The 288,358-nt window shown below is 42.0% G+C and overlaps 5 protein-coding genes across 14 annotated transcripts; 4 read left to right on the top strand and 1 right to left on the bottom strand.

The window, feature by feature from the left end:
- Window positions 1–53,844: 53,844 nt before the first annotated feature.
- On the bottom strand, window positions 53,845–82,166 carry CPSF2 (cleavage and polyadenylation specific factor 2). Its single transcript, XM_054026751.1, has 15 exons — window positions 82,032–82,166; window positions 74,728–74,908; window positions 72,118–72,277; window positions 71,904–72,009; window positions 69,978–70,107; window positions 68,446–68,561; window positions 67,657–67,844; window positions 66,848–67,138; window positions 65,441–65,541; window positions 64,285–64,485; window positions 63,447–63,599; window positions 62,273–62,498; window positions 60,071–60,373; window positions 56,863–56,997; window positions 53,845–56,758 (listed from the first exon to the last, which is right to left on the bottom strand). The coding sequence occupies exons 2-15, from the start codon at window positions 74,874–74,876 to the stop codon at window positions 56,666–56,668; spliced, it is 2,352 nt and encodes a 783-aa protein (XP_053882726.1). The 5' UTR covers window positions 74,877–74,908; window positions 82,032–82,166; the 3' UTR covers window positions 53,845–56,665.
- A 218-nt stretch (window positions 82,167–82,384) lies between these two features.
- Window positions 82,385–91,361, top strand: NDUFB1 (NADH:ubiquinone oxidoreductase subunit B1). Of its 2 annotated transcripts, none has more exons than XM_054026770.1 (3): window positions 82,385–82,492; window positions 86,408–86,552; window positions 91,266–91,361. In XM_054026770.1, the coding sequence occupies exons 2-3, from the start codon at window positions 86,413–86,415 to the stop codon at window positions 91,300–91,302; spliced, it is 177 nt and encodes a 58-aa protein (XP_053882745.1). In that variant the 5' UTR covers window positions 82,385–82,492; window positions 86,408–86,412; the 3' UTR covers window positions 91,303–91,361. The 2 variants fall into 2 exon arrangements, with proteins under 2 accessions (XP_053882745.1, XP_053882746.1); XM_054026771.1 differs by lacking the exon at window positions 82,385–82,492 and adding an exon at window positions 83,748–83,836.
- Window positions 91,362–93,200: 1,839 nt separating this feature from the next.
- On the top strand, window positions 93,201–113,389 carry ATXN3 (ataxin 3). 8 transcript variants are annotated; one of them, XM_054026758.1, is made up of 12 exons: window positions 94,019–94,420; window positions 99,067–99,231; window positions 99,676–99,720; window positions 101,207–101,292; window positions 101,781–101,847; window positions 104,936–105,023; window positions 105,313–105,445; window positions 106,165–106,340; window positions 106,951–107,074; window positions 109,221–109,306; window positions 109,980–110,001; window positions 110,186–110,274. In XM_054026758.1, exons 1-11 carry the CDS (start codon window positions 94,325–94,327, stop codon window positions 109,982–109,984), a joined length of 1,071 nt encoding a protein of 356 aa, XP_053882733.1. In that variant the 5' UTR covers window positions 94,019–94,324; the 3' UTR covers window positions 109,985–110,001; window positions 110,186–110,274. The 8 variants fall into 8 exon arrangements, with proteins under 8 accessions (XP_053882738.1, XP_053882736.1, XP_053882733.1 ...); XM_054026757.1 differs by lacking the exon at window positions 109,980–110,001 and having other exon boundaries at window positions 94,022–94,420; window positions 99,679–99,720; window positions 110,186–113,389; XM_054026756.1 differs by lacking the exon at window positions 109,980–110,001 and having other exon boundaries at window positions 94,325–94,420; window positions 110,186–113,389.
- A 4,023-nt stretch (window positions 113,390–117,412) lies between these two features.
- TRIP11 (thyroid hormone receptor interactor 11) lies at window positions 117,413–196,539 on the top strand. Its single transcript, XM_054026749.1, has 20 exons — window positions 117,413–117,931; window positions 126,252–126,328; window positions 127,276–127,386; window positions 128,144–128,422; window positions 131,476–131,544; window positions 135,878–136,043; window positions 138,419–138,784; window positions 140,490–140,530; window positions 150,976–151,182; window positions 158,035–161,067; window positions 164,046–164,186; window positions 165,962–166,155; window positions 175,956–176,119; window positions 176,463–176,566; window positions 176,876–176,975; window positions 188,555–188,636; window positions 189,465–189,579; window positions 190,201–190,326; window positions 191,761–191,905; window positions 194,370–196,539. Exons 1-20 carry the CDS (start codon window positions 117,793–117,795, stop codon window positions 194,588–194,590), a joined length of 5,880 nt encoding a protein of 1,959 aa, XP_053882724.1. The 5' UTR covers window positions 117,413–117,792; the 3' UTR covers window positions 194,591–196,539.
- Window positions 196,540–214,640: 18,101 nt separating this feature from the next.
- On the top strand, window positions 214,641–277,989 carry FBLN5 (fibulin 5). Of its 2 annotated transcripts, none has more exons than XM_054026755.1 (11): window positions 214,641–215,067; window positions 217,251–217,305; window positions 220,136–220,184; window positions 221,302–221,532; window positions 254,828–254,950; window positions 260,342–260,458; window positions 262,052–262,171; window positions 265,581–265,703; window positions 272,101–272,227; window positions 274,296–274,491; window positions 277,466–277,989. In XM_054026755.1, the coding sequence occupies exons 1-11, from the start codon at window positions 215,042–215,044 to the stop codon at window positions 277,625–277,627; spliced, it is 1,329 nt and encodes a 442-aa protein (XP_053882730.1). In that variant the 5' UTR covers window positions 214,641–215,041; the 3' UTR covers window positions 277,628–277,989. The 2 variants fall into 2 exon arrangements, with proteins under 2 accessions (XP_053882730.1, XP_053882728.1); XM_054026753.1 differs by having other exon boundaries at window positions 220,133–220,184.
- Window positions 277,990–288,358: the final 10,369 nt, after the last annotated feature.

Below are 288,358 nucleotides of genomic sequence, written 5' to 3'. Positions count from 1 at the left end.
GCATGGAGTCATACATTGAACAATGAGGATAAAACAAAATATGGAATAGCTTCTCATGCAATGAGTACTGTCCATGCTGTCCATTGAATGGGGGAGGGGTCATGTAGAAAAAATAGTGTCTAATCATGTAATTAATGACCATCTCATAATGTATATGCACAAGAGTGCCAAATTAAAGTTGAATGGGCAACCCTAATTCCAGCATTTCCTAACTTTTGAGTGCTTGACTTTGCAACCTCAGTAATGTTCTTTTAATGCAGTTTTTTGGTGTGTAGTTATATATTATTTATGTAGGGTCCTCAGTGTGCTTTGTGAGTGCATGAGGCCCTAAAAGTCAAATTGCCAAAAAATGGGCTATTTAAAAAAAAAGAGAAACTGACTAGTTTTTTATATTGCCTAAACTAAGGAATGCAAAAGATAACTAGCAAAAATTAAATTAGAGTTTGTAATTTCTTATCGTTTTAATAATCTGAAGTGTTATTGGCAATATCAACAAGGAAGGTTTTAAAAATACTTGACACTGTCCTCTTGATAAACTCAGTGAATGAAGTTTGCAAAAAGTTCCGAGTAAACACTTTCTACTTTAGTTCATGCCCACATGAAAGCAAAGTGGGTTGCCCTGTTACAATGTGTCTCTGATTTCTTTCTTCGTTCTGTGTCCTCTTCAGAGAACAGAAAGGAAGATATTGGTATGAACAATTAATAATATATGTGTAAGTTCCCTGCAGGTTTTTTTTGACATTATTTTACAAGGAGGTTTCTGGAAAAGATTATAAATCTTTTCAGAGGTCACTCAATCTAACTGGGGGATCAGGTGGTTCATGGCACTGATAACAATTACTGATGCATTGCAGTGTTTGAGAGGGTGTTTTTTTTTTGTGTGTTTCTTTTTAATACTCACAACAGATTAAAGAGGTTTCTTTTTCTCTCTAGTGAAGCTGTAAAGCAGTTACTTTAATTACCATAAGTAACTCATTATTTATTAAGAGAAATACCAAGCCATTAATTTTGATCCAGAATACAAGCAGATATAGGAATGTAAAATGAGTTTTCTGGGTGTCCAGTTCAGGATCTGTTCATCTCTTCCCAGATTGGCTGTAGAAAAGTTCCTGTTTGAGATTAGCATTGCACGAGCTCTGCTACTACCATTCTCAAAATCCTCAGAAAATAAACTGTTCTGTTTCTCAGGCATAAAGTGCCACATATACCCTTTCAGACTAGATGATATACTCTGAGGAAAACAGCAAGTTAGCAAAGCACATATATAAAGTGTCCATGGGAGAGAATGCAGTATGTGACTCTCATTTCCTAAGCACCTATGGGCCAGATCCTGGGCCCAGTATGGTGCCTTAAGAAAGCAGCTGAGAATTTTTCACTCCATGAGGGAATCTCCAGCTAGTGCTGAGAAGGCAAATCCAGCCCTATGGCATCTCTCCATAGCAGGCGTAAAAGGCCTATTGGGAAGACTGGGAAAGGGACATAGCCTAGCTGGTGTGAGAGCTCCTTATGTGCTGTTACGAGCTGGTGCAAATTAGAGTAGCACTGAGACTGCTCTAACTTATGCCAGAAGTTCCCAGCATCCCTGGGGAATCACAAAAGTGTTGCTTTGCCTCTCCCCATCTTCAATTCCTGTACGCAGCACAACTCGGCCAGATGTGAGGATTGGTCCTTATACCTTGCATCGTCTCACAGACCTGCTCCGTAGCAACCAGGCGGGTTTCTTATACTCAGAGGTAGAGTCCCCAGTAAACAAAATAGTAGCTACATACAGCACAGAAAGGTTGGGTGAGATACTAAGGCTGGTCTGGTCTGATTACTAGTAACTGCCAGCACAGAAATATTTCCTGAAAAGCTACAATTCTCTGGAAATGTTGGAGAGGATGATCATTTCCTTGTTGAGAGTTCCAGTTAAGAAGGCAGTATTATTAATCATCAGAATGTTGGCCAATTCTAAAGAATGTGTTTCCTTTCCCTGAAACACACGTAACTACATGCTAGAAGTTGCAAGAGATCAATGGGATGCCAAGATTTCAGGTCAGAGGCCATTTTTCATATTGTATCTTGATTGCAATTGTATTTTGAAGCTGGAAAGGCAGTGTGGTCTCATGGTAAGAGCAGGGGACAGAGGGTCAGAATGCAAAGGTGTGGGGGCAGTGAAACAGAGGTTGAAGCTTGCAAGACTGAGGTTTGTAGTAGCCCAAGCTCTAGTGTGAATTAGAGCACACGTTCGTGAAAAGGAGCCTGTAACCTCACTTGGTACATCTGAGGTCTAAGGTGCCCATCCTTCAAATTGCTCTGCCTGGGAAGGTCCCTTTGTCTACAGTGCTATGTAAGCCCAAGGTTGGTGGGACTCGAGTCAGCTGACCCATGTCAAAGAACCCTGAGCTTGAGCATCTGCATTGCATTTTAACCCTAGGTTAAGGCGTTTCTGATCCATGCTCGAACCTAGAGCTCTGACATCCATATTGCAGCATGCAGGCCAGAGTCAAAGTAACCACATCCCAGAGCTCCTAGCAACCTCCCTGCCCCACAAAAGGAGGCCCCTCTTGCCCTAGGACATGCCCTACATGCAGGGCTGGCTCCAGAGTTTTTACCAACCGAAGCGGCAAAAAAAAAAAAAAGAAAAAAAAAGCCACGATCAGCGGCACTTCGGTGGGAGCTCTACCGCCACCCCTTCATCCTTCGGCGGCAATTCGGTGGCAGATCCTTCCCTCTGAGAGGGACTGAGGGACCCGCCCCCGAATTGCCGCCGAAGAGCCCCTTTACGTTGGCCACCCCAAACGCCTGCTTGCTGCACTGGTGCCTGGAGCTGGCCCTGCCTGCACGTTACCAGGAAGCAGCTCACTTTGCAAAAGGCTTGATCAGTTTGCTCACTATTGCAAAGCCAGGAGGCTCGCTGAATATGTGCTTGCACATTGGTGATCAGAAGAGAATGAGTTAACACTAACTTGAAAAATGGGGGTGACTTCCATTTTCAGTAGAATGATTTGCAGATTGTTGGGATAGAGAGGACTAAGGAAGTTGTCCCATGGAATTGTGGGATACCTCCAAATGACTCACAGGACCTGAGTCAAGCGGGGCTGCATCTACACTACTCAGCAATAAGGCTCGGACCCTGGGTCTCGGCTTAACTTGAGTTCTGACCCTCCAGCCCTGCAGGGTCCTGGGACCGAGTCCTGGGTTAGCACAATTGCAGTGTAGATGCAAGGGGAACGGGTTAGCCTTGAGCCCTGGATCAAGCATGGGCTTACAGTGCAGCGTAGACATACCTTTTGAGTCCAGTGGGGCTTTGTATGGGCATATAGGTCTGCCCATATAGAACAGTTTGCCAGATTGGGCTCTAAAATCTGACAAATCAAGACAAGTGCCCCTCAAGGTTCAAATTGGGGCTGGTCAAAAATTTCCATCAACATTTTTATTTGATGGAAAATTGGGTTTTCAACTAAATGAGCATTTTTCATAGTAGGTGTGTGCTTTCCTCGATGATTTTTTTCCTTTAGAAAACAAAAAAAAAAGGCCCAAAACTGATTTTTTTCCCCAGTTTTCAGGTGCAAGTTCTCGGTTGCCAAAATATATATATATTTTTAAACCACGCACACGACATTGATGCAGGCAAAACCCCATTCTCCAACCAGCTGTAGTTGCAACTCATTGCCCCTGAAGACTTCAGATACTGTTTCACTTCCCTCCATCCCCTTTCTCTCTGCTGCTAAGATGAACATGAACACTTTTAGATTATTTCTGATGGGCTCTCTCCATTTACTATCTGCTTCGTTGGAGAAGAGAAACACCTGCAATAAAAAATAAAATAATAATAATGGGAGATAGAGGCAGAAGGAAAAATACTCAGATCCAAAATGACTTAAATGCTATCTCTGATGTCAATAGTCATCCTTGCTAAATGTTCCTAGGCAATCTAGTTATTGGCAGCTACTAAAATCCTGGCTTTCAAGATGCTTGGTGCATGTGTGTAACTACCATTTCTGAGAACTACACAGGCATATTGGCAGCAGATATATCTTTAGACAGTGCAAGTGCAATAAGCTTCAATGTCTTTTCCAATTGCCTTTGTGCAAATGAAGCTTGACATGCAATAAAGATGACTTCAAATCCATAGTGGTTTAAAATATGAATTAAATGTGCAGGCACCGATAGAGGGACAGAAAGTCTGTAGGTCAGGTGACAAGACATATATATGGCAATTACTTAATTGCTCTAGAGAGCTGTACTGAGAGTTTGGAAAAGCACAAAGTAAACTGCTGGGTAGTCCTTTTTCTGTCCGTGGGGAAAAAAAAAAATCCTGACAACCAGCTAAACACAGCACAAATCCCATGATCTTTATTTGTGGCCAGCCCCCTTCCTGCCTCACCACATTAGCTGTTGCCACCACTCACAGATTGAGATCTAACTTAGATGTTAAGTCACCTAAGGGCAAGCCCTTATATTCCTATGCTTCTATGACGCACCTTACACATCCCACAGGGCTGTAAAAAACACATAGCCTATTTCTCAATGCCACAGCTGTAGAAGGCCATTGATGCCCCTGACCAGACTCTTTAAAAAAAAAAAAAAAAAAAACCTGAACAGTCTTTACATATCCACCCCGAGTTTCACATGAGAATCAGTGTATGCTGGGACAGGACATACAGGGCTGAATTCTGCTCTCACTTACATGTGAATAAGCCCACTGATGGGGATGCAATTTAAGACTTTGTCCCATGGAGATGAAGATCCTAATTCTGTGCTTATTTATCCAGGTGGATCTGTGCACCTGAGCAGAACATCATTGGTTTCAATAGCACTCCATGCAGACGTCCCCCATAAAGGTCTCAGTGCAAGTTTGGGGCCATATTTAGTTTTCACATAACTGCCCTGCCAGATGAATACACCTATTGGCTCCTTATGTAAGCACTGAGTCAGGAGGTCTAATTCTCAATTGCCCTGTACCTCCTGCAGGCTGCTATACTAATTGCTGCAAAACAGTCCACACTCACTTTGCACTCATGTAAATGACTCCACAAGGTGCAGAGCAGTGGAAAATCTGGCCCAGAATGTATTAATAAAAGGTTCCCAACAACCTCCTTCTCAATAAGGTTCTTAAGCTCCCCTTAGCTCCTAGATTTTCAAAGCTACACATTTTGTTCTGCCATGGATTTCCAAGAGGGTCCCCGCTTCTTGCCTAGAGGCCAGCTATGTCCATAAAGACTTTTCTGTACGAATGTGCAGCTCTTATGCGGCCTAACTAATAATGGTTTTAAAGTACCATATTAGTGTATGAGTGAAAAGTAGTAAAGCCAGTCAGTGGCAGAGATGAGAGTGAAACTCAAGAGTCTTAGATTCCCAGCCTCAGAATTTCAAAGGGGAAAAAAAAGTAAATGGGCAGGTATCTTTGTAACCTCATCCCTGAGGCTTAATTACAGGCTTCTCCCTTTTCTCATCAGGGTTATTGGTCCTGGGTTTCCCTATAAGGGCACCTAGTGCCTCCACCCAATGAAACCCTCCTAGTAGAGAGACCACAGAGGGCTTGGGGAAATATTTAACACAATCTCATACAGAGGAGCATCAGTTAGAGTACACAAAGATACAATAGCTATTGCAATTCCCAGCATAAAAAAAACAATAACTGGGGCTTTATTAGGTATGAGGCAGTCAGGATAAGGAAGAGTGGAAGGGGGGATTAGGATAATAAAGAGACAAAAACAACAATACACAACTCTACCCCTCTCAACATTTACAGCCAGTACATACCACCCTGCTCCCTCCCAGCACAGGCCTAGCGAGTTTAGGCTCAGTCATTGATGGATGGTGCAGAGCTGAATGTCGGAGACTGGCTTAAAACAAAATAGCAACAAAAAATAAACAGGGGGGTTCTGACAAAGCATCCACACCAAGGTTGGTACGATCAACCTTGTAACTCTCTGGTCTGTATTACCCACATGCAATTAGGCTGGCTCTTGGCAGCCTGCCTGTGTCTTGCCTCAGCCACTTGGGCTTCTGATCTCTGCTGAGATGACACTGTCCCAGAAATCCCAAAAGAACTCAGTCTATCCTGGGATAGGAATGTGGAAGGAGGAGGATCCTCCCTGGCTGTGATCTTTCTCTTCCTGCTACACTCCAAACACAGACAAATCTGAAAGTAAAATCAAACTTTTTGTCTCCGAGTTCTGGCTTATGGTTGGCTCTGGTAGTGTTGATAGCCAGTTCTATCTCCACCCTGGACCATAGGCAATCTGGGAAAGAAAGTTTGCCACCATTGCTGCAGTAGTCCAGGGCGAGTCCCCTGGACGCTCATTGCGGTATTTCAGGAGCACTCTGTAACAGGGATGCTATACTTATCACTAGAGCGCCTCCTTCTGGCTGCATTTGGGGATTAACTCTGCTAGGCCAATGCCCTTCCTGCGGTTGCACTGCTTACTACCTTGCTGAGAGCGACTGCAGCCTCTTTCTCTGCTGCCCTTTTCTGCTCTTAGCTACTGGGCTTTATACAGCCCCCCTCCCTGTTCCTGTCCAGCTAAGCACCATCTCTAATTACTCCATGCTCCCTGGCTTCTCCTCCAAGTGCAGCCTAGGCAGTTAATTGGCCCACCTGGACACCCTAACCCCATCATACACTCCCTCCAATGGATTAAATATTTTGTGGTGATAAGATCCTAGCCATGCACTGGTGGGGTTAGTGCATCCATAACATCATCTAATGCGACCTGAAGAAGAATGTCTCCCATCAATAGAAATTGGTCCAATAAAAGCTATGACCTCATCCACCATCTCTCTATCGTTTAATAGGTCTAACCATCCAATCATAGAATCATAGAATATTAGGGTTGGAAGAGACCTCAGGAGGTCATCTAATCCAATCCCCTGCTCAAAGCAGGACCAACACCAACTAAATCATCCCAGCCAGAGTTTTGTCAAGCCGGGCCTTAAAAACCTCTAAGAATGGAGATTCCACCACCTCCCTAGGTAATCCATTCCAGTGCTTCACCATCCTCCTACACAAACAGTGTTTCCTAATATCCAACCTAAACCTCTCCCACTGCAACTTGAGACCATTACTCCTTGTTCTGTCATCTGGTACCACTGAGAACAGTCTAGATCCATCCTCTTTGGAACCCCCCTTCAGGTAGTTGAAGGCTGCTATCAAATCCCCTCTCACTCTTCTCTTCTGCAGACTAAATAACCCCAGTTCCCTCAGCCTCTCCTCATAAGTCATGTGCCCCAGACCCCTAATCATTTTTGCTGCCCTCCGCTGGACTGTCTCCAATTTGTCCACATCCCTTCTGTACAGGGAGGACCAAAACTGGACACAATACTCCAATACTACTGTGGTCTCACCAGTGCTGAATAGAGGGGAATAATCACTTCCCTCAATCTGCTGGCAATGCTCTACTAATGCAGCCCAATATGCCGTTGGCCTTCTTGGCAACAAGGGCGCACTGCTGACTCGTATCCAGTTTCTTGTCCACTGTAATCCCCAGGTCCTTTTCTGTAGAATTGCTGTTTAGCCAGTCGGTCCCCAGACTGTAGCGGTGCATGAGATTCTTCCTTCCTAAGTGCAGGACTCTGCACTTGTCTTTGTTGAACCCCATCAGATTTCTTTTGGCCCAATCCTCCAATTTGTCTAGATCACTCTGGACCCTATCCATACCCTCCAGCATATCTACCTCTCCCCCAGTTTAGTGTCATCTGTAAACTTGCTGAGGGTGCAATTAATCCCATCATCCAGATCATTAATAAAGATGTTGAACAAAACTGGCCCCAGGACCAACCCCTGGGTCACTCTGCTTGATACCGGCTGTCAACTAGACATCAAGCTGTTGATCTCTACCCATTGAGCCCGACAATCTAGCCAGCTTTCTATCCACCTTATAGTCCATTCATCCAATCCATACTTTTTTAATTTGCTAGCAAGAATACCGTGGGAGACCATATTAAAAGCTTTGCTAAAGTCAAAATATATCACATCCACTGCTTTCCCCATAGAAAATCCAGTTATCTCATCATAGAAGGCAATCAGGTTGGTCAGGCATGACTTGCCCTTGGTGAATCCACGTTGACTGTTCCTGATCACCTTCCTCTCCTCCAACTGCTTCAAAATGGATTCCTTGAGGACCTGCTCCATGATTTTGCTGGGGACTGAAGTGAGGCTGACCGGTCTGTAGTTCCTCAGGTTCTCTTTCTTCCCTTTTTTAAAGATGGGCACTATATTTGCCTTTTTCCAGTCGTCCGGGACCTCCCCCGATCGCCACGAATTTTCAAAGATCATGTCCAATGGCTCTGTAACACATCACATTGGATGCATTAGAGCTGGACCCATGGACTTGTGCATGTCCAGCTTTTCTAAATAGACCTGTACCTGTTCTTTCACCACTGAGGGCTGCTCACCTCCTCCCCATACTGTGTTGACCAGTGCAGCAGTCTGGGAGTTGACCTGGTCTGTGAGGACTGAGGTAAAAATAGCAGAGTACTTCAGCTTTTTCTACATCATCTGTCACTACATTGCCTCCCCCATTCAGTAAGGGTCCCATACTTTCCCTGACCTTCTTCTTGTTGCTAACATACCTGTAGAAAAACTTCTTGTTACCCTTCACATCCCTTGCTAGCCTCAACTCCAATTGTGCCTTCGCCTTCCTGATTACACCCCTGCATGCTCTAGCAATATTTTTATACTCCTCCCTAGTCATCTGTCCAAATTTCCACTTCTTGTAAGCTTCTGTTTTGAGTTTAAGCTCACTGAAGATTTCATTGTTAAGCCAAGCTGGTTGCCTGCCATATTTGCTATTATTTCTGCACATCGGAATGGTTTGTTCTTGCACCCTCAATAAGGCTTCTTTAAAATACAGCCAGCTCTCTTGGATTCCTTTCCCCCTCAGACTAGCCTCCCAGGGGATCCTGCCCATCAGTTCCCTAAGGGAATCTAAGTCTGCTTTTCTGAAGTCCAGGGTCTGTATTTTGCTACTCTCCTTTCTTTCTTTTCCAATCAGAACATGACTTTGAAAAAAGTGTCCACAACCATACTCTAACAGTTCTAGCTCTGGGGCACTGAAATCAGTTCCCCGCATTTTATCATGTGAGACTCAAGAGGGTATCCTGTGACTCATAAGCCAATTTATATAGCGTGCAAAAGGAAAACACAGGAAAGGCCGTGCATGGCTCACAATTCATAATGATTTTGGTCCACACATTGAGTGGGGAGATGGATTCCGCAGTCACATGTCAAGCAGTGACAGATGCAGGGCAAATTTACATAAGCAGAGGTTAAAGATATGAACTGGTCCAAAGCTGTAAGAGCCATGCTTTTTTCTAGTTATTAGTGAACCTTTCTTCAGTCCCTTAGTACACATGGTGGTTTGTAAAGAAAAGATGACAGGACCCTTTCTGAAGAGCTGCCATTGTGGCCTCACAAAAAAACACAAACAAGTAATGAGGTGGGATTGGGAAAAGCAAGTTTTACAACATGGGTCAAATTCTGCATCCAGTTATAGTGGTGCAATTGCTGAGGATCTCCAGTGATTGGTTTATACTAGAGTCCTAGAGCAGAATTTGGCCCATGTGATTGGCATTGTAAATTTCATATGGATTTTGTCAGCTTGAAATCTCTCTCTCTCTCTCGTCTTTCTTTTTCCATTGTGAGAGACTAAAGTCAGGCATGAGGGCTGCAGTAGATGGCCCAGGAGTGGAGATTAGGGGGAGGGAGCCAACCAAAGGAGGGGAGTTTGAAGAAAGTGATTGAAAGAAGAGAGAAGGTACTAGGTGCAGAGGAGTTAGGGAAGCTGTTACAGATGTAAAAGGAGGCGTTAAAGCTTGTGTGCGTGTTGTATCACCGTTTTAAAAAGAAACAGAGGAGGCTGGAAGCCTCGGCTCAATTTTCAGAATATCTCACACACCCATGCACTAAAACAAGATGGGGGTTTTGACGCCTAATCTCTGCCATCTGTAGTGAGAGAAGAGGTGTCAGCAGCTATTAAGCCATCAGGAAGGACAGCTTTACCATGTCACAATCCCACAATATAGTGCTGTGAACCAATTAGTGGGCAAGGAACTGATTAGGGTGCTCTGTTCCCAAATGCCTTGCAATAATGTTAACATGCCCTAACTATGGGATCCCCGTATTAAAATCCACACTGGGATTGACCTCCCACATGTAACTTATGGTGGTTTTTGCTAGAAACCATGCGGCCAATAAATCTGTCCTGCCACAAATCACAAAAAGTTTTTTTTTTTTTAAAATCCCTCCAGTGCTGGCTGCAACCAAGCCCAATCACAATCCAAAATATCAACCAGACTTTATGGAACTGCTTGCATCCATGTATCTCAATGCCCTTTGCACACATGTAATGATTTTATGCAGATGGGGAAACTGAGGCACGGTAGTGGGGCCGATTGGCCCCTCATTGAATCCTGGTGGGCGGAGGCACGCCATGCTCAACCCTCCCACCAGACGTTAGTGGGCAGGACTGGAAGTACAAAAGGCATGCCAAAGAATTCAGTTGGGAGGCAGCCGCCGGAGGAGCCAGATGCCTCCTGTGAGCTCCCAAGCTGGGAGGCTGCTGCAGACCCCAAGCGAGCCGAGGACTGGCCAGGACCATTTACAGAGCCGAGCACAGAGCAAGTGCTGATAAAGGTCTTCTTCCCTGACGACCAGGACAACCCTCTACAAAGCCAGGTATGCCCAGAGAGGGAGCTGGGAAGTGGCGCAGGGGTATCCGACCCGTCTGGCTGCAATGCTGCCAGCGATTGAGGTCAGACTGCTCTGCCACTGCTAGGGCCTTGGGCTGGGATGCAGTGGAGTGGGTTGGGCCTGCGTCCCCCCTACCACCTCAATCTGTAGGTGGCAGTCTCCACCTCTCTTAGACAAGAAGCCTGCACTTGTTGGCCCTCCGCCCAAGCTAAGAGGCCTGTTTGCTGCTCAGCCTGAGTACAGGCCTGAGTCAGAGACTCTTTGCTGCCCCGCCCAGACCAGGGGCTGGGGCTCCGTAACTGTGTTTGTTGTTCGGCCCCAATCACAGGCCTGAGCTCATGTCTCCCACCGCCCTGCTGATTCCCCGTGTCAGGCAACCCCCAGAGATGTAGTGAGGCAGATTGGCCGCCCACCGACCTGGAGGTGGAGGAGCCACTCCCCCCCCCATGGACTACAAGCACCAAGATCTTAGGGGACTTGTCTGAGGTAACACAGAAATCTTGTGGCAGAGGCAGGAATAGAACCCAGATCCCCTGATTTAAAGTCCAGAGCTCATATATAACACTTTTCATCTGTTGATCACAAGAACAATTTACTAAGAGGATAGATATAATTATCCCCATATTACAGATGGGGAAACTGTCTCAGTAAGGTCAAGTAAGTTTCCCAAGGTCACCCAGAAGACCAGTGGCAGAACACCTAGGCTCTCTGAATATCAATCCCAGGGCCATAGTCTCTGGGCCACAACAAGATCACCCTTCCATCTAAAATAAACCCAAGGGGTGTCTAACCCAGAAAAGTCTCTCTTCCTCCATGTTTGCTGGGGTGAGTTGTGTTCTAACTCTTCAGAGGACATTTGGAATGAAACAAGTTTGGTTATAATGGATCCAGAAGAATCAGAAATGAGCTTTGATAGGAAGGATAGATTTCTAACCTGGGATTCCTGCTCTCAGTTTGTAAAGCAAATATTTGATTGGAGAGTATAACTGAGGCCTGGTCTACACTACGAGTTTAGGTCGAATTTAGCAGCATTAAATTGAATTAAGCCTGGACATGTAGATACTTAGAGCATTTTATGTGGGGGGACACACAATCGACTATATAAAACCGATTTCTATAAAACCGGCTTCTATAAATTCAACCTAATTTCGTAATGTAGACATACCCTGAGATTGGCAATTGTCATTTGAATTATCTGCAAGTGGACACAACAGGTGCTTCACTGCCCCGAAAAAAAAATCAGACTCCAAAATCCATGTTCTTTCCTTTTGGAAGAGCCCCATTGTGTTGTTACATGAGCAGTGGAAATATGACAGGGCGCTAGTGTTTACATTCAGAGAAGATGCACACAGCTTCCATCTGTTCAACATTTGGAGCCAATTTGTGGTAAGTACTCGGGCTGAAAATTGCTTTGGAGTTTTGTCTGCAATTGCTTTATTTGAAATAAATCACTGATGTGTTCCCTCATCTTCAAGCACATTGACAAGTATACCAAAGCTCAATGGCATCAGCAGCTTGCCTGAACTTTGGGTGCGCTGAATTCCAAAATATTCAGGTGTCATTTGCTGCCAAATGCTCGACCCACCACTTTTAGGGAGACCCCGGAGGAACAGCTGTTGCTGCTCCTGTAGCTCTACACTTGTTCTCTGGGCAACAGCTCCACCTGTGGCTGGGTGAAATTCATCCCTTTACAGAGGAACAAGGCCTATGTGTGCTGAAGACCCAAGGGCAATAGTTGAAGTGTGTGTGGGAGTTGTCAGGGGTTTTAGATCTGGAAAGAAAAAAAATCAGGCTTGGTTGCTGAAGGGCCAGTTTTAAGCCCTGCCTAACCAAAGCTCTTGCTCCCAGATTATGATAGACGCCTCCACACACACATTTTTCAGGCCACTTTAAGCACTGCCTGCACGGAATTTAAGTCATGATAGGTCTTAAGCAGGAGCTTAGCATGGAGGTGAATTTCACCCAATGTCACTACTTTGCAGCTGTTTACGTTACTAAGCAATGTTGTCTACAGGCTCAAAGAGGCCTCCAACACCCCAACATCAAATGCCCCCAGACGCTGGAACTGTGCAGGTATGGATTCAAATCCAAACATTGAGGCAGCACCCTCTCTCTGTAATGGGCTAGACAATAATTGTGGATCTCCAAAACCTGAAAACTTTGGAAACTTAGGCTCTGGTTCCAGTTTTGAAGTTTTTGGCTGAGGCTGCTCTATAGTTCCAAATCCCGGGGACACTGAGTCAGAAATTGAATCAGTGAGGTGCAGAAAGGAAAATTCAGAGAGTGAAAAACACAGTATCCAACTGCAGGAAGAATTCAGGGAGGCATAATGTAATAAACAGATTGGGGGTTTTGGCCAGAATATTGTGGTTAACATCCCTACGCTGGTGAAAATTGCCATAGGATATTTAATAAGCACAAGTGAGCAGGACTTCAATTTCACATCTTAACCAAAAGACAACGGCGTTAGCGCTCCTAATGGGTCAGAGGGTCGTCTCACTCAGGGAGAAAGAGTGCCACTCAGGGCCCAATCCTGCACCACGGAAGTCAAAGGGAGTATTAAGGTTGAGCTCAATCGGAGCAGGATTTGCCCCCAAATCACTAGATTCACTTCCTGCAGCACCTTGTTGGTGTTGGAGCCTCCCATATGAATATAGTCCCTGCCCCAGCCCTGCTTAGCTTGTGAGATCGAACCAAAACAAGACAAAGTTCTTGCCAAGTGGAAAGGACAAGAATGTGAATGCACATGTTCCTTTTGTGCTACTGGGCCAGGCATGTGGGTGGCGGAACTGGTGGGAAATTGGCTGAAGGGACTCGGTGTGCGTTTCCAGCCCCTGAGCCTCTGTAAAACTTGTTGACAATCGTACTGCAGCCAGGCAGCTCTGGAGGACAAACAGCTTGGCTGGTTAAAAATCTGTTCTGTGGCCACCCACACCATGGAAGCCAGCAAGCAGTTGGTTTCTGATGAAGAAAAAGCAGTTTCTGAGGCATGAAACTTCCTCAGCTGTTTGATTACAACAGGCTTGGACAGAGCACTTTACTAACACCCTATGACTGCAGCAGGACTTGTAAGTTACTGACACTATGCCATCATCTGCCTGTGATGCTTTGTACTGTACAGGGTGTATAAATTAACAAATGGAAGATGTCAGCTTCGATCACAACTGCTATGCTAGTGATTTTACTGTATATTTGATAGTCCTGGAGCCTTAAAATGCCACCTCCCTTGCAGGGAGGAAGGGTCTTTTTTTTTTTTTTAATAGGAATAGTGTTATTCAGTGGGATTGATCCCTTTTCTCCCCTATAGGGGAAAACCCATATAGAAGAAGTGGAAGTTTAAAGCTCCAGGATTGTACTAGACAGGATTATCATACATAGTAGGCTCAAGAAAAGGTCATTTAGGTCAGTGGCTCTTCCAGGGGTACATCAACTCATCTAGATATTTGCCTAGTTTTTCAACAGGCAACACAAAAAGCATTAGAGAAGTCAGTAGAGACTAAAACTTCATACAGACAATGACTTGTTTATACTGCTCTATATACTATACACTGAAATGTAAGTATAATATTTACATTCCAATTGAATAATTTTATTATAGGGTAAAAATGAGAAAGCAATTTCTCAGTAATAGTGCGCTGTGACACTTGTATTTGTATGTCTGATTTTGTAAGCAAGTAGATTTTTAAGTGAGGTGGAACTTGGGGTACGCAAGACAAATCAGACTCCTGAAAGAGGTACAGTACTCTGGAAAGGTTGAGAGACTCACCGATTTAGGTCATCAAGTCTGATGTACATTTCCTCCTGAAGGATCCAAAAGTGCTTTATAAATAATATTCCAAGTACAGTCCCTGGTTATATCCACTGACCTACCTTAATCACTGAGGTAGCATGATTGTAAATCAATGCAGAATTTGGCCTTGTAGTTATAGACATCATTCATTTACTACTGAAGCACAGCCATCCCTGGATAGGAACATGGCAAGCATCCTACATGAAAACAGCAGCACATCAGTTAAATTTAGAGAGGAACTGAAGAAATAAAACTAGCCAGTATTCCGTAAACCTGTCATATTGCTGCTAAACTGACCCATACCCACAAAGAAGGTTTACACAGTCATAGGCACACTTCAGAGTCAATCAATCAGTCAAAGGACTAAACAGCTGCCTACTTTCCGGGACTAGCTACAGTTTCTGAGTGAAAGCACAGACTCCTGGAGTATGGAGGACTGGCAGCATCAAGAAACGCAAATCCCATAAGAAGCATGCTGATGGGAGAGAATCAGATGAGTTCTAACAGGAAGTTTCTCCATTACATCTTATTGTTGATGTATCCTTTATTCCCATATAGATCTATAAGAAGGTCTCCCTCATCTTCACTCTACTGGATACCACACAGACAACATGGTTTCTATACCCTCCAAGGTATCACTCGTGCTATGAAGGTCTGATCAGAAGCTTAGGCCTGGTCTACACTACGAGTTTAGGTCGAATTTAGCAGCGTTAAATCGAATTTAGCCTGGAAGCGTTCACACGGCTAAGTCCCTTTTTTCGACTTAAAGGGCCCTTTAAACTGGTTTCTTTACTCCACTTCAGATGAGGGGATTAGTGATAAAATTGGCCTTAGCGGGTCGGAATTGGGGTAGTGTGAACGGAATTCAATGTTATTGGCCTCCGGGAGCTATCCCACAGTGCTTCATTGTGACCGCTCTGGACAGCATTCTCAACTCAGATGCACTGACGAGGTAGAGAGGAAAAGCCCCGTGAACTTTTGAATTTCATTTCCTGTTTGTCCAGCGTGGAGAGCACAGGTGACCATACAGAGCTCATCAGCACAGGTAACTGTGATGGAGTCCCAGGATCGCAAAAGATCTCCATCATGGACCAAACGGGAGGTATGGGATCTGCTCGCCATATGGGGAGATGAATCAGTGCTAGCTGTAGCAGTAAATGAAATGGCAAAATATTAGAAAAGGTCTCCAAGGCCATGAATGACAGAGGCTATAACAGGGACGCACAGCAGTGCCGTGTGAAAATTAAGGAGCTAAGGCAAGCCTACCACAAAGCCAGAGAGGCAAACGGAAGGTCCGAGGCAGAGCCACAAACATGCAGCTTCTACGCGGATCTGCATGCAATGCTAGGGGGTGCAGCCACCACTACCCCAACTGAGTGCTTTGACTCCTTCAATGGAGAAACACACAGGGAAGTGGGTTCAAGGTACGAGGAAGATGAGGATGAAGATAATGTAGATAGCTCACAGCAGCAAGGAAGCAGAGAAACCGCTTTTCCCAACAGCCAGGATATGTTTATCACCCTGGACCTGGAACCAGTAACCCCCGAACTCACCCAAGGCGTGCTCCCAGACCCTGAGGGCACACAGGGGACCTCTGGTGAGTGTATCTTTGTAAATATTACACATGGTTTAAAAGCATGTTTAATGATTAATTTGCCCTGGCAATCGCGGCCAGTACAGCTACTGGAAAAGTCTGTTAACGTGTATGGGGATGGAGCGGAAATCCTCCAGGGACATCTCCAGAAAGCTCTCCTTCATGTACTCCCAAAGCCTTTGGAAAAGGTTTCTGGGGAGGGCTGCCTTATCCCGTCCGCCATGGTAGGACACTTTACCACGCCAGGCCAGTAGCACATAGTCTGGAATCATTGCATAACAAAGCATGGCAGTGTATGGTCCCGGTGTTTGCTGGCATGCAGACAACATCCATTCCTTATTGCTCTTTGTTATCCTCAGGAGAGTGATATCATTCACACAGTCACCTGGTTGAAATGGGGCGATTTTATTAAGGGGACATTCAGAGGTGCCCGTTCCTGCTTGGCTGAACAGAAATGTTCCCCGCTATTAGCCACGCGGTGGGGGGGAGGGGTGAAGTGATCATTCCCAAGAATTGGGTGTGGGGGGGGACGGGGGGTTAGTTGGGTTTGTGCTGCAAGTTAACCTGGAAACCGCCCCTCCTTTTACATTGCAAACCCATTTTAAATGGCCAACCCACCGGGTGCTTGGTATGGGAAATGAGGGTGCTAGTGTTTGAAACCATTCCCACATGTTAAGAAAGTTAAAACAGCCAAAAGACCGTGGCTTACCATGGCTGCCTGCAAGCCGAAATCTGTTGCCTGGCATTGCGTGAGTGATCTCTCACACCAAACCGGCAGGCCCTCAATATAAGAGGAAAAATGCTACCTTGTAACGAAAGCACATGTGCTGTGTAATGTGAACAGCAAAATTTAACGTGAAAGAGTGTACCCATTGTTCTCTAAAATATGTCTTTTTTAACCACCTCTCCCTTCTCCTCCACCAGCTGCAAATGTTTCTCCTTCACAGAGGCTAGTGAAGATTAGAAGGAGAAAACGGCGGACTAGGGATGATATGTTCTCGGAGCTCCAGATGTCCTTCCATGCTGACAAAGCACAGCAGAATGCGTGGAGGCAGTCAGACTACAGAAAAGCACAATATGAACGAGAGGAGAGGTGGCAGGCTGAATCGCGGGATGAACAGAGCAAGTGGCGGGCTGAAGATGATAGGTGGCGTCAGCTTGCAGACAGAAGGCAAGAGTCAATGCTCCGGCTGCTGGAGCATCAAACTGATATGCTCCAGCGTATGGTTGAGCTGCAGGAAAGGCAGCAGGAGCAGAGACCACTGCTACAGCCACTGTGTAACCAACACTCCTCCTCCCCAAGTTCCATAGCCTCCTCACCCAGATGCCCAAGAACACGGTGGGTGGGCCTCCGGCCACCCAGTCACTCCACCCCAGATGATTGCCCGAGCATCAGAAGGCTGGCCTTCAATAAGAGTTAAAGTTTTAAACTGCAGTGTCCTTTTCCTTCCCTCCTCCCCCACCCATCCCAGGCTACCTTGGCAGTTATCCCCCCAGTTGTGTGATGAATTAATAAAGAATGCATGAATGTGAAGTAACAATGACTTTATTGCCTCTGCAAGCGGTGCTCGAGGGGGGGGGAGGGAGGAGGGGTGATTGGTTTACAGGGAAGTAGAGTGAACCGGGTGGGGGGGGGGCAAAGGGTTCATCAAGGAGAAACAAACAGAAGTTTCACACCGTAGCCTGCCCAGTCACAAAACTCATTTTCAAAGCTTCTCTGATGCGCACCGCGTCCTGCTGTGCTCTTCTAACCGCCCTGGTGTCTGGCTGCACGTAATCAGTGGCCAGGCGATTTGCCTCAACCTCCCACCCCACCATAATTGTCTCCCCCTTACTCTCACGGATATTGTGGAGCAAGCAGCAATAACAATGGGGCTATTCTTTTTGCTGAGGTCTGAGCGAGTCAGTAAGCTGCGCCAGCACACTTTTAAACGTCCAAATGCACATTCCACCACCATTCGGCACTTGCTCAGCCTGTAGTTGAACAGGTCCTGACTACTGTCCAGGCTGCCTGTGTACAGCTTCATGAGCCATGGCATTAAGGGGTAGGCTGGGTCCCCAAGGATCACGAGAGGCATTTCAACATCCCCAACTGTTAGTTTCTGGTCCGGGAAGAAAGTCCCTTCCTCCAGCTTTCGAAACAGACCAGAGTGCCGAAGACACGAGCATCATGTACCTTTCCCGGCCATCCCACGTTGTTGTTGGTGAAACGTCCCTTGTGATCCACCAGGGCTTGCAATAGCATTGAAAAGTACCCCTTGCGGTTTACGTACTTGGTGGCTTGGTGCTCCGGTGACAAGATAGGGATATGAGTTCCGTCTATCGCCCCACCACAGTTTGGGAATCCCATTGCAGCAAAGCCAACCACTATGGCCTGCACGTTTCCCAGAGTCACTACCCTTGATATTAGCAGGTCTTTGATTGCCCTGGCAACTTGGATCACAGCAGCCCCCACAGTAGATTTGCCCACTCCAAATTGATTCCCGACTGACCGGTAGCTGTCTGGCGTTGCAAGCTTCCACAGGGCTATCGCCACTTGCTTCTCAACTGTGAGGGCTGCTCTCATCCCGATATTCTGGCGCTTCAGGGCAGGGGAAAGCAAGTCACAAAGTTCCATGAAAGTGCCCTTACGCATGCGAAAGTTTCACAGCCACTGGGAATTGTCCCACAACTGCAACATGATGCGGTCCCACCAGTCTGTGCTTGTTTCCCGGGCCCAGAATCGGCATTCCATGCCATGAACCTGTCCCAGTAACACCATGATTTGCACATTGCTGGGACCTGTGCCTTGTGAGAGGTCTACGCCCATGTCAATTTCCTCATCACTCTCGTCACCGCGCCTCCTCGGCTGGTCCTGGTTTTGCTTTGGCATGTCCTGGCTCTGCATATACTCTATGACAATGAGCGTGGTGTTCATAGTGCTCATAATTGCCACGGTGATCTGAGCGGGCTCCATGATCCCAGTGCTATGGCGTCTGGTCTGAAAAAAGGCACGAAACTAGTATCTGACGGACGGAGGGAGGGAGGGAGGGACGGAGGGGCGAGTGATGACATGGCGTACAGGTACAGGGAATTAAAATCAACAAAGGTGGCTGTGCATCAGGGAGAAACACAAACAACTGTCACACAGAATGGCCCCCCCCAAAGATTGAACTCAAAACCCTGGGTTTAGCAGGCCGTTGATTTCACGGAGGGAGGGGGAAGAAAATGAATACAGAACAAATCTATTTTTTACATCTTAAGCTGGCAGACGACGGTGCAGCATGACTGATAGTCCTTGGCATCTTCTGGGTGCTTGGCGGAAAATACTGGGCGCTTGGCAGAAAATAGCATACTACGACCGATAGCCATCATCGTCATTGGGAAGGCAGCGACTGGGGGACATACGGAGTTTCAGCCACTGCAGTACGACGACGACGGATATCAGTCGTAATACACCATCTTCTGCCAAAATGCAAGGGGCTGCTGCTGTGTAGCAATGCAGCCCCACGTCTGCCAGCACCCAGATCGCCGATGAAGGCTAACAGTCATACTGCACCGTCTACTGCCAAAAGGCAATTAGCTGCTGCTGTGTAGCAATGCAGTACCACGTCTGCCGGCACCCAGATGACATATGGTGACGGTGAGCTGAGCTGAGGGGGCTCCATGCTTGGCGTGGTATGTTGTCTGCACAGGTAACCCAGGTAAAAAGGCGCGAATCGATTGTCTGCCGTTGCTCTGATGGAGGGGGAGGGGCCTGACGACATGTACCCAGAACCCCCCGTGACACTGTTTTGTATCATTCAGGCATTGGGATCTCAACCCAGAATTCCAATGGGTGGCGGAGACTGTGAGATAGCTACCCATAGTGCAACGCTCTGGAAGTCGACGCTAGCCTTGGTACTGTGGACGCGGTCCGCCGACTTAATGCACTTAGAGCATTTTATGTGGGGACACACAATCGGCTGTATACAACCGATTTCTATAAAACCGGATTCTATAAATTCCACCTAATTTCGTAGTGTAGACATACCCTTAGTCACAGGTAATCAAGCTTCTGATGCTGTGAATTTTACAATCATCCTTGTGCTTTAGACGCTCATGATTTTATTGCAACTCTTACAATATTTGGTGTGTGTTTTAAGCTCCTGGAATCACGTCATTGCATGAGTGTCACTGTTGTTGTTATTAAGTAAGTTTCTAGCTTTCTCAGTTGTGGAGAAAAGCTTGTGAACATGACCCATCTACATCCAAGAAATTCAAGAGCTGGAAGGTGAATAAAAAGACACAGCATGTAGTATTTTATTTTAATCTCATGCTTTTGGGGGGGCCTGACTTACAATTTTTGAAAGTTCGTGGTTGGCAAAAACATATTTGTCAGGAGAGCTTTCCAATATAGATAACAGAGACAGCCTAATTTTCCACCCTGTTACTCTCTATGGAGTTACACTTGGGTAACAGTGGAAAATCTGACCCACTGGATTCAATTTAAAGTTCATATAATAATGCTTTATATAGCACCAGTCAGCAAAGGAGCTCTGGCTAAGTATTTCTAGAGTGCACTGGTGGGCATTGAAAATATCAGCCATCACACGACCTGGGTAAGTAAATGTTAGAGCTAATTGGAAAAAATATTGCCACAAAAAATTTAGATGTTATCAAGTATATGAAAACGTTTTGGGTGAACTCCCCTCCCACACACACAAATTTTTAATGTAGGCAGACACGGTCTGTGAAAACGTTCATTTAGTTGAAAACTCAATTTTCTGTCACAAACCAGTTTCAGTGGGAAACTTTCAAGCAGCCCAAGGAAGGCTGAGACACATTTTACAACTGATTGTATGTTGGAGTGCTCTGAACAGTCCAGCCCCCAGAGAAAGGGTTCCAGTCTCCTCTCATTTGCACTGGGGTTAACTACTGAAATCAGTGGAGCTACAGCAGATCAGGGTAACACTGGGGTAAGTGAGAGAAGAATCACACCCACTGTCTGACCCAAGGGTTTATGGTCTAAAGGCCTCTTCCAAAATATTGCAGGTGCTCAGCACCTCTCAGGATCAGGACTTAAATTTGTAAATTTAAGAGAGCACAGCAAGATTAAGTGATTTACTCAAGGTCACACCAAGTCAGTGTCAGAATCAGTGTTAGAATACAGGGGCCTGAATCTGCCCATAATTTATGCTCATATAAATCTGGAGTAACTCTACTGAAGTTATAGTGGGTCAAACAAAGTGAGAGAGCAGAATATGGCCTGTAGGTCTCCTGGCTGCCTCACTGATCATAATGGCTAGCTCATAGTTCATCACAAATAAAACATACAACCTCCCTAAGGCTCAATTTTTGAATCTGTAAAATGGGGAGAGTACCTAGTAGTGGTTATGGACATCTTAAAGGCTATGAGCTAGAGTCTCAGTTGGTGCAAGTCATCATGTTTCCATTGAAGTCAATAGAACTCCACCCATGTACAGCAGTTGAGGATCAGGGCCTATATATTCGTATACTTCACTTGAGTAAATATCATGCCCCCAATTTTATAGCTGAGAAAACTGCAACATAGTTGCGGAGATGAAGGAAGAACGGGACACGCATCAGGGCCCTAATTATGCCCTGGGTGATCACTACTTCCCACCACCCAACACAGATGTAATGAGGTTGAGTAGTGCCCGTATAAGAGAAATTAAAACTACTAATTATTCCTCAAAAAAAGATTTTTAATGACTTCTGGCTATAAAGGCAACATAGACAAAATAAGAAAAGAAAGATTAAAGACCAGTACTGAATAAGGATTAATATAAATGGCAAGTTATACTGAAGACAAGTTATTATTTATTAACTACTTACTACTATTCTTAACACTACAGTATTGATACAAACGTGAGATCAATTCAGCTCGAGCAACCAGACTTCTTCATTCCATAATCTTACCCTGCATTCGTTCGAAAATACGTTACCTTTCAGTTGGCCGTTTTCTGCACTGGCCAGGTACAGACAGTCGAGAAGTGCACGTCCCTTTGGTTCAGGGGGTGTGGGTCAGGTTTCCCGATCAAAGAGGGGTCCCCTTATGACCAAAATACACACCTTTAGTCCTGTGCCTTCGTACTTTTTATCTTATCTGTCGGCTGTGTTTTAAAACAGACCAACCAATCAGGGTCGGCCAAATTTTTAGTGTGGTTGCTTTGATTTTATAAGTTATGTGCGGGTGCATAGTTTATCTCCATGTAGCCAATTATCTCAAATGTGGTCAATGTGTGTCGATAATCCATGTACGAGCACACAAATTATCTCAATACATATGAGTCAGCCTAAGGTGTTATCTGGTTGCAGCGCATCCTGACCACAAGTTTCAGTTTAATTCTGCAAAGCTTGATTTCTGAAGCTTCCAGAAGTTTGAGGCCTAACACTGCCAACACCTTTGTTCATCTTAATCTTGACAATACTTTTGTTCATATTAATCACAATAGTTTTGGATTGGCTAGCATGGAAAAATCTTACCCACTTTCCCAGCAAATAAAGGAGACATGTCAGCAACACCCCACTCACCAAAACCCTGAATCTCAATATCTCCTCCCAAGTGCCCAAGGAAAAATTATTTATTTACCTCTACCTAGGAAGAAAGAGCACTGGCTGCAGATTAACTATACGCAACCTGCAAGCTCGAGAATAAAAGGAACAGATGGCACAGTGGGAATTTGAGATTTTATTTTACCTTCTTTCTGAAGCCAATAGAGAGATTTTCCTGAAACTCAAGAACAAAATGGAGCTCTCTTGGACTGAATCACTCAATTTCAGCTGCTGAGGGGTTCATTCAAGTTTATTACAAAATAGAAGAAAATGATGAAGAGACATCGTGGCTTCGGCATGGGGAGCTATAAATAAAGAATCTACAGGCCAGGAATTCACCACTGCCCTCCCGCAAGCTCAGAGTTTTGTCCCACCTGCATAGCTTCATAGAAATTAGAGATGGAATAGACCTGTCAGATCAACCACGTCTCCACCAGTGCAAGACTGTCCTCTACAGAATAGTTTCAACTGTGCCTTTAAGGCACAGCCCTGCTTTGGGGATGGTAAGGAGATGCACAACCCCAGCAGGAGCTCTGGAACATAGTGGGCCTCTGTAGGGCAGAATGCATTCTCTCCACCACCGTGGGTGACCAGTTTGTTGGTTGATTGGCGATCCGTCGATTCGAGGATGATCTCTACCATGAATTTACATATGGGTCCTGAGATGACTCAGGAGTCTGATCCTGGAACCGCAAATCTGTCCACACTAGGTACAGACAGGCCTGCTGGGAGAAAGTCCCCCCCCCCCCCTTTCTCTTTATTCTGCTTTGAGGGCAAGGTGCTTCTCCTCAAAGCAGGCCACTGCCTGATGGAGAATATAGAGCTATTGGGGGATAGTTGGTGGCTTGCTCTTCCCAGCGTGTGATGTCTACATCAGTTTTCTTAAGATATGCTTTCAGTTTGCCTTTGTAATGTTTCCTCTGACCATCACGGGATCTCTGACTATGGGTGAGCTGAGAGTAGAGGACTTGTTTTGGGAGGCGAGAGTCTGGCATCTGCACACAATGTCCAGCCCAGAAAAGTTGGTGCATGAGGATCATTGCTTCAATGCTGGTGACATTGGCTTCAGTGAGGATGTTGGCATTAGTGCGGCGATTTTGCCACTTCACTTGAAGGATCTTCTGGAGGCATCATTGGTGATATCTCTCCAACTCTTGAGGTGCTGTCGATAGGTCACCCAGGTTTCGCATCCATGGAGGAGCGTAGGAACAATTGTCTTATAGGCCTGGATCTTGGTGTCCTGCCATAGGTCACAGTCCATGAAAATGTGTTAGACCAATTTCCCAAAGGAAGCACTTGTGCACCAGATCCTGTGTCTCCAAAGTCTGACCCTTGATGGTGATTTATGGTCAGTCATGTGCAAGGCCTGAAGCAGGTTGATAGAGCACTTTAGTCTTTTCAATATTGAGTGAGTCCTAGGCTTTGGTAAGCTTCTGCAAGAAAATCCAGTATGGACTGAAGGTCATTCTCAGTGTGTGCGAGGATGACACAATCATCAGCATACTGAATATCAGTAATGAACGCCCTGAAGACTTTAGACTTTGAACAGAGCTGTCGAAGATTAAAGAGCCGCCTATCTATTCTATATTGAATGTCAATTCCATTGTGGAGGTGATCTTTAACGAGGACCAAAATTACAGCTAGATAGATGAAAAACAGGGTTGGGGGCAATAACGCATCCTTGTTTAACCCCAGTTTTGATGACGAAAGGTTCCGTCTCAAGGCCATTACAGAGAACCGTGCCAGTCATCTGATCATGGAGAAGCCTTAATAGAGAGGACCTTAATACATTTTGGAGGGCAGCCAAATCTGGCCAGCACCTTCCACATGGCTTCGCGATTGACAGAGTCAAAGGCCTTTGTCAAATCAATAAAAGCCATGTACAGGTACTGATTTTGCTCCTGATACTTTTCCTGGATTTGGCGGGCAATAAAAATCATGTCGGTTGTCCCGTGGGATGGTCTAAAACCGCACTGAGATTCCAGCAATATTTCCTCAGCAAGGGGAACTAATCAGTTTAAGATGATATGGGCAAGAATTTTCCCTGCTGACCAGTTTGTAAGCTTTGGCAGGGCATCTGGCTCATAGTATAGGAGGCAAAGCACTAGTTCTATCCCCTCCCTGCCTCTCTTTAAGAGGCTAGTATCACTCTGATTCTAACTGGAGCAATCTTTGTGCTTCCAGCTGCAAGGATTGCAGTTTTGCCTGGCTTTTGCACAGGACCCAAGGGAAGGTTCCTTGAATGCTCTATCCCACATTCCATACCTTGGGCACCCGCACAGGGCTAGCCACATAACTGCTAGTGCTGTGTCCAGTCTACTTTGAACCTTCCTTAAGTTTTGGAACTACATCAGCAGATATGTAGATAGCAAGGGAGTAGTTTCAAACCAAGTGAGATAGTGGAGGGGAATCCCAGTGGTAGGGGAAATGCTTTCATTTCTTAACACTCCCGTCAAACAGCAGACATGATCCGCACTGGGAGCACCCTCATGGTGAAAATCCTTCCCATGGCTGCCTGCCAAAGCCAGTGAAAATCCCTTGTTAGCTATTTCAGATGTAGCCTGTTCATGGGAATGTAAATCTGCTGTCCTCACTGATGGAGATTATGGAGGCTGGATTTAATGTGCCTAAGCACATCTTTCTTAACTTAGATCACAGGGTTGCCTGCTTCTGTGTGTGCCTTTGTGGTTTGCTCCAGGCCTCTTAATAGCCTAGTTTCATCCAAAGGGACATGTGTCCATAGCTTCCTGTTCTTTGTTCATTCCAACCTAGTCAAATATAAAATGATCTTGAGTCATGGAATATTTAGCCAGAGGGAAAAGTAAGCTGGTACAGTCTGGTACGGCATACCGGTAAGAAAAGCCGAACGTACCGGCAGAGCCACTGATTGGGGGGGCGGGGCAGCTGCCCTGGGGCCCAGTGATTTAAAAGGGCCTGGGCCGCCTGACAGCAGCTGGAACGCTGGCCTTTTAAATCACCGCTGGAGCCCCAAGGAACTGGGTGCTGCCGCTGCTACCCCAGGGCTCCGGCGGCGATTTAAAGGTCCTGAGGCTCCCAGCCACTATCCCAGGGCTCCGGCCGCTGGTGCGGTGGTGGCTGGGAGCCCTGGGGCTCTGACGGCAATTTAAAGGGCCCAGGACTCCTGGTTGCCGCTACCATGCCAGTGGCCAGAGCCCAGGGCCCTTTAAATTGCTGCCAGAGCCCCAGGATGTGGGGGCCGGGCAGTGCTGAAGGGCTGGCTGGGAGAGTCTGGCCCCAGCCCCTTCTACCCGAGGCCCCGCCCCTTCGGGGGGGGGGGAAGACAAACACCCCATCTTGTCCAGGATCCCGGCCGCCCTGTGTACCAGTAAGTCACTTAAGTTACTGTCACCCGTGTATTTAGCACATTATATGAATGAAGGAAACATAGAATTTGCAATGATTCCTCTATACTGAGGCCCCCCCACCCCACACTGAAGAATTTAATAGGGATGAAACCTGCTGAAAGTTATCAGCATTTCTAGAAAGTTGTCTGAAAGCCTTTAGGATTTAGTGAATAGTACTTCTAAACCATCATATAGAATTCAATACCAGTGATAAAACATCTGTTATATTTTATAGAAAGGTACTGATGTCTATGGGGCTTTCCCCATAAGGGTACTTTTTTCCTCTCAGTTTATGCTAAGTAGTTTAGAGCACTCGCTAGGGTGCTCTGATGCTGTTCTTACAATGTAAGATGCAGTTGACTTTGCCTCTTAATTGCTACTGGTACAATAGTGATGCCCTTGTTAATGTTGAAACACTCATTTTCTAGTGTCCTAGTGGCACTAGAGAGCACTGGTGGTGACTGGATTATAATGCATCAACTTGTGTAGTAAGCATGCCAGGAACTCAAAGAAACCTTCCCCTTCATAATTCCAATCTTAACACCTGGAATAAAGGGTACTTTTTGATGAATTTATCGTGCTTGCTTATTCTGCAGTTTAAAACCAAAGGCTCCCCAAGTTCCTTGGGATGCCTACATCCACAGAATGTCATAGACACTGACACTGCCAGCAGATATGAGCATTGAGTAAGATTTGCCCAGCTGTCAAGACAATTTCCCTCTTTCCGTTCATAATCTTCACTCATTACCAAAATACAAATGCTATATATCAAGCTTGTCAGAATTTCATTTTTATTCTTCAGTAATGTCAGTGGATAGTATCCAGGTTAATATTGTTTTTAAGCATTTTTTTTTTCAATTTTTATCCATTTAGATTTTCACAGTTGCACAAAATTACGTGGGGGTCAACAACACATCTCAAAATATACAAAGTAAATATCCTTAAATCAAACCCTAATAAATTCTCAAGCGGCATTTTCTTACCTTGCCAATCTGTAAATGTATGATTATTGATGGAAATATTTTTGTCAGCCTGTGTGTGTACGGAGAAATTGATGTTTACCGACATTTACCGATTAAAAATCTAATCCTTCCAAGCCTGTTTATATCTCGGGTAGTTCTACATGGCAATGCCCTGTAACATGTCATTGACATTAACTCCACCTGCTGCACACAATTCAACACTGATTGGACTTGATCCTTCCTGCTGCTCTTTAGATGGTTTAATTACACATGCTGCTCATGGACCAACTGTTTAAAAACATGACAAAAGTTTCAAAGACCTTTATATTAAATTAATGAGCCATAAAACCCACCACCAAACTGTCACACACTGACTGACCTGCAGAGAGAGAAAAGCTTACCTCCCAATGTAAGATTATCCATTTAGTGACACCACAGCATTCAGTTTGCTAGTAAATCAATGCATCTTTTTCTATCAAATAAAGCAAGGGAACATACACAAGGCTTATAATATTCCATGAAAGAAGACGCATACCCTGAAAAACCTTATAGGACTAAAGTGTTACTGTCACTGACATGTAGAAAGCAGAGTACGATTTAGTTCAGAATCTCTGCCATAGACAAGAAACAAAGGCCAGATCCTTAGCCCCTCCCAAGAACCTTTTGTGCAAGTGCACAGTAATGCAAACTACTCAGCAGGTGTAGGGCTAGCAGAGCTACCCACTCTCCTCCACCAGAGTAGTTGGTGTTTTAGGGCAGGTCTGTGTGTGATGAGCGCCAGCAGGGCCTGGCCAAGAGTGGCTCATTTGAGCTGTTATCTGCTGGGGTAAGTTGAAGCAGCTATCAGGACACCCTGCTTTAACTTACAAGGGTTCTGCTCAGACCAGGAGGCCCAGGGCACTGGAAAGGTGCCACAAGGCCACCTATACCTCTCCCCTCCCTAGGTGAGATGACCACTTCTCTCATGCACCAGGGGATTTAACCCAGAATGTTTTCAAATGCTGCGTACTGTCCCGAAGGTTTGTCCAATGTGCAGCCATGAATAGTTCATTCAAAATAGACAAAAAGTACAAGGCTAACAGATCAGATACTCATTCACATGCTCTCTCTTTTTGTGACATTTTTTTCATTCCAAGTGCTGTTGTTCCAGGATCTAGATACATGCCAGTCTCCAAATCTCTCTTCTAACATAAACCTAAAGATCAGCCAGTTCCAGTTAGCTCGAAGCCTGTTTTCTTTCTAGATTAAGTTCAAAGTTGAACAATGTTTTCACACAATATTTTAGCTCAGTCAGTATTTTCATTATTAATTCTTTCCTTCAAAGTATAGATAAAAATAAAAAGTGCCTATTCTATGCTCTAGAATTTTAAATCAGATTTTAAAAATTCAATCACTATTATTAATGTAATCCTGGTGAATTTAGTTGGCTTGCCTGGGATATAAATTGGACTAAATAATCACAATGAATAATACATTGGATTCTATATCATTTTTTATCCAAGGATCATACAACCCATTAGAAACATTAATTACTTAATCCTTGAAACACCCAGATGAGGGAGTTAAATATCCATGGCTTCACTGATTTTAAGGCCAGAAGGGACCATTAAGATCATGTAGTGTGACCTTTTGCAAAACACAGGCCACGGAATTTCTCTCAGGTATTCCAGTATCAAGCCAATGAATTCTCCTTGAGCTAGAACCTAAAGCATATGTTTTAGAAAAACATACAATCTTAATTTAAAAACTCCATGTGATGGAGATTTTACCACATGCCTGAAAATCTGTTTAAATGGTTAACTACTGTACCTTAACTGTTAAAAATGTGCATCTTACGTCCAGCGTGATCTTTGCTGATTTCAATTTCCAACCATTGGATCTCATCCCTTTGTCTGCTAGATTAAGCAACCCCCCTGTATTAGACATCCTCTTCCAGTGTAGGTGCATGTACACTGATCAAGCTACCTCTTAAACTTCTCTTTGATAATCTAGTTACATTGTTATAAGTATAACTCATTTTAGTGATAGCAAAACTGAGGTGCAAAAAGGTAACATGGCATACCCCAGGTCAAAGTGAGTCAATGTAAAGTCAAAAATAGAGTCCCATAATCCTGATGTCCAAACCTCTATTTTAGAAAGTACTGCCTCTAACCCACAAAACTCAAAGACTGCTTCAGTATAAGCATTATTGCACAAGAGCATAACGTAAGTGGCTACCTGCTGGAGGCTGTAGCATGTCCTGGAAGAATGCTTGCATTATCAAACCAATTTATATAAACAATGAAGAAGTGTAGCAAGAAGTGGCAAGATGATTTGTATGTGATTTAGAGAACGGAAATGGTCATTATAGAGGGTACTGTAACTGCGCTCATAGCATAGTCTCAGGAACATCTGCAGCTGCTTGCCAGGCATATGCTGGGAGTGTAGTAAATTAATTTAGAGAAATATTTTAACTATTTATTCATTTGATCATTTGTATGATTTTTCAGAATTTTTAAAAATATGAGCAACACAACCCAAAAAGGACAGGGAATCCAAGATCTGCAATTAAAAAACCAAACCTACACACTTTTGCAGGTAAACTGCCTGATAGCTGCCACTAAATGTTAATAAAACAAAGGGCACAGAATTCACTATCCAGCAAGAATTTAGCAGGATAAAACCAGATGCTAATGATTATTTGTTTCGGATTAACAGTAGGGGAAGAGCTGGATTGGTGGACGTCTATAAGTATCTGGGTTTCTCATTGTTCCCTGAAGGCTCCAACTGTAAAGGGCTAGTGCCACCGTTAGATGGCATTTAGTATTAGATCCCACAGCCAGTATGAACTCCTGCCCCTCTATGCACACTGTTGGCTGTTTTTGACAGTTCTACAAACATCTAATTGGGTAATTTCAAGCATAATCATAAAAGGAGCCTTTTTCCCTTTTCTATCTCCTTCTGTCTCTAAACTCTTCACTCCTCCTTTATACAAAATTAAAAAGGTGAATAGGAGACAGATAGGAAAAACTCTCTTCCCCTAATTACCTCATTACCCTATGGCTGATCCAGCTCTCATTGAATTCATTGGAAAGATTCCTATTGACTTCAATAAGAGTTGGATCTCTCATAATCAAGGTCCAAATTTATCAAGGTACTTAAACCTATGAATAGTCCCATTGAAGTGAATAGAATTATTCACGTACCTAAAGTTGGGCATATGTTTAAGTACCTCTCTGAATTGGGGCCTTAAGCAGGAGACTGAAGTACCCAAAGTACCAGAAATTTCTCTCTCTCTTCCCCAGAACATACCTGCCTTGGCTCATCACAGATTTCCAGGTATGTGAATTAATCCTGGCTATCAGAGGTGCACAGTCTGGTTATTGTAACATGGCTGAATTTGGATACTGTCCTTCAGAATTAAACTGGAAAAAAAGTCTGTCTCCTAAATAAGCTCATGCAAATACACAGTGTCTTTGTTGCTGTGAAAAGCATGTTCTAATATACTGACAATCAATTCTAAAATTATGTGCAGTATTGGCAATCTAATGAAATCTGTCAAAGTATGGAAATGATTGGACAAATCCCTAGAGAGAGGCAGGTGCTACCAGTTCCTCATTAGCTTTAGTTTTCTTTCTCCTACGATCTCTACAAGTACATGTGAACTTCATTCAATTCTCAGAGGCTCTGTGATCATTTCTACCATGAGAACTCCCCGGTTTTCATTGGATGATTCCCCCAAAGGTCCAGCGCTAGAAAGAAATGTGATCAACACGTACTTCAGTTCAGATACCCTGGCACAGTCTTAAGATGAAGATTACACCAAGACACTATCTAATGCATCACACACATAAATGCAACTGACAATTGGCGAGAGGTAGATCCTGGAGTGAGTCAAAATAAAGGAAGGGTTTTTTTTTCCATGATATGTCCCAATGGAACCAATTAAGTCTGCTCTCTGGGCATTGCACCGCTTATTTTTTCAGGCTTTCAATTTTTAATGAATTTTTTTCTTCATTTCCCAAATGATGGAGAGGATGAGCCGGATTTCCACCTAGAAATCTGCTCTGAAACCAGTAGTTGTCTGGGTATGAATGAATCAGTAACACCCATCCATCCCTCTGATCATCAGAGCTGATCTAACAGAGCAGAATTTGGCCTGTCAGCTTGTACAATTTACATGAGCATGCCATAGCCCTCTATTTAGGTGAAGTTTTGAGCATTCCCACTTGCAAGAAAAGTATGTTGACATGCATCCACTAGCAACTGGAGTGAGATCACTAATGCATTTCAAATCAGCCACCAAACGCAAAAGGTTTCTTACCCATTATCAGTTACCCAGTCTCATTTTCAACCAATTCTCTCGAACCCTTTTCCATGTTTGGTTCTAGTCATGAATGCTGGTGAGACAGCTCTTGATTCAGTCTCCAATAGTTACCTGTGTAAACACAATCACCAAGCCCTAAATTTAGCTTCCTGACATACTGAGGGGAGCCAACAGACAACAGGTATTTCAATTCTGAATCATGAGATCATTACAATGATGATCCCATTCATTTTATCAAGCACTAAGGGTGCACTTACCCAGCAGTTGGGAGGTGTAATTCCCAGCTCAGGTAGATGTACATGTACTAACTCTGCTCAGGATAGCACTTAACATATCAGTGTAATGGTGAGGGAACGAGCAGCAGGTCAGGCTAGCCATCGGAGTACAATCTTCTCTGACCCCCTGGATATGTACTTGAGTGGCTAGCCCGAGCCACTACCTGTGCTGTCATGGCCATGCTGCTATTTTTAGGCATTAGCTTGAGTAGAGCTAGCACCTGTAATTCCCCAAGGTGGGAATTACACCTCCCAGCTGCAATGTAGACACACCTTATGAAACAATCTGGCTTGCAGCTAGGGTGACCAGATGAGAGACATGAAATATCAGGACCGGGGGCGGGGGGGGGGGGGGGGGTGGAAGTGTCGCCGGCAGAGCAAAAATAAAAACAAAAATGAGAGCTGGAGGCAAAAAAAAAAAAAAATAAGAGAGCCTCTGAGCATAGGAAAAATTGGTGGGGGCTGAGCACCCACCTTCAGTGCCCCACCCCCCACCACACCAGCTCACCTCCGCCTCCCCTGAGCGAGCTGCCGTGCCCTGCTTCTCCCCCAGTCCCTCCCAGCGCTTGCGCCACCATACAGCTAATTCGCGCAATCCTGGGAGGGAGGGGAGAGAAGGAGGAATGCGGTGTGCTTGAGGAAGAGACGGGGCCAGGGCGGGGATTTGGGAAGGGATCCAATGGGGCAGGGAGCGGGCGGAGTCGGGGCAGGGCCGGGGCTGAGTTGCGGGCAGGGGGGCACGATCCCCCTCCGCCTGTGTGCCAGAGTGCAAAATATCGGGACAATTTGCGTCCCGACCAAACATCGTTCGGGATGCAGGACAAACAAGTAAATATCGGGACAGTCCCGATAAAATCAGGACGTCTGGTCACCCTACTTGCAGACAAAGATATCTTAGCACTTTAAGCCACCTTTCCGTTCCCACAATCCTGAGCACTTGTTCTGTCTCCAGCATAAATGCTGACTCTACAGGTGGTGTCGGAGAGAAGGCTTTGGATTCTTTGACCATGGGATGGTGTTCCAAGGAGGAGTGCTAGGCAGAGTGGGGCTCTACTTAACGAAGAGAGGGAAGAGCATCTTCACAAGAAGGCTGGCTAACCTAGTGAGGAGGGCTTTAAACTAGGTTCACCGGGGGAAGGAGACCAAAGCCCTGAGGTAAGTGGGGAAGTGGGATGCAGGGAGGAAGCACAAGCAGGAGAGCACAAGAGGTGAGGACTCCTGCCTCATACTGAGAAAGCAGGACGATCAGTGAGTTATCTTAAGTGCCTATACAAAAATGCAAGAAGCCTGGGAAACAAGCAGGGAGAACTGGAAGTCCTGGCACAGTCAAGGGCAGCACAGAATGGGGAGGAGGTGACCAGCCCTTTGTGGAGAAAGAAGTGGTTCAGGATTATTTAGAAAAACTGGATGAGCACAAGTGCTGCATCCGAGGGTGCTAAAGGAGTTAGCGGATGTGAATGCAGAGCCATTGGCCATTATCTTTGAAAACTCATGGTGATCGGGGGAGACCCCGGATGACTGGAAAAAGGCTGATGTAGTCCCCATCTTTAAAAAAGGAAAGGAGGAGGATCCGGGGAACTACAGGCCAGTCAGCCTCACCTCAGTCCCTGGAAAAATCATGGAGCAGGTCCTCAAGGAATCAATTCTGATGCACTTAGAGGAGAGGAAAGTTATCAGGAACAGTCAGCATGGATTCACCAAGGGCAAGTCATGCCTTCTGTGACAAGATAACTGCCTCTGTGGATGAGGGGAAAGCAGTGGACGTGTTATTCCTTGACTTTAGCAAAGCTTTTCATACGGTCTCCCACAGTATTCTTGCTGGCAAGTTAAAGAAGTATGGGCTGGATGAATGGACTATAAGGTGGATAGAAAGCTGGCTAGATCATCGGGCCCAACGGGTAGTGATCAATGGCTCCAAGTCTAGTTGGCAGCCGGTATCAAGCGGAGTGCCAGAAGGGTTGGTCCTGGGGCCTGTTTTGTTCAATATCTTCATTAATGATCTGGAGGATGGCGTGGACTGCACCCTCAGCAAGTTTGGAGATGACACGAAATTGGGAGGAGTGGTAGATACGCTGGAGGGCAGGGATAGGATACAGAAGGACCTAGACAAATTAGAGGATTGGGCCAAAAGAAATCTGATGAGGTTCAACAAGGACAAGTGCAGAGTCCTGCACTTAGGACGGAAGAATCCCATGCACTGCTACAGACTAGGGACTGAATGGCTAGGCAGCCGTTCTTCAGAAAAGGACCTAGAGGTTACAGTGGACAAGAAGCTGGATACGAGTCAACAGTGTGCCCTTGTTGCCAAGAAGGCTAATGGCATTTTGGGCTGTATAAGTAGGGGCATTGCCAGCAGATCGAGGGACATGATCATTCCCCTCTATTTGGCATTGGTGAGGCCTCATCTGGAGTACTGTGTCCAGTTTTGGGCCCCACACTACAAGAAGGATGTGGAAAAATTGGAAGGAGTCCAGCGGAGGGTAACAAAAATGATTAGGGTGCTGGAGCACATGACTTATGAGGAGAGACTGAGGGAACTGGGATTGTTTAGTCTGCAGAAGAGAAGAATGAGGGGGGATTTGATCGTTGCTTTCAGCTCCCTGAAAGGGGGTTCCAAAGAGAATGGATCTAGACTGTTCTCAGTGGTACCAGATAACAGAACAAGGAGTAATGGTCTCAAGTTGCAGTGGGGGAAGTTTAGGTTGGATATTAGGAAAAGCTTTTTCACTAGGAGGGTGGTGAAGCACTGGAATGGCTTACCTAGGGAGGTGGTGGAATCTCCTTCCTTAGAGGTTTTTAAGGTCAGGCTTGACAAAGCCCTGTCTGGGATGATTTAGTTGGGGATTGGTCCTGCTTTGAGCAGGGAGTTGGACTAGATGACTTCCTGAGGTCTCTTCCAACCCTGATATTCTATGACATGGGGAATTCCCAGGGGGCGAGAGCTACAAACCTGATGCACACATTGCACCGGCCCTGCCAGCACAAAAAGGCCACAGTAGAGAGAGAATCTGGGCCGTGTTTATCATTCATCCCATCATTGATTCACTATGAAACCACTATTCTTCGCAGAGTTTGTTTCTGAACAGCCTCATAAGCATTTTTATACTTATTTACCAGATGAGAAAATGGAAGTAAGGTGTTAGTAAAGAGTTGCCCAAGGTCAAATGAGTTACTGGCCTTATCTTGACTCCAGATTTTGGTCATGTTGTAACAAGTGGTAACATATGTTAACTGGCATTTACAAATGTGTTTGTGGAAGCCAATTAAGACATATTATAACTACCAAAAATTCTAGTCTAGACAAGGCTTTGGGACCAGATTTTCAAATTTATTTAAGTGCCTAAAATTGCAGATAGGCACCTAGCAGCATTTTCAAAAGTACCCAAAAAGGTTAGATGCCTAATTGCTGTGGAAATCATGAGAGAAAAATCAACTACTTCAATGGGAGTTAGGCACCTAACCTGCTGTGGTACTTTGGAAAATCCAGCTGTGGGCTTATCTGCATCTTTAGGTGCCTAAATATCTTTTCAAATCTGGCTCTTAGTCCCTAGTTCTAACCACTTAATCCAGACAGACTTCCTTGACACATCTCACTTCTGCATCCGGTGGAGCAGGTACTGTAATACCAAACCTGACAAAAGCAAACACTGAAATGTTTGTTCCTTGTATGGCTGCAGCTCACGTTCCCTTCACACTCTCTTGCTGGATGGCAAACAGAAACGAAATCGCTAGCCAGAAGGGAATTAATTATCTGCCGCTCTTGAACTTGGCTGTCTCATGCCTGCCTAATCATGCATTAAATTACATGATTAACCTAGATCTGGTTTGGTTCCAAGGAATTCCATACTCTTATAAATTACCAGTCTAGAGAAAACCATGTACTGTAGATCCCTCTTAAACAAGGGTTACATACATACATGAGCAAAGCCCACAGGTAAGTGGGGAACATGGAGACCGGAGAGATGGGTCGGAAACGAAAGGGAGTGTGGGCTATATTGGCAGAGAGAAAGGAGGGTCAGGACAAAACTGGGAGGAAAGATCAAACCAATATCTTAGATGCCTATATACAAATGCAAGAAGTATGGGGAATAAGCAGGAAGAACTGGAAGTGCTAATAAATAAATACAACTATGACATTGTTGGCATCACTGAAACTTGGTGGGAATAATACACATGATTGGAATGTTGGTGTGGATGGGTACAGCTTGCTCAGGAAGGATAGACAGGGGAAAAAGGGAGGAGGTGTTGCCTTATATATTAAAAATGTACACACTTGGACTGAAGTAGAGATGGACATAGGAGATGGAAGTGTTGAGAGTCTCTGGGTTAGGCTAAAAGGGGTAAAAAACAAGGGAGATGTCATGCTAGGAGTCTACTACAGGCCACCTAACCAGGTGGAAGAGGTGGATGAGGCTTTTTTTAAGTAACTAACAAAATCATTCAAAGCCCAAGATTTGGTGGTGATGGGGGACTTCAACTATCCGGATATATGTTGGGAAAATAACACAGCGGGGCACAGACTATCCAACAAATTCTTGGACTGCATTGGAGACAACTTTTTATTTCAGAAGGTTGAAAAAGCTACTAGGGGGAAGCTGTTCTAGACTTGATTTTAACAAATAGGGAGGAACTCGTTGAGAATTTGAAAGTAGAAGGCAGCCTGGGTGAAAGTGATCATAAAATCATAGAGTTTGCAATTCTAAGGAAGAGTAGAAGGGAGAGCAGCAAAATAGAGACAATGGATTTCAGGAAGGCAGATTTTGGTAAGCTCAGAGAGCTGATAGGTAAGGTCCCATGGGAATCAAGACTGAGGGGAAAAACAACTGAGGAGAGTTGGCAGTTTTTCAAAGGGACACTATTAAGGGCCCAAAAGCAAGCTATTCCGCTGGTTAGGAAAGATAGAAAATGCGGCAAAAGACCACCTTGGCTTAACCACGAGATCTTGCATGATCTAAAAAATAAAAAGGAGTCATATAAAAAATGGAAACTAGGACAGATTACAAAGGATGAATATAGGCAAACAACACAGGAATGCAGGGGCAAGATTAGAAAGGCAAAGGCACAAAATGAGCTCAAACTAGCTACGGGAATAAAGGGAAACAAGAAGACTTTTTATCAATACATTAGAAGCAAGAGGAAGACCAAAGACAGGGTAGGCCCACTGCTTAGTGAAGAGGGAGAAACAGTAACAGGAAACTTGGAAATGGCAGAGATGCTTAATGACTTCTTTGTTTCGGTCTTCACCGAGAAGTCTGAAGGAATGCCTAACATAGTGAATGCTAATGGGAAGGGGGTAGGTTTAGCAGATAAAATAAAAAAAGAACAAGTTAAAAATCACTTAGAAAAGTTAGATGCCTGCAAGTCACCAGGGCCTGATGGAATGCATCCTAGAATACTCAAGGAGCTAATAGAGGAGGTATCTGAGCCTCTAGCTATTATCTTTGGAAAATCATGGGAGACGGGAGAGATTCCAGAAGACTGGAAAAGGGCAAATATAGTGCCCATCTATAAAAAGGGAAATAAAAACAACCCAGGAAACTACAGACCAGTTAGTTTAACTTCTGTGCCAGGGAAGATAATGGAGCAAGTAATTAAGGAAATCATCTGCAAACACTTGGAAGGTGGTAAGGAGATAGGGAACAGCCAGCATGGATTTGTGAAGAACAAATCATGTCAAATCAATCTGATAGCTTTCTTTGATAGGATAACAAGCCTTGTGGATAAGGGTGAAGCTGTGGATGTGGTATACCTAGACTTTAGTAAGGCATTTGATACAGTCTCGCATGATATTCTTATCGATAAACTAGGCAAATACAATTTAGATGGGGCTACTATAAGGTGGGTGCATAACTGGCTGGATAACTGTACTCAGAGAGTTGTTATTAATGGTTCCCAATCCTGCTGGAAAGGCATAACGAGTGGGGTACCGCAGGGGTCTGTTTTGGGACCGGCGCTGTTCAATATCTTCATCAACGACTTGGATATTGGCATAGAAAGTACGCTTATTAAGTTTGCGGATGATACCAAACTGGGAGGGATTGCAACTGCTTTGGAGGACAGGGTCATAATTCAAGATGATCTGGACAAATTGGAGAAATGGTCTGAGTTAAACAGGATGAAGTTTAACAAAGACAAATGCAAAGTGCTCCACTTAGGAAGGAAAAATCAGTTTCACACATACAGAATGGGAAGAGACTGTCTAGGAAGGAGTATGGCAGAAAGGGATCTAGGGGTTATAGTGGACCACAAGCTAAATATGAGTCAGTGTGATGCTGTTGCAAAAAAAGCAAATATGATTCTGGGATGTATTAACAGGTGTGTTGTGAGCAAGACACGAGAAGTCATTCTCCTGCTCTACTCTGCTCTGGTTAGGCCTCAGCTGGAGTATTGTGTCCAGTTCTGGGCACCGCATTTTAAAAAAGATGTGGAGAAATTGGAAAGGGTCCAGAGAAGAGCAACAAGAATGATTAAAGGTCTTGAGAACATGACCTATGAAGGAAGGCTGAAAGAATTGGGTTTGTTTAGTTTGGAGAAGAGAAGACTGAGAGGGGACATGATAGCAGTTTTCAGGTATTTAAAAGGATGTCATAAGGAGGAGGGAGAAAACTTGTTCACCTTAGCCTCTAAAGATAGAACCAGAAGCAATGGGTATAAACTGCAGCAAGGGAGGTCTAGGTTGGACATTAGGAAAAAGTTTCTAACTGTCAGGGTGGTTAAACACTGGAATAAATTGCCTAGGGAGGTTGTGGAATCTCCATCTCTGGAGATATTTAAGAGTAGGTTAGATAAATGTCTATCAGGGATGGTCTAGACCGTATTTGGTCCTGCCATGCGGGCAGGGGACTGGACTCGATCTCTCGAGGTCCCTTCCAGTCCTAGAATCTATGAATCTATAATCACTGCCTTTGACCAGGACAATAATTTTGCTGATTAATTACAAGTTCCTGCCACAATTTGTTATACATTTATATAGGCGGATGACCAGGAAGTGGGAAGGAGATTTAAGGGGGTTGGGAAGGATCACCCCAAAATGTCACTAAAGGGATATCATACACAGGCTCTATTTTATGCTAGCTATTCTGGACCTAATGGTCAGTAAAATTATGGTCCCTTTCTACCACAGACTCTAAAACTGTCAAATCAGCCACCAGGGAATAATCTCACTTCAAGAGAAGTTCCTATTCGATGCAGAGCTGGAATAATGGTGCGGTTACTTGGTTTATTATAGATCATCCTTTTAGTATGTCCAAATTATAGCCTGTCATTTTCAGGAGGATGGGACTTGTGGATAACGCAATGATGGGACTCACGAGATCTGTGTTCAGTTCTTAGTTCTTCCTCAGACTCATTGTGTGACCTTGACAAAGCTGCTTACTCTTTATGCCCGAGAATCCCATCTGTAAAAATTGAGAATTCCTTTCTGCCACCTCCTCCTCTTTGTCCATCTTTTCAGTTTACACAGTACCCTTCAAGGTAGGGACTGTCTCTTAGCATGTGTCTGTACAGCACTTAGCACAATAGGATCCCAGTGCTGATTGGAGCATTCTGCTGTCATAGGTAAGGTTCATTCTAAGTTATTTGTGGCTTTCAGGTATCTTCCAAATCTGAGAAATTCATCAAGGAAAGGAGTGTCAAGATCTGATCTTGCATATACTACCAGAATACAGAGACTGATAACACTGGAAATGTTATTTAGTTGGACAATCATGTAAAGTTCTCTTGGCAAAAGATTCTTACATGACTTTGGTCCAGACTTGTATTCCATATTCTGAATCTCTCTCCTCATACATTTTTCTATAGGTTCCCTTTTGTCCTATCATCTATACTGGGCTCAGAATAGAATCGTGGGTTACTATTATCTACACCCCATTACAAATCTTTTACCTTAAATCACTTTTTGAAACTGTTTTTGTTTCTAAACTAGAGATAATTCGCAATGGCACTTCTGTTCAAAGGAAAAATACAAAAAATGAATTAACATTTCCTGCAGCACTGCAGGAAGTTTCAAACAGTTGTAGGAAGGTGAGTTTAAAATAAGAAGAAAAAAAACAATTACCCCTTTAAGTTCAGGTGTCAGAAGTGAAGCTTTAAGTTGCTGCAATTTAAGGTTGTTAGTGAGCACAGTTTGTTCAGAAACAAATGTCATTTCAAATACAAAAATACCATGGGAACACATTTAATTTGTGCCAGGGAAACATTTTATTCCAGTTAGGGCAGTGAGACATATACCTCATAGCCCTTCAAGGGAACATCTGTATGACTTTAGGAAAATATCCTGGACATAATTCACCCACTGGAGATGCACCAGGGATAAAATAGCCTACTAAACTTTGCCCTCTCTTGAGAACACTGAACGCTGAAGTTAGACTCCTCCAGAGCTCAAAGCACAGGAACCGCCTAAGGTTTTTGTATTATAACTCAGCATGTGCTAGCCCATCACAATGCACAGGTGAAAAAAGCATGAATCTGAAGCACAGAGGTGAAATTGATTCATAAACATGCAGCACGCAAAGCTGGTTTACAACACTAGCTAAAGATCAGAATACATCGGATTCAAATAAGGGTAGGCATTCCCCCACACTAACTGTGGGTTTTTATTTTTGGCTAATTGTATTTAATTTGTGTCAAAAGTGCTTAGGTCTTAAGAGCCTGTCTAAACCTGCAACACTAGAGTGGCACCGCTGCAGCATTTCAGTGTAGATACTACCTACGCCAACAGGAGAATCCCTCCTGTTGGCATAGGTAATCCACTTCCCCGAGAGGTGGTAGCTAGGTCGACAAAAGAATTCTTTCATCAACCTAGCACTGTCTACATGGGGATTTAGGTTGGCTTAACTACGCCGCTCAGAAGTATGGATTTTCCACACCACTGAGAGACATAGTTATGCCGACCTAATTTTCTAGTGTAGACCAGGCCTAAAACAGATTTCTATCCTTATGTTTTATAAGAAGTTGCCTACGGGCCAGATTGCTAAAAAAATTATGCATGTTGAATGAAATCCTAGCCACACTGAAGTCAATGAGAGTTTTGGTTTTCACTTCAATGGGGACAGGATTTTTCCTGCTGATTAGTACCTTACTCCATGAGTAGTCCCATTGTCTTAAAATGAGATTACCCTGGTGTAAGGTATCATTCATGATGACTAAGAGAATCACAATCTGGGGCTACATACATTGTGTTGTTTCATTTTAGCACATTTTTGTTCATGGTTTGCAAATATGTACTATTCACTTAATCTCATATGCAGGCTTGAGAAAACTGCTAGATAACAGGAAGGCTCCATAGACCATGACAATACGCTTATATTAAAATCAAGCTACTTTGTAAAATTAGTCTTCTAAAAACAACTCAACTACACAAATGATTTGTCCTTTAAAGATCTTTAAATTGTCTCCACTATCTTAGAAGTTTGCATCCACCCTCACAAAAATAAAATAATAAAAATCCAGCATACCATATCTCATGCACAGACATACAATAAAGGAAATGCTCAAATGAGGTGGAGTGTGAGTAAGCAGAGGACAACTCAAAAAGAAAAAAGGAATAAAAGAGCTGCCAATGTTTTGCTTGACTCAAGAAAGGGCACACAGAATCCTAAATGCTGGGATTTTTCTTACCACATGAAAATAAAAAAAAGAAATGTGAGAGTCCTTTTGCTGCAGTTAAATCTGAATGCAGCATAAAGAATTCATTTACTTGCCCCAGAACTACAATATAGCATACAAAAGGCAGGTTTTAGGCTTTAAGAACGCAGCTAATGGTAACTATCTCATCAAGCAAAGGGAATTCTGAAATGCATCATTACTCTATTTCTATAGGTTTCAGAGTAGCAGCCGTGTTAGTCTGTATCCGCAAAAAGAACAGGAGTACTTGTGGCACCTTAGAGACTAACAAATTTATTAGAGCATAAGCTTTCGTGGGCTACTGCCCACTTCTTTGGATGCTGTTGAGTACAACAACATTTACACCAAGAATTCAAAGAAAATGTCCTTCATACTTTGTCCTCAGGGCCAGCTCAGGAAATTTCCATGTTATTAGTCTCTCATTAGGAATGCGGCATTTTTAAAAAGGGCTCATCTTTGTGTTGGTTTGATAGCACAAAATGAAGCCAGACTAAGGGCAGGTTCGGATGCTGACTAAGCTCTAAGGGTATATCTACAGTGAAGCTGGGAGTGAGCCTCCCAGCTCAGGTAGACAGACAGGCGCTAGCTCTGCTTGAGCTAGCATGCTAAAAAAACCCACCAAAAAAAACAAACAAAAAACGCAGTGTGCATATTGTGGCACGAGCGGTGGCACAGGCTTGCTGGCTGAGTACAAGCCTGCCCAACCCCTTGGGTCTGTTCTTGGGTGGCTGGCCTGTGCCGCCACCACCACCATACTGCTATTCCAGTGCACTAGCTCAAGCAGAGCTAGTGGGGTCTGTCTCCGTGGGCTGGGAGGCATGCTACCAGCTGCAGAGGAGACAGACCGTAAATCTCAAACCTCCCTTTGAGCAGTTGAAAGGAAAAAAGGAAAGTGCAGCCAACACGTCCCTTTTTCAGAAGTGCTGAATAAAAAACAAAAAACAAACAAACTTGTAAGGACAATTTTGACATGAGAGAGATCAGAGCAATGAGGCAGAAGTATACTAAAAACAAACAAAATTATAGCAGAAAAGCCTGACCAATTTGGGAATATTTGACCACATTTTATATGTTAAAATGCACATGCACAATATTCAATCAATTACATTTTCAACAAAAGCAATGTAGCCTATTGGCTCATACAGGATGTGGTGGATATGACGTTGCTCTATGATAGTTTACGAATACTGTATGTAATCTGGTTATTGGGGTGCTTACTGTATAAATATGCTTGTTTAGTTTACTAGGGGGCTGTAAGGAAAATAAGCAGGAAGAACAATAAATGGCTTGAAATAAGCCATTAAGTAGTAAGCACTCAAGGGTTGTTATGAGACAATGCCTGAGCTATTAAATGTGAATATTTTTCTACCGCCTGACTGCAACCAACCTACAGAATCAGCTTTGCACAAGCAGGGCCAAAAGTCTGGGAACAGACAAGAACCAAAGATGTCTGGCTGGATAAAGAGACTCTCTCTTTCCACAGAGAAGGTTACTGTCGGCAAGCAGATCAGACACACACAGGCATGTCCTGGGGTGTCTGAAAAGGCCATGCTTGCCAAGGCTGCCACTGGGGGATGGTAAGCCTATAGGCAGTGCTTAATTTGTGCCAAAACTTGCCAGGGCTGAGCCCTGGCACCTCTAGGCTTGGCAGGTCATAGCCCTGGCACCTCTGGGTTTGCTACATCAATTATGAAAGTAAAAAAATTGCTTGAACCCTGGCACCTAATTGCTTGAGCCCTGGAACCGCTTTCGTTAAAAATTAAGCACTATCATATGCAGGCAAGTGGTCTTTGCACAGACCATCTCTAGATGGATAACATCCTGTATTAAGATTGCATATACGATAGCTTCAACTATGCCTCCTCAATAGGTATGAGCTCATTTGATAAAAGTGCAAGTGACGTTGATAGTGTTCCTCAGTGACATTTCCATATTGAACATTTGTAGGGCTGCCATACGGTCATCCATCCATCCATGAACCATTATGCTATTACCACATCTTCCAGAGTGGATGAAGACCTTGGTAGGGCAGTCCAACGATCTCTATTTCAGGAGACTGAGAGCCCCCTCTTCTTGGATGGATTACTGCTTGTGAATCACCTAACTGGAATACACTTTTGCATCTACTCGAATAAGAAATGATTACTTACTGTAACTGTGGATCGAGAAGTGATGCAGACATGTATTCCATGACCCACCTTCCAACCCCTCTTATGGGCTTTTAGTGCAAAGAAACTGAGGAGGGTCAGGGCAGCGCTGCCTCATATACCCAGGGGAGGGGCCACAGCCACAAGACGAGTGCAGCCCCTCTACAGGTACTGCTAGGCAAAAGTCTCCAGCTCCAGTGCACTGGGCACACATACACCTAAGTAGAATGCATGTCTGGATCACACTTTAAACATTCTTTATAACAATATTTTGATTTTTTTACTCATGCAAAATGGGAATTTCATCAGCAATCAGATGAATTCTGAAAGCAACCGAGGTTGAATTTCAATCTGATTAACTTTAAAAATCTTTTTGAAGTAAACGTGTTACCCAAATGCAGATGCAAAGTATCATTAAAATCAAATTCCAGTGATCAGCACTTGGTAATACATTCTGCTTTAGACAAAAATTTCAGATTGATTGAGGTGCCTCTATTTTTTTTTACGTAGGACTCTAACTGCCTTATTGTAAAAGGATCAAGAACTAAGAAAGTCTCTTCCCTTCTCTATAATAGGCCAAGAAACATTAAAATATGCTCAGATTGATAACAAATGTTGGATATAGCTAGGCTTCCTCAATGTATATTATGTTTTTTTTATGGAAGAAAAATTTGTATTAGTTGGAGTCTGGAGAATTCTAAGAAGAAATAACTAATTCACAGATAGAAAATGAAAATTTCCCCTTATCCTTGACCACGATCATAATCATCAGATGAATAAATCAGGAAGGACTTTAAACCAACCTGAATGTTTATAAATGCAGTTCTAACACAAAAATAGGAAAGTGCTGAATGGAAGGTAATTTAAGTCTCCTTTGAGAAAATGAATAGAATTTGAATATGGACATTTAATAATATATTTGAATAGGGGCAGTGACCAACAATCTGAAAACTCATTGGGGGGATATTTGATCTGATGGGATTAAGAAAATTAGATCAACCCTGCATGATGTAGGGTCAACAAGAGCCAGATGATGAACAGATGCTATGGGATTCTATAGCTTTCATGTATGCTGGGAATACAATACTATGGATTTGTAGTTTCTTTGGTACATACATTCTAAGAATATAAAAGCCCGGGGTGCAGGAGGGAGTACATTTGCTGTAGTCCTGCTTTCTTCTACAAACTCTCTGACTTCATATATTAAAATCTATTTATTTAATCTCAATGTATACATGTAACCCTTCTGCCAGGTGGAGCCGGCAGCAACCAGGGCCAGGTTTTATATTTAGGGGTTCCTTTTCAACAATACAACACCGAACCGGCTCAAGCCCCCACCCAGTAATCTGGGAAAATTACACACCACCCGGGGGCGCCCCTGAGAGGCAATACTTCTCCACTCGCAAGTAGAGTCTGAGTGTAGAAAAGAAACTTTTAATGAAACAAGGGACATTACCCGACATTAATTAGGGAAAATGGCACGAGCAGGATTCATAATCATAAAACTGTGAGCAGGACACCCACCCCAGAGGGCAAGGAGCAGTACCTTCTGCCTTGGGTTCTTGAGTTCTACAACCAAAAGTTCCTTTTCTGTGCCCCTCTCTGCTCCCTCACCATACCCCACTCACAGTGGTTTTCCTTGGTCAGGAGGACCCAGGGTTCAGAAGTGCATCTGTGTGAGTTCACCTCCCACCTAGGGAAGAAGACACCTGGCTTGCTCCACCATCTAAGCACTTGCTCTGCCTGGTCACCTGCTAGCCACCTCCCGCCGGCCAACTGCTCACCGCCTCCCACCAGCCAACTGCTCGCCCCTTTCACCAGCTGCTCCCGCCAGCCGAGCCACTTTCACTAGCCGCTCCCGCGAACCGACCGCTCGCCACTTTCACCGGCTGTTTCCGCCAGCCGGCTGCCCGTCAGTCACCTCATGCTGCCACCTGCCTCTGCTGTGACCTCTGCAGGTCAAGTTCTTAGTGATTTTTAGTTCTCAGCAGGCTGTGCAGAAACACTCCCCCTCCACAAGTGATTTCAGCTCTCATTGAGTACTTAATATAACAAAAGGCTCCTAATGAAGCCTATTTAGCTCTACCTTTGAACAGCGGGGAGGAACAGGTTAAACCAGACCAGGGATCCTTAGGGAAAGTCCACTCCTCCTGGCAGAGATACCTGTCCCTGTCCCAACCTTTCTTTCACAGGGATCTGGCATTTGACCCCTGGCTTAATGAAGTCCTTTCAGCTGAGGATGATCCCCTCATTTGGGACAGGTTAAGCACAGTTCTGCTCCCCTTTATTCATACAATAAAGACAACAACACTGATAATAGCATTTCAATACACCTGCATTCAGTACCAAAGTGATTTGTAACCCAAAACCAGCCAAAGTTGATCACTTTGAGCAACACTGTTCTATCTGCTGGATATCGAAGCATAGTAGGTGTGTTCATGTAAATACAGTTTGCTACTGAAGTCTTTCCCCCTCCCAGCTAGCTGTCAGGGGAGAATTCATTCAGACCCTGCTTACATTCAATTTCAATCTAATCTGAAACAGGCAAAGCTGGGAGTACAGCACTTGTCTTGATTTGAGCTATTTTGACCTTTTAAGAAAAACAGAACAGTTAGGCCATGAAAAAAATGCCTGGATATATATAATTAAAACAGCAAGAAAATGGAGTTCCAAATTTTTCAAGTCTGGGAAAATATTTCAGGAGCATGGATCTAGGTAGCTAGAATGGCAAAGGAAATGTATTTTTCCTCTTCTGTGGTTAAATTCTGATGTTTTTAAACTACCCATTTTACAGCAGAATTCGGAGTGTTTTGCCTCAGTTTTACACTTTTACAATCTTCAGCCTCTTTCTCCATCTTTGCAAACAGTTTTGAACTCTGTACAGGTATAAATTCCAGGCATCAGACCAGTAGGAACACAAAATATCCCTGAAGGGCTGCTCCAAGAAAACTTTCCAGTGATTTTATAAGAACATCTTTATCCCCTGGAAAACTTAGCATAGCATTTATTGGCTCAGAGAGCAGGAAGCTTTGGTTTACCTCACTTGGTAGAGCTGTTTAAAGACCACAGCTGTCTGGTTTGAGTTTCAGCACTGTGATGACCATCCACATTACAGGCCTTCTTCACACTAATTTCACATAATGAACCAGGCCACAAATTGGCAGACACAGTAAACCTACACTTGTCTTCAGTAACCTCATCCAGTTAAGCTATATTGATCTATTGCGTTGGCTGAAAACAGCTTTAGGGGAGCCAAGTATTTCCCCATATGGTCAAAAAGAAGCAATGTGCCTCCCCTCCCAGAACTCCTACACCACTGCCAAAAAAACCCAACAACCAGATCCGAAGTCTCATTAATAATGTTTGGTTTCTCCCGCAGAGCTAACTGAACTATACATAGTCATCGGGACTGAATTATCATGGGTTATAAACACTCACTCTACAAGTAGCAATCACTGGTGATGCGTCTGTGTCTGCTGGAGTGCTAGAAAAAATATTAATCAGGTTAGAAACACAATGCCCATCAATCCTCTATTTCTAACTGAAGATGGGCCCAGGCAGGTCATGAAGTTCAGATCTGTAGCTGAGTTTCCCCAGTTTTGGAGAGGTTTGGGTTCCGTGTTTCAGTGAGACCCACTACAGGGATAGGTCTGAATTTTGAATGGTTTTGGCTTGTATCTTTTTCTCTTGAGTTCTGAGCCAAGTAAGAAGAAAGAGTGAGAAAGGAAATTAGGATTGAGACAAGAAAAAGCCTGTGTAAAGATCAGTTTAAGCTTCTGCCAAGCCTTAGTCAAAGCTTTTCCGAGAAGAACACACTTGTCTTTCCTTCTCCACAGTGAGGGCCACAGCTAGTTTGTTCCTTTTGTGGAGGTATTACAGAAGCAGGTGCTGCTTTTGCTCAGCTGCAGCCCTAGAAGCATCCAGTTCCACTGCATGAGTCATTCACCTCCAGTGCCTCTGACCTCAGTACTCTGGTCTGCCAAATCATAACTCTCTCTGTCACAGTTAAAGAACAGGGCCCTAGAAAATCACCCCTGCTTCGGTCATTCTTCTCAGCTTCCACCCCAGGGGTGGTTGAGCTCTTCTTCCCAGTCCATCTGTGCTGGTTTTCCTCCCAGCTGAGTACCAAGTCAGACATCTCTTCTCCATCCTACAGGACCTCGCTTAGTCCTTTGGGCTGCTCACCTCTCATGTTAAACAAAAAGGATTGTTTAAGTAGCACTCATGGGCTTTTGGGGAGTGGGGGATATTTTCAGCAGCTGGCATTGTTTGTTTACCCATTCTTCGTCCTGGCTCTGACAATCACAGCAAAACAGTCCGTAGATTAAAGAAAGAGCTGTATAATCTGGAAGCCAGTTGTAGGGCACAACAGACGCTTTACTGGTCCAACGAATTTAAAAACAAATGTCAGTAGGCGATGCTCTTTATATTACTTATCTGCATATATGCTGCGGCAGAGCTCTGACCTTGTCCCCGTGGGTCCCACGCTTCTAAGCGGTATATGCTAGCCTCAGTGGCTCACTGTGACCCTCCATGTAGCCCTTCTCTCTCTAGGGCAAGGGTTACAAGTCTACTGAGCCCTTTTCATAAGCCAGCAAGGAGGTTGGTGAGAGAACTCCCACAGATTCTGTTGCCCCTAGGGGCTTGTTTCAGAACAGTTTAGCCTCCTGTCCTGACAGGGGCCTGGCTTCCCCTCCTAGGTGTTCCTGTAGTGGTGGATTGGGAGGAACCCGGGCCCGCCCTCTACTCCGGGGTCGGGCCCAGGGACCCTAATAGTAGCAGCTGTTGGCAGCCAACCTTTCACTGCCAGAGTTGCTACATTTCCCTCGGCCACTTCCCCACAGCTGTCCTGCTTCTCCCTTCTTCACCCTTACCTTAAGGCTCCCTTACCAATGACTTGAAGGTGTCTTCATTAACCAGCCCTTCAGCCGTGCTTCCTCTCGTTTGGCTCCCTGGCTCTCCTCTGTCTGACTGGAGTGAGTCCTTTTATAGTATCAAAGGGGCCTTAATTAGAGTCAGGTGGTTACATTAGCTTAATGGCCTCACCTGACTCTTTGCAGGTTAATTGGAGTCAGGTGTTCTCATTAGCCTGGAGCAGCCCCTGCTCTGGTCAGTCAGGGAACAGAAAACTGTTAATCCAGTGGCCAGTATATCTGCCTTCTGCTACTCTGCTGTATCCAACTGGCCTGGGTCTATCACATATCCCTCCCCCCGCTCAACACCACGGGGTTGGGCAGCTTGGGACACCAGACAGTGTACGCGTGATAAGCCATCGGCGTTGCCATGGCGACTCCCTGCTCTGTGCTGTATGCGGAACTGGAAAGGTTGGAGGGATAAGAACCACCTGGTTACCCTTGTGTTCTTTTCCTTATTCTGTTGCATCCACTGAAGAGGGGCATGGGTTGGTCACAAGGATAAATCTGCACCCCAGCAGGTAATAACGCAAAGTTTCCATGGCCCATTTTACGGTGAGGCACTCTCTCTCTACTACTGCGTATTTTTGTTCCCTCTGAAGGAGTTTCCTACTGAGGTAGAGAATTGGGTGTTCCTCTTCGCCAACCATCTGCGACAGGACGGCCCCTAAGCCCACCTCGGCTGCATCTGTCTCTAGGATGAATTCCTTGGTGAAATCTGGGGCTGTCAATACGGGGTTACTGCAGTCTGTTTTGAGTATCGTTCTTGATGACATTCAAGAATGTGCACCAATCATTGCGGAGTCAGTGATTTAGCCATTAACTCCAAAAGGAACAGGATAAGGACCATGGCTTGCAATAGCAGTGTTCTTTCGACTGTAATAAAAATTAAATTTAGATCTAGTTACATAAAAACAACAACCTTCACACTCTTAATCAGCTTATGAGGTTTAGAGGTACTCAAATGATTTAAAGTCCATTGGCTAATTTTGTAGTGCATTTGCAATATCATGCATTAGTAAAATCATGGGGATTATGAAAAAAAATTGAAGCATAATAAAATTACATAACTGACAAGCTACAAAGGATAGGTCAAATCCTGCGCCCACTCAAGTGTGGGAATTTTGCCAGAGTACAGTGGATCCAGGATTTGGCCCTATATGAATCCATGCGGGTAGAGGAGGGGCTAAAGGACTCTGAACTGTCTGGCTCATACAAGTCTGATTATCTGATGTGTTAGGAAAACAGATTGCAGTAGGTTTTTGTGGTTTTTTTTAATGACATGTTAACTTATTTGACCCAATGAAATGCATGGGGGAAGCAAAGCCGATTTTTCTCATTTATCTGTTTGCTATTGAATGCAGCAGCACATTTCCATGGGTGGTGCAATAGTACAGAGCAACCTGGCAGGCTTTCAGTGCCACAGCTGGAGAGATGACTGGCAGCATGCTCAACCAGCTGTGCAACTGCTTCAGGGGCAGCAGAAGAGGAAAGTGTGTCTCAATTTTTAAAAGCAGAGATTCCCAGACTGTGGTTTGTGGAGTACTTGCTGATTGTCTGGAGGGAGCTGGCTCATCACATGGTGCTGGCTCTCCTCGTTTGCAGCTGCTAAATAAATACATTAACAGACAGCTGAAAATACATAAATACTTTCCTAATGTTATTTTTCCATGTAATTAACTGCTGTAGTTTCCACAGGCATGTTATAGAATTGCAAACGGGAGGGAAGATATCAATAAACATTTGCCATCTCTAGAAGTTGGGAACCACATCATGCAGATGTTTGAAAAACCATAGTCTAAAACAGGGGTCGGCAACTTTTCAGAAGTGGTGTGCCGAGTCTTCATTTATTCACTCTAAATTAAGGTTTTGCGTGCCAGTAATACATTTTAATGTTTTTAGAAGGTCTCTTTCTAGAAGTCTATAACATAACACTAAACTTTTGTTGTATGTAAAGTAAATAAGGTTTTTAAAATGTTTGTAAATGAAGCTTCTTAATTAAATTAAAATGCAGAGCCCTCCGGACCGGTGGCCAGGACCCGGGCAGTGTGAGTGCCACTGAAAATCAGTTTGCGTGCCATGCCATAGGTTGCCTACCCCTGGTCTAAAGCATCAGCACTTCTAGAGACACAGAGACTAGTTTAATGCTGTCATCACTTTTGTACAGCTCAGTGGGGTGGGGAGAGAAAGCTAAAGCTTTAGTTCCTTTCAGCAGAGACTGACAGCCTACAACTGTCTAGCCTGGTGCTCCCCTTTGTTGGGATTTAACAGTGGCTATCATCAAAACATATCAATTCTCATAGGCAGAAAGAAATGGAATTCTCTCTCCCAAAATATTGTAGCGTCTTCTAGTATTACTACAACATTTGGGACTATTAGTGTTGAAGAAGGGCATGCAGCCCATCTGATCTCAAAATTAGTTACTGAGAAGGTTGGTTACCATAAACACCTGAAATAAGTGCATTACAAATACTTACCCTAACAGATTTTCCATTACTTACAGTAATGGCCCACAACAACAGTGTTGTTACAATGATTATTGTTCTATAAGGAAGAAGAGAAGGAGAAGTAGCTTCCCAAAGATTGGATTTCTGCAATTGGCTTTACATGGGACTACCCTTAAGTAACCCCTTTGGGTTTATTTTATGAAAATATGAAATCTGGCAATCCAGTTATTAAGAGCTTTTTTTGACAGCAGCACATGACATCTGTGGTCTATGCTGACTGCCTCTTGGTTTCAAGGTGAAGTTTAAGGTCCTTATTTTGACCTATACAGCCCTAAATGACTTGGGACTGTCCTGTGTAAAAGCACAGCACATGGAGAAAAGCCGTCTAGTTATGAGCAGCAGTGTTGACTGAAGAGGGCTAGAAGGAAAGGGTTTGCTGTGAGGGGCCCGCAGCATTGGAATGTGCTAAGATAGCCTGGTTTGTTGATCTTCATATCTATTTATACTTGGGTCTTGAGAATTAAGGTTTGTTTGGGAATAGGCTCTTTAAAGCAAGTTGTCTTGTAGGTTGGGTATTATTGGTGGCTGCTGGTAGGAGCGGAGCAGTTAATTTTAACAGGTGGGGGAGGGGTATTTGTTTTTTTGCAATTTATACCAAAGGCACACAGAATGCTAGAGACTTCTACATAGACTGAAATAACTATACAAATGCAACACATAGTAGTGGAAAGGGCAAACTATTCCAAATCCTTCTCACAATCACTTTACATTAGAGATGTGAGTTACCATAGTTTGACAGGTTCAATCACTATTAGCAGACAAAGACTAAAGCACAGTATTTATTTTAATGTATATATTTACCGTAGGTGGCCAAAATTCTATGTACTACATAAACAACTTTTTCCCTTTAGTGTCTCTTCTATAGGGTTAAAAAGGACAGAAAGCAGATGTCAAAATTTCTGCCTGAAACATAGAAAGGGATGGGCTGTATAATCCAACACAGTCACAAAGGTTTTTATTGTCAATTCCAAAAAACAAAATCTAAATTTCTTTAGACCATTTCAGGACCAGACCTTACATAAATTTGCCTCAATCTGGAAAATCTGCAAGGAAAATGTAAGAATGGCTATACCAGCCCAGCATCCGGTCTCTGATAGTGGCCAGTGCTAGATGCTTTAGAGAGAATTAACAGAACACCGCAATTTCAAGTGAGCCATCCCATCATCCAGTTCCAGCTTCTGGCAATTAGAGGTCTAGAGACACCTGGAGGATGGGGCAGCATCCCTAACCATCTTGGCCAAGAGCATTTAAGGGACCTATCCTCCTCATGAGGATTAGTAGTGCTTAATTAGGTACAATTTATATCACTGAAATCAAGAACCCTTTCTTTACTGTAATTCCCATTTACCAAACTTGCAGTACAAACTAGCCTTTGGCAAGCAATTTCAGCAGTTGCTTAGCTCATTATTATTCAGCTGTTGAGCCACAGTTCCAGACTACATCACCACCTAAGAGGATTATGCAACAACAGGTGATTACTGCTTAAACCTCTCATATTGAGCTTGTCTCCCATAACATTTTAGGTTTCTATGGATACCTTTTTCAAGGAAAACAGCTAGTGGTTCAACAGACATCTCACTTGGAAAAACAAATGTAGTTTATTTTACTTAACATTACAGTGGCAAATTATCATTGTCCATGAGTGTACAGTTTTATGGTGCACAGTAGGATTAAAATCTAGTCCCCCAAATCTCCATCCATGGATTTTTAAAAATGCATTTTTTAAGACAGCAGTTCTCAAACTGTGGGTCGGGACCCTGTTTTAATGGGGTTACCAGGGCTGGCTTAGACTTGCTTTGGCCCGGGGCAGCAGGGTTGAGATTATATCCCACCAGCCTGGGACTGAAGCCCTTGGCCTTCCACTTTACCCCCCCCCCCCCCTCGCCCCGGGTGGTGGGGCTTGAGCTTTGGCCCCCTCACCCTGGATCAGGCTTCAGTCCCCCCTCCTGGGGTTGTGTAGTAATTTTTGTTGTCAGAAGGTCGCAGTGCAATGAAGTTTGAGGACCCCTGTTCTAAGACTTATCCTCTTCTGCATTTTTGCTAGGTAGCAAATCTAAATATACATTATATACATATTTACAATACAAATGTAAAATAGCTAATGAATAATTATAGGGGTTAAGCATGTTTCTGGGGAAATAAAAAGTGGAGGAAAGATGCTAGGAACCACCCACCAGCACAAGAATATCTTCCTTAAGGTTTTCTATGTCATGAGTGTTTGTAGTATAAAAGAATCTCAGTATTTAAGAATATGGCTGACTTATTTAGTGGGAACAAGTTCTCATCTTCTGTTGACTAATTCCTAAATTCTTTCCAACACTAGGAACATTCTTCAAAGACAACTGGACACTTTGCTTTGGAGGTAGATCTGGAAATTTCAGTCTCCCCTTCCTCACTAGATATGTCAAAACTACCCTCACTAAACAAATATTCACATCTAGTGGTTAGCCCTGGAGCTCTGCCTGAGAAGTACCAACCAAATTTTTGTTAACTCAGGTAACTATATGCCAGGGACTAAACCTGGCTCCCTTGAAAGAAAAGATTCCCCAGCAGTATCTAGCTATCTATATATATATTGCATATATTTTTTCTCTAAATCTTTCCCCCCCACTGTTTACTAATATCAAAGTGTTGCACACAAAAAAACCTGGATCATCTAAAGCCACCACTGAAATGCAACCATCTTTGCAGTACAATGTGACAACAAGGCAATGGTACACAAAATAATTTTTAGGGCAGGGAAGTGAAAAGTAACTTATAAAATTAGGGGAATTTAGGCAGGCAGAATGCAATGATCTCTTCCATAATTTGGCCATGATGGGTCATGCAATATGATAAACATCAATAATTCATAATGTGTACCAACCATTATCTCACACAAAGTAAGAAGTTTAGTCTAGTTTGACATTGTACCTTGAGGAAACAGACTTCACCATAGAAAATTCTCTATAAAAAGCTTCACTTGTTACATGGGTGTATTCAACCTTGCTGGAAACAGAGAGAGAGAAAAAAGCAGCATTTTCTAAAAATGAGTATATCTAGATGTCAGGTCCAGTTAATTGCCCAATTCTGGGTATACCAGACTCAGGAGTCACTATTCTACAGATTCTATTACAAAACAGAGCCTCAGAATGATGAACACTTGCTTTTGAACCAAAAATGTTTATTCTTTAAACTCAGATGTCTTTTCAACCAGAAAGCTTCTCTGTAACACAGGAAAAGGTCTTTAGACCTCCATATTTATAACTTACCTTACACTGATAGTTTACAAAATTCTAAACATTTTAAAATATTTTGATGAGTAATGTCATTTACTGTGTGCACAGCGCACTTGGAACTTCCATTAATTTAAATAGTAATCCCTGACACAGATGATTTGGGGATTGAGCCCTATACCTCAAATCACCATCCAATTAAAAAGAAAAACCAACCCCTCCCCAACAACCATTATTTTTAAAGGGTGGAAAAAAACCAAACATTGTGGTGCTTCGTATGAACTAAAAAACAAAACAAAAAAACTGATTTCATCCTCCTGACTGGACAGATGTCTTTAACAGCACAGCATAAAGGCTTTAAATTAATTTAACAAATTTTAAAAAATAAAATATCAGTAACAACCATGGAGTGTAAAGTACTATACAAGCTTCTAGCTGCTTCTATCTTGAATCTTACTGAAAGCCTTTAAAAAAAAAACAAACAAAAAAACAAAAAAACCCAAAAACTTATGCCTGACCTTAAAATGTTCTCCAAAGGCAAAATGCTTCCTTTCCCAACTGGAAAATTCACACACTTTTTTGTGCCTTGCTACATCAGAGTGCTTTTGATTCGGCATAGTAGCAATGAGTTTTATGGTAGAACTTTTCTGACAGTTGGGACCCAAAGGGGTTGTCTCTTTGCTTGTTTATATCAAATGAAGAAGTGTCTGACTACAATTACAATTAGATCAGGGGTACCAGACATCCCAATTTTCCAGCATAGTTCTACCAAAGGATTGCTCTCAAGTGTTCTCATAAGAACCTTTCCATGCCAGTTTAATACTGGGCATATTCTCCTTCCCGCTGTTAAAATTTATTTGCAAAGGCTTCCCTGAATCTTTTGCCTTAAACAATTCTCAATATTGACCAAGGGGGTGGGGGAGGAGAAGATTTTCAACTTTGGTAGAGTGTATTTGAGTTGAGTTAAAGCAGAAAGAATAAAAATTAGCGTTTCACCAACATGAAAGTCATTTAGCTTCAAGGTAAACCTCAACTTAGGTTATGGACACTGATGATTATAGAAATCTTCATTACATTTTATATTAAAAGGCGTGGTCCTACATTTCTTTCCCATAAAAAAACCTACTTACTTAAAATTCCTTCATGGTATTTCCTCCAAATTCCATGAAGTGGTGGTAAGCAAGGAGAGGAGAATGAAGAAACTTGGGTTCAGCCCCCAAGTACTGCAGATCTCTCATTATTTCTAGTCAGGAATTTGTGTGTATCAAAATACATATATTTCCTCTCAATCATATTTTAGAATGCATTACACATTTTTACATCTAATATCAGAAGTTTCTGAATGCTTATCCCAGTTTTCTTTTAAGTTCCTATTCCAACTTTTAAACAGTATAAACAGACAACTTGAAGAATAGCTATAAAATGCCTAATAGTCAAGAATGAATATCAAACTAATCTTCACTTCAGCAGCAGCCCACAGAGCTGGTTTTTGCCCATATTTCATTAAAAGTTTTGTTTGCCTTTTTTTTTAAATAAACAAATGAAAGCAGAACTCAAGTTTAAGACACCCGTTGTTATAATAAACAAAAAATAATTTCAAACACTGGTTAAAACCAAAGGTCGAGAATAAAAAAGTAATTTCTCATTAATAGACCAGTGCTCTGCATGTGTTCCATCACTGTTTTCAATTCAGAAATGTAAGAAGGTAAGTGACCCAAGACTGTTCATATTCAACTAAAAATCTAACAATTTTTGGTACCAGTGGCTGTAATCCCACTGCCAGCAATAGGAAAAACAAGTAGTATGAAACCTCGTACCAAGGGGATAAATCCACAAAGCGAAGAATTCAGAGTTAAGGACAGAATACCTTCCTGAACTTAGCTCACTGTGCACTGCTTATTATAAGTAACAGAATGCAGGTGTTTTTTTTCTTGAAAGTATTAAAATCAAAATTCTGAAAAGATAGGTATAATTGGCATAACAGATTGCAACAACTAGAAGTTATACATATACAGTAGCTAGAAAATGCAAAAACATGTGGTTAGCAGATCTGTAAGACAACTTTTGTTTTTCCAGTCATTCTGTATTAAAGTACCTTATAACATTTTAAAGCTGGCTTTTTGACCCAGGAAACTGAAATTTTATTTCACAATATCTTATGATGTACTGTATTAATCAGTAGCATGAAGCAGTTACAGTATTAACAAGGGTGCATATTAACCATTGCAGGAAAGTCACTATTAAGCACTTGGCCAATTTTCAATGGCCTAGAAACTTTTTACTGAAACTTCTACTGTTCAGTAGAAGAACCTCCCCACAAAAATCAAAATCTTATATTTTTAAAATAGGAAAATTGATTCTTTTTATACATTTGCATTCTTAGGCAGAGACTTGGAATGCCATGTCATGTCAAAGAGCATGTTTATGACTAGTTAAATCCTTCTTGGAAGAAAGTTCATAAAGGAAACTGTCAATTTCAATTATAGCATACCAATGGTATTTGCAACAATAATCTTTAACAGTTTGAAAGCCAACAATGTGGAATGTACTAAGAGATGTCTTATATAGAACTGTGGTAGCAATTATTTACCGGTTTAGGTTAGTTTACTGGATTTTGATGTCTAGCTTTTCTGAAGAATCAGTATTCTCTGTAGAAATTAGAAAATTACAAAAAGATACCCACAAAAATAAAAAGGTAGAAATCTCCACTGTCTTTTAAAGTTCAAGTAAAGACATCTTCACAGCATCTCCTTTAGACAATGGCATATTGCTCGTATAAAAGATCTCTTATTCTATAGAAGTCCTGGCAAAGACAGCCTTCCAATCCAATGCGCCCTGTTTCAGTCTGAAACAAAAAACATACTTAAATCTATTATCTTGACAGTGAAGTGGTGAGGGAGATACACAATGCATTGCATATATTCTAGATATTTTTTAAAACATACTTACCCTACGAACAGCCACTAGGTTGTTGCACACAAGCACCCCTCCTACAAATTCAGCTTGAATTCCTTCTCGCAGAAGAACTTGTTTAAAATCAGACAGTCTTGGCTCATTCATGAAAACAGACTGATGTCCAATAACCTTTCAATGAATAAAGTACAAAGAAGAAATCTTCTAAAGATTTTAGTAAAACATTTTTATGAAGCCTTTATAATAAAGTAACTCAGCATACGATTGGGGAAAAAAATATTCTAGGGCTGTCAAGTGATTAAAAAAATTATCGCGATTAATTGCACTATAAACAATAATAGAATATCATTTATTTAAATATTTTTGGATGTTGTCTACATTTTCAAATATATTGTTTCAATTATAACAGAATACAATGTGTACAGTGCTCACTTTATTTTTTATTACAAATATTTGTGCTGTAAAAAAAAATAGTATTTTTCAATTCACTTAAGTACTGTAGTGCAAACTCTTTATCATGAAAGTTGAACATACAAATGTCGAATTATGTACAAAAATTTCTAAAGATAGCTACAGCAGGACCTAAGGTTTAAGAATCTGAAGTGTCTTCCAAAATCTGAGAGGGACAAGGTGTGGAGTCATGCTTTCAGAAGGCTTAAAGGAGCAACACTCCGATGCGGAAACTACGGAACCCTAACCATCAAAAAAGAAAATCAACCTTCTGCTGGTGGCATCTGACTTAGATGATGAAAGTGAACATGCATCGGTCTGCACTACTTGGGTCATTATTGAGCATGGACATGCCGCTGGAATGGTGGTTGAAGCATGAAGGGACATATGAATCAGTGCATCTGGCATGTAAATACCTTGCAATGCCTGCTACAAAAGTGCCATGTGAACGCCTAGCAGCATTTTCTCCTGCAAATGTAAACAAACTTGTTTGTCTGAGTGACTGGCTGAACAAGAAGTAGGACTGAGTGGACTTGTAGGCTCTAAAGGTTTACGTTGGTTTATTTTTGAATGCAGTTATGTGACAAAAAAATAAATCTACATTTGTAGGTTGCACTTTCACAATGAAGAGATTGCATTATGGTACTTGTATGAGATGAATTGAAAAATATTGTTTCTTTTATCATTTTTACAGTGCAAATATTAGTAATAAAATCAACATAAAGTGAGCACTGCACACTTCGTATTCTGTGTTGTAATTTAAATCAAAATATTTGAAAATGTAGAAAAACATCCAAAAATCCATTCAATTGGCATTCTATTGTTTAAAAGTGTGATTAAAACTGAGTTTAATCACGATTAATATTTTAAATCACGAGTTAATTTTTTTGAGTTAATAGTGTGAGTTAACTGCGATTAATCGACAGCCCTAATTTATTTGATTTCCCCTTTGATAGGTGTAATGATTTTAAGAAGGCCTCCTCACTCGCAACTCCTGGTCTCTGCTCGGAGCATGGACCTGCAGGACAGGGCATGGGAAACTCTGGTTTCCTTTTCAAGCTCTGTGATCTTAGCAAAGTCTACTAGGGTGAGATTCTCACCCATACTCAAGCCCTTTTATGCCAGATGAAAGAGCCTGGATCTAGCCAAGAGAGGATTTCCCCCTACATAGGCATTGTGTCAGACAGCCATAAGGCTGCCCTTGTAGGACCTGCTCACAAGCCCTGGGGCAAGGGGTGTGCTGGGAGCGGTGCCCCAACAATCAACACTGTGGTTCATAGCACAGACCAGGGAGGCTGCCATAATTTAGATAGCCCTAGGTGCCTTCCCAAGTTATGCTCCAAGGGATACAGAGGCCCTCAGCAGTACTGGTGTGGGAAGATACAAAGGTAGCAACCTACATCCATCTGGGCTAAGAGTTACAGCACAAGACCTTACCCTTAATATCTGTACGTCTCAGTTTTCTCTTTTTTAAAAGGAGTTAATGATATCTACCCAAATACGCAAAAGTATTTGAGGCCTAAGGACGAAGAGTGCTATTAAGAATTGCACTGTCTGATCTTCTGCTCGTCAGTTAGGTGCTTCTTTTTGAAATGATATTTGTGCATGTGTCTATCTTTAACCTACATATGGTAAGGAAACATTTACCATAGTGTCAGATGAAATTTAAGAGTAAATCCAAGGAGTGTTACTAACTAGGGTTGTCAATTAATCACAGCTAATGCCTGCGATTAACTGAAAACAAAATTAATGCGTTAATTTTTTAAACACATTAATTGCATACCTCTGGGTGGAGGGGAAGGGGAGAAAGGCATTGGCAGTGAAGGGGCTGAAGCCTCAGCTCGGAGCCTGGTGTAGGGGTGGAGGCTTGAGCCTGGAGCCCCATGCAAGCTCCGAGCGAGTCCCAAGCAGGGCTGAAGCCCCAAGCCCCCTGCCTATATTTGAAAATATAGAAAACATCCAAAAATATTTAAATAAATGGTATTATGTTAATGTTTAACGGTGCAATTAAAACTGCGATTAATCGCAATTTATTTTTTTAATCTCAGGATTAATTGCAATTTATTTTTTTTATTGTTTGACAACCCAAATACCAACTGATTTCCAAAGCCACGTATGGTAAGTGCACAGGTCACATAATAAATAGAAAATTTTATTGCATCAGTACCTAGAAGCCCCATCTGAGATTAGGGTCACATTGTGGTAGGCACTGTATATTATATATAATAGAGAGGCATTCTCTGTCTTGAAGAGCTCACATCCTGAACAAAGAAAGCAGTAGCTGTGTAACAACTGTAAAAATCACACTAAGGGCTGGTCTTCAATATGGGGAGATAGACGCTGCTGCAATCAATGCAGCAGCGATCGATTTAGCAGGTCTAGTGAAGACCCGCTAAATCGATGGCAGAGCGCTCTCTGGTCGACCCCGGTACTCCAGCTCTCCGAGAAGAGTAAGGAAATTTGAGAGCATCTCCTGTCGACGCAGCGCAGTGAAGACACTAGGGTAAGTTGACCTAAGCTACATAGCTGGAGTAGCGTAATTTAGGTCGACTTACACCCATAGTGAAAATAAACCCTAAGACACCAATTTACAACACGAACAGTCTGATACTGGAGGCTTTATTCAAGCAAAGCTCCTGACTTTAATGAGACTTTTATCTGAATAAGTCCCGCTTAAAGTCAGGCTTTAAATGTTGAAAAAACTATACCTGCAAATCATCCCCATAAATATAAAACTCAAATCCCCACAAATATAAAAGAGCATGTAGCCAAGGGAAGGCAAAAGCTTTTCTACCTCATGTGGTGGCAGTGGTTCTAGAGTAGGAATGATCTCACTCTCCTCACATACTTCCTTATCATCATCATCAAACAAACTCTTCATAGCCTTTTGCTGTGCTATAACACTGGAGTCAGAAGAAGGCATATCCACTTGCATTTCCAAGTCTTCTCCATCTTCTCTCAGCTCTCCTTCTTCCAGAATGACTCCGGTGTCCACTTTTGAAACCCGCATGTCCAGGACACCATCTATCCAAGCTAGTTCTGCATCTTTCGCTTTACAGAACTGAAGGGAGCTGACCAGAGAATCTTTTAACCTGACCTAAGTTGCACACAGACAAAAACTGTAATGACTTATTTACATAAGCAAACCTGACAGCACATTTCACAGGCTCTTAACACAAAACTTTTTTAAAATTAATAATTTCCCCATTCATTATGACACCATGTTGTTTGGATCCATCACACTCTTTGGAAAAAAAAACCCAGCAATAAGGCACAACACTAAGTGACAGAAGAGTACACACAGCTTGCACCTGACAATTGGTTTGGAAAGCTGCAGATAAAAACAAACCAACGTTAGTGCTCTTTCTTGGTAAAGATAAACAGATCAGACTGTGGCTTTTGAGACAGCAAGATCTTGTTAGGTTAAGGAGAGACTTTCATTGTAACTCTCCTTTTCACATATTTTTAATCTGAAATATTTTTCTGTAGGACAAACTATCCTTGATTGGTCTTGGGATGTTTAAGAATGGTTCCTTCTGCTATTTGAATTATTGCAGAGATTTAAAAAGAAAAAAAAAAAAGCCACACAACTTATCAACTTTACATTAAAATGGCACTTATGTAGCTCTTTACCAGTCATGATGGGAAAACATTAAAAATCTAAACCGTAAGTGACTAAAACATCACTTTTAACCATATTCAACTAGAATCTAAGATTTTAACAGATTCCAGTAAAAACCTGCCTTTTCTGAGACATCACTATTCACAGTAGCATTGTATTCCCAGCCCCAGATGCTGCTGTTGGGATCAAGTGCATGAAGGAGACTTGCAAAGGTTTCATTATAAACACACATCACAATCCTCCCAAAAAACAAATTTGATTTCTTCTTCTGATGCCCCCCCATCTGTTTCTTTTTCAGATGTTAATACTGCAAAGGCATGAACTAGCACTATGCAGAGAGCAGAAAATTTGTTCTGTGACTGATTTTGAAATCTGATTTTCTTCTGAATTAGAATGAGACTTGAAAGTTCTAAAGCTCTCCATAAAGGAAAACTCCAAAAAAAAAGTCTGTTTCAGGTCCATCAAAACATTTTGCAATTTTGACATTTTTTATTATAATACAAAATTATAAGAAGTTTTTTCAAAATGAAAAATCATAATGTTTTATTCCAGAACAGCTGAAATGAGATGTTTCAATACTGTTAGAACTTTACCCTGGTTTTCTAAAAACAAAAACAAAAACCACCCAACAATTTTGAGAAGCATTTCAGTTTGGATTTCCTTTGGAGTTTCTCCAATCAGCTCTCGCATGCTCTCTTTTATACACCGCTCCCTTTAAACTGAGGTATGTACTTTTCTCTCTAGCCCCATTGCCCCTCCATTAGATCTCTGCTTCAAAGCTTAGTTGGAACCATCTATAATGCTGACATGCTCAGGCAATTTCTCTAGTTTTTTTCATGTTACACACACAGAGGGAAACACACACACACACAGTAATGGTATAGTTAAGGTTTTTAGTAAAATTAAGTTGCTCTTACTTGACATGCATATTTTCAGTTACTACTTGGGCTATTTCTTTTGCACCCAAAACTCTTATAGCAGTTTCAATAAGAATTTTGGATATACATGGAATGCAGGACTGGGACTCAAATGGATATCTAAATATAGACAATGTGTTCAGCAGAGCAAGTTGAATGAGATACTTTCCTTTTGCACTTTATAATTGCAGGCTTAAATATGTAATCTTAAACGTCTATTAATGTAGTGATTACATTAATAATGTGTAGGTATAACATATGTAATATCTACAAGATTATAATGGAAATGTTTCCATCTTTCCGCAGAAACAAGTTAATTGTCTTAAGTAGATGTAAGTGCTCATACCATTATCATCTTTCCCTCCAAAAGGCACAGCCAAATAATGACATAATCTGATCAATGTAGAGCTCTCACATCCCTCAGTACTCATACAATTGATGAATTCCACCATCTTACCTGATAGATGTGAGTCTCACTGGTTGCATCTACAGTTTCATGCAGTTTAGGCATATAAACTTTAATATCTTTCCCACCAAAAGCTCTGCAAGACTCTGAAAGGTCCTGGCTGGCCTCAGGTGGACCATGGACAATGATCAACTGTCGTGGCTTCATCTGGTTAATGATTTTTTTAATGGAGTCACCATCTGAGCGTCCTTCATAGTCTATGTATGTAACTCTGGCTCTAATTTGATTTTAAAAGAAAAAAATAATTAATGCTTTGTCCTAAATTTTGAGAGAATAATTATGTTGTCTTATTGCTGTAACACTTGCTTTTCCTTTCCCATTCCCTCTCCTGCCCTATCCCACATCATGTATAAAAGCAGACTAAACTCTTCCGAGTAGGAACCACGAGTCAAATTCTGTCTCACCTCCAGGAGGAGCAGCACAAGAGGTGCAGCCCAAAGGAAGCTTTAAGCCACTTTGTGCCTTCCTGACTTCAAAACAGGCCCCCAGCCTAGTTTAGGCAGCCTAAGGAGGTGGGTCTGTTGTAAGTTACAGAAGCCTCCCCAGTGTTGCTTGCAGCATAAGCCAGAATGGCAGTAGTTATGTGCACTATGCCCCCCAAAATGCCAGAGACTGCAAGAGGAAGAGAGTGGGGAGAAGGACACAGTTGGGCCATATATGGCAGCCCAATGCAGCGCTTGCACCAGTGGAATTCTCCCCCAGCCCTTTAAACCACCCAAGCACCATCTAAGGTGGGGGTGAGGAAGAGAAAGGGGCAAAGTCTTCTTTTGTGTCTTTTCATCTGTGCTACAAGGCACCTAACATCCTTCTGGGTGTCATAAAATAATGATTAATGCTACATTGATGTAGTTTTCTTTCAATTAGTTTTCTTTACAAAAAAGGGATTTAATAGGTGATACTTGAAATACATGCAGCTATTTCAATGATTTTTCTACCCTTTTCACAAACTTGAATATATATATATCTTCCAGTTCCCCAGAAAAATCTCCCTCTGGATTTGGAAAAAAAATAAGCAGCCATCATGAAGTTTCAGCCTGAAAAATATTTTTTTGAGAAAAAACAAACAAACCATAAGCAACTAAACACTGTTCGCAATGCATCAGCCATTTCAATTGTGAATCCCTGACAAACAGTGCCCTCCAGTTTATCTAAAAAAATCACTCACTTTATTTCCATTGATTCTGTTGCTGAAATACATTTGGTAGGAACATCTGATAAATCTTGGTCCATAGGCTCATCTCCATTTGTCAGACCAGATTCTAATTTACTCTTTTCTTCTTCAGTTGCTTGAAGCTCTGGAACTAGGAAATCCTCAGGCCTAATGTTGAATTTTTTAATTATTTTTATTAAAGTAGCACCATGGTTCTAGGTGCTACACAAACCATATTTACTATTACACTATATTACCATTGAGTTGCTTTACAATTAAAAGTATATAAGCTCAGCAGAAATGCTTTTAAGATTACAATATCTAAACATGCTCAAGGATATTTCACCCCAGATTAACTATATTTCTTCCAGATTAATATCTTTTAGATATTCCAATTTCTGGCATTTACATTCAGCCAACAGTCTGCAAGATTCTCTCTATCTTTTTAGTCGGAGTTCCTTAAAAGGCAGATATCCTCTTTGTTGGAAGCCAGCGGTTTCTGTTTTCCCTCCTTTTCATTTTAAAGTTTACAAATCAGACTGTGTAATTTAAACAAAAATCAGGTTCACATTGAACAGAAAAGAATTTAATCACTACTCTCTTCTAGGATAAAAAAGTGCCTAGAGAGGCAGCATGATTTAAATGGCTTGAGCAGGAAGAAAAAAGGAAGAACTTCTTAATTTCATTCCTGGTACTATCACTAATTTTCTGTGGGGCCTACAGCAACTTGTCTTAATTTTTGTCTGTTATCCTTTGTCTAAAGTGGGGATAATACCTACTTCACAGGTCTGTCGCAAGTGCTTCAAAAACAAAATACTATACAAATAATATTACTATTTTTTCCTGAACATACTTGATAATCTCCCCGTATTCATCCCATTTAATTCTTTCTTCTGGGGCTGGAAACATCGGATAAGACTTCTTGGCCTGTTTGAAGAAGCTTCCTTTTCGGCTTCCTTCACCTTTCATCATCAAGTCATGTTTAGTTTTATGCACTGATGGCTGATCAATATCCTCTTCAACATCACTCTCATCACTGGAATCAATATCTACTCTGAAATGTTACCCCAAAATGGATTTTAAGTTATTTTTTTTTAAGTTTCATTTTACACACCCATCCACACACGTATAAAATTTCATTTTAAGTTACATATCAAACATTTGCTGGCCATTGCCTGCATTCAGATGGTCACATGCCCAATTTTGCAATTAATGAACATTTAGAAACATTTAAAATCAGTTATTGCTGAAGAATTAAGATGAGGCAGGCAAGGAGGCTGAAGGTGCTGTAGGCTAGGAGAAGCACATTGTGCAGTAGCAGTGACGACTTCCCCTACTCTGCAAGCACCAGGGGCAGGGGGCTGAACCCTTGGCCCGCTCACTCCACCCCTTCCCCCAAGTCCCCACCCTTAACCCGCCTCTTCCCCCCCCCCCTTGCTCCTCCACCCTCCCTCCCCTGCAAGCGGCAATCAGCTGGCTTGCAGCATTCAGGAGACAGGAGCGAGGACATCGCGCGCAGGCTCCCCCTCCCGTTCTGGAGCCAGGGGAGGGAGGGGGAGCCTTGTGCACCAAGTCCTCGCTCCTCCGCCCCCCCCCCCCCTTGAACGCCGCAAGCCAGCTGATTGCCGCAGGCAAGAGGCGAGGGGAGGAGGGGGAAGGCGCTGATCCGCGGGGTCTGCCGGAGGGCGGGAGGTGGAGGGAGGGGGTAAAGGGGGCGGGTGTAGGGGAGCTGATAGGGGGGCTGCCAGCTGTTGACAAAGCAGGCAGCCAAAACAACCTTATAGCGAAGTATTGCACAAACTTTAAATGGAGCATGCTCTGTCATTGAGCAGGGACGTAAGATCGAAACAACGTTAAGCGAGAGGACGTTAAGTGAGGGAGTTACTGTATTTTCATCTATGGAAGCTACAATTTTCAGCTATTTCCAAAAGGTAGTAAGGTATATTGGTTACTTGAAAGCTGTGTCTTTGGCATTAAGAGCCCACTGCATTAATAAGAAATATACTTACTCTTTGGACTGTTCTAACTTTTTAGCTGCTTCTTTCTTTAGTTTCTCCTTTTCTAGGTACTCCTCAAGTTCCTTCCCTTCAAGTTTGACACGTTTCCTCAACTAAAAAGAAAAAGTGTGTGTGTGTGTGTGTGTGTGTGTGTGTGTGTGTGTGTGTAAAAATATAAGGAGGGGAAAAACTGCATTAGAGTAAGCAACTTCAAACAAGCTGTAACTTTTATTTGGAAGTTTTAATACCCCTTCTATTGCACCGATTAAAACTTTTACCCGGTCATAATCAGTATCAGGATACCAAAGTGATTAAGGCTACATTCTGCCACCCACATGGAGTTCAGTAGTAACTTACTCTAAAATATAAATAAAATCCCTAGTACTGCGGAAATTGAGCAAATATAGCATTACCATGCTTAACAATAAAATAGTTATAGTAAAACTGTATTAAAAATCAACTGATTCACTTTGCAAAACTCCTAAATTGAAACTGATCTTCATTTAGTAACTTACAGTGGGGGAATTATTTTTTCCCCTTCTTTCAGTAACTGAACAGGGCAAAAATTCACCCCCAAATAATATCTGGTGTTAGTATTCTGGTTTTCCTGTCTTTGCAACTGACAAACAAGAGCAGAATGTCAAACTTGAATACTATTATAGGGAACAGTAGCAAATTTTGCTCTGGCTTTAAAGAAGGCATACGACAGTATACGTTTTTCTAAATAATGCTGTATCCCAAGGTCAATAATGCATTTAGTGTCATTCTATGCTTTTAGGAAATTATAAAAGAAAGCTGCAGAATCTATATGGGAATTGCTAAAGAACCCCTTTAAAGTCACAGATGTGTACACTCCCATAAAATTTGGCAGGTAGAATCATGAGCAGGTGTAATATGAAAAATGACTGAAATCAGCTGTATAAGTCAACTATTCCCTTTTATTTTCCACCCTTCATTTTCTTTTTAAATTTCTTGTGTTATATAAACCTCACTCAGCTTGACTTTCTTTTTCCAAAAGATTTTTTTGTCCAAATAAGCTAATGTACCTTGCCATCTAAACATCGACAGGAAACTGTACAATTACTTTCTGTTTACTGTAACATGGGTGCGCTTCTATGATTTGAAAGGTATTTTTAGCAATTTCTATGCTTATGCTACAGATTTTATAACCTTGCCCTTCAGCTAATATATTATAATTCCCTACCATAAAATCTACTTTTGATCTTATTCTTGTTTGACGATGCCATGCTTAACTGTAACTACAGTTTGACATGTCAGGAAATAAGTGGCTTAAGAATTCTCTCAGCAACTAGACAAAATTTTCAATAGTACAATCAGAAAAGAAATTTAAGCTAGGTCTTGCACACACTGACACAGTTGTAAACATCAGAAAATCTGAACTGTAACGTATTTCCTTACCTCTATATCTATAACTTTTTCAGAAGGGTTATCTATAAGAAATCGTGCTAGCGTCCCAGGTGTGGTCCTATAAGTTAAAATGACAGAGTTTTTGGAATCCTGACACCACTGTATAAAGAGATCTCTTGAAAACCCACATTCCAAATCAGGCTGGCTGGCAAGCACGACTTTTGGGCTAGGCACTCGAGCCAGGTCAGAAAGACTATGACATAATGAGAGATGACGGAATTGAAATGGATTGTTCCTCTTGTCTTCAAAACACCTCATCAGTTTGTCACTCATCCATTCAACCTAAGGGGGGTATTGGAAAAAAGTGCTAAGTCATCTGTAAGATTTTTACATGGTACTTTGTAATAACTAAAACTGATGTACAAACTCGATACTTGTACTTGACAACATTAAAAAATGCTCTTCTAGAGATTCTCAAGTTGACGGGTGCAGTATGCACACACATCAAATCAGTCTCTTTACTAATACCTCTTTGTGGGCAATCACATATCATGTATAAAAATTAAATATTCTTTATCACACCTGCAACATAGGCTAACAGATCATGTGGTACAAAGAAAATGGATTTCCCTATCTATCAAGTCATACTACTGGCAGTATTCTGGTTGTATATTACTTGATGGAGGGAATTTAGATCATGAGTGCCCACTCTGAAATAGGGAAGTCAGACCAGTAACACAGAAATTTTTCTTCCTGTTAAACAGAACTACATGTCCTTATATAAGCCTACTGTTATCAAGCAGCATTAAGAATGAAAATAATTAGCCCCTTCATAATTGTATTTTAATATCAGAACACACCTGTGATTTAGAAAACTCCACTACATTGTAGCTGACATTATTTAAAAGTGCTAAAGAGTAGACTCCTAATCCTGCATCTTTTGTTCTCCAAATCTGATCAAGAAGTTGGGCAAGTTCCAGAACTCTGCCTGCTGTATCCACGGCTATTAACACATTTCCATCACCTCGCAACGTCTCCAAGACATTGGCTGGAGTGGGATGGGAGGGGAGAAATAAAAAAATAAATAAAATCAAGTAGCTGCACATTGAACCACAATTAGAAGAGAAGAAAGATTTTTATTTTCTCTACCAAACATCAACTATAATCAGAGGAAAACTAAAGTCAAAGATTAACTGACAATAAGCAGCACTGAAAAATCTCGGCTTCAAAGAGATATTGATGCACAATTCCCATTTTGGGAGCTGTGCCCCTTTTATAGAGCTTTGAAAGGCTCAGTCTTAATATTTAATAGTAATTTCTTTTTTTAAATCCATTTTAATGATTTTTTTTAAATGAAGCACAAAGAACTATTGAAATTTACTTCCTTATCTCACAGGAACAGATAAGCTAAGGCTAGATCAAAACATGAAGTCTTTGAATCAATTTTAGCAAGCATGACTCAATCACTTCTTATCCGAAAATATGTTTATTCACAGGATCACTAGTGTTAGAAAAAATAAAAATAAATCAGAAACTTAAAAGAAAATTAAAGATTCTCAATTTTCATGTATATTGCATTTGTTGTAGAAGTTTATAACTCAATTGAAAAAGAATTACTACTGCTTTAACTGATTTGGCAAAATACATACTTAACAGTTGTTCATCTCTTTGCTTCCGTCTGGGTTGTACATAAGTAGCATTAAAGGAATCTGTGATAAGCAGCGAAGGCCTGCTCAACATTTCCAGAGAACATCCATTTAAATGGCTGAAGAAAAAGAAGTTAGGCCACACAAGTTCAGTTTTTGTATTTCTAACAACAAGGCAAAAAAAGTCATAAGATAGTTCTCAATGTGATAGTTTTCAATGTGCAGAACTGGCATTCCCCATTATTTGGCATATTTTCAATTAGATTCTTACTGTCTTTTAATAAACAATAACAAAAAACCTTGAAAAACCCACTCTATCGTAGGAATCGGATGATATTTCTTAAGAGAAAATGTATTAGAACATGGATGATCTGGCTTCATAACCATGTACTTATGCCATGTTTAGAAAGAAGAGTTTTTTGTTAGGCCAAAAGCATGGCACTTCACCCTGCTTTCATCTTCTACTTGTCATGCCTTTCCTTCCCCGAAACCTCTCACTACCCCTTAAATTTAGTTTAAGACAAACAAACCCCAAATAATTTGTTTTAAGTCTGCAAACTTCTTCCACTCTGATTTTATTCTTGTCAAAGGGACAAATGGAGACACATTTTAATTTAAAACAAAATCTTCCTAAAGCAACACAGAATATAATCTCTCTTTTTTGTGGGAGTGGGGGGAAGAGAAGGGAGATTTGCCCTCTTCTCTTTTTAAAGGATCTTAAACATTTTCAGAATAATCTAAATATAATTATTTCCTCATTTTAAGCACCAAGTCACCTATGTACTTTTTTTCATTGTCTAAGAAATGCCTGTCCCATTTCACTTATTCTTGAATTACTTCTTTATGAGACCAGCTGTGAATACTCCTACAAGCAAAAATTGCCCTGTAATCACATTTTGATCAAAGGAGAAAATTAACACTGCAATTTCCCACAAATATAAATCTAAGATTCAAACCCTCCTTCTCCCCCCACATTACCCCCCCCGCCACACACACACTGAAGCCTTTGGTATCTGCATTTTGTACCTAGATTACTATGCAACATTTATGTCTGTCCTGACTCCCACCGCATCTGCAGTCTTGATTACAAGTTGGACCATATATTGGCATTCAGGGGCTCATTAGCATGGTTGTTTTTCCCCTGATAAAAGGGACAGTTATTTATCATTGTCTTAGTCTTCTTCTTAGAAGATTGCTTCTTTTTATTTTTATTAAAAAAAGAGACACTATTTATATTTTTTATTCTCCTTTTTCAACTGGGAGGAGAGATATCCCCTCCTCTCCCCAACGGTAGCACTGCACATTTTCTGTTTCAAAACTTACAATTAAATTGAAAACAGGATTTGAGAAGGAGGAAACAGAGACCTTACTGCTCTGTTGTACATAGCCATCATCAAATCCAGCTATTTTAGTTGAAGTGAAGTTTGCAATCTTAAATACTTGCACTGGCATGAAATATTATCAGGCACTGTTAAATTATATTGCAATACTAACTGAAATTTGAAAAAAAAAATGATTTGCTGTGTTGTACATACATCTCCCTCTTGTGGTTGAAGTCAACAGCATAAACAATTTCTTCTTCTCCATCTTTGACAATCTTCCAAATTGTGCCTCCTATCATGTGACCAGCCGGCAGTGGTGTAATAGAAAGACCATGCCCTTTCCCTATAGGAACAATATTGTAACCTCTCAATATTTCAGATATAGCATGCATATTACAATACATTATCCCAACCACAAGGCAGTTTGAAATAAATCACTAACCCAGAGTTACTAGTGAGGGAGATCAGAAATCATTATTCCCTCCAGCCTGACTACTAACAACAGTGTAAGGTTCCAGTATTCCCTGTGATTAAGGATTCTTCCCCATGTGGCCTCCGGGAAATGGAGAGCTGGGAAAGGTACACCAATCTCAGGTTAAGTTTGTTCCAGTTGTGCTGCATTGCCCATGAAAACAGGAGGAAAAGAAACACACAACTGGCAGCACTTTTTGCCAGTTATTCTATGAACATAACACACAAACCACACTGGTGAAATGCAGCCATCTCTGGGGTAGAGAGTGGTTGCATTTACCCACTCTCTACCCCAGAGATGCAATATTACAGAGCTAACAGCAAGTGAACAGCAAGCTTTAAATAATTAAAGTTTCTAGGAAATTACAGAAGGTGCATGTAGTTACACAGATTAGAAATCAGCCAGACCATGAGCGGACACACAAATTTCTTATGAAAAATATCAGGAAATGTGTTTCTAGTGTGCCACAGTATAGGTAATATACTACTTATCTGCACGGAAATACTCTTAGAATTGATGACAACACACAAGTGTGGTCATGCAGCAGGAGAGGGAAAGATGGAACATAACTTAGCCTGTAACCAGCACAAACATTCTAATCTTAGAAGTGTCCAGCACACACTCTCTGAACTCATTTACATTACAAATATGACAAGTCAGGGGACCCAGTTATAAGACAGTTCAAATTTTACATGTATTCTCATTGGCTTAGTTAGTGTGGCCAGGACTTAACTTTGTCCCAATAAATGTGTTAATGCCTTAAACCAGTGGCTCTCAACCTTTCCACACTACTGTACCCCTTTCAGGAGCCTGATTTGTCTTGTGTATTCCCAAGTTTCACCTCACTTAAAAACTACTTGCTTACAAAATCAGACATAAAAATACAAAAGTGTCACAGCGCACTATTACTGAAAAACTGCTCTCTCATTTTTACCATATAGTTATAAAATAAATCAATTGGATTATAAATATTGTACTTATATTTCAGTGCATTGTACATAGAGCAGTATAAACAAGTCATTTTTTGAAAATTTAGTTTGTACTGACTTTTCTAATGCTTTTTATGTAGCCTGTTGTAAAATTCAGCAAATATCTAGATGAGTTGATGTACCCCCTGGAAGACCTCTGCGTACCGCCAGGGGTAGAAATACCCCTGGTTGAGAACCACTGCATTAGACTACTATAATTTGAGCAGAAATCTCCAACACTCCTGTCCATTTCCTGAAGAACTTGCTTTTCTGTTTTTATTTGTGCTCCTTTTCACTTGAGGAAAATATGTAAGCAACTGTCAATAATGTTGCCTTCAATTAGCTAGCAACAAGATGTATTTTAGAGATGTGGAAGGTATCAGAAAAATAAAGATGAGAAATAAAACATAGGATAGGACAGTCAAATTCAATTCGGCATAATCCTTACTAACTTCAATGGGAGTTGGGCCTTTTTCTGAAATGTAATCATTGGGGCAGAGCCTCAGCTGGGGGTGGAGCTATGACAGCTTACACCAATGAGGATCTGTTACTTTGTGGTGCTACTGATCCACTTTTAGTGAGTCAGAGGACCTATGCCAAGTACTCTCCTCAAAAAAGCAAACTCCAGTTCAAAATGAAAATGCACAGTAAATCCATTAAAAGACAAGTCAGTTTCTGCATCTTTTGCTGTGTTTTTACCTTTCAAGTTCACAATCTGAGAGAACTTGAGCTGCTGTATTTTATCAAAAGCTGCATCTACATCATCCAATGTAAAGAGAGTGAAATCTTCTGTATTGTGGCGAGACTAACACAAAAAGGAAACAAAGGAAAACATATTAAAAAACCCAAAAATCATCTTATATGAAACAGTTTAATAAATTAAATACATGTGAAAATGAGAAATAAAATATACCTGATAGAGATCATACATAAACATTTGTCCCATTTTATACACAGGAATGGTTGCATAAATAGCACAATTTAAACCCATTTTTCCAACTGCATATGGGAGAGCACCAAGATGTAGAGGATCAGGGTGAGAAAGTAGCACTGCATCAACCTGGTGTACATATCTAGGAGGGAAAAGGAAATATACGTGAAAAAAATTACTGAAAAAAAAAAAAAAAAAAGAAAGCCTATTTGTGGTAACATCAAGTGCAAAACTGAAATGCCAAGCAGAAAAAAAATCACTCAGTTTATCCCCAACAGAATGGGGACTTTGAACTAAGGAAAAGTTTTAATAACTGTTATAAAAAATAAAGATTAAGGATAAAATTTTAAGAAGCTCTGAAGTGACTTAGGAGCCTAAGTGCCCAAGTCGTTTTTCAAAATTGAACTTAGGATCCCAAGTCACTTAGAGTAAATGTTTCAAAAGTGTCTAATTTCCTAATTTGGCAAACTCCAAACTCACAGGAATTGCATTACTACTATTTCAGACAAGTGATAAATAGTAAGATAAGGGATTAAAATATTTCCAAATTGAAATAGCTTGAATCCAGTATTTAAACAGATTTAGTATGCTATTTCCCTTAGCTTTTCGCAAAACTAGTTTTCCAAAGCTCTTTGAAAACTATACACAATTATTTATGACTGTTTGGTTGGCTCTGGAACATGAATACTTCTAGCTGTACCATGCCAACCTGACATTTTAATGTAATATTTTCTTTCTCCTCCAGAATGATTATGCTTGTTTAGTGCTTATTTGTATTACAATTATAAATCATAAAACGTGAGATGACTTAATATCCTTGCTAGATAATTGAATGGCTAACATTATCAAAAGATTTTAAGAAACATTACATTTATTAATTGTGAAATTAAATTAGCCTAGGACTCAGGGCCCAAGTCTACAGCCTTTACTCACTTGAATAGTCCCATTTAAAAAAACAGGAGTAAAGGCTACAGAATCAAGTGCCAAATCTGTAAAAGCCAAATTAAAAAAATATCTATTTAAAGAAAGAGGAAGAGGTCAAATGTAAATATTTCAAACAACAGTAAGTGGCTCGATTGTTTTTAAAAAGTAAGAAAATCGATTCTTTGACCTACTGGCTAAACATTTTATAAAAACAGAGACATCTTGAACAACAGACAAGTGAAAAAAATGTTTTATTCTGAAATGCTAACAGCATGTTTATTACCCATATTTGAGTAGCACATGTAGCAGGAAAACCCTTTTGTTGAAGAATAACTGTCTCGTTCAAGAAACTTTTCAAAATATTAAAGGCCATATTGCAATTATTGTATCATAATGTGTACTTGAAAGATTTTAATGTGGGATGATGCTATGAATAGTGATAAAAATTGGCATTGTGAGGATTTTATGTTCTCTCAGGAACTTCCATATTTAGACCCCCATCTTGTAATCACAGGGAGTACAGGATGACCCCTTTCTGCACATGCACAGAACCATCATTGAATTAAATGGGGTTCAGTGCAAGAGCCCACCTGTATGCATTTGCTGCAGAACTGAGGTCTAACTTGCTCAGTTTAAAACACAGATTTTTTTTTTCCTGACTGCCCAAACACCCGATAGCAGGTGAGGGTCAAACTGTTTTCTTTCTGGCTTATACATGATCAGCAGTAAGAGTCTACTATTTGTATTTAGTTAATTCTGTTGATAATTAAGGCTATGTTTTAGTCACAAGTATTTTTAGTAAAAGTCATGAACAGGTCACAGGCAGTAAACAAAAATTCACTGCCTGTGACCTGTACATGACTTTTACTAAAAATATCTGTGACTAAAACTTGGGAGGGAGGCCGCAGGTGCTGGGGAAAGTGGTTCAGGACCCTTGCTGGTGCTGGGGGGGGTGAGGTGGGGAAGGTTGACAGAGCCTCCATACCCGGTCCCATGTCCCCGCAGCTCCTAGGCAGTGCAGGGGCATAAGCACTGGCTGCCGCAGCTCCCATTGGCCAGGAACCCCAGCCAATCGGAGCTGCGGGGGCGAGACCTGTGGGCACAGGCAGCGCGGAGCCAGTTCCCCCAGTTCGCCTGGGAGCTGCAGGGCCATGCCAGTGGGAGCCCCCCACCCTGAGGTAAGTGCCCCCAACGCTCTACCCCTAGTCTGAGTGCCCTCCCACACACCCAAACTGTTGTTGCTGGCCCAGGGGCTGCCCATTTTGGGCAGCCCCTGAGCCAGACCCAGCCACTGCAGAAGTCATGGAATCCATGGCCTCCCTGACAGACTCGCAGCCTTATTGATAATACATAGGCCAGAATTGACCCAAGTTAAGTATCTCATAGCTGTATATATTGGATCTGCAGGGCTATTAGATATAAAAAAAATTATATTTATGTAACGAATGCAAGTTGATATAACTCAGAATACACACAGAGCAAATCTATTTATTAAAAAGGTTTTAGAAGAGTGATTTTCCCCATCATATATGCAATTTTAAACAGAAAACAAAAATTTTGGATTTTTATTCTACATCATGAGCATAAAATATCATGCTTTAAAACATGCAGTAATGTGTTTTCAGGGCTTTTATTAAAAAAAAACCCAAAGGATAAGCAATTACTTACTTCCTTAGAGAATCGATGATATCCATTGAAAAATTCTCATCCCAGCCACAGTCCAATAAAAAACGAAACTCGTCTACCTGCAGCAGATAGCAGAGAGCAGATTCCTCCTGCACCCCTGAGAGCGTAGTCAACTTGATAATGGAGGTCATTTTGCTGTCCAAATGTCTGCTTACCAAAACAACTATTTTAAAAAGAAAAAAAAATGTAAACATCTAATACAAAAGAAGTTTGTATTTAGATATTTAGACCAACTGTTATTTTATCATTTGTGTAAACATATGCAAGTCAGTAATAATTCTGTATTATTATTATTACTAGATAATACCTCATTATCAATTACCAGAAATTCTACTGACACTATTATTTGAGCTGCTGTATTTTAAATACAAACACAGAAAACAATCTCTTATTGTTCTGAGATTGGGATTGTTTTCAGATACTTCCCTAAAACCTAACAAATGTTACTGATGTCAACAATCAAAAATGTTGCAAGTCAATGTATGGCAACTTCCTATTTAAAAGGGATTGTTCATTAAAAGAGAGCTGGATGGAGATAAACAGACATACACAAGCTTCCACTGAAGATGAAGAGAAAGGCAGATTGACAAAGAAACAGAAAAAGCCTGAGAAACTAGATCATAGAAGTGTAGGACTGGAAGGGACCTCAATAAGTCATCTAGTCCAGTTCCCTGCACTCAAGGCAGGACTAAGTAATAACTAGACCATTCCTGACAGATAATTTTCTAATCCAGTGGTTCTCAAACTTCATTGCACCGCGACTCCCTTCTGACAACAAAAATTACTACACAGGGCGGGGGGGCAAGCCCGAGCCCCGACACCCCATGGAGGGAGGCTGTAACCTGAGTCTTGCTGCACAAGGCCCAGCAAGAGAACTAGATAAATTCATGGAGGTTAAGTCCAATAATGGCTATTAGCCAGGATGGGTAAGGAATGGTGTTCTTAGCCTGTTTGTCAGAGGGTGGAGATGAATGGCAGGAGAGAGATCACTTGATCATTGCCTGTTAGGTTCACTCCCTCTGGGGCACCTGGCATTGGCCACTGTTGGCAGACAGGATGCTGGGCTGGATGGACCCTTGGTCTGATCCAGTATGGCCTTTCTTATGTTTTATGTGTTCTTAAGTATAACACCAGCTCTGGTGACTGCACTAAAACAGCGCCACAACCCAGTTTGAGAACCGCTGGACCTGTTTTTAAAAACTTCAAAAACAAAGATTCCACAACCTCCCTGTGCAATGTTTCAGTGCTTAACTTCCCTGACAGTTACAAAGTTTTTCTAATACCCAACCTAAACCACCCCCGCTGCAATTTAAGCCCATTGCTTCTTGTCCTATCCTCAAAGGTTAGAGAACAATTTTTCTCCCCCCTCCTTGTAACAAACTTCTATGTCCCCTCTCCCCACATCTTCTCTTCTCCAAACTAAACAAACCCAATTTTTTAGTCTTTCCTCATAGGTCATGTTTTTCTAGACCTTTAATCATTTTTGTTGATCTCTTCTGGACTTTCTCCAGTTTGTCCACATCTTTCCTGAAATGCAGCACCCGGACCTGGACACAATACTCCAGTTGAGGCCATATCAGCATGGAGTAGGGTGGAAGAATTACTTCTTGTGTCTTGCTTATAACACTCCTGCTAATACATCCCCTTTTTTTGCAACAGTGTTAAATGGTTGACATATTTAGTTTGTGATCCACTATAATCTCCAGATCCCTTTCCACAGTACTTCTTCCTAGGCAGTAATTTCATATTTTGTATGTCTGTAATTGATTGTTCCTTCCTAAGTGGAGTATTTTGCATTTGTCCTTACTGAATTTCATCCTATTTACTTCATACCATTTCTCCAGTTTGTCCAGATCACTTTGAATTTTACAGTTGAACCTCAGATTTATGAACATCTTGGGAGTGGAGGTTGTTCGTAACTCTGAACAAAACATGGTTGTTCTTGCAAAAGTTTACAATGTACATTGACTTAATACAGCTTTGAAAATTTATTATGCACAAGAAAAATGCTGCTTTTAACCATCTTAATGTAAATGAATCAAGCACAGAAAGAGTATCTTATCAAATCTTTTTTAAAAAAACTTTCCCTTTATATTTTTAGTAGTTTATATTTACCACAGTACTGTACTTGCTTTTTTTTTTTTTGGGGGGGGGGGGGGGAGGAGTAGCTCTGGTGCTGCCTGACTGCATACTTCTGGTTTCAAATGAAGTGTGTGGTTGACCGGTCAGTTTGTAACTCTGGTGTTCATAACTCTGAGGTTCTACTGCAATCCTATCCCCTAAAGCACTTGCAACCCCTCCCACCTTGGTATCAAACTTTATACGTGCACTCTCTATGCCATTATCTAAATCATTTATGAAGATATTGAACAGAACTGGACCCAGGACCGATCCTGCAAGACCCCACTAGATATCCCCTTCCAGTTTCATTAAGAACCACTGATAACTACTCTCTGGGAATAGTTTTCCAACCAGTTATGCAGCCAACTTATAGCTCCAGCTAGGTTATATTTCCCTAGTTTGTTTATGAGAAGGTCATGCAAGACAGTATCAAAAACCTTCCTAATGTCAAGATATACCACATCTTACTCTTGAGGAAATTCTGCACCAAAAAATTAAAAATTCTGCACATTTTAAAACTCTGCATATTTTGTCAATAAATGTACAGGCTCTAACATGGCAGTCGGGAGCACTTGCCACTGGCTGCATGGAGGTGGGAGATCACCCTGCAGCGCCCCTCCAGAAACAAACTCAGCAGTGATGCTCCTCCTGACCCTCACACAGTGCAAGGGCTTTGCCTATCCCACAAACAGCCCAGAGTCATGCTCCTCCACACCAGATGAACCAAGATAGCAAGCAAGAGGGGCATCGTCTCTCACACATACCCACTGGTCCCCAATCCAGGTGTGAGGCAGGCAGGCTCAGACCTGCAGGACCCAAGTGTGGAGGGGGATCCAGAAGTGGGGTGAGGGAGTACTATGTGGGACAAGCTGGATGTGGGGGGGCTCAGTGGAGTGGTCCCTAGTCTCTGTTTGCCAGAAGCTGGGAACGGGCAACAGGGGATACATCACTTGATGAATCCCTATTCCGTTCATTCCCTCTGAAGCACCTTGGCCAATATCGGAAGACAGGATTCTGGGCTAGATGGACCTTTGGTCTGACCCAATATGGCTATTCTTATGGTCTGAGTGTGAAAGGGGTGGGGGCGTAACTAGATGCAGAGGGGCTCATTGGGGGGGTTCCCAATGCAGAGAGAATGGGACTCTGCAGAGGGGTCCAGGTGAAGATGGTTGGGGCTCAGCAGGGAGGTGCGGGGGAGATGGGAATCAGAAGAGAGGGTGTGAGAGGTTCAGAGAGGGGGTCCAGGTGCTGGGGCAGGAGTCCGGGTGCAGCTTGGTTGAGTCTCAGTCAGTTGGGGGTCCAGATACAGAGCTTGTTAGGATGGTCCAGGGAGAAGTCCATTAGGGTGGGGGCTCAACAGGGGCTGGTATGGATTCAGGGGCGGCACTCCAGATGCAGTGGGACGGAATCAACCGGGTGGAGGTTCAAGCGCAGGTAGGGCAAGGCTCAGCAGGCAAAGGTATGAAGAGATCTGGATGCAGGGGGGTTGGGCGGACAGGGGAGCAGGTCCCCATACAGTGACCCCCCACTCCCATGGCTGAAGGAATGATGGGGGCAGGAAGTGGGGACGCAGAGCTTCCTGCAGCCAGGAGAGGTTTCTGGGGGTGGGTCTGACCCAGCCCCAGCCACTACTTGTGAGGGAAGAGGAAGTTCTGTCCTCCCCAGCCCAGCATAGACTAGCAGCTGAGCCTGGCACAGGGCAGGAGCCACCAGCCGGGGCATCTCCCCCCCATAGTGATTTACCTGTCCGTTGGCTGCTTCGGGCACCCGAAACGACATGCCCGTGCTGCTGGGGAGGAGCCCCATGACCACTCTTGCGACTTCCCTTTGCTTCCCCCTCAGAAATCATATTTCTACAGGGAAGCAATGAAATCTGCAGAAGCCATGAATTCTGCATGCAGACAGTGGTGCAGAATTCCACCAGGAGTAAACATCTACCATTTTCCCCCATCCACAAAGGCTTGTTACTAAGGCTGTTGATTAATTGCAGTTAACTCACGTGATTAACAAGGTGATTAAAACTCTGATTAAGTGTGATTAATTTTTGAGTTAAACAATAGAATACCAATTGAAATTTATTAAAAATTTGGATGTTTTTCGCATTTTCAAGTATATTGGTTTCATTTACAACACAGAATACAAAGTGTACAGTGCTCACTTTATATAACTTTATTACAAATATTTGCACTGTGAAAATGGCAAACAAAAGAAACCATATTTTTCAGTTCACCTCATACAAGTACTGTCGTGCAATCTCTTCCGTGAAACAACTTACAAATGTAGACTTTTTGGTTACATAACTGCACTCAAAAACAAAACATTGCAAAACTTTAGAGCCTACAAGTCCACTCGGTGCTACTTTTTATTCAGCCAATCACTAAGACAAACAAGTTTGTCTACATTTACGGAAGATAATGCTACCCACTTCTTATTTACATCATCAGAAAGTGAGAACAAGCGTTCGCGTGTGACTTTTGTAGCCGGCATTGCAAGATATTTACGTGCCAGATATGCTAAACATTTGTATGCCCCTTCCTGCTTCGGTGACCATTCCAGAGGATATGCTTCCATGTTGATGATGCTCATTAACAAAATGCAAAGGTACCAATCTCAGAGGGATGAGGTGTGGAGAATGCTTTCAGAAGTCTTAAAAGAGCAACATTCTGACATGGAAACTACAGAACCTGAACCACCACCACAAAAAAAAAAAAAAAACCCACACTACACCCACCCAACCTTCTGCTGGTAGCATTTGACTCAGATAATGAAAATGAACATGCATCAGTCCGAACTGCTTTGGATGGTTATTGAGCAGCACCCGTCATCAGCATGGACGCACGTCCCCTGAAATGGTGGTTAAAACAGGAAGGGACATATGGATCTTCAGTGCATCTGGCATCTAAATATCTTGCAAGGCCAGCTACAACAGTGCCGTAAGAACACCTGTTCTCACTTTCAGGTGACATTGTGAACAAGAAGTGGGTAGCATTATCTCCTGCAAATGTAAACAAACTTGTTTGTCTGAGCGATTGGCTGAACACGAAATAGGACTGAGTGGACTTGTAGGCTCTAAAGTTTTGCAATGTTTTGTTTTTGAGTGCAGTTATTTTTTTGTACATATTTGCAAGTTCAACTTTCATGATAAAGAGATTGTACTATAGTACTTGTATTAGATGAATCAAAAAATACTCTCTCGGTTTTACAGTGCAAATATTTGTAATAAAAATATAAAGTGATCAGTGTACACTTTGTATTGTTATAATTGAAATCAATATATTTGAAAATGTAGGAAACATCCAAAAATATTTAAATAAATGGTATTCCATTATTGTTTACTCACACAATTAATCACAATTAATTTTTTTTATAGGATTTGTTCTTGTCAAATCCATGTTGACTGTTACTTATCACCTTATCTTCTAGATTCTGGATACTGAAGTTAAGCTGACTAGTCTACATTCCCCATTTTTATAGACTGGTATTACCCATTTGCTCTCTGCCAGTCCTCTGGAATCTCTCCCATCTTCCATGAGTTTTCAAAGATAATTGCTAATGGCTCAGATATTTCTTCAGTCAGCTCCTCAAGTATTTCAGGATGTATTTCATCAGGCTCTGCTGACTTAAAAATTTCCTAGACAAGTTAGATATCTTCAACGTGTTCTTTCCCTATTTTAGCCTCAGATCCTACCTCATTTTCATTGGTGTTCACTGTTAGATATCCAAAAATTACTGACCTTTTCGGTGAAAAATGAAACAAATCATTTAGCACTTCTGCCATTTCCACATTTTCTGTTATTGCGCCCCCCCCTTGAGTAACAAGCCCACCCTGTTACTGGTCTTCCTCTTGCTTCTTATGCATTTGTAGAATGTTTTCTTGTTACCTTTTATGTCTCTAGCTAGTTTAATCTCATTTTGTGCCTTGGCCTAATTGTGTCCCTCCTACTTGTTTTTTTAAAAATATTCATCCGTTTTAATTTGACCTAATTACCACTTGTATAGGACTCTTTTTTGAGTTTCAGATCATTGAAGATTTCCTGGTTAGGCCATGGTGGTCTCTTGCCATAGTTATCTTTCCTATGCAGGATAGTTTGCTCATACCCTTAATAATGTCCCTTTAAAAAACTGTTAACTCTCTCAAACTGTTTTTCCTCTTAGACTTGCTTCCAATGGGATCTTACCTACCAATTCCCTGAGTTTGCTAATGTCTGTCTTCTTGAAATCCATTATCTTTATTGTGCTGTTTTCCCTCCTACCATTCCTTAAAATCATGAACTCACTATTCCATAATGGTCACTACAATCATGAAGTTTTTTTAAATATAACTTTTAAAGAGTACTAATGAAAACAGTGAGTCACCCTTTGGCCTCCTTTTTCTGAAGATTGGGCATATTTAGTCTTGAAAAAAGGAAACAGAGGGGACCTGAAAATAGTCTTCAAATATGTGGTGTTATTAAGGGGATTATGCACAATTGGTCTCCATGTCCACTGAAGGCAGGACAAGAAGTAAAGGGCTTAAACTGCAGCAAAAAAAACAACAGAGTTTGATATTAGAAAATATTTTCTAACTCCAACAGTAGTTAAGCTCTCTTCCCAGGGAACTTGTACAACACCCATCTTCGGAGGAATTTAAAAACGGGCTGGACAAATACCTGGCAAGGATGGTCTAGGTTTACTTGCCTAGGGGTTGAACTAGAGCACCTCCCAAGACCCCTTACAGCCACACGTTTAGGATTCTGTGATTGCTAGAAGGCTAGAGGTCTCCCCAAAGGAGATGCAATGCGAGCAGGACACACACATACACAGACCTGGTGCACTCACTGCCACCTGCCCCCAGCGGCCTCACTCCGTGAGAACAGACTCTCACTCCCGCCTCTCTCGGGAGGTGCCCCCCTCCCCTCGTTCGGGGGTCTCCTGACCCCAACCCTCCGGCGCTCCCGGGGAGGAGGGTCCCAATCCCAAGACATCCCGGGGATAGGGAAGCGCCTCCCCCCACTCTCGCTGACAAGGGGGGTGCTTAAATAAGCTCCCCCACCCAGACCAGTCCCCCAGGCCTCATGCGCTGGGACGGGGAACCTCTTTGCTCGCCAGGGGCTAGTGTGCAGGTCGCTGTATCAGGCTCTGCCCAGGGACATTGGGGGAGAGGAGCGAGGCACCCCAGCACCTACCTCACCACCAGCCCCACGCCGCTGTCCCCAGCCCCCTAAACCCAGTGGGGACAGCACAGGGGGAACCCCGGCCGCCTCCTCAGTCAGACCCCATGTCTGCCACAGCCGCCGCCATTTTGAACTGAGAGGGGGAGGAGGGGCTTGGGAGTCTGGCGTAGGAGAAAGCCAAAGGGGAATGGACTGTACCATTGGCAGCCCGGGGGAGTACGAAGCGGGACACTCGGGCCTTGTGGCCTCCGCATTAAATACGAGAGCTGGGCCATAGAGGCTCACAAGGGCGGCGGCGTGGAACTTTGAAATAAACGCGCCCCGGGGGAAGCTAACCCCCCCTTCTCTCCCCTCCCTTGGTCTGTCCTGCCAGGCTGGTGGCTCGTCCAGTAGCAGCAGCTTGAGTGACCCCAATTGTCCTTGGGCTCGGCGCAGGCGGAGGCAGCAGGTCTAGGCCCGACAGCGGGAGGCAGGTGAGCGGGACCTGTGGGTGAGGAGCCCCCGGGGGCTGCACGTTTGCCTAGTGCTGGTCGCTGGCCGTGGCGCCTTCTTGCCTGGGAACAGGGCTCCAGGGCGCGGGGTGGGCCGGGCCAGGGTAGTGGGGGAGGGGGTGTACTTCAATAATACTGGGCCCGTGTGGCGTGGCTCTCGTCCTCAGATCGTGTGGTACTTATACCGTAATGCTACTGGGAGCAGCCGGGGCCTCGTGCTAGGTGCTGTATAAGTTGAGTGGCGGACGGGGCCCTCCTGTGGAGAGCTTACAAGTACCGCACAACTCACTGTGTGGGTAGGTGTTATAATCTTCAGACACATCCTTGCAGGGTGAGGCTTGAGCCGGGGTGCCTGGGCTTGTGAGCAGACCAGGTGACTACACTTCTTTCAGACCTGAGTTTTATGTCCATGAATACATTTGATGTAGTACTTTAAAAGCGTTTGATTTTTCTGTTGCTTTTAAGGTACCTGGTTAATACTACTTGGTTTTTATTGTTTGGAATTTGTATGTAGGCAAAGTCTAGTTCAGCCATTTTAAGCTCATTGTTGGACCACAGCTTCCTCAGCTTTCCTCCTTGGTCATTCTGAAAAACATGCATGAGACCGTTTATGAAGTCTGATCTTACCATTAATATAGAACTTCTTTTTCTGACTTGTTGCTACTGAAATACCAACTGAGTGGGAGTCATAGCATTATAGAAATGGAGGGATGGAAGGGACCTCAAGGTTATCTAGTCCACCCCCCCGATCATCTTTGACACGTTTGTCTAACCTGTTCTTGATAACCTTCACCACCTTCTTTAGTAATCTGTTCCAGTGCTTAACTATCCCTATAGTTAGAAAGATTTTCCTCTCTAACCTAAATCTCCCTTGTTGTAAATTAAGTTGATTACTGGTACTTCTTGTTCTACCCTTGATGGCTACGGAGAATGATTGTTGTAAAAAGGATGGTGATCAATCTTTTATTTATATTTATAGAGTGTTATCATGTCCCCTCTCAGCATTCTCAACTCTAGACTAAATGGGCTAGATTCACAAATGGACTTAGGCATCCAGCTGCCACTTTAGGCTCCTAAATCCCAGAATCAGGCCTCATGGGGATTCATCCCCCCCCCCACTCAGCTGCCCCTAAATCCTGTAGGCACCAAAATTGCTCAGCACCTACATTTTTGAGGTAGAAGTTCCCTAGGCACTTATATTTCTGCCTCTGTGCTTTCATATTATAGACCCATTGCAGGCACCTGGACACCTAAGCTCCAGAATGATGGACAAATCAGGATAAATTAGGCAGTGGAACACTTAGCTTGCTTGTGGGGCTTGATCTGGTAAGTGTGTTCAGACCTCACCTACCGGATTGGGCCTTATAGACTAGTTCATACAATGGCCAGAGGTGGGGAGGAGCTGTCATAATTTTTAGCCCAGTGGTTAGGTTACTCATCTGTGAGGTGGGAGACCACTGGTTCAACTCCCCCCTCTGCCTGAAGGGGAGAAGGAACGTAAACAGGGGTCTGCCACTTCTCAGGTGAGCTTCCTAGCTACTGGAGTATGGTATATTCTGCTGTGGGGCTCCTTCAGTCTCTCTGATTGAAGATGTCCCACTTTGTATGAATAAATAAATAAGTCACTGAAGCAGGGGGACAGAATCATGGATCTTCTATCTCTGTGGTGAGTGCTTTAACCACCAGACTACAGAGTCATTCTCACACATGCACTGTCTATATCTTCTCCTCCTGCCCTCTTTCTGACCTCCTCCCCTATTTTGAAACTGTTGCATTGTGGATAATAATGAAAGAATTATTGGAGGCGAGAGAGAGAGCAAGCGTGAGAATGATTTTGTGACCTTTTGGTTAGAGTATTCACCTGGGAGGAGGGAGACCCAGGGTATGTCTACACTGGAAACTTCAAAGCACTGCCATGGAAACGCTCCCGCGGCAGCACTTTGAAGTATGAGTGTGGTCACGCCTGAGCACTGGGAGAGAGGTCTCCCAGCGCTCCTGGTAATCCACATCCACGAGGGGATTAGTGCTGGGAGCACAGCTCCCAGTGCTCGGAGCCTGACTACACTAGCGCTTTAAAGCACGTGGACTTGCTGTGCTCAGGAGCGTGATTTTTTACACCCTTTAGCCAGCAAGTTAGAGCACTATAAAATTTAAGTGTCGACAAGCTCCCAGAATCCAGTTCCCCTGCTCCAATGACTGTTTAAAATATTTAGCTACAGTGGAACAGCTTCAACAGGAAAGATTGAGGGAGCCTCAGATTAGAATATCTCAGAGCCCAGTAGCTAGGGCACTCAATTAAGAGATGGCAGATCCCTGTTCAATTCACATATTTCCCTCAAGTGGGGTAGGGACTTGAACTTGGGGTCTCCACATCCCAGGTGAGTACCTGACCATTGGGCTAAAAGTTATGACAGAGCTTCTCCTCTCATAACCCTATGTCCTCTCCCTTCATTCCGTCCCTTCCCCGCTCCTCCCCCCGGCCCCATCTTCTTGCAAAAGTGGTATAGGTACCTATCTCCAAGACCGCATTTGCAGTTGAGAATCCCAATCAGAGGGATACACCTTCCTGCAGTCCAGACTTAGGTGCCTACCTCTGAGAGAGGGGTATGCTTCCTGTTCTCTACCTTAGGCAAAGAATGTCCTGGCATGCTGCCTTTTGTGAATTCAATTCTTAGGCACCTATCTCTGCTCTTTCATTGTATAGGGAGCCTAGGTGCCAAACCCAGGTTTTGTGAATCCTGTTGATTTTCTAGGCACCTAAATTTCTTTAAAAAGCAACAGAGGGTCCTGTGGCACCTTAAGACTAACAGAAGTATTGGGAGCATAAGCTTTCGTGGGTAAGATCCTCACTTCTTCCGATGCAAGTGGTCTTCAAGGTGCCACAGGACCCTCTGTTGCTTTTTACAGATTCAGACTAACACGGCTACTCCTCTGATAAATTTCTTTGTTAATCTAGCCTAGCATGCCCAGTTCTTTCAATTTTTTCATGTCTTACACCCCTGTTAATGTATACCAGAGTGACAGTCGCCTTTTTCACAACAACAACATAGTGTTGACTCATATTCAATTTGTGATCCACTAAAACCCCCAGATCCTCTTCTGCAGTACTGCTGCTTAGCCATTTATTCCCCATTTTGTATTTGTGCATGATTTTTCTTTCTGAAGTGTAGATTTGCGGTTGCCTTTATTTAATTTCATCTTATTGATTTCAGACCAATTCTCTGAAATATCAAGATCATTTGAAATCTAATCCTGTCTTTCAAAGTGCTTGCAGCTCCTCCCTGCTTGGTGTCATATGCAAATTTTATAAGAATACTCTCCGCTCAATCGTTCAAGTCATTAATGAAAATGTTGAGTCGTACCAAACCAATGACCGATCCCTTCAGGTCACCATCTGATAGGTCTTCCCAGTTTGACAGTGGACCATTGATAACTACTCTTTGAGGATGGCCTTTCAACCAGTTGTGCACCCACCTTACAGTAATTGCACCTAGACTTATAGATGAATACTATGAAAATTCCTGCTTTATAAATGTTTGTTGAGAACAAGTATTATATTTTACAACAAGGCAGACTCCTCATAAATGGTGCATAATTAGGATGATTTCTAGTGAGGGACTTTTGTCATAATTTTAAATGCAAATACTCAATCTATGATAGTTTATTAATTGGGTTGCATTCCTATTCCCTTAGTGCAAAATTCTACTGTCAGTACTGCAAGTTCAATCTAGATTCCAGTATCCGGCTGTTCTCAGGAATTCTGTGTGGACCTGAGAGCAGCATTTTTCTCTTGTTAAAATATATGCTGGCCTTCAAATGTTCATGATTGCATAGATTTTTGTCTCCTCTCTCTTCCTCTCCCTCCACCCCCATTTTTTTTTTTCCCCTTCGTTCTAGCACTCATGGTGAATTTTGTCCAAGCTGTGCGTGACTACTGGGTCCATATTTTGTGTCCCATGGGATTTCTTCTTGGATGCTATCTGGACAGAAGGAATGATGAAAAACTATCAGCTTTCAGAAACAAGAGCAAGTTATTTAAAAGGTTAGTTTGACACAACTTTTTAACAAAATAATCTGTCGGAAAGGCCTAATTCTGCTCCAATTGAAGTGATATGAGTTTTGATATTGACTTCAAAGGAAGCAGGATTTTGCCCTATAGGTCCTGTCCTGCAAAACGTTGGCACCTCAAGTGAGGTGATCATTTTTCTCAACTGCCATTTAAATTAGTTGGAGTTAAGAAATCTTGCAATCCTTCCCCATGTGAATGTCATAAGACTGGCCATACTGGGTTAGACCAATGGTTCATCTAGTCCAGTATCCTGTCTTACGACAGTGGCCACTGCCATATTGTTCAGAGAGAATGAACAGAACAGAGCAATGATCCATCCCCTGTTTTCCAGTCCCAGCTTCTGGCAGTCAGTTGTTTAGGGACACACAGAGCAACGTCTTCTGTCAAAGAGTTCCACAAGGTGACTGCATTGTGTGAAGAAATACTTCCTTGTGCTTGTTTTAAACCTGCTGCCTATTAATTTCATTGGGTGACCCTGACTGATTAATGTCAAGGGTTAAATAACACTTCCTTATTCACTTTCTCCACACCATTAATCATTTTATCACTCCCCCTTTAGTTGTCTCTTTTGTAAGTTTAACAGTCAGTCTTTTTCGTCTCCTCATATGAAAGCTGTTCCATACCCTTAATCAATTTTGTTGCCCTTCTCTATACCTTTTCCAATTCTAATATATCTTTTTTGAGATGGGGTGGCCAGAACTACACTTGGTACTCATGGTGTGAGCATACCATGGATTTGTATAGTGGCATTATGATATTTTATGTCGTCTTATCTATCCCTTTCCTAATGGTTCCTAACATTCTGTTAGCTTTTTTGACCGTTGCTGCACATTAAGCAGATGTTTTCAGAGAACTATCCACAATGATTCCATGATCTCCTTTAGTGGTGGTAACTAATTTAGACCCCATCACTTTGTATGTATAGTTGGACTTGCACTTTGGAAAATGTATTACTTTGCAGTAGGGCTGTCAAGCGATTAAAAAAATTAATTGTGCAATTAATTGCACTGTTAATAATAGAATACCATTTAGTTAAATATTTTTTGATGTTTTTCTACATTTTCAAATATATTGATTCAATTACAACACAGAATACAAAGTGTACAGTGCTCACTTTATATTTATTTTTGATTACAAGTATTTGCACTGTAAAAAAAATAGTATTTTTCAAATTCACTTAATACAAGTACTGTAGTGCAGAGTCTGTATCATGAAAGTTGAACTTACAAATGTAGAAGGATGTAAAAAAACAACTGTACTCAAAAATAAGACAATGTAAAATTTTTGAGCCTGCAAATCCACTCAGTCCTACTTCTTTTTCAGCCAATTGCTCAGACAAACAAGATTGTTTACATTTGAAGATGATGATACTGCCCGCTTCTTGTTTCAATGTCACCTGAAAGTGAGAACAGACATTCTCATGGCACTGTTGTAGCCGGCGTTGCAAGATATTTATGTGCCAGATGCGCTAAAGATTCATATTTCCTTCATGCTTCAACCACCATTCCAGAGGACATGTTTCCATGTTGATGATAGGTTCTGCTCAATATCCCTCCAAAGCAGTGCAGACCGATGCATGTTCATTTTCAATATCTGAGTCAGATGCCACCAGCAGAAGGTTGATTTTCTTTTTGGTGGTTCGGGTTCTGTAGTTTCCGCATCCGAGTGTTGCTCTTTTAAGACTTCTGAAAGCATTCTCCACGCTTCGTGCCTCTCAAATTTTGGGAGGTATTTCAGATTCTTATACCTTGGGTCGAGTGCTGTAGCTATCTTTAGAAATCTCACATTGGTACCTTCTTTGCATTTTGTCAGATCTGCTGTGAAAGTGTTCTTAAAATGAACAACATGTGCTGGACACAGTTGCCAAATTTCACACGGTAAATAAGCACCTGACTTTCACAATAAGCCAAAGATCAAGCTAATCTCCTTTCAAAACGAGGCCAACACAAGCCAAATCCTAAGAACCCCAACACTCTATATGATTAGATTCCCCCAGCGTGCAGTCTGGGACTGTGGTGGGCCCACTGTGCATCCCTGACTCTTTTTTTTGATCGGCTCTCGGCAAGCAGGGGCAAGTGGCGAGCTAGGGGGGAGGAGGAGGGGGAAGAGAAGAATCAACAACTAACCAACAAGGAACTCTCAAGCCAATTAAGCAAAAAACAAGCCCAATTTCTGTTTGTTTGTTTTTCCACGGGTTTGGCATGTCTGGTGCTGGGTCATCATCCGAGACGCCTATAACATGAAATATATGGCACAATGCAGGTAAACAGAGCAGGGGAGATACAGATCTCCCCAAAGGTCAGTAACAAATTTAATTAATGCATTATTTTTTTATGAACGTCATCAGCATGGAAGCATGTCCTCTGCAATGGTGGCCGAAGCATGAAGGGGCATACGAATGTTTAGCATATCTGGCATGTAAATACCTTGCAGTACCCACTACAAAAGTGCCATGCAAATGCCTGTTCTCACTTTCTGGTGACATTGTAAATAAGAAGAGGCAGCATTATCTCTTGTAAATGTAAACAAACTTGTTTGTCTTAGTGATTGGCTGAACAAGAAGTAGGACTGAGTGGACCTGTAGGCTCTGAAGTTTTACATTGCTTTGTTTTTGAGTGCAGTTATGTAACAAAAAAAAAGAAATCTACATTTGTAAGATGCACTTTCATGACAGAGATTGCACTACAGTACTTGTATGAGGTGAACTGAAAAAATACTATTTCTTTATTACAAATATCTGCACTGTAAAAAATAATATACACTTTTATTTCAATTATAACATAATACAATATATATGAAAATATAGAAAAACATCAAATATTTAATTTCAATTGGTATTCTATTGTTTAGCAGCGCAATTAAAACTGCGATTAATTAGTATTAAATTTTTAATCGCAATAATATTTTTTGAGTTAATTGCATGAGTTAACTGCGATTAATTGACACCCCTACTTTGCAGTTATTAATACTGAATTTCATCTGCCATTTTGTTGCCCAGTGACAAGGATCTATTTGTCACTATTAGATAAGTCCAAAGCTGACTAAAATCTTGACTAATTTTGTATCATCTGCAAATTTTGCCACCTCACTGTTCATCCCCTTTTCTAGATCATTTATGAACATGTTGAATAGCACAGGTCCTAGTCTATGTTCCCTGTAAGCTGTGTGGCCACGCAGCGGGCTCTCAAGGGCTGTGCAGACAGGCAGGGAGAGGAGCCCCTCCCACGGCCCAGCTCAGCCCCTCCCATGGCCCAGCTCAGCCCCTCCCATGGCCCAGCGCAGCCCCGCCCGAGCTGCTGGGGAAAGGAGCCCTGCCCATGGCCCAGCCCCTGAACCCCTCCTGCACCCCTCATCCCCAGTCCCACCCCAGAACACACACCCCCAGCCAGATTCCCCATCCCCCCCACACCCCAGCCCTGAGCTCCCTCCCGCACTCCAAACCCATCATCACCGCCCGCACCCCCAGCCAGAGCCCTCACCCTCCCCGCACCCCAACCTTCTGCCCCAGCCCTGAGCCCTTTCCCACACTCCGAACCCCTTGGTCCCACCCTCGCTGCATGAATTTTGTTAGTACTAATATGAAGGTGATGTCACACACCACCTCCATATTGGTGCACATAACAAAATTCATTCCGCACATGGACATAAAAAATTAGAGGGAACACTGGTCCCAGTACACATCCTTCATGGATCCTGCTTTTTATCTCTCTCCATTGTGAAAACTGACCACTTATGCCTACCCTTTGTTTCCTATCTTTTATTCAATTACTGATCCATGAGAGAACCTTCATTTTATCCTATGACTGCTGACTTTGCTTAAGAGCCTTTGGTTTGGGACCTTGTCCAAGGCTTTCTTAAAGTCCAAGTACTCTATATCAACTGGATCACCCTTGTCCATGTGCTTGTTGACATCCTCAAAGAATTCTAATAGATTGGTGAGGCATGATTTCCTTTTACAAAAGCTGTGTTGACTCTTTCCCAATAATTCTGTTCTTTACTATAGTTTCAGTACCAGGCAAATTGGTTGAAGTCCCATTGACTTTGTTGGGAACCACACATACATAAGGGATTGGCTCCTAATTCCATCTTTTGCTTTCAGACTAAAAGGGGCAGGGAGCCCTGAAGATGCACCTTGTTCAGTTGCTTTCTAGCAACTCTTCTAACTATTTTATGGGTGTCTTTGTCATGCTCCTAAAGTATCTACTTCAAGCCCTCATTAGCCATACTTGATAACTAAGGCCACAGTTGTCCAATGAGCTCAACTCCAATGTGAGTGGACCCTGCCATGAAGTCCCATTTTAGTCAATAGAGATATGCTGCTGCAGGATCTTCTCCACACTCTCATTGTGGGGGGTTGGGGGCGGGCCTAATGTGGAAGGGAGTCAAGAGTATCATAAGGAAAGTACACAGAAAAAAAATGATCCTAACCTTTAAGAAGAGGGGAAGGAAGGAGAAGACGAGTTGTTCAAATGAGATAGTTTTTGATTAACAGTTACAAGGGAAGTCAAGGATATTAATTATTCTTAAAAGTTAATATAGAAATCAAGATCTGTTACAAAATACCTCACAATTAAGCTAGTGAAACACTAACTTACATTATTGTTCATAGATTTTAGATTACAGTCTGCAAAAGTCCTGTGCACTACCTAATTTTACTATCCTCATTTGTTTCCCCCCTCCACACAGGGAATTGAAACCCGGTGAAGAAGTTACCTGGAGATAAAGGCTGTCTGTGAAATGGGAAATGCTTCCATGTAATTAAATTAGCATGTATAACAAGTGGATGATGTCTTTGTTACTGTGTCATCTGTGGAACAGGAACCATGTTTTTACACTTGATACACTTCGTTCCTAGTATTAAAAAAGATAAAGCCACTGAAAAACGTAGTTTAATTCTGCCAGTTTAATTCCCTGTTCTCCATTTCCATTTTGAAGGACAATTTAATCATATGACTAATAAATATCCTGTTCAGAAATGTTTTTTCTAAAAAGTCTTGTTCCTAAGGAAAAAACGCACACAATAAGCAGAAAAACTATGCAACAGGCACTCACATTTAAACCAAATGAACAAAACCCTCCTCCAAGGCTAGGACTAGTCTCTTTGTATTTTAATTGAGTAAAATGGAGAGAAAAAAAAATTAACAGTGAAATGGAAATTAATTTGTTTTTATTTTTTTTATTTAAATACTGAGTTAGTTATAACAAAGTGTGTGGGTTTGCCCTAAATCATTATAAAGTAGAGAGACCTGTTGGTCCTCTTCCTTATTGTTCTCGTGTAGGTATTCTGAGCAGTTCAGAGGGTGTAGCCATGGCTTGGGCACAGGTGCTTTTGTCCTATGGCATGTTGCAAATTCTGGACATGGATAGGTGTTTGCCATGCTCCAAGCATAAAGTGGAGCAGCCTTTGGAACTGCTGTAATTTATGGAAACTACCAGGAACCATCTATGGGCCATGCCGCAGCCTGTTCTTTGCCCCAAGGCCTGTGAGGAGTAGGGACATAGGAGCATTATGTTAGATGATAAGCAGCTGGAGCCAAGGAGTGGAGGATATTTGGTTCTGTATTTCTACATGCCTAGCTCAACAGGATCCTGGTCCATGATGGGCTTCCTTGGTGCTACAGCAATACAAATAATAAACAACCCTATGCTGTTCAAGGAATTCCCTGGGCTGAGGAAATTTTGGCTGTGAGGGAGGGGTTCCAGCTGCTTTCCAGATCTTTATGATTGTGGTGTGGTGTAAAGGTGCTTAAAACACAGCCTTGAATTCAGTCATAGAGTTTGACTGATTTTTCTCATAGTAGTTACTCTCCTTCAGAACATGGAAGGGTCACCCCTCAAACCAGCAGCTTTCCATAAATGTGCACATTGGTTCAATACCTGCTAGTCTGTCTGCTATAAAAAGCCTATGGTTTCCCCAACTGCTGCTGTTCCACAATCCTCAATGGTTTTCAATGAGTTTTGGTATCAGTATTAATTTGCACCAAGATCCCTGTGGTGTTGAATTTAGAATGATGCTATAGAGAGCACTGGAGATTAAACTTTTTAGTCATTATGCAGTGGTGTCCGTACTTCCCACTTCTGTTTCTCCTCCTAACTGATGACAGAGCCAGAATAGGATAGTAATCAGAATGTATTGCCTCCCAGAAAGCCCATAATTTACCACAGTTGAAGTGGTAGACTACTGGGACAGCTCATCTGGAAAGGAAAACTCCAAATTAAGCACCTACTGTTAGGACATGCTCCTTTGGAAGAGCTATTTTTCTGTACTCTAGAAATATCATCCACCTAAACACTGCGCTGATGGATTTGTAGCATAAATTACATGCGCTAGCTAACAGTTCATCCTAGGTCTGATCAGTTAATGCCTATCATTCTGGTATCTGAGTGCCTTAGTGTTCAGATATTACAGTGATGGGCAATATAGGTATAAGACAAAACACGTAATTTTGTCTTTGCTGGTTGATTCTTTCTTCCTTATCCTATTTACTGAGGATGAGCATGATCAGATTTGTTCTGTCCCAGTAAACTTTTTGGGAAAGGAGTTGTACCTTCCTCATATTTGGCAAGAGCCTAACACATTTCTGATGCTACTGCAATCTTTAAAAATGTCTCTTCTTGTCTCTTCTCTTTTCCCTTTTGCTCCATTCTAGCCCCACCCTCCTGCTGGAGCCCTTCCCTTCCAAATTCTCTGTGTTCTACTCTCCCCTCTTTTTCCTCTTTTGCCTTCAATACTAATATTTTATGTACCAGTGTGGCTATGACTGGCTGTTGCCTATGACTAGCTCAGCACTATGCTGCCACTTGGCAATGAGGTATCAGTGGTAACCACTCACTCCCTTTCTCCATCCTCTTCATTTGCATCCTCCTTATAGTGGTTGAAATGAATGAGTTTGGGGAAAGCAGATAGAAAAGAGGCTTAGGTCAGCAGAGTGGACAGCTGGTTCACTTAATTAAAAAAATAAGTCATAATCATTAGTTTTCAAATGCCACCATTTGTACAGATAAAGGAGAGAGTAGGAAATGCCCTTCATAATTCATACAGCCTGACACACGGCATGCCTTCACCAGGAGGCTCTTTTCCACCTAATTTCATTAAAGTGCCCTGAATCTAGCTGACACTTCTTCCCTTCAGTTAAATGGGCAGTTATAAGAAATGGGATAATCTGCTTTGAAAGTGAATTAAATTCATTTCTGACTGAGTTAGTGTGGAATAGTATATGGGCATTGTGACAAAACTGGCTAACTAAGACTTAATTATCACCACCCTAAACAAGGTGGATTTTGGAAGGGCCTGCCACCTATAGGAATAGAACAGACTCTGCTATTCACAAAGCACAACCGTGCCCCTTAAAATACTACGGAAGTGCGGGATAATCCCCATCAGCTCCTGACAATACAGGGCTTGTGACACACAGGGCGGGGGTCCTATGCACCGCTCCAGCCAGTGGGCAATCAAGTGGTTGTAAGCGCTAACAAAGCTCTTCAGACCACAGCGATGAGCTCCGGGCTGAGGCTCTGACTGCGGCGCCCAGCCCCCACTTCCCCCGACAGCCGACGGGAGGCGCCCGCACCAGCTAGGCGAGTCCCGAAGCTAATTCTGGCCCCCGCAACCCCGCCCCCAGGACTCTAGCGCAAGCACTGACGTTGTGATCACATGACTGTCACGGAGCTGAAGAGGCCGCGGTTTATTGGGCGGGGTAAGATCACGTGGTGGGCAGAGGGCGAGAGGGTGCGGGGCAGCTGCGATGATTGGCTGCTGTGTGGCTGGGATGTGGTCACGTGAGGTGGAGGCTGCTGCTGGCTTGGGACAAATAAACATGGAGGCCATCTTCCATGAGAGGGTGAGTATGCGGCGGGGGGAGAGGGCGCGTACGGTTGAGCGGGGGACTCGGGAGTGGGGGAGGGCGCCGCAGAGAGCCAGCGGTTGGATGGGGGGATGGGTATTTCAGAGGCTTGGGTAGGAGCTGGAGCTGGGAGGGGAGGGTAAAGGAAGGGGTAGTAGCCAATGGTGGGGAGGGGGTTGGCAGGTGGCACTGGAGCGGTAGCCTGGGGCGGGGGAAGTGAGGGGAGCTGTAGTCAGTAGCTGGGAGCCGAGGCTGGTGAGTTCTCTCCATCCCGTGGATGACTTAGAGTAGGGTAGTACTTGAAACTGTCTTTTAAACACTCCCGAAAACAATCCTCTGACTAAATTCTCTTATCCAATTGATCTCGATGTCATATTGCCCCTTACTATAGCATCTTTGTGCTGATAAGATTCCTCGCAAGTGGAAGGGGAGAGCCAGGTGAAATGATAGTTCAACTAAATACATCTTCGAAGAAATCTAGGCCCCTTTCAGAAGGGGAATCCGATTTCTTGGTCAGTCTGCTGGCATACCTTGCTAATACTGAAGTCCCTAGCAGCTGAATGGTTTCAAAAAATGGCTGGACAAATAAGTCTATAAAGCTTCAAAAGTGGTCACAAACAAGTGTCAATATTACTTCCTTTTATAGAGCAACTTTTTCATGTTGAGTTTTATTTCCTGTTTTTTTTTTCTTGGTCCTCTAAAGATAAATACAGAAAGAATTTGATCGTGCAGAATGAAGTTTTTACTCTCTTGAGAAAGGCAGAATGGCTTAAATGAGAGATGAGCATAAAGATGGGAAGCAGGCGATACGAGCTCTATTCCTGACTCCTTCTACTGTCTTGCTGTGCCTTTGCTCATGACAACCTCTCTCTGCCTCCGTTTCTGCATGTACAGAGTGGAGATTATGACACTTACTTCAAAGTGGGTGTTGTTAAAATTAATTTAATAGCTGTACAGTGCTTCTGAAAATGTAAAGCACCATATGAGTGTTAAATATTTTGTTTCAGATGACAAGTACCTCTATTACTCATGATTGCCTTCAAACTCCTAAACAATAATCTCTATATCACACCATCACATTCTAGTGTCGTCTTTATGTGCTTCCTGTAATTTAGTTTCTTTAGCCATCTTTATTATTAATAATAGTTTTTCAAATTGTCATTCTTAATAAATTTCCTTTTGTAAATGCAGGTTGCTCTAGTTACCAAGAGATATAGTAACTAAACCAAACTAGTTCCTATCTGACCTAGACTGCCATGTGTAGAAGGGGAATGTAAAAAACAAACAAAAAAAAACCCAACATTTTTTGTTTTAAAATAAATTACTGTGGAAAGATGGCTTTATAGGATTGGAATGATAGAAGTTATTCTGCTGAAGATTGATATTCATATTTATACTCTGCCCTTTAATCTAAGTTACACAATAAATGGCAATTATTTTCTAAGTGTTGTAAACTGCAAATATTTTACATCAGCCTGCAGTACAGGAAATGTGTTTACATATATGGAAACATCCTTGCTTTTTGACAATTTAGTAGTTAGATTACTTAGGTAGAGGTAAAACATCTAGTTAGATATCTTAAGCAGAAAGCAACATATATTTTGATTCTGTTGTAATAATTATTTTCATAGGTTCTAAAGCCAGAATTGTGATAATCTAGTCTGACCTCCTTTATAGAACAAGCCATAGACTTCCCCAAAATAATTCCTGGAATTTATCTGTTTGGATGTTTTTCTATCTTGATCTAAAAAATTGACAATGATGGAGAATCTACCACAATCCTTGGTAAATTGGTCCAATGGTTAATTACTCTCGGCATTAAAATGTATGCTTTATTTCTGGTCTGAACTTGTCTAGCTTCAATTTCCAGCCATTGGATTGTGTCATACCTTTGTTTGCTAGACTGAAGAGCCCATTATTACATGTTTGTTCCCCATGTAGTTACTTATAGACTGTGAGCAAGTCACCCCTAAACCTCCTCTTTGTTAAGATAAATAGATTGAGCTCCTTGAATCTGTCACCATAAGGCATGTTTTCTAATCCTTTACTCATTCTCATGGCTCTTCTCTGGACTCTTTTCAATTAATCAACCCCCTTCTTGAATTGTGAACACCAGAACTGGACACAGTATTCCAGCAGTAGTTGTGCTAGAGCCAAATACAGAGATAAAATGACCTCTCTACTACTACTTGAGATTCCCCTGTTTATGCATTCCAGGATCGCATTAGCTCTTTCCGCCACATCGTCCCATTGAGAGCTCATGTTCAGCTGATTATCCACCCTGACACCCAAATCTTTTTAGTCACTGCTTTGCAGGATAGTGTCCCCCATCCTGAAAATATGGCCTACATTCTTTGTTCCCAGATGTATGCATTTACATTTAGCCATATTAAAATGCATATTGTTTGCTTGTGGCCAGTTCACAGAGTGATGTAAATTACTCTGAATCAGTGACCTTTCCTCTTCATTATTTACCATGCCCTCAATTTTAATTGCCTTCTCTGGGGAAAAATTTGAACAAGTGTGTGTGTAACATCATTTTTAATAAAAATCTACATTTCAGTTCACTGGTAGTGCCCCCATTTCCTCCAAAGTATTCAGAATGCTGCTTAGGTATTTACAGTTAAAGTACTTTAATACACACACATCAAATTCTTAACCATAAAATCACGTGTGAAAAGAAAATAATATAATTTTAAAAGGTAGGTAAGGTACCTTTTCAGATAGGTCTAAGGGGGGCAAGCTCCATGCCTAAGGAGCCACTACTGTAAAAGACAGGAAGTTCTGCTCTAGGGTAAAATGTTGAAAGCTCTAATAAATGAATGGCCAGAGCATAAATCTATGTCAGGACAAGGTTGAACGAGGAAGCTTCTAATTATTAAAGAATGCTATGTCTCCTTTATTAAAGTTAAAGCAACTTTTATTTATAAATTATGAGCCTAATTTTCTTTCCTTCCCCTGCTTGCCCCTCAATTCACCCTTAAATGTCACCAAAGAAAAACCTCAGTACACCTGAACATTTGCACACTATATATTATCTTAGGATGGTAAAAATATTTGGGGCAAATCCCATGAGGACTTTCAGTGAGGTGGGGTTTAAAAATTTCCCTATCATTCTTTATCAAATATTTTCTTGATGCTTTTTTGACTTATATTTCAAATCTGATTCACATAGAATCTTCAAAACCAACTTTTTCAAGAGTCCCTAATAAATGGGAATGCCTTTCATGTGATTGAGAGTGCATGTATATTGAAGTTCTTAATGTAAAAAAATACAAAAGTATGCATATCTATTTACTTTGGAAAACACATTATATACATGTGTATATTTGGAAGTGTATACATGTCTGCATTTAATAGGTGCATCAGTTTGAGGCAAACTTGCAAAGTCTTCATGGCCTATGTGCAGAGGTGGGCAAACTACAGCCCGTGGGCCACATCCGGCCTGCGGGACCCCCCTGCTCGGTCCCTGAGCTCCTGGCCTGGGAGGCTAGCCCCCAGCCCCTCCCCTGCTTTTTCCCCTCTCCCGCAGCCTCAGCTCACTGCGCCGCCACAATGCTCTGGGCGGCTGGGCTGTGAGCTCCTGGGGTAGCGCAGCTGCAGAGCCCGGCATGATCCGATGCTCTGTGCTGCGCAGTGGCGGGGCTGGCTCCAGCCGGGCGGTGCAGCTGTAGCACCACCAGCCACCAGTGCTCCAGGCAGCGCGGTAAGGGGGCGCGTTGGATGGAGGTCAGAGGGTGGGGGTGTGGATAGGGGTCGGGGTGGTCAGAGGGTGGGGAACAGGGGGGTTGAATGGGGGTAGAGGTCCCGGGGGGGCAGTCAGGAAGGAGGGGTTGGATGGAACAGCAGGGTAGTTGGATGGGGCAGGGGTCCTGGGGGGGGGGGCAGTCAGGAATGAGAGGAGGGGTTGGATGGGACGGTGGGGGGCAGTCAGGGGCAGGGGTTCCAGGGGCGATCAGGGGACAGGGAACCGGGGTGTGTGCGTGTGTGTGGATGGGGCAGGAGTTCCGGGGGGGCCATCAGGGGGCGAGAAGCGGGGAGGTCAGATGGGGACCACACCTGGCTGTTTGGTGATGCACAGCCTCCCCTAACTGGCCCTCCATACAATTTTGGAAATCTGATGTGGCCCTCAGGCCAAAAAGTTTGCCCACCCCTGCCTATGTGTGTATATCGATGATGGGGGAAGCGACATAGGGGTACATGGCACTGTTGTGGAGGGAAAAGAAGAGGGAGATTAATATGGGACAAGTGCAGCTGGTATGGAGAATGAGAGAGTCACATGTGGAGGCTGCCTGGGAAAGAATAAAGTCTGTAGCTGCTGTTGTTTGCAAGAATTGTTGGAGTCCCTCTGTGACTTTATCAGTCTGCAGAGACTTCTGTCACTGGCCAATTCTTAAATGACCTTCTAAATTAAAAGTAAACTTACGGACTAAAAATGTTTACATTTCTTGAGAAATAACCGGGGTCTGTATGCATGTGTCAGAGATGATCTTTTTGGTGTTCTAAAGTCAGACAAGTAATGCACTGTAGGAAAGCTTGGGGGTAAATATACTCCCTTGGCAAACATAGACGATTGAAGCAACGAAGATATAACAAAACATTAAAACAATTCTTAGATATATTTTTGTTCTTTACAATTTTAGCAAGAAGGCTCATTGTGCGCTCAGCATTGCCTGAATAACTTACTACAAGGGGAATATTTTAGCCCTGTGGAGTTATCTTCTATTGCACAGCAGCTAGATGAGGAAGAGAGAATAAGAATGGCGGAGGGAGGAGTTTCTAGTGAAGAGTACAGAACGTTTTTACAGGTAACAATCATTTTAACATTAGATTGCTTGGCATCTGTTTGCTTTTTTGAAACATAATTTTTTGTTTTACAAATTTGTCATTCTTGCTTTGTTATGGAAGCTCCATTTTCAAGTGATAATGCTTTTCAATTTTATAGTCTTTTTCATACAAGTATGTCAAATTGGCATTTACAAACATTAATTCACTACTAAAGCATCACAACACTTCAATGAGAAATATATTATCCGCATCTTACAGGCGTGGAGAGAAGGATATGGGATTGTGTTTTTTCACTAAAAGTGTATTTTGGGCAGGGCAAGCAGTCTTTTTCGAAATGGGTGTACAGAGTCTGTGTTGTAGGTGTACACGATTGTGTTTATTTTTACACTTGATTTCTCATAAACCTTTTTAGAAGTGTAAGCTGATCACAATTTTTCTTTTTCTCCTCCACCCAAATTGAACAGCAGCCTTCTGGAAATATGGATGACAGTGGCTACTTCTCCATTCAAGTAAGCATGACTCTGTGGTCAGGACAATTTCTTACAACCAGTGCAGTTGCATTATATATATTTTCTTCAAAATAATTTTGCTAGCATTTAGTAATTCTTCTCCAATTTCTAGTGTGTAGGATTAATGCAGGAGAGTTCTGGCTTTCTAGAGCATCAGGTTTAAATTATGGATTACAGAGGCCTTCCTGGTGATTAGGGGGTCCGTGAGAGAATCCTTCTCTTACAAAGTGATCTGCAAAATGAAAAAGCTGCAGAATCTGTGTTCCAAAGGCTTTATTTCACACTTCTGAAACTTTAGAGCTATTTGGAAAAAAGTTTATTTTTAAAAAGGGAATTTACTTAATATGTAATTAATCTTTTAAATACCTGTAATAGAACCAAAACCCCCATAAAAATCCCAGACTAGTAACTTTTACCTATATTGGATCCCTAGGTCATGTTCTTTACCTTTTGTTTCTCTTCTTGTGGCCCCCATGTATGTTGGTCAGTATTTCTTTCCATACTCTCATGCAAGCTTCTGCTCCCATTACTCTGTTTTGTAGATGCACAGGGCTTTCTTTTTATTTGCTCATTTTACTTCCCAGTCTCATTTCTGAAATATATTTTCTGCCATTGCCAGCATGGCAATTCCTTACTTCCTAATTGTGCTGCAGTGACTTTGAAGCAGATAAAAATTGCTTTCTACTTTGTTTCTACTTTCTTGCTCTACCATCTCTTTGATCACTTGCTACACTGTTGACTGGCTGAGGTGATGATGAATTGTTAATCTCCCCATACCTTTATCCCAAACAGCTTTAAGTGAGTAGTGTTAAGAGGTTTGATTCCATCCATAAATTTCAAACGTACTGAATAATGTTTAAAATGAGTTAGAACTTTAGCAGATATTAGGGAGGTCCTTAGTTGGAAGTCTAGGATTTTTGGTAAACCTTGATGTTCAGGTCTACACAAGTTGTAATGGAGTCAGGGACCTTGTTGCAACATGGTTCTAGTTTGTAGTGTGGCAAAATTAAGGACCTATGTGAGTTAAAAGTCTTAGTGGACATGTCTTCAAAAAGGATGAGAGTAGATGATCCCTAAATATGTTAACAGTAGCCCTAATATTGTTTCTTGTGTTATCTTAATGGCTGCAAAATGCCAAACAGTTTTAATTATGTAGTTTTGAGGGTGAAAGTAAGAAGGTAATAAGCAGACAGCTGGATATAAGGCTATAACATAATCAAGGAGGTGTGCTTTGCTAGAATCTCTCTGTCAAACTGTAGTTTTGTAATTCATCTTTGTTGTATATGCTATCTATGTTGTGTGGTGATCGTAGATTCATGAAGGTTGCATTTTGAATATTATGATCCCGAGGTTTCCTTTTTATATCAACTTTTTAAAAGCACAGCTTTATGAAAACAATATAATTGTTGATAGTGATTAAAATGGTTGCATTGCTTAAATTTGGAGTTGACTGGTTTGTCTCATGAAAAGTACTATTTTTTGACAGGTTATAAGCAATGCCTTGAAAGTTTGGGGTTTAGAACTAATCCTCTTCAACAGCCCAGAGTATCAGAGGCTCGGGATCGACCCTATGTAAGACTTTCTTTTTAGCACCCTGCTTTCATTTTACAGAAAAGTAACGCTGAAAATCTGTGATTACTAAGTTTCTTTTAAAATTACTATTTCAAGCTCTGTTACATTTTGATGTTTCCTTTTTTATCCCCTCAGCCTTTTATTTTTCATATTTTGGGGATTAATATGATCTGTCCTCTGAGCCTTCATGACATCTCAGTATCTGTGGCATCACAGTATGCTGATTGAGTTGCATGTGATGTCATATATGCTTTATGACATTACCAGGTTTATATAGACTTCACTACATAATTAAAAAGAACACTTTAAAATATTATGAATTATAATAAGAGCAATTTAAACACTCTATAGCATCAATAGTTATGTTGTATTGCCAAAATATTGTAATTTATTTATAAATTAGTGATAACAAATAATTTAAAAGTTAGTATGAGCTCCAATATTAGAGAATTTAATTTTATGTATACCTTGTGTTTTTCTTTTTACAGAAATGAAAGATCATTTATTTGTAATTATAAGGAACACTGGTTTACAGTTCGAAAGTTAGGAAAACAGGTGACCTTGTCTTTTTTTATTTAAAAGTTGACTTCAGAGCGGGGGTGGAAAGAATGGTTGCAATGAGGCCATGTACTAGCCTTTCATCTTTTGAAGGTCTGGGTTGAAATCTGTTTTAGACTATCCCAAATAAATAGGTTGGGTAAACGCTTATTTATATCATAATGCTGCCAGGCAGCTTGGCATTAATGTTGGCGTGAGGAAGGACTCTGGATCAGATCCCCTAAGAATCTGCATGCTGTTATAAGAAGCAAGAGCTGCAGCTCTGGTTACAGCTTTATGTGACATCACAACATATTTGTCAGAAAAGAGAGAAGACTTAATGTAACAAACAGCCAGAAAATCATACTTTTGAAAAAAGTTTGAGGTCATCTTTATACATTACAAAGAGGTACTGAGGGTCAGATTTTTGTTTGTTTGTTTGTTTTTGCTGCATTACACAATACTATTACATTGATACTGTAAAATAAATTGCAGGTAGTTTCTGTGCATCTAAAATGGCTAGTCAGTATATGGGAAATGTGATTAACACATTAGACCATTGAATATTTATGTTTGCCAGTATTGGAGAGGTATTAGTAGGGATTGTAGTGGGGAAAAGTAGAAACACAGCTTTTAACTCTGTAGGATTTAGGAGAGCTTTTAGGAGGAATTAAATTAGAAATAGTAAAATAGATTGCTAGAAATAAGGGATGGTGTGCCTGTATGAAGTGTTCATAACCAAACAGCCAGATAGATCAGAAAAAGTTGGGTCTTTTTAACACACAGAGATAGAATACCAATCAAAGTTGTCCCTTTCTAGATGACATTCTATAATTCTTCATATAATTAAACTACATTTTTAAAATGTGTAAAACACTCCTGAAGTAAGCTTTGTAAAAACATCTACAATAATGGAAAGGAGCTCACATATTCATGATTAAGGTTTTTGGAAGCTGCAGCCATGCTGACATCCAGATGAGAAAAAATAAGTAAACTTTTTGTAGATGAAACTAACCAGGCCACTGCCCTTAATATGGCACTGAAGCTTTTTATTTTCTACTGAAAAGGCTCATTGAATGCACCAAACATTCCTGATAAAGCCTCTTTGTTAAAAAATGAAAGCTCAAAGTGGTTTGGTTGCAAGTGATGCCTTATACTAGTAATGATTTTTCAGGCCAATACAAATTTCAAAAATGCACTTATATTGTGGTTTACTTCAAGTGGAAATGACATCTGGCGTAAATGGTGAAAATGGGGACTACATTACAGACTTTACATTCGGGATTAGTTTAAAAATAATTATGTTCATTTTGTAAGCATTTTTTCATGTTTTATATTGAAGGGGCATTAGTGTTCACTTTAAAACTGTTATCTGATGGGGAGAGCATTCCAGGCTAAATGTGTATATGTAGTTCAGATATTTTTTGGTAAACTATTATTCTGTCACAGAGATTTTTAGTTTTTTAAATTTGGGATTAAAACTTTATTTTTTTAGATGTTACATAGTTTATAATCACAATAAAACACTTATTGGTGTCTATTCAGAGAGTAATACAGAAGGAGGATTCATTTTATAAGTTAATAATCCATCCCTAGACAAAATAGATTAGCTCAATGAAGGAAACATTAATTTGACTCTTTCATCTCTATTATTTGTTATACTATAAAGTAAAACTATTATCTCTAAAAGGTTTTTTCCCTCACTCCTCATTTTAAAAGCCCAACACTCATGTACATATATCAATACCGTACCTTTTTATCTCTACCCCACACCCTTGGCCCACACACCATTTGGGGTTTGATTTTTTTTTTTTTTTTTTTTTTTTTAAGAGGAAATTTTGTGGCGTGAATGGGGTAGAATGTTAACATTATGATATGGAACTATTTGATGACTCCATTCCTGGTGAACAGTAATCAAGACCCCAATCCTGCAGACACATGCATGTTCTACTTCAAGGACACGAGGAGTCCACTGATTTCATTTAAATGTGTTTAAAATGTTGCAGGATTGGGCCCAAAAGTAATTGGTGGTTCAGTAGCGTCTGAAATAAGTTAATAGTCTCATTCTAGCTATCAATGGACATTAGCCTCTATCACAAAGAATATACTTATATATTAATTAGTATTCTTGTTGACAGTTTCAGTAGCTTGGCCAAGAATTGTATGGAATGGAAACTGAATTCTGTTGCCATCTGAAGTGGTTCTGGAAGGACATGATTTTAGCACAATGGAAGGGTGTTGTGAAGAATTTTTCTTCAAGCACTTGCATTTATTCAAGATAGTGTCAAGAGAGATGTCTGATAGTTTTAATGGCCCCTATAATATCCATCTCTCCCCAAATTGGATACATTTTCAGTTATTACCAGAATTACTATTAATGACTAATGGGCCTTTTGGAGTGTGTGTGCGGTGATTTATACAAACACATATTTACATCCTGTCTCACCTCCTGCTAATATAGGCTGTGTTTGTGACATAGATAATAAAAGCATTCCAAGTGAACTTGGTTGATATAATTATCTTTAAAATACATGTAGAGAAACCAGTTACCTATGATTAAAGCAATCTTTTTTATAGTATCCGCAATTAAAGGCAGCACTGTTATGGATATTCTTAACAGAAAATACTCAACTATTTCTTCAGCCATCCCTTTAAATAGGGATTCTGTCCACTCTCCACTAAAAATATGAATCTATGGTGAAGTGACAGAAGGAAAAAAAACTTCAGTGTATCAAATGACAATCTCCAAGAACAAATATTGCAAACCAGAATAAACAGTATCATAAAGTAACAGCAGAAACCATGACATAAAAATTGTTCAAATTTCTCCCCTTTAAACTCTCCTGATATTAGTAGGGAAGGGAGCCTGAAGTTACATAAATTTCCCTGTAAAGTTTCAGAGTTTGTGTTAGCTGAGGACTTTTTGAAGGGTGGCAGGTAGCAATACTTATGTTGTTGTGCTCTTGTGCTTGAAAGGAATTTTTGATATTTCACATGATTAGTTTACAAATCCGATATTTCATCATGGAAATTGACCAGATTGCCCAAAAATAAATTCCATGCTAATTTTTGTTTTCTCAAATCTTTTTTTGTTTTCAAATTACAGTGGTTTAACTTGAACTCTCTCCTGATGGGTCCAGAACTAATATCAGATACATACCTTGCACTTTTCTTGGCTCAGTTACAACAGGAAGGTAATACTAGTTTGCAAATGTTAAACCTCATTGCTTGAAAGCACATGATTAAAATCAGATAATTAACCTTTATTTATAAGCGTGTTTGTATCCAGTCTATCAGTTTTGTGACTGAATCGGTGAAATAACTATACAATCCTTGTAATGAGAGGCAAAGCCTAATATTGAATGTCTGTATTATATTGCTGGTAATAAATTACATCTTTTTTTATTTCATGGTATATTTAGTTGAGGGTATTTAATAATCCACACACCTTATACTTAGTATTTCTGCTTTTATTATTCCCAGGTTATTCTATATTTGTTGTAAAGGGTGACCTGCCAGATTGTGAGGCTGACCAACTACTGCAAATGATTCAGGTACAGCAGATGCAGCGACCAAAACTGATTGGGGAAGAAACTGCACAATCAAGAGATGAAAGGTAAGGTAAATAAAGATTTATTTTTAATAGTGTTGAACATGATTTTTTTTAGCGATTGATGCCTACAACCAAGGCACTTATTTCTAAGTAAAGTTACAAAGTAGTATTAGGTACCTCTAATTCATTATATATACTATTATAATTTCACTGAGTTGTAAAGCTCCTATTTTCTGATTTATCCTACAACTACAACATTAATCCTTAAATGTTTCCAAATCTTAAAACATTTTAAAATACTCTAGTCAGCCTGGTATAGTTTTGTTGTATTTTATCATGATTAAATTTTATTGCTTTTAAAGAGATGTAAGAGAGCTTTAAATTTTCAAAGGAATTACTTCATAAATGTTCCTTTCTCTTGGTATACAGGTTAACTTCCATGGCTCTGCAATAGGTAAAAACAGAGATCTTGTGTGGCAATATAGCCTAGTTGATAGAGCATGGGACTGGGAACCACAAACTTCTGAATTCTGCCCTTCACTGGGACACTGACTAGCACTGTGATTATGGACAAATCACATAATTTCTTTTGTACTTCTGTTTTTCATTTGTAAAATGGGGAAAATATTTAACTACCTCAGATGATGTGTTGTGATGATAAGAATGTTTTTACAGTACCCTGAAAATGCAGAGCTAAATCAACGCAAAGTATTATTCTTTATTATGAGATTCAAATGAAAATGTTATCTATGGCTGATTGCAATGAGATATCTATTCTGCAGGGTGCAAAAAACTGACCTGGAACAAGCTTTAGACGTTAACCATCCCTTTGATGGAACAGGCATGTTAGATGAAGATGAGGAGAATTTCCAAAGAGCCCTTGCTCTAAGTAAACAGGAAATTGATATGGAAGATGAAGAAGCTGATCTTCGTAGAGCCATTCAACTTAGTATGCAAGGTAAAAGACTTACTTAAAAAGAAGCTACAATTTTTATCCAGTGATCACTTTGACTAGTTGAGTTCTTGTGAAAAGTTAATTCTGACAGCTGAAATCTGTTCATAGGGTCAAGTATAGTAGCTGTTTTCCCTGCGAATGTGTCTCAGGCCCACTGGTCAGGCCCTCTGGAAAGTCTGCCTCCTAAGCATGAAGGGATACTTAAGTGTGAACTTTGGTCCTTTCCTTGTGACTCTTAAAAATGTTGTCAGTTATGATGTGAATAGTTGATCACTAGGAAGTATACTGAAAGTTCATCTTACTCACATAGACCGCTAACTAGCCATTAGATAATATTAATTTTTAGGTTGGCTACTGCCGTGGGTAGATTTGAACCATTGATCTTCAGGTGAAGTTCTCTGTTCCCCAATTCCCTGAGCCATTCACTCCTTGCCAGATCTATTGTTTCAAGAGCTTTGTCTGTAGTAATAGAGATTAGATAATTGTATATGATGATCATGTTATAAACAATTTTTTCTTCATCGAGATTTGGATAGGTAATTTTAGCTACGTTATATTTGTTAGTTTAAAATTTCCCATCTTGATGTAATGAAATGCCATGTTCTAACTTTAGGAGGCCATCAAAGTGAGTTTTCAGAGTCTGCATCGCAGAATATACCACATTCGTCTGGTACAAGTCAGTTTGAATCTCTTTCTTCAGAAGAGCTGCGAAGGAGAAGACAGACATATTTTGAAAAGTAAAGTATCTGGTGGAAAACTGAATTTGCTTGTTGAAGTAATTATATTTTAGGATAGTAGAATATTTTTTCACACATTGAGGTCAGATTTAGCTTTATTTATCTTTTTTTTAATAGCCTTTTTAACACTGTATTCTGGAAATCCTGTAGCTTCTAATTAGTTACTTGAGATACTAGTTAGAAGGAGATTGTTTGTTTGCCAGCAAGGTAAATGTCCAGCTATGTGCACACATAGGTACTAAGATACTATTTTATATGAAGTCTTAGGAGTACTGTTGTAAATAACACTAATTATTTTATAGAGGGTATGTGTCCTTCATGATTTAATGAGAGTGCACTCCACGAAAAAAACAACACAATCAATATTTAGTGGCAGGTTTCAGAGTAGCAGCCGTGTTAGTCTGTATCCGCAAAAAGAAGAACAGGAGTACTTGTGGCACCTTAGAGACTAACAAATTTATTAGAGCATAAGCTTTCGTGGACTACAGCCCACTTCTTCGGATGCATATAGAATGGAACATACATACTCTGTATGTGTGTATATATATCTCCTCAATATATGTTCCATTCTATATGCATCCGAAGAAGTGGGCTGTAGTCCACGAAAGCTTATGCTCTAATATTTAGTGAGGGTATGTGCCTGAGAGTTGAGATATAAATGCAGGGAGTCACATAATATTCATCTATTAAGTCCTTCCCCCTCTGAACAAAAGGTTGGGCAGAGCTTGTTCTCTGCTAACCATAGAGATGAGCAAGTAGATTCTTAATACCAATTCAGCTTCTGTTTCAGAACTATAAACCAGTTGCATCTCTTCTGTTGTTACTATTGTTTTTCCTTCTCTCTATCTTGATCTTCTAGTGAGGAGGGAGAGGGGCACCAGAAGGAAAAGTGAAGTAGTAAGGGGATAAGATTGTGTATCAGTGGATGAGAATGCCAGACATTTGAATTGAAGGGATTTGGGGTGCAAGGGCATATGATGGTGCCTAACACCATCCAAATATTTCTCACTCACTGGCTTTCCATGGAATGAAGAATGACTTTTTTGCAGAGGGGAGGTGTCAGAACAGGACCTTAGAAAAAGAGACAATAAAGACAAGATGAGGAGCTTTTAAATGGAGATTGTGGATTTAAATTTGGACCTGTATGTACATTTTGGGAGGAGGAGGGGGGAACAGATGTAAAGCCTCAGATCCAGAGAAATGTTTCACAATTTAAAAAAAAACAACAACAAAAAAAACAATAAAACAGTTGTTTTTAACAACTAAATATTTTCCTGCAATGTTTGGAACCTAACAGTAAGGGAACTGAAAGTGAATCTGATATAATTGAAAAATATCAAAGCTGATATACATGTTAAAATTAAATGATATAAATTGTGACATGTTCTCTGGTATTTTAAAGTTATTTGTCTTTTAATGTATGGTCTGAGAGAGACAAAGTGGGTGGGTTAATATCTTTTATTGGACCAACTTCTGTTGGTGAGAGAGACAAGCTTTCGAGCTTACACTCTGCTCGAAAGCATCTCTCTCTCACTATCAGAAATTGGTCCAATAAAAGATATTACCCCACCTAACTTGTCTTTCTCATATCATGGGACTGACACAACTACAACAACCCTGCATATAGGGTTGCCAGCTTTGGTTGTATGAACTCCTGGAGGTTTCATCACATGGCATTATCTTTAATTCCTGGAGACTCCAGGACATCCTGGAGGGTTGGCAACGCTGCACAATGTATGGTGTTGAACATAGGTAAAGAAACTTTGTTTAGAACATAAGATTTTTAAGTTGACAGTACTACTTTAATACATTTTAAAAGTTCCCTTTTTCATAATTCTAACTACCCACCATGGGTTCCTTAAGGTTGATAGTAGGTAGCTATCTATTTTCTGCCCTTTTTTTGTGTGTGTGTGGATCAAATTATTTGCAGGGATCAGAATATAGTGAAGTGAGTGCCTAATATAAAAGCCAGAGATTCTGGATTATCTCATGGTCAGTTTTGTATCTGGTAATATTTTCTTAAAGTGTAAATGTGGTAACTTGAACTCTACCAGATACTAGGAACTTAGGAGTTTGTCTAGTTTATACTATTTTTGTGCTCCTAGTTTTGTTTTTTCACTAATTGAAACTATTTTTGTAATTTCAGACAGCAGCAACAGTCGCAGCAAGGCCAGACCCCAGATATACACGATAAGCCAGCTACAAGTTCAAATGCACTAGGAACAGACCCAGGTATTGTTTTATTCAACCTATGGTTTTCAACACAGATGTTAATCTAGATTTTTCCCTGGTGGGTTCTCTCTTTGCTGAAGAACAGTTCCCCAATTTTCCTTGCCTTTAACTCCCCTAACAATTGCCCTTGGGACTGCATGACATAGCCACTATTTTTCTTGCTGGGGAGGATATAATAGGGCTCTTAGAGAGCCTGTTCTGCTGTGTTGGCCGAAAGGGTCACTCTTGAGTGATATGAGATCACCTGTCCCACAGGAGTGGACTGCATTACCTGCACACTGCTCTCAGCCCTTGTTGGCCTAAGAATCTAGAGATAGTGATTGAATGTAGATCTCTCCTTCTTGGGAGTGCACAGCACTGCTACTAGATCAAGCAGGTTCTGGTTTTACTTTTTTTCTAGTTGAATATAGTATGGTAGCTCTTGGTGTAGGCGTATGCAGCACTTCTTATTACCAACAACAGGATGCATGTTGAAAAATAAATCTCTCTCTAAATGTTTATTCTCAAGTTTTATAAAAAATACATTAGGCTGGAACAGAGACATTTATTATTTTTAATTACGTGTGGAAACACGTTAGCAATGTAATTCAGAAAGACAATAAATATGTGAACATTACTAATGTTAAATATCAGACCTAAAATTAATTACACATTATTTCATATCTTTTTATAGAATGATTACAGTGCATTGAAAAGTAAGTCTGAAATGATCATTTGATAATAGAAAACAAAAAAGCAAAAGACATCTGAAAAAACATGGAATGATAAACAAATAGAAACAAGAGGCAAGAAGTGATATGAAAAATGTTTACTTTTTTTATAGCTGCATTCCATAAGTAATTAGACGTGAATATTTTGTGTATGTTTGTCTCCTGGCAGGAGGCGATATGAGTGAAGAAGACATGCTTCAAGCAGCCATGAATATGTCCTTGGAAACTGTTAGGAACTGCCTAAATACAGAAGAAAAGAAATGACAAAATAATGTTTTCTCTTTTGTTAGAACACTCAATCTCCATTATAATATTCTTGTGTGGATGCTGTACAAGCAGGGTTCATTTCAGAGACACAGGATATTGTCTTACCACAGATGAAAAGAAGGGGGTCAGAGTTAAAAGGGGATCTGAAAATAACAAAAATATTGCACCAATTTAGAAATTAGCCCTTATGCTGCAAAACACTTCAACACATGCATAACTTTGCTCAGGTGAGTAGTTTCATTGACTTCAGGAGGATTACTCAAGTGAGCAAAGTTAAGTGCCTTGTAGGCTCAGGGCCTGTGTGTTGGATACCCCAAATAAGGGGCAAGTATAATTTACCTTCCTTTCTTATTACATGTCAGCTGCTTGGAGAATTCAGAACAAAATTACAAAATTTAGTGCAGTTTTCTTATCAATGAATTCAGATGCCATTCAATAATAATTTAAAAATAAATACAAAAAAGTTAGGCTCTTAAATCATGAATAGAAAATATGGACAAATTTTAAAACCAGTAAGCACATTTTAAAATGAAAAAAAATTTAATTCAATCTTTTACCCTCTAGACCCTGAGTTCATGGTTCTATGTTTCTCCTGCAAGAATTGATGGTGTTTCGCTTCCCAGAACTTAGAACAGAGCTTTCTGCTCTGCTGTTTTGTGCTTGTGATAGGATCATTTCTGAAGGAGAAACACAAAACCATGAGGTCTTGGTAGTTGAAAAGAAAAATCTTCAATATAATTGTAATTATAATGGTACCCAAGTTATCTTAATGAGTTAAGATTTTACCTTTTTTGTACTTGCAGTACCTTTAGCATTATTTGAAAATCATCATTAAAGGAATGTCAAAGATTTCTCCAGTTCTTACTTTAGGTCAGATGATTTGGCTCCCTCTTCGTACTTTTTCCACTGAATGCTGAAGTTGGCTTTATTGGAGATGGTACTTTTTTCTGTGAGAGAGACATGACATGTTGGCAATTGGGCTAAACAGTTTATTCTTGTCTCTACCTCTCCTGTTTTGTCTTCTGTTTTTAATCTTTGAGTTCCTCCCCTTACCTTGGCCTCTCACCATTTCTTCCTTCACACTCTTAGTAAGAATATCTATCTCTTCCCTGGTTTGTTAGTTCATCAAGCTGTGTGAGAGTGGGAGGAAAGGAGGGAGAAGAGATTTAGATGCCATAACTTCAGTGCCACATATCTAAGGTGCATTCCTGCAATCTGAAATGACCCCTGTGCAGGTAGCTTTGTTAAGACTGACTGTTTATGTTTGTATGTGTGCGCATGTTTTTTCTCCAAATGCTTTTTACGAATATCTTCTATTTTGTCAGAATTTTACAGCTTTTTCAGGAATGGCCTTCATTCATGCACCTTACAGTTTGTTTATCATGTTGTTTCTGTTACTGAGAAAAATGGGGAGCAAAGTATGCAAGCTAGCTTATTCAATCAGTTTAAGACTTATCCTTTGATACTCAAGATGAATGTGTGACAGAGTGACCAAATTTGGCTTTCAATTTTACTGCAACAGTTTAAACATGTTCCTTTTTCATAAATGGTGCTTTAACTATAAATTCTGTTTACATATAAATTATATGGAAATATGTTATAGATGTATGGTGTTGAAGCTGTTTTTCACTTAGTATGTAAGCAGTTGCCACAGACATTCTAAGAATAATCTTTTGAAACTATACATTTGATTTCTTTACCAAAATATTTTAAAATTATACTATTGCACCATAGTAATGTATTTAATTATAATTAGTTAGAGTGAATCATAATTAGATGGAAATAAACATTCAACACAGAATAGTACTGTATATAAAAGGGCCATTAGGTTTTGGTAAAGATTTGTGTAGAATGATGGCTTCTTGATAGCTTAGAATATTACTGTAAGATAGATCCTTAGGCTAAATTCTGTTTCCTTTACTTGTATGCTTAATTTCCACTGATTTCAGTAGGACCACTTGCATGAGTAAGGCAATGTGGATTTGACCAGAAGACAAGTAATGCTTTTCAGAATTGCTTTTTACTTCCACCATTCTCATCCTTTGTAGGCAATACTGTTGTGCATTTCAGTCTACCTAATTGACTAACAGATTAACTCTTTTGCCATGCCTGCTGCACCAAGTTTTTAAAACAAAGTCACTGCTTTAAAAAACAAAACAAACAAACAAATAAAAACACACACACAACTTTGCAGTGCTGAATGGCTGCACAAACCTATCAGTATAGATTTTGGCTTCAAGATTGACTGTTCCTTGTAAATGACAGTGGAAAAGGATGCATATAAAGCATGAAATACTGTTTTTATGAGGCTGAAAATTCATCATGATTTTTCTTTTTCTCTGCCTACATTTTATCTGTCATAAACATTCTCCTTTTTGGCATGATGCAAACAACAGCTGGATGAACTTATTTGACTTAAAACCCTGCATTTTAAATTATCTTTATAAATGGATACAGATTTGTAAAGACTTCTTTTTTAAGACATGGTAATTGCTAACTTCCTCTTCAGTTATGTTATGTTATAAATTAATATTTCTTTGGCTATATACTGTAGCATTCCTATATAAAAATCTGAACTCCTATATTCTAGTGATGTTAATGATTTGATTTTATAATCACTAAAGCATGGAAGTTCATGATTAAAGCACCAAATCCATCCTCAAACCACCTCACTGCCTAAGTATTGTAGCATACAAGGAATGTAAGCTCATATAATGCTTAAAAGGCACAACAGGGTGAATTAGATTTTATGGATAACCATATTCCTTTCAATAAACAGTATCATCTAAAAATTAAGTGAGCTAAATGTCCATTTGGCATTCTGAGGAATAGTAAGCTCACTCAGACTGGTGACCTGTTAGTGAATCAGTTAAGAGGTAGCCCTGGAGGCTACATACATTAATTGCACCAAAGGAAAAGGTGAATATGAACTAGTGACAATACACATATTACACTGTAGATCCAAAGTACAGAATGTGTGGAGCTGCCAAGAAGCCATCAATAAAAACTGATCTCATTTTCTCAATGTGCATTCTTTAAGTGATAAGCACTTACTGACATGTATAAATTGTGAAACACTTTTGTAAATAAAGTTTAAACTATTTGAGTCTTTTGCTAGCAGTAGCCATCTTTCAAAGCTGAAGTTTCATCCTAATGTTGTAGCGTTAGTGGTAGAGAGCCCATTAGGCAGGAGAATAAATTATTTTTGTTCCAGTCTTACATCTGTAAGATCTTTAGATCCTGTCTATCCTACAAAAATTATCATCTTTATCATTATTATGCTCCATGTGATGTAGTATGTTCTTCTGTCCACAGAAGTCAGGGGAAAAAAAGTGATATCCATGTTGGGTAGCTACAGAATTAAAACACGGTTCTGTAAAATGATTCTAACTTTTTTTCTGTCCTCCCAGGTAAGGAAATGATCATGCTATAACAGTTTCAGGCCAGGCCACAATCATGTTTAATTATGGTTAATTTTAGGCACTATAATATAAACTCTGCACTATAAATGCTATTCCAACCCTACCTTTCCAGCGAACACGTTATATCCCGAAAGCCTTTTCTCTTAGCTTTCTCTCAGTAAAGCTTTCTTACCAGCCTTCTGTTACTGTCTTCTTGGCTTTCTCTCAGACAGACTCCCCTACGTCAAAACATTTCCACCAGTCAAACCCATAGGGCCAAATGATCAGCTTTTGCTCAGAATGTCCATGTGCCTATATTTTGGGTGCTAATGCTATTGTTTCAGCCACCTGGTTACAATGGCTTCTTTACATTTATCCTATACGTAAAGTGGGGCCATGCCCAACCCATAACTACAAAGTTTAACTCAACAAGTTCATTCACATTACTGAAAAGCTGATTCCACTTTCATAGCTATTTCCATTTCTAAGGAAAATGAATTTCCTCAGAGAGTGAAGTTCTTTTACTTCACCAAAACTACAGTACAGTCATTTTTTTTCACAGCCCCGACAGCATGCCTCAACCCAGATCAGCCACTCTAGAGTTCACTCTGTGCCTATTGAGTTATTGACCTCTCTGTACAGTTAAGATTTCAGTTGTGATGTGTGTGGGGGGAGATGCGGGGTTGTTTTGTTTGTCTCATTTTACAGCATCACTTAACCGCCTACAGCTGTCCCTGAGTAATAACCTGATAACCACTAAAGTGGCTGAATTCAAACCAATCCCAATAAGCCATCCAAATCCCTGGCTAGGTTAGTAACAATATGAATATAAATCTTATACCTGCACCTTATATTGATGCATTGTTTGTAAGACTGTGACTGCTCCCCAATTATGTTGTTTCAGGAATGTCTTTTTATTGTTATGGAAAAGCTGAATGGATATACAGTTTCTTTGGGGAGAAGGGCTGTGATTAATTTAAAAAACAAGTCCATGCTGTCTAGGAATGATTTTTTTTTTTAAAGCTTAATCTTAAACTTAAAAAAACCTCAATATTTCCTGAAAATACCTGTTAGTGTTAGAATTTGTAAATTATTTTTTCTTATACTATCTATATTTAAGGCCTAAATTTCATGACAATATACTATTAATAGGCAAGTATGAGTATCTGGGATAAGTTTCACATTAATCATAGGGTTTTATTGGCCCAGTTTATGCTTTTGGGTGACATGTCTGTCTGAATGTGGGGTAATAGCTTTGTTTGTCTGCATGCCTCTGATGCAGTGTCATTTGCTGACACATCAGTGAATGAACAAGGAGACCAATGAAGTCACAGTCTCATCTGTGAGCTATTCATAGAACAGTACCCAGAAGAACTCTCAGTAATTTTGCAATTACACAAAATATATATATTTTTTGTTTGGGTACCAATTAATGGAAATGATAATGATCAGGCTAATGTATGCTTTCTGGTGAGAGAATGACTGTAATGGGACAAAGATGGCCCTTATAAACTCAGGGTATCTTGTATTAATGATCACTTAATATCCAGTAACATCTGAAAAGCAATTAATCATTTTCCTATATCAACTGTACAGAAGCACCTGTTGTAATAATGACCAGAGACTGGATACAATAAAGTAAATTCAAATAGAGAAACCTTTTATAGGTATTCCCTTTAATGTGACCATTTTTAATCTGAGATTAAATTCTGACAAAGACTGATGCATCAGCGATGAAAATAAGGACAAGTTCCATAGTTTATTGTGGTCAGATCTGCTCTACGTTCTGTATACAAAATTAACGTAGTCCATATTGAATGGATTAAAAACTGGCTAACAGATCTCAAAAAGTAATTGTGAATGCGGATTCATCAGTCAATGGAAGTGTTTCTAGAGGGGATCTGTTCTCTGGTCCAATGCAGTTTAATATCTTTATGAATGATCTGGAAAAAACAATTAAATCAGTGCTGGTCAAATTTGCAGATGACACAAAAGTTGGTGGAACTGTAAATGATGTAGATGAGCCCAACCAAGATCACTTGATAACATGAGCTGATATGAATAACACATGATTTAACACTGTGAAATGAAAGGTCATCCATCTAAGAACAAAGAATGGAGGTCACATTTATAAGATGGGACTGTGTCTGGAACAGTGATTCTCAAAAGGACTTCTTTTAGGGGTCATAGCAGCTAACCAACTGAACGTGACCTCTCAGAGCTATGCTGTAGCTAAGAGGGTTAATTACAATCCTTGGGTGTATAAGCAGGGGAATATTAAGAGTAGAGAGGTGATATTACATAAGAACTGCCATACTGGGTCAGACCAAAGGTCCATCTAGCCCAGTATCCTGTCTACCGACAGTGGCCAATGCCAGGTGCCCCAGAGGGAGTAAACCTAACCGGTAATGATCAAGTGATATCACCTCTGTATACAGCATTATTGAGACCCTTACTGGAATATTGTGTCAGGTCTGCAGTCCACACGTCAAAAAGGATATTGAAAACTGGAAAAGATTCAGAAAAGAGCTACAAGAAGTTGAGGTCTAGAAAACATGAGTTATATTGAGAGATTTAAGAAGCCCAATCTATTTAGTTTGGGTAAGAGAAAGTTAATAGGTGACTATCATGATACACCACACACTCTACCTGGGGAAGAGGTAGATGGCGGCTCTTTAATCTAGCAGAAGACATGATGAGATCCAGTGGTTGGAAGCTGAAGCTCAGAAAATTCAGACTATTCAGGTGCACGTTTTTAATGGAGAGGGTAACTATTGGAACAACTATCTAGAGAGTCTAGTTAAGAGTGGATATAATTTTAAAGGATATTCTATAGTTCAAACAGAAAATATGGGCTTGATGCAAAAATTATTGGGTGAGGTTCTTTGATTTGTGTTTTGCTGTGTGTAGCTGGCGTGGTGTGAGAGGGTTCAGGAACTCTCCAGGGGCCAGTGGGTGTGTGACTGGGGGGATGCCAGTTGACTCCCCAGGGGCCAGGTTTGTGTGTTGCTGGCAGGATGCGAGGGGCTCAGCTCGGGGACTCCCCGGGGGTCAGGTCTGTGTGTAGCTGGCAGGGTGCGAGGGGCTCGGGGACTCCCCGGGAGCCAAGTTTGTGTGTAGCTGGTGGGGGGTTTGGGAACTCCCCAGGGGCCTGGTGTGTGCGTAGCTAGCGGGAGGTGAGGGGACCCTGGGGGGCAGGTTTGGGTGTATCTGGTGGGGGGGGAGGGGGCCCCCGGGGTGCAGGTTTGGGTGTAGCTGGTGGGGGGCGAAGAGACCCCCGGGGAGCAGGTTTGTGTGCAGCTGGTGGGGTGTGAGGGGACCACCCGGGGCCTGGCGTGTGCGTAGCTGGCGGGGGGCGAGGGGACCCCGGGGGGCAGGTTTGTGTGTAGCTGGTGGTGGGTTTGGGGACTCCCCAGGGGCCTGGTGTGTGCGTAGCTGGCGAAGGGCAGGTTTGTATGTAGCTGGTGGCGTCTTCGCACAAATGAGAGGAGACCAAGGGCGCCTGGTAGTGGAAGCAGCCAAGGTTGGCCCCGTGCAGCCAGTGCTATGCCTCGCGGTGAGAGAGGCGGTGGCGGACTGTCGGTGAAGCCGGGTGCCCCGGGAGCGAGCTCCGGCGGCAGCACATGCCGCTAACCTACGCCTGGACAGAATATGCTGTTTGACCGCCGCCACTATCCCGAGCGCCTTTGCTGCCGTGTACACGTCCCAGTAATCGTGACGCCGCTCTAGCCTCAGGCAGAGATTCTCTATGGTTATGCAGGGAGTCTGTGTGGGCTCGGAGGTGTCATGGCGTCCGTCGAGGTGGCAGCGCCTGAAGCTGCCGGGAAGAGCCGCTGAATCCGCGCTCCGAGCCGGGGAGGGAGTAATGGCCGGGGCGCTGGGACTCTTTCACTAGGCGCCAGCAGGAGCCCGGTCTTTCCTGAGCGAGCGAGCCGGGCAGGGTGGCAGGAGCCGGCTCTCCGAGCCCAGGCTGCCCAGCCCCCGGGGGAGATAGCGAGCCGGGGCTGAGCTGTTCTGGGGTCCGGCGCCAACCCTGGTGCGGGTGCTGCCTCGGGGAGGCCTCTGGCCAGCGCTGAGGACAGTTGGGGTCCGTTGAGCAGCAGCAGAGATGGCCTCCTGGTTAGGGGGCCTGGGCTCGGGGCTGGGCCAGTCCCTGGGGCAGGTAGGGGGCAGCTTGTCCTCCCTTACCGGCCAGATCTCCAGCTTCACCAAAGACATCCTGCTGGAGGGCACCGAGGAAGTGGGAGGTAAGAGAGGGCCTGGGGGGGAGGGGAGGAGAGTTGCTGCGACGGCCATCGGGGTGCCAACTAACACGGCTACCCCTCTGATACTTAACCCGCTGCGATGAGTGTGGGGCCGGGGGGCACTGAGTGATTTTCATCTCTATGGGTTGTGATGCTTTATATGTGTGTTTAGTACCATGAACTCATCTGATAGCATATTAATGAGAATTAATAACTAAGAGATGTAGCAATTGTTGTAAATGGGTAACAGTTCATTTAGGACTGTGCCCAGCTAGACCACCTGAATTTAGAAATAAACATGACTGAGATTTTAAGTGTCTTACTGGAGTATACCAGTTTAACGAGAGAATTACTACCTTCATTTTCCTTTTTTTAACAATAATAAAGAGAAATAAAATGTTTAGTGGTAGTGGAGTTTGTTGTTACACCTGTTGGAGTTGGTGCAGAGTGGCATTAACACTGCTGATCAAAACAACAAAAATTTGCCGTGACAAATTACTTCTGTGTGTTTTTTCTGGAAGGGCCATATGCTTGGCTCTCCCCCCTCCCCCCCCCTCTTTTTTTTTTTCTCTCAAGTTCTTATTCTGTGCACATCACACTATCCGGGCTCTGTGGAGAATAAACTTAGAAAAGCAAGCTATGTATAGTATAAACTTATTTAGAGGTGTATATATATTGCAAAAGTTATTGGCATGTGTCCTGTTCCTGTTCTGATTTTGTTGTCCTGAAGTGTTGGAATTGCATTAGGGTACTTTGTTGACCAGGTTTGAAAGCATATCAAACTTGTCTTTGGCTTATTATGTTTATTCAGTTTATCTACAGCTTGGCTTGATCGGTTCCATTTAGAATGGGGGAAGTTTTCTAAATCTGCAAACAAATTGCTAGTTCAGTATTTTCCACATATGTATGTGATTGTAAGTCTGACGTGTCTCCCAGGCAGGGCTTTAATATAATTGAATTTTTTCTTATTTATATTACAGTAGTGCCCAAAAAATCCAATCAAGATCGGAGCCCATTGCATTAAGTACAACAAAATAGGAAAATACAGTCATTTTCTGAAAGTGCTTACAATCTAAAATGATAAAAAGAGGCAAAGGGGAACAAAAGGGATGTAATGTACAAGCAAAGTGATCAGTTCAGTGACAGTCATACACAGTGTTAATTCTGTGTCTGTTTTAGTATTGGTGTTTAATTTTTCCAAGGCATTTAAGCTTTTTAAATTAAACGTTTGACTTTGCCTGTTATAGCTACACCTCTACCTTGATATAACGCTACCCGATAAAACACGAATTCGGATATAACACGGTAAAGCAGTGCTCTGGGCGGGCGGGGCTGCGCACTCCGATGGCTCAAAGCAAGTTCAATATAATGCAGTTTTACCTATAATGCGGTAAGATTTTTTGGCTCCCGAGGACAGCGTTATATCGAGGTAGAGGTGTATCTGCCTAACATGGTGAAAATATACATACATTAATATAGTTAACATATTACATCTGAAAATTATGGCTTTGTTAGAGAAATACTCTTTAATTGAAGCCTTTGTGATTTTAATGGTTGTGTTACTACCAATAGTAGGACCAGAATTTGGAATTAAATAACATAATTTCACAAGTTTGATCTTATGAAGTAGGTAATCAGCAAAGTAGGAATTCTCTGCAGGCAAGCTGTTCCAATATTAAGTGCCTCCAGTATTAAGTGGGATGAAGATATTTTGATTACAGGACTGCCAATATAAAAATGCTCCAAAAGAGAGAGGAGTTTGTTCTGATGGCTGCAATATACTCTGAGAAAAGATTGTCTATTTCCCTCTACTCTGAAAGATCTACTTACAGTTTTAGATTTAATAATTGTTTTAACATTCCCAAGCTTATATTATAATACAAGCTATGTTATCTGCATGTTGGAGGAATGGGGGGTGTCAGTAAGTCATTCAGGTTAACCAAGAGGGAGAGAGTTTGGGCGTAGGACGGGGCTCAGAGCTAGGGGTTGGGTACGGGAGGGGGTGCCGGATCCGGGCGGCGCTTACCTCAGGCGGTTCCCCTGCTGCTCCTAGGTGGAGGTGCGGCTAGATGGCTCTGCATGCTGCCTCTGCCTGCAGGCACTGATCCCGCAGCTCCCATTGGCCGTGGTTCCTGGCCAATGGGAGCTGCGGAGCCAGCACATGGGGCAGCGCGCAGAGACGCCTAGCCATGCCTCTACCTAGGAGCAGCAGGGACATGTCATTTGCGGGGAGCTGCCCGAGGTGAGCGCCATCCAGGTCCGGAACCCCACACTTCTTCCTGTGCCTCAACACCCTCCCCCGAGCCATCTCCCACACCCAAACTCCCTCCCCGAGCCCACGCCCTGCACCTGCTCCCACATTCCGACTCCCTCATGTCCGTTCCTCCACCTAGGAGCAGCAGGGACATGTTGTTTCCGGGAAGCCATGCGGAGCCAGGTAGGGAGCCTGCTGGCCCTGCGCCAACCGGACTATAAACTGGACTTTCAATGAGGATCAGAAATACCGATTTATAGAGCTTTCCGGTTGGTAAAATGCCAGATAACAGCTATTACTGTAATTTGATTTGGGACCACATTTCACTTAAATGGATGCATCATCATGGACCATTCTTCTGTTACCTGGAAGTAGTACTAAGAGAGATGCAGGATTCAAACTTCTTTGAATAAAGAGTTGACAGTTCTTTTACTATGTTTGTATGCTGTCAGTGTGTGTTGCTCCCGTTCTTTTAATATGGAGATATACCTATCTCATAGAACTGGAAGGGACCTTGAAAGGTCATTGAGTCCAGTCCCCTGCCTTCACAGGAGGACCAAGTACCATCCCTGACAGATTTTTGCCTCAGATCATTTGCCTAAATGGCCCCCTCAAGGATTGAATTTACAACCCTGGGTTTAGCAGGTCATTGCTCAAACCACTGAGCTATTCCTCACACCCTTCCGCCCAATGGTGCCTTTGGAAATATGATGTTTCAGCTCAGTGAGAATTCTTTCCATAAATATTTATGTAACCCTTCTGCCACATAGAGCCGGCAGCAGCGAGGGCCAGGTTCGATATCTAGGGGTTCCTTTTCAACAATACAACACACAACTTCTCGAGCCCCCATCCAGTAACCTGGGAAAATTATACACCACCCCAGGGCACCTTTGAGAGGCAATACTTCCCCACTCGCAAGCACAGAGTCTGAGTGTAGAAAAGAAACTTTTAATGAAAAGAGGGAAGTCAACCGACAGTAATTAGGGAAAATACCACAATCAGGATTCATAATCGTAAAATTGTGAGCAGGACACCTACTCCAGAGTGCATGGGGCAGTGCCTTCTGCCTCATGTTCTTGAGTTCTACAACCAAAAATTCCTTTTCTGTGCCCTTCGCTGCTCCCTCACCATACCCCACTCACCGTGGTTGTCCTTGGTAAGTGAGGACCCAGGATTCAGAGGTGCATCTGTCTGAGTTCTCCCACCCAGGGAAAAAGTCACCTTGCTTTCTCCGCCATATAAGCACTTGCTCTGGCTAGCTGCCTGCCAGCTGCTCATTCCTCTCTGGTGGCCTCCGGCTTTTTCCACTCCACTCACCAGCCACCATTCCACTTGCTGGTCACCTTCTACCACCTGCCTCTCTTCTGTGATCTTGGCAGGTCAGTCTCTTGAGGTTTTCTCCCAGCTCTCGGTGATATCTCTTAGGCCTTGGCTACACTTGCAGCTGTACAGAGCTGTGAGTTAAACCAGTCTTCCTACAGCTGAGTAGGGAAAGCGCTGCAGTCTGTCCACATTGACAGCTACCGGCGCACTGTCGTGGCCACAATTGCGGCAATTGCAGCGCCATTGGGAGCAGTGCATTATGGGCAGCTATCCCACAGAGCATCTCTTCCCATTCTGGCACCGTGGGTTGTGGGAAGGGGGCGTGGGTGCAGGGGATTCTGGGTCCTGTCCCAACGCCCCGTGATGCATCGCTTCGCATCCCAGAAATCCTTTTGTTTCTGTCCACCTTTGGCACCATCTTTCAATGGTTTCTATGCAGCGTGATCTGTCTACGGGAAATAGAGTCCGAACTGCTGAGGCGTATGCTGACGAGTCTCGCCAGCACGTCACATTTGGCTGTCGAACTATTCCTTAAGATCCAAAGTGACAGTGAGAGTGAGGAGTCCGACGATGCTATCGAGCCGTGTAATGCGTATGACACGAAATTGCTTGTGACATTCATGGACATGCTCAGCACTGTGGAACACCGCTTTTGGGCTCGGGAAACAAGCACTGAGTGGTGGGATCACATCGTCATGGAAGTCTGGGATGATGAGCAGTGGCTGCAGAACTTTTGGATGAGAAAAGCCACTTTCATGGGACTGTGTGAGGAGCTCGCCCCTACCCTGTGGCGCAAGCACACGAGATTGAGAGCTGCCCTGCCAGTGGAGAAGCAGGTGGCTATTGCAGTCTGGAAGCTGGCAACTCCAGACAGCTACTGGGCGGTCGCAAACCAGTTTGGAGTGGGAAAGTCGACCGTTGGAATCGTGTTGATGCAAGTTTGCAGGGCCATTAATCGCATCCTACTTAGAAGAACCGTGACTCTGGGTAACATGCAGGACATTGTGGATGGCTTTGCACAAATGGGTTTCCCTAACTGTGGAGGGGCGATAGATGGGATGCACATTCCTATTCTGCCACCACCCCACCTAGCATCCAAGTACGTTAATTGGAAGGGGTATTTCTGTATGGTTCTTCAGGTGCTTGTGGATTACCGTGGGCGTTTCATTGACATTAACACAGGCTGGCCAAGAAAGGAGCATAACGCACGCATCTTTCGGAACACTTGGCTGTTCAGGAAGCTGCAGGCCAGGAGTTTTTTCCCAGAGTGGAAGATCACAGTAGGGGAAGTTGAAATGCCCATTGTGATCCTTGGAGACCCCGCTTACCCATTCACGCCATGGCTCATGAAACCCTACACAGGGAGCCTTGACAGCAGCAAGGAACAGTTCGACTACAGGCTGAGCCGGTGCCGAATGACTGTAGAGTGTGCTTTTGGCTCTTTAAAGGGCCGCTGGCGATCTCTGTATGGGAAGCTGGATTTGGCCGAACACAGCATCCCCGCGGTTATATCCACGTGCTGTACCCTCCATAATATTTGTGAAGGGAAGGGTGAAAGCTTCACTCAGGCATGGACCTCCGAGGTTGAACACCTGGAGACTGAATTTGCATAGCCAGAGAGCAGGGCTATTACAGGGGCCCAGTGCGGGGTTGCAAGGGTTAGGGATGCCTTGTGGGAGCAATTTGAGGCTGAAAACCAGCAGTGATATCTGGTGCCCTGCACGGGAGTGAAGTGCAGTAGTTCCAATCTTTAGGAATCGGTGTTTGCTAAGCAGACTTGCAGTGCCTGTTTATTTCCTGGGCTAAGGAATCTTTTACTTTATGCATTAATAAAGAATGTTTTCAAAGCCAAAAAATCCATTTATTGAAAAGAAAATTTATTTATTGAAAAGAAACACAACTGCTTGGGAATCAGCAAGGGCAAGGGGGTGGAATGGGGAACGGTACAATCACAGATTCGCATATGTCCTGTCTGGTATGCTGTGCAGTGAGTGCTGCACTTCAGGACAGCTATACTGCCTGGTGATGGGGGTTGAGTGCAGAAAGTAAGGGTCATGGTTTTCAGGGCTGGGTGGTGAAGATACTGGTGTTGGAGGCAGCTGGTGGTGTGAAGAACCCGGAAGTTGGGGAAAGTGGGTTGGAGGTAACAGTGGGGCACAAGGCAAAGAGTTTTGGGACAAGGGCGGTGTGGGGGAGGGGCGTTTGTGGTACTGCTCCTTCTGCATGGCTACGAGCTCCTGGATAGCGTCTGCTTGGCGCTCCAGGATGCTTATGAGCCGATCCATGCTTTGCTGCCGGTGCTCCGTGCTTTGCCGCCGGTGCGCTGCGTTTTCCTGGCGGATCCTGCTTTCTCTCTCCCTCCAGTTCTGTGCTTTTTCATTCTCTTTAATAGATTGCTGCATCACTTCTTGCAGTATGGCTTCTTTGGTTTTTCGCGGTCTCTTCCTGAGTCTTTGCAGTCTCTGAGCAGGCGATAAGAGGGACGGCTGAGGTCTCAGGTTGTTGCAGCTGTATAGGCAAAATGCAACATTTAACAGAGGCAGCATTGTTTATAGCAGACAGAGTAATGATTTCCCCCGCACTTAAGGAGGGCACACACAGGGTCTACACAATAGCATAATTTTCCCGTCCCAAACAGAGCGCACATAACCCACGGGAGCCTCAAAATGGTGAGTAAGGGGGACTGATTGTTTCAGGGCTGTACTGTCCTCTGGGTTTCAGTGACTTGGGGAGAGCCAACAGCTGCAGGGGGCACCTACACTGAACACTGTCCTAACATTTTCCACAGGAGTTCGTCCTGGACGATATCTCGCTGCTGAGGGTGACCTGGGAAGCAAGGGAGGGTCTTCTACTGCAATGCAGCTTCTGCCCTGGCCCATATGCAGCTTGCCTGTGTGCAGCAAAGTTCCCCCCGCCCCTTGCGGCACAGTGGCGCGGACACATTAGCCTGGCTGGGCCAAGGACCATGGTGGCTCTCCCGATAAACCTGCGCAAGCACATTGCACACGTTCTCGATGAGACATTCGAAGAGATTACCGAGTCCGATTACCGCGATGTGATAAACCACATCAATGCACTATTCCGCATCTAGGCATGCATGCCTAACCCTCCTCTCCCAAAGAGCCCGCACTGAAAAAATTCCTTCCCAAAAAAATAAAACCGCTTACCAGGAACCTACTCTTCTGTTTGTCCTCCACCAAGTACCGGCCGCTGCGACTGGCTGCTTTCCTCCTGGCTCAAGAAGAGCTCTTGGCTGCATGCCTCCAGGGATTCCGGGGTGTCTCCATCCCCCCTACCACCCTCACTCCCGTTCTCCTCCTCCTCCTTCTCCTCCCACCCCAGCTCTGAAGTGTCCATGGTGGTTCTCAGAGTGGAGGTGGGGTTAACCCCAAGTATTGCATCCAGCTCTTTGTAGAATCGGCAGGTCGCGGGGGGAGCACCCGAACGGCCGTTTGCCTCGCGGGCTTTGCGGTAGGCACTCCGCAGCTCCTTCACTTTAATCCTGCACTGCAGGGTGTCCTGGTCATGGCCCCTTTCCATCATGTCCTTTGATACCTTCCCGAAGGTATTGTAATTCCTATGGCTGGAGCGCAGCTGGGACTGGACACCTTCCTCCCCCCAAACACTGATGAGGTCCAGCAACTCGCCATTGCTCCATGCTGGGGCTCACTTGGCGCATGGAGACATGGTCACCTGGAAAGATTTGCTGATAGCACTCCACGCCACGCCTGGGTGAGCAAACAGGAAGGGGATTTTTAAAATTCCCGGGGAATTTTAAGGGAGGGTCACATGGTTGGTTACCTGAGGCCAGGGCAGTAGAGTTTGAACTGATGACCAGAGTGGCTAGAACAGGCATTGTGGGATACTGCCGAATACTTCTGGAGGCCAGTCACAGCGCATTGGGCGGCCACGATGGCGCCGCAGCGCTGCAGCGGCGGCGCAATACACACTATTCCTCTTGGGGAGGTGGAGTACATGCAGCTCTACAGCCACGGAGATACAGCGCTGCTAATGCCTTGCCAGTGTGGACGGGGAGTGAGTTACAGCGCTGGGGGCGGTTTTATTTCGCTGTAACTCGCAAGTGTAGCCAAGGCCTGAGGCTGGGCAGAATTGCTGTTCCACCACAAGTGATTGTAAGCTCTTTTGAGCACTTAAAATAACAAAAGGTTCCTAATGTACCTTCATCTATAGTACTGTGCTTTTTCTAATTTTGGTTGTCTCCCTTCAGGAAAGGTATAGTAAATTGAAAAAAACTCAAACAAGTGGGACAAAAATTTAGAGGAAACTTGAGATTTATATGTTTTGTGTTGCAAAAATATGATAAGAGGAATTTCATTGAGGTGTTTAAAATTATAAAGGGTACAGTAAAATAGAACATTTAAATATTTTCAGATTAGAATAGTAGTTTTAGATGCAACAGGAATAAATTTACAGTTTGTTACAGTTTGCCATTGGTTCCAAGAAGTTTCTTTAAAAAAAGCCTAGATAACAGAAAATATTCCAAAATCCTGAATTGAAGAGGTTTTTTGCACTGAAGTCCATAAAATGTTTTTAAAAGATAGAAAGGAAAATAATTAATACATTATGGAGTAATAATATGTAACTAAGCCAAATAAAGACTTTAAAATATTCTCTTTACCTGAGAATGCTATTTTGTGTCTCTTCCTGGGGAATTGTCACAGCGCAATTCAAATGAGCACAATGTGCGTGATTTATTTATTTATTTTATTTATTTAAATCTTTCAGATGCACCAACAGAACACCAAGTATCCAGTTCTAGGCTAAGAGAAATAGAAAGTACTCATGCAACACAGAGATTGGAGGTAAGCAATTCTGGAATGCAAGTAATTAGGAGAAATAAAGGGATGCTGATCAGGGTGATTTTGATTGTTTCTACACATATTAGAAATATGATTTTAAAAAAATGCTCACTCTAGAAATGAGGGTGACAATGATGTTTAAATCCCAATTTTTCAGCCTGGTGACCATCCATCATCACATTCAGAGGGCCAGATTTGTTTAGTGGGCATGGACATATGTGTGTTGTAGATTTATCACCTTTTACATTGATTACCTTCTCCACTCTGATATTGTTCATGTCAGACAGTGGGACCTTGAAATGTAACAATAGCTCCTGGCTCTGAGATGGTCTCAAGTCCAGGTTTCTTTTAAGTTTCAGCATTTTTCTGGCTGATAAGGAGATGCTTTATGAATAGCTGGGTTTGCATTTCAGACTTGGCTGCGAATCATAGAATATCAGGGTTGGAAGGGACCTCAGGAGGTCATCTAGTCCAACCCCCTGTTCAGAGCAGGACCAATTCCCAACTAAATCATCCCAGCCAGGGCTCTGTCAAGCCTGACCTTAAAAACCTCTAAGGAAGGCGATTCCACCTCCTCCCTCGGTAACCCATTCCAGTGTTTCACCCACCCTCCTAGTGAAAAAGTTTTTCCTAATATCCAACCTAAACCTCCCCCACTACAACTTGAGACCATTACTCCTTGTTCTGTTATCTGGTACCACTGAGAACAGCCTAGATCCACCCTCAAAACTAATCTAGAAGGTGTAATTTCCAGCCTATAACCCTCAATCCAGATTTTTATATGCGGTATTTTAAATTTCAAAGAGGTATTTAAGTTTGAAAGAGTAAAGTAGGACAACATGGGAAGTCTGCAACATAGCTATTTTAATTTTTTCTCCCATTAGCAAATTCCTTAGGAACATAAGCTTTAGTTTTTTACATTTATTAATAGTCCCTTTGCACTTTTCTAGAACGAGAGACTGAAGAAGGTTTGCAGTGATCTAGAAGAAAAGCATGAAGCAGCAGAGCTTCAGATAAAGCAGTTGTCCATCGAGTACCGAAATCAGCTGCAGCAGAGAGAGGTACAGTGCAGCACAAATAACTTCAGGCAATATATGTCTGTATTCGTTAACAAAAATGTACGGTATTAAGTTTGTTCGTATACTTATTGACGAGATAAAGATATCTATTCTACAATCTCTAAAGGTGAGAGGCAAGCAGACCGTTCATCATGGTACAAAGTACCCTATTGCTCATCCTGTCATTTATGCTGTTGCTCATTTATAAATGTACAGATTGTCTCAATCACTCACAAAATTCTTCCAAATCACGTGACATCAGTTTACACGTACACCTGCCAGATGACTTAATATAATGTAGCTATTGATCTAAGTAGCCTCAGAAATATCTTGTCTGATGTCACAGTTTCTCCCTATTTTATTACCATTAAGGAACAACGGAGTAGATTAACCACCACATACGATTATAAATTATTTTATAGTCCTAAATCACACTTTTTGGAAGGATAGGTAAGAAAGGAGAAAATTCTCTTTAAAAGTGTTTATTTCTATTGTTCTTTCAGATGTTCATTTGGTTTAAGTGTAGATTTAAAAATGGGACAGGATCAGCATTCGCAGCTCTGGAAAGTGGATTTTTGGGCAAAAAGTAATCCTCTATGTATGCAACTGTATAATGTGAGATTTTAGAGTCTTCTAAACAAGGAAAACTATCAACGCATTTATAAAAATTGCTTTTACTGAATGGGTTTTTAGCGGAAAGAATATCTTTGAGACGTAAAATTTTCTTACTAAAATCATGCACTGTATTCTATATATTTAGGTTGAAATCAGCCATCTAAAAGCTAGACAGAATGCACTACAGGAACAATTGCAGAAGTTGCAGACAGCTGCTCAGTCAGCACAGTTAGGAGCTGGTGTTTTGCCACCAACCACTACATCAGCTTCCTTTGTTCCAGTGGTTAGACATCATTCTTCAGGTTTTCAAGGGGATGACATGGACTTTGGAGATGTAATCTGGTCCCAGCAAGAAATAAACAGATTGTCCAATGAAGTTTCTAGACTTGAATCTGAGGTTGACCACTGGATGCTGATAGCACAGGTGGGTGATTTTTCCCTATATTTAGTACATTGAGTGAATTGGTCACTCTTAAAGCCAGTCATGTTCAAGTTCATGTTCACAAATTATATGTAGAAAAGTAGCATTTAGGTTGACATAGCTGCTGTGCTCAAGAGTGTTACAAATCCACATCCCTGAATAGCACATAGCTATGCTGACCTAATCCCCAATGTAGACACAGCTAGGATGATGGAAGAGTGCTTCCAGCGACCTAACTACTGTTGCTCAGGGAGGTGGTGTTCCTACAGCAATGGAAAAACCCCTTCTGTTGGTGCAGGCTATGTCAACACTGCAGGGTGATGCTGGCATAGCTGTGGCGCTGTAGTTGAGCTGCATTAATCACCACAGGCACTAATACATTCTAATTCTGGTTTTGCTGGTTGGTGACCCTTGGTACCTTTCAGTCACTGTTGTCCATTTGTAAAAAATTGGTAATACATAAAGACCTGCCTTGCAGAAGTAATCTAAAGATTAACTAACCTGTAGATGGTGATCCAAAAAATATATAGCACTATATAAATTCTAAATATTATTTTTACTTTCTGAGAAAAGGAGCCATAGTAAGACTTAGTTATGGAGACTGAATTTCTTTACTCTTCGCATTATATTAATAATACAGCCTCTCCCACCCCCTTAAAATCTGTAAAAATGTTTTATAAGTCGGGCTGTCAAGCCATTAAAAAAATTAATCACGATTAATCATTGCCATTAAAAAAATTAATTGCGCAATTAAACAATAATAGAATACTGTACCATTTATTTAAATTATTGGATGTTTTCTACATTTTCAAATATATTGATTTCAATTATAACACAGAATACAAAGTGTACAGTGTTCACTTTATATTTATTTTTCTTGCAAATATTTTCACTGTAAAAAATAAATAGTATTTTTCAGTTCACTTAATACAAGTACTATAGTGTAATCCCTTTATCATGAAAGTTGAACTTACAAATGTAGAATTATGTACAAAAAATAACTGCATTCAAAAGTAAAACCATGTAAAACTTTAGAGCCTACAAGTCCACTTGGTCCTACTTCAGCCAATCGCTCAGACAAACAAGTTTGTTTACATTTTCAGGAGATAATGCTGCCTGCTTCTTGTTCACAATGTCACCTGAAATGGAGAACAGGTGTTTGTTGTAGCTGGCCTCGCAAGATATTTACATGCCAGACATGCTAAAGATTCATATGTCCCTTCATGTTTTAACCAACATTCCAGAGGATACGCATCCATGCTGATGAAGGGTACTGCTCGATAACCATCCAAAGCAGTGCGGGCCGATGCATGTTCATTTTCATTATCTGAGTCAGATGCCACCAGCAGAAGGTTGATTTTCTTTTTTGGTGGTTTGGATTCTGTAGTTTCTGCATCGCAATGTTGCTCTTTTAAGACTTCTGAAAGCATGCTCCACACCTCATCCCTCTCAGATTTTGGAAGAGATTCTTAAATTTTGTGTTGAGTGCTGTAGCTATCTTTAGAAATCTCACATTGGTACCTTCTTTGCGTTTAATCAAATCTGCAGCAAAAGTGTTCTTAAAATGAACATGTGCTGGGTCATCATCCAAGACTACTATAACATGAAATATATATGGCACAATGTGGGTAAAATAGAACCGGAGACATAAAATTCTCCCCCAAGGAGTTCAGTCACAAATTTAATTAATGCATTCTTTTTTTAACAAGCCTCATCAGCATGGAAGCATATCTTCCGGAATGGCAGCCGAATCATGAAAGGGCCTACAGATGTTTAGCAGATCTGGCACGTAAATACCTTGCAATGCCGGCTACAAAAGTCCCATGTGAACGCCTGTTCTCACTTTATGGTGACATTGTAAATAAGAAGTGGGCAGCATTATCTCCTGTAAATGTAAACAAACTAGTTTGTGTTAGCGATTGGCTGAATGAGAAGTAAGATGGAGTGGACTTGTAGGCTCTAAAGTGTTGCATTGTTTTGTTTTTGAGTGCAGTTATGTAACCAAAAAAAATCTACGTATGCAGTTTTGTGATAAAGAGATTGCACTACTACAGTACTTGTAAGAGGTGAATTGAAAAATACTGTTTCTTTTGTTTATCATTTTTACAGTGAAAATATTTTTAATCAAAAATAATTCTATAAAGTGAGCAGTGTACGCTTTGTATTCTGTGTTGTAATTGATATCAATATATTTGAAAATGTAGAAAAACATCCAAATATTTTAAATAAATTTCAATTGGTATTTTATTGTTTAACAATGTGATTAATCACAATTAATTTTTATGAGTTAATCGCGTGAGTTAACTGCAATTAATCAAGAGCCCTATTTAGGCAAAGAGTTTCTTAAGCATTTACAAGGGTTCAACCCAAAATATTATAACTTCTTTGGGGATTTTCATATGTAGGCTTCTAAAAAGTACTTTTTCTCTTGTTGTTTGTGCTATTGATTGTAAATTACTACTCTGCCAATGCACAAAGTGATACTGTAGTTGCAAATTTTTATTATAAATTTTACCATCTGTAATTTTCCCTTACCACTTACCTTCATTTTCTGTCAGTTATAAAAATTCTCATTGTTATGATCAAGTAGAGCCCAATCCTGCAAACTCTTACTCATGTGACTGATCTTTACTCAAGCAACTAGTGTGTTTGATTTCAGTGATATTACTCATGTCCATAGCATCTACAGTTATGTATACTGGAATTAAAATACAGTGAATATATAGGTTTTCTTTAAATGCAAGAAACTGTTAAATATGCTAGCATGTCATAAATGCAATCAATATACTGTGAAATTTGTGCACAAAGAAATCCAATAGCTGTTCTTATGTTTCAATAGAGAAATGCTATTTTATATTTTTTTCTTTACCTACCTTTTACCTATGTTTGAATGTTGTGGTAGAGGCTTACTTACTTTTAGTAAGTACTTTTAGTGTCCTTGCATTTTCTATTTTATTAAGAATTATATGCTGTTGAAGTGCTCAGAGGAAAATAAACCGTTGTTTATCTCAATTTATTTCCCAAACTAAAGTATTATTTTTCTTTTTTTTATCTAGTCTTCCAGAGTACAAGGAACAAATAATGCTGATCAAAGTGAAATCTGCAAGCTGCAAAATATTATCAAAGTAAGGTGACAGTTTTCACAAATCAACCCACACACACAAATTTTTTTATAATTTGCAGCTAAGCCCCCAGTCCTGCAAACATTTACATGTGTAGTACCAATGCCTGCAGTCATATTTCATATGACTCAAGTTAAGTGTATGCATAAGTGTTTGCACGATCAGGGCCTAAGTCCTTTGTACTAAACAAAGTGTATTGGCATATAATATACACATTTACCCCCATATAATGCAATCCTCAGAAGCCAAAAATCCCTACTGCGTTATTGGTGAAACCCCATTATATCGGGGTAGCCGTGGCAGGGCTCCAGTGGTGATTTAAAGAGCCCGGAGCTCTGGCTGCTGCAGGGAGCCCCGGACCCTTTAAATCGCCACCCAAGCCCTGCTGCCGGAGCCCTGGGGTAGTGGCGGTAGGGCTCCAACGGTGATTTAAAGGGCCCAGGGCTCCCCAGAGCGGCAAGAGCTCCGAGCCCTTTAAATCGCCTGCCAAGCCTGCTGCCGCAGCTCCAGGGTAATAGTGACAGGGCTCCAGTGGTGATTTAAAGGGTCCTGGGCTATGGCCGCTGTGGGGAGCCCGGGTCCTTCAAATCGCTGGCTGAGCCCCGGGGTTACCACGCTATATGCAAACCCGTGTTATAGCGGGTCGAATTATATCAGGGTAGAGGTGTAATTGTGTTTATAACCAAAATGTTGCCACACCGCCTATATTTAAAAAAAAATTCTGATTGATTAGATGAACGAGTGTCTCTCAGGTTGGTCATACAACTGGCTTGTTACAATATTATAGGCTTGAAAATATAAAGTTTGTAAGATTAAGGCCAACACTTCAAAAGTAGCCAGTGATTTGTAGTGCCTCAATTTTTGGATGCCCATCATGGGATACCTTGAGGTTGCTTTCCCTCTCCAATCCCTTTCCCCAGTCTCTATAACTCCAAGTGAAGTCGGTGGGAACTATAGGTGTTAAGCACTTCTGAATTTCAGACCCTTGATGGCTAACTCAGACACCATAAAAATTTTAGTCTTAATTTGTAAGGTACATATTTTGTACAGGGGCATATCTGGACGTAATTTTGTCCTGAGTCCTATTTTTTAGGTTAAGCATTATTAATGTACTATATAGGTGTGAAGGCATATACTGGTAATGTAATACATATGTAAATGGTGAAATAAGACAATTTTTTATACTTACAATGAAGCTGGAAAATCAAATCAATTTTATTTTCAATACATGGTAAGGTGAGAGTAAGTGTATTATCTAGTATAACTTATATTTTTCTAGTTTGTTTTTCTCCCATATTTGTGTGTTTTAACATAAGTCCTAATGAATGATGGAGAGGAGACTTCCTGGTAACTAATACTTACCTGGAGAAGTTCAGGGAATGACAGGAAAACTCCTCCTGATCACGCATTGCTGCTATTAAATGTTAGTTATTACATCCTTATTATTTATCCTATGTAAGTAAATAGTGCTCACCTTTTTTCTGTATTGAAAAGTGAAAAACCTAATTGCACCTTGCCGGGGATGCAGAATTCTAGTTATACTACTAGAAACAGCTTTTTTTTCTAGAGTTCCAATAAGCTTAGAATATTGAATTTATAAATATGATTAGAAGGAAGGTATATTGTTGCAGTTGTCTCTTCTCCACAGTCTTGGATACTTAAGGCAACTTTCAAATTAGGAAAAGCTCTAAATCAGTAACTCTCAACCTTTCCAGACTACTGTACCTATCCCTTTCAGGAGTCTGATTTATCTTGCGTTCCCCAAGTTTCACCAGACTTGCTTACAAAATCAGACATAAAAATACAAAAGTGCAACAGCACAATATTACTGAAAAATTGCTTACTTTCTCATTTTTACCATGTTATAAAATAAATTAATTTGAATATAAATACTGCACTTACATTTCAGTGTACAGTATATAGAGTAGTATGAACAAGTCATTGTATGAAACTTTAGTTTCTGCTGATTTCGCTAGTGCTTTTTATGTAGCCTTGTAAAACTAGGCAAATATCTAGATGAATTGATGTACCCCCTGGCAGACCTCTGCGTATCCCAGTAGTACACATACCTGTGATTGAGAACCAGGGCTCTAAATCAGTATAACAGAAGTCTGAGTGAGCTCTGCAGCCCTTTTTACATACTTTTCATTGTGGACCAGTCTTTTCCACAAATGATGTGACACTTTGCTCTCTGGCTGGTTCAGAAAGTTAGTCTTTCTTTTGCCTTCTATGATGTACTGTAATGTTGCATTTGTCTACTAAGGTGTAAATAATCCACACACTGTAACTCTTCCCAAAACAAGGGCCAGCCTCTAGTCCTATGACCTGCTCCTGCTCCAAAAGAAGTCTGTTGCAGGGCTCTCATTGACTTCTTTGGGAGCAAGTTTAAGCCCTCTGTGAGAATCTCAAGGTTGTGGAATCTCTTCCAAAATGAGTCCAGGTTACAGAATTGAGCCCGCGTTCTGTCAAAGTAGAAGCAATCCAATATTTTAATTTTTTTAGCCATTTGTGACAAAAGTTATTTTTTTCACCAGGACAAATGAATTGACCATGATTCTTCTTTCAAGAATAGTCCCAGCTACTCTCCCTAGTGAGGCTGAATTTTCTTGTTACTTAAAGAGGAGAAAGTTGAGGCTAAGGTTGTGGGCTACATTCTGGCTGTTAGTAAATTCCTGTGTTTGCATAAGGTAAGGGCTTGTCTACATGGAAAGTTAGTACCCAGCAAGCCAGGATGTGATTCTACAGGGCATCAGCTTGCCACACACTAACTCACTATGTGGACACTGCTACCACACAGTAAAAGTCCCGGAGTGTAGAATAGTACTTTGGCACTTTCACTGCACTATAGTAATGTCCACGGGGCGAGTTAATGCATGGCAAGCTTGTGCCCTGTAGATTCACATTCTGGCTTTCCAGGCATTAACTTGGCATGTGCACAAGCCCTAAGTTACTTTTTTGGTGAAAGAACACTGCCAACTATCCCTATAGCTGATAAATGTTTTTGTTTTCAATTTTGCATTACAGTCAAGCTCCAAGACGACATTTTTTCCTTTCAGTATTTGTAAAGTTCTTAGAAGATGTGACATGCTTTATAAGTGCTAAGTACTTTTGTTATTTAAGCGATAATGTTCAGAGTGGGCACTTCCAGGGACTTGAGGATCTGAAGAAAAGCTAAGGGGATTTAACATAGCTGGTTATTAACTGCTGCTATGGATTGCTTTATCTGGGAGTGTAGGGGGGTTGTGGGGTATGTGTCACTATTGCTATACTTTTCTCTGTGCTGAAAAGATCAGAGTAGAAGTGCACATCCATGGGACACAGCGTCATGTTACACAAAAGTGGTCAGACAACATGTACAGTTACAAATAGGAAAATAGCATTCTGTGCTCATGATTCCATTAAAAACGCGCACACACAGAGATTTTTGTTGTCATTACTTCCTTGTTCAAGAAACTTGTTCACCTGTTTACTTGGCAGCCCTGACGTATCAATGGTTGGAGTTTCCTAATTAACATGAGTTCTCCATCCAAACAAAATTATTATCTGAATTTTCATTCATAGAGGTCAGGGATTTTTTGTCTGTCATTGCAACAAGGTGGTAGATCTGAAAATACAAGTTATTTGACATTTGAGACAATATTAACCTGATTATAATTTAACTGTGTGAGTGGGAGTGTGTGTATGTGAGAGGTGAGGTGGTGGTGAAGGAGAAAAAAATCCAGTCATCTACCGTCTGGATGTCCTAATGCAGGGATCAGCAGCCTTTGGCACGCGGCCCGTCAGGGGAAATCCGCTGGCGGGCCGGGACGGTTTGTTTACCTGCAGCATCCACAGGTTTGGCCGATCGCAGCTCCCACTGGCTACAGTTCGCCGTTCCAGGCCAATGGGGGCTGCGGGAAGTGGCGGCCAGCACATCCTTTGGCCCACGCTGCTTCCCGCAGCCCCCATTGGCCTGGAGTGGCAAACCATGGCCAGTGGGAGCTGCGATCGGCTGAATCTGCGGACACTGCAGGTAAACAAACCGTCTTGGCCCGCCAGTGGATTTCCTTGATGGGCCGCGTGCCAGAGGTTGCCGATCCCTGTCCTAGTGTATACATTCTCCTATGTGTCTGAGATTACAAGTTCTTTGAGGTGGGGCTCTTTTTATTTTTGTAGTTTGTACCATGCCAACCACATTGATTGATTGTATAAATAAATAATTTTTAAACAGGCATGTTTTATTTTTGGTGTAAAATATTTGGCAGTATCTTTGCAGGTGCAGAAAAATATTCTTTTAAAATGTATACATACTGTGTGTCTGCATTCTAAATATTTTTTTTTCAATTACACTTTTTAGGAGCTGAAACAGAATTTAAGTCAAGATATAGATGAACATCAGCATGAGCTTTCAGTATTACAGGATGCACATCGACAGAAACTAGCAGAGATAAGTCGTCGGCACCGGGAGGAATTAAGTGAATATGAGGAGCGAATTGAAGAACTTGAAAATCAGTTACAGCAAGGTATTTATTACCCTGCAATCTTTCTATTTTATTGGCTGTTACCCTCAGCTTTTATATGGAATGAACTTCATTCAGAAATCAAATGCACATACAAATGAGCAGTATAATCTACGTCCAGTACATTCATATGGATTTAGCAAATCTTTAGTTTGGTTATAATTGACTTGAGCACATTTAATTGCATTGTTAATGGCTGCTCTTCAGAAGAAAACGCACATGTGACTTTCAGCTGTCCACCAACAGATTCTGGTCTAGATACTGAGTGAGAAATTCTTCAAGTCTGTTAAATTTATTTTTCAGAGCTATGGGGTTACTACCTGTGGAAGGCTTCTCTCCTGCTATTACCAATCTACTAGAGTTGAAAACTATCTGAGAAACAGATATATCTCTTCACTTGTATTCACTGCGGGATATTTTTTTAAACGCCTGGACATTAATTTGTCCCCTAATAATCTACTTACTTCCATATCCTCAGGCAGGTGGTATGCACTAAATCCATAAAGCCAACACTTGTTTGATTCCAATCCAATATTGATTTGGAAAGAGACTGCAGAATAGAGTGAAAACTTTTCAACTCAAAAAATAATTCTGGAGGCAAGTAGTAGATACTAAATGGGTCACTCACTGAATGATATGAAGTCAGAGTTGATGGTGATGAGGGCTGTATAAGTTCCTGGTTGGATGGGTTGGTAGATAAAACACTTTATAGCAACAAGTGCCTTTATCTGTTTTTCTTGTACTGGGATATCTTTGGATGCATAGAAGTGAAAGTTTGTATGTCTTATTAATTGGGTCTCTTTTTGCAGGGGGCCTCATTTACAAGTTCATATCTAAACTTAATACGTTTCTTTTGTAATTGATTCATCAAAACTATGCCACCCAAAGAGTGTGTGTTACCCTTTGGGAAAGAGACGTACTTCCAATGACAACTGTCCCTTCCCAGAATGAAAGAGAAACTCCATCACCGACAGTGTCTCCTCAGATATAGAGTTAGGCAGAAGCACCATGTAAGAACTTTTTGAGGTCTCAACCAGAGGTGGTAGGGAACTGACTCATGGTATATTAATGCCTGTTAAAATTGTTCTCTGTCTTCTGACTTCTTTCAAAACAATCCCTTTAAAGAGTCTTGGGTAAAATCAAAGGCATGAGCCACGCATCTCTTGCATAATGACTCAGCTGTAAGATAAAATACTTCTCACACTTCTTAGTATGATATTACTCACCTATGACCATACCCTTGCTAAATTGCGTTTTCACCCATCTGGTATCGTCTGGATGCAGATCCTAGAAATTCTTGTTTTCAGAATCTACGTAGTCATGAATGGACAAGCAACATGTCTTCTTTTAGCAGCTTCTATCTAAATTTTGGCTTTCTGCCTTCTTGATCTCTGTAACTTGTATAAATGATTTGCATTATAAGTTACGCTGGCTATACAGAGGCTCCTAAAGTTTTAGGGACATTATATCTGGTACCTATAAAAACCCAACTTCTCTTGAACATGACCTTTAGGTTGAAAGTCTGAGAGTTTTATTGCAGAATAATGTGTCTTTGCTTCTATGCTTGGCAATTTACATTTTTAATTTAAACCTTTAGAGGAAAAGTCAATACTGTTTACTGTATATTGAATTATAAATTTAAGGATTTATGTATAAAATGACAAAACCAAATGTAATGAGAATTTAAATGTTTTGTTTGTCTATAGAACATATGATTGTCATCAAAACATTCTTTAATTCTTGCGGGAACTTAAAATAAATCTAATACGTTTGTACCGATTACCAGTTTTCAGCCACAATCCTGAGAAATTAAAATTGACTAAAATGAATACATGTGAAATATACAAATTATTATAACCCGTGACAACCATTCATTAACTCTGTTACATTAAAACAACAAACCACAAAACCTAGTGTCCTTTGATCTGGAATGAACCTGGTAGCTAACAGTATTCTGGTCAAATAGTTTTAGGAACGTATGAAGGACTGACTAGACAACTTTATTTTTTGATACTCGTTATGACTTTTGATTATTTTTCCCTTTAAGTCAGTTTTTTAACTATTGGTGATTAGAACCCATATCTGCCTCACTTCACTTGTTTCAAAATTGCCATTTTATAGTTATCAATGTAAGCAGCTGTGAGGTGCATCTCTTCTAAAGCAAACCACATATCTTTATATACTTCAAACATTTGTTCTTCTAAATGTCTCTCTTGCTTTCTGTAGATGAAGTGAGTGCCTCCATTTCATGAAAGTTATTGTTTAACATTGCCAACCTTTCAAGAATAAAAATTCTTAGTTGGTAGCTGTTCCAGGAGAAAATTCTATAATGCTGACTTTGGTTACTAGTCTAAACTCAATCTCTTGTGCTTTTTCAGGTGGTGCAGGCATTGAAATCACTGATCATTCTAAAATTAGCAACCTGCAAAAGAACATTCAAATTCTACAAACTGAAAAATTAGAGGACACACAGAATATGAAGGAACTGGAGGATAAAGTAAAAAATGTAAATGAGAAATTATCTTCTGTAGAAAATGAGAACAAAATCCTGCTGAACGAGAGAGAACTGGTAAAGGTGGAAAACAGCCAAATAACACAAGAATATGAAAGACTGAAATCTGAGTTTATTAAGCTTCAAAATTATGTTGCCGAACAGGAGACCCTTCTGAAAGAACAGGGGAAAAAACTCCCACTGATGACATCGTCAGAGGAAGAAGTGGTCAGACTACAACAAGCACTGTTGGGTAGGAGTTTTTCAGATCCTATCCAAAATATTTTACACATTTAAAAATAGAGAGAAGCCATTTTAGGAAAAGCAGTATGAATAAATGAGATTGTGACAACTATGAATAGAGCCACTTTAGAAAAGGGTTTACCCCTGAAATGATCAAGTAAAACAAGATCTGAAAGGACTACCTTGGCACTACTCTGATAGTGAGGTAGAAGTCTCTGGTTAGCTTAGTGAAGATGCCTGGTTAGAGCCTAGCAGGAATTTTTGTTCTCTGTTTTGCTGTAATGTTAAAAAAAAAAAAAAAAAATGCCAGTTTTATGATGATGGTTTCTAATATTGTTTGCATCAGTCTGTAAAGATACAGCTAAGATCAAAACATGTAGAGAGAGGCTGACAAAGGTTAGAGATATGGCCGGTCTTAAAATGTTATTGAAAATACTAAGATTATTTACACTGGAAAGAAGAGAAGCTAAAGATGACAATTGAACAATTTAAAATTATGGCATGGCACATGAAAAATGACCTTTCCTGTTGGCTTGGGTTGCCTTCCCTTATCAACCTGGGCTTGTTTTCTTTTACTTCCGTCCTTCGGATCCATTTGCTGTCTTGCTCTGACACTTCGTCTTGTTTTACTTCTCTTGCCCCCAGCAAACCCTGGGCTAAGTATGGTATACTGTAGATATCTGAACACAGAGGCCCTCTGAATATGAATCTCCCTATCTGCAGCAGTATTTGCTTTTTCCCACAGAACCCATAGAGAGTTCTCTGCAGGTCCAGAGATCTTCTCTCAAAGTGTGAGGGGGAGGGCTGCAGCCCCCCAAAGTAGATCTGCTCAAGGGTTAATACTGTCTGAGCCCTATCCATTTTACAGAAGCTACCATTCAGGGGCTTCCAGGGCATTCAATCTGGGAAGTGCTGGCAACATGATGGTCCAGCCAGGGAATCTCTGCAGAAGTTTCCCAGAGAACAGCAAAGCACAGGGCCAGAAGTCCTTATTTTTTCACAGGGGACAAACCTTATTCCTGACTGCAGAATCCAGAAGAGACTGAGGAGAACCTTGTAGTGTTTCTTGCCCTGTAAACTTTTTCTACATAGGGCTTTTTGGGGTTTCTTGTGAGGGAATAGCTTTCAAAATGAGACTGTTTAGCCATGAGTTTCCCACAGTAATGACCACTTTTAAGTAACAAGCATATGCTTTTGCTTGTAACCATTATAGAAACTCAGTAGTAGGAGTTACATTTAAATTAATATTTTTCCATTATAATTAATTGTTTTTTTATGTTCTAGAAATGTAATTCACAAAAATAAAATGCTGTCTTTGTGATTTATAGGCAGTGTCTGTGTTGTGGTAAAATATGTAATCCTTTCGTTTTAAATATTTTTTTTTGGTGTTTTATAATAGTCTTAAGTACTTAGTCATTCAAAGCTAAATTTCAGTAGCTACTGATGGACTGTGTCTGTAACTTTGCTTGTGTTCTAACATTTTGGCTTGAATCTAGCTGCGAAGTGATGAAAACTGAATCATACTGTTGTGTTGTTACATTATGGGTTTTTTCCCACTGATAGGAGCATGCTGATGAAGTATACAGGTTTATTGCTTGGAGACATCAATTTGGTTTTAGTTCCCTAAGATTTTTCTACTTAATCTGTATGGCAATTTAAATGACCTAATCTTCTGGTTGTCAAAAAATAATTTGATTTTGTTGTTTTTTTTACAGATGCAGAAAAAGAAATAATGAGACTTAACACCTTAAATCAGGTAAACTGATTTCGAAATGATACCAACGCTGAAGTCATAATAGTAAGAACTAATGTGAATCATAGAATCATGCAAATGTAGGATTGGAAGGGACCTTGACAGGTCATCTAGTCCAGTCCCCTGCACTGCCATAGGTCTAAGTATTATCTAGAATATCTCTGACAGGCATTTGTCTGACCTGTTGTTAAAAACCTCCAATGATGAAGATTCCACACACACTTTAGCTAATTTGTTCCAGTGATTAGCTACCCTTACAGTTAGACATTAGGAAAAACTTCCTAACCTAAATCTCCCTTGCTGCAACTTAAGCCCATTACTACTTGTCCTTTCCTCAGTGGTTAAAGAGAACAAGTTATCACCCTCCTCTTCGTAACAACTTTTTATGTACTTCAAGACTGTTATGTTGCCCCTCAGTCTTCTCTTCAGACTAAACAAACCCATTTTTTAAATCTTTCCGTATAGGTCATGTTTCCTAGACCTTTAATCAGTTTTGTTGCTCTCCTCTCGACTTTCTCCAATTTGTCCACCTCTTTGCCGAAGTATGGTGCCTAGAACTGGACACAGTACTCCAGTTCAGGCCTTCTCAGTGCTGAGCAGAGTGGAAGAATTATTTCTCATCTTGCTTACAACTATCATACTAATACAACCCAGAATGTTGTTCGCTTTTTTTTCAACAGTATTACGCTGACCCGTATTTCGTTTGTGGAACACTATAACCCCCAGATCCTTTTCTGCAGTTCTCCTTCCTAAAGTGGCCATTTCTTATTTTGTATTTGTGCGGTTGATTTGTATTTGTCCTCATTGAATTTCATCCGATTTAATTCAGATCATTTTTTCAGTGTGTCAAAAGATTATTTTGAATTCTAATCCTGTCCTCCAAAGTGCTCACAACTCTCTCCAGCTTGTTGTCATCCGCAAACTTCAAGTGTATTCTCTGTACCCATTATCCAAATCATTTATGAAGATATTGAATAGAACCAGACCCAGAACAGATTCCTGTGGGACCCCACTCAATATGCCCTTCCAGCTTGATTGTGAATCATTGATAACTACTCTGAGTACAGTTTTCCAGCCAATTGTGCATCCATCTTATAGTAGATTTGTGTAGGCTATAGCTCTCTGAGAATGTCATGCAAGACAGCATCAAAAGCCTTACTAAAGTTGAGATATATTACATAATCTGCTTTTCCCCCTATCCACAAGGCTTCTTACCCTGTCACAGAAGGATATTAGGTTGGTTTGACATAATTTGTTCTTGACAAATCCTTATTGACTGTTACTTATTCCTCATTTTCTTCTAGGTGCTTACAAATTGATTATTTGCTCCATTATCTTTCTGGGTACCAAAGTTGAGCTGACAGGTCTATAATTCCCTGGATTGTCCTGTTGACCATCAATGATCTGACTAGAAGATAATCAGGTTCTTGTTCTGAAATCAGGCCACAGAATTAGAGAATGTAGAGAGTCCAGTACTTTGTAAGGACTCTCAGGGTCTGTGGCAAGAACATTCTTGCTGAGGACAAAGCCAAGCTTTGGAGATTTTTATTAAAATCAAGGAAAAGGTCATCAAAGCTCCAAACCATAGAATCAGAAAGAATAATATAGTTCTATGGGTACCTGTGGTATCATTCCTTACAAAAGCTACTCTCACCCTTCCTTGGGGACCTGGTGATGGAAGACAAAGGACTAACCTTGTCTCTGGCATACCAAATGAGTCCGATGATCCAGATTCCTCAATGCTGAGATGGTGGAGAGAAGGTTCAAATGTAGAGTAGCTAAGCCAGGGGTGGGCAAACTACGGCCTACGGGCCGGATCTGGCCCCTCAGGGCCTTGGATCTGGCCCACGGCGCCGCTGACACCACATCCCTGTGGCCCCCGGGCAGGGGGGCAGAGGGTTCCATGAGTTGCTCTTGCCTCCAGGCACCGCCCCCTGCAGCTCCCATTGGCTATGAATGGGGAACCGTGGCCAATGGGAGCTTTGGGGGAGGTACCTGGAGGTGTGGCAAGGGCAGTGCACGCAGAGCCCTCCGCCCCACCTCCCCCAGGGGCCGCAGCGCTTCCGGGAGCCGCGTGGGGCTGTGGACGGGGCAGATATGCAGGGAGCCTGCCCTGGCCCCGGTGCACGCCGCTGCCATCCCGGAGCCCGAACCCCTCCTGTACCCCACTCCCTCAACTCCCTGTCCTGAGCTCCCTGCTGCACCCTGCACCCCTGTGCACCTCAACCCCCTGCCCTGAGCCCCCTGCCGCACCCCACATCCCTCTAGCACTCCAACCCCCTGCCCTGAGCCCCCTCCTGCACTCCACACCCCTCCTGCACCCCAACCCCCTGCCCTGAGCCCCTTCATACACCCTGTGCCCCAATCCCTTGCCCTGAGCCCCTTCCTGCACTCCCTCCCACACCCCAACCCCTTGCCCTGGCCCTCCATACAATTTCCCCACCCAGATGTGTCCCTTGGCCCAAAAAGTTTGCCCACCCCTGAACTAAGCTATACTGCAAAAGCCAAGCTGGTAGCTAAACAAAAGAGGAACTAAAAGAACTAACTCCTCTTGGTGGTTTGCCCTCTTCTAGGGTCTTGGCACTATCCTGAATATTCATGTCAGTGCCCAACCTTCCATGCCCAAATCTTATTCCCTCACCCACATAAATCTTTGGGTACACTTACTATATAGGCTAGCATATTTATGCATATTAATAGCACATCCATACAGACCATTTTGTATTTAAAGTCTGCCTTCTTCAAGTCCATTGTCTTTATTTTGCTGTTTTCCCTCCCACTGTTCCTTAGAATCATGAACTCTCTCATTTCATGATCATTTTCACTCAAGGTACCTTCTGTCTTCAGAGTCTCAACTAGTTCCTCCCTTTTTGTCAGAACCAAATCCAGAATAGCTTCTTCCCTGGTTGTTTTCTCCACCTCCTGTAATAAAAAATTGTCTCCAGTGCATTCCAAGAACTTGTTGGATAATCTGTGTCCTGGTCTATTGTTTTCCCTACAGATGTCTGGGTAGTTGAAGTCCCCCATTACCACCAATTCCTGTGTTTTGGATGATTTTGTTAGATGTTTAATAAAGCCTCATCCACCTCTTCTTCCTGGTTAGGTGGTCTATAGTAAATCCCTACCAGGACATCACCCTTGTTTTTTACCCCTTTTACTCCTGACCCAGAGGCTTTCAACAGGTCTTGCTCCCACTTCTATCTCAACCTCAGTGCAAGTATAAGGAAAAACACTCTTTTGAAATTGTATGTTTTGTATTGAACATCTTGAAAGCTTTTTTATTTTCATGTAGATAGTCTTGTGGTAATCAAGGAAGTAACTTTAGGCTAATAATTTCATGATTAAATATGCTTTCCCTATCTCTTCTATATCCAGTCTGGTATGAGAAACTCCACACACTCTAGTAGTTAGAACTATTGCACTCCCTCTAACAGTTTATTATTCAATGTAATACAGTGTGTAACTTATTTTTAATTAAGTGGTGAAGGCATCCTAGAAATCACATGTAAACTTTTCTACAGTATTACAGTATTTGCATTGTCACTTTCTAAAAATTGTTTTTCATTCTTACGTGCTCCTTTATAGAAAAACCTAAAATGTTATAGACTTCTTGCAGATGCTATTGTTTTGATACTTTGATACAGATTCAGAAGAAACAAAATTCTCAGATGAATTACCAACTGTTATTTTTGTAGGCTGATAGTTTTATTGGTGCAGGAGAAGATGGTCTAAGGGTTAAAACAGATACGCAAGTTTTAAAAGAAGAAAATCATAAACTAGGAAAAGAAAAAGTATGTTAGTTAATTGACCATCTTTGCTTTTAGTTTTGTATATACATTTACTGCAGTATAAGAGTATTAACAAGCACATTGTGTGTGCATTACTATTCTGTGTAAAGTTTTCAGACCAGCCTTAAATCTACTTAGAAAATTTGACTTTGTTTATTAAAGTATTTGTATGAAGTTGTTGAACTTGTAGTATATTTTTATTTCTCAATTTTTTACAAAAAATCTCAAGAAAATAATTTAATTCCATTTCAAAATTAAAAGAAATTTCAGTTAAATTCCCATATTAAAATAGGTATTTGATTCTGAATTGTATTTGTTACTACTGCTTAAAAGTACATCCCATTGACATATTGTAAGGGAAAGAGACAGCCTTTTCACTTTTTGTTTACTTGATAAATGTTACATCATAGAAGCTGATGTATTTTGAGTTGTAAATTAACCATTTTACGGAATTGCATTGATATGTTTCCTCAAATGTTGATTTAAAAAAAAAGAAAAAGGACAAAAAGAATCTCTGAATTACTGGCTTTGTAGCTATAGCTTTCCAGCAGCTTCGGTCAGTTTTGTTAAATATGATTCCCCTTCATATCTGGCATTGCGTTGTGGTCTCTAAATTCTGTTTGCCATTATTTTAACACTGCATCCCACCCTGCGAATGACAACAACATTTTGATATTGCACCATAGATCCAAAGATTTCAATTTCTTTGGTAGAAAGTTGTTAACATAGAGAAATGACATAGTGCTTGAAGCATCAAGTTTAAATACCTGGTCTCCCTGGAAATTTAGGTTCTTCTTCGAGTAGTGTGCCTATCGGTGCCCCACTGTATGTGATGTGATCCCCTGTGCCTGGGATTGAAGATCTTTGGTAGCAGTGCCCATTGGGTCCCACATGCGCTCCTCTCCATCTTGCGCCGAGGGTAACTTACAGCTGTGTGGTCCAGCCGTCCTCAGTTCCTTCTCGATCGCCTTTGGTATAGAATCCGGAGCAGAGCCCTTCTACCTCCTTAACCTTTAGAGAGATGCTAACCTTACATTAGTAGGTGAATAGCCATTTCTGTTAATTTTCTCCCCCTAAAAACATTTTTTTTATAGTTACTCTTCCCTCCCCATTACCTTACGCTTCCCTGTTTTCTGCCCTTCCCAAATGGGATCTCTCCTCCTCGGGACTATGCCAGGATCTCCTGGGTTCAAGAGGTGCTTCTCTTGTTAGGAGGCCTTTCCCGTGAGTGACGGGCACTCACAGTGCATCCACTGCCTCGGAGAGGGCCACGTCGCACAGAAGTGCACCCACTGCATCAACTTGACCACCGAGGCCCCAAAAGACTGTGAATTCAGACTCAAAATTCTCCTCATGGAGAGTTCTCTACAGCCAGCTTTGGATCCCAGCCTTGATACCTCTCCGGCCTGGCTCTCACCCTCATTTCGGTCAGCAGTCGTTTCCCACTCGCCATGGCCATCCAAGAGGAAATCCTCTCCTTCCCACTCAGATGGGAAGAAATGGGCCACTTCTTCACCTTCCAAGGAACCGCCTCAGATAAAGCCATCCCCTGCAAGGTCAGTAGCCTCAACATCATCAGGGGTGAGACTTAGCTCCCATGACCACCTGAGTACTCTGATACTGGAGCTAAACAGAAGTCCAAGGATCCTAAATGGGCAGGACCACAGGCGGACACACTGTCTCTCGGGACTGAGAGAAACAGCGCAAGAGCTTCCGAAACGGTGAGTGCCTCATCCAAGACAACCTTGGGTGCATCAGCACTGACAACAGTGTCAGCATCGACCAAATCCTCGGCACTGAGCAAGCTCTCGGGATCAAGTAAGCCATCTACACCATTTACTGGCTGCTCGAGGGAATTCACTCCACCCTCGGCATTGATAGTTCCGTCCATTTCTAAACAACCACTGGTGCCGATGATGCTCCTGCCTGCGCCATAGCAGTTCAGATATCCAAGGGACCTGGTCATCTGTGATACACCAGAGGCTCCGCTCCTCCATTGCAAGCTCCCAATAGTTCATCCTTTTTCCCCGGAATCGGAACCCTGCTCCCCTTCACCACTGAGAACTGCACCACCCTTTCCCAGCAATGACAAAGAGGAAGAGGATGAAGAGTACTCCATTCCACCCGCATATCTGGAACACAGATAATCCTGTGCTCATCTGCGTTATCCAGAACCAAACCGAGGGCCTGGTATGGACCCCCATGGATGCAACCCCAAATGCCAATCTCTCCACATTGGCCCTACTGGGCCCCATGGGCTATCTATATGCACTGTTTCCCAAACCACCCATAGAGCAGAGCCAGAAACACAAACATCGTCATCTTCATCTGTTTTTTGACCATCTGATGTCGACCCAGTAACGATGGAGGAACAGCAGGAAGAAACAGAGGAAGAGGTTACACCACCACTCCACTTCTCCTTCTCTTCCCCTGATGAGGTGATCATGCCACCACCTCCTACATCGGCGGACTATTTCAGACACTTTCAAAAACTATTCTGCAGAATCGCTGAATCTCTCCAGATCTTGTTGGAGGAAGTCCGAAGAGCAACAACACAAGCTGCTTGATATTCTACACGCCTCCACATGGGAGGACAAAAAATATTATGTCCCCACTAAGGACTTGGAATTTCTTTTTTCCCATCCTACTCCAAACTCCCTGGTCGTCAATGCGGTACATGAGAAGGGATGCTATCACCACCCCAGGGCAACCTCCAACAAGAGGGACTGGATGCAACTAGACTTGTTTGGTCTCAAAGCATATTCTTTGGTGACACTCTAGTGTCGTATCACCAATTACAAGGCTCTTATGACCAAATACAATTATATGAACTATTCTAAAATACAGAAAGCCGCCTCCCGTTAAAGTTGCTGCAACCATCTTTAACAACCCACCAGTTTGACGACCGTTTAGCCCCTTTTTATCCGTCATGCTGACAAATCACTTTGGATACATAGATCCTGGAAATAATCAACAAAGCATACTCCATTCCATTCCTGTCCCTCCCCTCCTTCCTGTCCCTCTTCAAATACCCTTCTCACAAACACCTTCTATGAGAAGAAGGAAATAACTTTCTGAGACTGGGGGCCATAGAATCGGTCTCATCCCAACACAGAGTGAAAGGTTTTTATTTCCACTATTTTCTGATCCAAAAGAAATCCAGTGTCTGGAGACAGATCCTAGACTTATGAAACCTCAACAAGTTCATTTAACTGCAACACTTCAATCTGGTCACACTATCAACCATTATCCCAGCACTGTAGTATGGGTACTGGTTTTCAGCCCTCAACTTCCAAGAGACACATTTTCACATCACCATACACCCTGCTCACAGATGATTCCTCAGATACATCCTGGGGACCAATCATTACCAATACAAGGTACTAACTTTTGGACTCTTCACAGCCCCTCACCCTCAAGTATTCTTCACAATCCTTGTGGTAGTGGCAGCATACCTGTGCAAATAAGGCATCGTCATAGTACCATACTTAGACAACTTTCTCCTCAAAGCTCCATCTGAACCTGACACAATTCACGCCATATGAAAGATGATGGAGCTTTTCTTGAACCTTGGCCTTCAAATAAACATCCAAAAATCGACACTGTCACTTGTGCAACATCTGGAGTTTATTGGGGCACACCTGGATGCAATACAGGCCACAGCCTTCCTTCCAGCTCACAGATTTTCTATAATAGTCAACCTCGTATCCACTGTGAGAACCAGTCCGCAGCTGTCCGCCAGGAAGTGTCTCCAGCTGCTCGGCCATATGGCAGCGGCCACATTCATGGTAAAACATGCCAGGTTGCATGTCTCCATGTGTGACTACGCACAGTGTATGTACCTCAGACACAAGTCTTCACAAACTCCTATTCATGTCTGGTGGACATAACACCAAAATGTCTGTATGGGCGTCCCTTTTCTCCAACCAACACTGTCCCTGATTCGAACAACCAACACCTCCCTAATTGATTGGGGAGCACACCTTCAGACCCACACGGTGCAGGGAAGGTGGTCTCCTGCAGAATTCTCCATGCACATCAACCTTCTAGATCTGCGAGCAGTTAACAATGCTTGCCAACATTTCCTACCACTGATCAGACATCAAACCATAAAAGTAATGACAGATAATATTGCCTGCATGTTCTACATCAAAAGACAAGGCAGAGTAAGGTCCCACTCCCTATTCTCGAAAGCACTGAAATTGTGGAACTGGTGTATCCAACAGGACATCAACATTTCAGCTGCATATCTTCCTGGACAGCAGAACACCATGGTAGACTCACTGAGCAGACAGTTCTCACAAGACCATGAGTGGAAACTAGATACAAGAGTCCTTCAGCGCATATTCAGCCACTGGGGATTTCACCACATAGATCTCTTTGCCACACCAAGAATGCCAAATTCCCTCGATTCTGCTCACAAGCAGCTCTAGGCCACTGGTCTCTGGGAAACACCTTCCTTATTACATGGGATGATCCACTACTCTATGCCTTTCCACCTTTTCCCCTCTTGTTCAAGGTACTTCACAAAATACAGGTGTAACGAGCCTGAGTCATCCTCATATTCCCAACATGGCCATGACAAATTTGGTATCCTTACCTCCTATGCATGACATTATGTGCTCCGATCACCCTGCAACTGATTCCACACCTCCTCTCGCAGGATGCGGGCCAAATCCTCCAACTCAATCTATGAAACCTTCATGGTTTCGGGATTTGGAGATGTCCTGTTCAGAGGCAATAGAAGAGGTTCTCTTAAATAAGTGAGACGACTCACTGTACTTGCCTCCAGAAATGGGAAAAATTCCGATCCTGGTGCACAGCCAATCATGACTGTGATAAATGCCCCATTACCATTCATTGTAGAGTATATATTAGATTTTAAAAGATTGGGCTTCTCTACAAGCTCTGTTCGGATGCACTTGGCTGCCATCACAGCATTCCCCACCCCAAGATAGATGGCTATTCGATATTCACATACCCCGCTCATGAAGAGATTCCTTAAAGGCCTTTAGAACCTTTACCCTCACATACGACATCACAACCTCGTTTTGAACTGTCTCACCAGATCACCATTTAAGCTCATGACAACATGTTCTTACATTCATCTTTCCATGAAAACAGCAATTCTTGTAGCTATCACGTCTGCCTGACAAAGGAGAAATAAGGCTCTCATGGCATACCCCCCGTATACAGTTTTTCATAACGGCAAGGTCACATCATGCAAACATCCAAAATTCCTAGCCATGGTGCTGTTCTCCTTCCATTTGAACCAACTTATCCACCTTCCCTGCTTCTTCCCGAAATGCATACCAACCAACATGAAGCAATGCTACACACCTTGGACATTAGGTGAGCATTAGCCTTTACCTTGATAGAACTAAATCTTTCAGACAGTTGTCGTGCTTATTCCTCTCAACTGCCAAATGATCAAAGGGAGTGGCTGCATCCAAACAATGTCTTTCCAAATGGATCTCTCAGTGCATATGCCTTTCTTATCAACTGCACAATCAGCTGCCTCCACCTGGAACTTGAGCGCATTCCACTCGCACTCTCTCCACATTGATTGTCTTTCTCAACAACGTGCTGATCACGGACGTTTGCAAAGGGCCACCTGGGCATCCATGGATACTTTTGGCCAACACTATACATTATCCATGTTGCAGCATCAGATCCCCTACTAGGACACACTGTCCTCTTCTCCTTATTGGACACCACTCCAAAGCCCCAGCCTTACATCTATGGGCACTGCTCTACAGTCATCTACAGTGAAGCACCCAGAGGGACACTACTTGAAGAAGAGACCGTTACTCACCGGGTGCAGTAACTGAGGTTCTTCAAGATGTGTCCCCCTGTGGGTGCTCCACTACCTGCCCTCCTCCCCCCCTCTGCTTCAGAACTCAAAGATAAACTCTGCAGTAGAGAAGGAACTGAGGATGGTTGGATTGCACAGCAATATATATAGATGCCCCCCCCCCATGGCATCAGACAGGGAGAAGCGTCTGTGTGGCCCAGATACAAGGGGTGCTGCTACACCGCCTACAGTGGAGCATCCATAGGAACAAACATCTCAATGAATATGTTACTGCACATGGTGAGTAACCTCTAACTTTTGGCAGGGTTGACTCATTATTCTATGGTAATCAGAGTTCCATGTAGTTTACTATGTGTTTGGAAGGACTTTCAAACTAAGGTCCCCTCTACTCTGCATGGACACTAAAAGTCCCATTGCATTTTTCATCAGAGGTTTACTTGGATACCCTTGGTCAAAACCCTCCCTTCCCTCTTCCATTTTGCATCATGCTGTGCTCCAAGAGCCACATCCATTATGCAGCTATGACAATTTACACCAGCTGAGGACAGATTTCACTTGTGGATGATGTGATTCTTCTTTGTGCGCAGTTATAAGTTGCACTGGGATTTTTGTGATGAAAATATTTTTACATATGTATATTTATTAATGTTAATGAGACACCTTCCTCACACTGAATAATGCTTAGTTGGGATAAAACTCAAGTAAACTTGTGTTTCTAGTGTCCAAAAGGCTTGCTTTTTTGTTCAAACTTAAAATGCTCTGGTTAACAAAATATAAAGCCTGTTTTCAAACCAGTGTTTAAAAACTTGAATAATGGTATAAAATCCAATTTATGTCCAATAAAGGAAGAACTTCAGAAGAAACTGGCAAGTTTACAACATAAAAATGAGGATATTACATCTGCGTCTATTGAAGACACGAATTTGGAATTAAATCAATTAAGGCAAGAGTTGGAAAGGAAGGAGAACGAACTCAAAGAAAGTATTACAGAAAGAGAAACACTAACAGCAGAATTAGAAGAATTGGACAAGCAGAATCAAGAAACTATGCAGGTAACAAATATTGCCGAGAATTAATGGCCATCTTTACTTTTTAGACATTCAGTGAGTGATGTTAATCTTTGCTCACAGATATCAGGGCCTATTAGGTTCCCAATAGTCTATTCTTGCCATACTGGATAAGACCAGTGGTTTATTTAGTCCAGCATCCATCCTGACAGTGGCTGATACCAGAAACTTCAAGGAAATGCAAAAAAATTCCTGTAATGGACAATTATAGAATAACATACCCACTACCCACAATGGAAATTTCTTACTAATTTCTGTCAGGTAGTGGTTATCATGAGCCCTCTAGCATGAAGGTTTATTTCCCTTTTGAGGAATGTTGCAGTACCAAGGATATGTTTAGGTTTTTTTAATCCTAATAAAATCTTGACCTTCGTAATAACTTGTGACAATGAGTTCATATGTTAACAGTGTGTTATGTAAAAAGCATTTCCTTTTATCAGTTTTAAATTTTATTAGTTTATAGTAGCATAACATCTTAAACTTTTTTTAAAAAAATCATCAGATTTTGACCAAAGTGTGTGAAACTTAGTGGTCACAGATTATTTTTAATTAAATATTAATAGTTTTATATTTGTCAGTATTTTAACTGATATTCAGGTTTTAAAAATATATTTGAAATACATTTGTTTCACATTAACTACTTGACTTTACAGAAAGAAAATGATCAATACCACAACAATTAGGGCCTTACCAAATTCAAGGTCCATTTTGGTCAATTTCATTGTCATAGGATTTTAAAAATTGTAAAAATCAGCTATTTAAATCTTAAATTTCATAGTGTTGTAATTGTAGGGGTCCTGACCCAAAAAGAAGTGGTGGGGGGAGGTCACAAGGTTATTGTAGGGGGGGTTGCGGTACTGCAACCCTTACTTCTGCGCTGCTGCTGACGGCAGCACAGAGGTGAGGATGGCATGGTATAGTATTGCCACCTTTACTTCTGCACTGCTGCCTTCAGAGCAGGGCCCTCAGTCAGCAGCCACCACTTTCTGGCCCCAGCTTTGGATTCAGCAGTGGAGAAGTGAGGGTGGCATGGTATTATCACGCTTACTTCTGCGTGGCTGCTGCCATAGTGCTGCCTTCAGAGCTGGGTGCCCAGCCAACAGCCGCCAATCTCCGGCTGCCCAGCTCTGAAGGCAGCGAAGAAGTAGGGTGGCAATACTGTGATCCCCCTAAAATAACCTTGTGACCTCCTCTGCAACTCTCTTTTGAGTCAGGACCCCCGATTTGAGAAATGCTCAATTTATGCCTTATTTCCAGTCTGAATTTGTCTATCTTCAACTTCCAGCCCTTGGATCGTGGTATACCTTTCTCTGCTAGATTGAAGAGCCCATTATTTAATATTTGTTCCCCATGTACATACTTATAGACTGTAATCAAGTCACCCCTTAACCTTTTCTTTGTTAAGCCAAATAGATTCAGCTCACAATAAGGCATGTTTTCTAATCCTTTACTCATTCTCTTGGCTCTTCTCTGAACCCTCTCCAGCTTATCCACATCCTTCTTGAAATGAGGCACAGTGCTGGGCACAGTATTCCAGCAGCGGTTGTGCTAGAGCCAAATATACTAATAAAATGACTTTTCTACTAACTACTCGAGATTCCCCTGTTTATGCATCCCAGGTTCGCATTAGCTCTTTTGACCACACCATCTCACTTGGAGCTCATGTTTAGTTGAGTATCCACCACAACCTCCAAATCTTTGTTAGGATCACTACTTCCCAGGATAGAGTCCCCCATTCTGTAAATATGGCCTACATTCTTTATTCCTAGGTGTATACAGTTACATTTAAGTTATTAAAACACACATTGTTTGCTTGCACCCAGTTTACCAAGTGATCCAAATCTTTCTGAATCAGAGACCTGTCATCTTCATTATTTACCATTTCTCCAATTTTTGTGTCATCTGCAAACTTTATCAGTGATGATTTTATGTTTTCTTCCAGGTCATTTGATAAACATGTTAAATAGCATAGGGCGAAGATAACAATCCCAGAGGGACCTCACTGGGAACAGACCTCTTTGATGATAATTCCCTGTTTGCAGTTACATTTTGAGCCCCATCAGTTAGTAGTTTTTAAATCATTTAATGGGTGCCATGTTGATTTTATATCATTCTAGTTTTTTAATCAGAATGTTGTGTGGTGCCAAATCAAATGCCTGACAGAAGTCTAAGTACATTACATCAGCACTATTATGTTTATCAAACACATTTGTAATCTCTAACAGGGTGTGCTGATTCAGGAGCTGACTCAGCATCCTGTCTCTCAAATCCCCACCAATATAGATTAATTGAGAAGGGTCAATCAGCTGAGTAGATCTATAGCTGAAGGGCTAATTAGTGGGGGAAGCAACCGCAGGATCTGGGAGCCTATAATTTGAGAGGAAGGAAACCGTGGAAGGGGGAGCTGAGAACCAGAAGGAAAGCAGAGATGGGCAGGGTTGACTGCTGCCAATTCTATTCCCTTCTCCAGAAGCAAGTGGGGGAGCTGGCTAGGGCTTGTAAATATAAATAAATAGCACTACCAGTAGAGGCCTTCTGGCACAACAAAATAAAACGTGGTGGTAAAGGAGACATGAAGTGGTTTGGGCTTTACTTAAGACCTGAAAGGACTCTCAGGGGACCACCCCATAACAATTTCATCAACAACAGATATCAGGTTTGTTTGACAGGATCTGTTTTCTATAAACCCATCTTGATTTTCCTTAATTACATTACCCTTCTTTAGTTCTTTATTAATTGCATCCCAAATGAGCCATTCCATTATCTTCCCAGAATCGATGTCAGGCTGACAGACCTATAATTAACTGGGTTATCTCATTTACCCTTTTTAAAAATTGGCAAATTAGCTTTCTTCCAGTCATCTGGAACTTCCCCAGTACTCCAAGACTAATTGAAAATCAACATTAATCGTCCAGCTAGCTCAGCAGCTAGTTCTTTTACATCTCTTGAGTACAAGGTGGCTGGACCTGCTTATTTTAAAATGTCTAACTTTAGTAGCTACGGTTTAACGTCCTCCAGAGATGTGAGTGGAGTGGAAAGTGTGTTATCACCATATGATGAGACTATATCATCTGTTTTTTTTCCCCAAATACAAAACAGTAATATTTATTGAACACTTCTGCCTTTTCTGCATTATTGTTGTTAATTCTACCATTTCCATCTAGTAATGGGCCAATACCATTGTCAGGATCCTTTTTGTTCCTAATATATTTTAAAAACTCCATCTTATTATCCTTAATTCTCCCAGCCATAGATTTCTCCTTTTGTCCCTGGCCTTATCAATTTTCTACAATTCCTAACTTCTGATTTATATTCACTAGTATCAACTTTCCCTTTCTTCCATTTGTCACATATTTTTTACAGCTGCCTTCACTCTCCTTCCCTCTAAACCAGTTGGTTATTTAACCAGCCCAGCCTTCTTCCTTGATTGTGAGATTGTGCTTTTTGGGGCATCTAGTAAGGTGTTCTTAAAGGATTCCCAATTATCATTCACATTTTTCTGATTAAATTCTTCCTCCTATCTGTTATCATTGCATACACCAGCGACTCCTGGCATTCACTCCAACAAGCCTCTTGTGTGCCACCCTTCTATCCCTCTTTTACTTCAGTGACTCACTGCACACACACAGCCCCATACCACAGAATCTTTGCTTTCTGCCCCCCATTCTCACCTCCACGAAGTGTGTGTGATTCCCCATTTCAGGGGCTCGGTGTGCTGTCTTTTTACCTCTTCCCCCATACCAGGGTCCCTCAATTTTCCTCCCATGCAAGAGGCTATATGCACCCCCGTACCTTCCTTCCAAACTGTATCAAGGTTCTCCATTCCCCCCCTCATTAGGGTTTCTTTGTGACCTCTCCATTTCCCCTCATGCCAAGGGCTATGTGTGGCCCCAAATGAGGGTCTTCACTTTACCCCCTCGGTCAGGGATCTATGTGCCCCCCATTTCTCCCTCCTCCCCCTGCCAAGGGTTCTGTGTATCTCCATTTCCAGGTCCCCCTTTTTCTCCTGCCAGAGATTGTGCCTGCCCCTATTCCTTCATGCCCCAATACCATGATCCCTCATTCTCCTTCTCCCTCTGTGTGCACCTCCATTCCCCACTACCACCGTTCTTACTCTCCTTTTTTTTTTTTTTCCTCTCCCTTTCTTTCCCTTTCAATGTGTCAGCAGCATTGGGAGGATTGGCAGAACTCAAATGAGGTGGTTTGTTCTGCTGGAATATGTTAATGAATGCGATAAATCAGTTCTTCAATTTATAGACAATTACAAGGGTGGTTGGACGTGTTAGCTCTGCTAATCAGATGCCAGGGACTTAATGTGTTCCCCATTTCCCCCTTAAGGTTTTCATATTTTTCACCCAATTGCATAGTGTTCTGTCCATTAATGCTTAGAATATTCCCTTAACTTTTGGAATTGATTGGATGTCATGGTCAAAAGTTATTGCATTACACCCAAACAAAGAAATGCCGTCAAGCTCGACCAATAATACATCTGCACAAGGAGATTGAATTAAGATTGAATGGGCAACCTTATTCAAGCATTTTGTAGGCTTTTTACTTTGCAACCTCAGTGTTCTTAATTTTTAAATTAATTTAAATTTAAATTCTAGATATATTTTTTAATGTAATTTCTTATGTTTTTAGAAAGCTTGAAGAAAATGTTTTTTCAGTTATATGGAACCATGTTGGCCCCCATGTGGGTCATTTGTAGGATTGGGATCTTTAGATCCATAGCATAGACCTCTGCCATGGATCTTTAGATTCATAACATAGACCTCTCCCACATGAGCTAACAGAGTAACTGGTAGCAATGGAAGGCTGTCACCTTCCATGTAGACCTGCCATTAGATGAGGAGTGAAGAGACACTGTCAGGTGGATTTCACAGCTGTTTGCTAAACTGCAAAAGAATATTGAGACTATAGAATAATGGTTTCAGTTCTCAGTCCCGTAGGGGAGTGTGTCCCAGTGGTTATAGACCCTTCTGCCCCTGTCTTTCCGCTCCTATCCTTACCTTACCCTCACCCTTATTCTTCATTTGAGTCAGGTAGCTTCTGTCTCCTCTATTTTGCCTGCATGCCAGTAGAGAGAGCATTGAGAGTTGCTCTCAGTTCCTGTCCTTGTCACTACAGCAGCTCCTGGCAGCCAGGAGGAGCAATTGCAGTGAAAGTCTTGTTCAGTCCCTGAAGCCACAGGATGGTGCATGCTCCATCTCACTGTGGGAATGGCTCATGCGCAGTCTAGTCAGCACATAAGAGCTGTGAGAAGTGGAGCATGCTCAGTGCAAATGGAATCTTCAGAGAATTTAGCTGCAAAACTGTAGTGTGTCTCTACTGAGCATGTGCAAACACTTTTTCCCCCCAAAGGATTAGAACTTTGCCAAATTTGGATGAATTTTCTCAGGGACAGCAAAAGCACATCACTAGCGTTAGTGGGAGAGACTCTTCCTCCTCCCCCCATCCCATTCCCCCATTACAAAATTTCAAGTCCCTGCTCCAAAGTATGGAGGTGCTAGAGATGCTCACTGAAACTATTGTAAAGAGTTTTTTAATGTGGGCAAAAAGATGTGTTTTTCACTAATCTCATTCTAAAAAATGGCTGAAGCATTTTAATTGAAACTGTCCCCAGAACATCAGCCTTGGGCACCTGGCATGGGAAATTTCAGGCCAAATGGTTTGTTTGGCAAAATTACCTGAAAACAAAGTCTTATAATTAATGGAAAGTGTCGGGCAACTTAACTGTAAGCATCACAGTCTGTGCTGCCTATAATAAATGAGCTGTCTGTCAAATTTTCAATTATATTTTGTTACTGCTGTGTTAAGAATTTTAAAGTTCCAAATGTTCATTTGACAGAGTTGAAAAAAGTTTTCCTTTGTCTTAACCAAATCTTATATTCATCTGGGATTTCTTTGATGTTAAGGCTTCGTGGCTTAAGCTATCTTGTAGACCAAAATAGGTTCTCTTTTAAATGTAATGTGCTATTTTCTTCCAGTACATCACTTGAACGCCAGTGGTTTGATAGAATTATTACGGTATATCTGAAAATCTTAGGCTGTCCGCTCTTGGGAAGCACTGACTTCTCTTAGGGGTGCTCAACAAGTCCATAAAAGGACAGTACGTTTTGTTAATTATTGGGTGTTTTTAACATAAAAATGTACTGAAACAGAGTTGTCTATTGAAAAGTGAATATTCAATAAATTTGTCTTTGCTGTTGTGTGCTAATATCATTGTGTTTTGACCATGTGTTTAAAATAGTCTCAAAATGTTCCATATTTTCTATAGGCTTTTTAATAAAGAATGGAATGGAAGAAATATTCCTATAATTTCTAACATGTTTAACCTCTGTTTGAGTCCCAAATATTCTGATATGGTCTATATTAGGCAGGCATGCTATTCCAATTTATCAAGTTTTTTGTGGAAGTCAAATTTAAACACTGCTTGCAGGTGGTACAGACTGTATGTTAATTCATATTTATGTATTAATGTGAATGAACATTAATCACATTTACTTATTTGTGACTTGATTTAACACCTCACTAGCTCTAAATAATAGCTCAAAATATTTGGAAGTACACAGCTAAATGTGTGTTTACTGTATGCCAATTTAATTATCCTGATAAATCCTGGAAATTTTTGACTTTCACATTTGATTTATTCTTTTAGAGAGTGATTCTGTAGGTTTGATGGAATATATTTTTAATAATTTGAAAATAACTACTTAGTCAACTCCTTTTAAAAAATCCTTTACATTCTTTTGTTATCCAGATGATTACATGAATGAAAGCTCTGTTTTTACTGGCTCTGTTTTTATCCTGATGAATGCTTGTTTCTGTTTATTTTAGCATATGTTTACCCTGAAAGAGCAGCTATCAAAACAGCATTCAGAAGCTGATAGTACCATCAACCAGCTGAAACTTGACATAGCTTTTGAAAGAAGGAAAGTGTCTGAAGTAGAAGCTGAGAAGATGGAAATGAGTAAGGAACTAGAAACCCAGAAATCAAAAATGAACCACTGTACATTTGCACTTAATGATTTGCATATGAGTAATCAGCAGCTTCAGCATAACATTAAGGATTTACAAGAACAACTAAAGAAATCCCAAGATTGTAACTTGAATAATAAAAAGGAAATTGCAGAATTGAAGCAAAATCTGAAACAAAAAGAGGAGGAACTTTCTGTTTCCCAGAATGAGTTAACAAAGATAATTAATCAAGAACCTAACAGTAACTCTCAAGATCTTTCACTTAAAGAAAGAGAAGCAGAAATTGCAAAACTAAATAAAGACATTTCAGAAAATAAACAACTAAATCAAAATTTGGAGAAATCAGTTTCTGATCTTAAAATGGAAAATGGAAAGCTTCTGGCAGTCTGTGAAGAACTAAAACAGCAGTTGCACGAAGCCTTTGCTGAGAAAAATAAGGTTTCCCTGGAAAAAGATACTATGTTGGAGGCTTTGAAAATGGAAAAAGGACAGTTGGAAACTGAATTAAGCCAGACCGAAAAGCGGCTGTTGGAACAAGCACAAAAATATGAACAAACCATTGAGGACCTGTCAAATGCACGTAACATGAACACCAATGCATTACAGCTTGAACATGAGCGTCTAGTGAAATGCAATCAAGAGAGGGACTTTGAGATAGCAGAACTCAAAAGAAACATTGAGCAGATGGAAGCCGACCATGAAGAAACTAAAGAGATGTTGACAACTAGCTTAGGAGGACAAAAGCAGTTGACAGAACTCATAAAAGAGAAAGAGGTGTTTGTTGAAAAATTTAAAAATAGAGCTCTAGAGTTGCAACAGGAACTTGAGGAATATGTTAAGGATTCCAAAAAGCACGAGATTTTAAGACAAAATTTAGAAGAAAAGGACATAAGTCTTGCAGCCATGAAAGAAGAAAACAATCATCTGAAAGAAGAGATTGAAAGACTAAAGGACCAGCAAAGCAGATCTCCACCTGTAGCTGAGCCTAAAACACTTGATATTATTACTGAACTTGAAGCTGAGATAACACAGTTACATGTAATAAAGAATAATCTTGAAGAGGAAATAAAACTTCACAAAAAAACAATTGAAGATCAGAGTCAAAATACTGTGCAACTTCAGCAGTCTTTGCAGGAGCATAAAAGGGAAATAGATGAGTCCAAATTTCAGTATGAGCAAATGAATATCACACATGAAAAGCTTTTCTTGGAGAAAGATGAGGAAATTAAAAGTTTGCAGAAAACAATTGAACAAATTAAAACTCAGTTGCACAATGAGAGGCACGTCTTTCAGACAGACTCCTCTGATCTCTTTCAAGAAACCAAAGCCCAGACACTTAATGGAGAAAATGGTAATGAAAAACATGACTTGTCTAAGTCTGAAATTGAAAGACTAGTAAAAGGTATCAAAGAGAGAGAAAAGGAGATTAAGCTTCTGAATGAAAAGAATGTCGTCTTAACTCAACAAATTGATCACTTGTCTAAAGATCAAGTTGGTAAACTCACTCAGATCATCCAAGAGAAAGACTTTGAGATACAAGCTCTCCATGCAAGTATTTCCTCTTCATCATATAGACAGGATGTTCTGTACCTTCAACAGCAACTGCAAGCCTATGCCATGGAAAGAGAACAGGTGCTGGCAGTTTTGAGTGAAAAAACTAGAGAAAACAGTCAGTTAAAAACAGAGTATCATAAAATCATGGATATGGTAGCAGCTAAGGAAACTGCTCTGATGAAGTTACAAGAAGAGAACCAAAAATTATCTAATAGGTTTGAAAATAGCAGCCAAGATATGTTTAGAGAGACTATTCAGAATTTGTCCCGTATCATTCGAGAGAAAGATATTGAAATAGATGCCTTGAGTCAAAAATGCCAAACCTTATTGACTGTCCTGCAGACATCCAACATAGGTACTGACAGTGGGTCAGGAGGTGTTAACAATAATCAGTTTGAGGAGCTTTTACAAGAGCGTGACAAATTAAAGCAACAAGTAAAGAAGATGGAAGAGTGGAAGCAACAAGTAATGACTACAGTCCAGAACATGCAGCATGAGTCAGCTCATCTCCAAGAGGAGCTACACAAGCTTCAGGCACAAATTTCAGTTGACAGTGATAGCAGTTCTAAATTACAGATGGATTATAATGGCTTGATCCAGAGTTATGAGCAGAATGAGAAAAAAATGAAAAGTTTTAGTCAGGAGTTAGCACAAGTTCAGCATCATATAGGACAGCTTCATAATACCAAGGATCTTCTTCTGGGAAAACTTGATATGGTAACACCGCCTCTGCTGATGGCTTCTTCTGTTTCACAAGCATCAGATATTCCAAGCAGTACTCCTCCTGAAATAGTCAGTGATGCGTCCAAACTCCTTCAACAGGAATTGGAGCAGCTTAAAAAAATTTTACAAGAAAAAGATGCGACTATCAGAATTCTTAAGGAAAATAATCAAAGACTGTCTGATTCCATGGCTGCAACATCAGAGTTAGAAAGAAAGGGACAAAAGGACACTGATCCGGAGATGAAGCAGATAAAGGGAAAATGTGATGTTTTCCAGAAGTCACTTAGGGAAAAAGACCTCTTGATTAAGTCTAAAAGTGATCAGTTACTTTCTGTAAGTGAAAATCTTAGTAACAAAGAAAATGAAAATGAGCTTTTAAAACAAGCCGTCACTAATCTTAAAGAAAGAAACCTAATTTTAGAAATGGACATCTGTAAGCTGAAAGAAGAAAATGAAAAAATAGTAGCAAAATGCAGGGAGAAAGAAACCGAATTCCGGGCATTACAAGAGACTAACATGCAATTTTCAATGATGCTGAAAGAGAGAGAATTTGAATCTCACTCAATAAAAGAAAAAGCTCTTGCCTTTGAAAAATTATTGAAAGAAAAAGAACAGGTAGGTGAGGAATTTGTATTTGTTCTATTGGTTATAAATATTTTAAGGGAGAAAATACAAACTTTAAATCATACATGTGACTGAATTCTCACAAATATAGTCTAGAGGTGTTTGCCTAAAAGCAGCTTCTCATCTACTATATGAAACCTTGCAGAAGTGAATGAATTTCAAAGTTTTGAGTGATCTATTGCAAGATTAGTTCAGGATCTCTTAGAAACCTATATTTGTCTTCAAAGGTTATAAGTATTACTATTAATGTTTAAATAAACCACTGCAAAGTGAACTGACATAGTTTAATGATGATGATATATTTGGCATCACTTAGAGCATTTTGTATCTACCAAGTGGAATCTAGAGCACCATTTCTCTGAAAAAGAACGTCATGAAAAACCCATTGTTAAGATACCATTCCTATTCTGTTGTAAACATTTATTTTGAACACTTACCTACTGATCCTTCCCCTGATTCACGGTCGGGGTTACCGCCTTGGGAGGGTTGGTAGGGGATCTCTTTGAGGGTGATGAAGAGATCCTGGCTGTCAGGTAAATCAGCGTTGAAAGCGCTGTCGACTGCCTCGTCCTCCTCATCTCCTTCCTCATCTTCCCTGTCCGCGAACAGCTCCGAGGAAGCGGCCGTCGACAATACCCCGTCGTCAGAGTCCACGGACAGTGGTGGGGTAGTGGTGGCGGCCGCACCTAGAATGGAATGCAGTGCCTCGTAGAAACGGCATGTCTGGGGCTGGGATCCAGAGCGTCTGTTTGACTCTTTGGTCTTCTGGTACGCTTGTCTCAGCTCCTTGATTTTCACGCGGCACTGCGTTGCATCCCGGCTGTATCCTCTCTCCATCATAGCTTTTGAGATCTTCTCGTAGATCTTCGCATTCCGTTTTTTCGATCGCAGCTCCGAAAGCACGGACTCATTGCCCCACACAACGATCAGATCCAAGACTTCCCGATCAGTCCATGCTGGGGCCCTCTTTCTATTCTGCGATTGCATGGTCACCTCTGCTGGAGAGCTCTGCATCGTTGCCAGTGCTGCTGAGCTCGCCACAATGTCCAAACAGGAAATGAGACTCAAACTGGCCAGACAGGAAAAGGAATTCAAATTTTCCCGGGGCTTTTCCTGTGTGGCTGGTGGCTGGTCAGAGCATCCAAGCTCGGACTGCTGTCCAGAGCGTCAACAGAGTGGTGCACTGTGGGATTGCTCCCGGAGCTATCCGCGTCGAATTCCATCCACACCTACCCTAATTTGACATGGCCATGTAGAATTTAGCGCTACTCCCCTCGTCGGGGAGGAGTACAGAAATCGATTTAAAGAGACCTCTATGTTGAAATAAATAGCTTCGTTGTGTGGACGGGTGCAGGGTTAATTCGAGTTAACGCTGCTAAATTCGACATAACCTCCTAGTGTAGACCAGGCCTTAGAATTGTGTGTGTGATATCTTCAGACACATGTGAAGTACTCTGCCAGTCCAAGTTTCTTACTCTGTACTAGTCTAACTAAAGACTATGAAATTGCAGTGATAAGGCACTTCAGTGATTTAAAATATAGTTTGGTTATGTAAAAACTATAAAATGTCATTGTGGGGTTTCATGTTTACTCTTGATCTTGTATCAAATACAGTTACAAATAAAAAGATGGTTTTTTTTAATGGCTGGCCCTGCAAACTCAGCCTGGGCTCTTGAGAGTCAAACTTGTTTCTCTCCCATCTCTTGCATAATCCTCAGTAATAAAAGTCCTGCAGACTAAATTAGGTCTCTTGGTGTCACCCAGTGCAGCCCAAATGCTTTCAGTGGGGTTTCACAAATACAACTGACTGGAAGTATCAGAGGGGTAGCCGTGTTAGTCTGAATCTGTAAAAAGCAACAGAGGGTCCTGTGGCACCTTTGAGACTAACAGAAGTATTGGGAGCATGAGCTTTCGTGGGTAAGAACCTCACTTCTTGCATCTGAAGAAGTGAGGTTCTTACCCACGAAAGCTTATGCTCCCAATACTTCTGTTAGTCTCAAAGGTGCCACAGGACCCTCTGTTGCTTTTAACTGACTGGAACTTAGTAAACAACTCATTTGATTTGCAAATGAGATAGTATAGCGTTCTCTCAGCTATATTGGCTGTGCAGAGCTAATAAGAGTAGTAACTAAATAAAAAGAAGTTTCTAGTGTTTTTGTTAAAGTCAACTGATATGATTTTGAATACATGCAGAGAGCAGATCTCTGTAGATGGAAGATGCCATTTTTTACTAAATCATTTTATTTTTATTACTGATAGTTCATAGTAAGCCTAAAAACATTAGTAGCCACTGTTAGTTTGTTTATTATTTCATTTCTACTCATCTTGACTTTATACCTTTTGGAATGTATTCATTTTTATATAGCTATCATAAACAACTAACATAAATAATAACATAAACCACATGCCCAAAGAAGATTCAAATCAAGTTACTTAGAAATAGCTATCTCAACAGAAAGTATAGCTTCAGAAATTGTGTTTAGGGGAATTGCAATTTTGAGGTATACATGTCTGAAATGGAAGGGTGCTAGCTACCTATTTTACTGCAAAAAGAACAGGAGTACTTGTGGCACCTTAGAGACTAACAAATTTATTAGAGCATAAGCTTTCGTGGATTACAGCCCACTTCTAGTGAATACATTATATTTGTGTATGACTTTAGAAACAGTTTTTAATCTATCAGACAATATGCCAATAAAATCATTACAAAATAGACAACTGTTTCTTCAAAGGATCTTCTGTCCAGTAAGCACTCTCTTTTTCTATCCATGTCTGTCTATTTCATCCTTTTTTGGAGTTCAAGTTCTTTGGGACAGAAACTGGGCCTCTTTTTATACAGTGTCTTGCATGTTTGTGCAGAAATGCCTAATAAATAGTTATAATAGACTCGTTTAGTGTTTTAAGCATCTATTCCTCAAAGTTTTTATACATTTCCAACCTTTCTTTAATTGTATGTCCTCCTTCCAAAGGGCAAGATGGGGGAGTTGAATCATCTGTTAAATGAAGTTAAGTCAATGCAAGAAAAGGCTGTTTCTTTTCAGCAAGAAAGAGACCAAGTCATGTTAGCACTCAAACAGAAACAAATGGAGAGCAGTGCCCTACAGAATGAGGTATGACATTAGACAAGACTAAAGCACAAAAAGGGTGAGTGAATAAGAAAAATCAGAGAATTTACCTTGCCTTAAGAATTATCTTAGATAAGTACCAAAAAAGGCATCTACAATGTATATCTATGCAATATAATTAGGGCTGTCCATTAATTGCAGTTAACTCAAATGATTAACACAAAACAAATTAATTAGATTAAAAAATAGTTGTGATTAATAGCAGTTTTAATCATACTGTTAAAGAATAATAGAATACCAATTTAAATTTATTATAAATATTTTAGAAGTATTTCAGCATTTTCAAATATATTGATTTCAATTACAACACAGAATACAAAGTGTACAGTGCTCACTTTATATTATTTTTATTACAAATATTTGCACTGTAAAAAAAACCCCAAAAGATAGTATTTTTCAGTTTACCTCATTCAAATACTGTAGGACAATCTCTTTATCACGAAAGTGCAATATACAAATGTAGAATTTTTTTTTACATAACTGCACTCAAAAACAAAACAATGTAAAACTTTAGAGCCTATAAATCCACTCAGTCCTACTTCTTGTTCAGCTAATTGCTAAGACAAACAAGTTTGTTTACATTTATGGGAGATAATTCTGACCGCTTCTTATTTACAGTGTCACCTGAAAATGAGAACGCATTTGCATGGCACTGTTTTAGCCGACTTGCAAGGTATTTATGCGCCAGATATGCTAAACATTCGTGTGCCGCTTTGTGCTTCAACCACCATCCGAGAGGCCATGCTTCCATGCTGATGGAGCTTATTAAAAAAATAATGCGTTAGTTACATTTATGACTGAACTCCTTGGGGGAGAATTTTATGTCTCCTGCTCCATGGTATCGCATTCTGCCATATATTTCACGTTCTGGCAGTTTTGGATGACAACCCAGCATAGGTTGTTCGATTTAAGAACACTTTCACTGCAGATTTGACAAAACGCAAAGAAGGTACCAATATGAGATTTCTAAAGATAGCTATAGCACTCGACCCAAGGTTTAAGAATCTGAAGTGCCTTCCAAATCTGAAAGGGAGGAGGTGGGGAACATACTGTCAGAAGTCTTAAAAGAGTAACGCTCCAATGAGGAAACTACAGTACCTGAATCTCCAAAAATGAAAATCAACCTTCTGTTGGTGGCATCTGACTCCGATGATGAAAATGAAGGTGCATTGGTCTGCACTGCTTTGGCTCATTATGAAGCAGAACCTGCCTATTTTCACTTTCAGGTGACATTATAAATAAGATGCAGGCAGCACTATTTAAATGTAAATAAACTTGTTTGTCGTAGCTATTGGCTAAGGGGACTTGTGGGCTCTAAAGTTTTACATTGTTTTGTTTTTGAGTGCAGTTATGTTAAAAAAAAATTCTACATTTGTACATTGCACTTTCACGATAGAGATTGCACTTCAGGTGAATTGAATTCTATTTCTTTTGTTTTTTACAGTGCAAATATTTGTAATAAAAAAGAATATAAAGTGAGCACTGTACACTTTGTATTCTATATTGTAATTGAAATCAATATATTTGAAAATATAGAAAAATATCCAAACATTTATAAAAAATTTAAATTGTTATTCTTTGTTTAACAGTGTGATCAAAACTGCGATTAATCATGACTATTTTTTTAATCTCACCATTAATTACGATTATTTTTTTTAATAATTTGACAGCCCTAAATATAAATCAAAGGAAATAATTTGATTTGCTTATAGTATGCACAAAGAAGTATGTGTCATCGAACGTACAATATATTTACCCAGGTGCAGCATTTACGTGATAAGGAGCAGCGTCTAAACCAGGAACTGGAGAGGTTGCGCAATCACCTCTTAGAAATGGAGGACTCCTATACACAGGAAGCTTTAGCTGCAGAGGACCGAGAGACCAAGCTAAGAAAGAAGGTCATGGTTTTGGAGGAAAAACTAGTATCCTCTTCTACGGCAGTGGAAAATGCCAGGTAATATTTGCCTCCATCCAGCATTAGCATTTCTTTGAATAGTTGCAGTATTCTAGAGTGATGGTGATGTGATTTTTATTAGCTTTAAAGAGCGTAGATGTGTAAGCACTGAGTAAAATGAAGGCATGGAATATTGATATTCTTCTTTGAGTGCTTGTTCATGTCAGTTCCAATCAGGTGTGTGCGCGCCGCGTGCACAACAGCCAGAAGATTTTTCCCCTACTAGCATCTGTAGGGTTGGTCGGGGCGCCTCCTGGAGTCGTGCCCTCATGGCGCCCAATATAGGGCCCTGCTGACCCGCCACCCCCTCATTTCCTTCTTACCACTAGCTGGAACTTCCCTCGCTCTTGCTTCTGTAAGCACCTTTAACAGTGTCCCATTGTATTTTGTATATAGTTAATAGTTTTTGTCTTAAGTTAATAGCCAACTAATGCTACTCCTACATTTCTCCTCCGCCACCGGGGCATGCCTTGGTCGCTGGGGTTCAAACCATGTGGTGAAGTCTGCGGAAGATTGATGCAGAAAAGTGACCCACACACTTTTTGTTTGAAATGCCTTGGCGAGAGTCATGAAAAGGACAAGTGCCTCATTTGTGAAGGGTTTGGGCTGAGGACCCTTAAGGATCGCAAGCAGAGACTCAGACTTATCCTCATGGAGGCAGCCCTCCACCTGCAATCCAACCCTGGGTTGGTGAAGCCCATGCCGAGCGCCGCCACCGTGTGCAGCGCAACAGCGCCGATGGTGCATGGGTCAGCTCCTAGAAAGGAGACTAAGGACTCCTGAATCAGTTGGAAGGGACCTCAGGAGGTCATCTATTCCAACCCCCTGCTCAAAGCAGGACCAATTCCCAACTAAATCATCCCAGCCAGGGCTTTGTCAAGCCTGACCTTAAAAACCTTTAAGGAAGGAGATTCCACCACCTCCCTAGGTAACCCATTCCAGTGCTTCAGCAGCCTCCTAGTGAAAAAGTTTTTCCTAATATCCAACCTAAACCTTCCCCACTGCAACTTGAGACCATTACTCCTTGTTCTGTCATCTGCTACCACTGAGAACAGTCTAGATCCATCCTCTTTGGCACCCCCTTTCAGGTAGTTGAAAGCAGCTATCAAATCCCCCCTCATTCTTCTCTTCTGCAGACTAAACAATCCCAGTTCCCTCAGCCTCTCCTCATAAGTCATGTGCTCCAGCCCACTAATCATTTTTGTTGCCCTCCGCTGGACTCTTTCCAACTTTTCCACATCCTTCTTGTAGTGTGGGGCCCAAAACTAGACACAGTACTCCAGATGAGGCCTCACCAATGTCGAATAGAGGGGAACAATCACGTCCCTCGATCTGCTGGCAATGCTTCTACTTAAACAGCTCAAAATGCCGTTTGCCTTCTTGGCAACAAGGGCGCATTGTTGGCTCATATCCAGCTTCTTGTCCACGGTAACCCCTAGGTCCTTTTCTGCAGAACTGCTGCCTAGCCATTCGGTCCCTAGTCTGTAGCAGTGCATGGGATTCTTCCGTCCTAAGTGCAGGACTCTGCACTTGTCCTTGTTGAACCTCATCAGGTTTCTTTTGGCCCAATCCTCTTAATTTGTCTGGGTCCCTCTGTATGCTATCCCTACCCTCCAGCGTATCTACCACTCTTCCCAGTTTAGTGTCATCTGCAAACTTGCTGAGAGGGCAGTCCACACCATCCTCCAGATGGCCAGCAAGAATACTGTGGGAGACGGTATCAAAAGCTTTGCTAAAGTCAAGGAATAACACATCCACTGCTTTCCCCTCATCCACAGACCCACAGTGGTACCCACAGATTCCTGGCACCAACACGTCGCCGAACATAAGACTTCTGGTAGGCGCCGATTTGTGTCCCAGAGAAAAAAAAGGCAGAAGAGTGGTCGCTGTCCCCCTCCTAAGCCTAAGGAGACACCAGCAGGGAGATCTCAGTCCACCCAGCCTACTTCGGGCCTGGCAGCTCCCAGGGGCTGATCGACTCCTGCCCTGCAAGGGGTCCAGTTGAGTCCGGCCCACTCCCATTCTCTGGACCGTCATAGCCGGGACATTCAACTGTCCTCCACTCCAGAGACTTTTGAGGTGGCGCAGGACCTTATTTGCCTGATGGGTCCGCCTTCTCCAAGGAGGAGACGAGGCACCGGCGATAGCCAGTCCGCCTGTTCCATCTAGGGGAAAGTCAGCAATGATGTTACGTCACTCCCCATCTCCGGCATGCCACTTCCTGGTGCCAGCCGCCCATGGGGGGGGAGCCGCATCAGTCCCCAGAGGGTCGGCACCGCTCTTCAGCATCACCCAGTACTACTCCTCCATGGTCTTCTTTTTTTGGAGTCCAAGGCCGAGTCCTATCGTCCAGCAGCAGGAGATCTAGATCTAGGCGACACCACCAGCCTCCTCCATCACCGTGGCCACCTCTATGGCCACTACCAACTCAGTGGCCCTTTTGGACTTCCTGGGCCCAGTGTCAGAACCAGGCATCAAGATCCAGATTGGTGTTGATCGCGTTGGCATCCGTCGCCCCTCCACAGCAACTGGCACCTGGTCCATCTCCGGTGATGACTCCTGTGCCCCCCGCCTGCCGCTTTGAGCTCGGCACCGGCAGCCTCAGCACGAACGGCACGCCAGCCCCACGATCACCGCGACCCTCTTGGCGCTGAGGGCAGTGACCAGGGCCATGGGCCGGTGTTTTCGTCCTCATCCTGCCCAGATGAGTCTGTTGCGGGCAAGTCAACAGCCCCGGCCTTGGAGGATAGTAGGGTCCTGCAACAGTTGTTGCACAGAGTGGCCCAGAACCTGGGGATCCAGGCAGAGGAAGTGGTAGAGCATGCGGATCTCATGGTGGACATCCTTGCCCCCTCTGGACCCTTGCGTATCACGCTGCCACTTATTAAAACTATAAATGAAACCACAAAAATTTTGTGGCAGACCCTTGCCCCCGCCCTCCCCCCAGCAAGGAGGAATGAAAGACACTATTTCGTCCCCTCAAAGGGGTATGAGTACTTGTACACTCACCCTCCACCCAACTCCCTGGTGGTGGATGCTGCGGACCAAAGGGAGTGCCAGGGGTTCCAGGGACCCTCCCCTAAAAACCGGGAGGCCAAAACTTATTCGGGAGGAAAGTATAGTCCACAGGTGCTTTGCAGCTCTGAATTGAAAATCAACAGGCCATCATTAGTAGATACTCTTTTAACACCTGTGGAGCGATGACCAAGTTTGCCAAGCTGTTACCAACAGACTCCCGTTCTGAATTTAATGCCTTCATTGACGAAGGCAAACTCATTTCTAGGGTCTCCTTGCAGACACTCTTTATGACGCGGGTGTGGCCTCCCGTACAATGGTTACAGGGGTGGTCATGAGGAGGTCCTTTTGACTCCAGGTCTCTGGACTACCTCACAAAGTGGAACAGACCATCCAGGACCTACCCTTGGAAGGTCAGGCATTGTTTTCTGAAAAGACAGACAGAAGACTGCACAGTTTACCCTCAAGTCCCTGGATATACACACCCCCACCACACAATGCAGCCATTTCAGGCTGAAACCTCCTCTGCGGTTTTACCAGCAACCGACAGGATGGTTCCCGGAGGAGGAATAGGAGTGGCAGGAAGAGGCCACACCCGTCCTCTGGGCAGGGCTCTGGCCAGACCAAGCCTTCTGCAGGCCAGAAACAGGCCTTTTGAAGGTGCGCAAGAGGACGGCGTACCAGATCAAGAAACAGATCAAGGCAGGGGAAAGACCCACTGATGGAAGATTGAGTTCACGACATCCGGGCGATGGACCACTTGTGGCCGTGGAACGACCTGCTGAGATGGTCCGCCAACTCGTTCTGTACTCCAGGGAAGTCTGATGCTTGCAGGTGTATTGAGTGTTCTACACAGAAGTCCCACAGCATGAGGGCTTCCTGGCACAGAGGAGAGGAGCGTGCAACCTCTTCCCCTCTCCCCCCCGTTTGTTGATATAAAACATCGCCATGGTGTTACCTCTCATGACTGTTACACATCTCCCTGTTAGGTGGGCTCGGAAAGTCTGGCATGCGGACCATCTCAGCAGTTCGTTCCATGGCCACAAGTGGTCCATCGCCCGGACGTTGTGAATCTTCTATCAGTGGGTCTTTCCCCAGATAGACCTTTTCGCCACGTGATAAGAACATAAGAACGGCCGTACCGGGTCAGACCAAAGGTCCATCTAGCCCAGTATCCTGTCTACCGACAGTGGCCAATGCCAGGTGCCCCAGAGGGAGTGGACCAACAGGCAATGATTAAGTGATCTCTCTCCTGCCATCCATCTCCATCCTCTGACAAACAGAGGCTAGGGACACCATTCCTTACCCATCCTGGCTAATAGCCATTAATGGACTTAACCACCATGAATTTATCCAGTTCTCTTTTAAACGCTGTTATAGTCCTAGCCTTCACAACCTCCTCAGGTAAGAAGTTCCACAAGTTGACTGTGTGCTGCGTGAAGAAGAACTTCCTTGTATTTGTTTTAAACCTGCCGCCTATTAATTTCATTTGGTGACCCCTAGTTCTTGTATTATGGGAATACGTAAATATCTTTTCCTTATCCTCTTCCTCCACATCACTCATGATTTTATATACCTCTGTCATATCCCCTCTTAGTCTCCTCTTTTCCAAGCTGAAGAGTCCTAGCCTCTTTAATCTCTCCTCATATGGGACCCGTTCCAAACCCCCAATCATTTTAATTGCCCTTTTCTGAACCTTTTCTAGTGCCAGTATATCTTTTTTGAGATGAGGAGACCACATCTGTACGCAGTATTCAAGATGTGGGTGTACCATTGATTTATATAAGAGCAATAATATATTCTCAGTCTTATTCTCTATCCCCTTTTTAATGATTCCTAACATCCTGTTTGCTTTTTTGACCGTCTCTGCACACTGCGCGGACATCTTCAGAGAACTATCCATGATGACTCCAAGATCTTTCTCCTGACTTCTTGTAGCTAAATTAGCCCCCATCATATTGTATGTATAGTTGGGGTTATTTTTTCCAATGTGCATTACTTTACATTTATCCACATTATATTTCATTTGCCATTTTGTTGTCCAATCACTTAGTTTTGTGAGATCTTTTTTGTGGAGGAGGGATAGCTCAGTGGTTTGAGCATTGGCCTGCTAAACCCAGGGTTGTGAGTTCAATCCTTGAGGGGGCCACTTGGGGATCTGGGGCAAAAATCAGTACTTGGTCCTGCTAGTGAAGGCAGGGGGCTGGACTCGATGACCTTTCAAGGTCCCTTCCAGTTCTGGGAGATGGGATATCTCCATTAATTTCTAATTTCTAAGTTCTTCACAGTCTGCTTTGGTCTTAACTATCTTGAGCAGTTTAGTATCATCTGCAAACTTTGCCACCTCACTGTTTACCCCTTTCTCCAGATCATTTATAAATAAGTTGAATAAGATTGGTCCGAGGACTGACCCTTGGGGAACACCACTAGTTACCCCTCTCCATTCTGAGAATTTACCATTAATTCCTACCCTTTGTTCCCTGTCTTTTAACCAGTTCTCAATCCATGAAAGGACCTTCTCTTTTATCCCTTGACAACTTAATTTACATAAGAGCCTTTGGTGACGGACCTTGTCAAAGGCTTTCTGGAAATCTAAGTACACTATGTCCACTGGATCCCCCTTGTCCACATGTTTGTTGACCCTTTCAAAGAACTCTAATAGATTAGTAAGAAACAATTTCCCTTTACAGAAACCATGTTGACTATTGCTCAACAGTTTGTTTTTCTATGTGACTGACAATTTTATTCTTAACAAATGTTTTGACTAATTTGCCCGGTACCGACGTTAGACTTACCGGTCTGTAATTGCCGGGATCACCTCTAGAGCCCTTTTTAAATATTGGCGTTACATTAGCTAACTTCCAGTCATTGGGTACAGAAGCTGATTTAAAGGACAGATTACAAACCTTAGTTAATAGTTCCGCAACTTCACATTCGAGTTTTTTCAGAACTCGTGGGTGAATGCCGTCTGGTCCAGGTGACTTGTTAATGTTAAGTTTATCAATTAATTCCAAAACCTCCTCTAGTGACACTTCAATCTGTGACAGTTCCTCAGATTTGTCACCTACAAAAGCCGGCTCAGGTTTGGGAATCTCCATAACATCCTCAGCCGTGAAGACTGAAGCAAAGAATCTATTTAGTTTCTCCGCAATGACTTTATCGTCTTTAAGCGTTCTTTTTGTATCTTGATCATCAAAGGGCCCCACTGGTTGTTTAGCAGGCTTCCTGCTTCTGATATACTTAAAAACATTTTGTTATTACCTTTGGGGCTTTTGGCTAGCCGTTCTTCAAACTCTTCTTTGGCTTTTTTTATTACATTCTTGCACTTAATTTGGCAGTGTTTATGCTCCTTTCTATTTGCCTCACTAGGATTTGACTTCCGCTTTTTAAAGGAAGTCTTTTTATCTCTCACTGCTTCTTTTACATGGTTGTTAAGCCCCGGTGGCTCTTTTTTAGTTCTTTTACTGTTTCTTAATTTGGGGTATACATTAAAGTTGGGCCTCTATTATGGTGTCTTTAAAAAGCGCCCATGCAGCTTGCAGGGATTTCACTTTAGTCATGTCAAGGCTGTATCCCCACTTTGAACTTTAGGGTACAAATGTAGGGGCCTGCATGAAAACTTCTAAGCTTAACTACCAGCTTAGCTCTGGTTCCGCTGCCACCATTTCCAATGGATTCCCTCCCTGGGAAGCCTTGAAAAACCTTCACCAATTCCCTGGTGAATACAGATCCAAACCCCTTGGATCTTAAAACAAGGAGAAATTAACCATCCCCCCTCCTTCCTCCCACCAATTCCTGGTGAATACTTTAGTCACTGTACTTTTTAACTTCTGTTTAACTAACCCCCTCATTTTTGCATAGTTCCCCCTTTTGAAATTAAATGCCACAGTGTTGGGCTGTTGAGATGTTCTTCCCACCACAGAGATGTTGAATGCTATTGTATTATGGTCACTATTTCCAAGCGGTCCTGTTATAGTTACCTCTTGGACCAGCTCCTGCGCTCCACTCAGGACTAAATCTAGAGTTGCCTCTCCCCTTGTGGGTTCCCGTACCAGCTGCTCCATGAAGCAGTCATTTAAAATATCGAGAAATTTTATCTCTGTATTTCATCCTGAAGTGAAATGTTCCCAGTCAATATGGAGATAATTGAAATCCCCCACTATTATTGGGTTCTTAATTTTGATAGCCTCTCTAATTTCCCTTAGCATTTCATCATCACTATCACTGTCCTGGTCAGGTGGTCTTTAATAGATCCCTAATGTTGTATTCTTATTAGAGCATGAAATTTCTATCCATAGAGATTCTATGGAACATGTGGATTCACTTAAGATTTTTACTTCATTTGATTCTACATTTTCTTTCACATATAGTGCCACTCCCCCCCCCTTCCCCGCACGACCTGTTCTGTCCTTCCGATATAGTTTGTACCCTGGAATGATTGTGTCCCATTGATTGCTCTCAGTCCACCAGGTTTCTGTGATGCCTATTATATCAATATCCTCCTTTATCACGAGGCACTCTAGTTCACCCATCTTATTATTTAGACTTCTAGCATTTGTGTACAAGCACTTTAAAAACTTGTCACTGTTTATTTGTCTGCCCTTTTCTGATGTGTCCGATTCTTTATGTGAATGTTTATCTTCTGATCTGGCCCTTACATTATCCTCCTCCATCCTCTGCTCCTGACTATAACCTGGAGATTCTCTATCATTAGACTCTCCCCTAAGAGAAGTCTCTGTCCGATCCACATGCTCCTCTGCAGCAGTCGGCTTTCCCCCATCTCCTAGTTTAAAAACTGCTCTACAACCTTTTTAATGTTTAGTGCCAACAGTCTGGTTCCACTTTGGTTTAGGTGGAGCCCATCTCTCCCGTATAGGCTCCCCCCATCCCAAAAGTTTCCCCAGTTCCTAATGAATGTAAACCCTTCCTCTCTACACCATCGTCTCATCCACGCATTGAGACTCTGAAGCTCTGCCTGCCTACCTGGCCCTGCGCATGGAACTGGGAGCATTTCTGAGAATGCCACCATAGAGGTCCTGGATTTCAGTCTCTTCCCTAGCAGCCTAAATTTGGCCTCCAGGACATCTCTCCTACCCTTCCCTATGTCGTTGGTACCTACATGTAACTAACACCTGCCTTTTCCTAGCAACTGTAGTTCCCTCCCCCGATGCAACAGGAAGTGTCAGCAGTTTTCTACCCTAAGCCACACTTGAGCGGCAGAGAGCAAAGGCTTCACTCACTGGATGTCCGCAGAGCACTAGCCTTCTACATTGAGAGAACGAAAGTCCGTCCAGGTATTCATTGCAATGGCAGACAGAATGAAAGGTCTTCCTGTCTCTTTTCAATGGATTTCGTCGTGGATCAAGTCCTGCATCTCTGAGTGCTACAGCCTGGCAGGGGTGCCTTCTCCTTCGATCACTGAGCACTCCACCAAGGCTCAGGCCTCTTCAACGGCATTCCTGGTGCAGGTTCCCAGCCAGGAAATCTGCAGAGCAGTGATGTGGTCCTCCATACACACTGTCACCACGCATGACACAATCACCCAGCATGCCAAGAGACGATGCGGCCTTTGGAAGAGCAGTGCTCCAATCAGTGGACGACTCCCGACCCCACCTCTTGAACCTGGGCTTGTGAGTCACCTGATTGGAATTGACATGAAAAGCACTCGAAGAGAGAACGGTTACTCACCTTCTCGAAACTGTTCTTCGAGATGTGGTGTTCTTGTTCATGTCCATTGCAATACTCACCCTCCTATTCCTCTAGCAGCTAGAATACCCCTGGTTGGGGCTCTAGGGTGTGTCAGTGTAGATTTGTTCCTGTGCTTCTTTTGGGAGTTTCTTGAGCCACACCATCTAGGACTCGTTCACCTGCACATCTACCAATGTGATATATGCCATCATTTGCCAGCAATGCCCCTCTGCCATGTACATTGGCCAAATCGGACAGTCTCTACGCAAAAGAATAAATGGACATCAGGAATCATAACAATCAAAAATCAGTAGGAGAACACTTCAGTCTCTCTGGTCACTCAATAACAGACCTAAAAGTGGCAATTCTTCAACAAAAAACCTTCAAAAACAGACTCCAACATGAAGCTGCAGAACTGGAATTAATTTGCAAACTGGATACCATCAGATTAGGCCTGAATAAAGACTGGGAGTGGTTGGGTCATTACCAAACCTAAACTTAATTTCCCCAATACTAATTTCTCCCTACTGTTACTCACACCTTCTTGTCAACTGTCTGTAATGGGCCACTCTCTTATCACTTCAAAAGTTATTATTCCTTCCTTGGTATTCTGCTGTTAATTGATTTATCTCATTAGACTGACCTCACACTTGGTAAAGCAACCCCCATCCTTCCATGTACTTATACCTGCTCCTGTATTTTTTTCACTTCATGCTTCTGATGAAATGGGCTCTAGCCCACAAAAGCTTGTGCCCAAATAAATTTATTAGTCTCTAAGGTGCCACAAGGACTCCTCGTTGTTTTTATTTTGTTCAGAGTTATGAACAACCTCCATTCCCGAGGTGTTTGTAACTCTGAGGTTCTACTGTATTCAACAAGCAGTTTATACACTATACTACACTACATTCCCGTTTAGCCGAATGACCTGGGGGACATTCCCAACTTTTGGATAAATGGAAGTGCTATTAATTAACATGGGGAATGCGCTCTGGATTCAGATAACTATCAGCTTATCAGATAGAGGGAATTCAGAGAACTGGAATTATATGGGTGTGTGTGTATGTATGTATATAAAAAAATATTTTCTTTTGATGAAGCCATCAAGCTAGTCTGCAGGTGGAATCCTTGCAAGAGCAGCTGAACCTAGTGTCCAGGCAGAGAGATGAAACTGTGCTACAGCTTACCATGTCACAGGATCAGGTGAAACAGTATGCACTGTCACTGGCCAACCTGCAGATGGTACTAGAGCAATTCCAGCAGGGTAAGTTGCATCAAAAATCTTAAAGAAAAGATTGCAATGAAAATTTTCAGTCAGTATATTAGTTGTGATTTGGTGCATTGTTTTTAATTTTGGCAATCACCAATTGCATTCAAGTAGATTTTAATTTCAAAATCTCAATTTTACCTTTAATACACTTAGGGTGAAATTCTGGCCACATTGAAGTCAATGGTGAAAATCCCGTTGACTTCAGTGAGTCCAGAATTTCACTGTTAGCGGTGCTGTATTTGGATTTCCATACTTAAGGTTGTACTGCTATACATCACAAAACCTAGAGGATTAGAAAGTGTGAACTAATTGTGTGATTTTTTTTTTCCCCTTTTAGAGGAGAAAGCCATGTATTCAGCAGAACTAGAAAAACACCAAAAACAGACTGCAGAATGGAAAAAAAAAGCTGAAAAGCTAGAAGGGAGGGTTGAGTCTTTACAGGTTGGCTGAGAAGATTTTTAAATTACTGTATTAAATAATCCCAATTGTTGGATTTTAAATACATTATTACACAAGAATATATTAGATAACACTGTTTATAAGTCATTAGTAAAATTTTTGACTGGTGGAAGGGAGGAAAAAAGGAGGGCAAGTTAGTCAATAAGATGAAATTGTGCTGATTATCCATTTTCCTTGGATGTTTACAGTCCAAGTATTTAAAATAAGAGTGATTAAATTCTTTGAGTCTGAAATACTTTATTTTTGTCATGACAATAGATTATTGTGATAGTGACTTTCCTCTCCTTACAGGAAAGTTTAGAGGAAGCAAATGCTGCCTTGGATGCAGCATCAAGGCTGACTGAGCAGTTGGATCTCAAAGAGGAGCAAATTGAGGACCTTAGGAAACAAGGTAAACAAGTTGATTTTTTTTCTAAAAGTGTGCAAGAAATTGAGATGGTGTGGTACTCTGGAAAAGTTAGCAAAGGTGTGAACTAGTAACTTCTTTGAGTGTTGGTCCCTATGTATATTTCACTCTGGGATACAAACATTCTCCATGCATCTGGGACTGGAAGAATCTTGTCCATTGGTGCATACCTGCTCCCTTGCTTTCTTGTGATTCAAACCACAGGCATAAGGGGCAGTGCAGACCAACCATCTTTCCATTTCCTCCTTACTGCCATATGATCTGTGGACCCTCCAGTGTCAAGAGCTGATCCTTCTCTTCATTCTGTAAATATTCAAAATAACATAAAGTTTTGTGGGGTTTTATAGACTTTCTGCTGGCCAGTATTAGTTTTATTAGTCTAGTTAGCTGTTAGTTAGAATCCCATCCCAACCCCTCCAGTATGCTCCTAAATCCCATACTGGGAAGGCTGGATTATGCCCAGGATACCAGGCTTCAAAAACTGTGTTTCCTGTCCTTTGCTCCTTTTCAGTCAGTGACAACCAGTTAACGATGCCTTTATTGCCTCAAGGAAGCATAGCTCCACTAAGTTCAGTCTCTGCCACTCAGATAGTCCCAGACTAGGGGGACTCCTTGTACATCAGCCTTTTTAATGAAAAGATGGATGATTCCTTGCACTTGTTAAAGGAAACCCAAGGCAGCCCTCAGCTCCCAGTATGCACACCAATCCGGTAAAGATGATTTCATAAGCAGCCATGCAAACATATGCCCTTTCCACACCTTTTATTATTAGTGTTTGTATGAGCCACCTTGCAAACGGCAAAAGGTGCAATGATCTAGATTCGCTGCTCCTTCTACATCAGCTGCATCTACTCAACCTCGCCCCCTGCTCAAAAAATATTTTTGACAGGACACTCAGGAGCTGTGAACTGATGTTGATGCCATATCCACCCGATTCCAAGGTTCACTTTGGTAGTCACCTAGCCCAGTTTTCCCACAATTGGAAAATAACAAAAGACAGATGGGTGCTGGATATTATCTCTCCCAGCTATACCGTTAAATTTATCTCTCCATCCCATTCAAAACCCTGTTTCCTATCCCTCTTCAGGGATCACTATCACAAGGGGACTCTCCTGCGGGAGATTGTTTCCTGTCATAGGAGAAAGACTATCGAGAGGATGCCACCTCAGCATCAGAGAAAAGGATTCTATTTGAAATATTTTGTGGTCCCCAAGAAGAAGAATCTGGCATCACTTCATAGAATCATAGAATATCAGGGTTGGAAGGGACCTCAGGAGGTCATCTAGTCCAACCCCCTGCTCAAAGCAGGACCAGTCCCCAACTAAATCATCCCAGCCAGGGCTTTGACAAGCCTGACCTTAAAAACCTCTAAGGAAGGAGATTCCACCACCTCCCTAGGTAACCCATTCCAGTGCTTCACCACCCTCCTGAGGTCCCTTCCAACCCTGATATTCTATGATTCTACGAAGTGATGTCGTTTGCCAGATTCCATTTCCGTTGCCTACAAGCTTGTCTCTGAACAGTATATATACCCTCAAGGTGAAGGCTTCGCTGACATGGTGGAAAGACCCTCCATGTGTATGCATAAAGAAACACAAAATGATAATTACAGATACTCCCTTTCATATAGATGATCACAGAGCACAAGGCACTTGAACACCTTGGGAAACTAGAATGCACATAAATCTCCTGGACTAAGAACAGTCTGAAGCTTGCATGGCATTCTTACCACTCATATAATCCTGATATAGCCTGATAATGTCAGACAAAATTATGACAATGTTCTACATAAACAACCAGAGGGGGCAAAATCCACCCACCATACATAGTAGCGGTCAACTTATGGAATTGGTGTATTGGGAACCACATTATGCTGTCATTGTATCTACTTGGTGCCCACAATTCACTGGCAGACAGCCTCACCAGACATTTTGCCACTGATGATGAATGGGGACTACATGACTCAATGGTGAACAACATCTTCACTTAGAGGGGATCCCCTTCTTGAGATGTTTGCATCCCAGGTGAGAAGGAAGAGTGACGCATTCTGTTCCAAGAGACTTCAGGGACGCAGCTCTGAAGGAAATGCTCTCCTGTTGTCCTGGACAGGCCACCTGAGGTATGCCTTTCCTCCCATTCTGCTATTACCTCAGGTTCTGTGTCAGAGCGCTAGTCATTCTCATTGCTCTCAAATGGCCCAGGCAATTGAAAGCTATTCATTCTTTCACTCACCTGGTGACATCAAAGGTCTGATTAGAACCCTCCCACCAGTGATGAAACCAATCCCACAGTGGGAACTCGTCTTCGTATTCTCAACATTGACTAGGCCAGGGGTAATCAATTATTTTTAGTCAAGGTCCAAATTTATTGGTCAAGGTATAGTCAAGGTCCAGATTCCTGAGAAAATAATACAAAAATAATAACAATAATGATAAGTAAATAAAAAGATTTTGTGTTCCATTCAAAAGCATCTAGCAGTCTGGATTTGGCCCATGGTCTACCTATTGACTACCCCTGGACTAGGCCATTTGAGCTGTTAGCCATGTCCCACTTGTCCATAAAAGTTGCCTTCCTGGTTGCCCATCACTTCTGCCAGAAGAGTAGGTGAACTCAGGGCCCTGATGGCTGATCCACCATATGCAGTAGTTCACAAAGACAGTCTCGTTATGACTGCACATAAAATTCACCCCTAAAGTAGTTTCAGACTTCTGCATAAATCAGGTGATACACTTAGCTGTGGGTTTTTTCTGAAGCCTCATATCACCAATGAAGAGAGCAGACTTCATTCCCTCGACGTGAGACGTGCATTAGCATTTTACCTGCAATGAATAAAAATGATCAGAATGCCATCTAGATTATTTGTTTCTATAGCAGAATGAACAAGAGGGCAAACTTTATTCTCTCAAAGAATCCCTAAGTGCATCTTGGGTTGTATCTCCCTTCCTACAAAAGCAGCCTCAGTAGTAATTTCATGAGGAGTCCTTACTTACATTTGCAAAGCAGCAATGTGGCGCTCTAGCTATACTTTCATGATGTACCACACCCTCTTCAAGCCTCCACAGATGATTAATCCTTTGAGGTGGCAAACCTACAATCCTAAACTGCTTGCAGCTTTGCACCCTCTTCCTACCTCAGTATTGCTTGTGAATCATACACAGCGGAATATAACAGGGATGAGCACTCGAAGAAGAAAAGGAAGTTATCTTATTGTCACTGGAGTTCTTTGAGATCTGTGGTCCCTGTCTATGTTGCACAACCCGCCTTCCTTCCCCTCTTCTTCAGATCTTTAAACAATTTGTAGTAGAGAGAGAACCAGGGGTGGTTGGTCTGCACCATCCTTTATGGGGTTCACAAAATTAATTGCACCACGACCCACTTCTGATAACAAAAATTACTACATGACCCCAGGAGGCCAAAGCTTGAGCCCCACCACCCTGGGCAGAGGGGTGGGGGTGGCATAGCCAAAGCCCTACTGCTCCACGCAAAAGGGCCAAAGTCCAAGGGCTTCAGCCCCAGGCGAGGGGCCTGTAACCTGAGACCCACTACCCAGGGCTGAATCCCTCGGGCTTCGGCTCTGGGCAGCAGGGCTCGGGCTTTGGCTTCAGCCCCAGACCCCAGCAAGTCTAACACCAGCTTTGGTGACCCCATTAAAACAGGGTTGCGACCCACTTTGGGGTCCTGACCCACAGTTTGAGAACCACTGCCTTATATCGTTGTTACAAAGCACAAGGAGAGCAAAGACGTAGGCATAGACCAATGAACACTGCTTGCGAATTCTTCCAGTCCCAGGTGTGTAGCATGTATGCATATCCCACAGTAGAATACAGGTAGCAGCCACACATTGAGTTACAATAAGGTAACTTCCCTATTTTCCTCTTGTGAAGTAAAAGAACAGATTTGTGCCATCCTTGAAGATCTTTAATTTTTTCTTATAAACTGATGATTTGAAGGAAGTTTATTGTTCTTTTATTCGTGCTCTCCTATCAGGAGAAGCCGTTTGTATTCAGACTTCTTTCTAAGATACCTGTGCCCTTGAGTGAGTTTTGTCACCTTCTTTAAAAGCATGTTTCTAAGGTGCTCAGATATGATAGTGATGAGTGCCATAAAAATATCTTAACTGTAAATAGTTTCCATAATAAAATATGGGTATGCAAATAGAACTTGACTTATTTCCTCTCTCCTGGAGCTTCAACTTTTTCTTGTACGTTCACTGTTTTTCTGTTGTGTTTATAATCCCGGGTCTGTTTTTTTATCCTGTTTAAAAAATACTGTGTCTTTGATATAAATTGTATTTGGAAGTTTTGATCTGAATTAAATAGTTACAAAGTTAATAATAGCAGAAGAAAAACGAAAGGTAAATATAGAGACAAGAGAGAAAGATGTGCTCAGTTGAGATTTGAAATGAGATGAAGAGGCAATGAGGCAGAGAAGTAGAAGATGTTCCAGGTAGCAGAAGTTGCACCAACAGAGGTGAGATTGGATGGAGGGGCATTCAGAAAGGTAGTAATGGATATTAGAGTAGAAAAAGGATATGATGTGTTTATGGTTTGACATCTGTGTGGCAATAGGCAAAAAGCAATTTATATTCATACTTTCTGCTTGTTTTTTTTAATCTTCATAATAAAGCGTCAGATCACCTCACATACACCTATCTCCCACTGACATCAATGGGAGTTATGTGCCTATATCAGAGACTGTATTTTCAGATCTGATTTCACCTGTTTTGGAATGCAAGATTCTTGATTGCCCTATTGTTTAGAAAGATGTCTTGGACATATTCTTAGATTAAGTACTCTAAATGTTGATAAATGTTGTTATACTGTACTTTATTTTTAAGCAAAACTTGGCCAGACAGTGAAGGAGTTTGCCAGGAGAAACAATTTTGAAAAAGATAAATGGCTTTTGCTTTATGACTGCACTTAGACATGAATCGTATAATGAAGAGTTGTGTGGCTTTTTCTTTCATAAACAAGCTGGAGATTAATGATTCATAGTCATAAAGTTTTAACATTAAAACAATGTTAGGAAACCTTAAAAGGCACAGTAACATTTTAGTTTTCAGAGTAGCAGCCGTGTTAGTCTGTATCCTCAAAAAGAACAGGAGTACTTGTGGCACCTTAGAGACTAACGAATTTATTAGAGCATAAGCTTTCGTGGACTACAGCCCACTTCTTCGGATGCATAACATTTTAGTGAAAATGATCAATTCTAATTCTGCTTTTTCATATCTGTATCAGCACACTGTATGATACGGTCTCAAGTTCACAAAGTGAAAACTTAGTTGTGAAAATTTAGGTACACTTCTACCCCAATATAACGCGACCCGATATAACACGAATTTGGATAATATGCAGTAAAGCAGTGCTCCGGGAGGGGGGGGCTGCGCACTCCAGCGGATCAAAGCAAGTTCGATATAACGTGGTTTCACTTATAAAGAGGTAAGATTTTTTTTGGCTCCCGAGGACAGCGTTATATTGGGGTAGAGGTGTATTTAGATATGGCAAACAAACATCATTAAGGTTAGATTGCGAGAATATTAGTTTTAAAATAGATGCCTCTGATGCAATTCAAATAATGGCTATATGAAGAACTTTGGGTTCATTTTGTTTTTATTTTCTTGTTGAATTAATTGTTATTGCCATCAGAGTGATCTGATAGCATCAAACGTGCTAGCTGTCCTACACAACTCTGTCAGTATAACCCAGTCCTGACCTGTTATCCCTTCTACATTAGTCATGTTCCTTTCTTGAGGCAAGATTTACAGTTATGCCATTGCCTCAAGTTTTATGGTGGTTTTGTGGTCTGAACAAATACCCACAAATAATTAAGAGTACTGAACTTGTTAAATAATCCAGCCCAGTTTTAAACCTTTTTTTCCAGGCATGAGGGGATGTTCTGTACCTGTCTTGTTACCTTTTCCTTCTCTTCTCCCTTGCTCTCCTGACCATCCCTCCTTCTGCCCCTCTATCCAGGTGCCCTAGTCCAACCTGCTTTGCCATTACTGTACTTGCATGCCCAGCTTTCAACCTACCCAATCCACTCCTTGGATTCAGGCTTGATATGAGAGTCTGGGGGTAGGAAGAGAGCCAGAAGGTGTCCATGTTAATTAGTGCCTGAAGATGAGGGGATGGTAAAGGGTCACTTGTGCCCTGCAGTCACTAGCAGTTCTTGGGTTTTGCTCATTCTCTTTGCTCAAATTATTGGAAGATCCTTCTTCTTTTGAGTTTCCCTGGGGGAAGGAGCCCAGAGTGTCTCATCGCCCCCTGTAATGGTAGCTTCTGCTGTTGAGCAGCGAACATATTCATCTGATTCCTACGGCTCATTTTAAAACTTTGCTGGTGTTTTTATTTTTTTCTTCCTCATCTGCATTGACCAACTCATTCTTGTCCCTTAAAACAAACTTTTCATTTTAAAGCAAATGGATAGGAAAGCTTGGGGTCAGAGAGGAAGTAGGGGTGCAAAGTAATTTGCCAACTCTCAGCTATTTCAGCAACAATTCTCCAGAAAAGCTGTGACTCTTACTAGTTGATTGAATGATTGTTTACTCAAATTGCAGTTGTGTGTACACAAAACTTGGGCTCCTGTGGGCAAAGTTAGGGGTATTTCTCCAAGTCCACATATGACTTCTACAACGTAAATTAAATGTCAAGCTGCAACATGAACGTGCAGCTAGTTACCTTTTTTGGTTTGAATTGAACCATCTGTATAGCTTGATTTCAGTATAGTTGTTCCCTGTGAAACTCTCCCTGACCCCAAGGACCAAATTAAACCTTGGCGTAAGCAGACAAAACTCCCCCTCTTGTGAGAGGGTGTGCTCATGCCAGGGTGAACTTAGTCCCATAGTTTTGCATTTGGTGATTGTGGTGGTGGGAAGGTTGGTAGGTCTCAGTAGGTTTGAGCTTACAGGCAAGGTTGGGTCTTAGTATGGTTTCAAATGATAATGTGATATTTGCAGTGTTGTTTTAGCCATGTTGGTCCCAGGATATGAGAGAGACAAGGTAAATGAGGAAATATTCAAATCTCAGGAAGAGCTCTGTGTAACTCAAAAGCTTGTCTCTTCCACCCACAGAGGTTGTTCCAATTAAAGATACTACCTCACCCACCTTGTCTCGCTCAATGTGATATAAGCAGTTTAGTGTAAAAACTTGATGCATAAGGGAAACAACATTTTACTTGGTTAGAAGTATCTATTAAATAGTAGATTTTTATTTATTTTTTTCAGAAAAGGCTCTCTGTTTTTTAACATGTTGTTTATTCAAGAAAACATATGATGTCCTGTTGAAAATGGACCAAATACATTCCCAGACACAGCTTTGTTGGCCAAATCTTTTGAAGAATTTCTTATGGATTTTTTTGGCAGGAGAACTGATATTTAATGGGAAAATATAAGACATACCAGATGCAGTTTTTTGAATTGCCATAAATGGTTAACAAATTATTGGAGACTGTCAGAAATGTCTCGTTTACAGCAATCCATACTGAATTTTGGCTCAGGTCTCTTCTGCTGTGCACTCTTTTCATACCCATGAAATAAATGATTAAATTGTATTCAACTGTGAAATTATACTTGTGATGTCACAATACTTTAGAAGGAAATGTATTTCTGAGATGTGGACTGATTATAAAACAGTTTATTCACTCTACAAATGAGTGTAGATATGTAATAGCCATTAAATTGACCCTTATTAAACTTATGATGGAATATAGCTATTAAGGTGACCCTTAGTGAGCTCATGATAGAATAAATGTTTTGGCAAAAGTAGAATAATATATTTAGCAATAATATTTTCACTTTAAAATGTATTGGTAATGTTTGTATTGACTATGAGGAATAAGTTTTGAGATGAACAGTTGAAAAATAGTGTAGTCTAAAGCAACACCATTAAGTTGAAATCTGGTCAATTAAAAAAAAGGGGGGGGGGGAGCTGTTAAAAGGTAATTTCAGATATTACATCTGCTCCTGAGTTTCCTTGTCAATTTTTTGTTTTTGTAATCACATTTTCCATTTTTTTTTAAATGATTTTCTCTTCCCTGTTGCTCTCTGAAAAACCTACACAACATACCATGTCAGCTAACTCATATGGCCCCCAGAGCTGTCAGAAATTTTAAGAAAAGCTTTCTTTAAACTTTGGTCTTGTGGAAACCCACATATTAAGTTATTTTATATAAATTATGCTTCTTTATATCTTTAAAACCTTGATTTTTAAAAGCACACCCTTTAATGTCTAGCATTTGCAAAAATTTGGAATTTGCAAGTGTGTGTTTGTATTTAAGCAGCCATTCTCTGGCACGTTGTGCATCAGGATGGTTCTCTGATCACATCACATCCTCAAAGTTTGTTAATGCTAATATGTGGGATTTCTCAATTTACCCTTGTATTCAGAGTATAATTGATACTGATGTGCAATAATAAATCTAATTATTAGAAGTGTGTGTGTGTGTGTGTGTGTGTAATTGCAAAGAGAGATCAATCAATCTATAAATAGTGTATAGAAAAGTTTTTACTTTGTTTTGAATAAAAAGACTAATCCTTATGCCTCTGGAGTAAGATTTTTCCAGCATTACACTAGTTACTTTCTTTCCGCTCTGCACTCTATAAAATTCAGTTTGTGACACACAACTATTACAGTTATACTTGGAGTCCTCAAACAGGATACATTAGAACATATCAGTTTCACAGCTAAGCTCTTTGATGTATATAGAAAGTCCTGCTGAGGGTGGCATGGGAGTTATTACTGTTAATTGAGAAAACCCCACTGTGCCAACATGATTGTGGGGTGAATTTTAGAAAGGATTACAAGCCATGTGGAAATTAGAGTGAAGTGTTTTTCCATGTATGTCAGATGATTTGTAACAAAAAAAAGTTGATAAAGTTACCCCAAATATATATTTACTTATTGATAGTTCTTCATAGGAATTTTACTTACATATTTTAGTGATTCGGGCTTGTAGATGTCCCTATCTTATGGTCAGCTTCTTAATACAGAAAATATTGGATTTAAAAAGTTTACTTAAAATTTACAAGTATAATTTGAAATTCTCTGAAATATACAAACACATGAGCAAGGGGAACCTCCTGCAAGGGTAGATAAACCTGATGGACATTTCCTACAAGATTGAAGATGATAGCCTCTCAACTCTGCAGAGGAAGGGAAGGAAAAGCTCCTGGTCTCTGTTAATGTTACATGAGAGTGAAATCCATTTTACCACAGAGGCTCTGCATGAAACTCCTATGCCCCAGTTAAGCTTTTATATATGGTACATAGAGATTTGTACCTGCCCTTTGCATTAGGTTGAATGTAACCCTGAGGGAATATGTCTTGCAAAATCCAAACTTGGCAATCATTTTAACCCTAGTCGGGAGAAGACCTCTCCAGGGGCATTCGTGTCGTTAGGGTGTTTGGCAAGGTGGTCAGCTTCAATATAATCGAGACAATTGTCCATGTAGCTGAAGTGGCTAAGAGATTCTCTGCCACTGAGGTGAAACTGACCAATGAAACCTTGCGGAAGGGGCATTCTGGTATCCTGCATGTTGGTGACAAATGTAAACTAGTCAAAGATTGCAGATCGAGCACCACTTGGATCAAAGAGACCATTTTCCTTTGGGATTTGCCATGATGATGATAGGAGAAGAAACCACCAGAGTTTAGCATCTAACACTACCGTTTAGCATCTAATACTACCCTGGAAATATCTTTTAGTTCCTAAGCAATTGTCAACTTTGTCTTAAATCCCAATACATTTTGAAAGTGAAGAAGTTGTCTAGCAATTACTTTACTATTTCATTGTGCAAAAAATCTTTAATTTATCTAATACCAGTTATTTTTTATTCCATATTTTAATATAATTTTATGAGTAGGAATCTTGGCATGTTTTCTCACAACATTAATGTTGAATAAAATGGCTTTGTTGTGTGAATTTCCTTAGGGATTTATTTTTCTCTCATAACAATATTTTAGGAATTCATAAGCTATTTTTATCAGCTTGTTGGGTGATGGAAGGTCAATCAAAGTCCAGGATACAGTTCCATAGGGTGGTTAGGTGATTGTATGTGTATAAGAAAAGGCAAGTGGTTGAGTTATATGTAATATTAGATGCATAGAGAAATGGATGCCATTAAACTGTTTGGGAAGAATGATGATCATAGCAACAAAAGGACTAAATCTGATGCCTGTTTCGTCTGTATGAAATGAATCATTGTTCTCGGTAACTTCCCTACTGGACATATCAGTCACAAAACCACACTGTAGTTGACCATTCAGCATATGATTTCCACTCAGCTGTGATCCAGCAGATCAGGGTATTGCATCACAACAACCAATGGAACATGGAGCTGGCAAGTAGGAATTCAGGATAGTAGCTAAAGGTCCATTTTTGAAACTTTTTTATTTAACTCCATAAGTATTGATATTTATTTAATTTGCAAATCATACCATATACCTAACAGCTTTTGGCCCTCTCATTTGTCCCTCAGCTGCATGTCTCAGGGAAATTTCATGGTATCTGTGATGTTCCAGTCCAACCATTTTAAACTGAATTTTCATACTTCCAAAAAGCCATTTCAGTCTCTCCTATAACTCCTTTTCATTATTCGGGTTATTGGCATAATGGACCATGTAAGTGTGCTGGTTCTGGAGTGCATGCACATGTTTCAGCGCGCTGTTTCGCAGCTTGGGACAGTGGCTGAGTTAGGTGCTGGCAGCCCAGGGTTGCTAAAGAGAAAAAGAAGAAAGACTCAGGGCCAGAGGAAGGACACTGGTGAGGGGCTTTTTGCCAAACAGATGGGACTGCCTGGTGAGAGATACCTACAGAAAGCAAAGATAGACGCTTTACTGATGAGAGGCTTTAGGTCCAGACAGTCGGATCTGGTTTTTGGGAAGGAATGCTGGAGTCCGTGAAAGTTTGTTTTGCATTGAGATGATGTTGAACTGCGAAGTTACTTTAATAAAACCAAACCCCGAGAAGGGATGGAACTTGTCTCATGAGAGTCTGGGGTGCACTGGGAAGCTAAAAAGGCAGAACACAAATGACCAGATGGCATACACTGACCCTGTTACAGACCAGAACACACCATAAGAGTCATTGCAGTCTTGTGTCAAACTGGCAGGAGACCCAGTGGGGTAGGTTTGGTTAGTATGGTGACCGAAGTGGTTTCTAAGTTCATAGTCTACCACTGTATAAGATTTCAGATAGGACTGAAATCATACCTAGAATGTACTGAAGCAACTCATGAACTGTTGCATAAGATCTTATTTTCCAGCTTTAGTTAATTTAACTGCAGCTGAACAATTTACCAAGCCTCATGCAGTGGATTTATATCCTGCTGTCTGTGCTTTGGCTCACTTTGCACTGAATGTGCTGGGTATTTTAGCTCATATTAAAATATTAAATACTTTATTAAGTGAACACTTTCCAAATACATCATCTTTATTTAAAAAACAGATTATTTTAATAATATTGATGCATTTTATTTGAAAACATAAATGTGTATATGACTTTGAAGTGTATATTATCTTAAAATCTTCTATTTTAGTTAATTTACAGTGAAATTACATATTCTCTAGGTGAGCTCAAACAAGAAATGTTAGAAGATGCACAAAACAAACTAATGAACCTTATAAACAGCACAGAAGGGAAAGTGGACAAGTAAGTGACTTTTTTTAATTGGTGTATTTATAATTTCTTTGCTCTTCATCCTATACATCCCTTCTTAAAACTACACTAACCGAATAAGAATAGTTGTCATGGTGTAGATTTAGGTTTCTGCATAAAATCTTTCAAAAAAAATAGTGAATACTTGCATATTTTCCATTGTACAGTCATTTTAAAGATTAGTTTTGAAAATTGAAATAAAAATGTTTGTCTAAGCAGAATTAAAATGTGTCTTCTAAACAAAATTTGCATTATTGATTGTTGCTTATTTATAATTCTAATTTGACTCTAATTTCTTGACTTTCTATCTGTAGTTCAATGCTAGCACATTGTAATCGGCATAGGGCACAAAAAGTAAGCCTTCTCACATAGCTGGCAGCATCTGGATATCAGATTCTCATTTGGTTCCCCCCACTTAGAATTGATATTAAAACTATAGCCACTCTACTGTTTCCTCCCTTAGGACTGGTTCAAGACAGTACTTAGCTTCTTGCTTCTTGCTCCATCTCAGTGAAATATATCACTTCCTCTGCATGTGAATCATTGTTCCCTCAGTCTCAGTAGATAATAAGGCCATTTGCAAGCTTCTCCAAATTATAACCCACAGTATAGGAAGTGTTTTGGGAGCTTAAAGGAAATTGGTGAGGTTGCCATTTATTTCTTGCATCATACATTTTAACTTTGGTTTATTATGATGATGATAAATTAGAAAAGGGTATGTGAAATCGTTTCAAGAATAAGGATTAATATGTTAATATTTTGGCGCCATGAGTTCTGTAAAAGCTGAATGGATTAATTAGCTCTTTCTCTTCATTTTTGTAGGGTCTTGATGAGAAATCTCTTCATTGGGCATTTTCATACTCCAAAGAATAAGCGTCATGAGGTCTTAAAGTTAATGGGAAGTATTTTGGGGATCAAAAAGGAAGAGCTAGATCAGGTAAATACCGCATTAAAAACTAGACTTCCTCTTTCATTTAACATATATGTGTGATGTTAGTAAAACAGAATGTTATTTTCTGCTGCTACGTTAAATGCCAAGGCCAAGCAATGTTTATGGAAAATAAAAAATTTGGCCTTTCATCTGTGTTCATTCTTAAAAAGGGACATGCTGATCCTACCGGATCTTATGATGATTTTAATAGACTAATAGATGCAGGATGTCATTTTGTCTGATGGATGTTGATGTAGTGGAAGGGAAGAGCTTCACTTGGTTGCTAGTACAGTAGCTATAATCTTACAGTCTGAGAATGTTTACTTCAGTTAGTCAAACTAGTTTAACTCATGTATACAGGCTTATTTAAACAGTGGTTTTATGCATAACAGGATTTTAGACCAGCGGGAAATTTCAGAGTGGTGGAGAACAGTTTTAAAGCTTTTGTCAGTAAATAAGGGTTCGCTGTTCGTCAAATAAGATAATCTGGAACAGTTCCCTTTGCCATTTGTGAGCAAATGTAAGGGAGCCAGCACATAAGCTGATTTTTTGTTTGTTTGCTTTTTGTTGGTTGGTTTTGCTGTTTTTTCTTTGTTTCAGCATTTCTCTTTTTTTAATTCTCTCTAGTTATTGTCTGAAGACCAAAAGGGTGTTACCAGATGGATGACTGGTTGGCTTGGTGGAGGAGGAGCTGGATCAAAGAGTGTCCCGAGCACACCTATAAGACCAACTAATCAATCTGTTTTCAATAGTGTAAGGATTAATTATACAGTTCTCTACATTTGAATGCAAAAGCTATGACAGTTACATATCAATGCTAACATTTTTAGTTTTGGTATTTTGGTCTTGATTTAATGTTGGTTTTATTGATAATAGATCTTGAATTACTTGTGTGCTTAGTGCAACTAGTTTGTTTTCCAACATTTTTTTTAAACCAGTAATAAACAGGAGGTTAAAAGTCATACTGGCCTGAGGTCCATACTAAGTGCTGGGCTACTACCAAAATATTACAGCTCTTCTGGGGATCGATGACCTCGTTGTCCACCAGGGACCTTTATTGTGTGAACCTTCAGAGCTAGAGGTTAAATACATTATTTGAAAGCTGGGAGTCTTCAGCAGGCTGCAGGATATAAGACCATGAAATCATACTTTGATTACAATTTTGTCCTTCCCTTTCCCCAAGCTACCCCCACCCTCCTTCCAATTTTAACTTGAAAGCTGGAATTCCTAGCTTTTCTGTGCTATACATCGTTGGTCTTAGGTTCAGAAGTTCTTGAGAAAGCAACCACTTTTCAAGTTTTATAAAGTGGTGATTCTGACACTGTAGTCAGTAGACTGGAGCCTTTCTTGGTGGTCAGCAGAATGGAACATATTTGAGAATCAAGCAGTGAGCAATAAGAGGGTTTGGAAGTGGGATGTTTTGGGGGTTGTTTTTTGTTCACCGTGCCACAGAATAAAAATGTTGGAGAATTGATGTAAAGCGTTAATCTCTAACTGTAAGCTTATGGGAGGATATTGGCTACTAAAATGACGCAAGCAATGAAGTGGAGTAATAAAGTAAGCCACCAGCCAGAGTTGTGATTTTTAAGGTGTAGATGTTTGCTAATAATGTAAATTGTCTTAGTAGTTTCACAGGCATAAAGAGGAAGATTAATAATTTTGTATCTGCAGTGCTTATTCTCCTAGCAAAGTCTGAGTCCTATGCTTTTGCTGACATCATAAGCAGTTCCTGTTCCCATATTCATGGCATAGTGTGTCAGATAAACAAAGTGGAGAAAGTAATGGCCTTAAAAAAACTGACATTTTCTCCTCTTTATTAATCTGTTGTAACTTGGGTGACAATGTTCCTGTGTCCATGTTCTACTGCTTATGGTGTCAATAGCAGCATGGGGTTCAAGAAACAATCAGACTTTGATGGTGGAGGTACAAATGTTTATCTTTGAAATTATTAAAGTTTTAAATTATATTTTTGCTGTCACTGAAGGTTAACTGATATTTTTTAAATAAATTTCTTGATCACCGCATGTTAAAGTCTGATTTCTTGTGACCTTAGGGCTAGAAAAATTCTAGCAGCCCAGTGCATATCTTTTCAGGACCAGTCATACTTTCTAAATTCTGGCCCAGAAGCAGTTACTAATTAAAGAAAATTATTGAAAATGGTCTAATTAGTGGGCATGTTCTTTCTAGTCTTTTTCAGAACTGTTTGTGAAGTTCCTTGAAACAGAATCACGTCCAAACCTTCCCCTACCCACGCTCTCTGTTCATGACATGAAACCTTTAGGAGCAGCAGGAATTTGTAATCTTAGTAGTACCAGATCCAGCAGCCATACAGGTAACACCATATCTTGGTGGAAAATTTGAAGTTCTGTATTAAACCTAAAGGGAGAGAGAAACTGTGCGTGTGTGTGTGTGTCCGTCCATCCGTCTGTCCATCCTTTCTTTCGTTCTGATGGGATTTTTCTAAAGGGCATACGGGAGTTAAGCTCCTAGCTCCCTTAGACCACTTTGAAATTCTGTTTCCCCCTTCCCCCATCCTCCAAAAAGTCCCCTTAATCTCTGAGTGAATATATTACTTTTGATGGTGAGAGCCAGACAGATGGTGGTTAATCTTCCCTGCATGTGGTTATGTCTGTGCTCTCTAGTCCTGATCTGCAGCATCCCTGCTGTTCAGCCTGGGTCTCATAGAGCTAACAATGCCAAGCTTGTGGTGATTTGTGATGTGTAACACCAGTTCAGTTCCTAAGTATTAGGCTAAAACTAGCAGATTGTTTAAAAATGTGAGCTAATGTGAGATTGATTTTTGATCTGAGAAAGGATCTCTAATTTGTTCTCCATGTTGGTAAAGTCAGAATACTTTAACAATTATGCCTGTGCTTGAAATACTTCCTAGCAAGTATGTGCAAAAATATCAATTGACTTTCCTTTAGATTCTGATCCTGTAAGACACTGAGCACATGCTGCTGAATAATATATGTTTAGGATGCTCAGCACCTTGTAGGATCAAGTCCTTAATTTAATTAATCAGCGTTCTGCATATGGAATGATTTTTTTTTAACATGCTTTTTAGGACTTCATCTTTAGATGCCAACTGTTGCTGATCATAGAGCCTTTTTAAATTAAAATTTCAACAATTGTAAACTGCAATATTAAGTTTTAAATAACTTTTTCAAACCACAAATAAATTGGAGAAACATAAAGAAAGAATTTCCAATTTGCCATATCAGCTTATCTCTGAAAGTAATATTTTCAATAAACTTAAATTAGGTTTCATATTTGTTTGTACTCTTGTCATTTATAATATAATAGGCAGGGTACCCTATTTTATTTGGCAAAAGCACATTTTCCTAGTCTGGAAAAAAAAGTTCTGAGGTCCTTTATTCATTCAGGAACCATATTGTTCCCTTATAAAACCAGACACCCATCCTATATCCCTTAATTGTTTTGGTTTTGGTATCTAAGTTTTCAGTTGCTAGAGATATACCATATGGAAGAAGCATAAGATAAGGATGTAAATCCCATACCAATGCAAAAGGACTTGAGTAGCCTTGCTATATTTATAGGAGTTTGAGCCAATTGTGTGATAAAAGATCTTTTAAAAAAAAATCTATTGAATTATTATGGAGTGGTAGTAGCAACTTAGTTTCCACTATAAACCTGATTTTTTTTTTTTTGTCTGCTTCCCCCTCTGATATCTGCACACAAAGGAAAAACAGAGGTTATATCTAGGGCCCTACCAAATTCACAGTCCATTTTGGTCAATTTCAGGGTCATTGGATTTTAAAAATCATAAATGTCACAGTTTCAGCTATTTAAATCTGAAATGTCGGTGTTGTAACCCCGGGAATCCTGACACAAAAGCGGATCATGGGTGGGGTCACAGGGCTATTTATTGTTGGGGGCTCGCGGTATTGCCACCCTTACTTCTGCACTACTAGTGGTGGCACTGCCTTCAGAGCTGGGCAGCCAGCTGGCCAGGCCCCCAGCTCTAAAGGCAGTGCCGCCACCAGCAGCAGCACAGAAGTAAGGGTAGCATGGTATGGTATGATATTGTAGGAGGCGTCATGGTATTGCTACCTTCACTTCTGTACTGCTACTGGTGGGGGCGCAGAAGAAAGGGTGGCAATTCCATACCATGCCACCCTCACTTCTGCGCTGCTGCGGGTGATGGTGCTGCTTTCAGAGCTGGGCTCCCAGTCAGCAGCCATGGAGCTTCCTGCAACTGGGAGAGGTTCCCGGAGGTGGGTCTGACCCAGCTCCAGGAATGGCCCCTGCTGGGGAAGAGGAAGTCCCATCCCTCCCCAGCCTGGCCGGGACTAGCAGCTGGAGCATGGTGCACAGTAGGAGCCCCAGCCCTGCCCCTCCCCTACACTAGACAGATTTCACAGGGGAGATCAGATTTCACAGTCTGTGATGCATTTTTCATGGCCATGAATTTGGTACGGCCCTAGTTTTATCTGGGACTGAGAGAATTTTTATACTGAATTTAAAATGACTTGGACATAAGCTAGTATGGGCAGGAGTTTTGTATAAAAGGGGCAGGTTGTGAGAAGTTGATACATGGGCAATCAAAGCTGGTATAATTTTACCAGTGGGATGTAATAATAAAGTAGATAAATAGAGAGGATGCAGAGTTGTGAAAGGCCTTGAAGTGTAGGGCAAGAAGACTGAATTTGATGCAATGGGGAAGGAGGAGCCAGTTGAAGGATAATCTGCTTTCTACACAAATGCATTGAAAATTGGTGGATTGTAAATGTTTTCTAATGTGTGGGTTTTTGTTTGTTTGTTTTAAATCTCAGAAACTGTAGGCTCAGGAACCAGTAGAAGACCAGATGCGAATCCATTCTTGGCACCCCGATCTGCAGCAGTGCCCCTAATCACCCCCACTTCTCTTGGAGCTGGTGGATCGGGGCATCTGCTTATGAAATCTCTTTCTGATGCCTTGCCTACTTTTACACCACTGCCAGTGTTGCCTGATGCCAGTGCTGGTGCTGTACTAAAAGACCTCTTGAAACAGTAGATGATTCTGAATCAATATTGATGATGATAGCACTTTAAGGAAAATGAGAACTCTATATTTTATATAATTGATCACAAAGAGGCCTTTTGTAAAAAGCTGTGTACTTGTTTGCAGATGTACTTGGTTTTTCTTTTAAATTTAATTATGAACTAAATAGTGCTTTGGAAATTGTAGAAGTCACAGGAATAACTGCCCTCTTTCTTCATATTGGTTCTGAGGTAGGTTTTAAACTGGAGAAAAATTATTCTATCTCAGTTGTAGAATTGCAAAACAAACTGTAGGACTCATAAACACTAGCTGTACTCTGAGTTGTTTCAGGAGTGCAACAGCAATATTAACTCTTTGGTATTGGGGTCAGTTTGTCAAAGAGCACAATCTGTTATTGGCAATGGGCATGTGAGGAATCACCACTGCAAATTAATTAATCCAAAATTAATATAGAATAATATTTGGGGTGTCCATTCATGACACAAATTCCAAAGGAGGAGGCCGGGAAGCATGTAGGAGCTTGATTATTGGAGACAACAAAAATACTTGCAGTTACCCAACTATATTTACGTAAAAACATATCCCTCTCTTAATAAGAGGATAAGTTGTACCCCAAATTTTGGACCACTTTGAGGCACATCAATCCTTTTTGTACCAGGAGCTATATTTTTCCCAGTCTAATAGCTGCTTATGGCAATCCAAAACCATCAGCACCAAGGTGTTAATTCTGGAAACAAAGGAGTTAGAGAATATCTTTGATTTTTTTTCTAAAATCTTCCATGTGGTGAATCACTATCAATGGAGAATTTAACAGATCCATGGGAATATTAATATATATACATGCTGCAGTACTGTAATGGTTTAAGATGTATATTTAAAAGACTTTTATCTTACAGGATTTGATTTGAAACAGGTTTAAAGTTTGAACATATGTATAGAACTTAGGTAAATAGACGTTTACTTATCCCAGATTTGTAAATAGGTCTATATAAGACCAGAGCCAAAGCCAATTATTATGTAAATGTTGGTGTGATGATTTGTACACTTTATACTACATGTTGCAGATAAAGTATTGAATTGCATACTGAAAGTTAAAACTAACCTTCTTAGAAAAACAATTAAAATCTGCAACAAAGCTTCTTCGTTTAAAAATGTCTAGTTTCTAATCCTGTTTATGCCATTCCTTGTTTAGTCGGTGTTAAAGATGATTACTGTGCAAGTTCTATATTAGAACTGTCAGCCTTTAATCCTCTCCATTTTCATTACGTACCGTTAGTTTAAATCGCTGCGAGAGTTAAGTTTAAATAAAATTAATCACAGAATCTTGTATAGAATCTGCTAAAATAATGAATGCAACAAAACTTTTCTTTATTTATATATAGATAAAATGGTAAAATCCCTTCATTTCCCTTAAACTGTTCTGTAGAAAAGTTTCTCAATTTGTTACTCCAGTCTTCATGAAGAATTCAACTTCGGAATCACTTTCATACGATAATGACATTCCCCAATGTAGCAGAGTTTTATGGATTTGAAATGGAAGGTTAAGGCAAATTTAGAAGCAGATCAATCATGTTGAATTTTTGTTTCAGATCATTAGTATCTGTTATAAAATCTCTATTATGGATAAATTAATGAATGCATTCAAGTCCTTTGAAATTTGATTTCTGAAAGGTCAGTAGGCTTATTGGATGTATGAAAGCAAGTATTCTGTTGTATAAGAACTAAATTTTAAATTCCTATTACATTTTTGGATACCTTTGTTGAGAATATTCAGGTAGGTTACTTAAAAATGTGTATTGTCATTGAAAAAACCACCATCATGGAATGGTTATTTTTTTGTCCAAAAGACTCTAAAGAAAGTTTAAACCATGTGGTGTATCTGTGCAATCTCTTATATACGTGTAATTATATTTATTTCAGGGTGAGCAATCACTTCAAATAAAATCCTTTTGATGAGCTGATATATACAGAAATGTTTACCTTTTAAAAATAATGTATTTTACAGATTATTAATACAAGTGGACACATGCTAGCAGCTGTCTCCCGAATTTAGTGGTTGACAGCCACATTTTGGCTGATTACTATTTTTCACAAAAAAATCATCTTGATTTTTGAAAATTATATACAACTTAAAATGCACAGAAGTGAAACAAGTTAGCTTCATAGCTAGCAGGAAATAATGCATATTGGGACCATTGACTTCATTGGGCTTTAGATCATGTCTGTTACGCAATAGCTTGGTAACTGCCACCTAAATCTTCCCATCCTCTGGAAAACTTGGGCAGGGAGCAAAAATAGTCAGAAAATGTCAGTCTCTCTAATTCATGTTTCTCTTGGAGAAAGGAAAATGTATCAAATTCTAAGAAGCCCCATGGAATTGCAGAGATTGCTTCTGTAGGCTTGGGGGTATCTGTTTAGAGGGACTGTGGTTCCCCCACTGCATTCCTCCTTGGGAAATAATACCATTCAATCCATTATTTAGCCACTAGAGAGTAAAGAAAGGACTGAGTTAACTTAATCACACTTCCTGCTGCTATTGTAAGTAATGCCCAAGATTGCTATTACTGAAAGATTAGTGAAAATATCTTTTCTTTCTCTTTATTGACTTTGTGCATTTAATGATTCTTTGTACATAGTCTGTTTCCCATATTTACAGGCAATTAGTTAATCAGTTTTTCCTGTTATTTGTGTGGGTCTTTCCCACAGTAGTGGCAAGGGAGAAACATTTTACATAGCAAAAAGGTTAGTATAACATCACAAATTGTCTGTGGGGCTTAGGAGCAGGTGCAGTCCTTGAAACTTCTTTTCACTGTTTCTTAATGGACTAGATTTTACGTTTTTAATTTGACTGTGTCCCCCAAACCTCCTTTCCCACAGGAAGAGCTGCATAGTGGGTGCTCCCCAGGCTTGATCTGATAGGCCCTTCTATTATCTGCAGTGGGAGAACTACATGATGTTAATGTGAAGAAGCTTTTGGCAGGCTCAATATAAAGGGAAAATCAGAAATTGCACCATTTTGGATTCTTTGCTCAACTCCATGCTACACAAATGAAGGGAAGTATCTGGCACTTCGTAGTAGTTCTGTTGGAAACCAGGGGCATTATGCAATAACTTACATCTTGCATTAAAGCTCTTCTGTGCAACTGTATCTGCAACTGGCTTATATCACTGTTGTTCAATAAAAATGAACATGACTCGTTTATCACAGTGTAAACAAACTGTTGGCAGCAACCTAGGTGGACACAACTAAGACAAATGGCAACTCATAATCTGCATCTCATTTACCTTCCTGATAATTTATGCACTTGACAATGATTTTTCACTAATAATTTGTAACAAGTCAGGCTACTTGAAAGAAGAATTTATAAAGCAATGGTTGACTGATACAGTTGCATTATTAGTACAAAACAAAATGTCATTTAACTCATAAATGTTTCTTTCACTTATAAGAAGGCTTTGAAGAAGGATTAGTTTATCGGTAAATGTTGGTAAATGTTTATTTCACTGTTTACACACAAACCCAGATGAAAATAAAATGTCTTGTCAATGATAATTGAAATTTACAGATAGGCAAAGTAAGAAAAACACTGCTTGAGAACTTATTGGATTCAAAACACAGTGATTTAGACTTCTGAATTAGGCTGATTACAAATGGAGTAGCAATTGATTAGTAAAAATAAATATATGCTGATATTTTTAAAATTAGTAAAAATAAGTTTATGTTGATATAAAAATATTTAATTTGTATATTTTCACATGTTGACAAGTTATAACTCTTTGAATCTCAGCATCTATAGTCATTAAATAATTCTGACTCCCCCATCCCCATAATTTCCCACAACTGTGAAAATTTTAAATGTTTAAAAATGGGGAAAATGCTTAAACCCATAATTTCATGCAACTGAGAAAATTTAAATCAATACAAATCTAAAACAGTGCTTAAAAGGAAACATCAATATTATGCACTGAAATTATTTTAAAAAAATGGAATCCTGCCAAGCCTAGTTATAAGCTTCTTGGAAGTTTTGTAGTTAAGTTCTGACACTGTGCTACCACAGTTTTCCAGGTACCTCAGTTGCTACTTTACCACTGTCTTAAAGTTCAAGACTTATATTTTCAGTCAGCTTCAATAAAGCATTTAATATGTTTAATACACATTTGTTTAATTATGTATTGTGGCTTTGTAGGTGTCTTGACAGTCCCAGTTCGAGAGAAGATTTAGCTATAACAAAATGTCATTAAACTTTTATTTAAAAAAAAAAATGTGAATTTTTAATTTACTGTGGAGAAAAAAAACTTTGCTATGGAAACAGAAATAACAGCTTATAGAATCAATTGCACAAATTCAAGCAGGGCCTAAATTTGGAAGGGCAAGAAGTATTTATAAAAAGAATTTTGAAAGCCGAGCTCAACTTAGATTTATGTTTATCAGAATGTAACTCTCTTAGTTTTATTTGTATGTTCAAAGTCTTCCTTTCATCAAAGTGCACTTTTTGGAAATGCCTAAATATCAAATGCAAATTGAGAAATTTAATTCTGTACCTATAAATGAGAGAGTACACCAGCAAGATGTCTTTAAACATTTTTAAAAATTCTGGCATGAGATTTCTTATTTTGCCACACCTGATACACCTCTACCCCGATATAACAGGTGGGCTAAGAAGATTTTTAAATTACTGTATTAAATAATCCCGATTGGGTTTTAAATATGTTATTACACAGGAATGTATTAGATAACACTGTTTATAAGTCATTAGTAAAATTTTTGACTGGTGGAAGGGAGGAGAAAAGGAGGGCAAGCTAGCCAATAAGATGAAATTGTGCTGATTATCCATTTTCCTCGGATGTTTACAGTCCAAGTACACCTCTACCCTGATATAACGCTGGCCTCGGGAGCCAAAAAATTTTACCGCGTTATAGGTGAAACAGCATTATATCAAACTTGCTTTGATCCACCGGAGTGTGCAGCCTCGCCCCCTCGGAGCTCTGCTTTACCTCATTATATCCGAATTTGTGTTATATAGGGTTGCGTTATATCGGGGTAGAGGTGTAGTTACTAAAATCCTTATTAGCTGTTAGATAAGTGAGTATCTCTAAGGTGAAAATCTACAGATTGTGGCATTTGTTTTGTGCTGCATTGTGCTGTATAAATTTATACACTTTTCCATTTTTTGCAGCATTGCAAAGCTTTATAGCTAACAACAAAAATGATACATGTAAGTTGGCAATGTATGATGCACAATGAAAAAAAATAGCAAAACAGCTGCTGGCTTTTATTTAAAAAAAAAATAACTTGCACATGTTGTTTACACCAGCACAAATGTCATATGTTGGGTGAACTATTACATGCAATTGCCACAAACTTACACTTAAGTACAGGGTTGGGGGTTTTTTGCAGTTAAGATTTAGAAACCTTAAATGTGTATTATCAGTGGAATACTTTTTGTATCAAATAATTTAGTGCCCCAGAGAACTGATATATTAAGAATAGCTAGGGATAAAAGAGGAAGTAAGATCAGAGAATATATTTATCTTCTATGCTGGCTGTATTAGTTGATGTTTTAGAATGGTAATTTGACCAAATTACTAACACTTGCAGATTTGATCAAACAAAGGAGAAGTAAAAGCAATTGATCAAAGAAATGAATGTGCTTGCTGAAATAAAGGTAAATATCAATTAGACATAAATACAAGAGGACATTTATCATCCAGTAAGTGCCCACATTGCGTGATTTGGTATTGTTCTGTACCTCCTTAACTGGCGCATGTGACATAGACTCTTAATTTTTATTTCTTTTTTTTTTTTAAGGATTTACATCTGTTGTTTGTGTCAACTTTGAGCGCACTCTTTTAATGAATTCATTCGCAGCCAGTGTAAGATTCTTATTGAATGGCTTCTCACAGTCTTGATGGGATTTAATGGCATTTTTACTCAGAATTTTCTGGCAACCCATGTTTTACTGGCTTTGCGAGGTGACCCTCTCTTTGTCTTTGATGGACAACCCATTAATATTATTGTGAATTTCACAGAAACACTTATAATGTTTCCTCAATTTTCAGACCTCTGTAAACAAGCAAAATGGATACTTATTTGTAAACTTCTCTCTCTGCCAGCAGACATTTTGATTTGACTGTTTTATACCCTTTTTTTCCCCCTACTTGCTCCTATAGAGAGCTGCACCATAAAGTTATCTGATTGATGGTATTTTATTTCCTCGAGGAAAAGACAGTGAATCCACTGATGATATTTTAAGCTTACACTCAAATGGAGTATTTACATGATGAGTAGAAATTGGGCCTATTTTTTTTTTTTTAAGGGAGATTCCCTTTGCAGAAAGACATTCATCCTTTGACTCCAATTTGCTGCTATATGTGTCTGTAACAACTGTGTAAACAAAGGGTTACTATTGTGACTGCATAATTTCCTTGGCCACCTCCCTCTTTTTCTGAAAAGACGCTGTCTACTATTTTCCCCAATCCTGTCTTTCTCCTACCACAGTTCTAGCTTTTTCCATCTGGCTTTGAAAATACACCCTTCACAGTGCTCCCTGCACCAGTAGAAGATGAGGACATATCCTGCTGCCACAGTCGGCATGACTTTCCTGGTTGCAGATGTGGAAGATATAGATCCTGCCAAGCAGCCACCATAATCATAGAGACTGAAGAGATCCTCTTGGTGCCTTCATGCAACTGGAATATGTGGAGTGGTGAAAGGATAATAATTGGGTTTTCTTGTGGCCAAAGAAGAAAAGATGCATCCTTACCAGAGGATGGAAGTGAAGAAAAGCCATCTTGTACACCACTAGTCCTGACAAGAAGTCACAAGTGCTTCTCTGCGGGCACATATTGGGACTAAAAGAGTTTTGGCAATATTAAGTGTCAGCAGCAGTCCTTGTTGTGAACTGTCAAGCCCCTTGTGGTATAATCAGTGGCATGGTCCCTGAAGGTCTGCCTTCATGAATCCAGGAAAAATAAATTGATCTGTATGTCTCATTTTCATCAACCCTGAAATCCAGCTACAGGCTATTTACATATGAGCCAACTTGGCACTCATCACCTTGCTAGATTTAAAACTATATTCATGTTTGCTGATAATAAACATAATAAAATATTCAACTTTATAGCCACCAAATCTGCTGCTTGGGGAAAAATCCCTGAGTGAAACATTGATACTTGGGAAAATGCCTGTATAAACTGATGAACCCTACCTCCTGTTCTCAAATTGCAAAAGTTGGGCTGACAGACTGCAACATGGAACAAATTCCACAGCTAGGGATCTGTCTTTTAAGACTGCCCAGCTACAAGCCTTCAAGAGAAGAACCCTGGGAATTGAAGACCGAAGTACCCCCAGCTGACTTCTGCGGTTGCAACAGGCAACTTCTAAATTAAGTCCCCGCATCATATAGCACCATCAAGAAGTTCTTCAGTAGTCTTAAAGGATAGTCCAAAGTAAAGCACATTGCCATAGTCTAATCTGGAGTGATAGAGGCTTGAGAGAGATAGAAGGCGTCCGAGGAAGAAATGAACTCCAGGCCACAACTTTTATCTAAGATCCTAGCAACAGTGATGGATCCAACAGGACATCAAGATTGCCATCAGTTGACAAAAGAAGGACAAAACCTCTGCCACCTACTCTCACAACCTGCCAACATTCTCTCATCTTTTCTGGATTGTGCCCCAGACAGTTTGTTCTCATCCAAGCCTCAATCTCCTGCCAGGTATTAGGAAAGCAAAAAGACTACAGAGTATATAGATCATGTAGAACAGAGTGCCATCTACATAAAGATTTCACTACAACCCTAAATACCTCAAAATCTCCTTTAGTGACCTCAAATACACATTGAACAGGAAGGGTCCCAAGAAGAAACAGTGTGATCCTGCACAAGAGAGCCCTCAAACATATATTTCTAATGTCCTTTTTCTACTGAACATCTGCTCTGAAGAAATCCAACCTGCAATTGGAACTTAAACCCCTGTTTTGAAATGTTTAGTGCTGACCTTCAGCTGATTGCATTTTTCTTTGTGTTTTCTTAGATCCTATTTTTATGGCATTGGTAAAAGTTACAAGCAAGGTGCAGTAGAACACAACAGAACAGACAGTGAATGTTTTGGAGTACTAATAGTTACAGAGAAACATTTTAAGGAGTCCAAGCCACAAATTGGCAAGGATGTGACTTAGAGAGGTTGAGAATGTTGATCAACAACAATCAGAGACAGCTATTTTGTATGTGGAGGGGGCAGGAGTGATGAAACTACATGGTTTTCTAAAAGGACTCTTATCTTTTCTGGCCTATGTGATTCTTGAGTCTGCTAAACTAATCTAGCGATCCTAAAGAAAAGTATTTATTTGGGGAGAATTCATGTGCTTTCTACAAATGAAAAATAAAAAAAGCACTTTAATATATACACATTTTAAAATACATCTTATCGCATCTTGTACACTCCTTTTTTCTATCCAGCTAATGATTTCAGATCTGACTTCAAAATAGTACAGAAGATGGGTAGCTTCCTTAAAAAAAAATCTCTTTTGCCAGTTGTTATTACAAGACCAAAAAGTCATGTTTTTAGGATATGCATCACTGTTTAAGAGAGTGGTTAGAAAAGACAGATGTATCTGTAATATAATACAATGCATACAACCTGTGAGTAGTCTTTCCATGAAAAAAATTAATCATTTTCTCCAAGTGAGTATTTTGCAACCCATCAGAATGCTTTCACATTCATGCAGCTGTAGACTCAAGCTATATTTCTCATTTCAAAACCTTAGAGGAAGGAACTTACTAGAGAAAGATGGACCTCATCATGGGTCTGTTTAGCAGAATATTTGCTTTTATAATACAGCCAATGAAAACTTCATCCAGATAATTAGGAACACTTGAAAACAGCCCTTCTCCATGCTCTGCCTGTTTCTACAATATTTGAAGTCTGACAGTTCTGTAAACTAGATATAACAAGTGAGGTGCAACTGAGGTACTTGTGCTAGATTTGTGAGACTCAGAATTCATTATGTCTGTTTATTAAATGCTTGTTAAAGGTGCCAGATTGAAACTGTAAAGAGTGAGCCTATCCACTGAACAAGAACAGCATTGACTTCATGGTATTCCCTCAGTGCCTTGCCAACTTGCCTCAGTCCTGGAGAGGACCACTTTTATGGATGAGAGGGTGCTGTGATTCAGTCTCTATAGTCAATCAGTGCTTGGCCTGACTGCTGAGCTTTCCAGCAGTGGTTAGTTTTGCATGTGTGTCCACTGGGAAATGAAACACATTTGTGTAGTGTGTATCTCTGTACATATGGTAGTTTTTGAGAGGGAATGGATGATAAAATCAGTGTCTCCAAAACCCTAGTTTTAAATGCTTTGATTTAAACATATTTGTCTTCATGAGAAAAATGCCTCATTTTTAAACATTGTTTGGAAAAGAAGCAAGAAGGCTTCTAAGATTTGAGTCATGGCAGGAGTTGTTAGGGGAGTGTCCTGTGTCTGTATTCACAGACAAAAACTTAGTTAATGCAGAGTTGAGGTTGCCTAGAGGTATTTCATCTTTCCAAAATGTCAAGTTTAGTTAAACTTAGACTTCTGAAAACCAGGAAACCTTAATTTTGCCCTTCTGGAGCTGGAAGTAGCCACTGGCAATAGTTCAGTAAGGGTGACGCAAAGGTTAACAAACTACCATGGGATGTCAAAGATGAGAATGGTCTGTGGGTTCAATGATGGGTTACTGAAAGTATAGTGTTAGATGAAATCTTGTAGGTAAAGGTGAAGAATTGTAAAGGGATGAAGAAGTTATACAATTTAACAAGTGTGAGCTTTTCTGTTGATTAGACTCACTGAGTGTAGTGTAGGGGTAAGTGGCTTCTGTTGAGTACACCTGACCCAAACACAAGTTTTGCCTTACAAATTAAAGGTGTTAGATTCTGACCTACAGTGCTCATGTGCCCTATTTCTTGAATGTTCTGTAGTATCTGCAAGAACATAGTGATAGTATGTGTGTCATGAGTGTGTTGGGGCCTGCTCAAAGAGGGCAGCATTGCACAGTTGTGTAGCTTAACTCTGTATTGCCTAGTTTTCAGGAGTTGAGGAACAATTAGAGCCATAGTTCCAACCCCAGGTATGTGCCAAAAAAAAGTGTGAAAGAATGAGGTAGTTTTGTAAAGTGCTGTTTTTAGGAGAGTGTATCTTGGAAATACCTTGCTCAACCCCAGATTTGTACTAATAACCCTCCTCCAGGAGGCACAGCAAATTTCAAGACATTCCAAGTAAGTGTGCAGATTTTAGAGAACTTAGACTAGTCAACCTTTAAACAGAAAGCAATACCTCAACCTTAACTTGAGCAGAGTTGGTGCTCAGCTGTAAGATATGTAAATAGGTAATGTGTCAGTAGATGGTGCTCAAGAATATTCTGAATTGTCCACAATTTTTTTAGATGAATAAAAGTAGGTGTGTACTGCAAATGGTTTCCTTTGTGCAGCTCTTTACATCAGATTTTAACCAGAGTGGTGAGTGTGAAGGGCAGATTGAAAAGGCGGTGGAAAGTGGTATTGCAGAAATTCCACTAGGGAATACACCCATTCCTTTTTTCTGGAAATAGGTTTCTTGATTGTACTCAAGACCAGCCCAGACAGTGGGTGTTATACACTCGTGTCAGCACATGGAAACAGGAAAAATAAAAACTTCTGTTATGTAATTCCCTCTCTAAAGGGAGCTGGTTAGCTGGAAAGTGCTCAGTTCTCCTCTTGTCCTCAGCAAATAGACCCTCTTCATATTAGAATCACAGAATCATAGGGCTTGAAGGGACCTCAAGAGGTCATCTAGTCCATCCTCCTCTGCTGAGGCAGGATCCAAGTCAACCTAGATCATCCCTGACAAATGTTTGTCTAGCCTGTTCTTAAAAATCTCCAATGATGGGAATTCCATACTGGCTGATGAACCAAAGCTCTTAGCCTGAGGTGTTTCTTTGTCAGCAGCCTTGCTCTGCCTCCTTTTCTTGGTCCACACAGTGTGAAATGTGATAGTGACCAAAATCAACTGAGCCAGAAGGCTGAGCACCAGTCATATGAAGTGAGCCTCTCCACTACAAACCTGGGTACTCATGAGCACAACTTAACTGTAGAGAAGTTCATCTTGTGTCTTGAGTCACCTAAATAACTTGTCAGAAACCCCCAGTGGAGAAGGGAGTTCAGTAATCAAAAAGACCAAGAACACATACATACATTTATTTATTTATTTAGATCTCATATATATACTCAAGAATAGATAGATAGATAGATCTCATAACTTGGGGGCCAATCTCATGATTTTTGGGGTCTGATCTATGATTTTTGGACCCTTATTGGAAATACTGTAACTTTGGGTAATCTGCAAGTTTAGCTACCTCACTGCTCACCCCCTTTCCATATCATTAATATATTTAACAACATGGTACCTAGCATACAACAATGATGCACTGCTGTTAACCTTTTGCCATGATAATATCATTTAATCCTATTTGCTTTCTGTCTCCTAGCCAGGTTTTGATCCATGACAATATTATGCCCCTCACATAATATTGCCTGCTAAATTCCTTTAGCAGCCTGTTTTGTGGGAGCTTGTTAAAGGCTTTTTGGAAGTCTGAATAAATTGTCAACTGGTTTTCCATCATCCAATACATAGAATTCTTTGAGCATGTCAAAGAGATTAGTGAGACACAATTTCCTTTACCTTGTGACATCAGCAAGTCACTAAGAGACAAATTTTCAAAAGTGGCCACTAGTGTTGGGTGTCACATATTGGGAGCCCAGCTGTAGATGACTAGGGCCTGATTTTTCAGAGGTTCAAAGCACAGGCAGTTCCCATTGACTTCAGTTGGACTTCAGTTGTGTTGAGCACCTCTGAAAATCCTAGCCTTTGTGGCTAAAGCAGAGCACCCAAAATTAGAGACTGCTTTGGAAAGTGGTGGTCTTAACCTCTCTGTCCCTCAGTTTCCTCACCTGTAAAATAGAGAGAGCTTCTAAACTGTCTGGGAAGATGATAGCATTAAAGTTTGTAAAACACTTTAGCACCTCAGATGGAAGACTCCATAGAAGTATAACACATGATATTATATCCATATTTAATTTCTATATGCATTTCTGCAGCCAGCATAAACTTCCCTGCATCTGTCTAGTAACATATCTCTGTAATATCTGTGCTGATAAATTCTTGATTCAGTCCTAAGTGGATCACAGGATCTGATCCAAGAGGTGAATATAGTTGAACAGCTCAGTAATAGCAACCATAATGTAATTAAATATAACATCCTTGAAGGGGAGTGAGGAGGGAATGCATAGAAATCTTGCCACAGTAGGGTTGAACTTCAAAAAAGGGAAATACAGAAAAATGAGGAAGCTAGTTAAAAGGAAATTAAAAGGAACAGTGAGTGAAATGTCTCAAAGCTGCATGAAAACATTTTAAAAACACCGTAATAGGTGCTCAAACTATATGTATACTCCAGATTTAAAAAAAAAGGGGGGGGGGCATAAGAGGACCAAAAAATGTCACCATGGCTAACCAGCAAAATAAAAGAAGTGATTAGAGTCAAAAAGGCATCCTTTAAAAAATGGAAGTCAAATCCTACTGAGGGAAATAGGAGCATAACTCTGGCAAGTCTAGTGCAAAAGTATAATTAGGAAGGCCAAAAAAGAATTTGAAGAGCAACTAGCAAAAGACACAAATACATCAGAACCAGGAAGACTGCCAAACAATCAGTTGGACCACTGTGTGATCAAGCTGCTAAAGGAACACTCAAGGAAAACAAGCCCATTGCAGAAAAGCTAAATGAATTCTTTGCTTTGGTCTTCGCTTCAAGGGATGTGAGGGAGATTCCCACACCTGAGCCATTCTTTTTATGTGACAACTTTCAGGAACTCTCTCAGCTTGAGGTGTCAGTAGAGGAGGTCTTGGAACAGCCTAATGAAGAGTAATAAGACATCAGGACGAAATGGTATTCACCCAAGAGTTCTGAAGGAACTCAGATATGAAATAGCTTATATGCCACAGTTAATAGTTCTGCAATTGCTTAAATCAGCCTCTGTACCAGATGACTGGAGGATAGCTAATGTAATGCTGATTTAAAAAAAAAAAAAAAAAAAAGGATCCAGAGGTGATCCTGGCAATTACAGACCAGTAAGCCAAAATTCAGTACCAGGCAGATTGGTTGAACTAATAGTAAAGAACAGAATTATCAGACACATAGATGAACACAATATGTTGGGGAAGAGTCAACACAGCTTTTGTAAAGGGAAATCATGCCTCACCAAGCTATTATATTTTTTTTGAGGATGTCAACAAGCATGTGGACTAGGGTGATCCAATTGTTATAAAAACAACAAGGAGTCTGGTGGCACCTTAAAGACTAACAGATTTATTTGGGCATAAGCTTTCGTGGGTAAAAACCTCACTTCTTCGGATGCAATTGCTATAGTATACTTGGACTTTCAGAAACCCTTGGAAAAGGTCCCACACGAAAGGCTTGTAAGCAAAGTAGTAGCCATGGGATAGGCGGGAAGGTCCTCTCATGGATCAGTAAGTGGTTAAAAAATAGGAAATAAAGGGTAGGAATAAAAGGTTAGTTCTTCTTCGAATGATTGCTTATGTCTGTTCCATATTAGGGTGTGTGCTCGCCACATGCACCAGTGCCGGAAGATTTTCCCTCAGCAGTATCCGTAGGGGACCAGCTCTGGGGGCCTGTGGAGCGGCGCCCGCATGGCACAATATAAGGGGCTCCCCCCACCCTCAATTCCTTCTTGCCGTCAGTGATGGTTCTGGAACATCTGCTGCTTTGGCTAGCGTTGTTTCGTTTTCTGTTCTTGTGAACTTTGAAAACTTGTAATATAGTTGTATATAGTTAGTAGTTTCTTAGTTACCCTTAGTAGTAGTTCTCAACTTTTCATTAGTCCCAAACGGGTCTCAGCTGGGGAACGGGGCATGCCCTGGTCCCCAGGCTTTAAGCCCTGCGATCACTGCAAACAGCCTATGCCTGTCAGTGATCCACATACCAGCTGCCTAAGGTGCTTAGGGCACATAAGTGACAAGTGCCGTATCTGCAAGTCCTTCAAATCTAGGATGAAGAAGGAGCGGGATATCCATCTGAAAGTGCTCCTAATGGAGTCGGCACTTTAGCACCAGGGCAGCGGTCCAACTCCGCACTGAGCACCACGGCCTCCATGTACAGTGCTCCGCCAGTTCCATCCACGAGCCGGCACCGGTCCCCCTCCACGGCTCTAGGGAAGAAGACTGGGAAGGGAAGATCTCCTATCTCCTGTAAGGGACAGGAGAGGGCTGGGGGTGAGCCACGACCCGGGCCAGGCAGCTCAACACCCCATTCGGGAAGTCAGGCCCCAGCTCAAGTCAGGTGCAGCCCATCGCATGCTTCGCCTGAGACCTTGGATAGTGGTGCAGACTCTAGCCAGCTTCAGGTGCTGTCAATGCTCAAAGCTTTTCGAGTAGCTCGAGAGATCCTGACGCTCCTGGTGCCACTCACACCAGCTCCCGTGGTATCCCGGTCTTGGGGAAAACCCAAGTTGGGACCTGTGTGTGTGTGTTTCCATCTTAGCGGTACCGATCCTTATTGAGCGGGACGTCCCGCCAGCATTCATCTACCCGAAGCTGTCATGCCTCAGGACTAGAGAGGCAGGCTCAGTGGAGCCCTCTTTGGTCCCAACACCAGGAGCAATGATCGAGGGACTCGAGGCGTACCTTGCCGGTAGACCCTCGAGGCACGCGCCACCCAGCAAGAACTCCCAGGACCGATCGGATACCAGAGACTGCCGATTGCTGGGACGTCATCACGTGTCTCCAAGAACGGGTGCCGCCCTACTCAGGACGATCCTCCCAGCAACTGGCCCATAGTATCTTCAGGTCCCATTCGACATCCCGGTACCGGTTGAGTAGCGTGAGTCATGGATTGCCGGGTATCCAACACAGATCTGCCGAACGCCGTCAGTCCCCAAGAGCCCAACCAAGACAGTCTCAGACAGGTCAATTTTGGGACAGAGTCCGTCACTGATTGGACAAGATCTTGATCAGCTCAGTCCGATCTTGATCACCCGGTACCGATCACTCCGCTGGTAGCTCTGGCTTGGAGCGAGGTTCCCTGCCTGTGGGACAAGCCCTGGTACCGGCAGTGCCATCTACATTATCGGCAACAAAACCTGTCCCATGGCCCCAAGCGCAGTGGCTGACACCATGGTATCATTGGAACCTTTGGGGGTTCACTCAACCTTCCCAGGCTGCCTGATCGGTGTCGGGCACCTCGGAGAGGCCAACAGCTGAAGACTTAGGGGGGTAAGACCCCACAGCTCCAGGAGGACTAGAGTGACCAGATGTCCTAATTTTATAGGGACAGTCCCAATTTTGGGGTCTTTTTCATATATAGGCTTCTATTACCCCCCACCCCCCGTCCCAATTTTTCACACTTGCTGTCTGGTCACCCTAAGGAGGACCCAGAGGAGTAAGCTTCTGGACCACCAATGGACGTGGAGGTTCCTGCGGCACCGGCATTGTCCTCATTGTTGCCAGATGAGGCTATCATGGGGCCCCCTACCCAGTTCCTCAGGATGATGACAAAGCGCACCAGGAACTTTTGAAGAGGGTCACTTCTAACCTGGGGCTTCAGGCAGAGGAATTGGAAGAGCCTTCAGACTCTCTGTTTGATGTCCTCTGTTCCTCTGCTCTTGCCAGGGTGGCTCTAACCCTTTGTGAAGGGGTTTCCAGAATCACTAATGCCCTGTGGCAGACCCTCTCTTCCCTGGCTCCTATCTATAAAAGGGCCAGACACAAGTACTTCGTGCCGACCAAAGGGCACAAGTACTTATACTCCCAGCCAGCCCCTAATTCCCTTGTGGTTGAGGCGGTTAACCACAAGGAAAGGCAAGGACAAACTGGGGCCACCCCCATAAATAAAGACTCGAGGAGGCTAGGTCTCTTTGGACTAAGATTTATTCATCTTCCAGCCTTCAGCTGAGAGTGGCTAACCACCAACCCCTCCTTGGCCGATATGACTTTTAATATGTGGTAAGCCTTGGCCAAGTTCGAAGGGTCGCTCCCCGAGGCTTCAAAGAAGGAGTTCCAAGCGATCCTCGATGAAGGCACGACGGCAGCCAGGGCGACCCTCCAGGCAGCGGCGGATGCTGCTGATGCTGCTGCCTGCACCAGGGCTTCTGCTATCTCTATGCAGCGAGTCTCTTGGCTGCTCCTCTCTCGGCTGTCAACTGAGGCCCAGCAGTCATTGCAGGACCTGCCCTTCGATGGTGGGGCCCTATTTGCAGAGCAAACAGACAGCAAGTTGCATGGCCTCAAGGACTCCCACGCCACCCTGAAAACCCTGGGTCTCTACATCCCACCCCCAGCGTGTAAACGGTTCAAACCGCAGTAGCCTCAGGGCCAGCCCCATAAACGAGCCAAGGGTTACAAGCACCACCTGAGCCACCCACCTCCATCCTTGGCCCAGTCGGGCTCGACCTGTAATAAGCAAGGGGCCAAACGGTCATTTTAAGGGTGCGCCCGAGGGCGACCTACCAGACTATTCCCCGAATCCATCTTTCACAGTGTTCTCTGACTGCCTTTCCCCTTTCCTCCTGGCGTGGACCGCTATAACTTCAGACCGCTGGGTCCTCAGCATAGTGGAACGGGGTTATACCCTCCAGTTCCTTTCTACCCCCCCTTCCCACCTGCCTTCCCTGTCCCTCTTCAGGGACCCCTCTCACGAGAGTCTCCTGATGCAGGAGGTAAAGGGGTTACTACAGCTGGGTGTGGTGGAAGAAGGTCCTCTTGAGTACAGGAACAAGGGGTTCTATTCCCGGTACTTTTTAATCCCAAAGGCCCAGGGTGATTTACAGCCCATCCTGGACCTGCGAGACCTCAACAAGTACCTACAGCTGCTGAAGTTCCGCATGGTCTCTCTGGCTTCTGTTATCCCCTCCCTGGATCCGGGAGACTGGTATGCCGCCCTCGACTTGAAGGATGCATATATCCACATAGCAATCTTTCGTGGACACAGATGCTTCCTCCAGTTTACGGTGGGGTCCCGCCAATACCAGTTTACAGTCCTCTCGTTCAGCCTGGTGACAGCACCGAGAGTATTTACCAAGTGCATGTCAGTGGTGGTGGCTTACCTCAGGCGCCGGAGTATCCAGATCTGTCCGTACCTCGATGACTGGCTCATCAAGGGTGGTTCCAGGTCTCAAGTCTGAAGGGATGTTGCGGTACTTCAAGCCATGTGCCACTCTCTGGGCCTACTGGTGAACTACAAAAAGTCGACGTTAGTGCCAGTGCAGAGGATAGAGTTCATCGGCACAGTCCTCGACTCTACCTGCACCAGAGCGTTCCTGCCGCTGGAAAAGTTCCACACGATGGCAAGCCTCATTGCGGAAGTCTCCGCGTTCCCTCTGATTACAGCCAGGGTCTGCCTGTGCCTTCTGGGCCACATGGCAACATGCACTTATGTGGTCCACCATGCCAGGCTTCAGATGCGGCCCCTGCAACAATGGCTGGCAACGGTCTATTCCCAGTCCTGAGACCCCCTGGAGAAGATCGTTACCATTCCTTTGGCAATATTTACCTCGCTGAGATGGTGGACCGACCACAGGACAGTCCTAGAAGGGGTTCTGTTTGACAGCCCTCCTCACTCCATCGAGTTGGTGTTGGACGCCTCGGACCTTGGCTGGGGCGTACATCTCAGCAACCTCCACACACCAGGGATGTGGTCCCGAGAGGAGGCGTGGTTACACATAAACATCAAAGAGTTCCAAACAGTCCGGCTGGCGTGTGGAGTCTTCTTGCCCCACCTATCGGGCAGGGTGGTACGAGTCCTGATGGACCACACGTTTACCGCTCATTATGCCATCACTCAGCAGGCCAGGGATGACGCTGGGTTTGGCAGAGCTGTGTTGCAATCTACACGTCTGTGAACTCCTACCCACCTCCAGGGGTACAGCTTTGAGTCACCTAAAATGGAATGGACATGAGCAAGCACTCAAAGAAGAAAAGACAGTTCCTTTTTCGTAACTGATGTTTTTCGAGATGTGTTGCTCATGTCCATTCCATGACCTGCTCTCCTTCCCCACTGTCCGAGTTTCTGGCAAGAAGGAACTGAGGGTGGGGGAAGCCAGCAGGGCCCCTTATACCATGCCATGCATGCGCCACTCCAGGGGGTGCAAGAGCCGGTCCCTTACAGATACTGCTGAGAGGAAAACTTCTGGCACTGGTGCATGTGGCAAGCACACACACCTAATATGGAATGGACATGAGCATACATGTCAAAACACCAGTTACGGAAAAGGTAATTGTATTTTTTCAGTGGAGAGAGGTAAATGAACAGCATAGGTCCCAATACAGATCCTTGGGGATGCTAACGTATTCATAAATGGTCTGGAAAAGGTGGTAAAGAGTGAGGTGGCAAAGTTTTGTAGATGATACTAAATTACTCAAGATAGTTAAGTCTAAAGCTGATTTAAAGAATTACAAAGGGTTCTCACAAAGTGACAGATGAAATTCAGTGTTGATAAATGCAAAGTAATGCATATTGGAAAAAAATATCACTTCTATATAGGCAAAATAGTGGGTTCTAAATTAGCTGTTACCACTCATGAGAGAGATCTTGGAGTTGTGGATAGTTCTCTGAAAACATCTGCTTGTGTGCAGCAGCAGGCAAAAAAGCTAACAATGTTAGGAACCATTAGGAAAGGGACAGATAATAAGACAGAAAATATCATAATGCCACTATATACATCCATGGTACACCCACACCTTGAATACTGTGTGCAGTTCTGGTCATTCAAGCTCTAAAAAGATGTATTAGAATTGGAAAGGTGCAGAGAAGGGAACATATAAGGAGAGATTAAAAAAGACTGGGCCTCTTCAGTTTAGAAAAAAAGATGACTGGGTATATAATAGAGGTCTATAAAATCATGAATTGTATGGAGAAAGTGAATAGGGAAGTGTTATTTACTCCTTCACATAACACAAGAATCAAGAGTCACCCAATGAAATTAACAGGCAACAAGTTTAAAACAAACAAAAGGAGGTACTTCACACAACACACAGTCAATATGTGGAATTCGTTGCCAGGGGATGTGAAGGCCAAAAGAATAACTGGGTTCAAGAAAGAATTAGAATTCATGGAGGATAAATCCATCAATGGCTATTTGCCAAGATGGTCAGGGATGTAAACCCATGCTCTGGGTGTGGCTAAACCTTTGACTGCCAGAAGCTAGGACTGGATGACAGAGGACTGGCCACTCGATATTGCCCTATTCGCTTCATTCCGTCTGAATCATCTGGCACTGGCCACTGTCAGAAGACAGGACACTGCGCTAGATGGATCATTGATCTGACCCAGTATGACCATTCTTACATTCTTATACAGGTGAGTCTCATCTTACGCGGGGGTCAAAATTACATTGTGTTGAATGGCGGGCGGAATCGCCCGCACTACAGGTTTTTGATTTTGCCGACCGTGTAAAGCTGAAATCACGCATGTTAAATGTGCGTAAGATGCGACAGACCTGTACATGTTCTGCTTGACCTACTAAAGGGCTGTGGCGAAGTCACACAACACCTGAAAAAGTATTTCTCCTCCTCCCTCTTCAATCAACGCTTCAGCCTTAAAGCAGACAGAAAGAAAGTGCTTTGGGTTTCCTGAGAAATCTTCCATTTTACAAACTGAAGCCTTAAGTTTGGCGTCCCCTTGAAAATGGCCAAAATTCAGACAATGCAGTTACGTCCCCTGGAATGTCTAATTTGTTTTCTCTTGTTTTGAAATAAATCAAAATTATATAGTCCCTGTAATTGCAATTGCCATGAATTCAAGTCATTCATCTCCTAGAGGGCCAGAGCTTTCATCAGTACGCCATTGGCATGAAGTATTGCAGTGCTGCATATTCATCATTCAAGCTGAGACACCAGCTACAGGGCCCCAGATTTTTGCTCTGAACGAAAGGAAAACAGTCCCTTTTCCAGCCCCTTGATCAGGGATTCTATCCAATAACAATGCTGCCTCTGCACGAGGTACGTTTACTTGTAAAGTTTGCAGTAGGAGAGGCTTTCCTTAAAGCTGTGAGTCTTTTATCCTGGCAGGCTCTTCAAGATTGTTGTGAGGAGTCTAGCCAGTTGGTGAGCTCTGTAATCTAAACCAGCTGTCCCCAGACTGAGGCCCCCATTTGCATTGTTTAACATACTTAGAAAATGAAGTGTTCATTTTTAACATTCCTCCTCCAATTGGTTTAATGCAGAATTACAGAAGAGAACTAAGCAAAACCAGGTGCTTTTGCTGTATTCTCTCCAGTGTCTGAGGAGGAGCAGACCTCTCCCTGCCCTGTCTATTATTTGGTATTTCATTCTCTGGAATATAAATGACGGAGGAACTCAAGTGCTAGCAAAACACCGATGTTCAGACACGTTTTTTAGTTATTCAGCAGTTCAGACTCCTTTTTTCCATCTTTCCTAACCAATGTTGGACATGCAAGAAGTAAAGAGGTAGGTACTGTGCATCAAACTATTTTACTCACTGAATGGAAACCTACTCATGGAAAACGTCTGTGGCTACGAGTCACTATGCCAGTTCACTTGCTAAAGCCATTTGCAAAGAGACAGGATCTTAATGGTCAGAGAGAGGGTAAAGCTCTTTTTTGTTTGTTATAAAAGCTGTGCTGTCTCTAGCAATTTCTGTCTTGATCTATGCTGTATTCTGCATTTAGGAATCTGTCTCTTTTGGGAATGCTGAATTGCTACAGTGAAGGGTCTTCTAGCTAAAATCACAGCTGCTTTCTCTGCAGATATGATTCACAGTAATTGATTTAAACTTCACTAGCTATTGTTGCAGAAGTTAATTGCTCTTTTATAATATTTTGTCTGCTGACTAAAACAGGACCAGCTTAAAGCAATATTGTTGGGTGGTTGTTATATGTCTGTTAATAAGTCTCAGGGGGACGAGGGATCTGATAGTGTAAAGTCAGTTGAAGTAGTGATTGCAGCCCAAACCCACGTCAGGAAATTCTCTGTACTGTTCTATCACCTTCCTCATATCTCAGAAGAACCTAGTGGCTCTTAATTCTTGAAACTGAAGGATGTGTATAGTTGTGGATACTGTCAGTAAGTAGATATGAATTTTTGCTGTACATCAAAGAATAGCCCTGTTGGGCACTTTTAACATAGAGCGATAAAACTTTTCATTTCCTTCCGTTATTCCTCTTTCTATATACAAAATGAACGTGCAGTAATGTACATAGTGCATGCTTGAGAAAATGTGCTCTATCCCTCAAAAGGATTTAAAGTTTAAGGTAAAAGAGATGTAGTCCTAAATGGATGATACAGTGCTTTAAATGCGTTACCTCCATTTCTAGGGGAAAGTCTTTACAGAATTTGCCTGTTTGTGTCACTACAAAACTTGCCAAACAAGCAACGTTTGCCTGTTACACAGCACCATGAATAACTATGTTAGGGGTTGTGTATATTTTTCAGTGCTTATTCCTCAATTAAACATACTGGTGTTTTAAAATGTGCCTGTCAGTTTGTGAGTAGTCTTGTCTGATGTATCTAATAGGTCACGTTCAGTACCTTGACTTGCTGTACGAATCATAGACAGAGCTAAAAGAACCTGTAGGGAAAATTGGCTGCTCCTTTAAGTAGCAGAACTGAGGCCACCTAAAATTTTCCTGCTTCCCATGTTGTTTTTTGAAATATACTGTATACTATACACTATAGACATTCAGTAATAGTCTCCCATGTAAATGAGACATGGCTCTAAAATGTATTGAAAAGGACCTTTATATAAGGAAACTGGAAAACACTGAAATTAAAGTACACAAAATAAAATTAATTTCTTATTGTTCTTTCCAGATTTAAATCTGGCACTAGTTAATATCCAGCACTTTGATTTGGCCAGGGTATTTATATGGGCAGAGCATACTTCCAGGGCTCAGTCTATAGCCAAATATTTAATAGCAAAGGGCCAGATTCTGTCACTGAGAAGTTCCTTGCTTTACAAAAAGTCCTTTGGAAATACATAGGCCAGACTCTCAGCTGCTGTAAATCAGCATGGTTCCATTGAAGACACTGATTTATATCAGCTGATGACCTGGCACAATGTATTTACTTGCAGAGCAAGATAATAGTGTGAGTAAAGAGGCAGAATCTGACCCCAAGAAGTCATTTGATTTTGAGAATACTTTCTTGGGGATGAAGCGTGGTCTAGCTCTGCTAGTGACTTGCTCTGTGGGGTTTGTGCTTCAGTTTATCCATCTGTAAATTGTGTATAACACTTACCTAACTCCTAAGGATGTTGTAGACTAAATTAATGCTTGTGAAGGGTTTTGACATTCTCAGAGGACAGGTTCCACAGAGGGATAAAGTTTTATCATTGACTATTATAAACTTACCCTTTGAAGAGCTTGTGTATAGCCTATAATAAAGGACATGGATTAGGTAGGGCCTGATTCTGATCTCACTGATGTAAGTCCAGGGTAAGAACACTGACTTCACAGAGTTCTGAATCTGGGCCGTATACTTAATGTTATATATCATCAGCCAAATTCATCTATAGTAAAGCACCGTGGAGTGCACTGGAGTTACACCAGAGATTAATTTGGCCTCGTATCTAAATCTGTGAAATGAACATGTGCATCAAAATGTTTACATCTTATTTTCTATGCGTATTATAGGATACTGACTGTTTTCATGCTGGCCACCTGTCTTACACGCCCTGGGAAAGCACAGGTGAGATGAGCACACTGAATACATATACTTTTTTTACACTAAAGCATTTCATAGCATGAGGCTTACTTTGATAGGTGAATAGGAAATCTGTGGTCTGGGGCTTAGATGAACAGGAAGCTATGTGGTCTAGGGTTTAGCATGGAGGAATGGGAGCCAGCAGGATCCTGGAGTCTAATGTGGATTGTCAACTCAGCAGGAAATTCTTGGAGAAAGACAGGCCTCAAAGAAAACCAGACACTGCCTCTGAACTAAGTAGCCCTTGAAAATGAATGAGCAAAAGCACCCACACAGGAGCTTTGAGTCCTGAGTTCTACCAGTAAGGAACCTCCATATTTGGAATTCCCATTGATTTGAATGGGAATTCTGTGTGTGGAAAGCTTCGAGGGTCCAGCCCTAGGCCTTTCACCTGTGGGCTTGGGAGCCTGGTGATGTCATCCTAGTCTTCATTCTAATTCCTGGGAATATCCAGGAGCATTGGAGCTCAGGATTGAGGGATATTACATTAGTAGGGCTGCATAAAGAAGTTTACACAGTTCCTGCCTGAATTAAGCCTGGCTCAAGCACATTTTATTAGTCCTTCATGTTCTTGGGCATTTAAATTCACTGTAAATTAGGGGGGTTAGACTCTGATTTGAAGGTAATAGTCCTATATTGTTCAGGGCTGTGTTTCCAAATACCTTTTACAGAAGGGTTTGAAATTTAGTTGTGTTTTTCCCCCCTGTTGGATTGACAGTTGGCTGGATGTGGCTTGTTAATTGATATTTTGCCAACATTAGAGCTGGGCAAAAAAACAGTTTTCCCAACCTGTGAGAATTTTAGAGATTTTGCATTTTTTTTCCCATCCTGAATTGGGATGAAAATTTGAAATATCAAACATTTTCACAAACTGAAAATAAAATTTAAAATAATTGAAATTTATTTTAAAATAAGTAAATTGAAACATTTTCTTTTTATAATTTTGCAATGTTTCATTCTGATTTGGACATTTTAAATTTTTTTAACTTTTTTTTTTTTTTTTTTTTTTTTTGCTATAAATTAAAGTTAAAAACAAAGTCATTTCCAGCTGAAAAATTGAACTCTTTCATTTTGAAAATGTCAAAACAGGACATCCTTCTGACAATTTCTAAACTTTTTTTTTATTTTTTTTTCAAAACAAGACATTTGTTGAAACCAACCTAATTCCCACAAAGAGTTTATTTCAACTAATTGGCCTGTTTTGATGAAAAGATTTTTCATCTAAAAGTTCCCAACCAGCTCTAGCCAACATAGACAACAGCCACAAGATGTGAAGCATGTCACTGTAGCTAGGTGAAGAGGTTAAAAGCACACAGAGTATGTATGCTCTTTACATGACAGACTGAAAATAGACTCTCCCATCAGAATACCTTTGGTTTCCTCCAGATGATGCTAAAACATCTCATAATGTCAAAGTAAGTGCCGGCAGAATTCCCCACCACATGATCTGTAACTGTAGGTGATGGCCTAGAGTGCTCTTGTGGGTAGATGGAGGGGATCACTTCATATATTTAAATGACCATTCATGTATTTCCTGCCATGTCCCCTTAACCCCTTTAAAAATGCCTGTATCAGTGTCTTGTTCATTCCACTCTATCGCTTCCACCTGCAGTTTACATTGCTACCAAATATGCATGACACACTTTCCCTTCCCAGCTCACCAAGGCAACACTTTCTACTGACTTAAAATACTTTTAGAAAACTCACTTCTCCCTTGACTCCCAGAAGAAAAACACCACTACGTCCTCCTGCCCTCTGGTTCTTCCAGTGCATCCTGTCTTCAATATCCCTATTTCTTACACTGTAAGTGTAACCTACTGACAGATTGGGTGTCATGCTCCCCTCTACTGGCTGACAAACTGTTACCAGCTGACGGACTGATCCAAAATCCATTGAAGTCAATGGCTGCCTTTAAACTGACTTCACTGGGCTTTGGAGGAGGCCCTACAGGAGTTTCTTCTGTAGCTGACGTGCAGAGGGCTCTGCTGGCATACTGGAAACCTCTGTCCAAGCCCTGCTGGTAGTCTGTGTGGTGGGGTGAGGAGACTGCTGTAAAGCTTGCACCCTTGAAAAAACCTTCCTCTAAGGATTTGTCTACAGTAGGATTTAAAGGTGTGGTATTAGCAACACGTCTACGTGTGTGCTAAGCTGGTTGAGTTATACCCTAGATTCCAACTCCACCAGCTTAGCATGTGTTAAAAAGTATATATTGCCTTGTCAACACTAGAGTTGGATAACGACTTTTAACAACACACCTTTTCTCCTCATCAAGACAAGTGCTAACAGGAGACATAATAATAATTCCTAGATCTTATATTGCACTTTTCATCCATAGATCTTAAAGTGCTTGACAAAACAGGTGGTCAGTATCATTATTCTCATTTGACAGATGGAGAAACTGAGAGGGAGGTGACTCAGATTGGTGGCACAGCCAGAAATTGAACCCAGCTCTCCTGAGTCCCAGTCCAGTGGCCTATCCACTGAGTGCTAAGCCACTGGCAGACTAGGAATTGGTTTCTCCATTAGAGAATGACAGCCTGCTACTGCTACCAGCTTATAGAATTACTGCATGAGCTAAAGCAAGAGGTCTGTGCTGCGGTGCTGAAGGTTCTGAGTTCAAAGCCTGCTGACTTCCCATATGAGAGAGTCATGACACAGGTCCTTTGGAGAAGGGACTCTGTTCATTTTTTGCATACTGTACAGTGCTGAACACATTGCACTATAATAATAATCCAGATGATCATGTGATTTTTGTTTTTTGGTCATCATCCAATTTCACAATCACTGAGTGTCCTTTCTTTTCTTGTTTTAGCAGCAATGCACTAACGGGTTTGACCTGGACCGTGCCTCTGGGCAATGCTTAGGTAGGATTTTGACTGAATCAATTCATTTACACTGGGGTTCAGACCCTCTGGCTTTGTTAAATTAACATGCTACTATCTGTGTATTTTGGCTGAAGGGGATGCTCTCAGTGTCTGGCAAATTTGTATCAATTATGCACAAGCCTTTGGAAATTGTTCACTTGCATCATTTTTCAATATGAAAATGTCATTGTTCAGACTGGGTGCAGTGCTTTTCACATGGCTGTGATGACATGAGTTTGGGAGCTCAGTCTAGTTGCCAGAGAACAGGGGTTCAGTATCATAAATACCCACTACTTGCTACTTTTGGCAGCTTCAGCCAAGAGGCCAGAGAGAGTTCCTCTCACCCTCTAGTTCAGAATTAAGGTGCACTTTGGGACAGTGCAGGGAAGCTTGCACTTTGCCCATGGAGCATCTTTTCTGTGGATTCAGAGGACTTCAGTCTCCAGGGCTGTCAGTATAGCACCTTCCACATGCACTAACAAATAGTAAGATAAAAACACTAACATAAAAACGGAGATGCCCTGTCTGAGCTGCCTAGCAGTTCCACCCTCCCAGCCAAGGAAATGCTCAGATCCTAATAATCTCTCTGCATCTTTCTAAGATCAAGACAAAAAATCCCAGTCAGAACAAAAAAGAGACCTGAACCAAATCCCCAGATTTGAACATCTCAAACTTTGTGTGTGGGAGGCACTGCGGAGTCCCAGATCAGGATCCAAGTTTCACAGCTGGGCAAACCAAACCACCAGTGTTTGAAATCTGGAGCTGAATGTTGTGGCTTGGACAGATCCCTTAGGAGAAACAGGCTGTAGGATCAGTGTTTAAACTGAGCATCTATAGAAAAGAAAAGGTTTTTTTTTTTTTTCCTGATTGTAAAGTAGAACAAATAGAACACATGCTAGGTTGAAAATATGCGCTGTTTCCTGTTATGATGTGAGCTGACTTCAAAGTGAGACTCCACAAAGGAAGCCTAGCTTTTCCTAGCACAAACCATGTATCACATATTCAGCAAAATCCCAAGTAAACCGTATCGTATGTGCTGTTCTGTGCATGTGTCACATTAAGGACCAACTGTGGAAATTGCTGATCTAATTGCCATTCTATTATTACATCCTTCCAGATATTGATGAATGTCGGACTATTCCTGAGGCCTGTAGAGGAGATATGGTGTGTGTTAACCAGAATGGTGGCTATTTATGCATTCCCCGAACAAATCCAGTTTATAGATCACCATATGTGAATCCTTATTCAAACATTTATCCACCACCTCCAGCTCCCAACTACCCCACTGCTACAAGACCTCTGATGTGTCGGTTTGGCTACCAAATGGGTGAAAACAACCAATGTGTTGGTAAGTAGTAGAACACTTTATGTATTTTAAGGCTAGAAGGGATCACTGTGATAATCTAATCTAACCTTTTGCATAACTGAGGCCAATGTCACACACTAATTCTTGCTTGAAACCTGATAAATTGTGGTTGGACTATAGCATTTCTCAGAGAAGGACATATGTTATGCTTCTTGTATGGTCTTAGTTCAGGGCAAACAAAGTCTCCAATCTGCATGTTTTCTTTAAAAATGAAAATCCATCCTGTTGACTTGAAAGATGGCTCTGTCAGATGGTTCACTGGTGCATACAATATATGAATTTTTACCATCATGAGTCTGTCCTTGAGAGAAAGGAGGGTCTATGTTTAAGGAACTGGAGTAGGACTCAGGAACTCTAGGTTCAATTCCAAGCTCTGCCACAGACTTCCTGTATGACCTTGGGCAAGTCTCCTAATCTCTGTGCCTCAGATCCCCATCTGTAGAATGGGTATAATAAGACTTCCTTTCTCCCACTATTGGTCTGCCTTGTCTGTTTAGACTGTAAGCTCTTTGGGACAGGACTGTCTCTTACTATATGTATGTATATTGCCTAAAACTAGTAGTATTACTAGGATAACTTTAAGGCCTCAACTAAAAATGGACCCCACTGTACTAGACACTGTACAAACATGCAGTAAGAAACAGTCCCTGCCCAAATAGAGCGCTGATCCTGTAACACAAATAATAAATAACTATTCTTACTGTTTCTTCCATTTTGTAGCTTTTCTAGAGGTGCATCTTTTGGGCTTGATTCTGACCCCACGTACACCACTTTTACCCAGCTATGATGCTTGCTATCCGTGGAATTACTCCTGATCTACATCAGTTTAAGTGAGAGAGAATCACCACCATTTTTGTTTTTTATTTGTTTTTTCTAGCTTCAAGAGTACAGCTTGCAAGCCAAATTCTAAACTGACATAAGTATAGCAGACATAATGCCACTAATCAGCAGAGTTACTTTGGTGTTAAACTGGTATCCTAGAATCATAGAATATTAGGGTTGGAAGAGACCCCAGGAGGTCATCTAGTCCAGTCCTCTGCTCATCACTCTCAGGCTCCAAGTGTTCTGTAGTGCAGGAGTCATGGATTCAGACTCTGTCATTGACTCAATGTGCAACCACTATCTTTTGCTGCACCTCAGTTATCCCACCTGTAAAATGGAGATGAGATAAGTTGAAAATGTTCAGTCAAAACTGTTGGAAAATTTGGGTTTTTAACAAAATGATTTTTTCATGAAAATGTATGCTTTCCAAAGAAAAATATTTTTTTCATTGAAAAACTGAATGCCCAAATCCTGAAATATTTTTATTTGGATATGCTGCTCCAATGCCTCATAGGAGTAGTAGTTCAATTTCCTCATGTCCCTGTTTTTCTCTAGCGGTTCAGTTATATCTCCCATGATGCACCACAGCCAGGGACTCCCAGGATGCACTGCCTCCCCTCTCCAAGAAGGGAAACCCTGGTGCATGATGGGAGATGTAGTTTCACCAGCCAATAGAGAAGAATGGGAACTTAAGGCATCCAAACTACAGTTCCCATTAGGGAAGCATTTCTGAATCAAAATATTTTGGGTTTCAGCCAAAATATTTCTGGATTTTGGCAGAACATTTTTTGTATTTGAATTATTGCCAAAAAAATTATTTTTTCATGGGGGGAAAAACCCATTTTCCAACCAGCTGTAATAATAATAAGGGATGTTGTGAAGTTTAATTAATTTTTTGCGAAGAGTTTTGAAATCCTCAGATGACAGGTGTTGTGAGTTAAGTATAGTATTAACTAGTCCTACTGACCCTACTGAATTAATTCACATCATTTATGATGTATGTTGGTTTGGAGACTTCTGGGAATGTTTTGTATTTTCCTAACTTTGATGTAGATGGGCCAGTAAGTGCAACAGTTAAAATTAAAAGTAAATTCTGGAATTGGAGGGCACAAAAAAGGATCTCAGTTCCCATGCTGACATTTTGGGTTGTCCTTTCTGCTGTGTTCACACCCATCCCTAAAAATCAAAGTGGGTAGGATTATTAAACTTTCCGAGTGGGGCTTACAAGCCAAGCACATAATGGTTCCTGTAGGGGCTTTTGGAACTCTGAAGGCCAATGCTTCTTTCAATCAGCCCCATTCCAGTAGAACCACCTGGAGTTGTGAATACAGCAATTAATTGCTAGGGGAGGCTGTGCTGAATGCAACCACTGACCAGAATAGCTGGGAAAAGATGGAGAGTGGCCCATCAGAATCACAATTAGCTGGAAACATTTTCTGAACCTCCCCATCAGGTTTGAATTGAGATAATAGTGTTTGTGTAAGAGGACAAAAAACAAAGCTTTAAAGAAAGAAAACAAGACCTGGCCACAGCCATTGGGTCTCCACTGGGTTAAACTGTGTTGTTTAGTGAAAGGCTCTGGAGACTATTTGTGTTTCACTTCCCTGAGATGGGAACGGCAGGCACCTAGATAGACAGTATAGTAGATTGTCACACTTTGCTGTAGCGTCGTTAAGTTCCTCTGCAGTAACTGTAGGGCCCATTTTAGTATTTCTTGTACATCCAGGACACTGTATTTAATGGAGGTACAGTTCACCCTTGCGCTGGGGGACAACACAAGGCTTATGTATCACTTACGCCCTCAGGGTTTAAGTAATGGATTGGCCTTGTTCTGACCCTCTGCATAGGGGTGAATTTCACCAGGCATACACAAGAAATGCTGAACCAAAAGGGTGCCTGAGCCATAAAAACAACTGCCAGTGTCAGTGACCCTTCAAGCTGCCCCTGCCCTTCCCCACTTGTCAACGTTCCATGCCCTTTGAAACCTAGGACAGTCTTTTACAACGAAGTTTTCAAAAGTGCTCACTACCAGCCTAACTACTTCTATTGAGGTCCATGGGACTTTTGGCCATTGAATTCAGTGGGAGTGGAGGTAGCCTAGTGCCCACTTGTTCTATGGAGTATAGGTTATAGAAACTCTCTCAGATCATATTTAGGGTTTATAAGATACTCCTTTGCCAAACTAATGCAATAGAAATCTTTACTTTCTTTTTTCTTTTTTTAAATTCCAGTGGAAACATTCTTTTTAATGAATGAACCATCCCCTGACAAACCTGTTTTCACTATCCGAGCTGAGAGAAATGCAGGAACGTTGTGAGAGGGTCTGTCTATCCCAGCCTGGCAACTGGTTGGTGAGCCAGCCCTCACTTTGCCTTAACTCTCCAAGGAATGCACAACCCAGGTGGTTCAAATAATATTCCCCCTCCTAGGGGCTGATTTATTCCAACATAGCTAAAGATAAACATAAGTTGTTCCTCTCCTGGTCAGCAAGAGTTCACAAGGAATCCATCCCTTTCTAGCCCTCCAGGCCTCATCCTTTCTGGCCAGAGTCATAGGAGCAAGGTGAACAGATTCCTTCCCCAGTCCTGCCACGACTTGGCTCTCCTCAATCCTAACACAGTCCTCACCCACAATCCTGCAGCCAGAGAGCCTCCCTGTAGAGCCTCTTGCACTGGGTGAAAAGCAGCCCCTCTTATAGTATGCACTGCTTCTGACTCCCCTCCTGAGTGTCTTTTGAAAGTTTGTCTCTCTCACTAACAGATGTTGGTCCAATAAAAGATGGAGACAATCACCTACCTTGTGTCTGTAATACCCAGCGACACATAACACAGCTACAAGAACCCTGCATGCACTAGAAAGAAACTGCTATGGCCACTTACAGGGCAGAAGGGGTTAACCATTTCCCTGCTGGTTTAGGCCTGGGGCTTCTGCACCCTGTCTCAAAGGGAAACAAGCGGCTTAAAGACAATAAATTAAAGCTTAAGTGCTCTCAATGTTAATGACCTAAGAGCTGCTGTTAGCACCACAGGGAAGGATATTTGTTTTCTAGAAAGACAAGTGTGTATATTTGGCATTTTTCTTAAAGCCCCAGCTGCTGGAATAGTGATGTTGCATAAAAATACTCAGCTTTCATTTAAAAAAATTAAGTTTCTAGCCCTTGTAGTTGCAGAGAAAAGCTGGAAATAGGACCCAAGTGCCACCTGAAGCTTCAAAAATCACCAGGCATAGAAAAAGATACCAGAGGGTGGTGGTAATCTTTAAACCTCCTGATTCTTTGGGGACCAACTCATGGTTCTGAACACTTGGGGCATAGCCCCATAGTGTGTACACACAGAAAAAACCAATGGAAAGGGTTTTTTGATTGATGTAGGAACAATACCTCCCCGATTGATGGCATTCTTCTGTCCATCTACCTGCATCTACACTGAGGTTAGGTCAACACAACTGTGTTACTTAGGGGTGTGGATTTTTCATACTCCTGAGTGATGTAGCTATGTCAACCTAAATTCTAAGTGTAGACCAGGCCTTGGGGTTGGCAAATGCAGTGTTCATTACACCAGTAAAAAGTGTGTGTAACTTGCTACTTAGAATGGGAATGATTTATGCCCACTCTGCACATTATTTGCATTGATGTAAACAGCAATCTCACCCGAGAGCTCTAACCTGACAGTGTCCCTTTTAACTTATATAATTTCTGACTCTCTTTTCCTTTCAAATTGTAGACTGCTTAACTATCATAATGCCCCTTTTGTTAGAGGAACTCAGTCCAGGAACCGTTGGCAAGACTGGATTGGAACTAGAGCCCGTGTTCTTGCATTATACATTCATAAGCTGAGAGTTCTTTCCAATTTCCCGTCACTCCACTCCACCCCACCATTTCCTGATTTACAATGATTTTTAAAACATGCCTGAAGTATAGATCCTTTTGGGCATTGTAGAAAGAATTGTAAGGGATTGGCTTTTGTTTTTACTGTTTTTACTCCATTAACATGTCTCTCGAATGGGAGGAGCCAGGGATGGAAGAAGAGAGAGAATCAAGGAAAGCAGACAGAAGCAAGAGAGAGCTGTGGTTTTAGCTCAGTGGGGCTCTGGATCAATCCTCAGTGCTAGCAATGATGACAGCCATTACACCAGGACAGTTGCAAGAGTGGGTGGCCTGGGAGAGGGTGTTGTCTGAGAAGGGAGAAACACTGAATTATGCCCTGAGTATCCTGCACCAGCAAGGTGCCTATGAAGTCCTGCCCATCAGCTAATTACCCCTCTCCCCCGCCCCCCACTGACCCTAGTGGAACCTGTAGGGGAAAGAAATGATGTGGAAAGCTGACTCCCAATGGTGTGAATCAGTCCGTGGTTCAAGCGTCTGTGTGTGCTGGCATAAACTGAAGCCTCTGGGGTTAAGATTGTGATCCCCATAAACCCCTGTGCAGAAGGAGCATGGTCTAATGGTTAAAGTGCAGGGGAGCACTCAGTTTGTGTGTGAAGGTTACTACTTATATAGAAAGAAGTAACTCTGAACCAAGAAATATAATGACTGAGCCAAGAAAGCTTCATGTCACTAAGAAAACTGGCATCTCTGGAACACCCTGCAAAAAAAGAGCTGTCCGTCTGGGGATGGTGAAGTGTAATAGTAAACAAGAGTATATTATCCTGCATCTCAGTGCCTTTCTAATATCACTGACTAATTGTACTGATGGGTGCTGATGTGGGAAGAGACAATAAAATAAACTCACCAGCTGTGGAACCACAAATTAACTCATTTCAGCTAAAAAGAATCTTGATGACAGAGTGCCAAATTCCACACTCAGATATGGGTGTATGATTCCTGTTGGCTTCAATAGGATTTCAGGATCTTGGAGCCAAATTTGTCCCAGTGAGTCTATCTGAGTTAGTTTAATTGAGTCATGGGCCTAAGCCACGTGGCCCAGCTTGGATACAGAGCTGAAGCATCCCGAAATTCAGGGCTGTTCTCCTTCTGCAGCATGAGTAAGTCTTACTGACAGTGATGGTCTGGAACTGTTGCTGCTGCTGTTAAAATCTGATCCCATCTTTATCCCAGGAGATGGTTGGGATTCAGCTGGAACCAGTAGAGGTGGTGATGTCATCTGGGTCCCGCTCTCTGGCCCAGTCTGGTGAGGGCATCTCTCAGGATTAGGGTGACAAAAGCCTGGGGTGCCAGGAGATGGTGGAGGTGGCAGCCAAGATGGTGAAGCTTTCTTAAGTAGCCTCCGTTTGTTCTTCCTTCGTTTTCTCCCCAAGTCTTTTTCTTTAAGGACCCAAAAAGGATGTGATGGGAGAAATAGCTCAAATACTCACTATTTTGTCCTCCAGTTAGGCCTAATATCTGACATATCAATTCTAGGCCATTAATTTCCAGTTCCACATCTGTTTTTACCAAGCATGATTTCAACACAGCCCTTGAATCATGTCAATGTGGCCTTTTAGGACTAATTTGGTCTCTCTGTCTGGTTCTCTTGCACCGGTTTATAACATTCATTATTGAAAGCAGCTTGACTTACGTTCCATCAGCATTTGTTACTCTAGGTTATTGTCACATCTTATGACCTTCTGTATATTTTTTACAATTGAGGTCACAGTTCAGGTAAATTGGTTGAACCAGTTATAACAAAGGGACCCTTCTCTAGGTTAATTGAGCTGCTCCCTATGATTGCTGAGTTGCATCTGTTTATAGTAGTTTTTTAGCTGCTTATTGGGTGGGTGACTAAAAGTTTTTGGGTTTTTTTTAGTATGTTGGTGGGGAGCTGGTTGCGGACGCTAGAGCTGCTTTCTGAACCTGCTGAGTACCAAGACAATGAAACAAAGGAGAGTGTGGGCAACTGGTTGAAAGGGAAGGTGTCACCCCACAGCATACAGCACGGGACCCTGCATTCAGGCTGGGCAGGCATAGCTCTATAAGCATATATGGGGCAGTTGGGCATGTGCACTTCCCTATGTAAACTGGGATCCTGTCACAACCAGGTTCACATCCCCATAACTGGGAACTCGCAATCTCCTTAGAATCTGTTATTCTTCACTACTCCCTGTTCCCACTTTGCAAGCTCAAGAGTCACTGTGCTGAATGATGCATTGACATATCAGGTGCAGACAGCTCAGGGAACCCATCTCCCCTGCCTCAGGCAAGCTGCAGATCAGATCCTCTCCACAGTGCTGGACAGTGTGCAAGGGATAACCTCTGCACAGTGCTGGCTAATATGTTGGCTTGCATGCCATGGCTCAAGTGAGCATGGTCTGTGAGTCAGGGGTCACCTATCTTTAGATTCTCAGCCGAGCAGCTTGTATGCTACAATTGGCAGCAAGGACTGGCCAGTGGGAGGTTACACCAGGTTCAATTGAGAGGAGTAGCATCTTGATGCCCCAGCCCATCATGTCTTTTCCTGCAGCAGAGGACATATTGGGCACTGTGTCAGCCAGAGCAGGATTTGACCCACATTGTTAATCTCTAATCGATTCCTTACATTCTTTGTGGATCCCTAATTTAATATGTGGGACTGCAAGGCTGTTTGCCTTCAGTATGTCTTGCTTTTCTCTCACTTCCAGAGATTTCAATAGGGCAAATCAGTTAAAGTCAGAATGTGCCAATTAATTATGTCTGCTCTGGGAGTGGATTAAATGAGCACCACTTTATGGGCTAGCTCTTAAAGTAAAAGAATGAACAAGTCATTCTGGCCAACCAGTTATAGCATTTCTTTTTCTTGAAGTCATGACTTGATCTTGGAAGATCTGCCTGAGTCTTTCTTCTGCAATCCATCAAGTCTGGGACTTGTTCCTCTCTCCATTTTCTAACTTGACTCAGGCCAACAGTCCATGCATAACATTCCATTGAGACCTGAGGGCTTCCATGTTTCCTGAACAATTCTCTCTCTCTCTCTTTACCCTTCAGCAGCATAACGTGGGTTACTGCAGTCTGAAACATACTGAGAGCCTTATTCATTTTCATTGTAGTATCAATGCAGTGCTCGGCCTTGCGTAAGGCTGTGTGTCTGCAGTGTCCGTAGTGCCTAGAGATGGCAGGATTCTTGATGACACAAAAGTCATTGTTATTCTTGGCTCCTGCCTTATATTTCTTGGGTCAGCTTCGTTTCTCTCCATTTGGCTCCAGGATGAAATTGGCCACAGTTATATGTCACAATCGAGATGTTTGGCCAAAATATATAGAAATATGAATTGGCTCTTTCACAAATGTAAATCGGCCAGCTCAGCCATGTTCTGTGCTAGACTGTATAGGCAGAGTAAACGTGCTGGTGTTGCTCTTGTGTTTTGTCCCTAGGACTTAAGAGGCCATGAGGAAGTTGCAATGCAGAAAAATAAGAGCTGCCTTATGGTGTGTGGAAATTAATATGCTCTAACCTTTTCATCCACCAGTTCACTGGTTTCCCAGTTTATTACTTAAGAGATGTGAGAATGTTTTAAAGAAAATAAATTTACTAGCACATGCATGAGATCTATACTGTCCCAGCTCTGTTCAGTAGAATACCGATTAGTATTCCAGCCGTGAGCTGAAGGGGCTGCCTAGCAAGAACAATGGGTCAAACCCAGAAGTCCCTACTCAGTCTTGCTTTCCTGTCATGTAAGGGAGTACAATTGCACATGGAGGAAGGACTGTCCAGTGATTAAGGCACTAGCCTAGGACCTAGGAGAGAGAGAGAGAGTCAAATCCCTGCTCTGCCATAGACTTCCTGTGTTACCTTGGGCATGTCACTTAGATGAAGATTTTCAGGTGTCACCAATGATTTTTGGGTGCCTCAGTTTGTGTCCAACACTAATGCCTTAAAGGGGCCAGATTTTCGGAGGGCAGGTGCTCAGAACTTCTGAAAAATCAGGCCCTTGGAAGGTGTCCCAATTTAGGCACCCCCAAATCACTAGCCATTTCTGACAGTCTTGGCCCACACCTCAGTTACCCCATCTGTGTAATAGGGATAAAAGTTCCCTACCTCACACAGGTGTTGTGAGGTTAAATACAATAAAGATTGTAAGGCACTCAGATCCTGTTGTAATGAGGACCATATCAGTACCTCAGATAGACATATAGGGCCTATGGTACTGGAGAAGAGGGATAGATAATTTAATATAAAATGGGCCAAATTCATCACTGCAATAACTCCACTGAAGCCAATGGAGTTACACCATAGATGAATTAGGTAAAGCATTTGATACTGTACTATGAAATACTAATTCAAATTAGCTTGAACATAAGCTCTGTCACATGGGTTGAAAGCTTGCTGAAGGGCTATAAACAAAGGATAATGATACCAGGCAATGACCTGAGTGTAGAGAGGTTTCTAGGGGTACTGCAGGGACCATTATCAAATCTGGTCTTATTAAATATCATCTTTAATGATGTGGAAAAGAGTGTTCACTGGCTTCAGAATGGTTTTATTGGACATCCTCAGCTCGTGGTCATATTCCTCCAGTCTAATATTGCTGTGTATCACTGTTGCTGGGATTATTTGCAGCTGGCTCCACAATCCAGAAGGAATCATATTAGTCATTGATCTAATAGCACATAGCTGCAAATATGGCATTTGAATGGCTGGCAGTTGTCTTCTACAGTGTGTGTATATTTGAGAGTCTTTGGACTTGCTAAAGTCACACAGCAGATAGCCTCCTCTTCACTGAAAATTTCTACAGCCTCAGTCACAATGTGTGCTGTTGTTGTTTTTTCTTCTTGGGGTAGCTGCAGCATTGGGACATAAAGTGGTTGTTTCCCAAGCCCCTTGCATCCTTGACCACAGGTAGGATGTTTTTCATTCTGCCTTTCATCTTGTATTCCACAGCATACACACTGATACACTGGACTATGATGTCCTCATTCCAAGTTGGTCTATCTCTGTTCTGCCTCCTGGGTTCCTCTAGCTTGAGCTTGTGTACTTGTTCCACACTAATAGCTGTTATCATGTTGATCCTTTCCCTGAACAGTTCAGCTGCCCTTGCTATATGAGGGCATTTCTCTCGGATTAGGTCTTTCTCTCAACAGTCTGGGATCCCAATACTCAAGCACCTTTCTCAGCTGTTCCAGTGTTTTGGGCATTATTCTTGACAAAAAACATTACCTAATTTCTCATCTTTATCCCCCTACGGGCAACTATTTATACAGACTCAGCTCTTATTTCCACTGCTTCCATGCTTGTGCAAGGTTTACTGTTTGGACTTTCAGCCTACCTGGTGAGCTGAGTCCCTCCGTGCCTATTTGCTCTGCTTCTGGTGATGCTTTGTTTGCCTGTTTTTCACACTCCCTTGCTGGCGAGTCTCACACCGCCCACTGCCACCATGTTTCATGTGTTGTATGATAATAACCTTAGATGATTCCATATTTCTAAAACTGAACTGGCTTTTTATTAACAACCATTTACAGAGATGCTGCAGTGGCAACTAGCATTCTAGCCATGCGCACAAGGACTGGAATCCAGGTGCCTCATCCAAACTCTTCCCTTCTGCAATTTATGTTCCCCTCTCCAAGTTCCATGCAAGTAGCTGCCGAAGGGCTAAACAATGCATTAACTGTGGGTTCAATACAGTGCTTGTTAAGTCAATGGGAGTCTTTCCCTTGGCATTGGCTCAGGTCCTATATCTGCAGATAACACTAAATGGGAAGATTTTGTGAACTACACTGTGGGCAGGGGAATAACCCAGAGGGACTTAGGACACATCTACACAGCAGATTAGAACCTGCAGTAGTGAGTCTCAGAGCTCGGGTTTACAGGCTTGGGCTTGCATTATGGCACTAAAAACAGCTGTGTAGATGTGGCTTGGACTGGAGCTGGGGCTTTGAAGCCTCTGCCCCATCCCTTGGCTTCCCAGCTCCAGCATGAGCCCAAACATCCACACAGCTGTTTTTAGTGCCATAGTGCAAGCTCAGCAAACCTGAGTCCTGGGCTCTGAGACTTGCTGCCATGGGTTTTAAATTGCAGTGCAGACATACCTATAAAGAGGTTCTAGACTTTCCTTCCTATGGGCAAGAAATTAACAAAAGGAAATTCAACCTGGACAAATATATGTAGGGGAGGGAAGGAGAATCCAAACCCACATCTGTTTAATGGAAGAGAGAGTGAGAGGCAGCCAGAGGGCAGAACCAGGGCTGGAGGTGGAGGCCAGCACCCCCATTTGAAAATATTTTGGGGGCTGAACTTTGTTTCTGCCCCTGTGTGTTGGGCTGGGGATGGAGCAAGTAGGAATTGGGGTGAGTGGGGCCATGGTGCCAGTGTCCAGTCGGGGGAGCTGGTCCTGGGCCTGGCAGCTCCATTCCCTCCCTGTTGCTGGAGAGCATCTTCTAAGTGGGCTGGGCACATGCAGAGGTGCTCAGTGGTGGGTCAGCGTGGATAAAGCCGGAGACACTGAAGTCAGGACTGGGGAGGGAAGCACAAGGTCTGGAGCTGCCAGGAGCCCAGGATGGAGCCAAAGCTGGGTGACACTGGGAGCTGGGAAGCAGGCTGTAGAGAGAGCAGAGCCCCCTGTGGGGAGCAGGAGCTGGGCACAGGTAATAGGGAGGTGGGGATTTGTGGGGAGTTACCCCAGGTCCCCCAGATTCCCCACTGCCCTATCTTCCTCCCAGCTCCCTCCACTACCTCCCCTGCTATCCTCTGCTCCCTGCCACGGCCTGCGCCCCAAATATACATCTCAGTCCTTTTTCCCACCCACCCCCATTGAAAGCAAGCTTCTGCCACCTCCGGAAGGCAGTAAGGCCAAGAGGAGTCTTGGGGTGCATGGCAAGTTACAATGTCACATAGCAGCAAAAAATTCTATTGCATGTACTGAGGTTTCACATCACAGAACAGGGAGTACTTCCAACCACTGATGGTAATGGAGAAGCATAGGGACAATGTTTTTTTAATTATTTTTTTTTTTAATATGAGACTTCAGAGAAAAGGTTCATAGCACACAATCAGGTTTTATAGCCTCCACATTTAAAGAACTTAAAATTATACTTTTTGGGCCAGGTTATGGTCCACACTAAATCAGATTTCTGTCACCCTGGTGGAACAAACCAGAGTTAAAACTGGCCTAAGTGGCTAACTGAGGAGTATTCTAGTGTAAGAGGAATCCCAATGTGCTGTAGAGTCCACTCCTCACAGCCTGTAGTGTAGGAGCTGGGTCAGAGGGAATGAGATGTTCTTGGAGCACTGTAGACTCTGGCAATCCTCAGCTGTTGTAACCTCTCCCTGGAAATCTTTGCAGCTGGGCATATCTTAGAGCAGCTTCGAGGCTATGCTAATTTATGCGTGGGGATGAGCCCAACAATAAACCCAGTATATGCTGCTGGTGGATCACTGAGCATTGCAGCTGGGACTTTAACCTAGTAGCTGATTGAGGTCCTTGCATTTGGTGGTGTAATTTTGTGAAGCTAAATACCAAAACAATTATTCCATTCATACTCTGCACTTATCAAGTAAAACTCTTGTTAAAGTAAATGAATTTTTTGTCTGAGTAAAGACTTCAGAAATTGGCCCATTTATATTTTCAAAGGGCTTTGAGCGTCTCAGAAGGAAGGTGCTATATGTGCAGTGTTATTGTTAAAGTGTTGTCAGGAGTAATTTTAAAACATAAGACAGATTTTTAGGGTGGAAAACCTAAGGAGTTTGATGCCCAGTTCCCATTAAAATGGATGGGGATTGGATGTCCAAATCCATATAGCAATTCTGAAAGTCTCAGGCTAAATTTGAAGCCAGACAACTTTGACATGTAAACATATAAGTGGATTGTAGAAAACCTTGTAAATGTAAATCTGTGCCCCAGGTTTCAAAGATCCTCCACCAATTGCCAAGCAGAACATTTGAAATGCATTTCAGTTCTGGAGGTGATATGAAATTGACATGTCCAGAAGTTATCATGGAACATTCCCAATGTGAGATCTACTAAAATCTCAAGCTCACGTGTGGAAGCTCTTTGAGATCTTTGAATGAAAGACAAAATACAATGATGACAATACTTAACACTTATATTGCACTTTTAATCTCAAAGTGCTTTATAAATATTTGCCAAGTAGGCCTCACAACTCCTGTGGGATGAAGAAGGTAGTGTTTTCTCTTTCTAGCAAGGGATGAATTGAGGTACAGAGAGTTTGTCCACGGTAGGATAAAGGTTCTGAAACCTAGGGTTCACGTAAACCAGCTAAAAGGTGTTAAATTGGCAAACTGCCCTGTCTACAGTAGGGGTGAAATCCTGGCCCCATTGAAGTGCAATGGAAATTTTGGTATTGATTTCAGTGGAGCTAGGGCTTCAAAACATGTTGGCCATTGTGTCTTAGCTATCGTTGTTCAAGACAGTCCTAAAAACACCTCAGAGCAAGGGTCGGCAACCTTTCAGAAGTGGTGTGCCGAGTCTTCATTTATTCACTCTAGTTTAAGGTTTCGCGTGCCAGTAATACATTTTAACATTTTTAGAAGATCTCTTTCTGTAAATCTATAATCTATAACTAAACTATTGTATGTAAAGTAAATAAGGTTTTTAAAATGTTTAAGAAGCTTCATTTAAAATTAAATTAAAATGCAGAGCCCCCTGGACCAGTGGCCAGGACCCGGGCAGTGAGAGTGCCACTGAAAATCAGCTCACGTGCCGTGCCATAGGTTGCCTACCCCGCCTCAGAGAAATAAAGGAGCTGGCAAGGGGAGTGGATTCGAAAGTGCCTGTACTCTAGTATGGTGATTAAAAATTTGCCTTTTAAAAGCCTAATTCAAGGATCGGAGAAGATTCAAGGATAGGGGCTCGTCCATCTCTGTAGTAAGTCCAACTCTATGAGAGGCAGTAGCTAGGTCGATTGAAGAATTTGTCTGTTGATCCAGAGGTTCTCAAATTTGGGAGCGGGGGAGGGAGGGTTAGAAGCTTTCGGGGGGGGGGGGGGGGGGAAGACCGTGCCGTGCACATTTTACCCACAGCAATGAATAACTATCAAACTCATTCCTCCGGACATATTAGGTCCTTGGCTAGCGCTGTGCACTTGACTCTAGGTGGTGCTGTGCACTTTGACGGATTTCTGTTAAGCTTGCATAGCATTATACAAAGTTGTTGCCATCTGTACATTAATCCATTTGCTACAATGCAGTGTGCACATTTAATTGTAAGCATCAGCCACAATCACAGTTTTGCTTGTGCTCTTACTGCAATGGATCATTGGCTCTGTTTGAATCAATGCCTTACTGTTTTTAATATTTAGTGAGATGCATGTTGATTTGTTTTAATCGATGTATGTACTTGTGTAGTGGGAAGGAGGGCATAAACTACTACAGACACAAAGAAGGAGGGCACAATCAAATAAGTTTGAGAACCACTGTGCTGACCTAGCAGTGTTTAGGTCAGATTAATTACATCATACAGGGCGTGACATTTTTCACAGACCTGAATGATGTAATTAAGCTGAGTTAACTCAGCAGTGTTAGACCATCCCTAAGTATTGCTATTGAATAGGAAGAATTCATTAGAGTAGCAGTCTGCAGATCTTTCACAATTCATTATAACGGGTTTTTGTATAGTGTCAAAAGTTTCACAGTTTACTCTTTACATGCATAATCAATCTATTTGAATGGATAATAGCTTTCATCTACAGAGTGTTCTCTGCATAAGACAAATCCAACTAATTGATCCCACACTCAAAAAGAAAAGGCATTTTACAGCCATTTATTTGTGATTTGAAGGTACAGTTACAGGAAAGCACAGAGAGCATGCTCACAGGTAAACAAATGTAAATACACATACCTACGTTTCCATTCTTGAATTAGAAACTTGACATGGACAGTTTCCCCATCTATCACCCAAACCAATAATAGACACAGTCAGTTAAAACATTAAAATAAAATAAGATTTCTCAGGGTATAAAACCATATCAGAAACACTTCGGTTGTCATTGGTCCATTTACTCCTCTGAAGTATAGGTGGACTTTGAGGTTAGTGTTATCTACACAGTATACTTGAAGATGAAATAAAAATATTGAAATGTGTCTGTGTTAAAGGAATTATTAAGAACTCTTTTGTACTGAAGATGTTGCATTCCCAGCATGTGGTGGCTTTTTTACGTGAATAACTATGACAAAAGCCCTTGTAGCTGTAAGAGGTTAATAAACAAAGTGCTAAGACAAAGGAAAAATGCAGTTTGGTTTTGACAACGGCAGGCCCATATAATGATGGAACATGTGCTAGTATAGAATTCCAGCCTGCCTGATGGAGAGCCAGAGAAATAGTTTGCTCCAGAAATAACACTAAATGGTCTAGTTAACAAGTACCTCCAAGCTAGAGCTGGTCAGGAATTGTCTGTCAATTCTTTTTAAGTGAAAATGTATTTTCTGCAGAATTGAAGTTTTTTGCAGGAAAATCTAAATGTTTTGTTTCAGGTCAGGTCAGCCTGAGTCAAAACATGTCCTCTTGTCTAATTGAAACATTTTGGCTTGGGTCAGTTTGACATTAATCTGAGTCTTCCTGAGCTGCAGTCATGTGCCTTAGGCTCCCATACTCCCCTAGGGGCCAGGCTCCCTGGCTGAACTACAGCTCCTATGATGCACCATGCTGCCCCTCTGCCTGAACTGCATCATGGGAGATGTAGTCCAGCTGGGGAGCCCCGCCAATAGAAGAGAATGTGGGCTGGAGGCCACCATACTACAAATTGTAGAGCTAAATGTTGAACTGATCTGAACTAGAATGTGGACATTTCAGAATCAACATTTTTCAGACTTTGGTTCCACAAAAAAGTTCGTATTTTGATTTTTTGTTCCACATCAGAATGGAAACAAATGTCTGTCATAGTCATTTCTTACACTTGCATCGTGTAAGGTTTTCTGTGCTCTAAGCACCCCACCACCTTCTTACATAAAAAGAATTGGGTTGATGTACCAATTTTTAATGTACGAGGAGAAGTAGTTGTAGAATTAGGACACGGGGCCCCAATCCAGCAAAATACATTAACACATTTAAGCAAGTTATTAGCCTCATTGACTCATTTGTGTGCTTAACATTTAGAGCTGGTTGGAAATTTCTGAATTTTGGGCACTTTTCATAAACATTCTTGGGAAAAATATATTCCCACTTTTCAATCACCTTTATTAAAGCTATTCACATGCTTGAGTGGGTTGATAGGTCAGCACCTGCATGCTCAGGTTTCTGTCTTGTATTTTGCCCATTGAACTTGTTCTTGATCATTATTTTTACAGAACCCAGCATAATGGGGCCCCAATCCTGCTAAATATTTACCTTTAACAATAAATTACCCAGGGGCTGCCCAAAGTATGTGATACCGAGAGCCACATTGGTCACAAAAATGGCACCTAATCTGCATGTAAATGTAAAGGAATTTTTAAAATAAAAATAAATGTGCTTGGACTTGGAGGGGTAGATGGATCAAAATTACCTTTTTTTTTAAAAAAAAAATTTTGTTAGGAATAAAGCTTTGCAATTGATCGGCTTTGACCTCAGGTTTCCAAAGGTGAAAAGTCAAAGTATTGGTGCAGTGATTAAAGCACAGTAAGGCGAGTCTGGAGACTTGGAGTCTCTCCATCTCTGACACAGACTTACTGTGCGACCTTGGGCAAATCACTTAACCCATCTGTGCCTCAGTTTCCTGATCTTTAAAATGGAGAATGCACTTTCCTACTTCACTTCCTGTTTCTAAACTGTCACCAGATAGATGGTTACATAGGAAACTGAAGTATTAACAATAACCTGAAATGAAGGGCTTGAGTCTCCTTTTGCTTATGCTGGTTTACCAGCAGCAGAGCTATGTTGTCTTCAGTGAAGTAATTTCTGATTTATACTGAGTGAGAGGATCACCAAGACCTTCATGTTCAACAGATTCATTTTACACCAGAACCAGAACAGGGGAAGAGGATCTGACCCTTTCTTTTTTGAGTCATCTGTATTGTGGGATATTAAGCTGGTCCAAACTGACCTAAGCGAAGCTTCATTAGGCAATCATTTCATGTGCTGCACTTTGAACCCTGTCCCCTACCTCTTTGCACTGACGGGAGCCATAGGTGCTAGAACTATGGAGCTGTGGGGGGTGCGGCCGCACCCCCTGGCTTGACATGGTTTCCATCATGTACAAGGTTTACAGTTTGGTTCAATGGCTCTCCGCACCCCACTACAAAAATTGTTCCAGCACCCTTGGCAGGAGCTCCATTACCATGTAAAACCTGGCAGCCTCCTCAGCACCGCTGTGTTGTACCAGGCTGGCTGCTAGGTGAGAAGCAAGCAGCCTTGGAAGTTGGTGTAATATACCCTCGCTTTGCTACTGGGAGCATCTGCCAGTTCTTGCCAGTCCAGAAGTCTTAAGGGTTTTTGTTTGAATGTATCTGTTTAAAGAGAATTCAGTAGGGGGGGGGGGGAACAACTGAAATGAAATGTCTCTTTTCCAAGGGATCTCTATTCTGAGATTGGGGAAGGAGGGTATAATCAGCTCTACACAGCCTCGTCACAACAAATTAAAACAAGCTAAAAACTCCGTATACATTCAGTTTTCATTCATTTGAGAAGGTGTAGATCCCGTTTGGCTAGCAGCACTTTTAGGTAGACTGTGGCTAGGAATTCCAAGCAAATGTGGCTCAGTGACTTTAAACGAATACGTGTCAAATCTTATCTTAAACCAATTCTTATTTGAGTTGGGATTGTAGGCATTTTCCAACGATCACCCCTGCAGAAACAAATCAATAGGTGGCTTGTTGTGTACATAGTTAGAGGGGAATGTTGCTCAACGTGCATAGCTCTTTTCAATTAACAGTAATGAGGACACAGCTGTCTGAGCCTGAAGCCAGTATTTTCAGAGAATAATTCTCAAGGATTTTTCCTCCTCCATTGGCTTCTGTCCAGTACCAGTTCTTTGTTTACAAATGAACCAAAAGGCCACGATGTTTAGACAAGAATTACCTTGGTTTGTGGCGCTTTTAATAGTGTGGTAAAGCCTGTTGGCACATGGCCAAACTCAAAATCAAATGAAATTTGAAAAATAACATTCTCCCCTGATAAATCCTTAACTTCCACAAGCCCAAGCATCACAATCTTCCAACCAAGCAGGAGTGGACAACACCCTCTTTTAGGAGCCCATCAAGTCTGCTCCTAAAGCAGCTGGCAGAGGGATATGCAAGGCTCACTCTTTCTGAGAATGAGTACACAGCTCTTGTAAAACTCCCAGTGCCTGCAGGCCTGGAGCATTACTGGTGGAAGCTGAAGCTCAGACTTTGATCTAGAAGAATCTGATCACTAGGCCACCTAGAACTGGCCAGCACTGCAGACAATTTGAACTGCTGCTTCCCAGTCAGAAGTGAGCATGTCTCGCCACCCTCCCTGCAAACACAGTGGGTGCTGCTATATTCTTTTACTTCTTTCCTGAAAGAATTGCCTGCTATTTATCCCTTTCAGAACCCTGCGAAATGCTAACTGGCTGACGGAAGTTTTATCAGCTGGGTTCAGGGCAAGAGGTATCAGATTGCCAAAGGAAGACAAAACATTGCAACCTTCAGTGTAGATGAATGTAGCTTGCACAGAGCAGGGACGTGATGAAGCTGTCTACAGCCATAGCACCTCGGGCTGGGAACCCTTTACATCTCATAACTACACAACTTTGGATCTCATCAGTCCTTGAATGGGATATCTCAAACTAAAACCAAAGTATTGGGAGAAGTAAGTTTGTGATTAGGTATCACACAGCCAATTCTCAGCATGGTATTAGAGCAGTGGTCCTAAAACTTTTTCTGTCGCACCCTGCCCCCTTATTTGTAATGGAATCTGTCCATGCCCTGCCCCCAGGAGCTGCGGCCACAGCCAGGGCTGGGAACAGAGCTGGAACCGGGCTCCAAAGCTGGGGTTGGGGTCACGGTTGGAGCCGTGGCCTTGGCCGGGAGTGGGACCATGTCCGGGACCGGAGCTGGGTCCAAAGGCTAAGGCTGGGGGGTGGGGCGAGAGCAGAGCTGGGGACCAGTAGGTCTGGGTGGCGCTCCCTCCCCACCCCCTGTGGGGGCTGGCCTGGGCCCTGCCATGTCCCCCCAAATGTTTGTCTGTGCTCCCCTAGGGGGAGAACCCCACAATTTGAGGACCACTGTGTTAGAGGGAACTTCCAGCATTACAGTGGCCCCTGTTATTTGCATGTATACCTGAGGTCCTGATCTCTTGTGGACAATAAAGACCCCATAGCACTTTCTGGGAAAGTAGCCTCAACATCCAGACTGAATTCCCAATGTGGGTAATTACATCTGCCATACCTGAAATTTCTCTTGCATTTTTAATGGAATCATTCATTTAATAGCCAGCTAAATAGCTAGGTAGTATTCCTGCTCAATGTTTAAAACAGCTGGCACATTTCTCCCCAGAGGTGACTGAATTTCAGTGGCAGGGTCCATCAGGGTGAAAGATACCATTATCATTACTTGCAACTTGATATTTGCACACATCTGTTTTCTTGACTACCTTAATTTCTATTTAATATCTCCTTTGGGTTGGTTTCTTCTGATAAACTGTACTTTAAAATATGTCTACTCCCCTTTTCACTGGCTATTGTGATCTATCAACAGCCTCTATCATCTTTAGCCTGCCAAAGGAACTCTTGGAAAAGGAGCTCTTAATGATTCAGTTAAAATGTACGGTCAAGAAGTTCACTCATTAGAGGAAATGTAAACTGACCACCAATTGGCTAAATCATTTGGCTGGACTGTTTGTGCTAGTAATTTCTCCAGGCTCCCTGGGGCTTGAGAGCAGTAATAGCAACACACACACACACACACACCCTTTTCTCATGTCCTAGTCCCTAATGGAAAAGTCTTATAGAATTCAATAGGTGATTAAGCCAATAGGATTCTATGGAAGTGTAAAAGTGTTTTATACATATTACTCCAACATCCTATATATTTAACAGAGGTTTCCATTGTTCTTTTAAAACCATGCTATAGAATTAAATAGTAAAGCTATAATTAAAAGCTATAGAAAAGTTAACATTTTTCTATTGAGTTCTATAGGACTTTTCTATATGGGTTGGTCTTTCTTTGTGTCCAGACCCACATTTCATATCATGCAGCAATGGGATAATATGCCCTTTTGCTAGAAGTATGTCCCAAGACACTGAAATAATTAATAATGTGGTTGCCTGTGCAACTTTGGATTCCAGCTGCAACCTCTTTCAGCTACCATTGCTGATGCAATAGAAACTGTCGTTCAGTAAATAACTTCACAGCAGCTGGGAGTATTCTATCCAAGCACTCATCTGGCTCCCATCACTGTAGTATTCAGTACGGACCTTGGAGTCCTGCGGTGATATACTTATGTAAGTGTCAGACATTATGACACAAAATTGATGTATTTATTCAGCTGAATAAATACAAGTTGTTGCCGATGAAGATGAAAAGATTAAGATGCAAATTTTCTGCTAATTAATTTAATGGGATTGGTACACTGAATATTATAATAAATGTTCCCCTCCACCACAGGACATCCTGCTCCCTACTGTTCTGTCACGTTGTGGCTACTCAGAACTTCACAGGGGGAGCAGGGAAATAACTAAGATCCTTGTGCTCCAAAACTAGGCCACTGCCACTTGAGCTATAACACAGAGACACGCTATTCTGATTCCATCTACTCCAGGCTAATGGCATGCCTGCATTCTAGCCAGTTTATTACATACTTTTGTTTAGACAAAAATCTTCCCGGATAACATGGGGTTCAAATCATTTCTGACCTTGATATAACAAATCTTTGGCGACACAGAACTACACAAGTGTGAGCTTTTTGGTGGGCAAGAACTGCCTCTCATCGTGCATTTGTACACAATGGGCCCTACCCTGGTTGGGACCTCCAAGCACCATTGTAATATAAGTAACACCAGCAGCAGGGCTGGAGCTCCGCTCTGAAAGCACAGCCTCTTACCCATTGAGCTATTGCTTATTATCAGCATTATTTCTTCAGTGCTGAAAGGGTGCTAGCTAAAGGAGACTCTCCATTAGCTGTCAGAGATATTGAGCTAGGACACACAGTCAAGCAGTTCTTATATTAATCAGTAGGAACAGTGCTACACATTAATGATTACCAATATTGAGTGTCCAAACTCAGGCTGACCATCTATATATAGAATTGCGTTAGCCCTAGCAATCAACTGTTACTATAATGTAAATGGGATGCAGAGTTAAAATGAATTCAAAAGTCAAGGGCCCGTTCTCAGACCCTGAAATTTGCAATTAAACAGGTGTATAGGGAGTTGGTCTTGGATAGTTTCCAGTCTCAGCTGGGCTGGCTGTCCTTGGAAAATAGGACTGACCCCACACAGCAGCAGTTTGAAGTTGGCTTCAGTCTGCACTTTAGGAATGTGGCATTGTTATTTTCCCCTTTCTTATCAACTGTAATTATCATGAGAAAAAAACCTTCTGAGAAAACATGTGATTTCACTGTGTAAAAATCTACTACCAAGGAAATTATTTTCTCAGTGTCCAAAAAAGGAATGGTGGAGACATTTAGGGAAAGAGCTTTGTTCCAAATAATCTTGGAACCAATATCCATGTCCCAGAGCTCGTCTGTTTAGTCCTGGCTTGTGATTATTCCTATAAACAATAAGAAGACATTCATTCTATTTATTGTTCTAAAAGTGAGCTGCCAGTGTTTTAAATTACCAAACCATCTCTATTAGTTAGGAGGTGGGAAATGATGCTGGGAACCTGCAGTCCCTCAAGTTGTTGCAAGAACATTGGAAGATGCTTCCCTAGCACCTGGGTAAGCTCCTGTGGCCATGTTGGTTTAATGGTGGGAGCCAAGGGGAAAAAGAGAGGAAAAGTAAAACCCTAAAAATAAAACACCCCTGAATCAAAACATCTAGAAGAAGGGAAAGTCCGTCTGCACTTGTCTTCTCTATAACATACATCCACCGCTATGCAGGGCATCCCCATTCGGATGACTGGGACACGGACACACACACTCTCTCTCTCTCTCTCTCTCTCTAAAACAAACTGATCAGAGGAGCTAATTATTTTTTGTATGAAAAGATTTTTTTCTTCCAAAATTGGCCCTCTCTCAGAACCAGAATTTTTCATTAAAAATTGTTGATATTGTTGTCCCTTTCACCTGAGCAGTTTAGACAATATTCAGGGCCTTAACAAGCTGTTTCCATTGGCAGGTGTTTCTTGGGTACAGCCCTTTTCATTTACAAAGAATGTGCACGAAGTCCTGTTTCCCTGAATGCCGTAGAACAAATAATAGCATTTTCATCAGCAGCAAATTGTATTTATTCAGCTGAATAAATACAATGTCAATTTTGTGTTATAATGTATGACACTTATATAAGTATTTCTCCGCAGGATTCCTAGGTCCGCACTGAATATTATAGTGATGGGAGCCAGATGAGTACTTGGATAGAATACTCCCAGCTGCTGTGAAGTTAGTTAGTGGACAACAGTTTCTATTGCATCAGCAATGGTAGCTGAAAGAGGTTGCAGTTGGAATCCAAAGTTGCACAGACAACCACAATATTAATTATTTCAGTGTCTTGGAATATACTTCTAGTAAAAGGGCATTGATATTATCTCATTGCTGTATGATATGAAATGGGGATCTCCAAATCCCTCCATATCACTGTTCCATTTCAGTGCCACTCTCATGACAGCCTCTCCTGCTCTCTAACGTTCTCACACCCATACAACGCTTGCTAAAACAATTCCCTAGGTCCTGTGTTTGTAACTAGTTCCAGGGATCCCCCTCCGACTACATGGCTGAGCCCTGCTCAGGATTTGCCATGCAACCAATTGCCTATGGCAGTAGCTTCTATTGTCTCCAGCTACCTCATTACAATAAGAGGTTTAATTGCTCCTTCCCGTTAGCCTGAAAGAAGGGTGCTTAGAATATCCATTGGCTTTAACCAGGTCTAGGATCAAGGGAAGCCATTAACACCTTCCAGAATAACAATATTATCAGCATTTTCTGATTTTCAAAGTTTTCCAGGCTTAGAAGGAAGAAAGAGAGGGTGATTGTTATGTCTATTTCTGAATACTCCAGAGGAACTCAGATATTATGGTGATGGGGCTCCTGGGGACCTAGGTAGATAATATGCCTCTCTCATGGTAATTGATTCATGATTCTAGTCTGACCTCCTGCATCGCACAAACTGTAGAACCTCACCAATAATTTCTACATCGAGCCCCTGTTTGTTACTGAGCTATAGTAGATCTATTACAAAGATAGTCTGTCTTGACTTTAAAATTTCAAGCAATGGAGAATCCACTTAGCTAAGTTGTTCCGATGGTTAATGAGCCTCAGTGTTAGAAATTTGCACCTTATTTCTATTCTGAATTTGTCTAGCTTCTCGCTATGCCTTTTTCTGACAGATTGAAGAGTTGTCTTCTATCAGAAACCTCTTCCCTGTACAGGTACTTGGAGACTGCGATCAAGTCACCTCTTCATTTTTTTTTTGGATAAAGTAAATAGGTGGAGCTCTGAAGTCTCTCACTGTAAGGCGTGCTTTCCAGCCATCAAATGATTCTTGTGCCTCTTTTCTCAACCATTTTGATTTTTCAACTTCTTTTTTGAAGTATTGACACCAGAATTGGACACAGTATTCCACTAATGGCCTCACTTAATAATATGTACAGAGTTAATCCCACCCTGCTAATCCTAACTTGATATTCCCTAGCAGCATGCAAGGATCACATTCACCCTCTTACCCAGGGCCGGCTCCAGGATTTTTGCCGCCCTAAGCAGCAAATAAATAAATAAAAGCCGCGATCACAATCTGCCACACTTCTACCGCCACCGGTTCAGTTTTCGGTGGCAATCTTCGCTCCGAGAGGAACAAAGGGACCCGCCGCTGAAGAGCCGGGTGTGCTGCCCCTCTCCGTTGGCTGCCCCAAGCACCTGCTTACTGGGCTGGTGCCTGGAGCTGGCCCTGCTCTTACCTATAGCATTTTATTGGGAGCTCTTGTTCAGATGGTTGTCTACCATTACTCTTTTCAGTGTCATTGCATTTCCGGATACTGTCTCCCATCCTGTGGGAATGACGTGGGTTCTTTGTTCTTAGATGTATGACCTTGCATATGTCTGTGTTAACACGGGTTGTTCCATGAGCTCACCTTACCAAGCAGTCTGAATAACTGACTTGGCCCTACCATTATTACTACTACACCAATTTGTGTCATTGGCCTTTTACCAGTGATTTAATATTTTCTTCCAGATCATTAATAAAGTTGTTAAGTAACACTTCACAAGGAACACTCCCACTGGCTGATGATTCACCATTTACAATTATTTTGAGATCTGTCAGTTAACTAGTTTTTAATCCATTTAATATGGGCTACTTTGATTTTGTGTAATGCTAAACGGATATTATCTTATTCTCCCTGACTCCCTTATCGGGGGGTTTCTCTCTATGCTGTGGTGTCTTGTTATATTGTTGTTACAAGTGATCCTGGACCCAATCCTGTGTTCTTTGTGCACCTGAGGCCATAGAAATGAAAATAATCATCATGCATTCTGTTGAGGAGTAGCATCATTAGGGAGGGATGGTACCAGCTTCCTGTTTGATTGCTATGTTTTCCTTTTTATATTTACAACATATTTTTTTTTTTACATGTTTGCATGCATTGCTTTTTTTAATAAAAACCCAGTGAGTTAATGTTCATTTGAATTATGGAAGTGAATACATCATTTTATTCATTATATTATAATGTTGTTGATTTCCAAGGTACCAATCCCCACAGCAGCCCGGGGCTGGATTCACAAAGGGGATTTAGCTGCCCAGTGTAATCCCTGGCCCTGAGTTATGTGCCCAAACTCCCCTAGACAATGCATGGGGAGAGGTAGGTGCCTCAGAAAGGGATTCTCAGAAGCCAGCACACATTGAGCAGAGAACTGCCTAAGCTGATCCAGGAGTAAAACGCAGAGGATTGGGGCAGGATTTAAGGTCCAGATCCACAAAGGGACTTAGGGTATGTCTACACTACGGGATTAATCCGAATTTAGATAATTCGGATTTGAGAAACAGGTTGTATAAAGTCGAAATGAGTGCGGCCACACTAGCACAGTAATTCGGTGGTGTGCGTCCAAGTACCGGGGCTAGCGTCGATTTCTGCACCGTTGCACTGTGGGTAGCAATTCCATAGCTATCCCATAGTTCCCGCAGTCTCCCGCACCCATTGGGATTGTGGGTTAAGATCCCAGTGCTTGATGGGACAAAAAACATCGTCGCAGGTGGTTCTGGGTACAGCCTCACTTCCTCCCTCCCTCCCTCCCTGCATGAAAGCAACGGACGGCAGACAACCATTTTCGCGCCTTTTTTCCTGGGTGGGTGAACACTGCAGACTCCATACCACGGCAAGCATGGAGCCCGCTGAGGTCAAGACAGCACTCATGAATATTGCAAACACCTCGCGCGTTCTCGTGGAGTTTATGCTCAGCCAGGACCAGAAAAACGAGGCGAGGAGGCAGCGGCGGCGGCAGCGCAGCGACAAGCATGATGAGGACATGGACACGGACACGGACACAGAATTCAGTGAAACCACAGGCCCCGGTGCTTTGGAGATCATGTTGTTAATGGGGCAGATTCTATCCATGGAACGCCGATTCTGGGCAAGGGAAACAAGCACAGACTGGTGGGACCGCATAGTGTTGCAGGTCTGGGACGATTCCCAGTGGCTGCGGAACTTTCGCATGCGTAAGGGCACTTTCATGGAACTTTGTGACTTGCTGTCTCCTGCCCTGAAACGCCAGAATACCAAGATGAGAGCAGCCCTCACAGTTGAGAAGCGCGTGGCGATAGCCCTGTGGAAGCTTGCAACGCCAGACAGCTACCGGTCAGTCGGGAATCAATTTGGAGTGGGCAAATCTACTGTGGGGGCTGCTGTGATGCAAGTAGCCAAAGCAATCACTCAGGTGCTGCTACGAAAGTTAGTGACTCTGGGAAATGTGCAGGCTATAGTGGATGGTTTTGCTGCAATGGGATTCCCTAACTGTGGTGGGGCAATAGACGGAACCCATATCCCTATCTTGGCACCGGAGCACCAAGCCACCGAGTACATAAACCGCAAGGGGTACTTTTCAATGGTGCTGCAAGCACTTGTGGATCACAAGGGACGTTTCACCAACATCAACGCGGGCTGGGCGGGAAGGGTTCATGACGCTCGCGTCTTCAGGAACACTACTCTGTTTAAAGGGCTGCAGCAAGGGACTTACTTTCCGGACCAGAAAATAACCGTTGGGGATGTTGAAATGCCCATAGTTATTCTTGGGGACCCAGCCTACCCCTTAATGCCATGGCTTATGAAGCCATACACAGGCAGCCTGGACAGGAGTCAGGAGCTGTTTAACTACAGGCTAAGCAAGTGCAGAATGGTGGTAGAATGTGCATTTGGCCGTTTAAAAGGTCGCTGGAGATCATTATTGACTCGCTCTGACCTCAGCCAAAGAAATCTCCCCATTGTTATTTCTGCTTGCTGTGTGCTCCACAATCTCTGTGAAAGTAAGGGGGAGACCTTTATGGCGGGGTGGGAGGCTGAGGCAAATCGCCTGGCTGCTGATTACGCGCAGCCAGACACCAGGGCGATTAGAAGATCACACCATGAAGCGCTGTGCATCAGAGAAGCTTTGAAAACCAGTTTCATGGCTGGCCAGGCTACCGTGTGAAATATCTGTTTGTTTCTCCTTCATGAAAACCCTCCCCCTTTACTGACTGATTTTCTGTAAGGAACCCACCCTGCCCCTTCCCCCATCTTTCTTTCAAACCAAATAAAGTCACTATCATTTAAAAATCATTTATTCTTTATTAATAGATTAGAAAAAGAGGGAGGGAACCCGGGTGGTATTTGGGAGGAGGATTGCTGGGAAGGAAAAAGCCACAAAGAAAAGGTTAAAAAAATGACAGCCTTTTGCTTGGGCTGTCTACTGGGGTGGAATGGGAAGGTGTACGGAGCCTCCCCCCCCCGCGTTCTTACACGTCTGGGTGAGGAGGATACGGAACATGGGGAGGGGGGAGGGTGGAACAGGGGCTGAAGCAGCAGTCTGTTTTCCAGCAGCCGTTCCTGAACCTCCACCAGACGCCGGAGCAGCCCCAGCGTTGCATCCTTCATCCTCTGGTCTTCCTGCCGCCATCTCTCATCTCGATCGTCTCTCCTCTCCTCACGTTGGTCCCTCCTCTCCTCACGTTGGTCCCTCCTCTCCTCACGTTCACTGACTTCTTTCCTATACTTTGAAACTGTTTCCTTCCACTCATTCAGATGAGCTCTGTCACTCCTGCTGGATTGCATAATTTCAGAAAACATGTCCTCCCGCGTCTTCTTCTTACGACGCCTTATCTGTGATAACCTTCGGGATGGAGGAGGGAGGCTTGAGGAATTTGCAGCTGCTGTAGGGAGGGGAAAAAAGAGAGAATTGTTTTAAAAGCTACATTTTGCAGAACAATGCTTATACTCTTTCACGGTGACCAACACTGTTCACATTACATAGCACATGTGATTTCTGTGCAAGGTCGCATTTTGCCTCTTAATGCTGAGTGCTTGTGGCTTTGCTGCTAGAGATCACAGGTCTGGGCAACAGAATTCGGCTTGCATGCGGCCATGGTAAGCCATTGTTTTACAGCTTCTGCACCCTCCTTTCCCACATACCAAGCATAGCCTGTAGAGTGCTGCAGAAGCCTGGCCAATCTCAGCCAGTTGGGGGGAGGGCAGTGTGGGGGGGCTTGTCTGGGCCCCTTCAGGCAAGTAGAGTGCTGCGGTTTTTCTGTTAACATTCAGCAGCACCAGAAAACAAACTAACCCCCCCCCCCCCGCCATGAATTCTCTGGGATGATCACGGTACCCCTCCCCCCACCGCGTGGCTGGTATCAAGGAAGATCCCTGCAGGCACCAAACTACCCCCCCCCCCCCGCCGCCGACCCCCCCCCTCGCCATGAATTCTCTGGGATGATCACGGTACCCTCCCCCCACCGCGTGGCTGGTAACAGGGAAGATCCCTGCTAGCCAAACGCGGAAAACTTCAGGGCCAATTTCCCATCTGCGCTTGGCTAACTGCAGGGAAGGATTTATTTTCCGCCACAGGCAAACAGCCCAGTAGGAACGGCCACCTCTGTCCCCTTAATTAAGTTCCCGTATTTCAACCAGGTTACCAGGAGTGATATCACTCTCCTGAGGATTACACAACAAGATAAAGAACGGATGTTGCTTGAATGCCAGCAAACACCGGGACCATATGCTGCCAGGCTTTGTCAGGCAATGATACCAGATTACTTGCTGCAAGCATGGCGTGGTCAAGTGTCCTACCATGGAGGAGGGAATAAGGATGCACTGCCCAGAAACCTTCTGGCAAGGCTTTCGGAGTACCTCCAGGAGAGCTTCATGGAGATGTCCCTGGAGGATTTCCGCTCCATCCCCATACACGTTAACAGACTTTTCCAGTAGCTACAGACTTTTCCAGTAGCTGAACTGACCGCGAATGCAAAGTCAGGCAAAGTAATCATTAAAAACCGTTTGCTTTTAAAACAAGTTTTATATTTTAAAAGGTAAACTCACCTGAGGTCCCTTCCATGGGGTCAGAGTCTTGGGTACTGGCTTGGGAGGGTACTTCAGTCAGGGTGATAAAAAGATCCTGGCTGTTGGGGAGAATGGAGTGCTGTGTGCTCTCTGCAAGCTCATCCTCCTCCTCCTCCTCCTCCTCCTCTACCCCATCGGCAGAATCCTCAGGCGTCGAGACTATCCCCGACCCAGAATCCACGAACAAAGGTGGGGTAGTGGTGGCAGCCCCCCCTAGAATTGCATGCAGCTCGGCGTAGTAGCGGCATGTCCGCGGCTCTGACCCGGAGCGACCGTTTGCCTCCTTTGTTTTTTGATAGGCTTGTCTGAGCTCCTTGACCTTCACGCGGCACTGCTCAGAGTCCCTATTGTGGCCTCTCTCCATCATGCCCTTGGAAATTTTTTCAAAAGTTTTTGCATTTCGTCTTTTAGAACGAAGTTCTGCAAGCACTGAATCCTCTCCCCATACAGCGATCAGATCCAGTACCTCCCTCACGGTCCATGCTGGTGCTCTTTTTCGATTATCAGCCTGCATGGTTACCTGTGCTGATGAGGTATCTGTGGTCACCTGTGCTCTCCACGCTGGGCAAACAGGAAATGAAGTTCAAATGTTCGCGGGGCTTTTCCTGTCTACCTGGCCAGTGCATCCGAGTTCGGATTGCTGTCCAGAGCGGTCACAATGATGCACTGTGGGATAGCTCCCGGAGGCCAATACCATCGAATTGCGGCCACACTAACCCTAATTCGAATTGCTAAAATCGATTTTGGCGCTACTCCGCTCGTTGGGGTGGAGTACAGAAATCGATTTAAAGGGCCCTTTACATCGAATTAAATGGCGTCGTTGTGTGGACGGTTACAGGGTTAATTCGAATTAAAGCTGATAAATCCGAATTAAAGTCGTAGTGTAGACCAGGCCTTAGACACCTAACTTCCATGATCTGGGCCTTAGGTGCCTGTCTCTGGTCAGAGTTCTCCTGGAGTTAGGCACCTAAGCCAGGTCAGTCCTTTCCTGTGAAAAACTAGAGACATCCTCATTTACAGTTCGATCCTGCACTCTGATGCATCACTTGCATTGCCACTTACCACCATTTTTTGAGACACATGAGAGAGAGTGCGGTCTAAGCAAAAGGACTGAGAGGAAGGAACTTCTGAGTCCTGATCCCAGTTTTGTCTGTGTGATTCTTCAACTGCTCAGCCTCAATTTTTCCATTTGTAAAATGGGGATAGTAACGTTTATCCATCTTACTGGGTTCTCTGGGGATTATCACTATAATTAGTATTACAGTATCACTTAGAGGGGCCATTCAAAAGCAAACCTCATTGTACATAGGTGCTGAACAGGGGGGGAGAGAATTCCTGCCCTAAAAAGCTTGCAGTGTAAACAAACGAGAGACAAGTTGTGTGTGAGAGGAAATATTACTAGCCTCACTTTACAAATGGGAAGTGAAGCCCAGAGAGATTCAGGCCCAGATCCTCAAAGGTATTTAGGCATCTAACATCCATTGAAATCAATGCACATTAGATGCCCAATTACCTTTGAGGATGGGGCCTAAATAAGTTGACCAAAATAACAAGGGAACTGCACCAAAGCAAGTCCCAGTCCAGTGGTTTAACCACAAAACTCACCACCCCCTCATTGATTAGGTCATACTCTCTGAAGTATCTGGAAAGGAAAATCAGTAGCAAAGTGTTACGTATTATTGATTCTATATACATCATGGTGTGTGGAGATAGCAGGAAAAAGCCCAGGGAGCACGCACCTAGCCCTTTGTCCTTGTATTGAGAATGGGATAGAAATGACATGCTCTCCAACTAGAAAAGGAAGTGACTTTCACAGAATGCGCTACAGTTATATGACTTTTACTTTTAATTTTCCACTGTACCAAAGGATGCCAAAGAATGTTCTTGGCATGGTTGAATGTATTTTTCCTGCAGGTATTTAAGTCCAATGTATTCAGTATGGGCAACCTGTCTATGGGTCACTGTTTTATAGGTAGTTTTTGCCCCGGTTGCTTTGCTTTTTCCCTATTAAATGTTTAATTTCATTTTTATCAGAGCACCAATCTGAGAGAGGATATGGAGTTCTCACTGCCTGTGCCTCTGTGCTAACAGGAAGGCTGGGAACAGGCGGCAGCTGCTGCAGTGCTGCCAGTCCCTCTGCACCTGCCATCTCCCTGCCTCCTTCTTTCAAGGATATAGGCAAAGGTTACTAAATTCCTGGGCAGATATTTTTCCCAGGGTATAACTGTCATCCATCACTTAACAAGCCAACGCCATGTAAATACAGGCTGGCAGACATGAGCATTACATATTATACTGGAATTACTCTATGTATTTGAACTGAGAAGGCAACTTGCCAAATAATATTTATTTTATTCCACTGACTGGGGCTTTCAAAGTTTTAAATGTGCATCATCGGTGGGGCTTGCCCTGGAGGAAGCCAGCCAATGAGGTGGAACATAAAGGTTGAATGTTTATATTAAGACCTAATCCAGGGCTATGAAGCTGCCCATAATGTTTACAATTTTCATGGGCCATTATGTTGCTGCCCCATGCAGTTCATACCAGCCTTACCATGCAAGTCAATCAGGTGACCCCCATGGGTAGCAAAAATATAAGGGGCAGCAAAATGTTTTGGGTGGGTGACTGCACACTAGTAGAAGTGGAAAATGGCCAGTTTTCCTAAGGTGGCAAAAGCATTGCTTGTAGCCCTCGTTGTCCAAATTTTGCTTTCAAATGGAAATAGAGGTTGAATTGTCTCCTCTACCCGGGCGGAAGACTCTTCCCAGTAGGTAGTGGAGACAGACAGCAGTGATGCCTTCATTTCTAGAAATAGGTACATTCCATGTAACTCTTTAGTAGTCTCCTCACAAGGCCAATGCATAGAGCAGAGCTGATTTCAGAGCAACCCGCTGCTTTAGGAGAAGGTAAGTCTTATACCTGCTTCAAGTACCTGAGTTTAGAGGGGTAGGGGAGCTACTGTGCATAAAGAATGAAGAGAAAACAGTGAAGGAAGGTCAATACTCTTCAAACGCTATTTGCACCACATAATACCTTGAGATCCTCCTCCTGCCCGCACTTTGGACCAAACAGTGCCTCTGCCATTAATGGCACTGGGAGTTGTGAGCATGGAATGAGGGCATGGCCTGAATGCAGCCTTTTGTGAGGTGCAGGTCCAAGCCCCGCCAAGAACTTGGGCAACAGCAGTCATGGCTGGTAGGGTCCCACGTTCCTGCATTTAAAATAAAAAGCATAAGTAAAAAACTGAATGCATTTTGATGAAAAACACATTACCATAATTGTTACCTGTTATCTGTATTTGGCTGGTACCCACAATGTGCAGTCTACATGCAGAGGAATATACAAGCTCTACCCCCAAGGGTTTTCAGTATACTAAGACAAATAACATATGACAGCTGTGGAAAGTGTGATCCCCAGCTTACAAGCAGATTTCAGACATGACACAACAATGTTGGGGTTAACAAAACAGCAAGGTAGGGTTTGAGGGAGTAGCATCAATATGATGACATGATAACTCAGCAAAGGCCAGCGCACAGTATGATGGAATCAAGAATAATTTAAAAATCATCAATAAAACATAGATATCTAAGTTGGCTGAAAGAATCTCACCATTTATCATCTGACTATTCCATTTCTGACCTCTAGAGCCAAACGCAATGCCAGAAACACTGGGAAAGATATCGGACAAGGAGGGATTCAAATTGAACTTATGACTCCAAAAGGCATTTTTAATCAACCTTCTTCTTTGTATGGCTGATGTAGAGCAAGAACTATAATTTTACATTCAGATGGTTAAGCCAGATAATTGCGTCAAGATTAGTGGAGGGTATCGCTGTGATGCCGCCTTCGTATTTGTGAATCAGTCATTGAGTTGTTATATGTTCCATGGTCTGTTCTGGGTGACCACAGTTGCACACTGGAGAGTCTTTAATTTTCCATTTGTGCGGCAAGTATCTGCATCTGCCATGGTTTGTGCAGATGCGGTTTAGGGTTGCCCATGAGCTTCACAGGAAATCAAAGCCACAGATCTTCTGCATTGGGTATTTCACAGGGTGTTTGTAACTTCTTGTGAACTCTATTTGACTTTCCAAACTTCAGAGTTGCAATTGCATTGGTGAAGGTTAAACACATGGGTCCAAAAGGGCTTTGGGACTTCAAGTGGCAGTGAGGGACATTGTTAAGGCCCTGGTGGATGTGGAGACATGCGTTTTCTATGATCTGCTAGAATTTCCAAAGTGTTGAGGCATTGCAGAGAATGGATTGGGGAGCACCAGCAGCCAAAGTGTTGGGGTCAGCTTGAGGGTTCCAATAATGCAATTTTTTAATCAATTAGGTTACAGTATCTCAGTTTATATTATATCAAATTATTTGAAAACAAATAAAAAAAAAGGTGGTAATAAAATGCCAAATGCATTGAAATCAGTAAGGCTAGTTAATGTTTTTTGAGTGAAACGTTTTCCTATTAGAAAGACAAGTGAGTAAAGTAATACCTTTTATTGGACCAACTTCTGTTGGTGAGAGAGAGAAGATTTCGAGCATACACAGAGCTCTTCTTCCTCTTTGAAAATAGGGTTTCACTGAAATTTTCAACAAGAAATCAGGGAAATTGAAATGAAATGTTTTATTTTGGGTAGGTTGATATTAATCTTTGCAATTAAGCCACCAAAAATGTCTGGTGCGATGGAAATTCCATTTTTTTGATCAGCTCTAGGAAACAATCGCTTTTATGGGATTGATCCTGCAGGGATCTGAGCACCTTCTGAGAGGTGTGGAGTACCTTCCCCACTGACTTCAGCACCTCACAACTTGGAGTTTTCTATGGATTTCTGTGCAATGCCTCAAACACTGAGTATGTTCAACTTCCTTTGATTTCTTCTCAGATTCATCCTCTGATATATTTCAAGTGTCCATACAATTAAAATAAACTCAGCATTTGTTTTAATAATTATATAAAGCTTTGTTGGTACATTTCTGTATTTCAGATATTGATGAATGTGCTTCCGAGTCACACCAGTGTAACCCCACCCAGATCTGCATAAACACTGAAGGAGGATACACCTGCTCCTGCACTGAGGGCTATTGGCTCTTAGAAGGCCAGTGTTTAGGTATGTTCTTCTGGAGTGTTGATATATATTCTCTAGAGCAGTGTTTTTCAAACCATGGGTCGCGACCCACTAGCAAGTCGTGGCATGTAAGGCGCTGGGTTACCTTGCTTTGGTCAGCACCGCTGACCGGGACGTTAAAAGTCCTGTCGGTGGTGCTGCCCAGCTAAGGCAGGCTAGTTACCTATCTTTTCTGACACCGCACTGTGCCCCAGAAGCGGCCAGCAGGGGGACCATGGGGCTCCGCGCTCTGCCCCTGCGCAGAGCACCGCTCCGCATGCCCATTGGCCGGCAACCAGCCATGGGAACTGCAGGGGGAAGGGGGCGGTGCCTGCAGGCGAGAGTCACACACCTCCGCCCAGGAGCCAGACATGCTGCTGGCCACTTCAGGGGCGCAGTGTGGTCTGCGGTGCACACTGGCTCTGCTGCTGACCAGGAGCCACCAGAGGTAAGTCTGTGCCCCAATCCCCTTTCCCAGCCCTGAGCCTCCCAAACTTGGAATCCCCTCCTGCACCCCAAACCCCTCATCCCTGGTCCCACCCCAGAACCTGCACCGCAACCCAGAGCCCTGCCCCCGTCCTGCACCCCAACCCTCTGCCCCAGCCCAGAGTCCTGACCCCATCACGCATCCTAACCCCCAGCCCTGAGGCCCCCCCCAACCCAGAGCCCCTCCCACACCCCAAGCCCCTCATACTCCAACTCCGTTGGGTCACAGGCATCAACAATTTTTTTCAACTGGGTCCCCAGAAAAAAAGTTTGAAAACCACTGCTCTACAGTGATTCCGGAAAATCAGTGTCCATCTGATTAATACAATTCATTCTAGTCATAATTCTGGTCTCTTTCTGTCTTCCCAATGTTTTGATGATAATTAAAGTTGGATTGTTATCATGGGTCTCCCAAATTCCATAATTTTCGTATTTCTTCTGTGTTCAAAATCTTCCATAGTTTTGGACAATTTAGGATTCTGTTATGTGCATACGGTGGTACGGAACTGAACTGACATCACTGAGAGTCTTTGGCAAATACAGAGCTCACCCTTGGCCTATGTGGAAAACTAACATCTTTCTTATTTAAGTGCCAATAGTATGCTTGACAAAAAGAATCCCACATGGAACAAAATGGCAATGCCATATGACTGATATCCATGTTACTGACTTCCACTATGAAAGCAGCCCCTTTTGTATATTCTAGTTCATAAAAATATGACATACCAGCAACATATGTCCTTTCCACATGGTCATAATCCTGACCTAAGGCGCTTACATTACTAGAGACCAGGAGCTCAGTAACGATAACATCGAGAAACAGAGCAGTGAACCCACTGGAAAATCTTGGACACAAGCAAACATGTGAGTCTGAAACCAGCGCTGTTTCAGCAGATTCAGAGCTCTTCTCTCTGTCATCTGCAGAGAGTCAATCTCTCAGTGTCTGCAGTGCCCTACAATGTGAAAAACCAAACCCTACCAAATAGCAGCAACAGCAAAGGTGCAAACTCTACCACTTCCCTCACCCACTCCCCTCAATCAGTATCACAGGCACTGACATGGGCTTTAATTTTAGGCCAAGTCATATAAGTCAGAGACATGGCTGAATGTGTTTTTAGTGTTCTTGTTACACTCTCTTCCTGCTTTTTTTCCCTCTCAGCACAGGCTGTTTGCCCATCTGTTCTTCAAAATGGGACTTCAGTGTCACACCACCTCAGCTGGAAGGAGAATGGGATTTCCCTGCACATTTTCCTTGGAATTTGTCCTTGGAATTTTCCATGGAATTTATTTCTCATCTCCTCCTCCTGTCTAGCAATTGGAATGGAGGATTGCATGGCTGCTTTTTTAACTTCTGCTAAAAGCTGCTGTGTAACTCACCTGGGGGTGATATGAAGTTATCAAGTCCCCTGCACCTTTAATTCTAGAGCAGGTTCCTGTAACTGCTATTCTCCTAGAGACCTGGGAAAGAGAAGGCATAGTGATAAATTCTCTGGTTTAGTAAGGCCACAGAAAACCCTATGTTCAGTGGAAATTGAGTCATTCTGCCTCCTGGGGTAGAAGATTTCACAGATAGGTCATTCAGGAAGCCTATGCACTTTCTGTGTGACTCCAGACTCCACAGAGGTGTGACTCCTCAGCATGCCTCTTGAGGTGGGGAGTTTGGGCTAGAGAGTGATCTGTGATATTATGGATGCACTGGGTTAATCTTGTGCATGGGGTTGTGTGTGTAGGGTGACCAGATGTCCTGATTTTATAGGGACAATCCTGATATTTGGGGCTTTTTCTTATATAGGTGCCAATTACCCCCCACACCCGTCCCGATTTTTCACACTTGCTAACTGGTCACCCTATGTGTGTGTGTTCTGCACCATGCCTGGTATGCAATGATCCCCATGTAGTTCCCTTGTGCACAACCCAAGTACATGAGCTATGTGCAGGAACCAGGATTTGGCCCCGAGTCAGAATTCAAGCACTTTGATGCTTGGTGTAAGTATCAGAGACCCATAGTTGTTGCCCTGCTGAGCTGAGTTTGCCCAAGAGTATCTGTTTATGCTATTTTAAAGAGACAATAACATCTCAATGGTTGATTTAGGTAACTGTGAGTAAGGGTGGGGAAGATCACCACAAAGCAATGCAGAGATGTAACAAGAAAAGCTGTGCTGAAAAAACTCCTCTGCATTTTTCCAAAAATGTCAAAGAGTCTTCTCAGTTCTCTGCTTTTCCACAGGCCCTGGAGAATCCATTTCCACATGGCAAAAAAAAAAAAAAAGATAATGTAAAAGTATTTGGAGGGCTGGGTTGAGTTTACAAAGGCAGTCTCTGTTGGTACATTTCTTCACTGTTAGTAAGAACAGCACATCTGTCTAACCAAATTGTTGTTGTTGTTGCTATTTAATATTTAGCCTGTGAGTGCCAGCACAGTAGTTACACAGTGGTGCCAAGAGGAGCCAGTCAGGAAAAGGGTTCCTACAAAAACAAAGTTCCTGGCTTGGAGATTTTATAATTGTAGGTCCTGATCCTGCAAAGACTTAAGCATGTACTACATTTTCAGTGCTGTGAGTGGTGCCACTGAGGAGAACAGAAATACTCACCTGCTTAAAGTTGAGAATGTGTATAAAACTTTGCAGGATTAGGGCTTAACCTATCTATCTAGACGTTTATATGACACACCTGTCACTGGTATGTGGGTCATCTTGGTATTGGACTAAAACAGAAAATAAATCTATTAAAGGTGAAAATCAATGCCCCTTAATACTTTTAAACATATTTCCATTACTTTTGCCCAGTTTAACCTAGCCTTCCTGAGCCATTTCTTTGACAAAATTGCCACTCAAACCCAAAAACTTAAACCTGATAAAGCTAGCTAGTAGCTACCCAGTGTTGTCCATTCTTCATGGTAATATAAAATCACCTAAACAATTCAAATATTCTGTTGGATAAAATAGTCTTTAACACCTAATTTCTGCTTTAAAATCCAAACCAGGAACATAACCAATTTGAAGTAAGACGTCAGAGAATGCCTATATTATGCCAAAAAGTACATGATAAATGACAAACAATGAACTGCAATTTGTGCATTTGTGTGTGACAGACAAAACTGAAACTATCAATATTCTGATTTTCATGTGTGTTGGAGCTTCTGGAGATACTTCTGATATAACTGACACCATAAATGGCAAATCCTGCTTTCCTTACTCACTCTAGTAAACAGATGGAAGACAATAAGTCTAATTGGCTTATGCCAGTGGAACTCCATTCACATCAAAGGAGTTTCACCAGCATGGAACTGGTATGGCTGAGAGAAGACTCAGGCCCAGTGGATATACCCTTGTGAGTAAGGGGAGCAAGAGTCAACCCAGAAAATCAAATTCAGAAAATGCAGCTTTCAAAAGTTGCGGGAAACATATGTCCTGATTTTCAGAGGTGGTCAGCACCACAATTTCCACTGAACTCCATGAATGCCGCAGGTTCTCATCGCCACTGGTCATTCAGCCAAGAATCATCCCCTCACTCAAGGAAGTGTTTGTTTGACTGGTTTTCTATGTCTACCTTAGTGATTCACTGGCTGGATGCTATCACTTAATATTCCACCGGAGTGTCTTAGGGATGCAGTTTTGAGGAAGCTCAGGTCTGGTTCTTTAAGTGCAAATTTGTTAAGCTTTCATCAAACTGAGTTGTTATTTTTCCAGATCACCACAGACTTTTATATAATTATAGTTTTTCCAATCACGGCAGTACTTTCCAGCTCAAACCAAAAAAAAAAAAAAAAAAAGAGAGAGAGAGAGAATGAGTTGCTATTCCAGTAAACCATTCACCCTTGACTTTGTTTACAGGAAGCACTCATATAGGGAACGTCTTCCAATACTGTGTTTCCCATCTGCTGTCACTACAAGGCTTGGGTTGTCACTAGAGATAGAAGTTGAATATCAGTGCAATATTTGCTCTGAGAGCTTATTTGAATCACCCATAAAGAAAAATCTAAGCAAGGTCATAAACTTTTACTCATTATTGGAAGGATATGAAGTTTTGAGGACAGCCAAAAAACAACCCCATAAATTAGAAGGCAGCTGATCCAAAAGAAAATGAATTGCCACAAAAGAGACAATTCATCAGGTGTTTTATTTCTGCTCTGAAGCAAGGAGTAAAGCTCTTCCTAACTTGCATAATCATGTTTATTAGGTTCCAGTGCCATCAGAGAGTAAATCTACATTATGCTTGAGTCTTTCAATCTTGTCTCTTGCTCATGACAGTCAAATGCAACGATTGTTCATGCTGCAGTTCAACAAAAAAACAGTTATTTTAGCGACACTATGAATTCCTATATTTTAAAGTTTCCTCATAAGCCAGTGAAAACAGTCCAATAAAAATAGTTTTCAGGGTGATAAAAATATTTAAAGATTGCCACATCTAAGACTAAAAGCAGCTTTTGGGGCTAAATCCTGCTCACCTTATTATGTGAATAGCCCTGATATATGTGTGTAAGTGACCAGGATTACAACCTAACCATTACAGAAAAACAGTATAATATTTTGTGCTATACTCTAATAGACACAAATCAAGAGTGGCTTCTGATGGCGTGTGACCTGGGCTTTTTGATAATGTAGCACATTGAGCAGAATCATTTACAACTGACTATGGAACCAATCAGCGCCCATAATTATATTTCAGCTATTTATAACCAAATGTATTGCTGTGTTGTCTTGGGGAGATATGGACTTGAACAACCTTCCATCTGAATGCTTTGGACTTTGGCTGTTCGAGTTCTGGAGTCAGAATATCGTATGTTAATCCCTTCCCCCCTCGCTATGAGTAGATTTTAGTCCTATGGTTATATGAGTTTATCTAATGCTATGTATGGCAAGTACAACTACAATCTTGTCTGTACTTCGAATCTTTTTTTATTTTTAGACATAGATGAATGTCGCTATGGCTACTGTCAGCAGCTGTGTGCCAATGTACCTGGTTCCTACTCCTGTACATGCAATCCAGGTTTTACCCTTAATGATGATGGACGATCATGCCAAGGTACTGTATACAAGCAATGACTACTGCAGTGTTGGCCCCAGCCCAGCAAAGCATGTAAGCGTGTGTGTAACTTTAAGAACATGAATATCCTGCTGAGTTCACGTGTGTTACACTGTCTGTTATATATCAGGGGGTAGCCGTGTTAGTCTGTATCTACAGAAACAACAAAGAGTCTGGTGGCACCTTAAAGACTAACAGATTTATTTGGGCATAAGCTTTCGTGAGTAAAAACCTCACTTCTTCGGATGCCGAAGAAGTGAGGTTTTTACTCACGAAAGCTTATGCCCAAATAAATCTGTTAGTCTTTAAGGTGCCACCAGACTCTTTGTTGTTACTGTCTGTTATAGGGTATGGCTACACTTTGAGCTGGAGGAGACCCAGCTGTGCTAGCTCTGATTGAGCTAGTGTGCTAAATATAGAGCGTAGCCACTGTGGTGTGAGCAGCTAGCCACCCCAAGTACATCTCTGTCCAAGCTGTTAGGCACATACTCAGGGCAACCTGCCACAACCGCACTCTGTTTTAGCATGCTAGCTCGATCCTGCAGGTATGTCTCCCTGTACTGGAATTTCAGCTTGCAGGGTAAACGTTCCTGTAGGTATTCATATGGCTTCCATCACTGTAGTATCTGAGCACCTTTTAATCATTACTGTATTTATACTCACGACACCCCTGTGAGGTAGGACAGTACCATTAGCTTCAGTTTCCATATGGAGAACTGACAGAGAGATGAAGTGACTTGCCCAAAATCGCCTAGGGAGTCTGTGGCAGAGCAGGAAATTGAATCCAGGTCTCCCAAGTCCCACGTTAATGCCCTATTGGACCATTCTTCCTCTCTAATGTGTTTAAGTGCCTTACTGGATCAGAGCCTCTGTGATCTCATGATCAATGTTATATTTCTGTTCTTGAACAGTAAAATACTTCAAAGCAGCTTCTCAGGGAATGGCCCAGCGTTAATGGGATAAAGACACTCCAGGAGTTGCAAGTTTCCTAAAAGGAAAGTCTTTACTTTATGGTAGCCACAGTATTCTATAAGGATCATTTCCTCATTACATCAGCATTCCCTAGATTTATCCTGCTGCTTTTGGCCTGGTCTTGCTCAGATTAAATCAGTCGGAGACTCTTATAATTACTAGATAAACAAGGAAGCATCTGCAGTAAATAGTTTATCCCAGTCTTTCTTGTTATTTTCTGATCTTAGACAGTTCAAGCAGCTTTTTCTCCAAGAAGTCTCGGTTGTAAGTGACCCTCTTCCCTCACTAGGGGTAGATTCAAGAGCTGGCAGACTTGTTAAATATGAGATCTCTGATCTCATATTCAATGCTATCTAGTGCCTCAGCAACAGCATTAGGGAAGATGTTCCCAATTGCTTTACATACAGCATGGCCTGTGTTTCCAACCACTTTTTTCATTACAATTCATCAGCCTTAAATACCAATAACAATACAAACTGAGTCAAACCTTTGCAAGAGAACCAAACAAAACTGCTGTGCCTGTACTATTAAGTCCTTTCTAATGTTTGATTGTAATAATAATTAATTAGATGCAGTGCCTTGGGAGAAGTCATTGATAAACTGAGTATTGGTTTCCCGTAGATGTGAATGAATGTACAACCCAGAACCCTTGCGTGCAAAACTGCGTCAACACATATGGCTCTTTTCTCTGTCGCTGTGATCCTGGCTATGAACTGGAAGCTGATGGAATTAGCTGCAGCGGTAACTGTCTTCAGTGATTGGGTGCGGGGAGGGGGTTAACTGTATTTAAATCATTTGTTGTAATGTATTATTTTTTATGTGCCTTCCTCTGAAGTTTCAAATCTGGTCCACTGTTAGAAGTAGGATATATCTACCTATCCAATCCAGTAGAGCAATTCATCTCTTCCTAATTTCAGTTAAACAGGAGGGTAAAAGCAAGAAACCACACAAAAATCAATGGTGGTGTTTGTTTTTTTCTCATAATGGTTTTAAAGAAATAGATTAAACATTAGAACTGTTCTGTGACAATGGTAAAGAACCACAGAAAAGAGTTGCTTTCTTCTAACACTCACCAAGGAACTTTATTGGCATAAATAAAAGTAGCATTATTCCAAAATCTACTCTTGCCCTGATACAGCAAATAGCTTACTTTAATTCAACAGGTACTTAAACACATGTTATCTCTCTTGCCCTGCTTTACTGCAGAACTTTCCCAAACATTTTCCAGCCCTTCCTGCCTGCTACAGATTTAAAGAAACAAGAAACATCCTCATGAGCACTGTTGAATCTAATCAGATAGGAGCGATCCATCCACCATGTAGCAGTATTATTGGAAAATTATTACAACATTGTTCTTTTCGCCTCTCTCATTTTCCTTTTGTTGTTTTATTTTGCTTAATTGAAAAAGAATAGTTAGGCTTACTTCTTTTGTGAGTGTCCCCACAGTCTGTTTAAATGAGAGAATCCAGCCAATATTTCTTGGAAGGAAAAAACCTCACTGGAAAATATTTGTTTTTTAATTTACACTAAACAGATGTAAAGGGCTGTGTTTGAGAGAAAAAACATGTGACGTGCAGTGTATGTTAAGCCATTGTTCTTTGTAAGCCTAATTATAAAGAAAGGGACTCAGGCCCAGATTTTAAAGGTATTTAGGGGTTATTCTGCTCAGCACTGCAATGCGTAACTCAGGAGCCTAAGTCTCATTTTCAAAAGTGAGTTGGGCACTTAGGACCCTGAGTGTCAGTGAACGTCAGTGGGAGTTAGTCTCCTAAATGTCTAAGTCCCTTTTGAAAATGGGACTTAGACCTCGCAATGTTGAATACCTTTAAAATTCTATTCTTATGTCCTTGTTCTGGCAGTGAAATGCTGCCTTGTTCAAACATGCTCATTGGTCCAAATTCTGGCTTTAGCAGGATTACACAAGATGTAAAGCGGTGTCTGTTTTTTCACACTCCCTGTTGATAAAGTAGCTTCATGGCCTGAAGTTAATAACAACAATATCGAGCATGCTCCCTCTATAAACCACTTTATAGATACTTACTCATCCCTACAACACCCTGGTGAGGTAGTTAAATATATTCCCCCCCCCCCGCCCATTTTAAAGATTGGGGAAACCAGACTGAGAGCTGAAGTGATTTGCTCAGGGGAGTCTGTGTCAGAGCTGGAAATAAGTACTCAGGAACTGGCGGCTCAGACTCAAGCCTTTGTTTCTTTGTAAATTAAGTTGTCATGGGATAAGAGGGAAGATCCTTTCATGGATTGAGAACTGGTTAAAAGACAGGGAAAAAAGAGTAGGAATAAATGGTAAATTTTCAGAATGGAGGGGGTAACTAGTGGTGTTCCCCAAGGGTCAGTCCTAGGACCAATCCTATTCAACTCAAACCCACAGCTCCCTGCGAGGGAAGACTCCACACACACACACACTCATTACCATTTGTTTGAGGAGAGGCCTTTTACTTCTATGTCTTAGATTAGAGCTAGGTCAGGTCTGTAACATCTGGATCACGAAAACATACCTATGTTCCATGGGTAGTTCTACCTGTGAAGTGAGATATAAGTAAATGGCCAATCACATGGACAATTAGAAACAGGTTTTCTGACAATACAGGAAATAAGAGCAATGTATCCTTTCACTCTCTAGCTTTTAATTCAATGCTACCTCACCTGTAGAGAAAGCTTAATTAAAAAGTTGTGAAGTAACATTTCAGTTGGATGCATTGATGACATGGACAGACTCCGTTATTTGCAAAGCTTCTGCTCTACACCCAAATCCTCCCCTTGTACCTGCAGGTTAATGGAGGGTGTACTTCTGCTACTGAGTGCCAGAGCTAAAAAGGTGCTGAATGCCTTCACCTTCAGTGCCATGAATGGGAAGTGAGGCACTCAGCTCCTTGCAGGAGGAGAGCTAGATCCCCTATATAGCTGCACAGAAAACTGTCAGCAAGTCATTATGGGCCTGACCCTGTGTTTCTCACCCACCAACCCCCTTTCCCCCCCCCCCGAAGTCAACAGGAGCCTTTGAATGTACCAAGCATGCAGGAGTGGGCCCTAAGGTGCGTAAATACTCTGGTGACACAGCAGAATTGATTATACATAGCAAAGAGCTTTAAAAAATTGCACTGATGAAGTCCAACTGCACTCCTGAAGGCAATAGCCAGTTTTGCCATAGTCTTCCAGAAGAATTAACAAAATTGGTTGTATTTTTAAAAATATAGATTAACCTATTGTAGGCCACCCCACCACCTTGACTCCCATGATCTGCAACATTCAGTCGCATAGTAGAGATGACCCTGAATTAAAATGGCTTAGTAGCCTCGGGGCTACTTGTGGCTGAATGTTCTTCCTTGGTACTGTATTCTAAAAAGTAGCTATTTAAAAATGGCCCCCTGGAGTTCCATGTCTGTCATGACCCAGATCACAGGCGTCAGTTTAAAATTAAAACGATTACAAAAAATGTTATCTGGGGACCTAAGAGTCAAGTTCCTTCCATCATCACCAGTAATAAAGCTTCTGCAGGCCAAACTGTACCCTGAATGACAAGTAACTGACTGGAACTTAAACAATTCTCTTGATGATGCATAAAGAGGAATAAAATCCAGTTCACTCTCTCTTAGCTATGTTGGCTCTGCAGGGCTAACAAGAGTGAGAAACACTACAAGGTTATTTCAGTTAGTCAAGTAAGCTAGCCTGACTGATTACACACACTGAGCAGGAATATTGAATAGAAAGGTGCCAGTCTACATTTCATTCAGGGTAGAGTCTCACTTTTAGACAGGCTTGCCTACTGGATGGTCTTCTGAGAGTGGGTTTCATTATCATTTATTAATAGTTGTAGGCCTGGCTTGACATGGGTGAGGCTTAGTAAACAATAGTAAATTGGATCATTTTCCTTTTTCAAGTAAAGTAATAATTTACATTCATTCCTAGCTACCATGAGCCATATTCACCCTGGTGTAACTTCAGTAAAGTCAGTGGATTTACATCAAAGTTGAATCTGGCTTATTAAACCTAGCTGAATAGCAAACACCATGATCTATAGTTCTATGTATTTTTGTGGTGACAGGCACTGTAGTTAGGACAGAGTTCTGTTCAGGGGAAAGTCCTTTTTACTTTAACACAAAGCACTGTAAACTTCATTCTACCACTGCAGACATGGATGAGTGCAGCTTCTCAGAGTTCCTTTGCCAGCACCAATGTGTGAATGAGCCCGGTTCTTACTACTGTTCCTGCCCCCCTGGCTATGTTCTGCTTGATGATAACAGAAGCTGCCAAGGTAAGAACATTCCAACCATGAATTAAAACCCAACCAAACAGTAAATAGCTCATAGTTCTGGAAGGAAAATTAAGTTGATTAATTGAGAATCAAGACTTGAGATGTTTGCTTGATCTAAGCATTGCAAAAAGTTGGAAATATTCTGAGGGGGTGCATTGTGCAGCTATGCTGGTGAGTGCTTACTCCCATGAGTGATCCCATTGAGATCAATGGAGTTATTTGCATGAGTAAGTGCTTGCTATTGTGAGTAAGGGTTGCACAGAAAGGTACCTAATGGTCCAGTTTTGCTCCCCCTGAAGACAGTGGCAAAACACCTACTGACTCCAATGGGGGAAATGAGGATTGGGTCCACTGAGAGCCCCTACTTTACTCTGGAGCTTTTGAAATGCCATTAACTCATTAAAGTATATTACTGAGTAGAGCTAATCTCAAACCTAGAGCACTGGTCCCTGCATCTATGGGTGTGTCCTGCACTATAGGATCAGAAAGAGATAGCAACTGACTTCCATGACTGTGCCCGGGGCATTTTCTTTTTTATTGTATCTCCATGTATTGTTCTGTATGTTCTGCATTAAGCTGTAGCCGTGGTTGTACCATAGCTGCTGAACTCGCTTTTCCCTTTCAATACAGCTTTCTGTCTGCGGCTTCTCAACCAGTTTTAAGCTGGCTGTGAGCATAGGAGCAGTCTGCTCTTTCTTTAATGTCCACCCTCTATAAATTCACTGAAAAAGAAATCCTGCAGGGTTGAGATGTTATGCAGGGTTCATCAATACGGATATATTTTTTAATCATCTCAGTAGCAGCATTCATGGAGTCAGGTGTGGTTTGAATTTTTTAATGCCCAAACCCTTCATCCCCCCCAAATGGCACTTCCAATAGCAGAGTGTACCTGGCCCCATGCTGAATAACACTGGATCAGTGCCCTGTGTTCTGAATGTTTCATTTATTAGCTTGCTAATAAGGGCAAGGTTGAGGGGCAAATGGGGACCGTGTATGTCCAACAATTCTCCCAGAAAACTTTGCATTATTGGTATCTGGGCACATTATGCTCCCCTCCCCTCCCCTTTGTCTGTTTAACTTTTAAGACTGTGAGCTCTTTGGGGCAGGGGCCATGACTCCTTTTATATTTGTGCAGTGCCTATCACTGTGAGGGCTCTCCCAGAAACTGAGAAATAAACTATTAATAATATAATGAAACCTGGCTTAAAAGAGGGACTGATGAAAAAATGGTTCTCCTTAGAGTGATTGTCCCTCTGTGTAGTGCACTTCAGGTTGGGCATGAACTCTGTGTACCTGTGACTGGGGAATGGTCTTTAGCAGTGGCTGTGTGGTCTACGTATTCATCCCCACTCTCCTTGTGTGCCACCCCAAAGAGATGAGAGGGGCTGCTAGACTGCCACCCTCTTATCTCTTAGTTTGTTACCTCTTAGTTCCTTTTTACTGCTTGTAGGCTAGGATGGAGCATCAGTGTCATGCTGACTTCTTCAGATTCTCTCTTTAAATAGTTTTCAAAGTTATAAGAATTTTCATAGTTAGCTAGTTTTATAGTATAGTTAAGCGATAGATTTAGGGGTCTAGTTCCCTATTTTTGGAAACGTTTTCCAATGTGGGAAGTCATTGCTGTATACATACTCGTACCCACACCCAACCACCCAATGGTTGTGGGGAGTATGCCACGAATCCCTGGTTTAAAAAATTTCAATACATGCCCCAAGCCCTTCCTGGTCATGGACTATCACAATATTTGTCTGTACTTCCTGGGGGAAGCCAATGTCCCTTCCAGTATGCCCCTGTGGTATCTGCAGGTTGTTTCTGTGTAGGAAAAAGCAGTCCAGGGAGTTTCAGCTCCAAAAGTTCCTCTTTGAGGGGTACATGAAACTAAGGAGTATGCCCCTGTACATCAACCTGAAGAAGGTAGGATTGGCTCCTCTTCTTCGGTCTCTGGGCAGTTCCAAGACCTCCACCCCTCACCAGCTCAGAAAGGCTCAGGAGAGCAGGGAAGGGAGACGCAAGTGCGTTCATAAGGACAAGAGGGAAGATTCCCCATTCAAATCTAAGAAGAGGCAGAAGTCCCTGGCTCATTCCAAGTCACTGGGAGATTTCTACTTCAGAGCAGGACCATACAATACTGAGAAGGAACAGACTGGGACTTCTTCAAAGGGCAAAACTGCAGCACTTTCCAGTATTAGGGACTGCTTCTTCAACACCGAAACCCTCGTTGGTACCGTCAAATTTAGTGACTTCTACTTTAGTGATCTGAGCTGTGGAGACATCCCCATCAACTCTGTCTGGCTTTCTGATTCCAGAAAATCTTCTGCTATTCCTAGAACTGGAGTCACTCCTCCTTTCCAGATCTCAATACGTTGCACCAAGACTTCAACTGGTGCCAATATCTCTGTGGTACCACTTTCCAATCCCCACCAACAAGTTGGGTTGAGGCAGACTGTCTCCGATACCATCAATGAGTAAAGGCAGATCACTCCCACCTCCTGCAATATGAAGAGCCTCCCTTTCTGGATCTGAGGTCAGAATCCTCAAAGTCAGAAGAGGACTACAGTAGACACCTGTCCCAGACTATGTCCCTAAGGACTCCTAAAGAGCATTGAGCCCTGATAAAATATTGAGTCTCCACACTATCTCACTACTCTTCTACTAGAGGATACCCTCTCCCCCATATACTCACTGGTACCCAGCACCTCAGCGCCATTATTGAGGGGCTACAAAGTTGCGCAGTAATGGTATTGAGTCTCGAGGCTCTTCTGGGACCATCATACAATATACCCACCTTAAGACACAAGGGACCCAAAGAGATAAGGGATCCCAGGGTGGAGGAAGTGCCTCCTTAGCCTCCTCAAGAGCCTCAACTCCAGCAGCAGGAGGATGAAGAGCATCATAAGGAGGATTTTGTGCCTGTAACCTTGTCGTCCTCTTCCCCAGATGATGCTGTGATTACAGTTTCCCCTATACACCCCAATTATACAAAGGCCTTCCAAGACTTACTCGAGAGTGGCCTGTCCAGGAAGCACCACGCAAACTGCTAGACATTTTGCATGGATTGGACCGGAGCAGTGGTGCTCCCTATTAATGATGCAATCCTCGAATCCTCCAGGACTCTCTGGCAGACAACCACCACAATCCCACCAGTGTCCAAACAGGCTGAGGAGCGGTATTTAGTACCTGCAAAAGGGTCACAGTAGTTATTTTCTCACTGGCCTCCCAAATTGTTGGTAGTTTCAACAGCCACTGAGCATAATCGACAGAGACAGGCTTAGTCAATGCTGCATGAGAAAGAAGCAAAGAGGCTTGACCTCTTTGGCAGAAAGGCACATTCCTTGGCCTCTTTGCAATTCCAAGTCTCAAAGTGCCAAGCTCTGATGGTCAAATATGATTTTACTATTTATGACAAGCTGACCAGCTTATGGTGCTTCAGGATATTAGAGACCACTTCCAGACCCTACTTGATGAAGGAGAGCTGGTAAAAAGATCGGCACTCCAGATGACCTTAGACGCAGCGGACATGGTGGAGAGATTCATGCCACTATTGCCATGATGAGACACTCATCATGCTCTCCTCGGGAATCCCAAAGGAAGTTCAAATAATGCTGAAGCATCTTCCATTTGAGTGTGACACTCTATTCAGTGCTAAGACAGATGAGTCTCTCAGTTTGTTGAAAGACCCCAGAGCCACACTTTGATTGCTGGGTATTTACATGTGCAGTGAAGAAGAAACCCAGTGAGCCACAATTCTGATGACCAACCCCACCTGCCTTTTATCACTAGTGGGAGTATGAACCACCACACAAGCAGCAGGGGACACACAAAAAGGGTGCCCAAGGTCAACTATCTTCCACCATCTAGACTGGTATTTTGACAGGACCTGCAAAAGCCAGACACTAACTGTCCCTCCAGATCTGCGCAACCTCTCAGATCTTTCCCTCTCTTTGGAGGCTGACTTTCCCACTATCTGCCTGGACAGAAATCACAATGGACAGATGGGTCCTAGAGGTTGTCTCCTTGGGATTCACTATTTAGTTCTCTTTCCTCCCCGATTGCCCTCCCTGTCCTCTTTCAAGCATATTCTCACAAAAACATGGACTGTCAGACTTTGGACCTTCCCACATCATCAACATAAAGCACAAGCACATTCTTCTGCAGGAGATTGTCACACCTTGAACTGGAGGCAATAGAACTAATATCTCCAACAGCAAGGAGAAGGGGATTGTCTGCTCAAGGTATTTCCTCATTCCCAAGAAAACTGGGGGATAGGGACCCACTCTGGACCTCAGGGAATGAACAAGTTCATCCACCACCTAAAATTCAGAATGGTGACACTATTGTCCCTTTTCCTGGTGCTAGATCCAGACAACTGGTTCATGCCCGTCGGTCTCAAAGATGCCTGCATCCATACAGACATTCATCCAGCCCAGTGCAGATTCCTGAGATTTGTGGCCAGTCAACACCACTACCAGAGATCTCCCCTTTGGGATCTTGATAGAACCTAGAGTTTTCACCAAGGTACCTTCACTAGTAGCAGCTCACTTTCATCTGCAAGGAATGACAGTTTACCCTTACTTAGATGACTGGCTCCTGAAAGGACAATCTTACAGGGAAACATGAGAAGCAACTGCCATGCTTCTACATCTGTCTGAGAGGCTGGGCCTCAGAGTGAACCTGGAGAAGTCCACCCTGCAACCCTCACAGTCGATAGAGCTTATCAGGGTCAGGCTGGATGCGGTTACAACCAGGGCATACTTACCAAATGACCATTTCCTCTCCATCACCAGGCTCATACCGCAGATCTGTTTGCGCCCCAGAACATCCAGACAAATCCTGCTCATCACTGTTGAGTCATATGGCCACAAGTACTTATGTGTAAGCCTGTGTGTCTGTCTCGGAGGTCACGGAAGTGATGGATTCCGTGACTTTGTGACCTCTGTGATTTCTGCAGCAGCCGGTGCTGGCTCAGGCTGCCCAAGCCAGGCAGCCTCTGGGCCAGCAGTAGCAGTTTGGGTTCAGGGCTGGGGCTGGAGATTGGGGTGCGTGGCGCGGTGCTTACCTTGGGGGGCTCCCCGGCTCCCACCAGTATGTTCCTGCAGCTCCTAGGCGGAGCGTCCAGGGAGGCTCCGCGTGCTGCCCACACCTGCAGGTGCCGCCCTCACAGCTCTCATTGGCTGTGATTCCCAGCCAATGGGAGCTGTGGAGCTGGCACTTGTGGCGGAAGCAGCGCATGGAGCCCCCCAGGAGCTGCCAGGACATGCCGGTCGGAGCTGGGTAGGGAACCTGCCAGCCCTACCAACCCTCCCCTCCAGCACCAGCGGGGGTCCCGGGCTGCGCGCTGTCACCTATCCTCCCCTGCTCCCAGCACTTGTGGGGATCCCAGACCATGCCTTCCCAGCACCAGTGGGGGTCCCGGGCCACCACCCGCCTCCCCCCCAGCACCTATTCTGGGACAAGTTGAACAATATGTCCCTTGAGGGCAGCATATGAACTCCCTCAACTTGAGCTAAGGCAGCATCGGTAGCTTTCTTTAGAAACGTTCCTATTGCTGACATGTGCAGAGTAGCAACTTGGAATTCCATTCACACCTTCACTAGACAATATGCACTGGTGCAAGCAGCTGCTTCTACTGTCTCTTTGGGCAGGGCAGCTCTGCAATCTGCTGTGTCATAAGACTCCAGGCAGACAGCTCCTTGAAACAGACACTGCTTGTGAATCATCTGAAGTGCATGACACATAGGGACAGCCACTTGAAGAAGAAGGATGGGTTACTTACCTTGTAGTAACTTGAGTTCTTTGAGCTGCGCAGTGCACTACCAACACTCCTTCTCTGCTGCCTGGCCTCCCCCTACCTGACACTGATGGTAGAGACGGAACTAAGATGGCCGTGATCTGGCAGTGCCTTTTATGCACACATGGCCCAGACTCTGCTAGTGAAAAATCTCTGGTCCTGGGCGCATGCACAATCTAAATAGCACTACTCATAGGGATAACACATCGCAAGAGCTCAAGTTACTACAAGGCTAGTAATCCATCCCAGATGGAGCAGGGTTGTACTTTGTTTGGTGATACTTTGGTGCAATCTCTTAATAGGGGAGGTTGCTTTATTATAATAAAATACAAATAATAAATGATATCTAGCTATTATATAGCTGTTTTCATCCATAGATCTCAAAGTGCTTTATAAAGGAAGTCAGTGTCATAGTCCCCATTTTACAGATGGGGGAAACTGAGGCCCAGAGGGGGGAAATGACTTGCCCAAGGTCATCCAGCAGGTCAGTGGCAGAGCCAGGTCTCCTGAGTCCCAGTTCAGTGCTCCATCCACTAGGCCACACTTTACAAGGGTGGCATCTTGTAGAGTTTTCCTTGTATTATCCTCCCTCTCATTTTTGTGTTTCAGATATCAATGAATGTGAGACTAGAAACTTCACTTGTACTACACAGCAAACCTGTTTCAATATCCAAGGAGGATACAAATGTCTAGACCCAGTAAAGTGTGAGGATCCTTATATCCAGATCAATGACAAGTGAGTAGCAGACCCATAGAAGTGGAGGGCAGTAAATCTGCTTGAGGCAAATAAATTGCACTTCTGCAACATGACAGCAAAGTACATCTAAAGTGCTATACAGACACTATTGTTGCATTTACTATTAGTAAGCTTTATAAAAATGATAAATTGCAATTACTTGCCAGGTGGTAGGAGATTCAGTTGTGTGGGAAGTTAAGCTGGAAAAGCCCTCAACCAAAATGAGTGCAGCAGAGAAGACCATAATGGTTATAATGCAACAAAAGAAAGTTAGTTACTCCATTGTCACCTGCCTTTAATTATACTTGATCAAACACAATCTATTTGTTAATAATAGTACTTCCTTACCTACCCAATCCAGGGGGTTGTGAGGATTAACTAGTTAATGTTTGTACAGAGCTTTGAAAGCATAACACACTGTACTATAGAGGAGTGGCAGCTCTGCTAGAGTTAAGATTGAGTCACTTACCATTTAAAAGATGACTCTTCTAAGAGTTGTAAAATCCACATGCTGACTGACTTTGTCTTGAAATGTACTTTGCTTCATGGGGGTCCTAGGTACTGTTAGTGGTCCACAGGTGAGGTCCTTTGAGCAGGATGTTCCCAAGATACAGTCCCCCTGCTAAAAGCCCCAGCATCTTACAAAATCACATGGTGGCTCTAACGTTTTTTTGCACACACTTGTGAGTCAAATTATGGCTGAAATTCTCCCCAGTCTTATCTCAGTCACTTGGGATTTATTTCAATCAGCGTATGGCACCTGCAGCCCCTTGCCAAGTTACTCAATATTAAGCTTAAAACTCCAGATGGTATGTCAATAACTGAAGCCAAAGAAAACAAAAGACGTGCAACAAGACTAGGGCTCTGTTAACATCCAAAGGGTTTCCAGCCAATCTATTATCACCAGTTATAGTAACTGGGTGGCTCAAGGTGACATGCTCTGGTCGCTGAACCTGAGCAACACTGATGCACTGAGAGTCTGAGCACTTTCAGCAAATGTGGCTTGTGCACATTTCTTGCTCTTTACGTGCATTCTGCACGGGCTTCTTTTGGGAGTTTTGCCCCAAGATCAAAATTCTGGTTTTAAGAGCCATATTTTAAAGTGCTCTAAAATCTATATGCAGACTCCGATTTTACTTTAGAAGGAAGGAAATTAGCATTACTTAAATAGAGGGAAGATGAGAGATTCTAGGAAGCAGTTAGGGTAATGTCATCAGCCTGAACAATGGGACTTAGTGTGATCAAAGGAAAGCAAGTTGCTGGGTCTTTTAATATTCACAGAGTTTAAGGCCAGCAGGGAGCATTAGAACATAACATTGATAACAAAATTTACCTTTATTAGCCGTCAGTACAAGACATCTCTTTGGTCAAGTATTTGCTCAAGTTCGGACCATCCATGGGTTTATGGATTATGGTTGGTGTGTGTAATAAAGAGAGGGGGCTATTTAGATCTTCATTGTGAACTGTCTGATTTAATTAGAGATGTGCCTGAACCAAAACTCCAGACCCAGGCTTTGGAAGAATTGGACTTTGTGGCTCTGGGCAGTCTTTAGATTTATTTTCTGGCTATATTTAATCTATGGCGTGTACCCGAAAGGTGTTGGACACACAACCTGTCAAAAAAAGTAATGTAATTATTTATATAGCCCCATTGATGTTCATGGTTCTGCACCGTAAGTGAGCTGGGCCAATAATTAACGGGTCCCTACCCTGAAGAATTTATAGGCTAAATTCCTACCAGGACAGTGGTGCATTGGGAGGCCACAGCTGCAGAGCTGCCAGAAAAGAAAATCCAAATTCTTGAGTGATCAAAGGAGACAAAAGTTGCAGTATGAAGAGCAGTTTTGGCAGAGCCCAGAGAGCAGGAGGAAGATGAAGGCAGAGATATAGGCAGGATGGGGGTGGAACCATGGAGAGCTCTGAATGCAAGCAAAGGAAATGAAAGTTACATTGGTTCTTTAAGCCAGTTAAGTTTTGTACTCCATTATTTTTTGCTTTCATAGCAACAGGTAGTGAATTAGGTGTTGCAGAATTGGCTCAATACTGATGATAATTTTGTCCACATTAGTCGCTGTATGTGTCCAGCTGAAAACCCCGGTTGCAGAGATCAACCATTCACCATCCTATATAGAGACATGGACATCATGTCAGGGCGGTCTGTGCCTTCTGACATCTTCCAAATGCAAGCAACAACTCGCTTCCCTGGTGCCTATTACATCTTCCAAATCAAATCAGGGAACGAGGGCAGAGAATTCTACATGCGGGTGAGTAAGTCTGTATAGAGTCCTACCAGTATCTTATAGTTTGCCACATCCTTCTCTGACAGCTGTACTATGTTTTTAATGTATACTATTTAAAATTTCAGCACAAGCTCTCTCATAGGGGCAGATGTGTGTCTGTCATACTACATCCATAGCCATGCAGTGTAATGTACTGGTCCATAATCACAGCGGGCTGCTCAAACCCTGAAAGGCTGTGGATGCTGGTTCTGTAGGAAGGGGACATATCCTAGGGAAAGATACTCTATAATGGCAGTGTAGGGAATTCACCAGACTGGTCCAGCATGCCCCACTTGTGCTATTCCACACATGGCAATACGGCTCAGTGAGATCTGGGACCTCACGTCTTGAAATAGCTGAGGAGGGAGGCTGGTTTAAAATGTTGTCGGGTTTTTTTTTAACTGAAAAACTGTTTTTTCTATTAAAAGAAAGTTTTGCAGAGAGTGTCTGTTTTCTTCAAGACTTCTCGATTTTTCACCAGGAAACTGAAAATCCAAACCCCAAAATGTTCAGTCAAAACACAAACGTTTTTGGCTAAAAACTGAAAAAATTTCAGTTTGCAGGGTTTTGGATTTTTAATAAAAAGTCCAAATTTTCCACAAAATTTGCAGCTGACCTCTCTTCCCCCACCCCCTCCATTGGATAGTTATTGGACAGCTGACATTCTTAGAACAAGGAGTATCAGAAGCTTGGATAGTAACCACAAGTAGAATCTGACCCTGATAGTCAAATCAAGTGCCATTCATTGGAATACATGTAATGACACTTTCAGCACATCATAGGAAATTATATTAGAACAGATTCTGGCATTTCCCAGTTCACATTCTTCATGGTAGCGTCGGGTTCTGAACTTTAAAATGGCATCAGCTTTGTCTTAAGGTTCCAGGCAGTTCCAGAGATAATCATTTCCATCCTGTTAGCAGCATTTTGCTGTTGCAAAGTTTTATTGTCCCAGATTTTTTCACCTATCTGGACTGATCAGTCAGTTGTCTGGGGTTTGCAGACAAATTCCATTGTTCAAATCTGATTCCTTTCTTTCATTTATCCCAGAAAGTACCCAAGGCCTTTCTTTTATTGGACATGTTTTCCTTTAACTGGTAACAGAATATTCCCAGAGTGTCTAGGTTATAACCAGCAGGTGGTGCCTTTTCCTTTGTTTTGGAAAAAAATAAAAACGAGAGGTTGTAGATGTGGGGGATGAGGGTGGGGTGGGCAGATACTGCTGTATTGTTAAAAGTGCCATCAGTCAGGTGGGTTGTTAAACTTAAGCCCATGCTGCCCATCTCTGGTACTTTTTCAAAACCTAGCAGGAGCTAACCAAAGTGCTCTGGCTAACATTATGTCTCTCAGTAAAACAGGTCCCAGGCTGTGTGTGTGATGATCTGCTGACTGGGGATTTGCTGCTCTATTTAGCAACACAGGACCAGATTTTCAAGTGCTGAGACCCAACCATTCTGGCTAGATTATCAAGCATTCACCTCCCATTTAGGTACCTAAATGAGAGCCAGATTTTCAGAAGTGCTTGAGGGATGAGTTTATTATGACTGATGAGCACATCTGAAAATCTGACCCACAATCCCAGCATTGCTTTCACTTTTGTGTATAATACATTTAAAGGAGTCTCTCCAAAGGGTCCGATTTTGCAACACATATTTATGCAAATGAAAAACCAACCCTCTTTCCACTGAAACTGGACAAATATTCATGAACAGTTTTCTAGACATATGAAGTTTTTGTAATATATTATTTTTAAATAAAGGCTAAATTTTGGAACTTAAAACCACTCCACATTGTCTCTTTAAATGGATAAAAAAATTTCTGCATCAAACCAAAATAAACTTAATGAAGCTTAAGAACTACTGGAAACCGGAAAAGAATATCTGGCCCAACATGCCAGCACCTCTTGAATCCATGTTCTTGCTTTTTCCTCCAGATAATAACGATGGATTTATATGTACAATAACAACTTTCATCTGCAAGGATCCCCACATGCTTTACAAACTGATAAAACTATACAAAGTGACACTTCCTATACCATTGAAATGCAGCCATCTCTGGGATGAAGTGCAGTAGCTCTCAACAGTTCATGTAAATACACAACAGTTCAACACAGGAAATGCAAAGCACCTTTTCTAATTGAAAGTGGACTGTAGGAGATATTTAGGCAGGCAGAATGTAATTGTCTGTTTAAGAATTTACAGTGAGTGACATGGGTCTTTAATTACCTCTGTTTTATCCATCAGTCAAAATACAGCAACCACAGCAGCACAGTGTCCTCTACCACTATGCTAGAGCAGGGCATGTCTACACAGCAAATGAAGGGTGATTAAAGCTAGTGTAGATCTAGCTCACGTGTAACTATGAGAGAGGAGACAAGGCAGCACAGACTTCATCACAGGTTAGCAACCCAAATATGTGCCCACGGTCCCCAATGGCTTGTACATGGGCTTGTACTAGCCCCACTGAAGCCCAGGCTGCCACATCTTCACTACTATTGTTACCCATATTAGCTAAATTAAAGTTAGCACAGGTATGCCTATCCGCACTATGATCACACCTCCATTGCTCTGTACATACCTTTAGAGAAAATAGTGAGACCTATTGAATCACCAGTACCTGGGTTTCCTCTGGAGGTGTCCCACCCATGTGCTCACCAAGTCAATGAGGTACAATGTATAGGGCACTAAACTAGGGGTCAGGAAACCTGGCTTTAATTCCCAGCTGTACCATTGACTTACTGCCTGACCTTTGTACACTTAACTACTCTGTGCCCAAATCTTTCCATCTATCAAAGAGGAATAATGACACTTGCCCACCTCAGCAAAATGGATGGAAAGGCTAAGGAAGCATCGTTCTGAGATGTTAGACACTCAAACATTAAGTGGTATACTCTAAGATCATAAACTTCATGTATCATCTTTGGAAATCTCACCTGCTTCTCTCTCTGTTTTGCACACAGCAAACAGGACCTATCAGTGCAACTCTAGTGATGACCCGTCCTGTGAAAGGGCCACGTACCATTCAATTGGACTTGGAAATGATCACAGTCAACACTGTCATCAACTTCAGAGGGAGCTCTGTCATCCGGCTGAGGATATACGTATCACAGTACCCGTTCTAAACCCTCAGTACATTCCCTTTAAACATTAAAAGCAACAACAAAAAGACATTATCTCCTTTCTGCAGATCTTTTTCCTCAAAAAAATATAGCAGCTCAAAACCTAACCAGTGTTGCCACAGACACAACGGCCTACGCCATCTGATGAGAGAAGCCTCTTCATATACAATCCTTTCCAGGATGCAGACATCTGAACATGTATTGTCAGCAGATCCCGTATGATTTTATATGTGATTATATGTTTTAAGAACCTTTTTTTTCTTGTTGATTTTAAAAACTTTTCTAGGGTGTGATTTTATGCTCCAAAGACTGTGAACCTCCCCACCTCTGTAACTGCAACACTGCTTAGCAAAGGCACCAAACAAACTGAGGAAAAAGCTGGCTTTTGCTATTTTGCTTTTTTTATTTTAAAAGGAAGGCAAACAAACAAAAAATTCACCTGTCCAAAAGTGGAATCTGAGAAGCGCTAACTACCATTGCCAGTTGTTTCTGGAATTGTCAGTCATACAGTCTGTCTCAGTTGTCCCTACATTTGTCTTCGTTCCATCTGTCCTTTTTGACCGTACTTTTTAGCTGAGTCATTGTAAGTTCCTTCTAAAATACATGTTGTACTATGCTTGCTGGATCTATAAGCCCTCCTTTTTAACAAAGTGTCACCTGCGTGGGTTCCTCACTGTATTAAATATTCCTACATAATTGAGTTCAAAGAGGTCTATCACTGGATTGTGTATTTTAAAATAATTAGGGCCTGATCCTTATTTTCACCAAGGCCCTACCCTTTATACCACCAAGGCAGCATGCGTATAAACGTATGCTGCCAGAACAGTATAAAGGGGCCTTAGCATAACTGAGAGTCAGGTCCTGAGTGTTCAACTGCTTTGCATACTTTAATGATTGTGCATAATTAGCAAAGATTATGAAGTGCCTGTGCTAGTTCTGTGGTTATGGCCAGAGCTAATTTCCCATTGTAACCCCAATATTCAATTTTGCTAAACCCAATTTCCTCCAAAAGAAAATAATCCCCCTAAAATTACATATGCCAAAGCTCTTCCCAGAATAGAATTTTTCTGAAAAGTTTTTGGGGAAAAATTAGAAGATGAATTTTTAAAGTTGTGGGATAAAATCTTGGCCTGGTTGAAATCAAGGGGAGTTTTCCATTGACTTCAATGGGTCAGGATTTCACCCTGATGTGTTTTTTGTAAGTTTTTCTCCCGTTGACTATTTACTATGTTTCCAGATTGTTTCCATTGGCTAATCTTACCTCCCAAATGGCTTGGCCAACAAAAGCTAAATTTTGCAGGCCGGTCTGAGGACAAATGGCTCAGTGTTTCTCAGAGGGCTAATAGGGGATTAACAAAGATATATAATGTGAAACAGCTTGGAATGAGGTGTTTGTACTCCCACGTTATGGTAGGCTGGAAAGCAATATACTAGAGCTTCATTAGTGTAGGGATGTTAAGAGGAGGACTGCAGGCTCAGGAAGCTCTCCGGCACGGATTGCATGAAGGAATGGAGAAACTGACTATCTTGCTTATAATAGGCTTTGCAAATTCAGGACTGTTTTTTATTTTCCCCAGCAGAAGTACCCTTTGTTTACCAGGTTGCTCTTTATTTTTAATCAGCATGAAGAAAGCCCTGGTACTTTGGAGCAGAGCAGAGCAGAAAAATGCTCTGCACAGAGCGGCAGGGCCGGCTCCAGGCACCAGCTTACCAAGCAGGTGCTTGGGGCGGCCACTCCGGAGAGGGGCGGCACGTCCAGCTATTCGGCGGCAATTCGGCAGACGGTCCCTCACTCCCACTCGGAGCGAAGGACCTCCCGCCGAATTGCCGCCGCAGATCGCGATCGCGGCTTTTTTTTTTTGCGCTGCTTGGGGCGGCAAAAACCCTGGAGCCGGCCCTGCAGAGCGGAGTGTGCCTTAAAGTATCAGGACACTGTATTTTGTTTCTTTATTATTTTATCTTTTCCTGTTACCTCAGCTGCAGTGTGTGACATGCTGGATCAGAGCTGTTTTCACGTGTCTATAGACCAGCATATACAACCCTTTATATGATTATATAACAACCCTACTGGGTTCTGCCAGGCTGTGCTGAACCAGAAATAAAAGGTGGGATGTCAGGGAGACACGTGGTCAGGCAGCTGTCCTGGAGTAGCTAGGGAAGGAGTATAAAGAGAAGTATCAACAGGGACTGAGACTCAAAAGGGGTCCAAGCATCACATTCCTCAGTCTTGGAGGAAAGGGGAGGGCAGGTGATTGGAGGCATATGGGTTTGGAGGGCAGGATAGAGAAGCACTGACAGGTGACAGGGGAAGGTAAAAAGTGAGAAACAAGGGATCTGGGAGCAGGACAGGGAAAGGCAAAGTCTTGCATTAAAGACTTTAAACTCTTAATGCTGGCTGTTATGAAACTTTAATGCTTATAGTTTTCTATGTAGCAAAATCCCTCTCCTCTCCTTCTCCCTCCACTAATCCCTTAGCCCACCAATATAGCCCACACCCCATATCACCCACTGGAGAGGAACCCCACTTTGTTGGTCTTTATATATTCTCTTGGAACAGGTATTTTCTTCTGGGCCACCCTATGCGAACTTAATCTAGCCTTTGGCATTCATTAAAGCACATGAAAACACCAGAGGAATTCCATAACAAAACATTTATTGAAAGAGATTTAAGGTTGAAAGCGTGATTCAGCAGAGCCCAGGAATGCCCATAAAATAATATTACACTTTCAACACAAACATTTTGTGCCTTAAAAAAATGTGAAAATGTCTGGAAGCCATGAAAATCAGCCACTTCCTCTCTGCCATAAAGTCTTCTATCACTTGCTATCACCCCAGCCAACCTGAACCTTGCCAAACTATATACCAACCTCAAAATAACAAATTACTAGACGATTACAACATCTAATGCCCCCACATTTTCTATTCAAAGGTTCCATTTCCAATATACTAGTACACAAGCACAGGCTATAGTAGTTCTCACACATGTTAGTTTTCACATAATATAGATTCAGATGGTTAAAAATGCAAACTTTCAAGCTCTGCAAACACTTACATAACCCTGTGTCGCAAGGTAACTAGGCCCTGTCAGCAGAGCAGGTGTGTCCAGTTGAGATAATTAAATGGGATAGAGCTAAATCTGGGGCTATAAAAGACCTGTCAGAGGGCAGGGAGAGGAGGCATGACAGGCTATGCCGGGAATGAGGAACTGTAGAGGAGTGGAGCTAATGTCTCTAGTAGACCCTTAGAGCAAGGGGCCATGTACTCAGGAAGGTTATCCTGGAGTTGCTTTTCCAAAAGAGCACCAGAGCTGGCTGAATGAGGACTGGCTGAGCAGGGAGCTGGATGGAGTAGTAGGAAGAACATTACTAAAGACGCCTGGGAGGGGAGGCTGTGAAACCATAGGACAGTGGGAGGAACTTCTTGTTTGCTTCAGTTTGAACAGTAAACTGGGCCTAAAGCAAGTGTGGGCGTCGCTGAGTGCTTGTTACACTGGGGAGAAGCCCTGCTCTGCCACCCCCTACAGCTCCAAACTTTCTCTAACACTAGCCAGAGCCATAATTCTAGTCTTAGTCGTACAATTAGTCTTCTAGTCCCCCACCACATCATGCTGGGGGGAAGTATATAGAACTCTGACATATCTCTATTTACTGGGCATTTAATAAACAATAGATCTAATCAACAGTATAGAGCTGGCAGCACACATTGTCTAGTGAATATGGCACTAGACTGGAAGTCAGGAGACCCGAGGTCTGTTTCTGGCTCTGCCGCTTACCTGCTGTGTGACCTTGGGTAAGTCACTTTGCATCTCTTTCCCCTTCCACCCTGTGACTGTCTTGTCTCTTTAGACTGTAAATTCTTCGGGGCAGAAAGTCTCTCTTGCTATGTGTTTGTAGTGTATAACATAATCTCTGTAGGGGCCTCTAGGGGTATGGGTGACCCATGCAGCTGGCTTTGGCTAAGGGGCTGTTTAACTGTTTTGTAGATGTTCAGGCTCTAGGACCCTGCAGGGTGGGAGGGTCCCAGAGCTTGGACTGCAGCCTGAGTCCAAACCGTCTGCATTGTAATTAAATAGCCCGAGCCCCATGAGCCTGAGTCAGTGGGAATGAGCCAGCCACAGGTGTCTAATTGGAGTATAGACATACCCTGGAAATACTGTGATACAAATAAAGAATCGTAATCTTCACTACAGAACAAACCAAGCGGGAAATCTATTCCCACAAATGGGTAGAGGTGGTAGGATGACAAATGAAGATGGGTGGTGAAGGATGATATGGTAGTGGGGAACTGACTGGATCCTCTAATTGTTTATTTCCAGACTGTTTAACTTGGGGATCTTCTTAGGGGTATACTTTTTATGCAGCAAATGGGATGTTATTTTCTATTAACTGACTTCTACTGAAACATACTTTCAACCTGAACTTTTTTTTAAAATGAGGGTTTGTTTGGGCATAGTTCCCATTCTGCTTCCTGTACAACTGTTGTAGAATCATAGGATTGGAAGAGACTTTGAGAGGTCATCTAGTCCAGTCCCCTGAACTCATGGCAGGATTAAGTATTTCTAGACCATCCCCCTACAAGGGGATGACTACACAATCACAGGCCAGGCTTCCATTCATGGATTTTTAACTGAATAAAATGGACACTGACCTATTTATCAGTCCTCTAACTTAGATGAAACCAAATGCTCAGGGTTTGTCTACACAGCAAGTTACTGCGCAGTAAGCCGCGGTGAGAATCTATAGTACAACAGCTTGCTACACAGTAACATCCTGTGTGGATGTTGCTCTGAAATTCCTGGAGAGGCTTGATGTGCTACTACTTCAAAGAGGGCTGGCTTTAGGCCGATTCCCCCAAATTGGGCCCCGTGCCTAAGAGGGCCCCGCGCTCCGGGTCTTAGGCGGCACTTCGACAGCGGGTCCTTCACTCGCTCCAGGTCTTCAGCGGCATTTTGGTGGGGGGCCCCGTCTAAACAATTCAAATCAGGCCCTGCACTTCCTAAAGCTGAGCCTGACTTTGAAGTATGGTAAGCCAAGCCATACTCCAGGACTTTCAAGTGTTCTGTAGCAATGTCCATGCATGATGTTACTGCGCAAGCTGTGGGCTGTAGATTCACACCCTGGTTTGCCACACAGTAACTTGCCCCTAGAGGGTCTGAACACCCAAGGTTGCTAAGAGTTGAGATTTCAGCATCTCTCAGGACTTAGCTCATACATAAGTCAGGATTGTTAGTTCTCAACATGGGAGTCTACATTCAGCTTTAGCCTTCTCTGACTCTCCCTTGAAAGACTTGTCCCTCTGTTCAGATGTAGCCCTAGGTCCTGCTCCCAAGCCTAGCTTGATCTTTCATTATGTCTTAGGTGCATCATTAGCATCAGTGCAATCAATAAATCCAGTCTTCTCTAGCTAAAAATGGACAGAACAACAGTATCATTGTTCAATGGTTCCCAAATCTAGTCTGACTCTAGGATTTCCTGTTGCACTTCGTCTCTGTAGTATCTGTCCGTGTTAAAAACCTGTTGAAAGAAATTCACAGCTCAGCAACATGGAAAAGAAATGAATCTTGCTTGTATGTTGTTTCATTCTGCCAGATGATTCATTCTTGCTATAGTTAAGTGCAGAATGTTGTACAAAGGCAAATAAGTCTGTCTACAGGCAGATCCTCAGCTAGTATAAATTGGCATAGCTCCATTGACTTCAATAGAGCTATGACAAATTACACCAACAGAGGATCTTTCTATGGTGTGTATATATACATTTGGAAATAGCCATAACTAAAGAGTGCAAGGTGAAGAGAGATGACTGAGCAGTGTTTGATCATCCCAAATGAGTATATATAAATAGCTTGATTACTCCACATATTGCTCCTGTATATTGTGAGTCAAATTGTGGCTTGCTCTGCATAAAATCATGTGCCATCAAACCTATGGCCAGCTGTAGGAGCTTGGGGCAGATACTGGCCAGCCCTAACAGGGTTCCCCTCTGCAATATCACAGGTCGTTATGACATGTGGTACATAGGGGTCCTGGAGAGTTTATGCTTGGATACTCTGCCCTCCTGCTGGGGCTGAGTGGGGTAGCAGAGTGGAGGTAGGGGCTTGGCCATCTCACCCTCTCCATAGGGACTTCTCTCTGCGGCCTGAGTGACCTACCCGCAGCCACAGCCCACCCTGGGCACCCCTGACCCAGTGTTTATACGTGGATACCCCTAATCCAGCAATGGCTTCTCTTCTCACCTCATCCCTATGTAAATTATTCCTACTTTTTGTATGAATAGGCTGCAGTATGGGTCTTGACCAGAATACTCATAGATCCCAAGGCAAGAAGGGGCCATTGACGACATCTACTCTGATCTCTTGTATAACGCAGGCCAGAGAACTCCCCCAAAATAATTCCTACTGCAGATCTTTTAGAAAACATCCAATCTAGATTTTAAAATTGCCAGCGATGGAGAATCCAGCATAATCCATGGTAAATTGTTCCAATGGATAATTACCTTCACTGTTAAAAAATTACACCTTATTTCCTTCTGTATTTGTCTAGCTTCAGCGTCCAGCATCGGAATGTGTTATACCTTTCTCTGCTAGACTGAAGAGCCCACTATCAAATATTTGTTTCCCATGTAGGTATTTTGATTTAACCAGTCTTTATCTTCTCTTTGTTAAGCTAAATAGATAGACTCAAATTGTTCAATCACTATAAGACGTTCTCTAATCCTTAATCATTCTTATGGTTCTTCTCTGAACCCTCTCCAATTTATCAACATCCTTCCTGATTTGTGGACACCAGAACTGGAGATGGTATTCCAGAAGCAGTCACCGCAGTGCCAACTGCTGAGGTAAAGTAAACTCTCTGCTTACTCAAGATTTCCCCTGTTTATGCATCCCAGGATCTCATTAGTACTTTTGGCTACAGCGTGTCCCTGGGAGATCATGTTCAGGTGACTGTCTGCCATGAGTCCCAAATCTCCTTCAGAGTCACTGCTTCCTAGGAGAGAATCCCCCATCCTGTAAGTGTGGCCTACATTCTTTGTATACATTTATATTTGGCCATATTAAAACACATTGTTTGCTTGAGCCCAATTTACCAAGCAATCCAGGATGCTCTATATCAGTGACCTGTCCCCTTTCTTATTTACCACCCCCCAATTTTTGTGTTTTCTGCCAATTTTATCAATGATGATTTCTTCCAGGTCATTGGTAAAAATGTTAAATGGGGTAGGTTCAAGTGCTGATCCCTGCAGGATTGCCCCAGAAACCCTGTTTGATGATGGTTCCTCATATACAATTACATTTTGAGAGCTTTCAGTTAGCCAGTTTTTAAGCCATTTAATGTGTGCCATGTTAATTTTGTATCAATCTAGTTTTTTAATCAAAATACCATGAGGTACCGAGTCAAATTACATAAACTACCAAATTACATAAATTACCTTAATCAACCAAACTTATAATTACTGTCAATCAACATGGGTTTATGGAAAATAGATCCCTATCAAACTAATTTGAGATTACATTACCCTCCTTTAAATCCTTATTAATGGAGTCCTGTATCAGCTGCTCCATTATCTTGCCTGGGATGAATGTCATACTGACAGTCCTATAATTACCAGGTCATCCTGCTTACCCTTTTTAAATATTGGCACAACATTAGGTTTCTTCCAGTCTTGGAACACCAGGGAAATTCCAGAAGATTTATTGAAAATCAACATTAATGGTCCAGCAAGCTCCACAGACAGCTCTTTTTAAAAACTCTTTGAGGGCAAGTTATCTGGACCTGCTGATTTTAAAATGTCTAACTCTGCTGTTTAATACCCTCCTGAGATACTGGTGGAATGGAAAGTGTGTTATTGTATGATACAAGTTTTCCCCCAAATACAGAACAGAGATATTTATTGAACACTTCTGCCTTTTTGCATTATTATTGATAATTTTACATTTCCATCTAGTAATGCACATATTACTGGTGGGAGGAGGGGAGGAGTTATATCTATTCTTAGGATGTACCAATTAGAATTTGGATGTCTATTTGTATAATGGATACCCATGGACCAAGTTAATCCCTAGTGTGAACTCCACTGATATCACAGGAGTCACATCAGGGATGGATTTGGCCCAATTTAGATCCCCCTTGGTGCAAACAAGTTAATATGAATGCATAAAAATAATTATCAGAGTCAGGCTGGGTAAAAATGGGGTTTCTAGAAAATGCTCCATCTCATAGGACACCCCTACCAACTATATTTCCTGATGGCATAAAATAGTCTCCTTTGGGAGGCTTTCATCTCTTTTCCCTTTGCTGTATCCCTAACTGTAAATTACCTCACACTTTCTCCCTCTGCAACCCGTGCGCCAGGTCACAATGTCTGGAGTGGGGAGCCGGGCCCAGACCTGTGGGACAGGAGCTGCTGCTGCAGGGTGAGTGTGGGGCGGACTCGCTCCATTACCCAGGCATTGCCGCCCCGCCCCACTGGAGTAGGAGAAGTGTGTTTTTACCTGTCTCTGCAACTTTGGTTTCATGATTTCTATGAGTGCAGCAGAGCCCATGCTAAACCGGTCACTGCTGCCCAGACCACTGTTTGTACAACAAGCTCTTGACATTCTTCTGTTTCCTCTGGAAACACAGGCATGGCATTGCCCTGTCAGCTGTTTTGTTCTCCCTGCACTTACTGTGATGTTAAGCTGCAGATCCTTTCTCTCATGGGGAAAGTGTTAGTTCTGAATTGATTGCCCAGTCAGCAATCTGCTTATAGAACATGATTTTATGAAGAGGATAAAGAAAATTGGCTTTCAAGGTAACCAACACTTTGTGGTTCTAGCAAGTTGCTTCTCTCCTGAAATTTTGACTGTCTCTTGCTGGTTTGGGAGTCTCAATGCTTCCTAAAAAAGCATCACCTTTAAATCCGCATCTATAGCATCTCTGCAGCTGCCATAGATAAACACCCAAAGAGACACAGGCAATCTCTCTAGAAAAATGTGTGTGTGCTGTATATAGCTGTAGGATGAAGGGATCCCACTCTGATTCTGGAAAGCAGGGGATCACTTCCCCAAACATTCAATCACCCTTGTCTTATACCAAAAGGGATTAAGTGCATGTGCTCACCACAAGAACACAGAGGAGCTGATTGCCTGAGGGGTGGGTATATAAGCTTTCAGGAACGAAAGGAAGAAGCCAAAATCCTGAAAGAATAGTGGGGATTGGCCTCTTGCCACTCAGCCTGAACACCTTTTTCCTGTCCCTTTAGGAACTTTGGCAGAAGGAAGCTCTGTTCAGGCCTTAAAAAGGCAGGAAAATGTTCAATTACTTTGGTTTAAGGTTTTCAAAGTCTCTTGCTTATCCTACTGCTGCTTCAACCTACCAGCTAATAATTAATACTAAAAGGCAGGCAGGGCTTCCAAAATAGCAAAGGTTTTAACAGTGTTTCATGTAATTAGTGATAGCTGTAGGGACAGATTCACTGCCTAGCTCAGCAGCTGTTCCATTAAACTTCTGCTTCTGTTTAAACAGTCATTTCCCTAAACCTTACGTGCCGGCTTTCCAGATTGCTAAACACATGCTATGTTTTGTAACCCTAGGTTGTATCAAAAGAGAGAACTGTAATTTAAAATAGATGGCTTCACTGTTCCTCATGACCCTTTAACGTACAAACCCTTACTTCATTTGTATCTGAAAAAGAGTCTAATTCGTGTACTGTTTTGCAACTTGTGAAGGATTTATATTGGATTTGCCAATGTGGGACTGTTCTTAAAGCTTTTTTTTAATAAAAATACATTTCCAATAAAACTATAATTGAATGAAACTATGTTGTGACCATTGCTCTGAATGTGATATGTTTTCTAAGTGGTAGTTTTGATTCCATTTAATGCATTCATTTGGAGGGAATCTCTTTACAAAGGAAATTGAGTGAGTTTGAGATCATTACATCTATCAGGCATAAGTGCTGTTATAAAATATATAGTATCATAGCTATACATCAGTGTTCCTTTAAATATGCCATGTGCTACTAGATAACAAGCCATGATTAGTGAATGTCATGAATAATTAAAATTTCATTCTTAAGAAACTAGAAGTTTCTAGTTAATTTTCTTGCATTGATTCACAGTTTGAACGTCCATCTAGACTGCAACTAGCTTTTGTGTGCATCTGTCTTAGCTTATTCTCCCACTAATTTTTGTGTCTGATAAGGCTCATGTCAAGCCAGATTAACGCTTCATCAGCTGTGCAGGGAGAGAGATGGGCACAAGGGGCCTTCCTCCTCCTCCAACTGCCCATCAAAGTATGGGATCACTTATACTCCCCTGCACTTTTCTGAATGCAGGCACCGCTTCCAGCTAGTTCCCATGGGGCCCTAGCCAGGCCCTGTCCCAACACATGGCAAGCATAGCTAGCCCGCTCTAAAGGAGAGTGCACGCTGCACCCTCTCACGTGTGGTATGCTGCTGCTGCCTGGTGTGGAGGTGATGTACTTTCCTGGGCCCTGGGGTAGTATCACTCCATGCTGTCCCAACAATCTGTCTCTTTGCCTTTGAGGGAAGGTATAGAGTGCACATGTAGCTGCTGTGGTCAGAATTTCACCCTTAGCTTTGCAGGGTGAACTAGCCTTTGCAACAAATAACTTAATATGATCTAAATCAGACAACTCAGTCTGGTGGCCATACGTTCCAGGGGGACTTCCTCATCACTAAATCAGTAACCAGTTGTTAGTTTTTATCCCCACATGCACTATATGGCTTATGGCTCTA

Source organism: Malaclemys terrapin, chromosome 4 (assembly GCF_027887155.1).
Source record: "Malaclemys terrapin pileata isolate rMalTer1 chromosome 4, rMalTer1.hap1, whole genome shotgun sequence".
NCBI lineage: Eukaryota > Metazoa > Chordata > Testudines > Emydidae > Malaclemys > Malaclemys terrapin.
The sequence above is the reverse complement of the archived record's forward strand: the minus strand, read 5'-3'. Positions and strand labels throughout refer to the sequence as shown.

Excerpts from the sequence above, each read along its gene's own strand:
- CPSF2 (XM_054026751.1), bottom strand. The coding sequence starts at position 74,876 with ATGACCTCCATTATCAAGTTGACTACGCTCTCAGGGGTGCAGGAGGAA. Across the intron at positions 63,600-64,284 it reads GAATACGGGGAGATTATCAA|GCCTGAGGATTTCCTAGTTC; the intron begins GTATGTTCAGGA and ends ATTCAACATTAG. Across the intron at positions 60,374-62,272 it reads GTGAGACTCACATCTATCAG|GTCAGGTTAAAAGATTCTCT; the intron begins GTAAGATGGTGG and ends TGTGCAACTTAG.
- TRIP11 (XM_054026749.1), top strand. The coding sequence starts at position 117,793 with ATGGCCTCCTGGTTAGGGGGCCTGGGCTCGGGGCTGGGCCAGTCCCTG. Across the intron at positions 128,423-131,475 it reads ACTGGATGCTGATAGCACAG|TCTTCCAGAGTACAAGGAAC; the intron begins GTGGGTGATTTT and ends TTTTTTATCTAG. Across the intron at positions 190,327-191,760 it reads ATCAATCTGTTTTCAATAGT|TCTTTTTCAGAACTGTTTGT; the intron begins GTAAGGATTAAT and ends TGTTCTTTCTAG.
- NDUFB1 (XM_054026770.1), top strand. The coding sequence starts at position 86,413 with ATGGTGAATTTTGTCCAAGCTGTGCGTGACTACTGGGTCCATATTTTG. Across the intron at positions 86,553-91,265 it reads AAGAGCAAGTTATTTAAAAG|GGAATTGAAACCCGGTGAAG; the intron begins GTTAGTTTGACA and ends CCCTCCACACAG.
- FBLN5 (XM_054026753.1), top strand. The coding sequence starts at position 215,042 with ATGTTGGACATGCAAGAAGTAAAGAG. Across the intron at positions 260,459-262,051 it reads TGATGGACGATCATGCCAAG|ATGTGAATGAATGTACAACC; the intron begins GTACTGTATACA and ends GGTTTCCCGTAG. Across the intron at positions 274,492-277,465 it reads GCAGAGAATTCTACATGCGG|CAAACAGGACCTATCAGTGC; the intron begins GTGAGTAAGTCT and ends TTTTGCACACAG.
- ATXN3 (XM_054026756.1), top strand. The coding sequence starts at position 94,325 with ATGATTGGCTGCTGTGTGGCTGGGATGTGGTCACGTGAGGTGGAGGCT. Across the intron at positions 105,446-106,164 it reads GCACAATCAAGAGATGAAAG|GGTGCAAAAAACTGACCTGG; the intron begins GTAAGGTAAATA and ends TCTATTCTGCAG. Across the intron at positions 106,341-106,950 it reads CATTCAACTTAGTATGCAAG|GAGGCCATCAAAGTGAGTTT; the intron begins GTAAAAGACTTA and ends TTCTAACTTTAG.